General features: G+C 41.8%; 6 protein-coding genes and 1 pseudogene across 11 annotated transcripts; 6 read left to right on the top strand and 1 right to left on the bottom strand.

Annotated features, from left to right (window-relative positions):
* Positions 1–4,983: 4,983 nt before the first annotated feature.
* On the top strand, positions 4,984–7,003 carry LOC129814049 (protein transport protein Sec61 subunit gamma-like). Of its 4 annotated transcripts, none has more exons than XM_055866815.1 (4): positions 4,984–5,150; positions 6,106–6,217; positions 6,625–6,727; positions 6,866–7,003. In XM_055866815.1, the coding sequence occupies exons 2-4, from the start codon at positions 6,124–6,126 to the stop codon at positions 6,873–6,875; spliced, it is 207 nt and encodes a 68-aa protein (XP_055722790.1). In that variant the 5' UTR covers positions 4,984–5,150; positions 6,106–6,123; the 3' UTR covers positions 6,876–7,003. The 4 variants fall into 4 exon arrangements, with proteins under 4 accessions (XP_055722790.1, XP_055722788.1, XP_055722787.1 ...); XM_055866813.1 differs by having other exon boundaries at positions 6,103–6,217; XM_055866812.1 differs by lacking the exon at positions 4,984–5,150 and adding an exon at positions 5,605–5,715 and having other exon boundaries at positions 6,103–6,217.
* Positions 7,004–15,331: 8,328 nt separating this feature from the next.
* LOC129814048 (contactin-associated protein-like 2) lies at positions 15,332–115,863 on the top strand. The gene is made up of 25 exons (XM_055866811.1): positions 15,332–15,813; positions 45,328–45,438; positions 45,600–45,793; positions 47,321–47,468; positions 51,487–51,690; positions 52,160–52,344; positions 53,147–53,290; positions 71,715–71,973; positions 89,865–90,014; positions 91,767–91,929; positions 94,216–94,322; positions 94,564–94,683; positions 94,928–95,043; positions 95,383–95,467; positions 98,315–98,471; positions 98,676–98,803; positions 98,939–99,109; positions 101,323–101,541; positions 101,894–102,130; positions 102,320–102,550; positions 102,957–103,090; positions 103,824–103,917; positions 105,970–106,200; positions 111,614–111,688; positions 111,780–115,863. The coding sequence occupies exons 1-25, from the start codon at positions 15,732–15,734 to the stop codon at positions 111,977–111,979; spliced, it is 3,945 nt and encodes a 1,314-aa protein (XP_055722786.1). The 5' UTR covers positions 15,332–15,731; the 3' UTR covers positions 111,980–115,863.
* An 874-nt stretch (positions 115,864–116,737) lies between these two features.
* LOC129814047 (cullin-1-like) lies at positions 116,738–133,135 on the top strand. 3 transcript variants are annotated; one of them, XM_055866809.1, is made up of 23 exons: positions 116,738–116,959; positions 117,809–117,862; positions 118,990–119,343; positions 119,533–119,710; positions 121,498–121,665; positions 121,767–121,817; positions 121,924–122,014; positions 122,128–122,291; positions 122,443–122,605; positions 127,588–127,718; positions 127,860–127,967; positions 128,083–128,189; positions 128,439–128,487; positions 128,739–128,870; positions 129,086–129,203; positions 129,430–129,506; positions 129,608–129,739; positions 129,969–130,061; positions 130,704–130,751; positions 130,865–130,947; positions 131,090–131,195; positions 131,414–131,527; positions 131,778–133,135. In XM_055866809.1, exons 3-23 carry the CDS (start codon positions 119,204–119,206, stop codon positions 131,856–131,858), a joined length of 2,334 nt encoding a protein of 777 aa, XP_055722784.1. In that variant the 5' UTR covers positions 116,738–116,959; positions 117,809–117,862; positions 118,990–119,203; the 3' UTR covers positions 131,859–133,135. The 3 variants fall into 3 exon arrangements, with proteins under 3 accessions (XP_055722784.1, XP_055722785.1, XP_055722783.1); XM_055866810.1 differs by having other exon boundaries at positions 117,770–117,862; XM_055866808.1 differs by lacking the exon at positions 117,809–117,862.
* A 15,661-nt stretch (positions 133,136–148,796) lies between these two features.
* mcm6l (MCM6 minichromosome maintenance deficient 6, like) lies at positions 148,797–158,319 on the top strand. The gene is made up of 17 exons (XM_055866807.1): positions 148,797–148,943; positions 149,028–149,174; positions 149,526–149,636; positions 149,738–149,987; positions 150,104–150,269; positions 150,421–150,569; positions 150,699–150,849; positions 150,934–151,075; positions 151,345–151,486; positions 151,607–151,714; positions 151,851–152,006; positions 152,131–152,259; positions 152,387–152,548; positions 152,785–152,896; positions 152,986–153,162; positions 157,787–157,926; positions 158,053–158,319. The coding sequence occupies exons 1-17, from the start codon at positions 148,849–148,851 to the stop codon at positions 158,173–158,175; spliced, it is 2,460 nt and encodes an 819-aa protein (XP_055722782.1). The 5' UTR covers positions 148,797–148,848; the 3' UTR covers positions 158,176–158,319.
* A 1,585-nt stretch (positions 158,320–159,904) lies between these two features.
* Positions 159,905–187,980, top strand: ahrrb (aryl-hydrocarbon receptor repressor b). The gene is made up of 8 exons (XM_055865789.1): positions 159,905–159,966; positions 160,974–161,155; positions 180,934–181,067; positions 182,143–182,232; positions 184,670–184,814; positions 185,142–185,275; positions 185,553–185,755; positions 186,097–187,980. Exons 1-8 carry the CDS (start codon positions 159,905–159,907, stop codon positions 187,142–187,144), a joined length of 1,998 nt encoding a protein of 665 aa, XP_055721764.1. The 3' UTR covers positions 187,145–187,980.
* Positions 187,981–188,783: 803 nt separating this feature from the next.
* LOC129814045 (exocyst complex component 3-like) lies at positions 188,784–196,161 on the top strand. The gene is made up of 13 exons (XM_055866806.1): positions 188,784–188,907; positions 189,425–189,589; positions 189,742–189,961; positions 190,095–190,776; positions 192,477–192,594; positions 192,798–192,923; positions 193,163–193,263; positions 193,406–193,516; positions 193,603–193,744; positions 193,851–193,973; positions 194,119–194,280; positions 195,172–195,293; positions 195,472–196,161. The coding sequence occupies exons 2-13, from the start codon at positions 189,446–189,448 to the stop codon at positions 195,674–195,676; spliced, it is 2,256 nt and encodes a 751-aa protein (XP_055722781.1). The 5' UTR covers positions 188,784–188,907; positions 189,425–189,445; the 3' UTR covers positions 195,677–196,161.
* A 1,777-nt stretch (positions 196,162–197,938) lies between these two features.
* Positions 197,939–212,215, bottom strand: LOC129814044 (zinc finger CCHC domain-containing protein 2-like; annotated as a pseudogene).
* Between the last annotated feature and the right edge of the window lie 4,139 nt (positions 212,216–216,354).

Genomic DNA, 216,354 nt, shown 5'->3' with positions numbered 1-216,354 from the left:
TGCTTCTACACCTGCATTGCTTGCTGTTTGGGGTTTTAGGTTGGGTTTCTGTACAGCACTTCGAGATATTAGCTGATGTACGAAGGGCTATATAAAATAAACTTGATTGATTGATTGATTAAGCCCAACAGCTCCTCACAGAATTCCTTCTTTGTTACATTATAAAATCTGACAAACAGCAGAAGCAGGGCATTATCAGTGCTATCTGTTGATTCATTCACAGCTAATGAAATGCATGGTGGATTCTGAATGGCCGCATCAATTGTGAAGTTAAATCTTCAGCCAATATTTCAGTTCTCCTCATTGCTGTGGAATCTGACAGTGGGATCTGTTTGATCTTTCCCTTACCTCATCTCTTTGTTTACCTTCAAGGAATTGTCAGCAACTCCACACATGCGTCATTTTACCATCTCAGCATCTGAAAATGTTTTGGGGTGTTTTCCCAAAACCCAAGCTAACCTCAGTGAACACTCCATTGCACGTTGTTGGGCTGTCAGGGAATTGGCAAGGACTTTGGTGGACCTCTCATATTGGGATTTGAGTTGGTTAGTCTTGTTTGTTAACACCTCCGTGTTCAGGGGATACATCTGATCGAATTTAATATGCCTGGTGTCATAAAGGCGCTTAACATTGGCACTTTTCAAAAGAGCTACAATCTCGCGGCATATCAGGCACATTGGTTTTGTGCTAGTTGTGGAGAGAATGAATAAATACTGTTCCGTCCACTCGTCTTTGAATATACGGTTTTCAGAGCTAACTTTTTTATTTTTTAACAAAGATACTGGTAACTAAGCGCCTTCTATGTCTGATATTAACAGTTGAACCGCGGTCAAATCTTTCTGTTTCTTACTGCCTGCTTGTCCCAAGGTTCCGCAGAGGATATTTGTATTGATGTGATTGGGTAAGACGCGGCCTCTGATATTTGCATATAACCATGCGATTGGATTAGACGGGGCACTAGTAGGTGGCCGTTTCTTCGAGAGAGAGAAAGAGTGAGAAAGAGAGGTTGCTGAGTTAAATCGGATGGCTAAATTAGACCGCTGCGCCCGGTTGTTTTTTTTCAAGCTGTCTAAAAATAATGTACTTCTATATAACAAAATGCAATGTTGTCCGGTCCGGATTGACCCTTCTCTGGGTCCGGACCCGGACCACGCTCCGCCAGTTGAGTTTGTTTTATAGGTTACCTGATGCTGAAATGTCTCTTTCTCTCAATTCAATTCAATTTAAGGGCTTTATTAGCATGGGAAACATATGTTGACATTGCCAAAGCAAGTGAAGTAGATAATAAACAAAAGTGAAATAAACAATAACAATTTACAGTAAACATTACACTCACAGAAGTTCCAAATTAATAAAGACATTTCAAATGTCATATTAGGTCTATATACGGTGTTGTAATGATGTACAAATAGTTCAAGTACAAAAGGGAAAATAAATAAACATAAATATGGGTTATATTTTGTTCTTCACTGGTTGCCATTTTCTTGTGGCAACAGGTCACAAATCTTGCTGCTGTGATGGCACACTGGTATTTCACCCAGTAGATATGGGAGTTTATCAAAATTGTGTTTCTATTTGAATTCTTTGTGGGTCTGTGTAATCTGAGGGAAATATGTGTCTCTAATATGGTCATACATTTGGCAGGAGGTTAGGAAGGGCAGCTCAGTTTCCACCTAATTTTGTGGGCAGTGTGCACGTAGCTTTCTCAATAGCAAGGCTCGTTGAGTCTGTACATAGTCAAAGCTTTCCTTAAATTTGGGTCAGTCACAGTGGTCAGGCATTCTGCCACTCTGTACTCTCTGTTTAGGGCCAAATAGCATTCTAGTTTGCTCTGTTTTTTTGTTAATTCTTTCCAATGTGTCAAGTAATTCTCGTTTTGTTTTCTCATGATTTGGTTGGTCTCTCCCTCTTCTCGGGCAACACCCCACTCTCACTGGCATACACGCAGATGATACAAAGCACACAGAAACATGCTGAAGGGTAGGCCTAATTCTGATCATGGCTGCTATGTCGATATTTAAAGCTGCAATCAGCAGAAGAAACAATATCAACACGGCCTCCCTGCCCCTGGTTCCGTAAAAAGCTGAGGGAAGGGGCTGGAGAAATGTAATCACTCTCAAATTGGATGCAAGGATTGACCACCCATGATATCCAAATTATACTTTTAACTATGTTGAGGCTGCCTAGTGGTTGTTTACATTTTCTTTGTTTACAAACATTGGAGTTAAACAAGTATATATTTTGGGTTCTTATGGGGTACGACAGTTGAAATAAGCTCATGAGGAATTTATAAATTATATTTGTCAAAATCAATGGGTAGCCAGTCCAAAAACTAATGTATCAACTGCTGATTGCCCTTTTAAGACATTGATCATGTATTTAAAAAGCTATACACAATATTAAAATTCCATGACTTTCCCGGGACTTTCCTGACCATAAGAACCCTCATTTGATAACTTGGAACAGCGGATTGTGCGCATTCAGGCTGGCACATTCTCAGTCCGGGGCGGCAGGGTAGCCTAGTGGTTAGAGCGTTGGACTAGTAACTGCAAGGTTGCAAGTTCAAATCCCTGAGCTGATAAGGTACAAATCTGTCATTCTGAACAGGCAGTTAACCCACTGTTCCTAGGCTGTCATTGGAAATAAGAATTTGTTCTTAACTGACTTGCCTAGTTAAATAAAAAAATCTGTGTAATTTCATTCTGCTCCGTTTACATCGTGATATTTTTATTTCACAGAGTCTTGCCCAACTACTGAAAGGACAAGTGAAGTGTTTGTAACGCAAAATGGAGAAGAGCCTGTCTCTCATCAGAGATCCCATTTATTTGGGGAGATTGCAGAATATGACCTTTTCATTCAAGAAACATATTTTCATTTTCTTCTGTGGTTTGGTAACTTCCTGTTCTTCAACGGCCTCTGGTTGGACTGAGGACAACACAATTGCGAAGCCTCTGGAGGAATGCAGAGGCCAATTGAGCTCCGTAAAAAGCCAATTTATGCTTGATCTGAAATTGTGGTCAGAAAGGGGGGGTGACACAATTGAAGAGCCTCCGGAGGTCAAATTGAGCTCCATACCGCATCACTGGGGCTCCCAAATTTTGTAACATTGCAGAGGGCTCTATATAGCTCCTCATTGACATGATTGGTTGCCGGTAGGTGGGAGCGGGAGGTATAAATGCAAAGTTATTTCCATGACAACTTCCTTCACAACAGCTCTGCTCAGCGAAGGCAAGAAGTATAAATGCCCTGACTGCTGCTGAGGCCGTATCGCAGTAAATGCAAAGCCTTTTACAAAAATTGGGAGGCACACTGCAATGTATTATGGAGCTTGATTTGGCCTTTGCATGCCTCCGGAGGCTCAGCAATTGCGTCACACCCTCCATACGAAGCCTCCGACCACATTTTTGGATCAAGCATAAATTGGCTTTATTATGCCCCGTTCGTCTCGTTATGGAGCCTTCAACCACAGGGTGGCGTTGTATTTCCACGCTGTTGTGTACGTCTCCATTGAAATACATGACATCCAGTGCAACTTAACAGAGTGCTTATGTAATGTGAACTAGGCTGGCATGCTGGATTCACAGAATACTGGCAAATAAACTTGAACAAAGCGGAATCAGGATATGAATACCCACTCCATTACAGTGGAGGCTGGTGGGAGGAGCAATGGGAGGATGGGCTCATTGTAATGGCTGAAATGGAATTAATGGAACGCACATGTGGTTTTCATATGTTTGATACTATTCCATACAATTCATTCCAGCTATTACAATGAGCTGCTATCTCCTATAGCTCCTCCCACCAGCCTCCATTGCTCCATTGCTATTCAATGCAGATCCCACCTTCATTCCACTTTGATCAACCTTTTTTTGATGCTGTGTGTGAATCTGGGCCAGTGAAAGACCACTATGTTTTATAGGGGAGCTGGTACCCACTTCCCAAAAAATGTGGATGCAGGTTCAGCGGCCCGGACAGCTCCGGGCATTTAAGCTGATTTGGCAGCTCACTTTTAAGACACTTTATGTTGGTGTTTCCTATATTTTGGCATTTACCTGTATGCACTTGTGATAAAATGTAATCAACAGTTTAAAAAAAAAACTATTGATCCTCTGTGGCTAAATTATGCTCTCTGGTGTATTTTGAACATTGAGAGCTGGCTCCTGTGGTTAGATAAAAAAATACAAAAAAAATACATATCAGTCACATTTATTTATTATGCATTTATTTGAATCATATTTTGTATTAACCAATTACCCAATCAAGGCATTGCCCCCCAGTTACCCACATTGGCACCCTACCATATACTGTATATATTATTATATTTTTAAAAAACTTTTTTTTTGCTGTCTCCTGTGCCCCCCACCGGCCTGGATCCAGGGGCTTCAACCCCGGTAAGCCCTTGCATTATTCCGTCTCTGGCTCCGGCCCAAGTCAAGCACTGTGTATACAGAACCTTTTGTACTGGACATGTACAGAAACAATGACTCAAGGTCTTGAATAAGGGGTTTTCTGAAACTGCTGCCACTGTTGTAAAATAAGACAGCCATCTGCAGTACCTTGCTTCTATGTAGTGAGTGAGTGACTGCAATCAATCACGTACTGCTTCAATGCCTATGCTTGAATGATTGCGTCTAGAAATTGATTTCCATACATTATAGGGAAATAAATAAGTGGATCTATATGTGATTTAACTGTGTCTGCATGAGGGCGGACCTTTAAAAAATATGTTATGTTGATTAAAAAATATCCTATCTGGACAGGAGGGGATTTTAATTGTATTCACACAAACTGCTTAGCACAATAAAATTATTGTTTTTAAACGGTTAATAATGCCCTTTCTTCTTTTTGAGCATTATGTTCACAGATGTAGGCTACATCATTAAGACATTCGACATTATCACGGGCACCGGTGGGGCAATTTTAAACCACACCCTTCGCTTGCTATTATTGTGGCAGAGATTGCATCCGGGTTATCTGTGAGCGCATGCGTATTAGTGCGGAAAATCAATCTCCCTCACTCGGCTTGGTAAACACATATTGGTGGTCAAAAAGCAGGGATCCAATTTCTCCAAAAAAAATCGTTCTCCCACTGGTGCAGAATCATCTCGGTTGGTGAGGCTCGGGAGACTTCAACACACCTGTCGCAGCAGGTACAATAGGCTTAATCATCCTCACTCTCGTCAGGTTCGATTACTGAGCATTCACTAGCAACCGACTCCATTTTGAGATTATCAGGGGACCATGTAGCCTAACCATTCCTAGGCATTAACGTTAGTTTATTCATAATAAGTACTGTTTTGTAGCCCAGTCAAGAGACGAAGGTTTATACCAAAACAATTGGTTGTCGCAAGTTACCACAACCACAAGATCATAAACCCCGACTATTTAAACAATTTATTCTTAAAATCCGATTTAAACCTTATGCCTACTCCTAACCTTAAGACCAAAAGGCTACGTTTTGTTTTTAGAATATTTTTGTTACGATATAGCCGATGTAGACTTTGTGGCTGTGGCAACTAGTGACAACCAAAAACTGTTTACTTGGCGCCATATTTCCTGTCTACGTGCGTCAAGAAGACGCGTCATCCTTCCTAATCCCATCCGGGTTAACTCTTTGCGCATGCGCATTTACACGAAGTCGACGTCAGCTTTCGAGTTAGAACATACGTGTCTTTACACAGAGCAGTCACAAAAATAGGTATTCAGAAAACTCCGGTAAGTCAACTAGAATTGCCCTATCAGATTCATTTACGGATGTATTTTTGTTCTGTTAATAGTGTTATTTTAAAGTTGCATCAAGTCGCGCATTGTAATATCTTTACCTTGTATTAAGAACAGTCGTCACAATGTTATGTAACTTTAATTGGCAGAGTAACACTATCATCTACAATGTAACATGAGTATTACATTGTCTTCACGAAATGTTAAACATTGTTACAAAACAGTGTTTTGAAACATTTACCCAAGCCTGAAGTTTAGGGGTTACACTGGTGTAATAGGCTACCTAAAACACATTTTTTTTAAACGTATACTATATTATATATATATATATAGGCTGCTAAGTAAACATTAATTTATACACTCTATTTATTGTTCCCCCAGTAGGACAAAAACCTTTTCAACATGGACCAGGTAATGCAATTTGTGGAGCCCAGTCGGCAGTTTGTGAAGGACTCGATAAGGCTTGTGAAGAGGTGTACCAAGCCAGACAGAAAAGGTAATCTATCCTATATCATAGATATCCTTATAATGAATTGACCCCTCCATGATTGGCTGTTGTGAAGGGCTGGTATCTTACTCAAACACTGTACCCTTGTACAGGAAATGAAATGTAGTTACCTTTGAGGTATTCTCACAAGCATGATGTGTCAGTATAGATGCATTGAACTGCATATATTTCTCTGTATTATAGATCATTATCACTTTCTTTTCTGCTTTATTAATCAGTTGACTGTCCAAATTCATATATTGTTTACAATAACAATATTGTACATTTATTGTATTTATTTAATGATTTGTTAGCATCTGGTTGACCTAACTTTGTAATGTAGCAGCTATCTGAATTTGGCCATGCAAAATTGGATTCAACTTTGTTTGATTAAACTTTGTTCTTTCTAATTTCAGAATTCTCAAAGATTGCCATGGCCACAGCGATAGGTTTTGCTATCATGGGCTTCATTGGTTTCTTCGTCAAACTCATCCACATCCCAATCAACAACATCATTGTGTAAGTATTAATCGATAATAGCCTAGTATTACTGTTAATCAACCACTGCACAATGATGATAGATGGCAGTGTTCCTCAATGGAGATTGCTTTTTATATGAATTACTTTGCAATTAATTCATATAATTTTGTCTTGCAGTGGTGGTTGAATATCTCTCCTGGCTGACTGACTACCTGCAACTGGACATGGGATTAAAGTGTTAACATTTTTATATATATTATATTCAGTTCATATTTGTTTGCTTTGTAAATAAATTTGGATTAATAAGAGATTGAATCATCTCATGTGTTTATTTTCTTTAAATCACAGAAAATAATAACTCCAATCTAGGGCGTTGGCATTGGGCATATTGTTTTGATTAACACATTATTTGTTATATTTCCTGTAAGGAATGACTGATACTGTCTTCCATGACTGATCTGATTCTGAATGGACTGATTAAATAAAGTTAATTATCTTCTGTTTTCCATTTAATCTCCATGTTATTTAGGGAAGAGTTATTCAGGCTCAGTTTGTTTTGCACAACTTCATATCATAGTCAGATAAGATAAGCTTGCAGAGCTTCTGCTGCACTTAACCTTTCTCCATTTACTATGTTCACTTGTGTAGCCCTTGTTCCCTTATAAGGCTAGCAGAAAACATGACCTCCCTGTACACTGCAGAATCTTGAGAATCAGTGAGTATCTCTAGGGAATTCTAAAGGAGTATTATGTGAGCCTGTGTGTTCCACATTCTATGGCTTAGATTTTCCTCCCCTTTTACTGCTATAAATAATGCAACACACATGAGGAAAACAAGTAGAGCTTTATATTTATAGGCGGAAGGAAATTAATTTGTAACGTGGTGTGAGAAGGTTCAAAGCCCAGTGTGAGTGAAAATATATATATTTTTTACCAGAAGGGAAACCTGTATGGATTACATTTTGAAGGGGTGAGTAAAATCGTAAGCTTCATGTAATGAAAATCATATCCAAGTATGAATCATTGATGCTAAGGTTGCATTGTCTTTCACATCGCCATAGTGGTGTTTCAGAGCAATGGTGTGGAAAAGACCAATATATAATATCCCCATCAAATAAAATGCCATTAGATTTCTATTCAGATTAGGTCATACAAGTGGTTAACAGAGACACAGGGAAGAGACAATCACACTTCGAAGATTAACATTCATCCATTCACTACCACAGTAGGTGTACTTTACATATTAGGTTTGTTCCAGTGAAACAGACAAACTACATCCGGCACTTTTAATTTCCTAACATTTGAACACAAAGGACTTCTCTAGTCAAATAGTATATAATTCGGACAAGTTTAATGATCTGATGAGGTAAAAAAGTCAAGATTGAGTAGGCTAGTGTAGTTTTCTTTGAAGTGTGTGCATCCACTGTTTGACTAAATTACTCATGGATAATGGATGAACACCTGAGGCAAAAACAAATTAAACATTAAAATTTGAATTGTTCTGCACATTAGTGATTATTCTATGGCACTGGAAGAAGTACAAGACGAGACTATTATTCCTAACACCTTGTAGTATTCACCTCTTTGTATACAGACTAGGCCTATAGCTGTGGCCTGAAGACTGCAACGCAGTAGATGTTGTTAGTTATAATGTGCTTTCTATACATGTTTAGTTATGTCGTTTCAGTAATAGGCTATGTTCAAAATAATTCCTTGAAATAGCACATTAGTAATGAAAATAACTGAGTGCCGACGACTCAACAAAATCATTCCGAGTAGCCTATAATTCAGAGACACAGTTGAAGTCAGAAGTTTACATACACCTTAGCCAAATACATTTAAACTCAGTTTTTCATAATTCCTGACATTTAATCCTAGTAAAAATTCCATGTCTTAGGTCAGTTAGGATCACCACTTTATTTTAACAATGTGAAATGTCAGAATAATAGTAGAGAGGATGATTTATTTCAACTTTTATTTCTTTCATCACATTCCCAGTGGGTCAGAAGTTTACATACACTCAATTAGTATTTGGTAGCATCGCCTTTAAATTGTTTAACTTGTGTCAAATGTTTCAGGTAGCCTTCCACAAGCTTCCCACAATAATTTGGGTGAATTTTGGCCCATTCCTCCTGACAGAGCTGGTGTAACTGAGTCAGATTTGTAGGCCTCCTTGCTTGCACATGCTTTTTTAGTTCTGCCCACAAATTTTCTATAGGATTGAGGTCAGGGCTTTTTGATGGCCAGTCCAATACCTTGATTTTGTTGTCCTTAAGCCATTTTGCCACAACTTTGGAAGTATGCTTGGGGTCATTGTCCATTTGGAAGACCCATTTGCGGCCAAGCTTTAACTTCCTGACTGATGTCTTGAGATGTAGCTTCAATATATCCACATAATTTTCCATCCTCATGATGCCATCTATTTTGTAAAGTGCACCAGTCCCTCCTGCAGCAAAGCACCCCCACAACATGATGCTGCCACCCCTGTGCTTCACGGTTGGGATGGTGTTCTTCGGCTTGCAAGCCTCCCCCTTTTTCCTCCAAACATAACGATGGTCATTATGGCCTAACAGTTCTATTTTTGTTTCATCAGACCAGAGGACATTTCTCCAAAAAGTACGATCTTTGTCCCCATGTGCAGTTGCAAACCGTAGTCTGGCTTTTTTATGGCGGTTTTGGAGCAGTGGCTTCGTCCTTGCTGAGCGGCCTTTCAGGTTATATCGATATAGGACTTGTTTTACTGTGGATATAGATACTTTTGTACCTGTTTCCTCCAGCATCTCCACAAGGTCCTTTGCTGTTGTTCTGGGATTGATTTGCACTTTTCGCACCAAAGTACGTTCATCTCTAGGAGACAGAACGCGTCTCCTTTCTGAGCGGTATGACGGCTACGTGGTCCCATGGTGTTTATACTGGCGTACTATTGTTTGTACAGATGAACGTGGTACCCTCAGGCATTTGGAAATTGCTTCCAAGGATGAACAAGACTGAGGTCTTGGCTGATTTCTTTTGATTTTCCCATGAAATACATGAACAGGTACACCTCCAATTGACTCAAATGATGTCAATTAGCCTATCAGAAGCTTCTAAAGCCATGACAATTTTCTGGAATTGTCCAAGATGTTTAAAGACACAGTCAATAGATTGTATGTAAACTTCTGACCCATTGGAATTGTGATACAGTGAATTATAGGTGAAATAATATGTCTGTAAACAATTGTTGGAAAAATTACTTAGTAGATGTCCTAACCGACTTGCCAAAACTATAGTTTGTAAACAAGAAATTTGTGGAGTGGTTGAAAAACTAGTTTTAATGACTCTAACCTAAGTGTATGAAAACTTCCGACTTAAACTGTAGCTGTGTTGTTATGGAAAGGAAGAGCGTGATATATAGGAATAGGGGTATACACAGTAATTCAAGGAGTTTAATTCACTACTCTACTGGAGTTATCTTAACCCTCAACAGAGTGATACACTCCCTGGAGTTAGTGTTGATAACTGGAGTTGTTTGGGACTGACTACTTTTAAGGCCAGGCATCACAGGCTAAGATTACATTTTTGCATCTACTATCACATCTTTTTATTTGTTTGTGTTTTGATCCATTAATCTTAGTACAGGCGTGGCCAAAAGTTTTGAAAATGACACAAATATTAATTTCCAAAGTTTGCTGCTTCAGTGTCTTTAGATATTTTTATCAGATGTTACTATGGAATACTGAAGTATAATTACAAGCATTTAATAAGTGTCAAAGGCTTTTATTGACAATTATTTGAAGTTGATGCAAAGAGTCAATATTTGCAGTGTTGACCCTTATTTTTCAAGACCTCTGCAATCTGCCCTGGCATGCTGTCAATTAACTTCTGGGCCACATCCTGACTAATGGCAGCCCGTTCTTGCATAATCAATGCTTGGAGTTTGTCAGAATTTGTGGGGTTTTGTTTGTCCACCCGCCTCTTGAAGTTTGACCAATGGGATTAAGGTCTGGGGAGTTTCCTGGCCATGGACCAAAAATATCGATGTTTTGTTCCCCGAGCCACTTAGTTATTACTTTTGCCTTATGGCAAGGTGCTCCATCATGCTGGAAAAGGCATTGTTTGTCACCAAACTTCCTGGATGGTTGGGAGAAGTTGCTCTTGGAGGATGTGTTCGTACCATTCTTTATTCATGGCTGTGTTCTTAGGCAAAATTGTGAGTGAGCCCACTCCCTTGGCTGAGAAGCAACCCCACACATGAATGGTCTCAGGATACTTTACTGTTGGCATGACACCGGACTGATGGTAGCGCTCACCTTGTCTTCTCTGGACAAGCTTTTTTCCGGATGCCCCAAACAATCGTAAAGGGGATTTATCAGAGAAAATGACTTTATCCCAGTCCTCAGCAGTCCAATCCCTGTACCTTTTGCAGAATATCAGTCTGTCCCTGATGTTTTTCCTGGAGAGAAGTGGCTTCTTTGCTCCCCTTCTTGACCCCTGGCCATCCTCCAAAAGTCTTCACCTCACTGTGCGTGCAGATGCACTCACACCTGCCTGCTGCCATTCCTGAGCAAGCTCTGTACTGGTGGTGCCCCGATCCCACAGCTGAATCAACTTTAGGATACGGTCCTGGTGCTTGCTGGACTTTCTTGGGCGCCCTGAAGTTTTCTTCACAACAATTGAACTGCTCTCCTTGAAGTTCTTTATGATCAGATAAATGGTTGATTTAGGTGCAATCTTACTGGCAGCAATATCCTTGCCTGTGAAGCCCTTTTTGTGCAAAGCAATGATGACGACACGTGTTTCCTTGCAGGTAACCATGTTTGACAGAGGAAGAACAATAATTCCAAGCACCACCCTCCTTTTGAAGCTTCCAGTCTGTTATTCGAACTCAATCAGCATGACAGAGTGATCTCCAGCCTTGTTCTCGTCAACACTCACACCTGTGTTAACGAGAGATCACTGACATGATGTCAGCTGGTCCTTTTGTGGCAGGGCTGAAATGCAGTGGAAATGTTTTTTGGGGATTCAGTTAATTTGCATGGCAAAGAGGGACTTTGCAATTAATTGCAATTCATCTGATCACGCTTCATAACATTCTAGAGTATATGCAAATTGCCATCATACAAACTGAGGCAGCAGACTTTGTGAAAATTCATATTTGTGTCATTCTCAAAACTTTTGGCCACGACTGTATTTTCAACAAAAAAGTTGATACATTTATATGTTCGTTAATTTATCATATTACATATGTTATGAATTGTAAGCACTTTTAAATGGACATCCATCCATAATTTCTAAGCTAACTGCATTGAATCGCACACCATGTAAATGCCCATTTCATAGAGAATGTTACAAACGGGACTATATGTAGTAACGTAGTTTGAAGAGATGGTGATTGTGTCGAAATAGGTGTTTGATAGTCTAAATTCAGTCTACTTGTCTTTAACTGACATTCCCAGAAAGTCTGACTTTTTCTCATCGTCAGAAGCATCAGCGTACACCATGTTGTGGGGTTATCCTTAGACGTATTCTCCAGATTTATACATAGGGAATTGTTGATATGTTGTCCAATTTTTATTCTAGATTACATTTTCCAAGAAATCCCTCTAAAATGCATTTTACACACTTTTTTTGCGCTTTACAGATATAAATATGAAAAAGTATTTATCCACAATATGGAGTGTCTTAACAAAATGAAACAAAAATATTTAGGCTGACTTCAGTCAGTGTCCAGATAAATGTGCATTACATATGCAAATGTGGTGCATTCAGAAAGTATTCAGACCCAAAATACTTACTCCACATTTTGTTGTCTCACCCATCTACACACAATACCCCATAATGAAAGTGGAAACATTTTGTATTTTTTGGCACATTTATTGAAAATGAAAAAAATCTAATTTACATACAATAAGTATTTGCACCTCTGAGGCAATACTTTGTTGAATCACCTTTGGCAGCGATTACAGCATTGGGTCTGTCTGTCTATCACCTTTGCACATCTGGATTTGTGGATTTTCTTCAGCTCTTAAGTTAGATGGGGAGCAGCGGTGAACAGCAATCTTCATGTCTTTCCACAGATTTTCAATGTGATTCAAGTCTAGGCTTTGGCTGGGTCACTCAAGGACTTAAACATTATTTTAAACATTCTTTCTGAAGCCATTCAAGCATTGCTTTGGCTGTATGCTTGGGGTCAATGTCCTGTTGGAACGTAAATCTTCGCCCCAGTCTGTCGTTTGCACTCTGAAGCAGGTTCTCATCAATCTTTCCTCTATCCTTACCAGTCTCCCAGTCTCCCACTCCCTGCTGCTGAAAAGCATCCCCATAGCATGCTTCACGGTAACAATGGTGTAAAACAGTTTTTTCCCCCCAGACATAGCGCTTTGCATTCAGGCCAAAGAGTAAAATGTTTGTCTCATCAGACCGCAGAATCTTTTACCTTATGCTCTGTCTTTCAAGTGCCTTTTTGCGAACTCCAGGCGTGCTGTCATGTGCCTCTTTTTCTCAGGAGTGCCATCCATCTGGCCACTCTCAAATAAAGCACATATTTGTGAAGTGCTGTGGAGACTGTTGTCCTTCTGGCAGGTTCTTCCATCTCAGCCAAGGAACTGTAGCTATGCCAGAATGGTCAATGGGTTCTTGGTCACCTCCCTGAGGAGGTTGCTCAGTTTGGTCTGACAGCAAGCTTTAGGCAGAGTCTGGTTAGTTCCGTATTTCTTCCATTTTCCAATGACCACTATGCTCTTGGAAACTTTCAACACTACAAATTGTTTTATACCCTTCCCCAAATATATGCCTGATCACAATTCTATCTTGGAGTTATAAAAACAATTCCTTGGACTCATGGTATAGTTTCTGCTCTGACAACTGTGGGACCTTATAAAACAGGTGTGTTTCTTTCTAAATCATGTCCAAACAATTGAATTGGCCACAGGTGGACTCCAATCAAGTTGTAGTGACATTTCAAGGATGATCAAAGGAATTTGGCTGCACCTGAGCTCAATTTGGAGTGTCATAGCAAAGGGGTGTGAATACTTACACTATTGGTCAAAGTTTTAGAACACCTATTTTTAGTATTTTCTACATTGTAGAATAATAGTGAAGACATCAAAACTATGAAATAACACATATGGAATCATGTAGTAACCACAGAATTGTTAAAGATATCCAAATTTGCACACTTGCCAAGAGTGTGCAAAGCTGTCATCAAGGCAAAGGGTGGCTACTTTGAAGAATCTCAAATATAAAATCTATTTTGATTTGTTTAACACTTTCAATAAAATGCAAATGAATTACTTAAAAATCATACAATGTGATTTTCTGGAGTTTTGTTTTAGATTCCGTCTCTCACAGTTGAAGTGTACCTATGATAAAAATTACAGACCTCTACATGCTTTGTAAGTAGGAAAACCTGCAAAATCGGCAGTGTATCAAATACTTGTTCTCCCCACTGTATATATATTTGTTTAATGGATAGGACTACAGATTGGTTTCTACTAGTTACCACAGACACAACGTCAAAATTTACTATAGTAAATATTCATGAAAACAACAATTTTATTTTTGGTCTTAATTTAAGATGAGGATTAGGCATAAAGTTAGCATTGTGGTTAGGTTCATAATCACATTTTAAGAAGAAACATTTAGAAATAGGCAGGGTGATTCTTTTTTCAACTCTTCAATCTCTGTCAAGTTGGTTGTTGATCATTGCTTGAATACCATTTTCAAGTCTTGCCATAGATTTTCAAGACAATTTAAGCAAAACTGTAACTTGGCCAATCAGGAACATTCAATGTCGTCTTGGTAAGCATCTCAAGTGTATATTTGGCCTTGTCTTTTAGGTTATTGTCCTGCTGAAAAGTGAATTTGTCTCCCAGTGTCTGTTGGAAACAAGGGTTTCCTCTAGGGTTTTGCCTGCGTTTACCTCTATTCCGATCATTTTTATCCGCCCAAAAAACTTCCTAGTCCTTGCCGATGACGATAAAATCCATAACATGATGCAGCCACCACCATGCTTGAACACATGTAGTGTGGTACTCAGTGATGTGTTGGATTGGATTTGTCCCAAACATAACACTTTTTATTCAGGACATAAAGTAAATTTCTTTGCCACATTTTTTGCAGTATTTCTTTAGTGCCTTATTGCAAATAGGATGCATATTTTGGAATATGTTTTATTCTGTACAGGCTTCCTTCTTTTCACACTGTAATTTATGTTATTATTGTGGAGTAACAACAATGTTGTTGATCTATCCTCTGATTTTCTCATTACAGCCATTGAATTCTTAACTGTTTTAAAATCAGGCAATGGCAATGTAACCCCCAATATAGTGTTGTTTGACTCCAGAGGAGTTGAATTAACTCTTGCGATTATATTGTGAGTAAACATTACTCTAAATAATTAACTCTAGAATAGGCCTACTAAACAACACTGCAAAAAGTTAAAGTAACAATTATTTTTCATTTAATACTGTACAGAGTGAAACGTAATGATGCAACACTAAATGGAGCATATACAACTCTGAAAATATAACTATGTATGCTTTACTCTTTTAGACTTGGACCAAATGTTATATGTGGCAGAGTAAAATGTTCTCCGCCTTAATTTTATTTCACCGACGCGTGTCCCCTTGTGTACGTTTGGTGGACTGTACCATCACCGAAATAAAGGGGAACAGCAAGACAATTTCCAATTCAGTACCTGGACAGCGGCGACTCTGTTTGTCCGGTCATAATTAGAAAGCGAGTTTCCGTCAATGCAGTTAGAGCTAATGAGGCAGTGCAGTGAAAAAACATGGTTCGTGAGGATATTCTTTGAAAAAGAGGACCGTTTTTGTCAAGTGTTTAGTTTTGCTGGGTGACACTAGAGGTAGCGAATAATGTGCACCAGCGAGTAAGCGAGCCATTGCTTGGTAGCAGCCACTTACGATATAGCTAATAAAGCCCTATCTGGATAACTGTCATCAGCTTGCTTCCGCCTAGAGAGGCGGGTTACTATACGAAACATCCATAGGCGACGGAAAACAACAACTTGCCACAATTTTCTTTGTTTCAAGGTCTAATTGAAGATGCTTCCTGGACCGGAGCTAACATTACTGCTCTGGATCTTCAGTTGCATCAGCAGCCTCAGCTCAGCATCTTCAACATCCAGTAAGTAGGCTAACACACACTGTATGATATGTCCTGAGCTTCGTTGCTTTGTGTCCGTCTTGTGCAGGACAAGGACCAGGGCATTCATTGCAGGCTGAGTGTTATGCGTCAAAGTGTTTAACACTTCGGCATCAGACCTGCTTGGAACACATGGCAGTAGAAGAATACCGGTGTTTTCAGTGCTTATAACGGATAATCGTCTGTTATTGTATTTATTTATGTGGATGTGCTGCTTATTTATGGGGCTATTTATTTATGGGGCTATGCTGCTTATTAGACTACATTTGACCTGACTCCTTGTGTCGTTCGTAGATCCAATAGATGATTCTGAATGGCAGGCTACAGTATAGGCTACGTTTGGTCTGTGTCAAAATAATCTCCCTTGATAGATGTTTCTGCAGTTTTGTGAACTGCAATATAGTTTATTTTTACTGAAGGCACATTTAAGTCTCCAAAAAGTTTAAACGGTATAGATCAGAACACCTACTGTCGTTTTATTCTGTGATAAGTCATGAGTTAATTAAGCCTAATATTTAACGTGCATACACACATATGAAGGATAGCTATCGTAACAGCATGTGTTTTAGGAAGTTCTCCTTGCGTGCTTTACTCTTTATTGCTAAACTAGTCTAAGCCAACATAGCAGGCATAAAATAAACTGGATTGACACAGCTGTATTGATGGCTGGGTGAGAGTGCTGGTCCCATGTGACATTAACTTTAAATGGAACTGTTAAACATTAAGATCTGTACAAGCAAAGTCATTATTTAACCAATATATCTATACTGAATAAAAATATAAATGCAACATGTAAAGTGTTGGTCCCATGTTTCATGAGCTGAAATAACCTGTTTCTCTCAAAATTTGTGCACAAATTTGTATAAATTCCTGTTAGCGAGCATTTCTTCATTGCCAAGATAATCCATCCACTTGACAGGTGTGGCATATCAAGAAGCTGATTAAACAGGTGCACCTTGTGCTGGGGACAATAAAAGGCCACTCTAAAATGTGCAGTTTTGTAACACAACACAATGCCATAGATGTCTCAAGTTGAGGGAGCAGGAAATTGGCATGCTGACTGCAGAAATGTCCACCAGACCTGTTGCCAGAGAATTTAATGTTCATTTCTCTACCATAAGATGCCTCCAACATCGTTTTAGAGAATTTGGCAGTACGTCCAACTGGCCTCACAACCGTAGACCACGTGTAACTATGCTAGCCCAGGACCTCTACATCCGGCTTCTTCAACAACGGGATCGTCTGTGCCTAGCCACCCTGACAGCTGATGAAACTGAGGAGTATTTCTGTCTGTAATAAAGCCCTTTTGTCGGGTAAAATTAATTCTGATTGGCTGGGCCTGGCTCTCAAGTGGATGTGCCTGGCTCTCAAGTGGATGGGCCTGGCTCCCAAATGGGTGGGCATATGCCTTCCCAGGCCCACCATGGCTGCACCCCTGCCCAATCATTTGAAATCCATAGATAAGGGCCTAATGAATTTATTTCAATTGACTGATTTCCTTATATAAACTGAACATCGTTAAAATCGTTGAAATTGTTGCATGTGGCATTTATATTTTTGTTCAGTATATTTTGTGTGTGGATGTGTCTGTTTACACATGTACATGTACAAGAGAGACATTAAGATGTCCTGAAATGAGAGCATAGAAGTCGCAGGACAGCAGTAAAAACAGACAACCAGATCAACTGAAATAAAACAAAAAAATAGATCACATAACTCAGTGATATTTGGCACAACATTTGGCTATTTAACAGACAATACATAGTGGTGTATGTCTTCGCCACACACCCCTCCCCTTCTTCTTGTCTCAACATTTTTTATTATACACAAGATACTTTATCTGCATGCTTTTCACTGACAGCTGCAACTCAATAATAAGCTAGTCCTACATTTGCCGCATGCGCTGCCCAAGGGGTCTGAATACTTTCCGAATGCACTGTAGACAGGAGTAATTAGGAATTTTGGCAAATGTATTTCCCTATTGGAGGCGCCACCTATGCCTGTCTGTAATGCTTGGCCTTAGTGTAACGGTAACCCATGATCATATTTGAGGAACAGAGGAAGGGGTATTACATGTAATTTCTGTCATACTCTATAACTGCCAATAGTCTGCTAAGAGGGAAAGATGATTAGCTCCTCCAAATTAAGCCATAAAAATCTCTGTCACTGTCATTTCTGTCTATTCAAGAGGTTGTGTACATTGTGGTAAAGTGTTCACACGTTATGCCCTCGCCATTCATTCAGTGCGCGAAATAAGTTTGTTTCAGTGGCAAACTATCTTATCATCATGCCTGATAGAAAACTGAGAAACACACAGACAAATTAGAAAAACTATGCCCAAACTCAGTGAACACAGCCTGACCATTGACACGACTTCACAGGCAGGGCTGACTGCAGGCTGAGTTCACTGAGGTAGTGACCTCACTAACACTGTGTGATAACTCTTGCCACACCATAAGGATACATTTGTCTTAACTCCAAATATACACTTCTTGTTGTTGTTATCATTATCATCATAACTTGCGTTTACAATGTTCTTTCAGTTTTCATAAATTAAACGGAGGGAGAGAGAAACAGAGGGAGAGTTTGTGTGTTTGTGCCTATTAGGGCTAAACCTGTTGAGGATAGAGGGCGCTATTTACACTTTGGGGGAAAATCGTGCCCAATTTAAACGGCCTCGTACTCTATTCTTGCTCGTACAATATGCATATTATTATTACTATTGGATAGAAAACACTCTCTAGTTTCTAAAACCGTTTGAATCTTGTCTGTGAGTAAAACAGAACTCATTTGGCAGCACACTTTCTGACCAGGAAGTGGAAAGTCTGAAAATTATGCTCTGTTCAAGGGCCTGCCTATAAATGGGCATGATACGTATGAGTATACATGCACGTCATACACCTTCCCCTAGATGTCAAGAGGAAGTGAGAGAAGATATTAAGTGTTTATCTTGGTCTGAGGTGGAATATATACTCTTGGCACGACGAGTCATCCATTTCCTGTTTTCTGGAAAGCGCGAAGATGGACCTGGAATTGCCTTCTGAAAAGCCGTCGTTATAGGCGACTACTATCTCCGGCTTTGATTTTATTTGATACATGTGACAATATCATCGTAAAGTATGTTTTTTCAATATAGTTTTATTAGATTTTTGAAATTTATTCGGGACGTTAGGCGTGTTGCGTTGTGTGCCTTTGTTCAGAAAGGAGAGCTTCGCGCCACTTGGCCAGTGTGCTTGCTAATTCAAGAGGGAAAAACGATGTTCTAAATCCAAACAACGACTGTTCTGGACAAAGGACCCCTTGTCCAACATTCTGATGGAAGATCACCAAAAGTAGGACCCATTTTGTGATGCTATTTCATATATCTGTCCACTGTATACTAGTAGTTTTGCGCCCAGGTTTTGGCCACTCTCTCGCTATAACATAAGCCTTATGTCGTAATGAAGATATTTTTAGAATTCTAACACTGCGATTGCATTAAGAACTAGTGTATCTATCATTTCCTATACAACATGTATTTTTTTGTAATGTTTATGAATAGCTATTTGGTCAGAATAGGTGAGAGTCTAATAGAAATATCCGCACATTCTGGGAAAAAGAAGCTACGTTAGCATAATGGATAACCACGGATTTCAGCTCTAAATATGCAAATTTTCTAACAAAACATAAGTGTATGTATAACCTGATATTATAGGACTGTCATCTGAGGAAGGTTTATGAAGGTTAGTGAAAATTAATATCTTTTGCTGGTTTATTCGCTAACGCTAACGTGCCTATTGCTATCGCTAACGTGCCTTGATGAATGAATGCAGTAGTGTGGTAGGCTATTGTAGTAAGCTAATATAATGCTATATTGTGTTTTCGCTGTAAAACACTTAAAAAATCTGAAATGTTGGCTGGATTCACAAGATGCTTGTCTTTCATTTGCTGTACACGATGCATTTTTCAGAAATGTTTTATGATGAGTATTTAGGTATTCCACGTTGGTCTCTATAATTACTCTGGCTGCTTCGGTGCTATTTTTGACGGTCGCTGCAATGTAAAACTGATTTATACCTCAAATATGCACATTTTTCGAACAAAACATAGATTTATTGTATAACATGTTATAAGACTGTCATCTGATGAAGTTGTTTCTTGGTTAGTTTGGTTGGTTCTTGGTTAGTTAGGTTGGCTTTGTGCATGCTACCTGTGCTGTGAAAAATGTCTGTCCTTCTTTGTATTTGGTGGTGAGCTAACATAAATATATGTGCTGTTTTCGCTGTAAAACATTTAAAAAATCAGACATGTTGATTGGATTCACAAGATGTGTATCTTTCATTTGCTGTATTGGACTTGTTAATGTGTGAAAGTTAAATATATCTAAAAAATAATTTTTGAATTTCGCGCTCTGCCTTTTCAGTGGAATGTGGGAGGAGTTCCGCTAGCAGAACGCCTGGGCCAGACAGGCTAAACACATTATTTAATTGCTTTCCTCCAGCCTGCACTGACCTTTCACTATTTGTATGAGTGGAGAGGCAGAAAGTTTAGATTTAATGAAGGTTGTATTTCACCATTCTGAACGTCTCAGATCAGATTAAGCTGTAACTACCTGGTTACCTTATCTACATCTTTATACCGATTGTGTTCGACTAGATAAACATTGAAAGCCAAACTTCTATGGAAATATTATTGGATTTCAATTGTAGTGGTTTCCCTGACAGATTATCATGTTATTTAAGTGACTTACGTGGTTAAATAAGGGTTAGTAAATTAACATGGTAAAACCAGATTAGTTATTTTGCTAGTACCTTCTGTCAGTAGCTATATTTCCATTAATTTGTCCAGTTATTTTTTTCCGACATTTAGAAAGTTTGCATAGAACATAAGTGCGACAATTGCTTTCTAGGGTGTCTTTACATTTAACTATCTTGTGTCAGTAAAAACAGCTGGACGTAATGACGTCACACCTAAAAAGAACACTTTCGCAAAAACGTAGTGTCAAATAAAAATGTAGTGGTTGAAGTGTTTCCTTTACTCATTAAGGCAAATTGCGCATTAATAAATTGGCGACAGCCTGTATGCCCTCCCACCTATCTGTTTCATGTCTCAGGTAGCCCACAAAAGCCAGCATGGGTAGAATACAACAATTTACTAATATTGCCATATGTTCTAATAATTCTCCTGTGCGAACGTATCGCCACGGTCCGTGCCATGGTGAAAATTACACTCCTGTAGATCTGAAATAATTGGATGGTGAAACTTGCCAGCCAACCAGAAGAGCAAGGCGATGCAATTCAGGCATTCTTGAAAGTCAGGACAATCCTTGTCCTGCAAAGAAAACATAATTTTTGTAGTTTTATTTTGCAAGCAGTAGACATTTGGATTGAAATGTCGAGTGGAGATTTATAGTTGTGGTGACATCACGTGCCCTGCACACCTTCAAAATGATTTGGAAATCATAATTTATTCACATTTGTCGCAATAAAGAAAGTTACAAATCCATCCATGTCGAACAGATAAAAATGTACATCTTTAGAAAATGTATCCTGTATCTGCTGTTTCCAATACACAACGCAATTCTTTTTGCAACATTGCTTTTGTAAAATAAACCTGGGTCAATGGAAACCTGCCTAATGAGAAGGGAAGCCAGGAGCCAATCACCCTTGACTTCCATTGATGTCTCTGTGTTGACCTTTTGGTATTTGTAGTGACTGGGACATAAAGACCGACTCCTGGTGGCCACGTGTCACATTCGTGTGTCAATGATTTCCTACAGTAAGATTCCATTTAAAGGTCATGAACAGTCAAAATCATGTTTTTCATGAAATTGGTTATTTGAAGGAAACCAGATCAAAGTATGATAACTAAAGTATGAAACATTAATGTTACTGTGAAGTTACTGGTCCCCTCCCCCATGTCAAACGCTTGGATTCATTATTAAGAGGACAAGGTGACATCACCTTAACTCTCATTTTAATACACTAATGGTAACATGATATTCTCTTACCTAATTTAAATAAGTACTGCCTTGTAACCAACATTGGAGAAGGCGTGTTTGCAGAGGGGTGTGGTTTATATACTAGCTAGATAGCAACTCTACTGGTGCCAAAATTTGACTGTAGGGATGTCGGCAAATATAATTCAAAGTTTACCCTATTCATCTATGGCAAAGATACTTATAAAGTGTTGTTTCCATTTTTCATGAGCTAAAATAAATGATCCCAGAAAAAGGGTTAGTCCCATATTTACCTCCTTAGTTTAGAGGCAATGGGGCCACACTCAAATGGGTGCTGAGGAGTATTTCTGTCTGTAATAAAGCCCTTTTGTGGAGAAAAATTCTGATTGGCTGGGCCTGGTTCCCCAGTGGGAACCCACCCATGGCTGTGCTCCTGCCCACTGTGTGAAATCCATAGATTAGGGCCTAATTAATTAATTTTAATTGACTAATTTCCTTCTATGAACTGTAACTAAGTAAAATCTTTGAAATTATTGCATGTTGCATTTATATTTTTATTCAGTATATATGTTTCTCCTTTCATCTGTGTCGGGTGTTAGCTAGTTACTGGCTAGCTAGGTCTTCAGACAGCATGGAACAAAAGGGGGGGAAGGGTTGTTCAAAACTTTGATGCAGTTGTCAAGTCAATATCTGTCAATGCTGCTGTGAACCGCATCACAAGTGACATGTAAAAAAAAAAAAAAAAAGTAAAATAATGAGATCATAGGTGCAATTTCAGTGTTGTTTGAGTTGCTTTGTGTATCACCAAATTAGCCTGAGATGATTTTACTGCATTGCAACCAAGTTGCTTGACAGACGTTTGAAAGAGCTGGTCAGTCAAGGCAAGCTCATGAATATAAGTTCTCCACCCACTCGGCCTGTCTTTTCAAACTTCCTGGTAGTTAGCCATTAGTGAAAAAGTACTTTTCAGAATGACTGTTCAGGACCTTTAAAAAAGTGGATTGATCAATAAAAAATGCAATGTATAGCTTAAATTCTTTATTTTTCACCCAAAAAATTGAATCTTAGAACTAATCGCTTTATTCATCAGACTCAATGTACTTTCCCTGGCTAAAGAATTTAAATAAATCTAAATCTGAGTAGTACAATTTGGCAAATTAAATAAGTAAATCCAATTGAAAAATGAACCTAGTCAACCCTCACTAAGGTAGCTCAAAGACCTGCATAGAGAAGCCATAGGGAATAGACCAAAACAAATCAGGTCTCTCTTTAGTTCACCAAACAAACTATAAAAACAAATGAATCATGCATATTTGAGGCATAAATACCTGCAATGGACTGTACAATAAACATATGGCACAGAAGAGGATTATTACTGTCTGAAAGAGAGACTACTCCTTACAAATGCTGTATGGATTTTATACTTGTGTCCAGTGACCCTAAATAACTAAATGTTAACAATGATATTGAACTGAAGCTGCTGTGTGGGTCATGTAAGTAGGGGAATAATGATTGCGTCTCCAGATAATAATCTTGCTGCATATCCCCTTTTGAGAATGAACCTCTAGATTGGTGTTTTTTTGTTAGGCAAATGAGAAAGCTCATTAAGATTCTGGACACCTGCCACCATCATTTGTCAAACCATGTGACGACCCTTACCGTGATCCTCCCCCCATTCTCCAAGATCCTCCTTTTGTTCACTCTTGGTGAACACCTCCAGAACAAAGAACTGCCCAAAATCAGCTCCCAAAATAACAATACCACAATAAAAACACATTAAATCTCTAGTAAAATATGACCGTTATTCAACTGTCACTGCACATATGGAGACAGCTTGGCCTCTAAACATGCATATCTGAAATTATTTACACATTTATCACATTGTTGTTTGCATTTGGATTGAGATGGGGGGTTAAAACCGTAGGAAACACACTCCCAGTCACAATGTCTTGACATGGCTGATTGCTGGTCATAACTCTGTGTGTGATTGTGAAGTGAATCATTGGGGTTTCTGAGTCCCAGCAAGAGGAGATTAAAAAGGAAGCACTCATGCACCCGCTTTCAGGCAGCAGACCTCCCCGCGGATCACCAGCTTTTGACAGACCATGTTTTCGTAAAAAATCTGTATTCATTTGTGAGCAGTGCGGGCAGATGCTGTGTTCAGTATGATTGGGTCGAACAAAGAGAGGGAGCCGAGGAGGGAGCTATTCAAAGCCTAGCTCAGTCATTACCACTTGATGGGGCTGTGGGTTGGAGAGGCATAATTGACAGCGTTCACAACAAAAGTAATCACCCGTATTAACTCACAACATATGGAGTGTCAGTCAGTCAGACTCCCAAGATGACTCCCAAACACTGAAATCTGAGATTAAAATCAAAACTTTTTAACATCATCATTTTAGGGAGGTTGTAAAAAATATATGTTTATTGTAATTAGCTCCAGTTGAGTTAGCTACATAGTGGAAATTGAATAGCTTTGTTTACCACAAGCTTCAGGGGCTTAACTTAAAGCCAGCTCCTACTGTGAATAGAGTTATCCAAAAACATGGCCTTGTACGAAATCCATTATCAAATATAGCATGCACAATGATGTTGAACTGCAGCTGCTGTGTTCAGTATGATTGGGTCCGTATTAAACATGATCCTGTTTGGAACATTGTATCTATGCTACGGTGGGGAGAGTGGAGTGCGTTAGTGTGGCCCCATTGCCTCTAAACTAAGGAGGTACATATGGGACTAACCATGTCTCTGACACAGATCTTTAGGCACAGAACTCTTTAAAGCAACTGCTCTGGTTTACTGTTAAACAAAAACCTGTCATTAATTACAGCCCCCTTTTTATTGCACATTTTAAACCAAATGTTTTTCATACTGTAGCAGCAGCATAGTAGTTTAATGCGATGCAGAAGTGGGCTATTTTTTCTATTCTTGTGTGTTAATAGATAGTTAAATTATGCATACAGATAATTGTATGAGAAGGTGGTAATTATAGTTTGAATTTATTTTGGAGTTCACATCTAGTATGGGATGGGGGGCAAAATACATGATAACTGAAAGAAAACATTGAGCTTGCAAGACGGGGGATCCCAAACTTTTTAACTCAGGCCCCCCTTCCAGTATTGGGGAACATCCCACACCCGCCACGTTCATGACACAAACTGTTATCATGCCTCTTGTTGGTGGAGAGAAAAGTTTTACAGCTTTACCTGTAAGCTTATTTCCTGCAATTCTACACATTTTGTCATGGAGTGCAGAGAAATTGATGCAGTTTTAAAGCCAATTTTCTTGCAATTCTATACATTTTGCCATGTCTGTGTGTTCATGTGATATTTGAATGACTCAAATATTACAACAAAATCTATTGTCCCCCGTGCCGATCCCCCCCCCTGCGCCCCACAGTTCGGGAACCACTGATCTGAGATACTTAAATGAGATGATTGTCCTTGGTATAAACCTTGTCATATTTCTCTATTTAAATTAGCTTTTTGATTCCCCTCTCCTCATATCCATTCAGACTCATATTCACTGATATCTCCCCCTGCATTACTATCGAGGAAATCATATTAAGTTTAGACCCACCCAATTTATGTCTGCGATATTAACAGAATTATTTTCCTGGTTATTCCAGTTCTTAGAAGGCATCCATTATTGATCAATGTCACATCCATTTCTTTGACAGAATATCACCCGTAAATCAAATCAAATTGTATTGGATACAAACACAGATTTACCTGATGTTATTGCAGGTGTAGCGAAATGCTTGTGTTCCTAGCTCCAACAGTGCAGTAATATCTAACAATTCACAATACACACACATCTAAATTAAAAGAATGGAATTAAGAAATATATAAATATTAGACGAGCAATGTCGTAGTGGCATTGACTAAAATACAGTAGAATAGAATACAGCATATACATATTAAATGAGTATGGTAGTATGTAAACATTCAAGTGACCAGTGATTCCACGTCTATGTACACTGCTCAAAAAAATAAAGAGAACACTTAAACAACACAATGTAACTCCAAGTCAATCACACTTCTGTGAAATCAAACTGTCCACTTAGGAAGCAACACTGATTGACAATAAATTTCACATGCTGTTGTGCAAATGGAATAGACAGGTGGAAATTATAGGCAATTAGCAAGACACCCCCAATAAAGGAGTGGTTCTGCAGGTGGTGACCACAGACCACTTCTCAGTTCCTATGCTTCCTGACTGATGTTTTGGTCACTTTTGAATGCTGGCAGTGCTTTCACTCTAGTGGTAGCATGAGAAGGAGTCTACAACCCACACAAGTGGCTCAGGTAGTGCAGCTCATCCAGGATGGCACATCAATGCGAGCTGTGGCAAGAAGGTTTGCTGTGTCTGTCAGCGTAGTGTCCAGAGCATGGAGGTGCTACCAGGAGACAGGCCAGTACATCAGGAGACGTGGAGGAGGCCGATGGAGGGCATCAACCCAGCAGCAGGACCGCTACCTCCGCCTTTGTGCAAGGAGGTGCACTGCCAGAGCCCTGCAAAATGACCTCCAGCAGGCCACAAATGTGCATGTGTCTGCTCAAACGGTCAGAAACAGACTCCATGAGGGTGGTATGAGGGCCCGATGTCCACAGGTGGGGGTTGTGCTTACAGCCCAACACCGTGCAGGACGTTTGGCATTTGCCAGAGAACACCAAGATTGGCAAATTCGCCACTGGCGCCCTGTGCTCTTCACAGATGAAAGCAGGTTCACACTGAGCACGTGACAGACGTGACAGAGTCTGGAGACGCCGTGGAGAATGTTCTGCTGTCTGCAACATCCTCCAGCATGACCGGTTTGGCGGTGCGTCAGTCATGGTGTGGGGTGGCATTTCTTTGGGGGGCCGCACAGCCCTCCATGTGCTCGCCAGAGGTAGCCTGACTGTCATTAGGTACCGCGATGAGATCCTCAGACCCCTTGCAAGACCATATGCTGGTGCGGTTGGCCCTGGGTTCCTCCTAATGCAAGACAATGCTAGACCTAATGTGGCTGGAGTGTGTCAGCAGTTCCTGCAAGAGGAAGGCATTGATGCTATGGACTGGCCCGCCAGTTCCCCAGACCTGAATACAATTGAGCACATCTGGGACATGTCTCGCTCCATCCACCAACGCCACGTTGTACCACAGACTGTCCAGGAGTTGGCGGATGCTTTAGTCCAGGTCTGGGAGGAGATCCCTCAGGAGACCATCCGCCACCTCATCAGGAGCATGCCCAGGCATTGTAGGGAGGTCATACAGGCACGTGGAGGCCACACACACTACTGAGCCTCATTTTGACTTGTTTTAAGGACATTACATCAAAGTTGGATCAGCCTGTAGTGTGGTTTTCCACTTTAATTTTGAGTGTGACTCCAAATCCAGACCGCCATGGGTTGATAAATTTGATTTCCATTGATCATTTTTGTGTGATTTTGTTGTCAGCACATTCAACTATGTAAAGAAAAAAGTATTTATAAAGAATATTTCATTCATTCAGGATGTGTTATTTTAGTGTTCCCTTTTTTTTTGAGCAGTGTATATAGGGTGCAGCCTCTAAGGTGCAGGGTTGAGTAACTGGTAGCCGGCTAGTGATGGCTATTTAACAGTCTGATGGCCTTGAGATTGAAAAACAGCTTCTGTCTCTCAGTCCCAGCTTTGTACTGTACCTGTACTGAAATTGCCTTCTGGATGATATCGGGGTGAACAGGCCATTGCTCAGGTGGTTGATGTCCTTGATGATCTTTTTGGCCCTCCTGTGACATCGGGGGCTGTAGATGACCTGGAGGGCAGGCAGTGTGCCACGTTAGTGGTTTATGTCCTTATGGAAGTACTGTACATGAGATGTTACATATACCTCATGTCATATGTACAAATTTGAACTCCTTGGCAGAAGAATTGGCCTCATCAACTCAAAGTAGACATTCCAACAACTGTAGGTACAGTATCTATATAGCAGCAGTTACTGAATTCAGATGTTACAAACATATTACCACTCCTGCAAATAAAGTCCTGTGTCTAAATTGGCAATGATCGAGTGGTGTTTGTGCATCTAGCGTTTTGGTGTTAAGGAGCAGCATCTTGAGAGTTATTTAAACACTCAAAAATACCCATTTGCTTTGAAGGACAGCAGTAGGTGGAAGGAGCGTGTTTAATTTGATGCTTGGTTACTCTCTGCAAATCTCACAGGGATGGCTTCTGAAAGCTTTTTGCTTTTGTTCAAACTAATCTAAAAAGGCAAGGAAATGTAAATATGTCAATTTGACTGACATGTAACGGAGCAATATGTCATTTGAAGCAGAATTGCTCCACCGTGAATAAAAATGTGTCAAATTGTGATTTGCTGCCACATTTCAATTTGGTGTCCCTGTTCTCTGATGTTTTAATGTGTTCTACAATACAGTTCAGCATTCAAACATCACTCTATCAAACTTCCCAGCAGAATAAATGATTTGGCTTCTATAATTTTCCGCTCAGAGAGCTAAGACTTGGTGCTCAATGAGTAGTAGCTAATTCATTATCACAGCAGAATGAAAGTACAGTAATGGTCCCACTGAGAATAATTATTCTTAGAGCTTAATTTGCTGATATAGTGAATTAAATCTGCTCCAACACTTTCTTTTTCTACTTTTATATTAATCCTGTGAGCAAGTGTCCTTGCGACACTCATCGGCTTTGCAGGGGTGTATTGTCTGCACGTGTGGCATCATTGCGCCATTCACTCATTGTTGAAAAATAACAGGGAAGAGAAGGACAGAAGCCTATAGACAGCTAATTTCAACTCTCGCCCTCTCTGGAATACCATCAATACAATAGCTCCCTAGTTTGACTCAGGAAAATCTTTGAACAAGGTCAATATACATAGCCTATGTACCGCTGCATAGATCCATATCATTGAACACATACATTGGAGGCGACAAAACATGCCATTCCATTAGTTTAAGCGGAGGCCATGCTCCAATAACAGCTCAGCTGCAGCCACAGCTTTGGCTATGCTAATAAGGCCCAGAAAGTCAGAAGCTCCACAGTGACATATTGAATCTAACCCATGACTTATGCACTGGTATAAAAAGTACCCAATTGTCATACTTGAGTAAAGGTAAAGATACAGTACCTTAATAAAAAAAATACTTAAGTAAAAGTGTAAGTCACCCAGTAAAATACTACGTAAGTCAAAGTATTTCATTTTAAATATACTTAAGTATCAAAGTAAATGTAATTGCAAAAATATACTTAAGTATCAAATGTAAAAGTATAAATCATTTCAAATTCCTTGTATTAAGCAAACCAGACAGTACTATTTTCTAGTAAGAAAAAGATGAGCAATATGGATAGCCAGGGGCACACTCCAACAATTTACAAAGCATGCGTTTAGTGAGACAGTCAGATCAGCGGGAGTAGGGATGACCATGGATGTTCTCTTGATAAGTGCATGAACTGGACCCTTGTCCTGTCCTGCATTTAAAATGTAACAAGTACTTTACAACACAGTACTTGTGTTCCGGTGTTATACTATTGTCTAAATACTGTAGTATTACTATATTTATTTACTATTCACTGTAGTGTTTCTGCAGACTTTACTATAGTGTTTTTGCTGATATGACTAGTATACTGCAGTATTGTTTTTATGAAAATTGCTAGTATACTGCATTATTTACTGTAGTGTTTTTGCAGACTAAGGGGTGCTTTTATACATTCCCTGCATGTCCTCCCCTAATAAGGGTTCCGAGGGAAACACTGACAAAACCTCTGGTTCCTATCCGGTCACTCAATATTCTTCAGTTACAAGATTGTAACGATTGAGGTTTAGGGGAGAGTTCGGGTGATACCCATCTACTGTGGGACTCCAGTTAAAGAGCAGGCAGAGGCAGTAATGCAGTTCAGTTTGAGGCTTTATAGATTCAGGCACTGAGATGATACATGGAATGATTGACAGTTGAGACTTGTCTTGAGACTTGGTTGGCTTTGTATGGAGTATGGTTGATCTAAAAAGGAGAAACAGCAAGGTACAAATAACATGCCATAACAGCAATGAACATACATCATTAATTGTCCACTAATGTCAATAATCAATGACAATAAGCATATACATTTGGAAAACTATGCATAAATATAGCAGCAGTAAACAATTAACTTCAGAAGGGGGTGCAGTGGCATGCTGCATGTTAGGCCGAAGTTATACAGTAGCAGGATAATTTAATCAATGGCTACATGCATAGCATAACAAACAATATAAAGCTAACAAAAGTAGCAAGCATAGCCATAAATCACGCCAAATTAGCATAACTAAAGACAATGCACAAAATGTGCAAAAAACTTAAGCATGTGTCTATTAACACTACAAGTACCAAAGAGAACAGAACAGTCAATTGAAAATAACTGTTTGACTGAGCCGTTAGCATTTAGCTGCCATTAGTGGCCGATATCAACTATATAAAACAAACAATGGCGAGAGAGTCCTCTTTTATAAGATAAAAGGCTTGTACTCACATTTCGATGACACGTACTGGTTGTTCTTTGTGAGAGTTGTTTGTTGTGCTCAACTACTCAGCTCTGTCTGGGTGAAGGACCCGGATTGAAAAGAAGCACCTTCGAACATGCCCGTATAAATACCTTGCCATAGAGTTTTATAGAGTGCCCTCTGTCCTCCTGTGACTATAGAGATGGTTAAGGGCACACCTGCCACGAATGCCCTACCCCACATTAATGTCACAGAGAAAGGAATTCTGTACAAAGATTAAAAACCAACCGGCAGTTCATTTTGGCTTTACCAGTATAAATAATCAACAATCACCAGACAACCAATAATACATATCCAGATAGTGGCTAGCTCGACTTTTTTATTTTTTTAACTAGGCAATTATACAATCATAAATATGCAAAGTATTTTAAATTATCCTCTTTCATGAAATGATATGTGACTTGAAGTCCTAAGTGTTTATGATTGTCTGAGTAGAGCAAGGTGTTGTCTGGTCCGTTGCATTGCTTAGAACTGTTGACCCAACTCAATAGGTGGTCTGTCAAGAACCTGTGTCTTATGTTCTGGTCTGGTTGAGATGTTCCCCTCATTCAACAGTAACTCGTATAGTCTGGTAGTTGTGCCATTTTAGTTAAACCTAGTCGGCAGGTGTTACAACAATATACTAGTCATGTTGTCCACAAAGACACTTAAGTAAATACTACAGTATACTAGTCATGTCCGGAAAAGCACTATAGTAAATACTACTGTATACTACAGTCATGTCCTCAAAACACTACAGTGAATACTATAGTATACTAGTCATATCATAGTAAGCATTACACGATCGAGGGATACTACAGTGGGTAGTATAGAACTCTCCAGTATACTACAAAATTATATAGTTAGCGCTACACATTTGAGGGATACTACAGTGTGTTGCATAGAATTATATAGTATACTACAACATTCTAAAGTAAGCACTACATGACTACAGTGTGTTGTATAGTATTCTACAGTATACTACAACATTCTAAGGTAAGTACTACCAATGATCAAGGGATAGTACAGTGTGTAGTTTGGGATTCTACAGTATACTACAGTTTACTACAGAATTCTATAGTAAGTACTAAAGTATTCTATAGTAAACTGAAGTATTTTTTATGTGGGCGAGCGAGCGGTCTGATTAACATGCCACACTTCTCAGTGTATTACTGTAGCGACTCTACCATTGTGTCACTGACCTTGGCGCAGCAAAAAGACATGGGTCATCAACAAATTAAAGGAGCATTACATGGTGGACCCAATTCATTAGCCTATCCCCATCAACATTGTGTTGCATATTTAGGAGGCTTCCGGTTTTAAATTGCTTCATAAAATGAAGAAATGTTGTGTCTGACTATAAGCCTTAGGCCTAGCTTGATGACAGCTAGTGGGCGTGTAGCTAAAGTCACCAGTAACCACATTACCACCAATTTTTTGTGTAGATAGATATGGTAATATAGGCCTAGTTCCATGTGATGTAAATAGAATAAACTGCCTATTCTCCAATAAAAAAAAACTCAGCAGCTCATACACTGTTAGACAAGAAATTACCAATAAGGAAAACGTGCTGATGTACAGAATATCCAGTGGCCATTTTGAAACATTAGCTCCCTTGTAGTCATCTCGCTCAATTAATTTGTTTTCATGTAAGCCCAATGTTTGTTAATGTTGTGCTACAATAGCCACAAGGCTGCTGGAATTATTCTCCCTATGTTTAAGGAAAATGTCTACTGCCAGTGTACTGCCAGTCTCTCACACGAATTTGAGAGTGGGCCTTGCTGCTGCTGATATTGAAGGTCTTCGTTGTGCTCTTAGCAGAAATGAGGCTATCACAGGAGACTGCACTTAGGCTCTGTTGCCAAATCAATAACATTGGACTGTCTACATCAGAGACGGGGAGATCTGGGCTCAGCCCACAGCTACAGTAGATGAACAGCAGTCTGAGAAATGAGCTGTCAGCATCTAAGCCATGCCTTTATGCGCCAAGGAATTCATCTGGTTCACTTAATGTATGTTCAACCATCTGGGACAATCTCACTACAACAGACGGTCATGATACAAGACTTGTCTCGGGGTGTGTGTGTGTGTGGGTAGGTGGGTGTGCATACAGCACAATATTTGCTCACAGATGATGAGTAAAACTCAGTCTACACTCAGTGTATGACTAATCTGGTGTATAGAAAACGTTCGTAATGCCAAAGCTACAGTATTGTGATGAAGTTCTTCCACTTTCAAGTTCTGCTCTCAAAACGTTGTTGATAAAATCTGTCTTGGAAAGCAGTGGGGTATTTTCTAAAACATGGCAGTGTGTTTCAACATTTTCATCCACAAGTAATTGTGAGGTTGGGTCTTAGAAAGTGTTTGTTGTCTGGATACCTTTATTCTGTTGTGAGGGGCTACACATTCCCTCTCCACCTGTCAAAATACAAAGAGGAAATTACTTGTTTGTTTGTTCTTTTGCATTTCTATCAAACAAAAAGCATTCTTTCTTTGTCAGTCTGGGCAGACACTTTGATGGAGGCAATTTTCTGTTAAATGTTAATTGAGGCTAATGAAAGGAAAGTAACAAACAATCAATATAACTCCATAGGCACTCAGTGGTCCAGCAACATTCTTACTGTAGGTGATTCAGATGTCCACAATCACATTGGTCCTTGTCTAGTGTCATAACCTTTTCTCAATAGGGGGTGCTGTTGGCACTTTGTAATAATTTCGTTCCCAGATTAAACTGCCTGGTACTCAATTCTTGCTTGTACAATATGCATATTATTATTACTATTGGATAGAAAACACTCTCTAGTTTCTAAAACCGTTTGAATTATATCTGTGAGTAAAACAGAAATGGAGTTAAAGCAATTTTCCTATGAGGATGTGAGAATGCTGAAATCTGCCGGCTGTTCTGAGATCCGTTTATAAATCTGCCTGTCTTCTATTGGTTGAGATGCACTGCATACGCCTTCCCCTGGATGTCAGCGAATAGTGAGAATTGAAATGGTGTTGCTAGGCAGATCTGAGAGCTTATAAATGGGCTGGGAACGTGGGGTCCGTCCTTTGTTCTCTTCGCCAGGACGCAGAAAGGAGCTCTGGCTGTTGTTCTAGAAAGCTCCCATTATAGCCCTTCGATATATCCGTCTCTGTTTTTATTCAATATAGGTGTTAAAGACATCATAATGTTGTTATATTAAACCGAGTTATATTTGTTTATATCAGTATATTGCGATTTTCGGATATTTATTAGTGCTGCGTTTTAGTGAGTTGGGCAGTCTTTTCCACATGGCTAATGTTTACTGCTAATTCGAACGTTGAAGACGACAACCTACAACAGAGCAACGATTATTTTGGACAAAGGACACCTTGCCCAAGATTCTGATGGAAGCTCATCAAATAGTAAGAACTATATATGATGTTAATTCGTTGTTCTGTTGAAAAATGTTAAACTCATATTCCGCCATTAATCTCGGTGCGGTCTCGCTTTAACGCACGCTGTATGTCGTAGTAACGTTAATTTTAAAAATCTAACACAGCGATTGCATTAAGAACTAATGTATCTTTCATTTGCTGTCCAACCTGTATTTTTTTGTCAAGTTTAGGATTAGTTACTGATTAGACTAGGTGCCTCTCCCAAGATTTCTCCCAACATATTGTTGGCAGCTTGGCTACTTTTCTCATTGTATAACCACGATTTGTGCCGCTAAATATGCACATTTTCGAACAAACTCTATATGTATTGTGTAATATAATGTTATAGGACTGTCATCTGAAGAAGTTTGAGGTTAGTGAAAAAATTAATATCTTTTGCTGGTTTATTCGTTATCGCTATTGTTGGCCTAATCAATGCTGTTGTGTGGTTGGCTATTGTAGTAAGCTAATATAATGCTATATTGTGTTTTCGCTGTAAAACACTTAAAAAATCTGAAATATTGGCTGGATTCACAAGATCTTTGTCTTTCATGTGCTGTACGCTGTGTATTTTTCAGAAATGTTTTATGATGAGTATTTAGGTAATACACGATGGTCTCTGTAGTTATTCTAGTTGCTTTGGTGAGAGTTGTGATGGTGGCTGCAATGGTAAACTATGATTTATACCTGAAATATGCACATTTTTCTAACAAAATATATGCTATACAATAAATATGTTATCAGACTGTCATCTGATTAAGTTGTTTCTTGGTTAGTGGCTATTTATATCTTTATTTGGTCGAAATTGTGATAGCTACCTATGCAGGAAAAAAATGGTGGGAAAAAAAGTTGTGTCTTTTGCTATCGTGGTTAGCTAATAGATTTACATATTGTGTCTTCCCTGTAAAACATTTTAAAAATCAGAAATGATGGCTGGATTCACAAGATGTGTATCTTTCATCTGGTGTCTTGGACTTGTGATTTAATGATATTTAGATGCTACTATTTACTTGTGACGCTATGCTAGGCTATGCTAGTCAGCTTTCTTACTGATGGGGGTGCTCCCGGATCCGGGATTGTGATGAAGTAGAAGTCATAAACCACGTTTCCATCCAGTTTTTATGTGAGTAAACTCATATCGTATAAAATAAATATATTTTATAAATGCCAACACATTTGTTTGTTGGACATGGTGGGATCTTTTTGTGTCAGTCAAATTAAGTATACAAGAAATGGCGGTGGAAACGCCGCTACGCGCAAATATTGATATAATAACCATCATATTGAAGTAGACTTGGAGTCACGCGATGATGTTGTGTGTGGTCCTCCCACTATGACTCGGGAAACCATACAGTTTAGTAGGCCACAGATGAAATATCTTATGAACTTCACAGAGTGGTGAAAGTGCACGGCGATTTTGGTACTCCTTTCCAATAAATATCGAGGGTCTTATTCTGGTGACATGATGATCGATGCTTGACTGCCTTTTGACAAATAAAAATATTCTCATCATGTAGACTACCCTACTCGCACAGCCTACCCGTACTGTATCTGCTATACACGCACTGTATCTGCTATACACACACTGTATCTGCTATACACGCACTGTATCTGCTGGCTAGAGTGCACACGCCTAAACCAGACACATCTGCTGTAAACGCAACAGTTTTTGTGACTGAGAGGGACCGCATTTCAGCCGTGCGTAATTTCCATGCAATGGAAACACATTGAACTTAAGATTTTTATTTGGTATATGAAACATTAAGCGAAAAAGTAAATTTTGTATGCACTACATCATGCAAAGCCTTTTATCCAAGTCAATTTAATATTGACACTATTCTCGCATTATTTACCAAGCAGTTGGTTTGGTGTTTAGGGAAACCTCAGGAATGTAGACAGCGGAGTTATACAGATAGTTTTTCTATAACAAATTTGGTAGGAGGTAGCTACATCGCTAAAATCTGAATCTACATGTCATAGTTTGTTAGTGAATGAGCAGTGTAACCTTTCCTTAAGTCTATAACGTTGCTTTTGAAGTCTATAAAATGTATCTGGCTTATGGCTACAGATTCAAGAGTGATAATTAACTTTTGGAAATGATGTTGACCTCTGCAGCTCCAATTAAACATGAGTGCATGGTGCATGTTGATTTGGAGGCCTGTAGTTAATGAGATTGTAGAGAGTGTGCAGTGAGTTTTGAAATGCAGCCCCGAATTCTAACCGTTGACCTCTGTAGCCAAGCAAGATTGAGCCATTAGCAAAAGTTACGCTAGGAGTCTGTTAGTCTCTTAGACAATAAGATGGCGCCTGAGAAGAAGGCAGACGTTTTACGTGCCCCCAACAGATTGTGTTTTTTGTTTGTTTATTTGCATTGTTTTAAAAAATATATATTTTATTTTTTATTTTATGGAATATCCGAAACATACAATATACTTGCGGTGAAGCCGATCAACAACTACACCATACCAGTCATCCAACAGACTCCCATTCAGAGCGACACACAGAAGCATCCAGGGTCAATGCCCTGGTCAAGGGTACGTTGACAGATCTCCCACCAGGCCAAAACACGTGAACCCGAACCCTCCAAGATCCCCCCCACAGTTCCCCAATAGCTGTCCCTCAACCATTTGAGACCCCTCCCACAGTCCCCCCAAGAATAAAAATAAAAATAAAATGAATTCCATTCCCCACCCCCAAGAACACCCAATGCACCAACAACCAACAGAATGAACTAAAGAGAAAAAAAGAAAAAGTCAGAAGAAAGCAGCAAACAACAATGGACTTTTTTTTATATAAAAAAAAAAAAGGACATCAAGGTCAACTAAAATCATAACAGCAATGCCAATTGTATATGTTTGTGTGCATGTCCGGCAGAATTACATGTATGTGTGTGTTCCTGTATGCGTTCATTAGAATGATAGTGTGTATATATGCACATGTTCAAACACCTGCACGGCATCAGCCTCAGGCAAACCGGCATTAGCTGTAAAAACACTGCCCATCAGTGTCATTCAAACTTACTTTTAAATCTGTTTTACTGTGACTTTATTTTTTACTTTAATCTTTGACCATCATCTCCCGCACAGCAACTCCACTCCGACTTGTCTCCAATTCCACATCCCAACCCTCAGCTTCCCTCAGCCTGTCACGCCCTGACCATAGAGAGCTGTTTATTCTCTGTTGCCTGGTATGGTTTCCAATCAGAGACAGCTGTTTATCGTTGTCTCTGATTAGGGATCATATTTAGGCAGCCATTTCCCCTTTGTGTTTCGTGGGATCTTGTCTACAGATAGTTGCCTGGGTGCACACCAGTAGCTTCACGTTTCGTTCAGTATTTTGTTGTTTTTGTTCGGTGTTCATTTAAATAAAAGAAATGTACGCCTACCACGCTGCACCTTGGTCCAATCCTTACGACGATCGTGACACAGCCCATCCCACCTATCTCTGCTGGCTACCCTCTTCGGATTTCTACGTAACATATCTTTCAACTATGCTGTGATGTTTAACGTACAGTTTCAATCTATCTAGATAGATTGAAATTGTACGTTAAACATCACAGCATCCACAGATCACAGATTGTGAGTTGAAGATAAATACTTTTACTTAGAGTATTAGTATATTAGTAATTGACTGACCCGGTCTCTCCAGATTTTATAACAGTACTATTTCTAGGGTCAATTTTAGATCAATGCTATGCATTTTCAGCCATTCCTGAACCTGAGATCTTCATTCGGTGGGAGAGGATAAGATGGAAAAGAGAACATCTGCTTAAAATATTTAGCTTCCTCTTTTAAAATATAATTTGGAGAATCATTGATGAATCCGTCTACAGTGAAGAGTTTCTGGCAATGCTTTTGTAATCATTCCTGAATGGAGATTCAGGAAGAATTTTGTGCATTTTTCTCCATATTCCATCCAGTTTGATTTATTTTTGTAATAGATTACATTAGATCATTCTTGAATAAGTTCCTCAAGTTCTTTTTGTTTTTCCTCTAACTTATTTTGCATCTCTGTATCGTTTTTATTGCTATCTACCTGTACTATTAGTTCATGGATTTCCCTTGTTAGTCTTGTCTATTTAGCCAGAAACTGCTTTTTTATTATTGATGAATATTGAATTGAATGGCCTCTGAAGGTACATTTAAAGATATCCCAAACAATAAGGGGATTTCCTGAACCTATATTATACTGGAAAAATTCTGTTATAAATTCTTTTGTCTTAGTTAAAAATAAGTTGTCCTCCAGTAAACCTTTGATAAAATGTCCAATATCGCCGTCCACTTGGAAACTCTATAAGAGTTATGTGAATGCCAATTCGATGATGATCCGATCGCATTCTGTCTCCTATTAAAACTTTTTAAACATTTGATGCAAGAGAGAAGAGGCACGAAGGTAGTCAAGACGACTAGCTTGATTAAGTCTCCTCCATGTATATCTCACTAAGTTGTTTTTTTTTAGTCTCCAAATATCCACTATTTCTAATGTGTCCATAATATTTGTGAATTCCTTCAGGGAACTGTGATGATAGTTTGTAAAGTGATTACCTTTACTGTCCATTGAGGTACTTAACACTGTGTTATAGTCTCCTACCATAATGATATGATAATTTGTTGCCTGTAAGTTCAGTAAACTTGTATAAATGTTTTCGAAGAAGTATGGATCATCCTGATTTGGACCATATAGATTAATGAGCCAAATCTTTTTTTTTGTCCACTTTCATATTCAAAAAGATCACCTTCCTTACGAATCATTCCTGACTATTTGCACATTCAGATCGAAATTATTGTTAATTAATATCATCACACATTAATCACCCCATTCCTTTTTCCACGTAACTTCATCTAAGGATGTAGAGTGAGTTTCATGAAAACAGTATGTTATATTCCTTTTCTTTTAGCCACGTAAAGACTGATCTTTTTTAATAATCCGCTAAACCGTTACAATTATAACTGGCTATACTTATTTCACCCCTTACCATAACTAGATACTATTCTAAGTCTAAACTGACCATAATTAGTGCTTCTAAAGTTACTGCCATCAGAGGTATTATGACGGTCAAAATTAGAGCTTTCAAATGTCTGATTTAAAATTCAAGAAATAGGTTTGAGCAATATTTGTTTTATTCACTTGCCTGTTTGCCTGTGAGCCAATACCACAGATGTTAGAACATTGAGACAAGATATTATGTGTGTAGTAAATCTGAGTAGGTTGATGAGTATGATATTGGATGTGATTTAGTGAGAGTGTGTACGATGTCTGTATAAGAGTAAGACTATAATGTGTGCTGTCCAAATAAATAATTACTCTGCCAATTTGCATGGTTGAGTGTCTATGTGTGTAACATGTAGTGCGTATAGCCTTAATATTCATGATGATAATTGTAATCCATATCGTATCACCGTCATAGTTACATCATAATTACCTTTAACATCATTGAAAAACACATCCCAGCATTTCCATAGCAATTGCCGTTTCACATGATCATGAAAGAGACCTTGCATTACTCTAGAGACGGCTTCACTACAGTACAAATGTATTCCGTACAATATGTTATTATTCCCCAATGCCACTATTCTGATATCTTCCCCTTGCTTGTTTAAACATATATAAACTTGTAGACAAATACATAAAAAAGATAGACAAACAAGAAACATATTAAATGATAAAACAGTTCTCGACAATAGAGAGTGAGAGAAGAGAAGAGAAAAGAGAGAAATAGAGAGTGAGAGAAGATTGCGAGATTAGGTGTGTGTGTGTATGTATAAGTCCATATGTGTAAGCGAGCATGTAATTGTGTACGTGTGTGTTCATATCCACTTCATAGTGTTCAGATATTTCTATAGTTCCCATACTTTCTTTTTTTGTAACCTGAAGTCCCTGTAGAATTTAGTACAGCGATGGTGTTATGTAGCTGTCTCAGAATAGCTATCCATCTATAATGAGTTTGTCCACATTGAGAAAGGCACACTTAACCTTCTCCCTCTGTTGCCTTTGTACCGGACACAGTCTCCTATTATGTTCGTTTATCTCCCTTGGAAATTGGTAATTGAGACCGAATTTGGTCCCTTCCTTTAAGCTCCCTTCCCCTGCTTTTGATCAGCTCCTTTTGTTGGTAGTGTTCAAATTTTGCGATGATCGGTTGGGGACCCTTGGTCTTGTCGCTCCGAGCTCCAAGTGTGTGTACTCAGTAGAAAGCCACCTTGTTTACAGTCTCTATACGAAGTTTCAAGGCGGATTGCATGAATTCTCTGATCGCGCCCTCTGGATTATTGGATGCGTCCTCAGGAATCACAGAAGAAGAAAAAAATTCACGCATGCTACGACTTTGTATGTCTAGTAGCGACTTCTTAAAGTCCTGTTTTTCTTGAGTATACAATCCATGTTGGAATCGTTGATTTTTACCTTGGCTGTGAGTGCTTTGTTCTCTGCTTGGAGAATGAGAATTTCACTCTGGCTAAACTCTAAACTCCCCCTCAGCCCTGCTACCTCCTCACACAACTTTTCCAGTGTTTCCAGCCAGAGCACTAGCCTCTACTTCAATGGTAAGTAAATTGTCCGTGTCTGTAGATTAATCTGTTTATCTTTTTTGTGTGGGTTAAAGTTATTTTGTGAGGTAGTCGGATCTTTCCATGATGGGAGTATGTTGTTCCCCCATAGCGTAAAGCTGTTGGTACTCGTCGATTTCCCTCAGGATCTCCTTAGTATCCAGGTTGGCTCTTTACTGCAACCAGTTGTTTTACGAAAAGATAACAATGAGTCTTTCTCACGACGACGACATGTGTCTGTAGTACAGCCAGCTAGCACTCCCGGAATCCACGCAAAAAATGGAACACAAACTTGCAGTCCCAGACGTAAAGGATAACCGCGTCGTGGAATCCTTAGCAACAAAAATCAATTTAATGAAAGATATTTAATATTAACAACAAACCAAGTGTAGACAGTACAATGTTCTGTTGCATGCTCTGATTATGTATGCTGCGTGATGATGTCATCTTGTGTTTCTTGGCCCACGTTATTTGCGTTGTTTGTGACTTATTTTTTTACTTATTTTGTACATAATGTTGCCGCTACCGTCTCTTATGACCGAAAATAACTTCTGGACATCAGGACTGCGATTACTCACCACGGACTGTCAGAATCCTTTTTTTCCTTTAACAAGTCTGACGAGGCCGACACGAACGATATACTGCTTTCTTGGGAACAGCCCCAGATCCCCGTGATTTGCGTGAAGTTGGGATAGAGAAAAAGGCGGGCTGCCTTCTGAGAACTCGTAGGCGATTGAATAAACCCCCACTTCCTTCCATTCTGCTAGCAAACGTGCAATCTTTGGACAATAAAATAGATGACCTACGCGGAAGATTAAACTACCAACGGGACATTCAAAACTGTAATATATTATGCTTCAAGGAGACGTGGCTGAATGACGACACTATCAACATTAAGCTGGCTGGTTATACGCTGCACCGGCAGGATAGAACAGCGGCGTCTGGTAAGACAAGGGGCGGCGGGCTATGTATTTTTGTAAATAACAGCTGGTGCACGATATCTAAGGAAGTCTCGAGCTATTGCTCGCCTGAGGTAGAGTATCTCATGATAAACTATAGACCACACTGTCACGGCCGTTGAAAGAACTGGACCAAGGTGCAGTGTGGTGAGCGTACATTTTCTTTATTATTATGAAAAGACGCCGAACAAAACAATAAACACTACAAAACAAACCGTGAAGCTAAAGGCTAAGTGCCATAAACAAAGTCAACCTCCCACACAGACAGGTGGGAAAAAGGGCTAGCTAAGTATGGTTCTCAATCAGAGACAACGATAGGCAGCTGTCCCTGATTGAGAACCCTACCCGGCCAAAACATAGAAATACAAATAATAGAACATAGAATACCCACCCCAACTCACACCCTGACCAAACCAAAATAGAGACATAAAACGGTTCTCTAAGGTCAGGGAGTGACACACACTACCTACCTAGAGAGTTTTCATCTGTATTTTTCGTAGCTGTTTACATACCACCACAGTCAGAGGCTGGCACTAGGACAGTATTGAATGAGCTGTATTCTGCCATAAGCAAACAAGAAAACCCTCACCCAGAGGCGGCGCTCCTAGTAGCCGGGGACTTTAATGCAGGGAAACTTAAATCCGTTTTACCAAATTTCTATCAGCATGTTAAATGTGGAACCAGAGGGGAAAAACTGTACCACATTTACCTCACATACAGAGACGCATACAAAGCTTTCCCTCGCCCTCCATTTGGCAAATCTGACCACAATTATATCCTTCTGATTCCTGCTTTCAAGCTAAAATTGAAGTAGGAAGCACCAGAGACTAGGTCAATAAAAAAGTGGCTAGATAAGCAGATGCTAAGCTACAGGACTGTTTTGTTGGCACAGACTGGAATATGTTCCGGGATTCTTCCGATGGCATTGAGGAGTACACCACATCAGTCACTGGCTTCATCAATAAGTGCATTGATGACGTCGTCCCCACAGTGACTGTATGTACATACCCCAACCAGAAGCCATGGATTACAGGCAACATCCACACTGAGCTAAAGGCTAGAGCTGCCACTTTCAAGGAGCGGGACTCTAACCCGGAAGCTTATAAGAAATCCTGCTATGCCTTCTGACAAACCATCAAACAGGCAAAGCATCAATACAGGACTAAGATTGAATCGTACTACACCGGCTTTGATGCTCGTCGGATGTGGCAGGGCTTGCAAACCATTACAGACTACAAAGGGAAGCACAGCCGAGAGCTGCCCAGTGACACAAGCCTACCAGACAAGCTAAACTACTTCTATGCTTGCTTCGAGGCAAATAACACTGAAACATGCATGAGAGCACCAGCTGTTCTGGAAGACTGTGTGATCACGCTATCTGCAGCCGATGTGAGTAAGACCTTTAAACAGGTCAAAATTCACAAAGCTGCAGGGCCAGACGGATTACCAGGACGTGTACTGCGAGCATGCACTGACCAACTGACAAGTGTCTTCGTTGACATGTTCAACCTGTCCCTGACTGAGTCTGTAATACCTACATGTTTCAAGCAGACCACCATAGTCCCTGTGCCCATGAACACTAAAACGACCCTCCTAAATGACTACCGACCCATAGCACTCACGTCTGTAGCAATGAAGTGCCTCGAAAGGCTGGTCATGGTTCACATCAACATCATTATCCCAGAAACCCTAGACCCACTTCAATTTACATAGCGCCCCAACAGATCCACAGATGATGCAATCTCTATTGCACTCCACACTGCCGTTTCCCACCTGGACCAAAGAAACACCTATACGAGAATGCTATTCAATGACTACAGCTCAGCGAACAACACCATAGTGCCCTCAAAACTCATCAATAAGCTAAGGACCCTGAGACTAAACACCCCCCTCTGCAACTGGATCCTGGACTTCCTGACAGGCCGCCCCCAGGTGGTAAGGGTAGGTAACCACACATCCGCCACGCTGATCCTCAACACGGGGCCCCTCAGGGGTGCGTGTTCAGTCCCCTCCTGTACTCACTGTTCACTCATGACTCCACGGCCAGGCACGACTCCAACACCATCATTAAGTTTTCCGATGACACAATAGTGGTAGGTCTGATCACCGACAATGACGATACAGCCTTTAGGTACAGCCTATATTAGAGACCTGGCCGTGTGGTGTCAGGACAACAACCTCTCCCTCAACGTGATCAAGACAAAGGAGATGATTGTGGACTGCAGGAAAAAGAGGACCGAGCATGCCCTCATTCTTATCAATGGGGCTGCAGTGTAGCAGGTTGAGAGCTTTAAGTTGGTGTCCATATCTCCAACAAACTAACATGGTTCAAGCACACCAAGTCAGTCGTGAAGAGGGCGCAACAAAACCAATTCCCCCTCAGGAGACTTAAAAGATTTGGCATAGGTCCTCAGATCCTCAAAAGGTTCTACAGCTGCACCATCGAGAGCATCCTGACTGGTTGCATCACTGCCTGGTATGGCAACTGCTCGGCCTCCGACCGCAAGGCATTACAGAGGGTAGTGCGTACGTGTTAGGAATTTTATGAATAATGACTAAAACTATGTCTACATTTAGATAAAACTATAACTAATTGAACTCTGCACGGTATTATTATTATATCTGATTAATAATGTTAATTCATAAGGAAGGGATTAGGTAGTATTAACAATGAGGATAAAACACCATTCCAACTTAGTTAGAGAGATTTGTGCTGTAGGTTATAAAGTAAGCAAAAAGGGTCGTTAAACTATGGTTGAACTGACCCAACTTAGCCCTGAGATGTTTAGATAAGGCAGTGAGTAACTTTTTAGGTCTTCCATTATCTTGAGTTGTCTGCTAAAGTGGTAATAAATTATAGTGAGCCTTCAGGAGAATAAATGATATTGTGTGTCATGTGTGTGCGCTGGGGAGTTGGAATGAACTTTTGAACCTGTTTTATCTTGGTCAAGAGGAGGAGATTTATTCTGTAACCAATGACGTCATATCTTGTATATAAACTGTTGTTCATGGTTAAATGGGAGCGTGCTCCGAGAATAAATACTATTATCTAATTTTAATAAGACTGTATCCTGTCTATTTTATGTTAATAAGTATCTTACAAATTCTTATAAATAGACAGATTGATTTTAATTAATGAGTACATAAAGGAATTATGAAATTCCCCAGTACATCACTGGGGCCAAGCTTCCTGCCATCCAGGACCTCTATTCCAGGCGGTGTCAGAGGAAGGCCTTAAACATTTTCAAAGACTCCAGCCACCATAGTCACAGACTGTTCTCTCTGCTACGGCAGGGCAAGTGGTACCGGAGCGCCACATCCAGGTGCAAGAGGATTCTAAACAGCTTCTAACCCCAAGCCATAAGATTCCTGAACACCTAACCAATTTGCTACCCAGATTATTGCATTGCCCCCCCCCCCCCCCCCTTACACCGCTGCTACTCTCTGTTGTTATCATCTATGCATAGTCACTTTAATAACTCTACCTACATGTACATATTACCTCAACTAACCGGTGCCCCCCACACATTGACTCTGTACCGGTAACCCCTGTATATAGTCTCGCTATTGTTATTTTACTGCTGCTCTTTAATTACTTGTTACTGTTATTTCTTATTCTTATCCGTATTTTTTTAAACTGCATTGTTGGTTAGGGGCTCGTAAGTAAGCATTTCACTTTAATGTCTACAGCTTTTGTATTCGGCGCATGTGACTAATAATATTTGATTTGATTTTGATTTGATCTTTGGAAAGTTATTCATCAAGATTGAGTGTGTCTACCAGGAACATGACAGGCTGAACGTTTGATTTATTTTTCAAAGCTATTCATGTATTGCTATTGATGTGTTCAATAATAACCAAACCAGACAGAAATTGGCCTTGCCAGTATTCATATTGTACTTATATTGAATGGCCTTTGCTTCCAGTCATTACCACCACAGGCCTGCTATAGAAAAGGATGTGAATGGTAAGAGACGTCACATGTGCTATTCTCTCCAAAAACCTGTCTATGGTAAGGAGCAGTAACGTAAAATACAATTGTAAGGAAGAAAAGAAAACTTAATCAAATACATTGTTAAAACACACTGAAGTGTCATTTTATGGGACGATGACTCATTCCTCCATTGTCTGTATCTTGTGTTTTGTGTTGCCCTCCAGGGAAATGTGATGAAGTGTTGGCCACACCACTCTCTCACACAGCTTTCACCAGCTCCTCAGTGTACTCCGGTGGATATGGGGCTGGATACGCAAAGCTCAACAGGAGAGGAGGTATTAACTAAAAGAATTCAGAATGAAAGCTTAACATCTAAATATTTTTATTTTATAATTATTTTAAGCTGCAGTCTCATTCATTTCACTCACATATGTTTTGCCACATAGAAGCAGAGGATACTAACGATTGCTGGTTTGATTGTTTATCTCATCTCCAGGTGCTGGAGGCTGGTCTCCGGGGGACACTGACCGTTACCAGTGGCTGCAGGTGGACCTGGGCACTAGGAAGCAAGTCACCTTCATTGCCACACAGGGCCGGTACAGCAGCTCTGATTGGACAACCCAGTACAGACTCCTCTACAGTGATACAGGAAGGAACTGGAGACCGTATCGGCAAGATGGCAACATATGGGTGAGTGTGTTAGTTGTCATTCGTGTATCAGAAATGCCTACTTAATCAGCAATCATTTCTAAATGTCTGTACTTTGTTCATATAATTATAGCCCAAAGAGAGCAATAGTAATGGCATATTTTTGTAGACACATGGTTTGTTGAACAAATCCTATGGGAAAAATTTGTTGTAGGGTTATTGTATAAATGCCGAAAATAAGGTCTGTGGTGAACACAAGTTTAGGAGATCTTATACATTTTGTTCTATGAGATAATCTTCATCAGCTGACGTCACTTTTTGTAAATCTTTAAGCATTTACTGTATGTAATAAAAAAAGCACATAAAAGGCTTCATAATTAATGAAGGTCATGTTAACTGACTGATATTCACTCATAGAACAAAACATATAATATCTCCTAAGCCTGTGTTCATCTCAGATCTTAATTTCGACATTAATCCCAAAACCATATACTTTCCCCATTAATTTTCCCCATAGCAATTGCTGAACGAACCAGAAGTAACTCATTTCCGGTTTTTAGGACTACAAACTTTTTGGTCGTGCACCTGTTATACCCCTGAAAGGGGGAAATATAGAAATAAATCACACAGAGATGTAGCTTCAGCTTCAAGTCACTTGTAATTAGTATTTTTCATATAAAATCATTAACCATTTACATAGGTACAATATATAATTTTTTACAAATGCACAAAATATATTCTCTTTAAATTAGATAACTGTTACAATTGTTCAATAAACCAATATTGTCTCATTTATACATTGCAATGGCTTGATTAATCCTCTACTATCGCTCTTTAAATTGACACTGAAAAGCATCACGTATTCCACTATTTATTATCACCATTGATTATCCTTGTATATACTGTTCCTATATTTATTAGATACTGTATGGATTCATTCCTATCAGCATGCAAACTCCTCCTAATAACAAAAACATGTATAACCTTGAATTAATTCATATTTAGTGCTTTCGATTACAACAACATTCACATTTTCGGAAAGTTTTCCATTGTTCCCATTCACCAACCACACACACAGGAGCTGTGCTCGGTCTCTCTTGGGCACGCTCTGATCTCGTGTAAGTGAGCAGCCTTCTAGCAAGCTAGCTAGAAAAACGGCAAATTTTGACATTGTCTAAACATACAAATAACACATTTAATGTTTTAAACATCTTTGCTGCTGACTAATTAACACACAGTAACATTCTGACATTAACAAATATATTCAAAATCACATTCATACCTGAAAGGTGGAAATATAGAAATATATCACACAGCTTCGGCTTCAAGTCGCTTGTAACGAGTGCGCTGGGAAGCCCTGTGCGCCCCTATAGGAATTCCTAGGTATAGCCTATCAAACTCACATCAGACAAATGAACAGCATATTACTTACTGGTCCACATTATGATTCGGTTTTATTATTTCGTTATTATGGCACTTTTAATTCTATCACACACCATCTAAAATGCTCCCCATGAACAGTAATTGGCTTCAAAATGTGGAACCTAAAGGTTCTGTTTGCTTTCCAAGGCATTTTCAGGCAACTCCAACAGCGAGAGTGTGGTCCGCCATGATCTGCAGCATGCAATCATAACACGCTACATCCGCATCGTCCCACTTGAGTGGAACGAGGAGGGGAGGATCGGCTTGAGAGTGGAAGTCTATGGCTGTTCTTACTGTGAGTGTACGGCACTGTACATCCATGCACATCTCACACTACTGTAGAAGAGATAGTATATGCGAACATCCTTTAACATAAGAACATAAAAAGGAATCTCTTAATTCAAAACATCCTTTATTGCGTGCAGTTTGGATAATTTCTACATGAAGAAAATATGAGAATAATCATGTGTTGGCCAATATGGGCTTAATTAATATGTAATACTGAAGGTTTCAATTATCTTGGTATCATATATCATATCTGTCAGATGGGTGTATTAATATGCTCAGTAATGTAGATTCATTGAGTTTAAATAATTACATTACTGATCTATGTGCCAACAGCGACATTCACACAGCTACAGGTTTTTGATAGAGTAGGAGATAGAGAACAGCTGTTTACTTTCGCTGGTTTCTGTTGTTACCTTCTACTACAGAAAAACACGCTTTACTGATCAATTTCTTTATTCAAAGCTTTCACCTGCCAAACCACCCTTTGCTGTGTCTATTCTATGCTGTATTTCACACTGTAGAAACTGATAGACAGGAAAAACTGACCAGGAGAAACTTGTTTGCTCTAGTCATTGACCAGTCTAGTTCCCCCTGGCTACTTACTGCAAATACTCCATCCATGCCCTTAAGATTGAACAGCAAATAGATGTATCCGACTGTCAGACTGGGTAAAGAGATGAAAGCACCTTTGAAAGGAGAAAGTTGCCACAGGGTGATGTCACAATGCCATGCTGCTGTCTAAAGACACGTAGGCTGGCACATCTCAACAGACAGAAAAGTATTTGAAGTAGGCTTATATACCGTATACCGGGGTATTTCAATACCGCCAATACCGTTGAAACTGTTTCTTTTAAGTATATACAGTGGGGCAAAAAAGCATTTAATCAGCCACCAATTGTGCAAGTTCTCCCACTTAAAAAGATGGGAGAGGCCTGTAATTTTCATCTTAGGTACACTTCAACTATGACAGACAAAATGAGAAAAAAAAATCCAGAAAATCACATTGTAGGATTTTTAATGAATTTATTTGCAAATTATGGTGGAAAATAAGTATTTGGTCACCTACAAACAAGCAAGATTTCTGGCTCTCACAGACCTGTAACTTCTTCTTTAAGAGGCTCCTCTGTCCTCCACTCATTACCTGTATTAATGGCACCTGTTTGAACTTGTTATCAGTATAAAAGACACCTGTCCACAACCTCAAACAGTCACACTCCAAACTCCACTATGGCCAAGACCAAAGAGCTGTCAAAGGACACCAGAAACAAAATTGTAGACCTGCACCAGGCTGGGAAGACTGAATCTGCAATAGGTAAGCAGCTTGGTTTGAAGAAATCAACTGTGGGAGCAATTATTAGGAAATGGAAGACATACAAGACCACTGATAATCTCCCTCGATCTGGGGCTCCACGCAAGATCTCACCCCGTGGGGTCAAAATGATCACAAGAGCGGTAAGCAAAAATCCCAGAACCACACGGGGGGGACCTAGTGAATGATCTGCAGAGAGCTGGGACCAAAGTAACAAAGCCTGCAGTGCCAGACGTGTCCCCCTGCTTAAGCCAGTACATGTCCAGGCCCGTCTGAAGTTTGCTAGAGAGCATTTGAATGATCCAGAAGAAGATTGGAAAAATGAAATATGGTCAGATGAAACCAAAATAGAACTTTTTGGTAAAAACTCAACTCGTTGTGTTTGGAGGACAAAGAATGCTGAGTTGCATCCAAAGAACACCATACCTACTGTGAAGCATGGGGGTGGAAACATCATGTTTTGGGGCTGTTTTTCTGCAAAGGGACCAGGACGACTGATCCGTGTAAAGGAAAGAATGAATGGGGCCATGTATCGTGTAATGCCCTTCCATCAGCAAGGGCATTGAAGATGAAACGTGGCTGGGTCTTTCAGCATGACAATGATCCCAAACACACCGCCCGGGCAACGAAGGAGTGGCTTCGTAAGAAGCATTTCAAGGTCCTGGAGTGGCCTAGCCAGTCTCCAGATCTCAACCCCATAAAAAATATTTGGAGGGAGTTGAAAGTCCGTGTTGCCCAGCAACAGCCCCAAAACATCACTGCTCTAGAGGAGATCTGCATGGAGGAATGGGCCAAAATACCAGCAACAGTGTGTGAAAACCCTGTGAAGACTTACAGAAAACGTTTGACCTCTGTCATTGCCAACAAAGGGTATATAACAAAGTATTGAGATAAGTATTTGGTCAATAACAAAAGTTTATTTTCCACCATAATTTGCAAATAAATTCATTAAAAATCCTACAATGTGATTTTCTGGATTCTTTTTTCTCATTTTGTCTGTCATAGTTGAAGTGTACCTATGATGAAAATTACAGGCCTCTCTCATCTTTTTAAGTGGGAGAACTTGCACAATTGGTGGCTGACTAAATACTTTTTTGCCCCACTGTATTTTTAATACATTTTAATATTTGTAGCTATTTTTTAAGTAAAGAAGATTGCGTTCTTCATTTCACCTGTCACATAAATTTTCATAATGAAGCTTACCGGTAGTCCCCACTCACGTGGTGTTTGTTTACAAGTACAGAACGATGAGAGACAGGAGCCTTGTGAGTCACTCACTCTTGAGCAGCACGCACCAGGTAGTTACAGTATGGAGTTCACAACTAAATGTTTGCCAGCTAGATATCTTATGACTATTAAGTTAATTGTCTAAAATGTGCTGAATGCTCTACAGTTGCGCATTTGGTTTGCCAATTTAGTAGCTGGTTAGCTATTAAGCTAAGTGGTTAGCCCTTGATTATGACTCTCAGTTCCATTCCATTACACATAAGTCATTGGACGAAGGCGTCTTCTCTTCGGGAGAGTTTTGTTAAGAGCCCTGACGCTCAATCTGAAGATGAACACGCATCGCCTGCGGTACAGTTTAGGTAGAATAAGGACCTTATCTGTCATATCAGCAAGAAATAATAAAAAAAGAAACTAAAGGTTAAATTGATACACACCTTGATAGGGTTAGGGTTAGAGTTCTTACGCGGCCATAAGTCAATGTTACAACACATGTTTACGAAAATCAGACAGAAGACAAGAGGTCTTCTGTAATAATTGCTAACTGGCGTGCTCTGAACAACTGTGTGTAAGCATAACTAAGGAAGTGTAGCTGAAGTGTAGTTTCGTCGGATGGAGGCACCCATAGCTGTATGGATATGTGCAAAACTGCTACAGTAAATGTATATTTTATATTTGAAGGATTCTTTCTCACTGATGAACGATAAGGTCATATGTTTCAAAAGCCGTACAGCAGCGATGATTGTTGAAATTTCTAAACTTTAAAACAGGATCGGGATTGTAGTTAACATGAGCCAGTCGGAGACGAAGCTAATGGCTGAACATTTTAGGGAGAAGTGAGAATGCCGCCTAGAGCTTTCGAGAGCTAACTAAGTGGTTAGCTTCTTCCAAAATCAAGCTTCACTTAGTAACAGCAGGGAATCCCCTCCTAAATCAAGAGCCTCGCTGTCTAATATTTGTTTTGTGCTTGTGAGTAGCATTTTTTAGTTACTTGTATAATTTTATGAGCTGGGATGTCGTAATACTTTAGGTCAGATGCACTAAATGCACTCATTAGCATTTAGATAGCATTCTCTATGGGATTTTAGCATGTACTTTTTAGCATAGCTAATCTTCGGATTACAGAGTCAGTGGTGTTTGAAAATAGCGCCCCTTGCTTGTGTTCAGTGCCGGTATTACCGGATATCCCGATATGGCACAAGGTCAGTATGAAGGTATGACAATCTGGATACTTCCCAAGCTTACTTTGCAGCCATGGTTTCATTTCTCCCGCAGTTGTTCTTTTCCTCCAATTAGAAAAAGAGAAATCCGTATAAGCTGCCTCACCTTTTTGACATTGCTTGTGATTGCATTAGGTGATCTCTAAAGGACAATAGGTTCTTCTCATTAACACTCATATTACCTTTTATGTCAAAAGCCTTGACACAGGACAGTAGAGGTAATTGAGGGGATATTAAGCTCTGTAACCTTTATCACTGTTCGGTGACCTCAGGGGCGGATGTGATCAACTTCGAAGGTCAGGGTGTGATCTCCTACCGCTTCAAGATGAAGAAGATGAAGATCTTGAAGGACGTCATCTCCCTGAAGTTTAAGACCACGGCCAGTAACGGTGTGCTCCTGCACGGGGAGGGACAGCAAGGAGACTATATCAGCCTGGAGCTGAAGAGATCCAAACTACTTCTCATGATCAACCTGGGTAATGGACCATTATCTTATCCTGTCTATGGGATATCTGAGTGCATCCCAAATGGCACCCTATTCCTTATTTAGTGCTCTACTTTTGACCAGGTCCATAGTGCTCTGGTCAAAAATAGTGAACGATATAGGGAAAAGAGTGCCATATGGACGCACACCTACTGTAGTGTACTGTAGTCACTGATAATATAGCTTCTTATGGCAACTACTTACGGCAGTTGATGAAACATGATACAATTCCTGCATATTTGCTAATATGACTGGCCCTTATGCATTAATCATCTTCAGTCTTTATTTGATGGATTTCAGTAATGGTTGTTGTCAGAAAGATAATTATTCATCACAGTAGCCTACACAAATTAGCATTTGTAAAATGTTATCGCAATGTTATGTCAGACTGTTGTTTATAGGAAAAATGTCGCCTTAAGCATTTTCTTGAATTCAATCTGTTTATGTCTTGTAAACTTCAGGCAGCAATCAGTATGGCTCCATCCTCGGGCACACCTCCGTGACAAGCGGAAGTTTATTGGATGATGACCATTGGCACTCTGTAATTATCGAGCGTTACCGACGGAATGTCAACTTTACCCTGGATCGCCACACGCAGCACTTCCGCACCAACGGTGAATTTGATCATCTTGACCTGGACTATGAGGTAGGCCACAGTTTTATTGTGTATTGTCTTAGTGGTTACTCTTTTTGCTTCCCTCCCTATCAGGGTTGAGGTCAATTCCATTAAAATATCAGTCAATTCAGGAAGTACACTGAAATAAAAAAAATTCTTCAGTGCTTTTCAATTAGGAAAATCTGAAATTTGAATATGATTTACTTTCTAAATTAACAGGAATTTTAATGACCCCAATCCTATATAGTTTGTATATTGTCTTGGTTAATTTCTCCATCCATTCCTATAAAATTGTATTGTATATTGTCATTGGTGCGTTTCTACACCCCTCCCAATAAAGTTGTATTGTATATTGTTCTGGTTCATTTCCTCACATACCTCCTTATCTCTACGAGGAGAGGGGATATGAGAGATTATTTAATTAGATCCTTTGGCTCCTGTGAGTCAGGTTACTCAGAGGTCTGTGTGAAGATGTGTTAGTTCACAGATGCCAAATCGGAGCAAGCTCTCTCTGTACTGCAGCTCCCCTGTGTGTACAAAGCTCAGCTTTTAGGTTTGTCTGTGTAATTATCGGTGTGCGATACCGAAGGAAATTACTTTGGCTCCGCAGGGAAAGAGAAGGAAAAAAACACAACACCATACATACATTCATTATAAAGTGGAGATTAATGCAATCAGGCACAAGTGAAAACCAATATACTCTCTGAAGGGATGTATGCTGCTGTATTGATTTGATTCAAAGCGACAAATTGCTCTGAGGTGTGGCTCCTGCTGCAGAGCCTCTTCAAATAATACTTGACCCCTTTTCCTCTTCTCCTTCTGTGTCCTCTAGATCAGTTTTGGAGGCATGCCCTTCTCTGCCAAGCTCAGCTCGGGAGGCAGGGAGAACTTTGTTGGCTGCATGGAGGGCATCACCTACAACGGAGATAACATTACCAACCTGGTCAAGAGGAAGAAAATTGATACTTCAAGTTTTGTAAGAACCTTTCTCTGTCATGTTTTGTACATCTGAGTAGCATCTTTTCTAGGTGGTTTGTGATTCACTGGTATACCTTGAAAACATAAACGGTAGGAACAGCCATGTATTTGTGATTACTTACTTGGAAAGTCTAGTGTTGCAACACCTCACTTAAATATAATGATCCCTTTTCACTGAGGCACTACAATAAAACAATATAGTGCATCTTAGTACACTCACTGTAGCATAAATCAGAAGAGAAGAAACTCTTACCTTGTGGTGATTATGACAGAAAACAAATAAATTTCTTAGCAGTCATCCTATATGGAAACATTTTAAAAGTATTTTTAGCTAACTATTTAAGGATACATGTGAAATATTTTAAATTGGCCAAATAATGTATGAAAGCATTTTCATTCATACATTTTAAATAAATTACAACATATATTATGGAATGTATTTAAAGGCCTAGTGCAGTCAAAAATGTTTTGTATATATTTCAATACTATGAGGTCGGAATAATATTGTGAAAATGTGACTGACCGGCTCGATTCGGTCTTACATTTTAACATTTTAAATTTTAAATTGTGTTTTGTACATTGGATAAAAGTAGAGACTCCAAGCTAGAAAATTGTATATCATACACCACAGTTGAGGAACAATGGGAAAGTAATTCTGCTTTGAAAGTTGACAAACTTGTAACCTCACTTTTGAGAAAATGGCCATTTAATTTTTTGGTGAACCACTTCTTTCTCTACACTCATTCAGCATCGTTCACACCCTCTTAAGCCTTAGCCCCACCAATCTCTTTAAGGATTCACATGTGAACAACCAAAGATTTCAAGACTAAAGGCTGGTTTATTTATTTATTTTTTCACCTTTATTTAACCAGGTAGGCTAGTTGAGAACAAGTTCTCATTTACAACTGCGACCTGGCCAAGATAAAGCAAAGCAGTGCGACACAAACAACAGAGTTAAACATGGAATAAACAAACATACAGTCAATAATACAATAGAACAGGTCTATATACAATGTGTGCAAATGAGGTAGGACAAGTGAGGTAAGGCAATAAACAGGCCATAGTGGCGAAATAATTACAATATAGCAATTAAACACTGGAGTGATGGATGTGCAGAAGATGAGTGTGCAAGTAGAGATACTGGGGTGCAAAGGAGCAAAATAAATAACAGTATAGGGATCAGGTAGTTGGATGGGCTATTTACAGATGAGCTATGTACAGGTGCAGTGATTTGTGAGCTGCTCTGACAGCTGACGCTTAAAGCTAGTGAGGGAGACATGAATCTCCAGCTACAGTGATTGTTGCAATTCGTTCCAGTCATTGGCAGCAGAGAACTGGAAGGAAAGGCGGCCGAAGGAGGAATTGGCTTTGGGGGTGACCAGTGAAATATACCTGCTGGAGCGCGTGCTACGGGGTGGGTGCTGCTATGGTGACCAGTGGGCTGAGATAAGGCGCGACTTTACCGAGCAGAGACTTGTAGATGACCTGGAGCCAGTGGGTTTGGCGACGAATATGAAGCGAGGGCCAGCCAACGAGCGCATACAGGTCGCAGTGGTGGGTAGTATATGGGGCTTTGGTGACAAAACGGATGGCACTGTGATAGACTGCATCCAATTTGCTGAGTAGAGTGTTGGAGGCTATTTTGTAAATGACATCGCCAAAGTCAAGGATCGGTAGGATAGTCAGTTTTACGAGGGTATGTTTGGCAGCATTTGTTACGAAATAGGAAGCCAATTCTAGATTTAATTTGGGATTTTAGATGATTATTGTGAGTCTGGAAGGAGAGTTTACAGTCTAACCAGACACCTACGTATTTGTAGTTGTCCACATATTGTAAGTCAGAACCGTTCAGAGTAGTGATGCTGGACGGGCGGGCAGGTGTGTGCGCGATCGGTTGAAGAGCATGCATTTAGTTTTACTTGCATTTAAGAGCAGTTGCAGGCCACAGAAGGAGAGTTGTATGGAATTTAAGCTCATCTGGAGGTTAGTTAACACAGTGTCCAAAGAAGGCCCAGAAGTATACAGAATGATGTCGTCTGCGTAGAGGTGGATCAGAGAATCACCAGCAGCAAGAGCGACATCATGGATGTATACAGAGAAAAGAGTCGGCCCGAGGATTGAACCCTGTGGCACCAAAATAGAGACTGCCAGAGGTCCGGACAACAAACCCTCCGATTTGACACACTGAACTCTGAGAAGTAGTTGGGGGACCAGGCGAGGCAGTCATTTGACAAACCAAGGCTGTTGAGTCTGCCGATAAGAATGTGGTGATTGACAGAGTTGAAAGCCTTGGCCAGGTCGATGAATACAGCTGCACAGTATTGTCTCTTATCGGTGGCGGTTATGATATCGTTTAGGACCTTAGGCGTGGCTGAGGTGCACCCATGACCAGCTCGGAAACCAGATTGCATAGTGGAGAAGAAACGGTAGGATTCGAAATGGTCGGTGATCTTTTTGTTAACTTGGCTTTCGAAGACCTTAGAAAGGCAGGGTAGGATATATATAGGTCTGTAGCAGTTTGGGTCTAGAGTGTCTCCCCTTTGAAGAGGGGGATGACCGCAGCAGCTTTTCAATCTTTGGGGATCTGACAAAATAAAATACAATTTTATTTGTCACATACACATGGTTAGCAGATGTTAATGCGAGTGTAGTGAAATGCTTGTGCTTCTAGTTCCGACAATGCAGTAATATCCAACGAGTAATCTAACCTAAGAATTTCACAACAATTACCTTATACACACAAGTGTAAAGGAATAAATAAGAATATGTACACAAAAAAATTATATATGAATGAGTGATGGAATAGAACGGCATAGGCAAGATGCAGTGGATGGTATAGAGTATAGTATATACATATGATATGAGTAATGTTAGGTATGTAAACATTATATGAAGTGGCATTGTTTAAAGTGTTAAAGAGGCTAGTGCTACATTTATTACATCAATTTTTCCAGTGGCTGGAGTTGAGTCAGTTGGCAGCAGCCACTCAATGTTAGTGATGGCTGTTTAACAGTCTGATGGCCTTGAGATAGAAGCTGTTTTTCAGTCTCTCGGTCCCTGCTTTGATGTACCTGTACTGACCTTGCCTTCTGGATGATAGCGAGGTGAACCGGCAGTGGCTCGGGTGGTTGTTGTCCTTGATGATCTTTTTGGCCTTTCTGTGACATCGGGTGGTGTAGGTGTCCTGGAGGGCAGGTAGTTTGCCCCCGGTGATTCGTTGTGCAGACCTCACTACCCTCTGGAGAGCCTTACGGTTATGGGGAGAGCAGTTGCCCTACCAGGCGGTGATACAGCCCGACAGGATGCTCTCGATTGTGCATCTGTAAAGGTTTGTGTGTTTTTGGTGACGAGCCGAATTTCTTCAGTGTCCTGAGGTTGAAGAGGCGCTGCTGCGCCTTCACCACGCTATCTGTGTGGTTGGAGCATTTCAGGTTGTCCGTGATGTGTACGCTGAGGAACTTAAAACTTTCTACCTCTAGGGGAGTGCTCCCTCTGCTGTTTCCTGAAGTCCACAATCATCTCCTTTGTTTTGTTGACGTTGAGTGTGAGGTTATTTTCCTGACACCACACTCCGAGGGCCCTCACCTCCTCCCTGTCGGCCGTCTCGTCGTTGTTGGTAATCAAGCCTACCACTGTAGTGTCATCTGCAAACTTGATGATTGAGTTGGAGGCGTGCATGGCCACGCAGTCGTGGGTGAACAGGGATTACAGGAGAGGGCTGAGAACGCACCCTTGTGGGGCCCCAGTATTGAGGATCAGCGGGGTGGAGATGTTGTTACCTACCCTCACCACCTGGGGGGGCGGCCCGTCAGGAAGTTCAGGACCTAGTTGCACAGGGCGGGGTCGAGACCCAGGGTCTCGAGCTTAATGACGAGTTTGGAGGGTACTATGGTGTTAAATACTGAGCTGTAGTCGATGAACAGCATTCTTACATAGGTTTTCCTCTTGTTCAGATGGGTTAGGGCAGTGTGCAGTGTGTCATCTCTGGATCTATTGGGGCGGTTAGCAAATTGGAGTGGGTCTAGGGTGTCAGGTAGGGTGGAGGTGATATGGTCCTTGACTAGTCTCTCAAAGCACTTCATAATGACGGAAGTGAGTGCTACGGGGCAGTAGTCATTTAGCTCAGTTACCTTAGCTTTCTTGGTAACAGGAACAATGGTGGCCCTCTTGAAGCTAGTGGGGACAACAGACTGGGATAAGGATTGATTGAATATGTCCGTAAACACACCAGCCAGCTGGTCTGCGCATGCTCTGAGGACGTGGCTGGGGATGCCGTCTGGGCCTGCAGCCTTGCGAAGGTTGACACGTTTAAATGTTTTGCTCACGTCGGCTGCAGTGAAGGACAGCCCGCAGGTTCCGGTAGCGGTCCGTGTCAGTGGCACTGTGTTGTCCTCAAAGCGAGCAAAGAAGTTGTTTAGTCTGTCTGGGAGCAAGACATCCTGGTCCGCGACAGGGCTGGTTTTCCTTTTATAGTCCGTGATTGACTGTAGACCCTGCCACATACCTCTCGTGTCTGAGCCGTTGAATTGTGACTACTTTGTCTCTATACTGACGCTTAGCTTGTTTGATGGCCCTGCGGAGGGAATAGCTACACTGTTTGTATTCGGTCATGTTTCCGGTCACCTTGCCCTGATTTAAAAGCAATGGTTCACGCTTTCAGTTTTGCGCGAATGCTGCCATCAATCCACGGTTTCTGGTTTGGGAATTTTTTAATAGACGCTGTGGGTACGACATCGCCGATGCACTTGCTAATAAACCCGCTCACCGAATCAGCGTATTCATCAATGTTGTTGTTCGCCGCAATGCGGAACATATCCCAGTTCACTTGATCGAAGCAATCTTGAAGCGTGGAATCCGATTGGTCGGACCATCGTTGAACAGATCTGAGCGCGGGAGCTTCCTGTTTTAGTTTCTGTCTATAGGCTGGAAGCAACAAAATGGACTCGTGGTCAGCTTTTCCGAAAGGAGTGCGGGGGAGGGCCTTATATGCGTCACGATAGTTAGAATAACAATTTTGCCAGCCCTGGTTGCGATATGCTGATAGAATTTAGTGAGCCTTGTTTTCAGATTAGCCTTGTTAAAATCCCCAGCTACAATAAATGCAACCACAGATATGTGGTTTCCAGTTTACATAGAGTCAAATGAAGTTCGTTCAGGGCCATCGACGTGTCTGCTTGGGGAGGGGGGATATATGCGGCTGTGATTATAATCGAAGAGACAATTATAATCGAAGAGAATTCTCTAGGTAGATAATGCAGTCGGCATTTGATTGTGAGGAATTCTAAGTCAGGTGAACAGAAGGACTTGAGTTCCTGTATGTTGTTATGATCACACCACATCATCGTTAATCATAAGGCATACACCCCCGCACTTCTTCTTACCAGAAAGATGCTTGTTTCTGTCGGCGCGATGCGTGAAGACACCAGCTGGATGTACCGACTCCGATAGCGTGTCTCGAGTGAGCCATGTTTCCGTGAAACAAAGAACGTCACTTTGATATCTCTCTGGAAGGCTACCCTTGCATTGATTTCGTCTACCTTGTTGTCAAGAGACTGGACATTGGCAAGTATTATGCTTGGGAGCGGTGTGCGATGTGCCCGTCTACGGAGCCTGACCAGAAGACTGCTCCGGCTGCCCCTTCTACGGTGTTTTGTTTTGGGTCGCCGGCTGGGATCCGATCCATTGTCCTGGGTGGTGGGCAAATCAGAGGATCCGCTTCGGGAAAGTCGTATTCCTGGGCGTAATGTTGGTGAGTTGACGTTGCTCTTATATCCAATAGTTCCTCCCGACTGTATGTAATGAAACCTAAGATTACCTGGGGTAGCAATGTAAGAAATAACACATAAAAAAACAAAATACTGCTTAGTTTCCTAGGAACGCGAAGCGAGGCGGCCATCTCTGTCGGCGCCGGAAGTTCTTGGGGCGCCGGAAGTTCGGGTTGAACGAGGTTGAACAGGCTAGTAATAGGGGTTGCAACAATTTCGGATAATTTTAGAAAGAGGGTCCAGATTGTCTAGCTCGGCTGATTTGTAGGGGTCCAGATTTTGCAGTTCTTTCAGAACATCAGCTATCTGGATTTGGGTGAAGGAGAAATGGGGGAGGCTTGGGCAAGTTGCTGTGGGGGGAGCAGGGCTGTTGACCGGGGTAGGGGTAGCCAGGTGGAAAGCATGGCCAGCCGTAGAAAAATGCTTATTAAAATTCTTAGTTATCGTGGATTTATCGGTGGTGACAGTGTTTCCTATCCTCAGTGCAGTGGGCAGCCGGGAGGAGGTGCTCATATTCTCCATGGACTTTACAGTGTCCCAGAACTTTTTGGAGTTTGTGCTACAGGATGGACATTTCTGTTTGAAAAAGCTAGCCTTTGCGTTCCTAACTACCTGTGTATATTGGTTCCTAACTTCCCTGAAAAGTTGCATATTGCAGGGATATTCGATTCTAATGCAGTACGCCACAGGATGTTTTTTTGTGCTGGTCAAGGGCAGTTAGATCTGGAGTGACCCAAGGTCTATATCAATTCCTGATTTTACATTTTTTGAATTGGGGCGTGCTTATTTAAGATGTTGAGGAAAGCACTTTTAAAGAATAACCAGGCATCCTCTACTGACGGGATGAGGTCAATATCCTTTCAAGATACCCGGGCCAGGTCGATTAGAAAGGCCTGCTCGCTGAAGTGTTTTAGGGAGCGTTTGGCAGTGATGAGGGGTGGTCGTTTGACCGCAGACCCATTATGGACGCAGGCAGTGATCGCTGAGATCCTGGTTGAAGACAGCAGAGGTGTATTTGGAGGGCACGTTGGTTAGGATAATATCTTTGAGGGTGCCCGTGTTTACGGATTTGGGGTTGTACCTGGTAGGTTCATTGATAATTTGTGTGCGATTGAGGGCATCAAGCTTAGATTGTAGGATGGCCGGGGTGTTAAGCGTGTCCTAGTTTAGTTCACCTAACAGCACAAGCTCTGAAGATAGATGGGGGGCAATCAATTCACATATGAATTGAGTCCAGGGCACAGCAGGGGGCAAAAGGTGGTCTATAGCAAGCGGCAACGGTGAGAGATTTGTTTCTGGAAAGGTGGATTTTTAAATGTAGAAGCTCAAATTGTTTGGGCACAGACCTGGATAGTAAGACAGAACTCTGCAGGCTATCTCTGCAGGAGATTGCAACTCCGCCCCCTTTGGCAGTTCTATCTTGTAGGAAAATGTTGTAGTTAGGGATGGAAATTTCAGGGTTTTTGGTCTTCCTAAGCCATGAATCAGACATGGCTAGGACATCCGGGTTGGCAGAGTGTGCTAAGGCAATGAGTAAAACAAACTTAGGGAGGAGGCTTCTAATGTTAACATGCATGAAACCAAGGCTTTTAGGGTTACAGAAGTCAACAAATGAGAGTGCCTGGGGAGTGGGAGTGGAGCTAGGCACTGCAGGGCCTGGATTAACCTCTACGTCACCAGAGGAACAGATGAGGAGTAGGATAAGGGTACGGCTAAAGGCTTTAAGAACTGGTCGTCTAGTACGTTCGGAACAGAGAGTAAAAGGAGCAGGTTTCTGGGCACGGTAGAATAGATTCAAGGCATAATGTACAGACAAAGGTATGGTAGGATGTGAATACAGTTGAGGTAAACCTATGCATGGAGTGACAATGAGAGAGATATTGTCTCTAGAAACATCATTTAAAACAGGTGAGGTCACCGCATGTGTGGGAGTTGGAACTAAAGGGTTAGCGAGGGCGTATTGAGCAGGGCTAGAGGCGCTACAGTGAAATAAGGCAATAATTACTCACCAAAACTGCAATGGACAAGGCATATTGACATTAGGGAGAGGCATGCGTAGCCGAGTGAGTGGCTCAGGCGGCCGGTGACACGGCGATTCAGGCAGCTAGCGGGCCGGGGCTAGTAAGCTAGCAGAAGGGCCTTAGAGGGACATCGCGACGGAAGAAATACGGGTGTGTTCGTAAATTCAGTCTGGAGGGCCAGAGTGTGCTCTGGGCTTTTGTAAACTCAGAGCATTGTCGGATTGTCAGTTCGTAAATTCAGAGCATTTTGCTCTCGGAGCGTTCAGAGCGCACACTGGACGCTCTGGCCGAGGAGTAGGTTTTATCCGAGCGTTCTGACCAAACAGCAGTCAAGCACCCAAGCTAACTGGCTAACGTTGGCTACTTCCAGACACAAACATTTTACCTACCCTAGCAGCGCTGGTTAGGCTGTTTTTATGTTATCCAGAGCGTTGGTGACTGTAACTGTGCTGCTGGCAACAATTTAATTATGCTTTTTTTGCCAACGTTTACTGACACCGGCCATATTCAACGGGTGTTGAGCGTTCGTGACTTCATCAGTTATTCTGCGCTCTAGCACACTCAGACAAGAGTGCTCTGAAATCGGAGTAGATAGCCAGAGCAAATTTACCAGCTACGTCTATCGACAGTTTTTAAAAAATGTATGTTTATTTAACCTTTTATTTAACTAGGCAAGTCAGTTAAGAACACATTATTGTTAACAATGACGTCCTACCAAAAGGAGAAAGGCGTCCTGCGGGGACGGGGGCTGAGATTAAAAACATAAAATAAACAAAAAATATCAAACAAAACACAATTCACGACAAGAGAGACAACACTACATAAAGAGAGACATAATACCACAACATAGCATGGCAGCAACACAGCATGGTAGCAACACAACATGACAACAATATGGTAGCAACACAACATGGTAGCAGCACAAAACATGGTTCAAACATTATTGGGCACAGGCAACAGCACAAAGGACAAGGTAGAGACAACAATACATCACACGAAGCAACCACAATTGTCAGTAAGAGTGTCCATGATTGAGTCTTTGAATGAAGATATGGAGATAAAACTGTCCAGTTTGAGTGTTTTTTGCAGCTCGTTCCAATCTCTAGCTGCAGCAAACTGAAAAGAGGAGCGACCTAGGGATGTGTGTGCTTTGGGGACCTTTAACAGAATGTGACTGGCAGAACGTGTGGAGGATGAGGGCTGCAGTAGGTATCTCAGATATGGGGGAGTGAGGCCTAAGCATCAACCAGTGGGTCTTGCGACGGGTATACAGAGATGACCTGTTTACAGAGGAGTATGGAGTGTAGTGTTGTGTTCTATAAGGAGCATTGGTGGCAAATCTGATGACCGAATGGTAAAGAACATATAGCCACTCGAGAGCACCCTTACCTGCCGATCTATAAATTCTGTCTCTGTAATCTAGCATGGGTAGGATGGTCATCTGAATCAGGGTTAGTTTGGAGGCTGGAGTGAAAGAGGAGCTATTAAGATAGGGAAACCAATTCTAGATTTAACCTTAGCCTGCAGCTTTGATATGTGTTGAGAGAAGGACAGTGTACCAGCTAGCCATACTCCCAAGTACTTGTATGAGGTTACTACCTCCAGCTATAAACCCTTAGACGTATTAATCACACGGATGGGGAGAGCGGTATTCTTCTTACCAAACCACATGGCCTTTGTTTTGGAGGTGTTGAGAACAAGGTTAAGGGCAGAGAAAGCTTGTTGGAGATGAAGAAAGCTTTTTTGTAGAGCGTTTAGAATAAAATCTGGAGAGGGGCCAGCTGAGTATAAGACTGTATCATCTGTATATAAATGGATGAAAGAGCTTCCTACTGCCTGAGCTATGTTATTGATGTACATTGAGAAGAGCGTGGGGCCTAGTACCGCGCATTGGGGTACTCCCTTGGTGACCGGTAGTGGCTGAGACAGCAGATGTTCTGATTGTCTACACTGCACTCTTTGAGAGAGGTAGTTAGCAAACCAGGCCAAAGACCTCTCAGAGACACCAATACTCCTTAGCTGGGCCACAAGAATGGAATGGTCTACCGCAGTGGTTCCCAAACTTTTTATAGTCCCGTACCCCTTCAAACATTCAACCTCCAGCTGCGTACCCCCTCTACCACCAGGGTCAGCGCACTCTCAAATGCTGTTTTTTGCCATCATTGTAAACCTGCCACACACACACACACACACACTATACGATACATTTATTAAACATTCGAATGAGTGTGAGTTTTTGTCACAACCCGGCTTGTGGGAAGTGGCAAAGAGCTCTTATAGAACCAGGGCACAAATAATGATATAATAATAATTAATAATTTTGCTCTTTATTTAACCATCTTACATATGAAACCGAATATTGTGAATAACTCACCACAGGTTAATGAGAAGGGTGTGCTTGAAAGGATGCACATAACTCTGCAATGTTGGGTTGTATTGGAGAGTCTGTCTTAAATCATTTTCCACGCACAGTCTGTGCCTGTATTTAATTTTCCATGCTAGTGAGGCCGAGAATTCACTCTTACATAGGTACGTGGTTGCAAAGGGCATCAGTGTCTTAACAGCGTGATTTGCCAAGGCAGGATACTCTGAGCGCAGCCCAAACCAGAAATCTGTCACTGGCTTCTGATTAAATACAATTTTCACAGAACCGCTTGTTGCAATTTCGGTGGGGCTCTCTTGTTCAGATATTGGGAAGTGGACTGGAGGCAGGGCATGAAAGGGATAACGAATCCAGTTGTTTGTCTCATCTGTTTTGGGAAGGTACCTGCGTAATTGCGCAACCAACTAACTCAGGTGCTTGGTATTGTCCGCATGTAGCTCGTTTTTGGTCACAGGTCCAGGAGTGGTTGAAGAATTGCAACATTTGCGTAGAACTAACGCTACAGATAGCAATACTGGGGGATTTGAAAAGCCATAGTCAATCAATCAATAATATAATAATTATTTTAGCAAAAATGTTTATTTTTAATTTACAATCCGTGGAAGCTATGAGAATAGGAAGATTCAAATCTTTTGTGAAGCATCACAGCACAGTTGAAAAATATATGGCAAATAAAAATCCGAAATGGATGATGTTGGAAGATAGATGGGAAAGGTTGAGTGGAGCTGAAGGGTGGGACTAATAACAAGATAAACAATGTAGGGCATACGGGATCTGTGAAATGTGTATAGGTGCGGAGCTATTGTGAAATAGCACAGTTACAAGTGGAAATCAAACTGGATGGACAACAGAAATAGAGGAAGGACTAAGAACAAACAAGAGAGAACTATTATAAAGTAGACTGGGTCTGTAAAATGTGTATAAGATGTATAAATTGAAGGTAAAAACAGAAATGTTTATCAGTTTACTCCAATTGGGGGATCGGTGGTAGGGTTTGCGGGGAATAATAATAAAGGTATACTCTTTAAAAAAAGTATGTATGTCTATGTAGGTATGTGTATGTATATATGTGTATATGTATGCATATGTGAATGGATATATATATTTACCCCCAAAAATATGGGGGATTGGAAATGATGCAGACAATTACATTGGAAGCAACATTCTTTCCGCAATATTAAGCTGATCCACCCCCCCGAAAAAAAAAGAAAAAAAAAAGAAAAAAAAAACTCAGGTGCTTCGCTATATCACATTTGACATTCTGTAAACTTGAGTTCATTTGCACACAAAAAAAATCATACAATGATGGAAAGACCTGTGTGTTGTCCTTCTCCAACTTCTTAATCATAGCCTCAATTTTGTCCACCACATTGAATATAGTTGCGTAGAGTTCCTGTAATCCTAGATTCAGATCATTCAGGTGAGAGAAAACATCACCCAGATAGGCCAGTCATGTGAGAAACTTGTCATCATGCAAGCGGTCAGACAAGTGAAAATTATGGTCAGTAAAGAAAACTTTAAGCTCATCTCTCAATTCAAGGAACCGTGTCAATACTTTGCCCCTTGATAACCAGCGCATGTTGTGAAAGCGTTACATGGTTTTTGCCCATATCATTGCATAGTGCAGAAAATACACGAAAGTTCAGGGGCCTTGCTTTAACAAAGTTAACCATTTTCACTGTAGTGTCCAAAACATCTTTCAAGCTGTCATACATTCCCTTGTCAGCAAGAGCCTCTCGGTGGATGCTGCAGTGTACCCAAGTGGTGTCAGGAGCAACTGCTTGCACGCACGTTACCACTCCACTATGTCTCCTTGTCATGGCTTTTGCACCATCAGTACAGATACCAACATGAGCAACAGCTACGTTTGGCTACATACGGACCGTTAGTGGATTTCACGCAAGAGAGTAACGGTTAATGTGATTGGATGTTAATTATTTGACTAGGCTACTGTCACGAGAATTTTCACTCCCAATGATAATAACAATCAATCAATAGCTTTGACCAATCCCTGAGGTTTGTAAGACCATGAGTTTAATAATAATTAGTCAACGACTCAGCTTATGCAAAAGGCTAGTACAGTTTCTTCAGAGAACGTTCTAAAGTCCATTATACAAAGACATCCATTTTATAGCTGCGCACATACTTCCACACAAACAGTAGATATCCTACGCACATACATACACACGAACAGTAGGCGAGTTGTATCCACTGTTTATCACTACCAAGCCGGCAGTTCCATTCCCCCGAGATTAGAGAAACCTTGAGAAGTACTCCCTATGCTATCATAAATTCCTTAGAGGCCTAGCCAGGTCAGTCCAAACACAGTTTCAATTGTTCTTCGGTAATTTCCTAGGCACCCACATCCAAGTTCAAATCCTAAGCAATGCCTTGCTCAGACAGTCGGTGTTTTTCCACTATACAGATACATTGTTTAACTTCTTGCCGCACGGATCCCTTTAGCGGGATCATTTTCGTAAACAACCGCTGAATTGCAGAGCGCCAAATTAAATAAAAAAATATATATATGTTTATAATCATGAAATCACAAGTGAAATATACCAAAACACAGCTTAACTTGTTGTTAATCCACCTATCGTGTCAGATTTTGAAAATATGCTTTACAGCGAAAGCAATCCAAGCGTTTGTGAGTTTATCAATCACTAGACAAAACAGTAAGAACAACTAGCCTCAAATTAGCTTGGTCACGAAAGTCAGAAAAGCAATAAAATTAATCGCTTACCTTTGATAATCTTCAGATGTTTGCACTCACGAGACTCCCAGTTACACAATTACATTTTATTTTTGTTCGATAAAGAAAAGTTTTATAACCAAAAACCGCCATTTGGTTTGCGCGTTATGTTCAGAAAACCTAAGGCTCGTTCCGGTCCTGAAAGGCAGACGAAAATTCCAAAAAGTATCTGCAATGTTCGTAGAAACATGTCAAACGTTTTTTAATAATCAATCCTCAGGTTGTTTTTAACATCGATAATATTTCAGCCGGACGGTAACCTATTCAATACTACAGAGAAAGAAAATGTTGAGCTACATCTCTCGCGCGCAGGAACTAATCAAAGGACACCTGACGCGTTTTGAAAAATCTCGCTCATTTTTCAAAATAAAAGCTTGAAACTATGTCTAAAGCCTGGTCACAGCCTGAGGAAGCCATTGGAAAAGGAATCTGGTTGATACCCCTTTAAATGGAGGAGGGGCAGGCAAGGGAACAGGGATTTTCCCAAATAAAAGGCACTTCCGGGTTGGATTTCCTCAGGTTTTTGCCTGCAAAATCAGTTCTGTTATACTCAAAGACAATATTTTGACAGTTTTGGAAACTTTAGAGTGTTTTCTATCCTAATCTGTCAATTATATGCATATTCTAGCATCTGGACCTGAGAAATAGTCAGTTTACCTTGGGAACGTTATTTTTCCAAACATAAAAATTCTGCCCCATAGCTGAAAGTTAACCTAATTCCGACTAAAACTACACACATCATCAGATTATAATTTTATGATTCTAATCAATTTAATACAGTTATAATGTTTCAGAGTGGAATTATTTTATCATTATCTTTCAACATATACATTATTTTATCAGCTACCTGTATTTGACATTGTGTTGTTATTTTGCTGAACACTAGATGGTTTCATTTTATTTTTGGCAGTGAAACGAGGCTACTCAAGCGAGAGAAAAACTCTACCCAAAATATAATTGGACTGTTTGAAAATGTGAATTTTATTTTTATTTTATTATCAATAAAAAAACATGTGAATCACATTTTTATTTGGCGTACCCCCGATGGCATTGCGTCGTGGGAATACCTGGTCTACCGTATCAAAAGCTTTGGCCATGTCAATAAAAATAGCAGCACAACATTGCTCAGAATCAAGGGGAATGGTGACATCATTTAGGACCTTTAAGTTTGCAGTGACACATACATAACCTGAGCAGAAACAATATTGCATACCAGAGAGAATACTATAGACACCAAGAAAGCCAGTCAGTTGATTATTGACAAGTGTTTTCCAAAACTTTTGATAAACAGGGCAAAATAGATATTTGCCTATAACAGTTAGGATCCGCTTAATCCTCCCCCTTTAAATAAAGGACGCACCATGGCTGCCTTCCAAGCAATGGGAACCTCCCCAGAGAGGAGAGACAGGTTAAAAGGTCAGAGATAGGCTTGGCGGTGATTGGGGCATCATGAACATTCTATTGAAATGGTTACTTGCATATTGGAGTCTTTTGTTAAGACATGTAGCTAGCTAGCTAGCTAGCTAAACAGTGAACCATAATCCCAACTCATAACGTTACTACCATGCATGAATCTGCAGGTAATGTTAACTAGCAATGAAAATGGCTCTGAGATACAAATAATATTACTACACATCATACACGTAACATTAGCTATTGAGACAGCCAGCTAAAGTTAGCTAGCTACCTAACAGTACACTTTAACTTTAAATGAAAATGACTTTCTGACCATTAGAAACGTGTAATTTCTGAAAATGTAGCTAGCTAGACTATCTTACCCGTGTACATGGATAGACGCTTCTTCCTCTCTGTCACGGATGCCATGGTTGCCCTTAGTTTGAAGATGTAATCTGGAAACAGGTGTTTTATACAACAGCTTTCTGTGTTCTCTTTTCGACTCCCTCTGCATATTTGCAATCAAACGGCAGAAGTTTCTCCATCTCCCTAGCTATCATACTCTAATTCCTCAGGGCATTCCACTAATTTCAAAACTCTATCTTCCAGAAAGTGGAGAGCAACACTTTTGCAATTCTACTATGTGATATCTTTAAAAAAAAAACACCTTTACCGAATTACCTACACATACTGTCCAGCTCATGTTATAGACAGAAGCGTCATGGCAGACCAATCCGAACTCATCTCTCGGCATGTCCCATTATCTCAGACAATCATGGCTTAGCCTTTGTTATTTTGTTGCTTTGACAAAGTTATTTCGGGAAGATTATTATTAATTTAGTGTGATTAGTTTACTTTGATTAGATTCATTTACGTCTATCTCTCATTTTAAGTTCAACCCTGTTACTCAAACTAAACTCTTTAATATGGTGAAACTATTCCTTTTAAAATATTTATTTGAAAATAAATATTGAACATCTACAGTAATAGTCAAATGATAGTGTAAAAACAGGTGAGCTGGTTTTACTCTTTTTGGCCATTTTCTGGTGTTTTGTGGTAAGAATCTGAACGGGTCGAGCATAACACGTCAACCCATAGATAGACAGGCAAGACATTTTTTAACAACTATGTTTTTGTGGTAAATCTTGCATTAATTTGCCCCTCCTTGTTGCATACAACAAGCTTCCAAGGGGATTCATGGCTGATATAACTAGTAATTACCAGTTGGAGGGCCGTTCAAGTGGATTTTTCCCGTATGTGGTAAATTCCCACTTCCCACTTGGTTACGAATTCACCATAACACCGGTAAACCATCCACTGTAGAGCCGTATAATACCACTCATTGGAGGCGCAAGATCTAGACCTACACTTTGACATAGTGTCTTTGTTTAAATCCATAACTAACTAAAATAAAAACATATTAGAAAAACCTCTTGAGATGGGACATGTCTTATTAAGTTGGACATGTGCTCTTTATGACAATGTTAAAATTAGGTGAAATCAAAAGGTTAAAAAAAAATCACTGGTTAAATTTTGGCTTTGTGGCTCAAAAAGAATTCTCCATTGATCAATACATAATTTAAGAAACCGAATTAGGAACCACTTTGGCCACCCTATAGACTAGATGTCATAGCCATGCATTTCTGGAATATTGTCAGGCATGCATATGAGCAAAGATGCAAATGTATCTACAGTGGGGAGAACAAGTATTTGATACACTGCAGATTTTGCAGGTTTTCCTACTTACAAAGCACGTAGACGTCTGTAATTTTTATCATAGGTACACTTCAATTGTGAGAGACGGAATCTAAAACAAAAATCCAGAAAATCACATTGTATGATTTTTAAGTAATTCATTTGCATTTTATTGAATGACATAAGTATTTGATACATCAGAAAAGCAGAATTTAATAATTGGTACAGAAACCTTTGTTTGCAATTACAGATATCATACGTTTCCTGTAGTTCTTGACCAGGTTTGCACACACTGCAGCAGGGATTTTGGCCCACTCCTCCATACAGACCTTCTCCAGATCCTTCAGGTTTCGGGGCTGTCGCTGGGCAATACGGACTTTCAGCTCCCTCCAAAGATGTTCTATTGGGTTCAGGTCTGGAGACTGGCTAGGCCACTCCAGGACCTTGAGATGCTTCTTACGGAGCCACTCCTTAGTTGCCCTGGCTGTGTGTTTCGGATCGTTGTCATGCTGGAAGACCCAGCCACAACCCATCTTCAATGCTCTTACTGAGGGAAGGAGGTTGTTGGCCAAGATCTCGCGATACATGGCCCCATCCATCCTCCCCTCACTACGGTGCAGTTGTCCTGTCCCCTTTGCAGAAAAGCATCCCCAAAGAATGATGTTTCCACCTCCATGCTTCACGGTTGGGATGGTGTTCTTGGGGTTGTATTCATCCTTCTTCTTCCTCCAAACACGGTGAGTGGAGTTTAGACCCAAAAGCTCTATTTTTGTGTCATCAGACCAAAATGACCTTCTCCCATTCCTCCTCTGGATCATCCAGATGGTCATTGGCAAACTTCAGACGGGCCTGGACATACGCTGGCTTGAGCAGGGGGACCTTGCGTGCGTTGCAGGATTTTAATCCATGACGGCGTAGTGTGTTACTAATGGTTTTCTTTGAGACTGTGGTCCCAGCTCTCTTCAGGTCATTGACCAGGTCCTGCCGTGTAGTTCTGGGCTGATCCCTCACCTTCCTCATGATCATTGATGCCCCACAAGGTGAGATCTTGCATGGAGCCCCAGACCGAGGGTGATTGACCATCATCTTGAACTTCTTCCATTTTCTAATAATTGCGCCAACAGTTGTTGCCTTCTCACCAAGCTGCTTGCCTATTGTCCTGTAGCCCATCCCAGCCTTGTGCAGGTCTACAATTTTATCCCTGATGTCCTTACACAGCTCTCTGGTCTTGGCCATTGTGGAGAGGTTGGAGTCTGTTTGATTGAGTGTGTGGACAGGTGTCTTTTATACAGGTAACGAGTTCAAACAGGTGCAGTTAATACAGGTAATGAGTGGAGAACAGGAGGGCTTCTTAAAGAAAAACTAACAGGTCTGTGAGAGACGGAATTCTTACTGGTTGGTAGGTGATCAAATACTTATGTCATGCAATAAAATGCAAATGAATTACTTAAAAATCATACAATGTGATTTTCTGAATTTTTGTTTTAGATTCCGTCTCTCACAGTTGAAGTGTACCTATGATAAAAATTACAGACCTCTACATGCTTTGTAAGTAGGAAAACCTGCAAAATCGGCAGTGTATCAAATACTTGTTCTCCCCACTGTACATGCATCTCTGGAATACATTTAAAGCATTACATTCATTTTAGCAAAGATGCAATTTTTTTTATTATGTGTCGTTAAATATATTGCAATGTTTTTATCTTTTCATTTGGGAAATGTTGAATAAAAAAGTATTCCATGCAATGGGATCGAACCCACTAAATGTGTCAAGCTTCAGAAGTCCTCAACGCTTAGCACAGGACAATTACTGCTCAGTTGTCAATGGAATGTGATGGTGTGTGAGCCATTACTGTGCTGAAGTATGGATCCAACCATTATTATTGATTTCACTTCTTATGTGCCTCTTAGCTTGTTTTTTTCCCTGTGAGCATGTTCCTTGTTGTTGAATTGCCTGCTTTGTGTTCAGCACAAGTAGAGGGAGAAAGGTCAGCTTCGATAAGAAAAGCCAAAATAGTTTTTTGTCAAGTGCTGCTGTATGATGAGTGATTTTCTGTGTCGCTCTGAAATAATGCAGGCGCTTGCATTGTCTCATGCATTAAACCGCACAATGTACATTTAAAAAGCACCTTAGGTTTTCTGATGCGCCTCTTATGCAAATTATATGCTAACTATGTTTAAATGGTTGTGCCAATGTCTTGAGCTTAAATCAACAGGGAAAATCTGCCCTAATTTATAGACCTGTTTGCTATCTAAAAAGCACCTAAAAAATTGTATAAATGCAAAATATATGCTAGCTTTGTTTATACGTTGTGTGAATAACATTTTTGTTGTTGTTGCTAAAGTCAAGAAGGAAAAGCTGCCCTAACTTGTAGACCCATGTACTATTATACTTTCTATCCACCTTACAGAGGAACCTGACGTTCTCCTGCAGCGAGACACACTCCTTCCCCTTGTTCTTCAACGCCACCAGCTTCCTGCGTCTTCCGGGGCTGCCGGACAGTGACACCCTGTCGGTCAGCCTGTCCTTCCGAACGTGGAACCCCAGCGGTCTGCTCCTCTACACGGCCCTGGCCGACGGTGTGGTGGAGGTGGGCCTCACCGAGGGGAAGGTCACTGTCTACATCAACGTCACCCAGAAGAAGAACACGCGCATAGACATCTCCTCAGGTACGGTCTAGTTCAGGGCTCTCCAACCCTGTTCCTGTCGGTTTTCAATCCAATCCCAGGTGCGCTAGATTAGGGTATGAACGAAAACCTACAGGACGGTAGATCTCCAGGAACAGGGTTGGAAAGCCCTGGTCCCGTTAGTACTGCCATGCTGACTAATGCACTACAGTAGACCTGTTAATTTAGCCTGAAGACCTTCCCCTCCCTTGAAAGCATTAATTGCTTCTCTCTATTGATCTGGGGAGGCCCTCCCCAGGAGGGTCTTCTGTAGCTGAATCTCTGTCTGTTAGGCCCTGTCTGTTGGGCCCTGTCTCTTAGGCCCTGTATATGTTTGTATTTTTGTCTTTAATATTACAGATAGATTGAAAGTTCTGTACATTTTATTGTTTGCATAATTTATTTTCTCTATACATTTTTCCTCCAACTCTAATTGGAGTAAACTAACAGACAACAATATTTCTACTGCTACTTACAGCTATTTTGCTCACATCTACAATACGTGTAGTTCAATAATTATACATATATTCCTAATTTCCTTTTTCTTCAAGTGCTGGATATTCACGCACAGCGGGCAATCCACCGTTTATTTTGATTTTAACTCCAACCCTTTGATGTCCACAGATTAAACCATCTTTCCAGTATAATGCCATTTTGCTATTTACTTTTGCTATACAACTCTCCATTTTACTATGATGTCTTACAAGGCTCCTGAACCTTCCTATTTGTAACATTTCTACCGATATTGCCCTAAAAATATATACTTTACCCTAGAGTATAATGATATTTCCCATTGACTGATTGTGGTTTTTCGGATCCCCTAACAATTAGGTTTGCAGGTCCATCGGAACCCTGATATTATGACATAACAACCATTCCTGGACCTGACTCCAAAAGCGAGCCACCAATGGAGAGTACCAGAAAATAAGTTCTAATAATTCTGTTTCCTCGTGTCTGAACAAGGCTGACTGTTCAATGCCCCATATATTGTGCATTATTTTTGTATGTGCCTGCCAATTTTTGTTTTACAGTGCCTTCAGAAAGTATTAACACCCCTTGACTTTTTCCACATTTGGTTGTTTTACAGGCTGAATTAAAATGGATTTAATTGAGATGTGTTGTCACTGGCCTACACACAATACCCCATAATGTCAAAGTGGAATTATGTTTTTAGAATGTTTTATTTTTCTTCAGTCAATATGTGTTCAACCCCTTTGTTATGGCAAGCCTACATAAGTTCAGGAGTAAACAGTTGCTTACCAAGTCACATAATACGTTGCATGTGTTTAACTTTATTTTTGAATGACTACCTAATTTCTGTACCCCACACATACAATTAACTGTAAGGACCCTCAGTCAAACAGTGAATTTCAAACGCAGATTCAACCACAAAGACCAGGGACGTTTTCCAATACCTCGCAAAAAAGGGCACCTATTGGTAGATGGGTACAATAAAATATAAAAACAGACATTGAATATCCCTTTGAGCATGGTGAAGTTATTAATTACACGTTGGATGGTTTATCAATACACAAAGATACATGTGTCCTTTCTAACTCAGTTGCCAGAGAGGAAGGTAAGCGCTCACGGATGGTGACTTTAAAACAGTCCCAGAGTGTAATGGCTGTGAAAGGAGAAAATTGAGGATGGATCAACAACATTGTAGTTACTCCACAATACTAATCTAATTGACAGAGTTAAAAGGAACAAACCTGTACAGAATAAAAATGTTCAAGCATAGTGGTGGCTGCATCATGTTATGGGTATTCTTGTAATCGTTAAGGACTCGGGGGTTTTTCAGGATAAAAGAATAAGCAGACTAGAGCTAAGCACAGGTAAAATCCTAGAGCAAAACCTGGTTCAGTCTGCTTTCCACCAGACACTGGGAGATTAATTCAACTTTCAGCAGGACAATAACCTAAAACACTGGAGTTGCTTACCAAGAAGGCAGTGAATGTTCCTGAGTGGCTGAGTCACAGTTATGACTTAAATCTGCTTGTCTAGCAATGATCAACCAATGTGACAGAGCTTGAAGAATTTTGAAAAGAGCAATGGGAAAATGTTGGACAATCCAGGTGTGGAAAGCTCTTAGAGACTTACCCAGAAAGACTCAGCTCTAATCGCTGCTAAAGGTGATTGTAACATGTATTGACTCGGGAGTTGAATACTTATCTTAGTGGGGCGGGGGGTTATTATATGTATTTTTCTTCCACTTTGACACGAGTATTTTGTGTAGATCATTGACAAAAAAAAGACAATTAAACCAATTTTAATCCCAATTTGTAACACAACAAAATGTGGAAAAAGTCAAGGGGTGTGAATACTTCTGAAGGCACTGTATTCGGCATTCGACCTGATGCCAAGGATTTGAGACAACAAAAAACCAACTGACTTGAATTTTATACGGTATTGCTGTCAAACCTTTAGACTTTAAGTTAAACAAATATGTTGTATTTATTTATACTAAGCCATTTATGATTTTTATTGGGTGGCACACTAATTCTTAAATTTCTTCTTTCATCAATTCTCTTCCAATTTTGTGGCTGAGCTATGAGGAGTTGTTTATAATTTTGTATTGAGCATACACCTCCATACACTGTTAGTTGCTTGTGCCAATTTACTGTTCTCGTTTACAATGGCCTTAATAAATAATTTTATTATTGTACATTTAAAAATAAATATTTAAATGTTTTCTCTATCAGTATATTGGAGTTTAGCCATATAATTTGTTGTAATACTAGATCTGCCTTTTCTGGAAGATGACATTTTAATTGTAGACAACTCTGTATGTGTAATGAATACTCAGGGAGAAAAAGGTGTAGATTCACGCGCAGAGTGCGGCACATGTTTATTAAGCCTTCGCAGAAGGCAGGAATTGTGGTCACAGGCAGGCAATGGTCAAACACAGGTAGGCAGTCACAAACAGACAATACCCCACAACCATACAAACAGAAAGAACTGAACTAAATAGGGAGCTGATGAGACCAGGTGAGAAACGAACACAGGTGAAATCAATGAAAAAAAGAAGAAGAAAAGTTCCAGAACACAAATAAACAGGTGTACGTTCAAGAACACAAAGAAAAAGAACACAAGGTTGACAAAGAAAAGCAGAACCTTACAGTATGACTTCATTTAAAAAGGAGCATACTTTAAACAGGGATCCATTGTCGATCCACTGAAAATGTTAGGTTTTAATCTGAAAAAAGTCAAAGAGCCCACTCTTCAACATAGAATGGACCTCTCTTAGTGGCTTGCTAGAAAACCAATTTGGATTTAGATACAATGGAGGCTTTAAGAGAGAGGTTTAATGCCTTAATATTAAATAGTTCTAACCTTCCAAACTTATGTTTGTTATATAAGTATGCTCATTTAACTTTAACTGGTTTGCCATTCCAAATAAAGAGAAAAAATAAATCTTGCATGTTTTGAAAATGGATTCCCCTGGAGTCAGTAGAGCCATGAATAAATATGTAAACTGCGATATCAGCAGAGAATTAATCAGGGTAATCTTCCCGTAAATGGATAAGTGTTTCCCTCTCCAGGGGTTCAAGGTTCTATATTTTTTGTTAAGTTTTTGATCAAAATGAATTGTTGCAAGTTTGCTGAACTTTTCCTGGATATGTACACCAAGTACATCAACTTCACCATCCGCCCATTTAAATCGGGAGACCATATGGCAATCTAATGTTTGTATCTTTTAGAGACCCAATATGTAATATAGTACACGTATCATAGTTGGGTTTTAGTACAGCGAAAATAGAGAAATTATCCAGGTCTTCAATGAGGCCCTGCAAGGTTGAAGATTGAGGATTCAAGAGAGAACTTGATTCATCGGCGTACATTGATACTTGTGTCTCTAATCCCTTAATAGTTTGCCTCTTAATGTTATCATTAGATCTGATTTTTAAAGCTAACAATTTAGGGGGCTACCGAGTGGTGCAGCAGTCTAAGGCAGTGCACCTCAGTGCAAAAGGAGTCACTACAGTCCCTGGTTCAATTCCAGGCTGAATCACATATGGCTGTGATTGGAAGTCCCATAAGGCGGCGCACAATTCGTCCAGGTTTGATCAGGGTAGGCCATCGTTGTAAATAACAATTTGTTCTTAACTGACATGCGTGGTTAAATAAAATGTCCATAATATATAGGTAAGGTGACAGAGGGCAACCTTGTTTTACACCTGTTGACAATTCAAAGTTCTCCAAGAAGTAACTGTTATGTTTGTTCCTTATATAATTACAAACCGGGGCGTAGGTTTAACTACTTTTAATGAACATATACTTCAGCTAGAAAACTCCATGTTTAGCCATGCAAGGCATTCTTTAACCTGATGAGGACAGAGGGCGCTGTTGTCACTTTGGGGGAAAAACGTGCCCAATTTAAACGGCCTCGTACTCAATTCTTGCTCGTACAATATGCATATTATTATTACTATTGGATAGAAAACACTCTCTAGTTTCTAAAACCGTTTGAATTATATCTGTAAGTAAAACAGAACTCATTTGGCACAAACTTCCTGACCAGGAAGTGGAAAATCTGAAATCGATGCTCTCTTCTGGGTCCTGCCTATAAATGGGCATGATACCTATTAGTATACATGCACGTCATACACCTTCCCCTGGATGTCAAGATGCAGTGAGAGAAGAAATGGAGTGTTTATCTTGGTCTGAGATGGAATACGTCATCTTGGAATGACGTGTCACCCATTTTTTGTTTTCAGGAAGGCGCGAAGTTGGTCCTGGATTTGCCTTCTGAATAGCTGTCGTTATAGGCGACTACTATCTCCGGCTTTGATTTTATTTGATACATGTGACAATATCATCGTTAAGTATGTTTTTTCAATATAGTTTTATTAGATATTTGAAATTTATTCGGGACGTTAGGCGTGTTGCGTTGTGTGCCTTTGTTCAGAAAGGAGAGCTTCGCGCCACGTGGCTAGTGCGCTTGCTAATTCAAGAGGGAAAATGGACGTTCTAAATCCAAACAACGATTGTTCTTGACAAAGGACACCTTGTACAACATTCTGATGGAAGATCAGCAAAAGTAGGAAACATTTTATGATGCTATTTCATATATCTGTCGAACTGTGTACTAGTAGTTTTGCGCCCAGGTTTTGGCCACTCTCTCGCTATAACATAAGCCTTATGTCGTAATGAAGATATTTTTAGAATTCTAACACTGCGATTGCATTAAGAACTAGTGTATCTATCATTTCCTATACAACATGTATTTTTTTGTAATGTTTATGAATAGCTATTTGGTCAGAATAGGTGAGAGTCTAATAGAAATATCCGCACATTCTGGGAAAAAGAAGCTACGTTAGCATAATGGATAACCACTGATTTCAGCTCTAAATATGCACATTTTCGAACAAAACATAAGTGTATGTATAACCTGATGTTATAGGACTGTCATCTGAGGAAGGTTTATGAAGGTTAGTGAAAATTAATATATTTTGCTGGTTTATTCGCTAACGCTAACGTGCCTATTGCTATCGCTAACGTGCCTTGATGAATGAATGCGGTTGTGTGTTTGGCTATTGTAGTAAGCTAATATAATGCTATATTGTGTTTTCGCTGTAAAACACTTAAAAAATCTGAAATATTGGCTGGATTCACAAGATGCTTGTCTTTCATTTGCTGTACACGATGCATTTTTAAGAAATGTTTTATGATGAGTATTTAGGTATTCCACGTTGGTCTCTATAATTACTCAGGCTGCTTCGGTGCTATTTTGACGGTAGCTGTGATGGTAGCTGCAATGTAAAACTGATTTATACCTCAAATATGCACATTTTTCGAACAAAACATAGATTTATTGTATAACATGTTATAAGACTGTCATCTGATGAAGTTGTTTCTTGGTTAGTTTGGTTGGTTCTTGGTTAGTTAGGTTGGCTTTGTGCATGCTACCTGTGCTGTGAAAAATGTCTGTCCTTTGTATTCGGTGGTGAGCTAACATAAATATATGTGCTGTTTTCGCTGTAAAACATTTTAAAAATCGGACATGTTGGCTGGATTCACAAGATGTGTACCTTTCATTTGCTGTATTGGACTTGTTAATGTGTGAAAGTTAAATATTTCTAAAAAATATATTTTGAATTTCGCGCTCTGCCTTTTCAGTGGAATGTGGGAGGAGTTCCGCTGGCGGAACGCCAGAGTCAGACAGGTTAACCATCTCCCGCGCCCGCATAGCCTGCTGGGTAACGTAGTCTAAATGTTATTAACACATAACAACACTTTCCTTTAAAAGAAAACTACCTTTCTATGTAACTACACATGTCACGTCACATTTGTTTACTCAACCTGCATAACATGCAATTTTCAATAACACACATTTCTTTCCCAAAAATGTTTTTCCTTAAAAAAAATTATATATATTTTTTCAACTAAATATAGTCTGTCCAACAATACTCTATTGTGGCTCTATTTCTTTTCACATTAACAAAACATTCAGTCCAGGTAAGTGTCTTGCACTTTTGTCGTGTCGCTGTTTTTGTTTGTCTTTCTGTTTTTCCTTTCCGAGGTTTGACTTTGTGAGCACCTCTGGGTGTTAGCAAGTCCTTATGGATGGGTAGGTTGGTTCTGATGCGACGTCCCATCAACATTTGTGCAGGTGAAAGTCTGTTCTGCAGCGGTGCGCTGCGGTAGATCAGATTTTTTAGGAAATCCTCCTTTCCATCGTGTGCCTTTTTCATCAGACCTTTGACAATTTTGTAGTAGGGTCTGTTGGGTACTGGATGAGGCATTAGCGGCTCTGCTTGCTGCTTTGGCCTGTAGGTCAAACACAGTACACATGAAGCAGTGGTCTGGCTGATTTCCTGGTTCATTCTTGGCCAGTACATTACTTCTCGTGCTCGTCGTTTGCATTTGTCCTCACCCAAGTGGCCCTCGTGTATTTTCTGTAGCATTTCTTTGCATAGTGTTATGGGAATGACAATCTTGTTGTCTTTGAACACTATGTCATCCAAAACGGTGAGCTCTGCTCTGCACATCCAGTAATCCTGTATTCTCCTTGGACAGTTGTTTTTCTGTGCAGGCCATCCTATCAGTGTTGTTTCTTTCAACTCTGTCATTGTTTGGTCAGCTGCGGTCTCTCTTTTGATCTGCTCCATTCTCTCAGAAGACACAGGAAGTGATGCTACGATCATGTCGACGTAGGCCTGAATCTCAGTGTTCTTCTGTGTGTCGAAGCTCATCTTCTTTGTCGACTGCTCGAGAAAGAGTGTCTTTCCTGGGGTATAGATCATCTTCACATCATACTTTTGCAGTCTGATCAACATTCTCTGGATTCTCATTGGACAATCATTCAGTGGCTTAGACATGATTGACACCAATGGTTTGTGGTCGGTTTCTACTTCGAAGTCTCGTCCATAGACGTATTGGTGAAACCTTTCGCAAGCGTATGTGCTTGCCAGTAGTTCTTTCTCTATTTGTGCATACCGTGTCTCTGCGCCTGTCAAGGCTCTGGACGCATAAGCGAAGGGTTGCCATGTGTCGTAATGCTGTTGCAGAAGAACTGCTCCCAGGCCAAACTGTGACGCGTCTGCAGAAATTCTTGTGCTTTTCTCTGGATCACAGAACCTGAGCACGGGCTCTTCTGTGATTGTCTTCTTTAGGTTTTTTAAGCAGTTTTCCTGTTCATGGGACCATTCCCATTCATTTTTCTGTTCCAGAAGACATCTGAGTGGAGCAGACTGTGCTGACAGTTGAGGTATGAACTTTGCAAGGTAGGTGATCATGCCCATGAAGCGTCTCACATCGTCCTTGTTCTTCGGGCGCTCCATGTTGTTGATGGCTGATGTTTTCCTCGGGTCTGGTTTGACTCCGTCCTCTGAAAGTACATCTGCCACGAAGGTAAGTGTTTTCACACCAAACTCGCATTTGTCCTTGTTTAGTTTTAGGTTGACTTTCCGTGTCAGGTCCAGCACTTGTCTCACTCTCGCATCGTGTTCTTATTTTGTGGACCCCCAGACGATGATGTCATCTATCATAGTCCCCACTCCTGGAATGCGCTTGGAGATCATGTGGATTGTCTTGTGGTAGACCTCTGGCGCTGAGAGAATCCCATATGGTAGACGAAGAAATCTGTACCTGCCCTCAGGTGTGTTGAATGTGCATAGCCTTGAGCTTGCATCATCTAGCTTCATTTGCCAGAATCCTGATGAGGCATCAAGCTTACTGAACCACTTTGCTCCAGCAAACTGCGACATTATCTCTTCTCTGGTTGGCAACTTGAAATGCTCTCTCTTGATTGTTTGTTGAGATCTCTCAGGTCTAGACATATCCTGAGATCGCCGTTCTTTTTCACCACAATAACCAGTGAGCTTACCCAGTCTGTAGGTTCATCCATTTTTGTGATGACGTCCATCTTTTCCATGCGTTCGAGTTCCTCTTTGAGCCTTTTCCTCAGTGCAAATGGAACTTTTCTGCATGCATGCACAACTGGAGTAATTTTGTCATCAGTACATATTTTGTGTTCTCCTGGTAAACATCCAAGACCCTCAAACACATCCTCATACTCAGCCAGTAGTGATTCTTGGTCATTTTCAGTCTGTGATGTCACTACATACACTCTTTTCAACAAATTGAGCTTTTCACATGCATTGATTCCTAGAATAGGCTGTACACTCTTTTCCACAATCAGCAGCTGTGCTCTGAACTGTTTTCCTTTGTGCTGTAACGTTACTATGCAGCTACCTTTGACTGGTACGTTCTCCCCAGTATAACCAGTAACCTTAATTTTCACCGGGTGTATTTTGCTCTTCACCTTCAGTGTTTTGTAGTTATCCAGCGATAACAGGTTTACCTGTGCTCCAGTATCAAGCTTGAATGGTATTATAGTTTCATTCACAGTCAATGGCACAATCCATTCAGCATTTACTGCATTGCATATTTCCACAGAATCAACAAAGAATTCTTCCATCTCCTCGACTGTGTGAACCTTTTTCTTTGTAGCCTCAGCTTTGCAGCATTTTGAGAAATTATTATTTTCCCCACAGTTGTTACATGATTTGCCATATGCAGGGCTTTTTTTTTTGCTTGTGGATAAATCCACATTTTCCACATGTAGTGTTTTGATTTCTCTCTTTTGCTTGTTTTTGTTTTGTAAGGCGTTGTGTGTTGTTTATTAAATACACTGGCGTCTCATCCCTGCACAGATCTTTAGCTTGTGCTCTGGTGGTTTCAGCTGCTCGACACATATTCACTGCTTTATCCAAGGTTAAATCTTGCTCACGCAGCAATCTCTCCTTGAGTCCATTATCAAGTATGCCACAGACTACCCTGTCTTTCACTAGTGAGTCTTTCAGAGTTTCAAATTCACACGTTTTGCTCAGTGTGTTCAGCTCAGCCAAATACTGGTCAAAACTGACTACCTGTTTCTGATCATGAGAGAAAAACTTGTATCTCTCAAACGTGACGTTCTGGCTTGGTACAAAGTACTCCTCAAATTTAGCCATTAGCACAGTCAATGTCAAGTTTGCCTCGTCTTGCTGAAAGCTATTGTAAATGTCCAATGCATCCTCTCCAATAACATGCAGAAAAATGGAAGCTTTCCATTTGTCATCATCTCCCCCTGCACCACTGGCTGCTAGGTAGATATTGAATGTCTACTTGAAACGTTTCCAAGTGTCAGCTAAATTGCCTGTTAACTGCATAGGAGTAGGAGGACTAAGCCTATCCATGACGGAGAACAGGAACAGTGTCAATTTCTCTTACTTCACAGTATGTTGCTCATCAACTTGCTCGTCAACAGATTCCAATGCAGCCTCGCTCTCGCTGCTGTCACTCGCTGCTGCGGCTCGTTGTCCTCGCTCTTGCAAGCTACGACTACTCAAGTCATTTGACTTGTGGTAGAATGTTCACTTTTTGTCGCGGAAATTTGCAGAGTTACTCCTTTCTTTTCTCTGTCTCTTCATAGCGACTACCAATCTGACACAATGTTGTTTTAATGAACATATACTTCAGCTAGAAAACTCCATGTTTAGCCATGCAAGGCATTCTTTAACCATCTCCCGCGCCCGCATAGCCTACTGGGTAACGTAGTCTAAATGTTATTAACGCATAACAACACAGTAACCGTTATTTATTATTTTACATAAAGGATTGTTGTACATTACTTTTACACATTTTATGAAAGATTATCCAAAGTTGAAAAAATCCAGGCACCTATAAACCGATTCTAGACGTACTGTATTAAATGCTTTCTCAAAATGTGCTATAGGGATTATACCTGGTTTACTTCTATTCTCATAGTTTTCCATTATTTTAGTAGTTGTCTAATGTTGTCTCCAATATATCTTCCTTTTAAGAATCCCGACTGATCGTGATGAATAATGTCCGGTAGGACCTTTTTTATTCTATGAGCAATACATTCAGCCAAAAGCTTATTTCTCTCTAATTTTGTGCACACATTTGTTTATATCCCTGTTAGTGAGCATTTCTCCTTTGCCAAGATAATCCATCCACCTGACAGGTGTGGAATATCAAGAAGCTGATTAAACAGCATGATCATTACACAGGTTCACCTTGTGCTGAGGACAATGTAAGGCCACTTTTAAATGTGCAGTTTAGTCACACAACATTATTCCACATATGTCTCAAGTTTTGAGGGAGCAAGCAATTGGCATGCTGACTGCAGGAATGTCCACCAGAGCTGTTGCCAGATAATTTAATCTTAATTTCTCAACCACAAGCTGCCTCCCAATGTCGTTTTAGAGAATTTTGCAGTACGTCCAACTGGCCTCACAACCACAGACCACGTGTAACTAAACCAGCCCAGGACCTCCACATCAGGATTCTTCACCTGCGGGATCGTCTGAGCAGGGGTGGAGGTGCTGCGGAGTATTTTTGTCTGTAATAAAGCCATTTTGTGGGGGAAATCTTTTTTTTAAACTTTACTCCCTTTTTCTCCCCAATTTTGTGATATCCAATTGGCAGTTATGATCTTGTCTCATCACTGCAACTCCCCTACGGACTTGGGAAAGACGAAGGTCGAGAGCCGTGCATCCTCCGAAACAGGACCCTGCCAAGCTTCATTAAATAGTACCCGCAAAACACCAGTCTCAAAGTCAACAGTGAAGAGGCGACTCTGAAATGCTGGCCTTCTAGACAGGGTCCCTCTGTCCAGGGTCTGTGTTCTTTTGACCATCTTAATCTTTTCTTTTTATTGGCCAGTCTGAGATATGGCTTTTTCTTTGCAACTCTGCCTAGAAGGCCAGCATCCTGGAGTCGCCTCTTCACAGTTGATGTCGAGACTGGTGTTTTGTGGGTACTATTTAATGAAGCTGCCAGTTGAGGACTTGTGAGGCGTCTTTCTCAAACTAGACACTCTAATGTACTTGTCTTCTTGCTCAGTTGCGCACCAGGGCCTCCCACTCCTCTTTCTATTCTGGTTAGAGCCAGTTTGTGCTGTTCTGTGAAGGGAGTAGTACACAGTGTTGTACGAGATCTTCAGTTTCTTGGCAATTTCTCACATGGAATAGCCTTCATTTCTCAGAACAAGAATAGACTGACAAGTTTCAGAAGCAAGTGCTTTGTTTCTGGCCATTTTGAGCCTGTAATCGATAAATGCTGATGCTCCAGATATTCAACTAGTCTAATGAAGGCCAGTTTTATTGCTTCTTTGATCAGAACAACAGTTTTCAGCTGTGCTAACGTAATTGCAAAGGGTTTTCTAATGATCAACTAGCCTTTTAAAATGATAAACTTGGATTAGCTAACAAAGCGTGGCATTGGAACACAGCAGTGATGGTTGTTAATGGGCCTATGGAGATATTCCATAAAAAAATCTGCCGTTTCCAGCTACAATAGTCATTTACAACATTAACAATGTCTACACTGTATTTCTGATCAATTTTGTTATTTTAATGCACAAAAAATTGCTATTCTTTCAAAAACAAGGGCATTTCTAAGTGACCCCAAACTTTTGAACAGTAGTGTATATATACACTATATATATTGCACACTCTTGGCATTCTCTCAACCAGCTTCATAAGGTAGTCACCTGGAATGCATTTCAATTAACAGGTGTGCCTTAAGTTAATTTGTGTAATTTCTATCAGTTGTGTCGTGACAAGGTAGGGGTGGTATATCAAGCTAGTTGTCTTGATTACTTTCTTATGTCATTCTCTCTGGCACCAAAAGTTTAAAAAATGTTGATAGGGGACAGAATGCGGTCGGATCATCACATAACTGGGATATACAGTTGAAGTCGGAAGTTTACATACACCTTAGCCAAATACATTTAAACTCAGTTTTTCACAATTCCTGACATTTAATCCTAGTAAAAATTCCCTGTCTTAGGTCAGTTAGGATCACCACTTTATTTAAAAATGTGAAATAGAGTCAGAATAATAGTGGAGAGAATGATTTTTTTCAGCTTTTATTTCTTTCATCACATTCCCAGTGGGTCAGAAGTTTACATACACTCAATTAGTATTTGGTAGCATTGCCTTTAAATTGTTTAACTTGGGTCAAACTTTTCGGGTAGCCTTCCACAAGCTTCCCACAATAAGTGGGATAAATAAGGAAATTGAAGGACTAACAGTATAGTTAGATAGTAATAAAAACTGTACCATAGAGGCACAGAATAAGTTAGAGGAAAAACAAAAATAAATGGAGGAACTTATTCAAGAAAGATCCAGTGAAATAATATATTGTGGAAAATAAAGCGAACAGGATGAAATTTGAGGAAAATGCACAAAATTATTTTTCACTCTTTAACATAGAAATGCTACCAAATTATGTTTTATTGAAACTTGTTACAAATGATAGAGTCACGCATGAGTCACCAAACAATATTTTGAAAGAGGAAGTAAAGTACTTTTAGGATTTGTTTTCGTTTCAGTCTCCTCCATCTCCACTAACCGAAGCTAATTGTATGGATAATAATGTAAAATTAACATCTGTAAGGAAAGACTCATGTGAAGACCAAATTACAAAGGAGGAACTTCTTGATGTAATTAAAGCCTTTAAATCTGGGAAAACTCCAGGGCTGGATGGCATACCAAACTTTTTTGATATACTCAGAGGACCATTATTAGCATGCTTTAACCACTCCCATGTAAACGGTAGATTAACAGACACACAACAAGAATGTCTGATTTCATTATTACTGAAACAGGATCCAAGTGGTATATATAAAGTCCATTTAAACAATTGGAGGCTTCTTACACTTCAGTGTTGTGATGTAAAAAAAATTGCTAAATGCTTGGCGCATACAATTTTAAAATGTATTGTCAGATATTATTAGTCCTAATCAGACAGATTTTTTACATGGACGATACTTCGGAGATAATATAATACAAGTACTGGAAACAATAGAATACTATGAAATATTGGGGAAAGCAGGCCTGGTTTTCATAGCTGATTTGAAAAGTATTTTGATAAAATACAACTGGAGTTTATATATTAATGCCTGTAATATAAACATTTTGGAGAATCTCTTATAAAATGGGTTAAAGTTATGTTTAGTAACCCTAGGTGTAAAATAGTAAATAATGGCTACATCGCAGAAAGTTTTAAATGTTGAGGAGTAAAACAAGGTTGTCCACTATCGGCATATCTATTTATTATTGCCATTGAAATGTAAGCTGTTAAAATTAGATCCAACAGTAATATTAAGGGATTAGAAATCTGTGGCTTAAAAACAAAGGTGTCATTGTACACTGATGATTCATGTTTTCTTTAAAACCACAATTAGAATCCCTCCACAGCATCATAGAGGATCTAGATTATTTTTCTAGCCTCTGGATAAGTGTACTATATTACGTATTGGGTCTCTAAAAAATGCAACTTTAACATTACCGTGTAGTTTACCAATAAAATGGTCTGACAGGGATGTGGACATACTCAGTATACATATCCCGAAGGAAAGAAATTATACCACTCCAATACATTTTTATAGAAAGTTAGCAAAAATAGATAAGATCTTGCTACCATGGGGAGGAAAATACCTGTCTATTTGTTTTTCAGTTTCAGTTTCTTGGCAATTTCTCGCATGGAATAGCCTTAATTTCTCAGAACAAGTATAGACTGATGAGTTTCAGAAGAAAGTGCTTTGTTTCTGGCCATTTTGAGCCTTTAATCAAACCCACAAATGCTGATGCTCCAGATAGTCAACTAGTCTAATGAAGGCCAGTTTTATTGCTACTTTAATCTGAACAGTTTTCAGCTGTGCTAACATCATTTCAAAAGGGTTTTCTAGGAGTGATGGTTGCTGATAATGGGCCTCTGTACGCCTATGTAGAGATTCCGTAAAAAAATCTGCTATTTCCAGCTACAATAGTCATTTCCAACATTAACAATGTCTACACTGTATTTCTGATCAATTTTATGTTATTTTAATGGACACAATTATTATTATTCTTTTCAGAACCAAGGACATTTCTAAGTGACCCCAAACTTTTTAACGGTAGTGTGTATATAGATATATATTAACCCCCAAAATATATGGGGTATTGGAAATGATGCAGACAATTACATTGATGGAAGCAACAATCTATCCGGAATATTAAAGTTGATCCACCACCGGCTATACAGAAGATAGCCCTATTTAGTAAAAGACCAAGTACATAGTATGGCAAGAACAGCTCGAATAAGCAAAGAAAAACGACAGTGCATCATTACTTTAAGACATGAAGAACTTTGAAAAACTAACAAGCGCGATGATGAAACTGGCTCTCATGATGACTGCCACAGGAAAGGAAGACCCAGAGTTACCCCTGCTGCAGAGGATAAGTTCATTAGAGTTGGGCGGCAGGGTAGCCTAGTGGTTAGAGCGTTGGGCTAGTAACCGAAAGGTTGCAAGTTCAAATCCCCGAGCTGACAAGGTACAAATCTGTCGTTCTGCCCCTGAACAAGGCAGTTAACCCACTGTTCCTAGGCCGTCATTGAAAATAAGAGTTTATTCTTAACTGACTTGCCTAGTTAAATAAAAAATAAAAAGGTAAAATGTAAGTCGCTCTGGATAAGAGCGTCAGCGAAATGACTTAAATGTAAATGTAAATGTAGAGTTACCAGCCTCAGATTGCAGGCCAAATAAATGCATCACAGAGTTCAAGTTACAGACACATCTCAACATCATCAACTGGGCTCCCGAGTGGCGCAGTGATCTAAGGCACTGCTTCTCAGTTCAAGAGGCGTGACTGCAGTCCCTGGTTTGAATCCAGGCTGCATCACATCTGGCGGTGATTGGGAGTCCCATAGGGCGGCGCACAATTGGCACCAGCGTTGTCCTGGGAAGGCCGTCATTGTAAATAAGAATTTGTTCTTAACTGACTAGTTAAATGGAGAGAAAAATACATAAACAACTGTTCAGATGAGACTGCATGAATCAGGCCTTCATGGTTGAATTGTTGCAAAGAAACCACTACTAAAGAACATCAAGAAGAAGAGACTTTGCTTGGGCCAAGAAACACGAGCAATGGACATTAGACAGGTGGAAAATGTGTCCTTTGGTGTGATGAGTCCAATTGTGAATTTTTTTGGTTCCAACCACCGTGTCTTTGTTAGACGCAGAGTAGGTGAACGGATGATCCACAGCATTCTGCAACGATACGTCATCCCATCTGGTTTGCGCTTAGTGGGACTATCATTTGTTTTTCAACAGGACAATGACCCAAAACACACCTCCAGGCGGTGTAAGGGCTTTTTGATGGAGTGCTGCATCATATGACCTGGCCTCCACAATCACCCGACCTCAACCCAATTGAGATGGTTTGGCATGAGTTGGACCGCAGAGTGAAGGAAAAGCAGCCAACAAGTGCTCAGCATATGTGGGAACTCCATCAAGACTGTTGGAAAAGCATTCCAGGTGAAGCTGGTTGAGAGAATGCCTCAGATGTGCAAAACTGTCATCAAGGCAAAGGGTGGCTACATTGAAGAGTCTAAAATTAAACTTTTTTGGTTACTACATGATTCCATATGTGTTATTTAATAGTTATGATGTCTTCACTATTATTCTACAATGTAGAAAATAGTACAAATAAAGAAAAACCCTTGAATGAGTAGGTGTGTCCAAACTTTTGACTGGTGCTGTTTTTTTCAATTAATATATCAGTTTCTCCGTTATCATGCCTTAATTGGGCAAAATTAAATAAGAAAAAGGAAGGAAGGGAGAGAGAGAGAGAGCAACGGAAATGAAAGTACAGCGTGCTTTCAATTTCAGCATCTTAGGCTCTATAACATTTTATCTCTCCCAGTTTTTTTTCATATTTGGCCATTTAAATTCATCCCATCTACTCAGGCCTTTATAGCCTGTCTGCGAAGGGAACATTCCAAAAAAAATTCTTCAGATCATAGCAATCATCATGTTGTTCTGTTCCCTTGTCAGTTCGTTATTTAAAGAAATAGATCATGTCTATAGCCTACCAATGAATGGGTTGCCATTTAGGCTGCATAGCCAATAGTCATTAAAGTGTTATTCATTTAGACAGATCGCTTGAGTGGTACTGTGATTGTCTTTTCAGTAGGTGTGTGAGTGAAGGCATTAACAACACATACCTTTCACTTTTGTGTTTGATGTGGTAGGGTGTAATAGTCCATCTTCATTTCAGTTGCCTAAACAGTTCAATAGTCCAGTGACCCATCTGTGGTACATTGTCTTTAAGAGGCTGTCCTAGTCTATGCAGTTCATTCAAATCAAATCAAATTTTATTGGTCACATACACATATTTAGCATATGTTATTGCGGGTGTTCCTAGCTCCAACAGTGCAGTAGTATCTAACAGTGCAGTAGTACCTAAAAACAATTCACAACAATACACACAAATCTAAAAGAATGGAATTAAGAAATATATAAATATTAGATTAAGCAATGTCGGAGTGGCATTGACTAAAATACAGTAGAATAGAATACAGCATATACATATGAGATGAGCAAAGCAGTATGTAAACATTACTTAAACTTTATTGAAATTACTAGTGTTTCATTATTAAAGTGACCAGTGATTCCAATTCTATGTATATAGGGCAGCAGCCTCTAAGGTGCAGGGTTGAGTAGCCAGGTGGAAGCCTGCTAGTGATGGCTATTTAACAGTCTGATGGCCTTAAGATAGAAGCTGTTTTTCAGTCTCTCGGTCCCAGCTTTGATGCATCTGTACTGACCTCGTCTTGTGGATATTAGCGGGGTGAACAGTTCGTGGCTCGGGTGGTTGATGTCCTTTATGATCTTTTTGTACTTCCTGTGACATCAGGGGCTGTAGGTGTCCTGGAGGGCAGGTAGTTTGCCCCCGGGGATGCGTTGGGCAGATCGCACCACCTTCTGGAGAGCCCTGCGGTTACAGGCGGTGCAGTTGCTGTACCAGGTGGTGAGACAGCCCGACAGGATGCTCTCAATTGTGCATCTGTAAAAGTTTGTGAGGGTTTTAGGTGCCAAGACAAATTTCTTCAGCCTCCTGAAGTTGAAGAGGCGCTGTTGCACCTTCTTTACCATACTGTCTGTGTGGGTGGAACATTTCAGATTGTCAGTGATGTGTACAGTGTGATTTTAAGGGTTAAGCCAGCTTCAGCCTTCTCCACACGTTTGCCCAGTTCAGTCATGTCAGTTCATATTTTTTTGACATTGGATATTTTCTTCATATGCTTAGACAGTTTCTCATTGCCAGTGCAAATTTCTGTTAGTAGTGACTCTAAACTCACTTTAGTCGATTCGGTAGCTACTTGGTCCATGGTCGTGTTGTTTGTTTGTCTCCATTTCTCAATCTAGTGTTTGCCATAACATAAGAAGGATATTTTAGTAAAGAGAGGGAATGCCAAACAGATCTGTATATCATAGTCTTTCTCAGAATTTATTGTTGTTTTTCTGATGTTTCAGTAATTTCAGTTCCCTGCTTATCACCCACCGTAACTGTGATTCATGAAGCCATATTGTTCTGTCTGTGGTCACTGTTAAGGTTCGGGGCTCAACGACGGCCAGTGGCATAACGTCTATCTCCATGCTCTGGAGAACTGCGCCATGCTGACCATCGATGGTGACGAGGCGTCCACGGTCAGAACGGTCATTCCCATTCAGATTAGAACAGGGGGCCAATACTACTTTGGAGGTATTTACACAGATGGTCTATAACAGAACCATATAGCTCTATACCGGACAGGTATATGGCTCTGGGCCCGATTTCTCAGAAGCATATTAAGGCTTAATTCATCGTTAGAACCTTCATAAGAGCATCTTTACATTCTCAAGCCGTTTCCCAAACCTTGTAATCTAACGCCTGCCTCAGACCACTTGTTGAACAGCTGCATCGTTAAATCACCGTTTGTCCTCCCGCGTCACTTTACACACAGGAAATATCTGCTAAACATAGAATGAAGATGTTTATCTGTCTCTCTGTGACCGCCGAAAACTTCCTAATTGAATATAAATAGCCTAAAAAGTGTACATATAGGGGCAGAAGGCATTATACATTAGATATGCACACTTGCAACGCGTTTCAACTTCTAGTTGGAATCTTTCAGGCAGTGTGAGGAAGATTCTTGAAGTCGAAACGTGTTGCCGTTGTGTATCCTGATGTGCACTGCTGACTGCTCCTATATGTATTATTTTGTAAATATATTCTGTTAATAATTCACTAAAGTTTGTTGCAATGTAGTGGACGCCTACTCGTCTTTCTTGGATTACCTGCCATTTAGGGGCCTACCGTCCCACTGCCGTCTCTCACCCTGCGATGCATCGTTAAAACAATTGTAAGCGATGGAATTTAGGTTTACAAGTCTTTTAACAATGCATCGTTACTATAACTCAGATGCATTTCCCAAAACACCTCCTAGTGAGAACTTTCACTTTCGTACAAGCTTGTTTTTATATTGATAGGCTTGAAACAGTGCTGCTATCAGATCAGCATTCTTCATTCACATTTTACATTCACATTAGAATTATAGCCTATATGGCTGCAAATATTGAGACAGTTTATTCCAATGCTTAGCCTACCCTATAATAATAAACTATCGTAGATTTGGCATATCATTGCGCACATGTTGTTACATATTAAATATTAAGGAAAAAATTTGACAGCCTACAGTTAGCAAAATAGAACTCAATGGAATGAACATGAAATTGATTTTAATATGATTTAAATATTGTCCTATGTAGTCTATAGGCCTACTGTATTCAATACTGCATTCATCTCTGTTTTTATTTGAAGCATGGTATTATCTTTTGCTTCTTTGTAACAATTGCAAAGACATTGGCAACTTTGTATTTGTAGTCATCTTCGTTCTGAAGTTATCTGCGGTCACAGAGAGACAGATACACATCGTGATTCAATGTTTAGCGGAGATCTTATGTGCATAAAGTGACAACACACTTAGCTGTTCTACTAGTGGTCTGAGGCGTTAAATAACAAGAGTTTCAAGTGCAACTTTAGTTAAGATGGTTTTAGGAAAAAGCTCTGAGATTTAACGATGCGCCTACGAAGGTTCTTACAATGAGCATACCCTTTAAATGCTTTTAGGAAACCTTGTAAGCTTGTTACGTACTTATTCATGTGATTTATTGTGTGTACACTACATGTTTTTGTGTGTTTGATGGCTTTGTAAGAAAATCCTCTTTGTTACATTTGATTGGTTACCTTTTTGTTTTCTTTGTGTTTTGTTAGCCTTTAAAGTTGTTTCTTTTAAGACAGTGTCTTAAATATTGAATGAAACTCTTCCCTAATGATTCAAACCAAAACACAACACTCAGAATTAATGTTGCTTAATAGTTGTAATGTATCTCTAGAGTTTACTTTTCAAACAGAAAGCTCTGTCTTGATCATATGGTTAACTTTGGATTCTTTCTCCCTCTTGTTCTCATGCAGGCTACTTCCTGCGTACCAACACTCCCCCTGCCCAGCGCTCCTTCCAGGGCTGCATGCAACTGATCCACGTGGACGACCAGCTAGCTGACCTGGTGGCGGTAGAGCAAGGCAACATGGGAACCTTTGAGAATGTCAGCCTGGATATGTGTGCCATCATAGACAGGTAATATTCTATACCATTCCCCAAAGATCTTATTGAGCTTGATAATCTAAGCAGCGTATAAAAACCTACTGTAACATTACCTGAGGGGCTGGTTGCTCATGGGCATGCATTACACAGTCTTTTCATAAAGATGGTAGGTGGCCCATCAAGATCAAGAAAGCATCTCACACAGCGAGAGGCAGGGATCAGAGGATCACACAAGGCTTTGCTAGTGGATGTCTTAGTGTGCAATATCTGTGCTCCTGCTGGTAAATGCCTGTGTACACAAGCACACAGCCAAACAGGCACACATCCCCAATGCAAAACTCATCAAAACAATGAAGTGGAAAAGCTCTGTTGCTTCTCCCGAGATATGGAAATGCAATTTTAGCAAAAGGTTACTCAGTCCGCCTGGAGAATTTGGACATGCGCTTACATTCTTATCAAGATAAGCACATAAAAAGTATTCTCACAGTATGTTGGTTCACTCCAACACATGGTTCTGGTTCATAAATGGAATCTTATCTCTGCTTCTTATTCTCCGTTAGTGATTAGTAGTCAAACTGTAGATCCTGTTATTCCAACCTTTTGTGCTGGAACTGTTAACGACACCCTTTGGAATGTCAGAGGAAGACATTTTCAAGACCGCAAAAAAAGGTTCTGGATGGTCATGCAGATTTGTTTTCAGCTTAACGTCCTTAGTCAAATCAAATTATATTGTTGTTCTAGGGACATTTGTGTAATATGCACGTATGATAAAACCATTTATGGCTGAATAATCTTGATGTGTAGTTCATTTGACTGATCTATTATGGCAAAGGTTATCCGATACACCAGATTTTCTCTCCCATTAAATAGGAACGTTCCAACATCATTGCCCTGTGTAAATTTAAAGGATTGTGGTGATGAAATCCTCATTCTAAACTATGCTAGCAGGGGGAGTTCAACTAACTTCAAAGGGAACTACATGTTACCACAGCCCTTTGATCACACCAGCAGGTTTAAGGAGGTCCTGAACTGGAAATGGACTAAGAGAGTACAGTGATACACCCTAACGTTCACCATGAAGTGGTATCAGAAAATACATGAAACAAAGGTCACAAACCTCCTCACAGCACCGTGTGTTGACTGATTACTGTCATGACTCGGCGACAGCACGGTAACATCCTCTGTTGTCTCACAAAGGTCAACGTATTTCAATTAGATGTCTTCTTGTTGAATTTGATTTGAAGAAGTACCAAATGAATGTATTGTTGTGGTAATTTCCTGTATTACTAAATGAGGAGAGTTTACAAACCACACACAAGTCAGAGTTATATCTAAACTTCATCTTTAATTATATGAGCTTCACCATAGCCCTTTGACTCTCAGATCAATTCAGTGTCTATAAATGATTCCTGAGAGTGCCTATAAGAGAATACAAAGACCTTTTATAGCCAAGATACACCCCTCTCAACTTACATGACGAACCACAGATCTCAGGAACTTCACAAAGGGCCTTTTACTTGAGAGAGGAGTATCCCATAGCCAGATAGTTTGGTCTCTAAGACGAGGTTCTAATCTTGTTCTTGGTACTTCATAGTACCAAAACATTACCTCATCCAATGGCATATATCAATTGTCAACTTTAGATACTCCCATCTCAAATACACCCCCTCTTCTCCCCACTCCTGGACAAGCTCACTGAGAGGAGTGACTTCTAGGTCATATACTATCTCAAGATTAGTGCAACATCAGAGGGGTAATACAATGGTTCCAGACACCGCCATACTCCTCCCCCCAATGAGAAAAGGAGGGAGTGACTGGCGTACAGACATTGTGGAGCCCTTCACATGGTTTAACAGATACATTCACATATGAAGACAATGTTCAAACCTGACCTCTCCCTTTCTGATATTCCTGCATATTACCAGACATATAAAAGACAAGCCTGACCTCTCCCTTCTCTGGGCCCCAAGTGACTGAGCCCTAGCTGAGAAGGGATAACTGTAACTGCCAACCCTATAGTCCAAAAGGAGACATCCTAATGACAAGTATCTCACATAAGCATATTATATAAATAAAACATCTTGTTTTTCTATGTTACCTAACTAATTCTGATTCAGCTACGACAGTATCCATCCATTTCCAATTAATTTGTTTTTTAGCGTAAATTATATTTGAAATATGCACTCTATGAAAGTTCTTCCTATGTTGTCCTATCTATTCTCTTCTGACACATCTGTAGTTTCACAAAGGTCAAAGTAGTTATATTAGAGGTCACGTCTGCTTCTTCTTCATGTGAGAATGATCTCCCCCCCCACACAGATGTGTCCCTAACCACTGTGAACATAGAGGCCGCTGCTCTCAGACCTGGGATAGTTTCAGCTGCTCCTGTAACGGGACAGGATACACCGGGGCTACATGCCATACCTGTAGGTATCCTCCCCTTCCTCCTCCTCCTCCTTAGCCTATCAAGACATCTTCATCTATGGTCTGTCATTATTCATACCCTCAGGGACCCATCTGAAACGTCAGTCACATTTTTGCATCATTCACCTCCCTTACAAATGGGGAAACACCTGGATTTGTAATGATGAATAAGTCATTCTACTGCAATGTCAGCTTCATAATAGATGTGGTTTCCTCTCTCGCGTATGTATTCCTCCTCTCCAGCCGTGTATGAACAGTCCTGTGAGGAATACAAACACCTTGGTAAAACATCTGGGACGTACTGGATCGACCCTGATGGGAGTGGTCCTGTTGGCCCATTCAAAGTCAACTGCAACATGACTGGTAAGAGTACCTCTCAATAAGACTCAAGATGAAAATCAACCTAACCATCTCTGCGTCTGATGATGTTGTCCCATCCCAGCGGGCCAATCATATTAAACTGACATCATTATAACCAGATTACAACCAAATCTGGTATCATTGCAACCAGTTTTGACTGCAGGGATGGCTCTGACCCACATTTAATTATTCACCTGTAAATATTGTACTGGTTTGTTGATGGTGTTGTTGACTGTGTGTGTTGCAGAGGACAAGGTGTGGACGACAGTGAGAAACAACCTGTCTCCCCAGACTTCAGTGACTGGCTCAGACCTGGAGGGGAAGGCTGTGCTGCAGCTCAATTACAACATGTCCACAGAGCAGGTAACCTTATGACCTTATGACATCTTCACCCATTGAATCATTCATGAAGGAACCATCTCAATGGGAAAGAAATCTGTATTTTATCAGTGGGTTTAATGGACCAGGATGAAGCCTAGTTTCGTACAAAAAAACAATACTCAATGGAGAAACTCTATATTTTCAGTCTAGAGAAACCAGCCCTATGTGTATTTTCTATGTATTTTGATGTTACAGCCGAAGACACTAGCTAGCTACGTTGTTTATTAAAGATGTTCTCACTGTATTTTCACTCACATTATTACTAAATGTTATGCATTCTGCATTGCTTAAACCCTATTTTTTTTAATCTCCCTACGACAGGTGACAGCCATCACGGGAAGTGCGGAGTACTGTGAACAGCATGTTGTCTACGCCTGCCGAATGTCTCGACTGCTCAATACGCCAGGTAAAGAGAACATTGGTGTTTGTATGTTAGTTGTTGTGTACATCTGAGAATATTTTAAGGATCTGTTTCTATTGGACAATACTGTAGTATCCTTTCCAACAAAGACACAGCAATTTAGGCATCTGGAGAGAGAAAATGGCAATAATATGTTATCTTCTCTTTCCCCTTCCCAGTGTTTGTTATTGATGAATGTCCATTTAGCTGTTGCTAGATTGTTTAGTCGATTGTTATTAGCATTATGGCTACACGTGAAGAATACTCTTATCTATTTGATTTGGCAAGTGTTTCACGAGATGTGAAGGTGATGTGAAGCTGACGTACATTAGACAGCGACAAGCTGACGTACATTAGACAGCTTGTCTCTGTCGTACATTAGACAGCGACAAGCTGACGTACATTAGACAGCTTGTCTCTGTCGTACATTAGACAGCTTGTCTCTGCGTACATTAGACAGCGACAAGCTGACGTACATTAGACAGCGACAAGCTGACGTACATTAGACAGCTTGTCTCTGTCGTACATTAGACAGCTTGTCTCTGTCGTACATTAGACAGCGACAAGCTGACGTACATTAGACAGCTTGTCTCTGTCGTACATTAGACAGCGACAAGCTGACGTTCATTAGACAGCGACAAGCTGTCGTACATTAGACAGCTTGTCTCTGTCGTACATTAGACAGCGACAAGCTGGCGTACATTAGACAGCGACACAGCAGTTGTCATCCCTTGTCATTACTCATAGAATTGAGCCAAGCGTTTATTGCAGTGGCTCTGAGGAATACTACCTGTGATAAATGGAACTGGTTTATTCCCTTAAGCCAACCGTAGGGAATATTAAAACTGAAATTCCATGACAGCCACAGAACCTAAAAGCTTGCCAGTTTCTTCCAACAATGTAGTGTTTTATTTTTTACCTTGTTTGATTTTTATCTCATCTGGCGTTATCAAGCAACAGCCCGTTCCCCCTGACGGTCCATAGAGTTCTGAGCCTGAGGTTTTGTTAGCAGCAGGGTAGCCCCAGCTCCCAGCCTCTAGAGTAGACACTGATTTGTGCATCACTTGGTGTATATGTGCAGCATAACAAGCTTTCATCATGTCCTTTGGATGTGTTAGGATCTGAGACAGGGGCCTGACTGACTGGAGACGTTGACAGATAAAACCCACACATCATTAGTGTTCTGGTGAGCTCTGTACACCTTGCTGCTCGACAGCCGTTTAGCATGGTGAAAGGGAGCGTGTTGGTTGGCAGGATCAGTGAGCTGAAAGAGACGAGGAGTCAGAAATTCCTGGTCAGAGCTGCTGGTCGGTGGTAGTACCTCTCCCTCATTTGGTAGTCTTATTGTGTTGTCCCCAGTTGTGCCCATTCATCCAGTATTGAGGAAAAGAAGCTTACTTTACCTCCCAGTATCACCGCTGCTGGTTTGTCTCTCTCCCCTTACACAGACGGGAGACACTTGGCCTCCAGGCCCTCAGCTTAGCCTGTTTCCCTTCTCATCACCATAAAGAACCTGAATTATTGATTACTCTATAACCAGGGAATACCCACAACCCCACAATGGTCCATACCGTTCCCCTCAATCTCTCTATCCACCCTCCTCTCTCCATCCACCCCCCTCTCTCTGTCTCTCTCCATCTCCCTCTCTTCACCCCCCCCTGCCCTGCATGTGGACCAGTGTGGAACATGGGTACCTTGCAGGGGAACAGCCTGTGTAACAGCCTTTGTTCTCTCCCTAGAGCCTCACCGCTTCACTCTGTGTCCCCTTGGCTTTTACTGAAACATTTTAGCCGATTTCTGAGGCATGTGATGAACAGACCACCCCTGTGGCTAGAAACAGCAGTCCCATTGTCCTTCCACTATTATTTCCCCATTGATGCAAACGTTGCGTTAATATTTCACTGTCAGTGGCTTGATACCGGACCCCTTCAATAATGTACCACCAGCCAATTATTATTTTTCATAAAATTATTATTTGTCATTCACTGGAGGGCAAATTCAGCCAGGTGCTGCTGATAAGTAACAATGACAAGATGGAAAATGGCAAATGAAATTATATTTTCTTGTCTTTCCCAAATTACTGTCGTGTAAACATTGTTTTTCCCCACTGCTTATTGTTAAGCATGCCTTTTGTTTGACTACTTGAAATTCAAAAGCATAATTCACATTGTAAACAGCAATACACAAGAGTTGTTCAGAGATCCCACTGTAGTACGTATGACTACACAAGCATGGTGGAGTTGTTGAACAAGAACAAATGCCCTGGGGAGTGTTTGTCTTGATAAATGATCTTGTTTGTCCATCTGTACAAACAGACATTTCCACTTGATGTGATTCCTCACACCAGTTATTTTCCCGTTCCTTAGAGCAAGTCATTTTTGATTACCTAGAGTGCTGAATAACACTAGCGGTCTGTGCTGCTGTTGGTGTGGGGGTGGAACAGGATGAATAGCTGATTAATAGACCACATAGCTTGTCTCAATCAATAAAAAAGTTAATTGTCAAATAGAGTGAAGGAAAATGGATCAGCTGGTTACACTTGTCTAAGGATCTAAACATAGGACTGCACATAACATAAGCAGTATATGACCTCTGACGTATTCATCAATATGCATCAATAGCCTCTTCATCTCAGTTTCAAGGCTATTTGCCATGCGAGTTTGACATCAACAAAGGTAGCATGTTATTGTCTGTGGACCAGTAGAGAAGAGCACATTTAAAAAACTGCTTAGACTATCTATGGTCATTTGTTTACTGTAGATATACACAAATATTGTAGCATGATGCTTGTGTATTGAGTATGTTGTTGTTTTGGTATGTTCTGTGCTGATTCATGTTGTTGTTATTTTGCAGAGGGATCTCCATTTACATGGTGGGTTGGCAGGGCCAATGAGAAGCATTTTTACTGGGGTGGTTCAGGCCCAGGGATCCAGAAGTGTGCCTGTGGAATCGAGAGGAACTGCACCGACCCCAAGTACTACTGCAACTGTGACGCTGATCAAACACGGTGGTGAGTGACTGAACAAGACCATAGATTCGATGTTACCGTATTAAAACGTAGTTTTATAATCTAGTTATCCTGAAATGTCATCCATGAAATGAATCAAGACGTAATACATTGTAGCACAAAGCAAATGTTACAATCTTACTGTTGTGCCTTTTGTAGTGAAAATATTCCTCTGTACCTCACATATTTGATTTATTTTTAATTTAGGAGAGAGGACGCTGGTCTTCTGGTGTATAAAGACCATTTGCCTGTGAGTCAGGTGGTGGTTGGTGACACTAATCGTGCTGGCTCTGAGGCTAAATTGACTGTGGGTCCACTGCGTTGTCAAGGAGATGGTGAGTTTGTTATAATTTCCACACCTATGGTAGTATTTTGGGCCATTATTCTTTGCTTTGTATGACTAGAATGCACAATCAGTGATGTGGATAGGCAACACACTGAGTGATTCATGTTTCCTGTCTGTTTCCCAGGTAACTACTGGAACGCAGCATCCTTCAACACGCCTGCATCCTACCTGCACTTCCCTACCTTCCAAGGAGAGACCAGCGCTGACATCTCTTTCTATTTCAAGACTTCCTCCTCTTATGGCGTCTTTCTGGAGAACCTTGGCAACGCTGACTTCATCCGCCTGGAACTAAAAGGTGAGTATACCACTACTCAGTAACAGGTCGATATACACTACCTGCAGACTTATATTATGGATGTGTGTCTGTGCAGTTCCATATCAAAGCTCTGGGTCCACATCTGCAAAAAATTATCCCATTACAATATATAATGTATAGATGCAGTATAAATTCAGTGGTTTTGGACAGTGTTGGTAAGGCTTATTCACAGTAGATATCGACTTTGACTTTCCACTATGACTTTCCACTATATGAAAAGGATCTTGTCTGTCTTGTGGCCACAAAACAAGAATCTCGTGTTCCTCCTAAAAACAAACCCCCAGCCACTAAGCAATTGTCACCTGCCATGTTCCCTGTGAGTTACCATTCAGTTCTTAGTACAGCTCCTCAGTCAACTCTTGGGGACTGTAACAAGATGGTAAATTGAATTTTGGGGGACAAGTGTGTGTGTACTGTAGAGTCTCAGTCTGAGAACATTGTGAAGGTGAAACCTCCCAAGGTACCTCTAGGGCTCTCCATAAAGGCTGCCATCCATCTCATCGATCGCAGTCCATACTTCTCTCAGCTTATATTCAACTTCAGTGCTTTAGAAATCTCCACTTAGAAATGGCTGGAAGTCAGTATTAACTTAAAGTTCACCAGCACAGTGGGAACCCTGTTTGGAAATGGTATTGTTAGATGAAATTGGTTTCCAGTGACATTTAAGCATGATTTGTGAGCTAGTGGGAGAGCAGTTTCCTTCCGCTGGGAAAGATCAATGGTCAGAAATATCTTTGAGCTCCTTCCGTCGCCTCAGAACCCATTGTTATTGTTTCTGACCCTTTTTCTCTGGCAGGTTTGAAGCTTTACTGACGCCATCTTTTGGTGCAATGCGTTGACAATATTTGAGCAGTATTATTAGTGATTCAGTTGCTCTGAAGAAACACGGTCTCTTCTTTGGAGACAGAGACAGACAATATTCTGTAAAAAAAACATTTCATATTTAATATTTTCCCCCCATTTTAATATTCACAAGGTATAGTATTAGTCTGCCAAGGGAAATGGATTTACTAAGCCTCTGGTGAGCTTTTGTATTTTAAACAGTTTTAAACACTCTTGAGTACTGGTACACATTAGAATTTCTCTTTAGAGCTTGGCACTGGCAGTTGTTTTAATGAGACTTGGCTCCACTCCAAAATTCCTCTGAGCTTCAGAATGTTATCTGCCAGTCCTGCAGGCCAAGCATCTGCTCTGAACAGGTGGATCTATGATTGACAAGGCTCCCCCATGTCATCTCCACAGCTTCAGTACATGCTCTGAATGGAGAACAAATGCAGTCAGACAGCTCCCTTTATTATAGATCTATTGAGTCGGTTGGGAAATAAAATCAAATAATGATTCTCCCAATGTGGTCCAGGGTGAGACCCCTGGTAAGTGGAAAAGAGCTCAATCACAATCGCTCTGAAATCTCATTACTCGATGGCAGCCTGGAGTCTGTGATTTATGTGGATTAAGCAATCGGACAGGGTGTTGGGTGATTAGACTAGTTGTCAGTATGTAATGTACGTCTCTGTAGAATTGGACCCAACAGGGGGTATGATGATACCTGTCAACAGGGTTTCAATAAAGTAAATGATGATAGAGGGGGGAAATGAGAGAACTGTGTCGTTGTGAAAGGGAGAGGTATCTCTCACTGCTCCCTGAAGTATTTGTCTGCGTTACGCATTTTTAAGTGTTAGCTGATAGGTACTTGTCAAATACACATCTAGAAAGTGATCAGTTTTTCAGAGCTGTGAATTATACATAGTGTCATTTCATTTTTATTTTGAAGTCATCATGATTTCAACAAGAATATTTCTAATCATCATGATTTCAACAGCAAAGGAAATTATATAACAGTTTCATTCGCATTCATGGGAAAAGTCAACACTGTATGTAAGCAAACTTTCCATTTCGGTAAAAATGCTTGTTAGCTTTTCAACCACTCCGAAACAGACCAAGGTCTTTCAAATCTCCTGTATAGCACAAGCCTAATCCTTGTTTCAAAAACGACCTCCTTGACACATTTCCACCTCTTAATTCAGTTGTTTCTCACCGAAAATTACTTACTTAGACTCTTACTTACTTATCCTCTTTGTGCCCACCTGCTCATAAGGCAGAAACAAGACCTCTCCACTTCTGACGATCCAAAGCCTGTTTGGCAGCACCCAAAACCTTATCTAACTCCTTGCCCTTTCTCCCCTCCTGCCCAGCTGCCACGGTTGTGTCCTTCTCTTTTGATGTGGGCAACGGTCTGGTGGAGCTGAGTGTGAGGTCGTCCACTCCTCTTAATGATGACCAGTGGCACAGGGTGGTGGCTGAGCGCAATGTGAAGGAAGCTGTGCTGCAGCTGGATGGGCACTACAAGGAGGTTCGCCCTGCACCCCCACAGGGTCACACCCGCCTGGAGCTATACAGCCAGCTCTACGTGGGTAAGATATCCTGCCTACCTGCCTCCCACCACATAGCGTAATGATGATCCGGGTTTAGATGTCTATGTGGGTTAGACTACTGCTGCTCAGCTCATGGTGTTATGACCCGACTTATACAGGCTGCACTGTTGGATACAGGCCAACGCAGTATTCACATTGCACACAACAACAATGTCAAAAGGTATAAGGATGTCAATTCAACAACTTCAACAACTAAAAAAAAACTTGGGTTTAGGATGAGTTTACCTGTTTGTTTGTTTTTTGTTTTTTTACCAGAAGTGTACTTTGTAACATAAGTTGTTGTTAACCAAAATACCTAATACAACTTCTTGTCATAAATGTTATCATTCAGGTGCATCAGGTGGCCAGAGGGGGTTCCTAGGATGTATCCGTGCCCTGAAGATGAACGGTGTGACCCTTGACCTGGAAGAGAGGGCGAAGGTCACCCCAGGGGTTAAGCCTGGCTGCTCTGGCCACTGCACCAGCTATGGGCAGCACTGCAGAAACGGTGGCAAGTGCATGGAGAAATACAACGGTTACTCGTGCGACTGCACCTTGACTGCCTATGATGGGCCCTTCTGCACTGAAGGTAAAATACAGTCATGTGAGAGAATAGTAACTCTGAATATGTCCGGGTATTTTTTTTTTCAACTTTACACTGTGGTTCAACTATAACTTTACACGGTGCTTTAGGGAGGCTAATATCGATTCGCTTGTCAATCTCTCAAACTTATGCTGATGTTTTGTTTTGCTGCCAAATGTCTCCTGTGTGTATCAGATGTGGGCGGCTACTTTGAGAGTGGAACACTCGTTCGTTACGACTTCCTTCCCGAGAGGGGCCTTCCAGCCATCAGGGATGTGAAGAGCCTGTCTCCCTTGCTACCCACAGAGGGCAACCTGACCCAGGAGGAGCTGGTGTTCAGCTTCAGCACCTCCAACGCCCCCAGCATCCTGGTCTACATCAGCTCCAGGACCCAGGACTACCTGGCTGTGGTGCTCAGACACAATGGTGAGAGAGAAACTGCTCAAAGGGTTTGAAATGCTTGAAAGAACAAGAAAGCAACCCTGGCCGTCCGTTTATAGGGTTTGAAACGCTTGGAGGGTGAAGTTAATGGCTCGGTCAGCAAAGAACCACAGAATGTACTGTAAATTAGCTCAATAGCTAATTATATAGTGCAACACACAGGTTGGGCATGGTCCCAGGCACATACATATTTCACTGAAAAAGCAGAAAGAGAGAGTGATAGTCAATTTAGTATTTGGCAATGTAAAGCGTCATTTAAAATACAATTTCCACTTGAGTTTGATACTCTTACCATGTTACTAAGCCTATCAGAATATGGACTCACAACCATATGAATTACGATGGTGATGGAACATTAGGACTGACTGTCCATTCCATCTGCCTCTGTCAGGAACACTTCAGATCCGCTACAGCCTGGGAGGGCTGAGGGAGCCGTTCACCATCGACCTGGACCAGCGCAACATGGCCAACGGGCAGCCTCACCACATCAACATCTCCAGGCAGGAGAAGAACATACGGCTGCAGGTAATAATAATGAGAACAGTAATGTGGTTTTATGTCTCTATATAGCACTTTTCAGCTGCAGGTCCAGTATGACCCTAGTGTTCCCCTGTCATAAAGGTTGATCTAACACACAGTGGGATTTGCTGAAGTCATGAAATTCAAAAGAATATGTTTTATTTCCTTTCAGACTACGTTAGGCCGCAGGTAAAAATCATACCAATGATGTAGCTTTATTTAAAGAACAATTTTCATCAAGCAGTTGAAAGGTTGGACTTTAATGTTCTACTTGTCCCAGGGAGGGCACTACTCTGTGGGAGATTTGCTGACGTAATGAAATACAACAAAATACAACCTTTCCCTGTCCTCTGACTACATTAGGCTGATTGATAGCTACATAGATAAAGCACTTCATTAAGGAGTTGAAAGGTAGGACTCTAGTGCTCTCAGGAGGGGGGGACACCACTCTGTGAGAGTGTGCTGTCCTCTCAGACTGTATTAGGCTGTTGACACACCTGACCCACCTTGTCTGTGGAGATGGTTTTTAGTGCATTGGGCTATTAGCACAGTTTTTTTCTTTGTGTATCTTATTTGGCCAATGAATGATACTGTACACTGGCATCAGCTCGGATTTGCAGAAAGATACTCTCTAAAATCTACCACTAGGGGGCAGTAATAACAATACAGTACAGCTGAACTGGATTTATAACTGACTGTAATTCATCATGATTCATGACCATATGGTATTATTTTCCAGTTGGATCATTACCCCCCAGTCAGCTACACTCTGCCTGATGACTCTGACACTCAGTTCAACCTGGTCAAGACCATATTCCTGGGGAAAGTCTTTGGTAAGTGCAGATATAATCCATGTATTACTGGAGTGCAAATATAATAAATGCCATCAGAGGTATGTGTACAGATCTCTTAGAATTCGCCCCTAAGTAATTTTAGGACTTTGGTTCTGTGTGTTCTGATAAAAAACAGAACCATAATTTGTGTTGCCCATCCGTGGCTAAAAAGTGATGAGTTCTGGTTTAGTCCAGGTGTATTAATATATGGAATGAGGGTATCAATATAGATGGTAAAGGTGATGTTGCCTTGACAGAAAATCATGTGTTGATACGAAGACATGTACATGTATTTAGTGGCCATATTGTCTAGGTCTTAATCTGACTGATGTAGTACACCTCCCCACACCACTCAGAAAAACGCAGGATAAAACGCCTGTATCATAGGACCATCAGGAACCACACCACTGCAGCACACAACACAACAGTATTCTGTAACCAGACGAGGGATGGAATAGGAACTCGAATAATGTGATGTGGCGTGGTGGGAGGGAGCAGTACTGTGTCAGCAGGAGTCAGACACCAGTACACTGGTCCTGTTCTGAGAACAGTAGAGTGCCCCATTCTGCCTGGCTGGTAAAGCCTTACGACTCCCCAGAGTGCTTTGCTGCTGCACTCTGTGAATATATTAACAACAGACCCACCGATCTCTGACATCATCCTCAGGGAGGGAGGGAGCACAGAGGCCCGATCCTGATCCCCCATCTTGCACTCCTATACGCACATCCAGGTTTTCTCTGAGCCACGCGGTGAATGTATTAGCTCACTGATCCATGACATCATATTTTCTCCAATGTTTTCTCTGGTCTGGCTGTGGGGAAGGTAGGGAAAGGAGGTGGACTGAATCACTCGGGGTGCATTCATATTCAGAGCTCGTTGGCTAACCAAGGCTGCAGGCACGTAGACACCCTGACAGGTACATAGACAGGCTGACAGACAGGTATACACACAGGAAAACAGACAGAGAGATTGATAGATGTATTGGCAGGAAGACAAATAGACTACTAGCTGGCAGCGAGGCAGATGCAGAGGTAAATGGACCTGGTGACTGACTGACAGACAGACAGAGTGACGGACAGAGGGACGGACAGAGGGACAGACAGAGTGATGTACATGATCATAGACAGGTGTACATCTGCCAGTGGTAGCTCTGGATAGAGGGTCTGCAAGGTGGAGGCAGAGCAAGCATCACTACATTCAGGGAGGACAACAGGGCAAACAGGTACTACTCTTCTGTATTTGACTAACTTGAGGTGGCATAGTGTTTTGGATTACAACATAACTGTAACTACACTAAATACATAGGTATTGGGGAAACTTATTGTAAACCTTGACCTTGTGATTTGTTGTTGCAAGATTTGTTTTAGATTGGCATTTCCTATACAGAATATACTGTAGGGTAGGCCTATGTTGCTTTTAACAAACCTTGCCACTGTAGTTTTATCATTGGTTTAAGATGGTGAATTTTCTTCCTGTAGATATTGGGATGTGTTCTCAAAAGTAAAGATCATGAATGGCACAATGCATAGCTAATGTTCCAAACAGGGTGTGTTTTGTATTTTTTTTTACCCAGGGGCATATGAAACATCCTTCTTACATGTAACCTTAAAATTGTGAAATTACTCTTCTTCTTTGGAGAACATTGTATTGCAGTAGAATTGGATACTTTGTTTTCCCTGGTCTATTGGGAGTATATATCTGCAGTAGGAGCTTGTACAGTAGCTGCCTGTCTAATGTAGGGGGAGACTAGGGATTGGGAATACAGGATCACCAACCAGAGGCTAGATTCCAGTGAACATAAATCAAACTGGGGAGGCTTACAGTATTACAGTGTGCTGAGTAGTAGTGCATCGTGGTGGTAGACCAGTATTAAGTGGTCAGATAGCATCAGTCAGCAGCTCCACACAAGCAGAAGATGATAAAACTCTACTGTGCACTGATACACTCAAGGTCTATACATTTCACATAGGTTGACAGGGATACCATAAGGAAGAACTATCTAATCCAGAACTGCTGTTATGTTTTAAATGATTTTGTCTTGGTTTTGGTCAGAAACTGGCCAGATTGACCCAGTCATCATAGAGAAGTACAACACTCCAGGGTTTGTGGGCTGTCTATCCAGAGTTCATTTCAACAACATCGCCCCTCTGAAGGCAGCACTGAGGTCTGGCATCGTCGCCCCGGTGACCACCCAGGGCATTCTAGTGGAGTCAAACTGTGGAGCGTCTCCTCTCACGATCTCACCAATGGCTGCTGCCAACGATCCCTGGCACATGGACTCAGGTACAGTAAATCATTGTGTATCTATCTCCTTTGATTGTCCAGCCAATGGAACCATTTATTCATACAGTGTCATGGGATTTGATTATATTCTTGTGGTTTTACATCTTGTTCCATCATCTTGAATACTGCATTTTTACAGTAAGCACTGTAAGGCCTTTACATTATGTATAGTAGATGAATTGTCAGTGGTCAACTGGCAGCACCAGCGGTCCACTCAGTTCTCCAAAGAGATCTGATATTTCATTATAACTTCAAGCTATTATATTTAATGGTGGTATTTTTCTTCTTCTCCAGGTATTGTACCATTTAAACCCATGTGCTGTTTAGCTCCTGCGGATAGCTCTACAGGGTGGTTATTACTGGGTCAGTGTATTGATCCTGGGTGAGCTTTTCCAGATACATGAGATATATTGCTGGGAAACACAAGATCTATCTCCTGCCTGCTCTGAGAATGGTCTGCTCTGTACTAGGGTATGAAACTAAATCTCTCAGGGACTCTTAGTGACTATGCTGTATGTTTAACCTATGGAGGCATATGTGAGGTTTCAATAGGTCAGATAAATCATTTTAGTGATACTGCTTTGGTAAGGATTAATATTAACAAGTTCAGTTGTCCTACAGCTAGGCCTAATGGAAGTAGTGGGTTGATCTTTTCAGTTATTGATTTTTACACCACTGATAGTAAAAGACTAATAGAATTTTAGATGTAAAATATGAGAATAAGAGGGAGAATCCTTTTATCATTTGATCTTAGCCTTGCATAGTGCTCCAAAGGTGACAAATCAGCCTTTGTAAGCTCCCTGTGAGAGGCATCTGTGATCCCTGCCCCACTGTGTGTGTGTACATGTGTGTATGTGAAAATAACAAAAAACAAAGTCTTTCGTGAACCAGTACTTGCACTTGATTTTTCCCCTACTAGCTCTGATTTTGCTGATAGCTACTTTATTGAAGAAAAGTGTACTTACTATGACTGAGATATGTGGTTGTCCCACCTAGCTATCTTAAAACCTGAGGAGGATAGAGGGCGCTATTTACACTTTGGGGGAAAATATTGCCCAATTTAAACGGCCTCGTACTCTATTCTTGCTCGTACAATATGCATATTATTATTACTATTGGATAGAAAACACTCTCAAGTTTCTAAAACCGTTTGAATTATATATGTGAGTAAAACAGAACTAATTTTGCAGCAAACTTCCTGTCAGAAAGTGAAAAATCTCAAATCGAGGCTCTGTTCCAGGCCCTCCCTATCATTTTGCTTGAGATTTATGACTATAAATGCACTTCATACGCCTTCCACTAGATGTCAATAGGCTGTGAGAGGTGAAATGGGGTCTCAATCTCTTTCTATGGTCAAAAGAGACAGCTTGGAATGACATGACCCCAGAATTCGTTTGTTCAGGAAGCGCATAAAGGTCACCAGTATTGGCTTCTGAAAAGCAATCGTTATAGACGTCTTATATCTCTGGCTTTGATTTTATTTGATAAATGTGAAGATATCATCGTAAAGTATGTTTTTTCAATATAGTTTTATTAGATTATTGAATTTTTTTCAGGAGTTTAGACGTGTTGCGTTCTTTGCGTTTGGTGACGATGGACAGCTTAGCGCCACTTGGCTAGATTTGCTTGCTAATTCGCAAGGGAAAAAGGCCATTCTAAAACCAAACAACGATTGTTCCCGACAAAGGACCCCTTGTACAACATTCTGATGGAAGATCATCAAAAGTAGGACCCATTTTATGATGCTATTTCATATATCTGTCGAACATGTGTACTATTAGTTAGCGCCCAGATTTTGGGCACGCTCTCGCTATAACGTAAGCTGGATGTCGTAATGAAGTCATTTTTAGAATTCTAACACGGCGATTGCATTAAGAACTAGTGTATCTATCATTTCCTATACAACATGTATTTTTTAGTCATGTTTATGAATAGTTATTTGGTCAGAATAGGTGAGTTTTAGAAAAATATCCGCACATTCTGGGAAAAAGATGCTACGTTAGCACAATGTATAACCACTGATTTCAGCTCTAAATATTCACATTTGCGAACAAAACATAAGTGTATGTATAACCTGATGTTATAGGACTGTCATCTGATGAAGCTTATCAAGGTTAGTCAAAAATTATATATCTTTTGCTGGTTTGTTACGATCGCTAACTTTTGCTGCTGGTAAATGGCTTGTGTTTCTGGCTATTGTGGTAAGCTAATATAATGCTATATTGTGTTTTCGCTGTAAAACGCTTAAAAAATCTGAAATATTGTCTGGATTCACAAGATGCTTGTCTGTCATTTGCTGTACACCATGCATTTTTCATAAATGTTTTATGATGAGTATTTAGGTATTCCACGTTGGTCTCTATAATTACTCTGGCTGCTTCGGTGCTACTTGTGACGGTAGCTGTGATGGTAGCTGCAATGTAAAACTGATGTAATGACCTGACTAGATCATAAATTAACAATTGTCCAGACAGAGGCTTGAGTTTGCGAATTGACGGTTTATTAAACCAACTTTACACAGGCTACTGTTTGGGCCATAGCACACGCCAAATAAATGACAGATAACCCACAAGCCAATCGTGACCTTCTTTTGTGAAGCCCAGATGTAAGAGAGAGAACAAAGGCGAAACCTGGTCTTAACTTCCAATGCTTCATCCCCCTGCCCAACCCCCCTCCACGCCACTCCGCCAACCGCCAGAATGCCCGGCATCAGAACATTCCAGGCATTCCCGTGATTGGCAGATAGCAGGTTGATTAACATGGCGGACCCCGCAAACACTGGGTACTGGTCAGTACAACACAACCACCTACTAGCTTAACACATAACACACAGCTGTCTGTGTGGGTCGCTACACTGATTTATAGCTCAAATATGCACATTTTTCAAACAAAACATAGATTTATTGTGTAACATGTTATAAGACTGTCATCTGATGAAGTTGTTTCTTGGTTAGTTTGGTTGTTTCTTGGTTAGTTTGGTTGGTTTTCTGCAAGCTAACTGTGCTGTGAAAGAAATGTCTGTGCTTTTTTGTATTTGGTGGTGAGTTAACATAAATATACGTGGTGTTTTCGCTGTAAAACATTTTAAAAATCGGACATGTTGACTGGATTCACAAGATGTTTATCTTTCATTTGCTGTATTGGACTTGTTAATGTGTGAAAGTTAAATATTTCTCAAAAATATTTATTGAATTTCACGCTCTGCCTTTTCAGTGGAATGTGGGAGGAGTTCCGCTAGCGGAACCCCTGTCCTAGACAGGTTCTAAGATGAATGCACTAATTGTAAATCACTGGGAAGATATTTTTGATGTACCGATTCCATGGACAAGGTGTATGAGTTGATATATAAAACAACGCAAGATTCAAGACTTCATGCTTTTCAGCTAAAATTATTGCACAGAATTCTTGCCACCAACAAAATTTTGAATATTTGGGGCATACAATCATCGCAGCCCTGCAGATTTTGTTGTGAAGATATAGAATCAATAGACAATTTGTTTTGGTATTGCACTTAGGTAGCCTGTTTCTGGTCTCAGGTTCAGGAATGGCTGAAAATTCATAGCATTGATCTAAAATTTACCTTGAAATAGCATTGTTGAGAGATCTGGAGAGACCTGGTCAGTCAATTACTAATATACTAATACTCTTAGTAAAAGTATTTATCTTCAACTCGCACTCTGTGGATTCTATTCGATTAGATAGATTCAAATTGTATGTTAAACATCACAGCATAGTTGAAAGAAATATGGTGCGTAGAAATCCGAAGAGGGTGGCCAGCAGAGATAGGTGGGATGAGCTGAGGGTTGGGATGTGGAACTGGAGACAAGTGGAAGTGGAGTCGCTGGGTGGGGGATAGAATGGCGGTCAAGGATAAAAGTTAAAAGTCAAAACAAAACAAAAATTAAGTTTGAATGACACTGACAGGCATTGTTACAGCTAATGCCTGTTTGCCTGAGGTGTTTGTACACATGCATATACACACATACACTCATTCAAACGCACACACGTGCACATTCACAAACACACATGTAAATAGTGCCATTCATATTCAGTTGGCCTTGCTGTTATGATTTTTGTTGTCCTTGATGTCTTGTTTTTTGCATTGTTGTTTTCTGTTTTCTGTTTTCCTTTGTCTTTCTCTTCTCTTTTGTTCATTTTGTTGGTTGTTGATGCATTGGGTGATGGGGGGGCCGGTGTCTTGGGGGAAAGGAAATATTTTATGATTTGTTTTCTCGGGGGGGGGCACAACTGTGGCGGGGCGGAAGTCTCTCGGGAAACTGTGTGTGTGTGTGGGGGGGGGGGGGGGGGGGATCTTGGAGGGCTGGTGGCCTGGTAGTTGGGAGCTTAGTCCGGGGGCTGATAGTTCTCTGGTTCAGATCCCCATTTTTGACCTTGTGGGAGTTCTGACGTGCACTTGAGCAGGACGTTGACCCTGGTTGCTTCTGTGGGTCTCTCTGGATGGGAGTCTGTTAGATGAGTAATGTAATGTAAATGTTGAGCAGCTTCACTGCAAGTAGATTATATGTTTTAATATTCAATAATAATAAGAAATACAAATGTTAAACTAAGTCGCTCTTGATAAGAGCATCTGCTAAATTACTAAAATGTGTGTGTGTTTTGGGGGGGGGGGGTCTGCAGGATCCACTCAAATGGACTAGTGCCCACAGAAAAGAGTAGACTGCCCCTTTTGACTCTGAGCCCAAACCTACTTTCCCCATAGACTCACATACTGTGCATATACTGCATGCTATACACACAGAGTATACCAAACATTAGGAACACCTTCCTAGTATTTCGTTGCGCACCCCCCCTCAGCCTTAGAACAGCTTCAATTCATCGGGGCATGGACTCTACAAGGTGTCGAAAGCATTCCAAAGGGATGTTGACTCCAATGCTTCCCACAGTTGTATCAAGTTGGCTGGATGTCCTTTGGGTGGTGGACTATTCTTCATACACACGGGAAACTATCGAGTGTGATAAACCCAGCAGCGTTGCAGTTCTTGACACAAACCTACCATACCCTGTTCAAAGGCACTTATGTTTTTTGTCTTGCTCATTCACCTTCTGAATGGCACACAATTCATGTCTCAATTCTCTCAAGGCTTAAAATCCTTCTTTAACCTGTCTCCTCCACTTCATCTACACTGATTGAAGTGGATTTAACAAGTGACATCAATAAGGGATCCTAGCTTTCAACTGGATTCACCTGGTCAGTCTGTCATGGAAATGTTTTGTATACTCAGTGTACATCTCCTGTCCTGTTTTTTTAATAGATGTCAAAGTGTGCAAGTTTACAATTGACATTCTGTTTCTGTAAAACATATGACAGCATTGACATTTTTTTTGCATTGTTGGATTATTTTGGGGTGGAGATATTTTGTAGCTGAGATTTTGTTTTTGTTTACTTTTTCAGCTGGTGCTGTATTCCCATTCAATGAGGAAAGAGTTAGCCGGGATGGAGTTGATCAGAACTCTGCAGTTATCGGAGGTGAGTTGGAGCAGTAACCAACTCGCCTACTATACAGGGTTGTTGGTGTTTTTAAAGGTCATGTTCCTCATAATGTCCGTTGTACTTGCAGGCATCATTGCTGTGGTCATCTTCACCATCCTCTGCACCCTGGTGTTCCTGATTCGCCATATGTTCCGTCACAAGGGCTCCTACCACACCAACGAGGCCAAAGGGGCAGAGTCTGCGGACTGTGCCGATGCAGCCATCATTGTCAATGACCCCGCCTTCACAGAAACCATCGATGAGAGCAAGAAGGAGTGGTTCATCTAATCGGACATTTACATTTTGGTACTGGGCAGAGGTGTGCCCATTGCTCTTCGCTGTGTGAAGGCAAGGCTTTCTTTGATGAGGGATGAATGATGTGTCATTGTGGACTAGGGAGATGTTCCCATGGACAAGATGTGTGCTTTGGCAGGCTTGTCTATAATGTACTTACATTGAGTGAGGAGTTTTGTCAACATGATATCAATCATTCACATGGAGCCATTATTTCAATGACTGCATCCACTGAACTGAGAATGGGGGAGAATAAATTATATTACTTTTGCATTACAGTTGATATGTCTTAATGATTTGAGCTTTGATTGTAGAGATGTTTATGCCTGCATTTAGTGGGTCAAGCACAAACTGTATACTTATATTTCCTTCGCTGCCAAATGAGACCAAATGAGTTGCTTAGAGACAAGAATATCCCTACAGTTTAAAAAACACAAAACTAAATGTCACAGACATTGACATTTGATTGTATTGTAATGTGTTAATTTGATTGCACTGCAGTCCTTTTTGTGTGTATAATACAATGGCATGCTTCAAGATTATTTCATCCCTTCATTGCACCATTCCACACAGTAACACTTGTATTTTCTCACGAATGTGTATTTTGTCTCGCCAATTCTTTTTTTTGTACCAAATTATTCAGCGTGCTTTATCTGTTTTGCCCAGTCTTGCTACATGATGGTTCTTCCTGGAAAGATTGTAATCTGGTATGAGATGACAGGTTCACATTTGGGGACATTGTGACATTTGTGACTTTTGAAAGGGAATTGCTATGATATTGTTATGAAAAGGTTTATAGCACAAACAAGCATATCAGTTATAGAAATGACAATATCTGGCTTAACCCAACGTGCCTTCAGGGTTCAGCCACTTAGCCTTCTGTTTTGGACTATTTCATTATGGGCCCACTGACTGTCCCTTGAATATCTAACAATATAAATACTAAGGCCAATAGGGGCGTATTTATGATCGTTACTATTTGCTGAAAGGAAAATTAAAGAACATGGCTTAAGTTCAGCTGTCTCCATGGACAGTGATACACTACAGTCGTGGCCAAAAGTTTTGAGAATGACACATTAATTTTCAAAGTTTGCTGCTTCAGTGTCTTTAGATATTTTTGTCAGATGGAATACTGAAGAATAATTACAAGCATTTCATAAGTGTCAAAGGCTTTTATTGACAATTACATGAAGTTGATGCAAAGAGTTAATATTTGCAGTGTTGACCCTTCTTTTTCAAGCCCTCTGCAATCTGCCCTGGCATGCTGTCAATTAACTTATGGGCCACATCCTGACTGATGGCAGCCCATTCTTGCATAATCAATGCTTGGAGTTTGTCAGAATTTGTGGGTTGTTTGTTTGTCCACCCGCCTCTTGAGGATTGACCACAAGTTCTCAATGGGATTAAGGTCTGGGGAGTTTCCTGGCCATGGACCCAAAATATTGATGTTTTGTTCCCCGAGCCACTTAGTTATCACTTTTGCCTTATGGCAACGTGCTCCATCATGCTGGAAAAGGAATTGTTAATCACCAAACTGTTCCTGGATGGTTGGGAGAAGTTGCTCTCGGAGGATGTGTTGGTACCATTCTTTATTCATGGCTGTGTTCTTAGGCAAAATTGTGAGTGAGCCCACACCGTTGGCTGAGAAGCAACCCCACACATGGTCTTAGGATGCTTTACTGTTGGCATGACATAGGACTGATGGTAGCACTCACCTTGTCTTCTCAGGACAAGCTTTTTTCCAGATGCCCCAAACAATCGTTAAGGGGATTCATCAGAGAAAATGACTTTACCCCAGTCCTCAGCAGTCCAATCCCTATACCTTTTGCAGAATATCAGTCTGTCCCTGATGTTTTTCCTGGAGAGAAGTGGCTTCTTTGCTGCCCTTCTTGACACCAGGCCATCCTCCAAAAGTCTTCTCCTCACTGTGCGTGCAGATGCACTCACACCTGCCTGCGGTCATTGCTGAGCAAGCTCTGTGCTGCTGGTGCCCCGATCCCACAGCTGACTCAACTTTAGGAGACGGTCCTGGCGCTTGCTGGACTTTCTTGGGCGCCCTGAAGCCGCCATCACGACAATTGAACCGCTCTCCTTGAAGTTTTTGATGATCCGATAAATGGTTGATTTAGGTGCAATCTTACAGGCAGCAATATCTTTGCTTGTGAAGCCCTTTTTGTGCAAAGCAATGACGGCACGTTTTTCCTTGCAGGTAACCATGACTGGCAGAGGAAGAACAATGATTCCAAACACCACCCTCCTTTTGAAGCTTCCAGTCTGTTATTCAAACTCAATCAGCATCACAAAGTGATCTCCAGCCTTGTCCTCCTCAACACTCCCGTGTTAACGAGAGAATCACTGACATGTCAGCTGATCCTTTTTTGGCAGGGCTGAAATGCAGTGGAAATGTTTTTTGGGATTCAGTTAATTTGCATGGCAAAGAGGGACTTTGCAATTAATTGCAATTCATCTGATCACTCTTCATAACATTCTAGAGTATATGCAAATTGCCATCATACAAACTGAGGCAGCAGACTGAAAATTAATATTTGTGTCATTTTTACTTTTGGCCACGACTGTATACACGCTCTTAATTAATGCCTGAACCTGTATGGCTTTGTTGGCATCATGTGGTACTATGTAATATTTGACTGTATATGATTGTTAGAGTACAGTGAGGTTGTATGTTTAATGTCTACTAATTTTATTTGTTTATTTTCAGAATGCCCCACAATATTAAACGGTTCTCTCTTACAAGTGCCAACAAGACTCAAGTATGGTTTCTTGTCAGCCTTTCCCACATTAAGATGCTCTTTTTCACAGCATGTGGTTTGGGTATTTATGTGATTAATTCAGAGTGGCATAACACAGACAACACAGTGTGTGCGGAAGACAAGAACTGGGGGATTAGAGAAGCTAAGGGGAATGTTGACAGCATGAGAGAGAGTAATGAAAACCTTTGCAATGAACATGAAATTATTAGCGGTTACTGCTGAAGGCTGTAACAGCATTCTGCAAACTGAAGGCATCCCTCCTTACATATAATGCCAGCGTTCCACATGCCCACAGCAATTTGGTAATTGCTTCATTGTTTGTTGTTGATATTTTGTCATGTAGGCTATTATGAATCAACACAAAACCCTCTGCATCTCGCAAGGCTCCAGCTTGGTTTATTGTTGTAAAGGGGAGTAAAACTTTGATTGTGCTTCAGATAGTTTTGCTCATTTGAATTTGGGTATCACATACTGTATGTAGTAATAGTCAAGTTGCAACTATCACAATAAAGCTCACTATTTTATAAGCTAAAATAATCAGAGGACATAATTTTACTGTAGAGCAACACTATGACAAAGCATGAGCTCACGTCAGACTAATACTTCAATATTATAGCATAGAGGATATCATAGAACAATATAGCATACTGATATTATGGAGAATACACTTTTTAATTATGTTGCATTACCCGTAGCATATGTGTTGCTGATAACCACTTGTCAAATGAACGATTGGCATTAGATTTCAAATGTCATTGTTTGATACATTTTTTACTTTCATTAGCAGCATGATATGTAAACTAAAAACAGTACCACATTGCAGTACAATATATTTTACATTAATTATTTGAAAATATTTTGTATGTTTCTGAGAGATGATGTGCAAAAGCCTTTTTATAATATATTTTAATTTATTTCATTACAATTAAATGGCAGTTATTTTTATTACATTGTGTGAAAAACAAAAATTGTTAAAATTTGAGATCATGTCCCCCAAAATGCATTTAATTTGTTATTTATGTTCAGTATTGTATGTTAAGCCTGAGATTGCATACATAATGTGATTTTGTCTTAATATAAATCATTAAACAAGCCTTGCCATATAAAGAGTGTGGTTGCTTTATCATCAGATGTCTCCCCATCAGAACCTTACCCCCCCCCCTGACATTTATGGTAGACACTAGCCTGGTCCGTCAAACTATGCTGGACCTAGCCTTTTGGGGGCCCTTAGTGAAATTTGGTTGGGAGGGCCCCCACCTCGCAATAAAAGATTTTAGTGGCCCCTCTCTTGACAGTGGAGAAAAACATGCTTTAAAACTAACAAGTTTTCTGCAATTCTACACATTTTGCCATGGGGCAATGAGAAAATGTAATTTTATAAAAATTCCTACAATTCTACCCATTTTACTATCGAGGGGATAATATGTTTTTTTTCTTCCAGTTAAGGCAAATTTCCTGCAATTCTACACAGTTTGCCATGACTTACACCATGTTAATCAAATATCTGAGTGAGAGTGACCAACGTACCCGGTGGGTATTTGGCTATGATTACTATAGATTTAGATAGCTGACTAGACTAATTTACCAATCTAAAAATTGTTAGCTGACATGGCTAATTGAGTGACTGACAAAGAAAAAATGCTGATACACAACCAAATGTCAGAATTGCACCTTGTGTATTATACTATTCTTACTCTCACTAGTAAGTTATGACCTGACTGAATTCCTAAAATGAGGGGCCCTAAAGTCACTTTTGGCTGGGGCCAGCCCTGCATAAAATCAATACTAATATCATTAATTATAGGATGTTTCAGAATATAACGACAAATTGTATTCTGTTGTAGTGGCATACATGATTATCAATCAGTTTTCATTAGAACCTTGACCTTCTCACAAATCATGCTGTTCCATGCACAACATACAGTATGTCCATTATAATCAGCCGTGCGTGTCCGGAACCTTAAATTCCACTCAAATACCATGGGACATGTTTCTGCAAACACATTTGTAAAGTGTTATTTCTATGCACTGCCGCAGCTATTGTTGTGGCAGTGAAAAGTACATAATTTAGAGGGAAACGGGAATGTGTCTTTGAAAAGGAGTATTCCAATACTTTACTCAGATTAAAAACGTAATATTTGTTTCTAATTGGTACTGTTTTGTTTCATTTTGAGTCAAGAACGAGCACTACTACTACACGATGGTAAGCTAAAGTCAGCTGGCTAGCTAAGCATAACGACAAATCACCAGTGAACTTGGATATTATTCTAGCTAGCTAGTTATACAAAAACGGAACACACACACACACACGACTATTGTGTGTTGTATTTATACAGAGAACACTGCATGGCTGTTTATCCGTAACGTTAATTGGCTTCTGTGGTCAGGTAGCTTAAGTTAGCTCTAGCGTTGCGCCTGAACAGGCCTCATTTCTCACGGTAACGTTAGTTAGCCTGATAGTTCACTGGCTAATACCATGTTAGCTAAGTTGGTTATAACTTTTGTCAATCCAAATTTGCAGTTTATATTATGGACTATTTTGTTTAAGTTACTAGCTAGCTAACAGTACACCAAGAAAATGCAATGCTAACGTCAGCTAGTCAAAAACATTGCTAACTGCTATGTTTGCTTACACTGCACCACTAACCAGGTTAATATTTCACGTTTAGCCATGGCAAGCTAGATAGCTAATGTTAAGTTCAGAAGCTTCCTTGGCAAGCTTGTGCATGGAGACTACAGGTGTAGTAGCTAGCATTATTGCCAGATAAAGTTCATATTTACTGTACAAGATATTGCCTTGGACTAGTTAACTATCAATATCAAGTTTTGCAAATAACAAAAAGCTAGCTAACAACATACAGAGAATAGGTATATTTTGGATTGCAAGCCAGGCATTAGCCCCTCAAAGATTGTTTGCCACCAGCTCAGTGGCAATCATTTTGGCAAAATATACTGTCCCTATCGTTGTAGCTTCCTCTTTGCTGCCCACTTATGTTAGGCTACCTCTTTTCAGTGTGTTTGCTGCTTAATCTGCATCTTTTGCCTTGGTTAGAGACAACACTGTCCCTGTGATAAATTGATGAATACTTGGGCCTGGACTGAAATGGTAATTATCTTGAACAGTTGGTTATTTAACAATTAGCCCCAAAACTTATCTTACCATCTCATGTTTGTCATTCATGCACAATACTTGCAGTATTCTCATAAGATATGTTTAACTTTAGTATCCAAGGATATCATTATATACACTTTGATTAGCCTATATCATGGTTAGGCAACCCTGTTCCTGGAGTGTCACAGGTACTGTTGGATTTTTTTCCCCTACTAGGCACTAGACTTAACTACTTAATAACTAAATGATCAGTTGAGTGATTGCCTAAATTCAAAACACCTGGTCTTCCAGATCAATTAAATCAATAACATGAAGTGCCTGCTCCAGGACCAGGGTTGTGCACCCCTTGTGTATTTTATGTCTATGGTTGTATTCTAAGACTTAGTAGAATCTAAGTTAACATATTTACATATACACATGTAATGAAACAAGGTCAGGTTAGGCCTCATCTTGAAATCATAGTTCTGCACTCTTGTCTACTCTTAAATTATTAGTTTTTTTCTTAGTGATTTCTCTACCTTCAATGTATTATTCAATATCACTTGAATGATCTCCTGCTCCATGCCGGAAATCAGCCCTGCCTACCCTGCACAGGTTTAACAACAGGAGCCGAGAGCAGTAGGGTTTAGGTTTCAAGCTGAAGGAAAGCCAAATCCAGTCAGCCGTATTCCCCCAGCCAAGCTGCACTGGGGTGGGCAGACACACTCACTGACACTGTAATGTAGTTACAGTATTCAGGACCAGTGAAGGTCAGATCTCAGATCTTGGGTCTTGATCAAGGGGAGGCTGGAGTCAATATAACACTCACTAGACTAATCTCTAACAATATGTCATACATTAGCACCTGGATAGCAGATACTAGCTTTATATGGCAGGGGAACTATTCCAATCATTTTGCTGTCTACTGTAGTCTACAATGGAAGCAGTTTCAAGTGCAAATACTCATGAGCTAGATCCTAATACATGTTTTTGTCCAAGTCATGATTTTTTTCAATTGAATGTCAACATCAGTTATTGCAATCCCAACATTCTACAATGCAAGATTTTTGCTTACACTTCAGGGCCTGCACTATGTGACTTATACAATGTGTTCTCCTTTCTTACAATGTGTTTGTTTGCAGGTTTCTTGGCAGGATGCTCTCCTGATTGCTACTTGAAGGGGGTCTTCCACAATCGTCTGCCACCGAAGAGAAGACCCCACCTTGTCTCTGTGTTACATTGTGGCCTCTCTTCATCACCTTATGGAGGAGTAGCTCTTGACGGTTTCATTACAAGCAATAAAAGAAGACGTGGCACGGAGCAACTGAGAGGAGAGCAACAACAAGCAAAGAGACAATGTCATCCAACAGAAGCCAGAACCCTCATGGGCTCAAGCAGATTGGCCTGGACCAGATCTGGGATGACCTGCGAGCAGGAATACAGCAGGTGTACACCAGACAGAGCATGGCCAAATCACGATATATGGAACTGTACACGTATCCTTCCACATAAATACACTCCCAGGCTTCTCTGACTGTGTGCTTCCAAGTGTGTCTCTTTATTAAGGGCAGTTTTTATGGCTGACACCAGCACAGGTTTGCCTCAGTTTAAAGCATATTTGGGATAATCCATTGTCAGTATTTTAAGTTTCTACATTTATGTTTTTGCCTTTACCCACCACCCAGACATGTTTATAACTACTGTACCAGTGTGCATCAGTCCAATCAGGCCCGTGGGGCAGGGCCCCCTCCATCCAAGCCCTCCAAAAAGGCCCCAACCCCAGGAGGGGCCCAGTTTGTGGGCCTGGAGCTCTACAAGAGACTCAAGGAGTTCCTCAAGAACTACCTGACCAACCTGCTCAAGGTAATGCTCTGTTCTGTGCCTTTTTTAAATGGACTGAGGTCAATGAATCAATTAAATGAATTGGCCTGCTAGTTAATTCTCCATTGGCCCTTCCAGTAAAGGTTAAAAGGAAGTATATCAAATGTCCTACCACGTTTGCATGCTTATCTCTAACTACAGTGGTATATGAACCCTTTTGAATTACCTGGATTTCTGCATAAATTGGTCATAAAATGTTATCTGATCTTCATCTAAGTCACAACAATAGACAAACACAGTCTGCTTAAACTAATAACACACAAACAATTATAATTGTTCATGTCTTTATTGAACACACTGTGTAAACATTCGCAGTGCAGGTTGGAAAAAGTATATGAACCCTTGGATTTAATAATAGGTTGACCCTTCTTTGGCAGCAATAACCTCAACCAAACGTTTTCTGTAGTTACAGATCAGACCTGCACAACGCTCAGGAGGAATTTTGGACCATTCCTCTTTACAAAACTGTTTCAGTTCCACTATTCTTGGGATGTCTGGTGTGAACCACTCTCTTGAGGTCATGCCACAGCATCTCAATCGGGTTGAGGTCAGAACTGACTGGGCCACTCCAGAAGGTGTATTTTCTTCTGTTCGAACCATTCTGTTGTTGATTTACTTCTTTCTTTTGGGTTGTTGTCCAGTTGCATCACCTATCTTCTGTTGACCTTCAATTGGTGGACAGATAGCCTAACATTCTACTGCAAAATGTCTTGATAAACTTGGGAATACATTTTTATGTTGATGATAGCAAGCTGTCCAGGCCCTGAGGCAGCAAAGCAGCCCCAAACCATGATGCTCCCTCCACCATACTTTACAGTTGGGATGAGGTTTTGATGTTGGTGTGCTGTGCCTTTCTTTCTCCACACATAGTGTTGTGTGTTCCTTCCAAACAACACAACTTTAGTTTCATCTGTCTACAGAATATTTTGCCAGTAGCGCTGTGGAACATCCAGGTGCTCTTTTGCAAACTTCAGACGTACAGCAATGTTTCTTTTGGACAGCAGTGGCTTCTTCCATGGTGTCTAATGAACACCATTCTTGTTTAGTGTTTTACGCATTGTAGACTTGTCAACAGAGCTGTTAGCATCCTCCTGAGATTTCTGTAAGTCTTTAGCTGACACTCTAGGATTCTTCTTAACTTCATTGAGCGTTCTGCGCTGTGCTCTTGCGGTCATCTTTGCAGGGCAGCCACTCCTAGGGAGAGTAGCAACAGTGCTGAAATTTCTCTATTTCTAGACAATTTGTCTTACCTTGGACTGACTTTTAGAGATACTTTTGTAACCCTTTCCAGCTTTATGCCAGGCAACAATTCTTCATCTTAGGTCTTCTGATATCTCTTTTGTTTGAAGCATGGGTCACATCAGGCAATGCTTCTTGTGAATAGCAAACTCAAATTTTCTGAGTGTTTTTATGAGGCAGGGCAGCTCTAACCAAAATCTCCAATTTTGTCTCATTGATTCGACTCCAGTTTAGTGGACTCCTCACTCCAATTAGCTTTTGGAGATGTCATTAGCTTAGGGGTTCACATACTTTTTCTAAAGTACACTGTGAATGTTTATCTTATGTATTCAATAAAGACAAGACAAATACAATCATTTGTGTGTTATTACTTTAAGCACACTGTGCTTGTCTATTGTTGGGACTTAGATGAAGATCAGGTGAATTTTTATGTAAAATGTATGCAGAAATCAGGTAATTCCAAAGGGTTCACATACTTTTTCTTGCCACTGTAAATATCACTATTCTCCTCCCTCTGTCCCCATCTGCAGGATGGAGAAGACCTGATGGATGAGAGTGTATTGAAGTTCTACACACAGCAGTGGGAAGACTACAGATTCTCCAGCAAAGTGCTGAATGGTATCTGTGCCTACCTCAACCGGCACTGGGTCCGGCGCGAGTGTGACGAGGGGCGCAAAGGGATATATGAAATCTACTCCGTAAGACGACCCGTTTTTAGTTTTTTTGTTGACCATTTAAGAATATGAGATTTAGGTTTTCTCAATTGTATGCATTACTTCATCCTTTCCTCTCCTTTCAGCTCGCGTTGGTGACATGGAGAGAATGCCTTTTCAGACCTTTGAATAAACAAGTGAGTATCTGCTCAAATTAGCTGTGGAAAAGTTATTCCCAGCCTTAGTTGATTATGATACATTTTGTTGAAGGCATGATCCTAAATGTGTCCCCCCCCAACTAAGGTCACAAATGCTGTATTGAAGCTCATTGAGAAGGAACGTAACGGAGAGACTATCAACACTAGGCTTATCAGTGGAGTCGTCCAGTCCTATGGTAGGTCCTGGCATATTGTAATGGTGTGTTCAACCAATATGGAACTGTTGTGAGATGTGATGTCATGGCTCTGAAATTATGTTGGTTGATAGTGGAGGTTGTGTGTCTTTCAGTTGAGTTGGGTCTCAATGAGGATGATGCCTTTGCCAAAGGCCCCACGTTGTCAGTCTACAAAGAGTACTTCGAGACTCAGTTCTTGGCGGACACCGAGCGCTTTTACACACGAGAGAGCACAGAGTTCCTGCAACAAAATCCAGTTACTGAATACATGAAAAAAGTGGGTTATGAAACCAGTGTATTGAGCTAAATAGATGTATCAGTAGCCTTTTGTTTAGTGTAAAAAATTACAGAATCCCCCTCTCTTTCCTCTTTCTCCATCTCTTTCGGTCTCTCCCTCGGCTCTCTTTCTCCTTCTGTCTCTCTCTCAGGCTGAGGCGCGTCTGTTGGAGGAGCAGCGGAGGGTGCAGGTGTACCTCCATGAGAGCACGCAGGACGAGCTGGCCCGCAAGTGTGAGCAGGTGCTCATTGAGAAGCACCTGGAGATCTTCCACACAGAGTTCCAGAACCTTCTGGACGCTGACAAAAATGAAGGTATGGAGGAGATTCCAAATCGCAATTGCCAGCCAGACATGCCTTTTTGCTATTGCCAGATTTGTGCTTTATGTACTTTTTGTACATTTATACATTGCCTAGAGAAATTATTCATACCCACTTATTTATTCCACATTTTCTTCTTACATCATGAATTCAAAATTGATCAAATCTATTTGTTTTACCCATCTACACACAATACCCCGTAATAACAAAGTGAAAACATGTTTTTAGAATTTATTGAAAATGAAATACAGATCTCATTTACATACGTATTTACACCACTGAGTCAATACTTTGTAGAAGCACCTTTGGTAGTGATTACAGCTTTGAGTAGTCTTTGGTATGTCTGTATTAGCTTTGCACATCTGCATTTGGGGATTTTCTCCCATTCTTCCTTGCAGATTTTCTCAAGCTCTTTTAAGTTAGATGGGAAGCGGCAGTGAACAGCAAGTCTTTCTGACGATTTTCAATGGGAATTAAGTCTGGGCTTTGGCTCAAGGACTTTCACATTCTTGTTCTGAAGCCATTCAAGCATTGCTTTGGCTATATGCTTTGGGTCATTGTCCTGTTGGAACGTACATTTTCAAGGTCGGTTTCAAGTTTTAATGTCACATGCACAAGTACAGTGAAATGCCTCTGAAGCAGGTTCTCATCAAGGATTTGCCTGTATTTGGCTCCATTTATTGTTCCCTCTATCCTTATCAGTCTCTGTCCCTGCTGCTGAAAAACACTTCTGCCTTCAGCTCCTCAGCAATGTAGAGACCAGTGTGTCTGTTGTCCCTTGTGTCTGTGCTCTTGTAGAATACTGGTTGAGGTAGTAGAGATGATGTAGTTAATTATTCCTTGCCAACGAACATTCGTCCACAGAGATGATTGCAATAGTCTGCTTTTATGATTTGCTTGAACTTCACTTGAACTCTGAATCGAGCAAATGAGTATATAAAGCATGTCTGGTTGGAGGGTTATGCTGGGCGAGGAACATTCAGAATTCTCTTCCAATATACATTGCCTGTGAGAATCAGAGGTGAACCAGTTGCATACACAGCTCGAGCAAGACATTCATCACCATTTCTCTGACTACGTTCCTCCATTGAGTAAAAAAACCTTCTGATTCCAGGAGGACCATGAGCTGTTGCTATCGATAACGTGTCTGATTCATAATTTTCACCTGGAATAGAAGTACAGGGACTTTTGTCAGAGGTTTCTTGTTGTGAGCGCTGAGGGAACTTTATGCACTTGGCCAGATGATTCTGCATCTTTGTTGCATTCTTCACATATGATTTGGCACACTCTTTGCAAATGTACACAGCTTTTCCTTCTACATTAGCTGCAGTGAAATGACTCCACACATCAGATAGTGTCCAATGCATTTTCCTGTAAAGATTAGAAAAAAATGTGTAAAAAAAACCCAAATACAATTCCATGTTAGATAAATAGTTAGTTAGATTAAACAACTCCTTTGTAAGATAAATGTTTTAAAATGAAACGCGTATGGAAACAAGTGAATTAACACTCCTCAGTTGGCAGGCTCAAGCAAGCTAAAAACCACATGGTAGCAAGAACTAACTAGCAGAAATTGTTAACAAGTTAGAAATGATTTAAACACACTTTGCTGTAGGCTACTATTTACTAGTTAACAAAAAATCATGTATGTCATATAAAATACATTCACCCCACCCAGTATTGTGTTTCAAAACTTACCAGAAAGCATGTGGTCTTTGGCTCAAACAGTGTAGTAGTGTGGGCTCCATAGCATCTCATAAGTGTGCAAGATCTTGAGAATCAGCTGTACATGTGAATGGAAAAGTGCACTGCACATGTGATGGAAGAATGCACTGTGCATGCAGAGGGTTGCAATTCCATCGAATTGGGGATAGTTTAACCAAAATATGCCACAAGAATTAGAATTGCCTTGTGTATTCCACAAAAAAAAGGTTCACTGTTATTTAAGAAAAATTTCCCAAATTCCTTGGCTTAACATCCCATGGAAAATTTCCGAAAAAGTTCCAGAAATTTCCAGAAAAGTTTCCAACCCTTTGCAACCCTAACCACAACTACCCTCGGTATTATTGGCCAATGTGCAATCATTGGAAAACAAACTGGATGATCTACGATTAAGACTATCCTACCAATGTGACATTAAAAACTGTAATATCTTGTGTTTCACCGAGACTTGACGACACGGATAATATAGAGTTGAATGACGACACGGATAATATAGAGCTGGCTGGCTTCTCCGTGTTTCGGCAGAACAGCAACGTCTGGTATGACGAGGGTCGGGGGTGTGTGTATTTGTCAATAACTACTGGTGCGTGATGTCTAATATTTAAAAAAGTATTGAGGTAATGCTCGCCTGAGGTAGAATACCTCATGATAAGCTGTAGACCAAGAGAGTTCACATAAGTATAATTTGTAGCTGTCTATTTACACCACAAACCGATGCTGGCACTAAGACCGCACTCAACGGCTGTATAAAGCCATAAGCAAACAAGAAAATGCTCATCCAGAAGCAGCGCTAGTGGCCGGGGACTTTAATGCAGGCAAACTTAAATCCGTTTTACCTCCTTTCTACCAGCATGTCACATTAGAAACCAGAGGAAAAACAAACCTAGACCACCTTTACTCCACACACAGAGACACATACAAAGCTTTCCCTCGCCAACCATTTGGCAAATCTGAACATAGTTCCATCCTGATTCCTGCTTACAAGCAAAAACTAAAGCAGGAAGTACCAGTGACTCGCTCAATACAGAAGTGGTCAGATGGCGCGGATGCTACGCTACAGGACTGTTTTGCTAGCACAGACAGGAATGTGTTCCGGGATTCATCATTGAGTAGTATACCACCTCAGTCACTGGCTTCATCAATAACTGCATCGACGACATCCCCCCCACAGTGACCGTACGTACATTTCCCAACCAGAAGCCATAGATTACATGCAACATCTGCACCGAGCAAAAGGCTAGAGCTGCCGCTTTCAAGGAGCGGGACACTAAGCCGGATGCTTATAAGAAATCCCTCTATGCCTTCAGATGAACCATCAAACTGGCAAAGTGTCAATACGGGACTAAGATTGAATCCTACTACACCGGCTTTGATACTCGTCGGATGTGGCAAGGCTCGAAAACTATTACTTACTACAAAGGGAAACCCAGCCACGAGCTGCCCAGTGACGCAAGCCTACCAGATGAGCTAAATGCCCTTTATACTCACTTTGAGGCAAGCAATACTGAAGCATGCATGAGAGCACCAGCTGTTCCGGAGAGCTGTGTGATCACGCTCTCCGTAGCTGATATGAGCAAGACCTTTAAACAGGTTAAGATTCACAAAACTGTGGGGCCAGACGGATTACCAGGATGTGTACTCAAAGCATGCGCGGACCAACTGGCAAGTGTCTTCACTGACATTTTCAACCTCTCCCTGGCCGAGTCTGTAATACCTACATGTTTCAAACAGACCACCATAGTCCCTGCCCAAGAAAGCCAAGGTAACCTGCCTACAATTATTACCGCCCCGTAGCACTCTCGTCGGTAAACATGAAGTGCTTTGAAAGGCTGGTCATAGCTCACATCAACACCATCATGCCAGAAACCCTAATCCCACTTCAATTCGCATACTGCCCTAACAGATCCACAGATGACGCAATCTCAATCGCACTCCACACTGCCCTTTCCAACCTGGACAAAAGGAACACCAATGTGAGAATTCTGTTCATTGACTACAGCTCAGCATTTAACACCATAGTGCCCACAAAGCTCATCACTAAGTTAAAGACCCTGGAACTAAACACTTCCCTCTCCAACTGGATCCTGGACTTCCTGATTGGCCGCAACCAGGTGGTAAGGGTAGGCAACAACACATCTGCCACGCTGATCGTCAACACTGAGGCCCCTCAGGGGTGCATGCTTAGTCCCCTCCTGTACTCCGTTCACCTACGACTGCGTGGCCAAGCATGACTCCAACACCATTAAGTTTGCTGACGACACAAGTGGTAGGCCTGATCACCGACAACGATGAGACACCCTATAGGGAGGAGGTCAGAGACCTGGCAGTGTGGTGCCAGGACAACAACCTCTCCCTCAATGTGAGCACGGCAAAGGAGCTGATCATGGACTACAGGAAAAGGAGGGCCGAACAGGCCCCCATTCTCATTGATGGGACTGAAGTGAAGCGGGTCGAGAGTTTCAAGATCCTTGGTGCCCACATCACCAACAAACTATCATGGTCCAAACACACCAACACAGCTGTGAAGAGGGCACAACCTTGCCTATTCCCCCTCAGGAGACTGAAAAGATTTGGCATGGGTTCCCAGATCCTCAAGTTCTACAGCTGCACCATCGAGAGCATCCTGATCTGTTGCATCGCTGCCTGGTATGGCAACTGTTCGTCATCTGACCGTAAGGTGCTACAGAGGGTAGTCCGTACGGCCCAGTACATCACTGTGGCCAAGCTTCCTGACATCCAGGACCTATATATTAGGCGATGTCAGATGAAGGCCCAAAAAATAGTCTAAGACTTCAGTCACCCAAGTTATAGACTGTTATCTCTGCTAACGCACGGCAAGCAGTACCGGAGCGCCATGTCTAGGACCAAAAGGCTCCTTAACATCTTCTACCCCCAAGTCATAAGAGTGCTGAACAACTAAACTAATCAAATGGCCACCTGAACTATTTACATTGATTCCCCCCCCCTCTTTGTTTTTACACTGCTGCTACTCACTGTTTTATTATCTATGCATAGTCACTTTACAAATTACCCCTGCACATTGACTCAGTACCGGTACCCCCTATATATAGCCTTGTTATTGTTATGTAAATGTATGTTACTTTTTGATTGATACATACATATATTTTATATAAAAAATTATCAATATTTCATTAACTCTTTCTTGAACTGCGTTGTTGGTTAAGGGCTTGTGTGTAAGAATGTCAGTGTTGTATTTGGAGCATGTGACATGCATTGTCATTCTCTGTCTGTAGACCTTGGGCGGATGTACAATTTGGTGTCCCGGATCACTGATGGATTGGGAGAGCTGAAGAAACTCCTGGAGACGCACATATATAACCAGGGCCTTGCTGCTATAGAGAAGTGTGGAGAAGCAGCTCTCAATGTAAGAACTACAATGGATTTAATGGTTAAATGTACGCATTGTGTTTTACCGGTTCACATCTTTATTAGAATAATCTGAGACGGTCCTCTCTCCAGTTCACTTGGGTGTTCCTTGACTTTGTTTTCATTTATTTCACCACAGGATCCCAAAATGTATGTCCAGACCATCTTAGACGTCCACAAGAAGTATAATGCTTTAGTAATGTCAGCGTTCAACAACGATGCTGGTTTTGTTGCTGCTCTGGACAAGGTATGTTCATATTTTACTATATTTTGTGGTGTTAGTCATTTTCAGACGGTGTCACACACACTTACACTGTTGTTGTTCTTGTTAACTTTGAACACCCATTGTTTTGTCTTCACAGGCCTGTGGACGCTTCATAAACAACAATGCTGTAACCAAGATGGTGCAGTCATCCAGCAAATCCCCAGAGCTGCTGGCTAGATACTGTGACTCTCTGCTGAAGAAGAGGTGTGCCTCCGCTCTGGCACATTCACTCAATGCATAACTCAGAACCACAGTTTGATATTCAAGTCTACGTACGCCTGAGACCAGTAGCCAGCACTCCAGTATTGCTATGGACATTTGTTCTGAAATGGTTCACATTGACTAGAGTCAATACGACGTCTACTCTTCTTGTGGTTTTAATAGACACTGCTAACATACAAGAGCAGGATGTCTGATTTTAAATGAAATTATTTTCTTTCTTTTTTTGCACAGCTCAAAGAACCCAGAGGAGGCAGAGCTAGAAGACACACTAAACCAAGTGGTGAGTTGGACTGCTTTAAAAAAAAAATATATATATATATATTTTTCTCAGCTGCCACACTGGTACTGCATTTTATACATTATCTGGTTGTCTGGAGTCGACAGGATGAAAAGTGGAGCTTCTGCACTGGCTGCCTTCCATTGTAGACCCAATATCCTCCCCCTCATACAGCCCGGCGTTGCATTTTAGTTGGTTTACAAGATGTGGTCTCTATTCACAACTATCTAACTGTTATGTGTTCTCTTCCCTAGATGGTGGTCTTTAAGTACATAGAGGACAAAGATGTGTTCCAGAAGTTCTACGCCAAGATGCTGGCTAAGCGGTTAGTCCATCAGAACAGCGCCAGTGATGATGCTGAAGCCAGTATGATCTCCAAACTAAAGGTACTATACCACAAAAAATGTGTTTACCTCATGACTATGTTTCTAATTTGGCATTTTCAATGTGATATTGACATTACATTGTGATTGGTAACTAGAGTTGTGCAGTTTGTTTATTGTACAAATCTGTTAGATATTCTCTGGTTGCTCAGTCTTTGGACTGTGTTTTACCTGGGATCAGCTGTCCTAATGGAATGTCCTGCCCTCTTTCCCAACAGCAAGCGTGCGGCTTCGAGTACACCTCCAAACTCCAACGCATGTTCCAGGACATCGGAGTCAGCAAAGACCTAAATGAACAATTTAAAAAGCACCTCACCAACTCTGAGCCTTTGGACTGTGAGTATATCTGTCTGTGACTCTGATATGCGGTGGGACATTGTCCCTGATTCTGTGATTCATTATGTGATGACAGGAAGGATTTTCTTAATCTCGGAAACCCGGTTACCTGGATTGATTTAATAGGTCCCTGGTTTTTCCCAACCAAACTTTAAAACAATCACATTGAAACAAATAACTATTATAAGAAGATTGCTGATCTGTTTTCTGTGTGTGTGCGTCTCAGTGGACTTCAGCATCCAGGTCCTCAGTTCTGGTTCCTGGCCCTTCCAGCAGTCCTGTACATTTGCCTTGCCCTCTGAGGTGAGAGACTAACTGATCCCATCCACAGTGACCCAATTTACTGACATTGATCACTGTTTTACTCACTGTTCTCTCTTTTCTTCTCTCCTACCCTCATTCAGCTGGAGAGGAGTTACCAAAGGTTCACGGCCTTCTACGCCAGCAGACACAGCGGGCGCAAGCTGACCTGGCTCTACCACCTGTCCAAAGGAGAGCTGGTCACCAACTGCTTTAAGAACAGATACACGCTGCAGGTGATTACAGGTGTTGTCTGATCAGATAAAATATGAATATTTCCTCTCAGACTCTAATAAGTTAGGGATTTTCATCAACCATCACTGTTGAACAAACATACTGGTGTGTGCTGACTATTAACAAGAAAAAATGTATGAATCAACAATATGCATGGAGCGGAGTTGTCATGGTATCCTCTATTATTGAATGGTTTTGACTTATTCCCTGTTGCTCCTCTTGTCCTCTCAGGCTTCTACCTTCCAGATGGCCATCCTATTGCAGTACAATGCTGAGGACGTCTACACAGTGCAGCAGCTCGCTGACAGCACACAGATCAAGATAGTGAGTACTGACAACTCAACGGTATCTAGTTGGCTATAGACAGAGAGACTATTCTCTTTGATGGATGGTCTTTCAAAGGAAGACATTATGCTCTTATGGGAATACAAAACATTAAGAACACCTTCTCTTTCCATGACAGACTGACCAGGTGAATCCAAGTGAAAGCTATGATCCCTTATTGATATGATCCACTGATTGTAAATGAAGGGGAGGAGACGTGTTAAAGAAGGATTTTTACAATTGAGACCTTGATTGTGTATGCGTGTCATTTAGAGCGTGAATGGGCAAGACAATATTTAAGTGCCTTTGAACGGGGTTTGGTAGTAGATGCCAGGTACACCGGTTTGAGTCAAGAACTGCAACGCTGCTGGGGTTTTCACGCTCAACAGTTTCCCCTGTGTATCAACAATGGTCCACCAGCCACTCAACATGGCCCAGCATCCCTGTGGAATGCTTTCGATACCTTGTACAGCCCATGCTCCAACCAATTTAAGGCTGTTCTGTGGGTAAAGAGGGGGAGGTGAGGGTGCAACACAATATTAGCAAGGTGTTCCTAATGTTTGGTATACTATGTGTATAAGCTGAAAGCAACAGCCCACTATCTGCCTTATACGTTGCCTGTTTTGTTTTTGTTCTCACCAGGACATTTTGGTGCAGGTGTTGCAAATCTTGTTGAAGTCCAAATTGCTGGTAGGTTTTATGCCTCTTATTTTCAGATAATCTACCAAACAACTCCAGTTGCTAGGGAGCCATCAATTAACTATTCTCTGAAACTTTGACCCAAGCAATGTTCTGTTGTGTAGGTCCTGGAGGATGAGAATGCAAATGTGGATGAAGTGGAGTTCAAACCAGACACCTTAATAAAACTCTTCCTGGGATACAAAAAGTGAGTGATTACACACACCATGTGATCAATATAGATCACAAACCTGCAAATTGTGGAACAAGATATTCCAAATTGCTATGTTACTGTACTGTAACAGATTCTATGAACTGTTGCTAATAGATTTTGATTTGAATCTATACAGCAAAAAACTTCGGGTGAACATTAACGTGCCAATGAAGACAGAGCAGAAGCAGGAGCAGGAAACCACTCACAAGAACATAGAGGAGGACAGGAAACTGTTAATACAGGTGCACTGTACATCACGCTATTCTATTTTTTCCCCTGATCTAACTCACACTACATGCTGCCACTGTCAACATTACTCACCTTGTCAAGCATTCAGTCACACTCACAAAAATCTGTCTATTGTCTAGCGTGCACAAACAACCTCTCTGGTCTAGAATATTCACCCAGGATCATTTTGGTCTAAACCTGCTGTGTTCTCTCTTTCTCTACCCTGCTGTAGGCTGCCATTGTGAGAATCATGAAGATGCGCAAAGTGCTGAAACATCAGCAACTCCTGGCAGAGGTGCTGAATCAGCTGTCATCCAGGTTCAAACCAAGAGTCCCCGTCATCAAGGTAAATTATGCCGTAAATTAGGCCACGTTAGATGGAAATTTACCTTACCCCAGAGGATTTCTTGGAACCACATACTGTAAATGCAACATCTGCCATGGTAGGAACGTGCTTGTTTGTGTCTTTCAGAAATGTAACAAATCTATACTCTGTTTTTACAATAAGGGTTATTTCCTGTAGGTTTATGGAAACCACTTTCTGTATGCAACATGTGCCATGTTAGTAATGGTCATGTATGGTTTTTGTCTTTCAGAAATGTATCGACATCCTGATAGAGAAGGAGTACCTGGAGCGTGTCGACGGAGAGAAAGACACTTACAGCTACTTGGCTTAAAACCTTTTCATTGTTCTCCACCCACCCACCCTCCCTCCTTTCTTTTTTAAAAAGTTGTCTCTTGAGTAATAAACATCATTCCTTTTGACATTTGGCCAATGTTGTCAGGAATGCGAGCACAGAAGGAGAAAAAGAAGAAAAAAGTTGTCAATCATCATCAAGGTGGTTGCGAAAGCTGGACTTCCCTTTAAACTCTGACATTATGGGATAGCTGCTCGCCCAGTGTTTGTTTGAAGATCCCATCTGAACTGCTCAGGATCGACAGATACATTTTGATATGTAAATATGGACAGAGACCTTTACCTCTTTACTTTTATCTTGCAAAGTTAATAACATACAAAAAAAACTATCAAAACCCTTCACACCGAGGGTTGCATGCTACTGCCTGTCTGCATTTAAGAAGCAAAAAGACGTAATAGATGAGAAGCTATTAAGACACTGCTGCTTTATGTGGCAGTAGCAAATTAAGAACGTATGTTTAAAAAAATAAAAGATGAGTGCAATTTTAGCTGCACTTCCAGAAAGCGATCTGTGTTTGAAAAAGGCCCTTAGAAGTGTAATCTGCATTGTTACCAGCTACCAGAAAAACATTTGTATAGTGTGGTTCACTTTTTTTTTTTATGTATGGTAAATAAAAATTAAAGGTTTCTGTATTCCCTCTGATGGTTTTTATTCCTTCAAAGCTGATGTGAACTTTGGCCTGAGATGTTTACACACGCATCCCAATTCTAATCTATGTTCACTAATTGGTTGTGAAAAAGAGCTAATGTGATTGGTCAAAAGACCAATTAGAGGGGGAAAATATCAGATCTGTGCAGCCTGTGTAAATACAGCCCTGGATATTATAGATCATTGCTGGTTTCTTGATGCTACAATCCATGAATGACCTACTTGGCTGTTCATTGCCAGTCATTTGTAAACTGTAAAGCTTGTCAACAAGATGTATTGTGTGGGTATTAGAACCGAAGGTTGCTACTTTCCCATGATCAGTTTTAATCAGAATGTACATTAATGGCTGTGTTTAGACAGGCAGCCCAATTCAGATTTTTTTTTTTACCACTAATTGGTATTTTGACCAATCACATCAGGTCTTTTTTTCTGATTCGTCAAAAGACACATTTTTGAGAGAGAGAAAAAATATCAGAATTGAGCTGCCTGTCTAAACACAGCCTAAATCACTGAAAACGTTCACATCGTAGGCAGGATGCAGGCAGAAAATGTATGAGATTGGATCTTGGGGTTCTCTTGCCTATTTCAATAATAAACATTGTAAATTAGGCTATCATAATGCTGTTATTTTTTACATTTTTAATTATTTTATGAATGCAGACCCATTTCAGCATACATTTGGATGACTGTTTGGCGGCGTTAAAGCCTTGTTCACACAGGTCTTAATGCTCAAATCAGTTTTGTTTTTCAAACCTGTTTTGGAATACTAACTATCCAAACAGCAAGTGACCAAATCAGATTTCTGTTTGTTCAGACAGCAGTCATTTACTGGCATGGCTATGCTATTGTCATAGTAAATACGGGTGTGTGTACAGTGGTGGTGCTTACATATCCATCACCAAAGATGATGGATATACTTACAAGATACTCTGGCCTAACAATGGGAGTCGTTAGGCACGGCGGGTTGTCTAGCCCCCACCTATCCTTTCTTTGGATTGGTGGATACATGTCATTATTGTAAGCCTTTTTGAATATTTGATGAGGGTTGTTGACATCAACTGCCTGTAATGGAGAGAGATGCTATGCTATTAGCCACATGCCAAGAATATGCATAGCCATTTCGAGACAACTTCTATATAAAGTGTTTTTTCTCAAATTTGCCGGGATGTCACGTGTCCTACTTATATCAGTGCACTCGTAACAACTTAGGCATTACGAACTTCTATTTGTTCAAATAAACCTTGTGTAGAAAATAAGCCATACATTTTTTTGTTGACCAAATTCGACACTTGCATTGACCTCCATACAAAAACGCCTTGCTTGGCAGGTGAAGCAACAACAAAAAATGCCACAAGCTGGAGGAAGACAGATTTTCTGCAGAGTTGGGCCTCTCTGAAATCACTCAGAAGTGTAGCAAGCTAAGGTGACAGCAATGCGTTGCTTTGAATGTTCAAAATCATAGTGTAAGAATACTTTTAAAGCCGTAAAGGATAAGATGATCCAACTTTCAATCAGATTCATTTCTGGCTAGCCACAGTAGTCAACTATCTAGCTAAGTAGGTGTATAGCTTTCTAGCACATTCACTAACTTGTTTGTAAACAATCAACAAGCTAGTTAGCTACCACATGTTCTTGTCCAAATTTCAACAGAGTAGGTAGCATGCAACAAGATGTGTCAAATAACAGTCTAAAAAACACTGGAGGGCAAATAAATCACATTTGACCGTTCAGACACGGGTCGCATGGCCAGGAATTACATTTGAAATGTGGCTTGAAATCTGATTCCATGTGCTTTTTTGCTTTTTAGACTGCAGGAAAAATAACAGAATCTAATCGGATATGCAAATCCATACAGGAAAATTATATATGGGAAATATTAAAAAATATATATAAACATTTTAAAATATCAGGAAAATGTATTAATTAAATATATGTACTTTTTTATATGTATATACAGTATGTGTAAAATACACACACACACCTCACAACCTTCTCTACCCCGATTATAATTTGGAGTCTATTTACCTCTGGTACCTTATGCCTAGATCACACCGACAATGTCATTGAGCAAATAGTACGCAGCATCATCTGGATATGTGTGCAACAAAAGTTTAACATTCACCTTCTGCTACCATTTCTGTCAAGCACTCTATCCATACAGTTAGATGCATACATTCGATAAATCCAACATGTGCGCCACACAGAACGCACTGGAACTGCCTCTGCAACTCAACGCTGCAATGCTGCCAGGCAAACAGAGCGTTCCATTGGAAAGGAATGTACTTCAGGAGTACCAAAACGCAATGACTCTGTGGGTGTGATCGAGGCGTAACCCAATGCTGCAAACGCAGCGTTCCATTTGAAATCAATGTACTTCTGGTGTACCAAAACGCAATGACCCTGTCGGTGTGATCGAGGTGTTAGCATTACAGCCAATTTATGCTTGATCCGAAATGTGTCCAGAGGCGCCTTATGGATGGTGTTATGCCATTGCGACTCTCCAATATTTTTTACCTTTTTATTTATTTATTTTATCAGGGAGTCATACAGAGACCAAGGTCTCTATTACAGATGAGTCCTGAATGACATACATAACAGAAAATACACACATCAATATAAATACAAAATGAAAGCAGAATAAACAAACACATTAATCAGTAATAAGGTCCTCAATCAGCCTTTTGAATTGCGCTAGAAGCACCAAAACATAAAATTCAAGAACATTTTGAAGATTGTTCCTGAAATAAGGTGCAAGAAAACTAAAAGCTGATTTACCTAACTCAGTAGAGACCAAAGGAATTTCCAGAATGAACCATCCCTGAGACCGGGTGTGGTAATTCCTATGTGTAAAGTTTGATAAATATGTTAGGTACAGTGGCAGTTTTTGTAAAAGGGCTATATAAATGAAAACATAGCAATGTATCAAACTACGTGACGTCAAAGAGGGGCAACCAACTTCCTGCTAGAGAATGCAGTGATGAGTACTGAAACTGTCGCCCATAATAATGCACAGTGCGCTGTGATAAACTGCATCTTACGCTTTTAATGAAGTGGCAGCTGCATTCCTATAGATGAAGTCGCCATAGTCTAGGACCAATAGGAACGTAGACTGAATAATCTGCTTTCTACTATTTAGTGAGAGGCAGGACCTATTTCTATAGAAGAAGCCCATTTTTATTCTCAGCTTCTTAACTAACTCATCAATATGCTTTTTAAAAAACAGCTTTTCATCTATCCAAATGCTCAGATATTTGTAAGCAGGGACACAATCAATGGACACCATGGATACCATCTAAAGTACATATGCTTAAATCATCCAAGTAATTTTTATGCGCTGTAGAGAACAACATATACTTAATTTTACCTGCATTCAATATTAACTTCAGGTCAATAAAGTTTTTCTGTAATACAATGAAGGCAGACTGAAGTTCAGATAGAGCCTGGTCAACCATGGGGGCAATAGCATACACAACAGTATCATCGGCATACAAGTTTCTATTACAGTTTTTTTGTCGATATTGTTAATGTAAACAGTAAAAAGTACAGGACCCAGAATCGACCCCTGCGGTTAGCTGAGAATTGATCAAGGATTCTAATATTTTAGCTAGGCAAGAAAGTTTAGAAATAGGGTTATAATTATTTAGGTCACAAGGGTCACCACCTTCGTGAAGATGTAGTACATGTGCCGCCTTCTAAATCTTGGGGATAGTGCCAAATATAATCGTCAGGTTAACAATATGGGTTAAGGATTCAGCAATCGGGGGCAGAAAGCTGCAGAAAAAATGGATCAGCGTATCAGCCCTAGTGTATTTTTTTTAACATTAATATTAAGCAAGGCATCTAGCACATCACAGATAGTAAATTGTTGAAATGAAAACAAAGATTCACTAGAAGTTGACAGGTTAACCGTTGAGTCAGCTAGAGGCTGGCAGAGGGAAGAGCCCTCGATTGACTGACCAGGATCAATTTAAAGCACCATTTCTCTCAAATAAAAAGCCTGCCAAGATAAAATTATGATTAAAAGCAGCACTTATTCCATTCTTCTCAGTTATGATGCCAGAGTCAGACAGAACTTTCTTAGGCAGGGAAGAAGGGGAATTTGTACGCTTCCGTACATATACTGTTTTCCAAAATGTTGTTTATGGACACATCTACAACCAGGAGCTCAAATTTCTTGCGAACAGAAATATTTAAAGATTGGAACGCCATCAAATTAGATTTTACATGTATGGCCACTCCTCCCATTTCTGTAATCTGTCACATCTAAATTCATTAGAATCATTTACTTCAATGTTTCATCAAATACAGAATCATTTAACAATGTTTCAGAGAGAACGAGAATGAGTCCTGTAACCAAATGTCAATTGTATCCATTTTTAAATCAGATTTCGCACATTTATGTGCATTAGCCCAAGCCCCCTACAATATCTAAAGTCAGAGGGGGTATTCAGCTCATTCCCATAAGAGCATAGGGTCATCTGTAGCTATTTGTTGAGTGAGCTGAGACTTTGCCAAGGTCCATGCCAACCACGTGAGAGCAGAGAAGACTGAGCATTTGACATACTTCCTTCAAGTCGCTGGATGCAGTGGCTGGGGCGGGAACTGGGAGAGCAGTGTTGGCAGAGTTCTGTCCACCCAGCTGAAGCTCCTGCCAAAGGAGTGGAGCTGCTGCAGGGGATCGGAATGGCTGCCAATGCTCTATTCTGAGTGTGCACAGGAGGCCTTGGTGTGGCTCCTGTTGCAGGGTGGGGCTGCCATAGGGGGAAGGAGTGTCCCAGGCCTGTTCTGGAGATGGGAGTAGAGAGAGTAACTAAAACTAGCCTGGGAGGGAGGTTGTGGGTGGACTTGAGGAGAGTGGTGTGGAGGGCAGTGTGGCTGGTGAAGCGCCAAACTCTCAGAATGTGAGGGCCGATGTGAATGATACATGGTGTGGACTGCATCATGTGGTGCACTACCCTCAACAGTGTTTTGCCAGACCCTAATGTCGTGGTCGGTGCTGTGAAGAGCTGGGCTGAGTTGAGGTGGGCCTTGTCTGAGAGAGCTGTGCTGTGATGGGCCGGGTCTGGTAGAGATGTGTTGTGTTGTGATGGGCCGGATCTAGTTGAGCTGTGCTAAGGCGGGCCTGGTCTGGTAGATCTTTGCTGAGGCGGACCTGGTTAGACCACCACCAGATGCAGGTCTAAATGAGCGTTTGATATGTCTCAGGGAGTTGGTGGCTGTTCTGTTGCTCCTGTGGGGTGAGGTGGACTGGCAATCCTTTAACGTCCTGGCAAGGTGGGGTCTGCCTCTTTGTAAAGGTGTGCATTGTCGGGAAGACAGTCCAGGCTGAGGGTGGGATGGTGGCTCCGTAAGGCTCTCCATTGACAAGGTTGGTTGATGGTAGGTGAGGGCGGGAGGTCCTGTATAAACACAAACTCAATTACTTGACAACTTCCTTCACACCAGCTCTGCGCTGCTCAGCGAAGCACAAGAAGTATGAATGCCCTGACTTCTGCAGAGGCCATATCACCATAAATGCTGCACGGCCAATGCAGACATTGGATTGAACATGCAGCGCCTTTCACACCTCGATCACACCTACAGCATTACGTTATTGCGCAAAAGGGTACGCCACATTATCTGGATGCATGTGCAGCTAAAGTTCAAAATTCACCTTCTGCTACCATTTCTGTCAAGTCGTCTACGTATACAATTTGATGCATACGTACGATAAATCAAATGTATACACCACAGAGAACGCACAGCAACTGCTTCTGCAAAGCAATGCTGCAAGGCAAACGCAGCGTTCCATTAGAAATCAATGCACTTCTGGTGTACCAAAACCCAATGACACTGCCGGTGTGATCGAGGTGTTAGGTTCCCTAAGTGGCGTTTTGCATGTAAAAGTTTAATCATTGAGTTGATATGAAAATAACCAAACGTATGTGGACACCTGCTTGCCTGGGACAACCATCTCTGCAGCACTCCAACAATCAGGCCTTTATGGTAGAGTGGCCAGACAGAAGCCACTCCTCGGTATAAGGGACATGACATCTGTCATGAAGTTGCCCTGTTGGTGAGGTTTATGACCCCCATAAATAACTTTCTCCCTTTTCTCTCTCTGCTCTACAGAATGGACTCTTGGAAAACGCTTTGTTAACATAGAGAGAGTATGGTAACATCAAAAGGTTGGGAACGGAACAATATTTCGGTAATCCAACCAGTTGAAAGTATCAGTTGGTACTTAAAAAATATAATGTCAGATCAGTTGTCGTCGGAGACATTATTACTGATGATAGGACGACATAAATTGTATCTTGGAAAGTCTACACATTCTAGTTATCAGATTCACATGGAATTGTGGTGCAATTTAAATGTTTAAATATGAAACTATTTGTGAAAAAATGAAATGTAATTTTATCCTTCAAAATTAGAGAATTGTTTTCATAAGTAAAATATGCGCACTCAGTGGCCATGCCCACGTGAATAGGCATTAGTTGGAAATGATGAACCAACCCCTATTCTACATTTCTATAAGAGCCACCGTGACCCAATTCACAGTGGACTAAGCCAGCCTCAGCGTGAGCTCTGGTTGCGAATGGTTGAACGACTACAACCTTACGAAGTTAAACATTGTGTTCCCGATGACGTGAGGACTGATGTCCATACATTTAAAAAGCTAATATCAACTACAACCTTACGAAATTAACATTGTGTTTCCGACGACGTGAGGACTGGTGTCCATACGTTTAAAAGGGCTAATTTCAACATGGAGGTGACGATCGCCACGCTGGAAGGATGAATTTTGACTATACCAGACAGAATATAGCATGAGCTTAGTATGTCAACTTGGTATGAATGTTGAACTCTTATTCACTAAAGAAGTGATACATCCTAGATGTTGAGTTATCAGCAGCAGCTGTAAACGTGTGTGGCCTAGGAAAGGACGGACAATCTCTTCAGAACGACAGGATACTACAACATATCCGTTCTACCACACGACGACAGGGTACTACAACGTAACCGTTCTACGACACAACGACAGACTACAACGTATTCGCCCAGAAATATTCTTCAAAGGACAAGGGAGAGCTTTGCTGGGCAACCCAGCCTTCAATCTTCGACTAATCTATCGAAGCGCAGCTCAGAGTAAATATATTTCTTGCATTTTCCTTTTCCGAATGGGCAGTTATTTATAATACATAAGATTGTGTATTTATGATAGCATAGCTTTATAAGGTCAGATAGAGACCCAATCCTTTTGTTCCTCAGTCTTCCCGCTCTTTCTTTCAAACCCAACCCCCTTTCTTTGTGTAACCAGCCGTCATATCGGTTTTGTCCGCTAGGGACGTTTTCTTTTATGACATAATTAGTAATCAATGTTATATCCTGTGTATATGTAATTCTAAATAAATAATTAAACCAAATTTTGTATTGCTGATTCAACTTGTTAGCCAGGGTTTCGTGAAGGTAACCAATAATTTTACGACGTTCAGATGAGAATAAGGTGACGATTATGAGGTGACGATTAAGGTGACGATTAATTTGACTGCTATTGATATAAAAGATTACCAGGTCTTTAAGAGTTTATTCAGAAGACAACGGCTCTATAAACATTCTTCCGTGGTGCCCTGACTTCTTAGTTAATTACATTTACATGATTAGTTGAATCAGGTAATATTATTTACAGAGAATTGATTTTATAAAATGGCATGTCATAACATTTAATCCATCGTAAAGACACGACACAGCCTAATTGGAGTTTTCCAAAAGGCTCCTAAAGGACTCTTAGACCATGAGAAACAAGATTCTCTGGTCTAACAAAACCATAATTGAATTCTTTGACCTGAATGCCAAGCTTCACATCTGGAGGAAACCACATCATGCTGTGGGGATGTTTTTCAGCGGCAGGGACTGGGAGACTAGTCAGGATCGAAGGAAAGATGAATGGAGCAAAGTACAGAGATATCCTTGATTAAAACCTGCTCCAGAGCGCTCAGGACCTCAGACTGGGGTGAAGGTTCACCTTCCAACAGGACAAAGACCCAAAGCACACAGCCAAGACAATGCATGAGTGGCTTTGGGGCAAGTCTCTGAATGTCCTTGAGTGGCCCAGCCAGAGCCCGGACTTGAATATAATCAAGAATCTCTGGAGAGACCTGAAAATAGCTGTGCAGCGATGCTCTCCATCCAACCTGACAGAGCTTGCGAGGATCTGCAGAGAAGAATGGGAGAAACTTCCCAGATACAGGTGTGCCAAATTTGTAGCGTCATAACCAGGAAGACTTGAGGCTGTAATCGCTGCCAAAGGTTCTTCAACAAAGTACTGAGTAAAGGGTCTGAATATGTATACGTAAATGTGATATTTCAGTTTATTTGTAATACATTTGCTAACATTTATAAAAACCTGCTTTTGCTTTGTCATAATGGGGTATTGTGTGTAGATTGATGAGGGAAAAAAACTACTTCATCTATTTTAGAATAAGGCTGTGTCATGACTGTCCTGTGAGGATCAAATGGCTCAGATCAGCTTGGCAATGGTTGCCAATAACCAAACCCTCTCCCACCCTAAAAGGGGGAAGGAGGGAACTGCTGGGTTGACAGCTCACACTCGATCGTAAATGTAACTAGACTTTAACATCCAAAAACTGAATACCGGAACAATATTTCTAACATAACAATGTGGAGACTGGTCAGTGGGGAACTATGGAAAACGAATGTAATATTGATTTTCATATTGTGATGTCATTAAAATCTGTATAACAGAAATACTGTAACTTGAAAAGTAGATCCCCTTTATCGGTCAAGTTTTCATCCAAAATGTTGTGCGTATAATATGACAAATGATTAGTATATTTTTGTTGCGATAGTAATGTGTGTGGTATCCCAGGAGGTCTACCCCGGGGGATGGTACGTGAGGTACGTGAGGCGACATTGGCACCCTCTGCTGGGAATACAGGAGCTGGGCACCCCGACATGGACAGCTCCAAGTGGAGGTAATCAGGGGAAAGTGCCAATCAGCTGTGGAGGCCAAATAAAAGGAGCACGGTGGCACACCTTCAGGGAGAACGGGGAGAGATCGTCACCGAGCAAAAGTAGAGAAGAAGAATCGAGCCAAACTTAAGTGATTTTCTTTGTTATGTTTATTTTCTGTCATAGTAAAGTTGTTTTTGTGGACTTAAACCTCCCTGTCTCTGTGTCAATCTCTGCACGCTCAACCCAACACCCCACGGTTTACCACATATAGTGGAGAATGCGGTCAACTCAGTAGCTTTGGATGACGTGGGGTCGAGTGTACGGAGATTACCATGGAGGAGTTGGTGGCTCAGTTCATCAGCCAGCAGAAGCAACAGGCTCTCCAGGAGCAAGCACTGGAAGAGCAGCAACAACAAGACCGCAGACTGGTAGCGGAGGTAGCCCAGTTGAAGGTTGGGAGGGCTCAGGAGTCTGGCCCGAATCAGTTCCTGGTTCAGTTAAGGGAGGAAGATGACATGGAGTCGCATTTGTACACCTTTGAGAGGAAGGAAGGATGGCCCAAGCCCAAGTAGGCCTGTTGGCACCCTACCTCTCTGGGAAGGCCCAGAAGGCCTACTTTGATTTGAACGCTGACCAGGTCGCGAATTATGAGGCACTCAAATGGGAGATCCTGAGCCGTTATGGGTTCAATCTCGCACGCCGTGCACAACTGGTCCATGACTGGGCCTTTGACCCCACCCTTTCCCCCCGTGCTCAGATGAGCGACCTGGTACGCCTGACCAAGGGCTGGCTACTGACGGAAGTACCGTCCCTCCCGATGCTCGACAAGTTTGTCCTGGATAAATACCTTCAGGCCCTGCCATACGAGATGAAGAAGACAGTGAGCATGCAGAACCCCCAGTGCCTGGAGGAATTGCTGACCGCGGTGGAAATTCATCAGATTACCCAGGACCTGCTGAGAGGGGCCCGAGCGGAGAGAGGAGACGCGGCGAGGGGGACAAACAACACAAAGAGAGGCGAGGGGCTGACGGGGGCCCGGACGGAACCAGCCGAGGCTGTGAAGCGGGAGGGTGACCCAAACCGATGATGTCGGCGGCTGCTGGAGCCAGATCAGAGACGCTGCTATGAGTGCGGTGAGCCGGGGCACCTCGTGTGAAGCTGTCCCAGCCGGGAGGAGGCCATGCCCTCCACATCCCCCAGCTCTGGGGTAACCCGGATGACGAGTTACTTCACCTCCTGTTGGGCGCACACCGAGATGGCCCCTCCGATGGTTCCTGTGCGAATCGATGGCATCGACACCAGCGCTCTGCTGGACTCTGGCAGCATGGTGATCCTGGACATCCTGGCCCACCCGCAGTGGCTCACACGAGAGGGGAAGGAGGAACTGGGGGACGACGAGGTGACAGTGTCCTGTGTACACGGGGACACAAAGAGGTACCCAACGGTGCCAGTGAGGATAACCACCCCAAGTGGGGAGTGCCAGATGCGCGTGGGAGCTGTTCCTAACCTACTCGTGTCCATTCTCCTCGGTCGAGACTGCCCTCTCTTCCAGGCACTGTGGAGGAGGGACCTGGGGAGGCGTGCATGGGAGGTAGGAAGAAAAGAAAAAAGGATGGTGGCCTGTGCAACCCAACCCCCGCCACGAGAGTTGTCCACTGGGCCCGAGTCGGACCCGGAGGAGTGAGACGACCCCGCTCCGGCAAGCGAGCCACCGTGCGAGGAAGACTTCAGGCTCCCCTTTATGGAGGTGGAGGCCCTAGACGGACCTCCCGACACGGGAATCCTCACGGGTCAGCTCGGGACGGCCCAGTTAGAAGACCCCAATCTCCAGAACGCTAAGGTGAACGCTAAGGTGATTGCGGTGGATGTGATTGGCGCTACCCCCACTTCGCAATCAAGCATAATTTATTGTATCAGGTAGTAAAGCAAAATGGGGTGAAAAAGGACTTATACCCAGCCAATATGTTAGGATTGTGTTGCAGCTTGCCCACACCCACCTGCTAGGGGAACACTTGGGGATGGAGAAAACCAGGGAGCGGATCGGGAACCAGTTCCACTGGCCCGGAGTCAAGCGCGCCGTGGAGGACTACTGCCGTAGTTGCCCTGAGTGCCAGATCACAGCTCCAAGGGTGCATAATAGATACCCTTTGGTTCCCTTGCCCATTATAGGAGTGCTATTCGAGCGGGTAGCAATGGATCTGGTGGGTCCATTGGTGAAGACCGCGAGGGGACACCAATATATCCTGGTAATCGTGGATTACGCCACCCGGTATCCTGAGGCAATCCCGCTATGCATGGCGGCAGCAAAAGGTATAGCACGGGGGCTCCTCCATTTATTTAGCCGGGTGGGTATTCCACGGGAAATCCTGCCGGACCAGGGCACCACGTTCATGTCATCGTGTGATGAAATATGTCTGCAGTCTGTTACGAATAAAACAGGTGAGGACCAGTGTGTACCATCCACAAACGGACGGGCTGGTGGAAAGCTTCAATAAGACCCTAAAACAGATGCTGAGAAAGGTCATCGAGAGAGATGGGAGGAAATGGGACCAGCTACTGCCCCACCTGATGTTTTCAGTGCACAAGGTACCCCAAGCATCCACGGGGTTCTCCCCCTTTGAGCTTCTGTATGGCCGTCGGCCCTGCGGGCTGCTGTACCTAGCCAAGGGGGTCTGGGAAGAGCAGCCAACCCCCCTTCGCAGCAGGGCCTGCCCTCGGTCGAAGTTGCAATGGGGGAAGACCTCAGCCCAACCCAATGACAAGAGCTCAGAGACTTGGTCCAGCGGAATACGGACATGTTCTCCGAGTTGCCGGGGCGCACGGATCTCGTGGAACATCATATCCAACCCGTTCGGGAGAAAAAGTGCGGAGGGTGGCGGTCCAGCGGGAAGTGACGACAATGCTAGAAATGGTGGTACTAGAGGAGTCACATAGTGAGTGGTCTAGCCCCATAGTGCTGGTTCCGAAACAGGATGGAACTGTCCGCTTCTGTAATGACTTCCGGGGCCTGAACGAGGTCAGTAAGTTTGATATCTACCCCATGGCCCAGGTGGACAAACTGATCAACCGCTTGGGGATGGCGAGATACGTCAGCACCTTGGACCTGACGAAGGGGTACAGGCAGGTGCCACTGGCAGCGGCCTCCTGGGAGAAGACTGCCTTCACCCCGGGGGGGGGGGGGGGGGGCTATACCACTACCGGGTTCAGCCTTTCGGGCTCAACGGGGCACCAGCAACCTTTCAGCGACTCATGGACCGCGTCCTGCGGCCGCATAGTGAATACGCAGCCGCTTATCTGGATGACATAATTGTGCACAGTGACAGTTGGGAGTCACATCTTTATAGGTTACAGGCCGTGGTTGATGCGCTACGGTATGCAGGTCTGACCATGAACCCCAAACAAGTGCAAGCTGGGCTACGCCGAGGTAGAGTACCTGGGCTATCAGATTGGGAGGGGAAATGTGAAACCCCGATAAAAGAAATCGCTGCAATTAGGGGATGGCCGGTCCCCCGAACCAAGAGGCGGCTGAAGTCATTCCTGGGGTTAGCAGGGCACTACGGTAGATTTGTACCTAACTTTGCCGCAATAGCTTCTCCCCTCACAGACTTAACGAAGGCACGACCACCCCAGATGGTGCAATGGATGGAGGACACAGAGGCGGCGTTCCAGGCCCTGAAGGATGCGCTATATTCGCACCCGGTACTCGTCACCCCGGACTTCTCAAAAACCTCCTGGTCCAGACAGATGCATCTGACACAGGGGTAGGGGCCGTTTTGTCCCAAAAGCAGGAAGGCAAGGAGCACCCAATCATGTATGTCAGCAGGAAGCTCCTCCCGAGAGAGAAGAAATACTTGATTGTCGAAAAGGAGTGCCTCGCTGTGAAGTGGGCACTGGACACCCTCAAGTATTACCTCCTCGGTAGGAAGTTCACCCTGATCACTGACCATGCCCCCCTTGTGTGGATAGCAAGAGGTAAGTACACGAATGACCGTGTCACCCGCTGGTTCCTGTCCTTACAGCGATTCTATTTCTCTGTCATCCACAGGTCAGGGGCCCAGCACGGCAATGCGGATTCCCTCTCCAGGAGGGCTGCTAACCTAGCCCTGAGCATGCCTCCCTCCCAGTCAGGGCTAGGGGGGGTGGTATCCCAGGAGGTCTACCCCGGGGGATGGTAATAGAGGAGAGGTATGTGAGGCGACGTTGGCTCCCTCTGCTGGGAATACAGGAGCTGGGCACTCCGACACGGACAGCTCCAAGTGGAGGTAATTAGGGGAAAGTTCCAACCAGCTGTGGAGGGAGAACGGGGAGAGACCGACACCGAGCAAAAGTAGAAAAGAAGGACCGAACCAAACTTAAGTGTTATGTTTATTTTCTGTCATGGTAAAGTTGTTTTTGCGGACTAAAACCTCCCTGTCTCTGTGTCAATCTCTGCATGCTCAACCCAACACCCCACGGTTTACCACATGTGATTTAGTTTTATAATGAGATCATTGTTTTTGATAATACTTTGAACAGTAACTAGCCACGCCCCGAGTGAGGTCAGAGAGCTTGTCAGCATGACGGAACGCCCTTTTGACCAAGAGTGCATAAAGGCTTGGAAGAGAAATCAACCTTTGGACCAGAAAAGCGTGGAGCGGTAAATACATGTTTGAAATGGTTGGAACTTTGAACCTCAACACGAAGTGAAGAAATACACTTACCTTTCTTTAGAGCAAGAAGACTCGAGCTGCAGTTCATGTCTTTAGTGGTTAGAACCCTGAGAATCAACACGAGGTGGAGACGATAACGTTGCCTCGCTAACAATCACTGTTACGACTGATTAGCTGTCCTAAGTACGGTATCTAGGAAAGTGAATTTAAGTAAGACCATCCTATTACTCTCTTCAACCCATCATCTACTACACTGCTCTCATCACCCCACTGGGGATCATCGACACGGCTTATTAGCCTGTCTTCAGAGGACCAATCTTCCAGAACGAGTGGGCGTTCTGCTCCAGATGACATGACAAGTCATTGAAGCCATGGACAACTAAAAAGAAGGACATTGTGACCTCTTGTGGACAATCTGAGCCTTACAGCTCATGTCCAAAGTGGTCTGAATCCTGAACCCTGAATTATCAACATGAGGAGGAAGAGGCGACAAACTCCCCTCTCAGACAATCACTGGTACAGCTGATTAGCTGTCCGGAGTCAAATATCTTGAACTCTTCAAACCATCCCATCCTACTAGGAGTCTCAAATAACCATACACTACTCTCATCACCCCACTGGAACCATCGGCACGGCTGGCTTATCTCCAAATAAGCAGTTTCAGGAGCAAATTGAAGAGTGAACTCTGTAGCTCTGTTCAGGACAACACAACGGACAAAGCCAACCATACATAAATATATTCATGATTTCTTTTTCCAAATGGTTTGTGTGCAAAGTATATGATTAATGTGAGAATAGTTATAGAATGTCGATAATAAGTGCCTTCTTCTCTATCTCTATGTCGTTGGGTAAAATGCTTTATTGAGTCAATCCGCTAGGGAATTTTGTCTCATGTAGTAAGTGTGTGTGTGCATTCTGTGTTATTATTTCATTAGCTAGTAAATAAATAATTAAACCAATTTGTGTAATACTGAGTTATGAGTGAGACTGGGGATTTTGCAGATCCAAGATGGTTACGACTGTTCGGAATGATAAAAGAAGAGGTAATGATTAATTCTTTGACTGTTATGGATGTGATAGGTAAAGACATTAGAGTTTAATTCTTTAAACAACCTCTTCCGTGGTGCCCCAAATTCCTAATGACTTTATTGTTACATTATTCATTTAATCAGGTAACAATTAAACATAGTTAGTGGATTAAATAAATAACGGTCATCAGATTAATGAAAGTAAAGTCACGACAGTTGTAACGTAACAAAAATGTGAAAAAGTGAAGGGGTCTGAATACTTTACGAATCTGTGACCAACAGATGCGTATCTGTATTCCCAGTAATGTGAAATCCATAGATTAGGGCCTAAGGAATTTATTTCAATTGACTGATTTTCTTATATGAACCGTAACTCAGTAAAATCTTTGAAATTGTTGCATGTTGCATTTATATTTTTGTTCATTATACAATGTTGTTGATCCATCCTCAGTTTTCTCCTCTCACAGCCATTAAACTTGTAACTGTTTTAAAGTCACCATTTGCCTCATGGTGAACTCCCTGAGCTGTTTCTTTCACCTCTGGCAACTGAGTTAGGAAGGACACCTGTATCTTTGTAGTGACTGGGTGTATTGATACACCATCCAAAGTGTAAATAATAACTTCACCCTTCTCAAAGGGATAGTCAATGTCTGCTTTTTTTGTTTGTTTTACCCATCTACCAGTAGGTGCCCTTTGCAAGGCATTGCAAAAACTCCCTGGTCTTTGTGGTTGAATCTGTGTTTGATATTCACTGCTCGAGTGAGGGACCTTACATATAATCTTATGCGTGGGGTACAGAGATGACGTTGTCATTCAAAAATCATGTTAAAACACTATTGCACACAGAGTGAGTCCACTTATGTGACTTGTTAAACAAAGGGGTTGAATACTTATTAACTGAAGACATTTCAGCTTTTCATTTTTTATTAATTTGTAAAGATTTCTGAACATAATTCCACTTTGACATCATGGGGTATTGTGTGTAGGCCATTGACACAAAATCTAAATGTAATCCAATACAGGCTGTAAGACAACAAAATGTGGAAAAAGCCAAGGGTTGTGAATAGTTTCTGAAGGTATCGTACACAAGGTCAAACATATATTTAAATATCTGTAATTTACATACAGGTAAATAGATGTACATGTTAAAATAATGTATTTGTCAGTATTGACTGTCTGTTGGAGGCTTGAAATACTCAAAACGTTTAACTCTGTCTGAAAATCATGGTCTAGACTCCAGATCATATATCTGTATTGTTTGATTCTTGTTTGCTTTTTCAAGCACTGTAATGAACAGCTCGATAGAAGTTGAGTAAATTATTATTATTATATAATTTTTCATATGGGAAAATAGTATTTGAGTCACTTCAATCTGCCAGTGTGAACAAGGCTTTAGACAGGCAGCCCAATTCTCATATTTTTTTCAATAATTAGTCTTTTGACCAATCAGATCAGCTCTGAAAAACATCTGATATGAAAAGATCAATTAGTGAAATAAATATCAGAATTGGGCTGCCTGTGTGAACGCAGCTTTAGTTTTTTCTCCTCAAGAGGTGCAGTTGTGGGCGGAGCTAAATGCCAATTTTACTCAATGGCACAGCTGTGTGCATTGTTTCTCCATCAGCGTGCAGGGGAGGTTGGCAAGCGAAGTTCCCTCTTCCATCAATAGAACTGTCATATTCTTTCAGGATGGAGCCTGGAGCCGAGACTAGCACTGCAGGAGTTTCAGTAAAAGATGACCTTTCAGAAAAATGTCAGAAGTTATTTCTTGAGTTCTTGGAGGAGTAAGTTGTTTGGATGAGCCCAATAATAGTGCTTAATACTAGTGATAATCAATGTGTAAACTCACCCCTCACTTTTACACACAGGTTTCAGGACACAAACGGGGAGCTTTTGTATCATCCTGATGCTGAGGAGCTCATTCGACCAGAGAGAAACACACTGACTGTAAACTTCACCAACATTGAGCACTTCAATCAGCAACTAGCTACCACCATTCAGGAGGAGTATTACAGGTAATTTAAATTCTAATTTGGTAGGCCTGGCCAAAAAAACACATTCTAATTCTCCACTGAACCAGCAAGTTACTGAACATTTCAATTTTGTCCAATCAATCCACGAAGGGAATACATTTGATGTTTCATTTTCACACACCAGATAGATGCATCAAAATTTGGTGTTTTACAGTGTCTGCCATAGTAGTGTGCCCCTGGAGCAAATTAAGGTTAAGTGCCTTGGTCAAGGGCGCACAGACAGAATTTTCACCTTGTTGGCTTGATTATTCGAAACAGCGACCCTTTCAGTTACAGGCCCAACACTCTACACCCTAGGCTACCTGCTACTTGTCCATGTTTTGTCATCCCCAGGGTATACCCATTCCTATGCAGAGCAGTGCGTTACTTTGCAAGAGATCATGGGAACATGCCAGTAGCCAAAGAGTTCTATGTGGCCTTCTCTGACTTTCCATCAAGACAAAAGTAATGATCAAGCTACTGAACCAGATCTCTCTGAATACATTACAATTAATGAGATTATTACTTACCTTAAGTGTTAAGTTGATTGTATTGTCCCTTGACAGGATCCGAGAGCTCTCCACGGCCCGGATCGGGTCCCTACTGCGTATCAGTGGCCAGGTGGTGAGGACACACCCAGTGCACCCTGAGCTGGTCAGTGGTACCTTCCTGTGTCTGGAATGCCAGTCGGTTATGAAAGATGTTGAGCAGCAGTTTAAATACACCCAGCCCAACATTTGTAAGAACCCAGTCTGTGCCAATCGACGTCACTTCATGCTGGACCCCAACAAGTCCCGTTTTGTGGACTTTCAGAAGGTACAAAGAGGTTGGACTGCATGAGTCCACCAGGCCAGATTGACCCTCCAGCAGACAAGGAAACCATAGCATGATATATCAGGTCTCTAATTGTGTATGCATGTGTGTTCATATAGGTGCGTATCCAGGAGACCCAGGCGGAGCTGCCTCGTGGCTCCATCCCCCGCAGTGTGGAGGTGATCCTGAGGGCAGAGGCTGTGGAGATGGCTCAGGCAGGGGACCGCTGTGACTTTACCGGCACACTGATCGTCGTACCAGACGTCGCTGCCCTGGCTGTGTCAGGTGAGGAACTTCCCTCCACACACCATGCCTTTTCATACACACAAGATGGCCTTCTGAGGGTCAAAGTCATACCTGACCCTGAATAAAAACCACTGCGATGGTGCATAATAGTAACATTCTCCCCTGTACTTTCTCCATGTATGCACTGCAGGCACCAGGGCAGAGACCAGCAGCAGAGTGACTGGGGGGAGGCAGGGCTTTGATGCAGATGGGATCCAGGGACTGAAGGCTCTGGGTGTCAGGGATCTGTCCTACAGACTGGCCTTCCTAGCCTGCTACGTGGCCCCCACTAACCCTCAGGTTTGTCCATTAGTTAAACATTTATTTAGATTTATTTAAAATGTATTTAACATGGGAAGATACCTCTAGCGAGGGAGATGGATCTAGAGACTATGTATAGTAAACCACAAACTGTGTTCCTGTGTGTAGTTTGGTGGTAAAGATCTCCGCCAGGAAGACCAGACTGCAGAGAGTGTGAAGAACCAGATGACTGTTCAGGAGTGGGAGAAAGTGTTTGAGATGAGTCAGGACAAGAACCTCTACCACAATCTCTGCACCAGCCTCTTCCCCACTATCCATGGTGTGGAAATTGAATAGATTTGCCATGTAAACTGTTAAAACATCTGTTTTGAAATGCACTGCCTAACCTGAGAGAATATTTCAGGGAATAATGAGATCAAGCGTGGAATCCTATTGATGCTCTTTGGCGGTGTTGGCAAGACGACCATGGAGGGCACATCTCTGAGGGGGGATATTAATGTTTGCATTGTTGGGGACCCCAGTACCTCCAAGAGCCAGTTCCTAAAGTAAATCACCAAGCACTATCCTATTTGTATAACCTACATATGTTGCATTTGAAATTGAACTCAAACCAGTTTGAAAAAAAAAGATTTAACAGAAGCATTTCGAGTTGTTTACTAGTGTTGCACAGCCTGTGTTGCTAGTCTCTGGAGGTCTCATTATTCCTCATAGCAATGTAGCCTACTACATGATGGAAGAAGGAGTGGTGTGGATGTTTTGAGGATAAAGGTTGGTGTTTAACTCTGATGGATGTGTGTGGTATGCCCTACCTCAGACACGTGGAGGACTTTGCGCCCAGGGCAGTCTACACCAGTGGGAAAGCCAGCAGCGCGGCCGGGTTGACGGCAGCTGTAGTGAAAGATGAGGAGTCCCATGAGTTTGTCATCGAGGCTGGGGCCCTCATGTTGGCAGATAACGTAAGCATTGTGTTCGAGTATGGGACAGTCATCTTATGTGTTTCAGTTCGTTCATATGTCCTCTGGGGGGCACTGTGCACTTTGATGTAACTTTGTCCTGTTCTTTATCACCATCCACAGGGAGTATGTTGCATTGATGAGTTTGACAAGATGGACCTGAAAGACCAGGTAGCTATTCATGAGGCCATGGAACAGCAGACCATCTCCATCACTAAGGCTGGAGTGAAGGTATGCTATGTGGGAATAGTGCTGTAGCTGTACACAATTTATTTCCCTTTTATAATTCAGCAAGACTTATTACTACTCAGTGCAGAGGGAGTATCAGTGGTTTGAGTTGTGATCTGTTTGACTGTATTGTGTTCAGGCCACTCTGAATGCTCGCACCTCCATCCTGGCAGCTGCTAACCCCATAGACGGGAGATACAACCGCTCTAAGTCTCTGAAACAGAACGTCAACATGTCAGCACCCATCATGTCCAGATTTGACCTCTTCTTCATTCTGATTGATGAGTGCAATGAGGTAAGAGGGAAAATGGAGGGTTTCACTAACTTTTTCAACTCCTACAGTAAGCCCATATTGAATGAAAATGTGTGTTTTGGAAACTTGACACATTTTGCATTTTCACCTTTGTCTTGTGGTCTAGGTGACAGATTATGCCGTAGCCAGGCGTATCGTAGACCTGCACTTTAGAAACATGGAGTCTGTGGAGCGAGTCTACGCCACTGATGAGATTCAGAGATACATACTGTTTGCTCGTCAGTTTAAACCAAAGGTTATCATTTCCCTTGTTGCATTGGTGTTCCTCGTGTTGGGCTGCTTAGATGCAGTGTTCAGTAAGACCTACCTACTGTAACATGCTTTCTGTTCCCTGTCGTTGGTGTGGTGCACTTTGACCCCAGATCACAGCAGAGGCAAAAGAGTTTGTGGTGGACCAGTACAAGCGTCTGCGTCAGCGGGACACCAGCGGCAGCACCAAGTCAGCCTGGCGCATCACCGTCAGGCAGCTAGAGAGCATGCTCCGACTATCTGAGGGCATGGCCAGGCTCTACTGCTCAGATGAGGTTGGTCAGACATCTACTACTGAAGTATACATCACCATATGTATAGGGCCCTATACATTGTAGAAAAAAACTGTATTTTTGTCTTCATTATTTGTTAAAGCTAATAATTATGGTTGTTTGTATAACAGAGGTGGTTCAGCAATTTTGCTCATGTAATGAATAAGCTTGCCTGATATGTGAAGTTAAATTGACTGTACAACACATATCTTAACCCTTTTGTTTTTACTTATTTAAAGGTGCATCCCAAACACGTTAAGGAGGCCTTCCGGCTATTGAATAAGTCTGTCATCCGCGTCGACTCCCCAGATATCAACTTCGACCAGGAACAAGACAATGGTGAAATGAATGGTAAGAAACGGTCACTTTCACCTTTGTGCAATAATATATTTATTGAAAGTGATACACGTATACATTAAATTGCCACCCTCACTCTCCAGATCAGAATGACAGGATGGGCACTAATGGCAATCATGCAGAGGAAGCTATGGACACAGAGCATGGGGCAGGCAGCCCGGAGAAGACCAGCACTGCCAAGCCTGCCCTCAAGATGACCTTTGCCGAGTACAGAAGGGTCTCCAACCTCATTGTTTTGCACATGCAGAAGATGGAAGATAGTAAGAGCTTAAAGGGGCCATCCACAGTTGAAACAATAACAAAGCTCCATCCTGCCACTGTTTTGGTAAAAAGCTAAGGGATGTGCCTGGAGAAATGTAACAACTCTCGGAATTCATAGAAATAGCTATGGATGCAAGGACTGACTGACCAAGATTAAGAAGAAATTATATATAGATAGAAAAAATATAGATTAAAAATCTTTTGAGGATATACAGTGTTTGTCTACTCCAATATATTACAAATATTGGAGTAAAACAAGTTTATATTTTGGGTTCTTATGGGGTGACATGGAATTAAGCTTGAGGCATTTCTAAGTTATATACTTCAAGAACCAATGTGTGTATATATCATTAAGTCAAAAAATAGATGTAGCAACTGCAGATTCACCATTTTAACAAACTGAAATGTTACTTTACAAAGGTTTTTTTTATATCATGAATTCAAAAGATACTAATTTTGCCAAGGTTTAACATTTACATTTACATTTAAGTCATTTAGCAGACGCTCTTATCCAGAGCGACTTACAAATTGGTGCATTCACCTAATGACATCCAGTGGAACAGCCACTTTACAATAGTGCATCTAAATCTTTTAAGGGGGGGGGGGGGGCAGAAGGATTGCTTTATCCTATCCTAGGTATTCCTTGAAGAGGTGGGGTTTCAGGTGTCTCCGGAAGGTGGTGATTGACTCCGCTGTCCTGGCGTCGTGAGGGAGTTTGTTCCACCATTGGGGTGCCAGAGCAGCGAACAGTTTTGACTGGGCTGAGCGGGAACTGTACTTCCTCAGTGGTAGGGAGGCGAGCAGGCCAGAGGTGGATGAACGCAGTGCCCTTGTTTGGGTGTAGGGCCTGATCAGAGCCTGAAGGTACTGAGGTGCCGTTCCCCTCACAGCTCCGTAGGCAAGCACCATGGTCTTGTAGCGGATGCGAGCTTCAACTGGAAGCCAGTGGAGAGAGCGGAGGAGCGGGGTGACGTGAGAGAACTTGGGAAGGTTGAACACCAGACGGGCTGCGGCGTTCTGGATGAGTTGTAGGGGTTTGATGGCACAGGCAGGGAGCCCAGCCAACAGCGAGTTGCAGTAATCCAGACGGGAGATGACAAGTGCCTGGATTAGGACCTGCGCCGCTTCCTGTGTGAGGCAGGGTCGTACTCTGCGGATGTTGTAGAGCATGAACCTACAGGAACGGGCCACCGCCTTGATGTTAGTTGAGAACGACAGGGTGTTGTCCAGGATCACGCCAAGGTTCTTAGCGCTCTGGGAGGAGGACACAATGGAGTTGTCAACCGTGATGGCGAGATCATGGAACGGGCAGTCCTTCCCCGGGAGGAAGAGCAGCTCCGTCTTGCCGAGGTTCAGCTTGAGGTGGTGATCCGTCATCCACACTGATATGTCTGCCAGACATGCAGAGATGCGATTCGCCACCTGGTCATCAGAAGGGGGAAAGGAGAAGATTAGTTGTGTGTCGTCTGCATAGCAATGATAGGAGAGACCGTGTGAGGTTATGACAGAGCCAAGTGACTTGGTGTATAGCGAGAATAGGAGAGGGCCTAGAACAGAGCCCTGGGGGACACCAGTGGTGAGAGCGCGTGGTGAGGAGACAGATTCTCGCCACGCCACCTGGTAGGAGCGACCTGTCAGGTAGGACGCAATCCAAGCGTGGGACGCGCCGGAGATGCCCAACTCGGAGAGGGTGGAGAGGAGGATCTGATGGTTCACAGTATCGAAGGCAGCCGATAGGTCTAGAAGGATGAGAGCAGAGGAAAGAGAGTTAGCTTTAGCAGTGCGGAGCGCCTCCGTGATACAGAGAAGAGCAGTCTCAGTTGAGTGACTAGTCTTGAAACCTGACTGATTTGGATCAAGAAGGTCATTCTGAGAGAGATAGCAGGAGAGCTGGCCAAGGACGGCACGTTCAAGAGTTTTGGAGAGAAAAGAAAGAAGGGATACTGGTCTGTAGTTGTTGACATCGGAGGGATCGAGTGTAGGTTTTTTCAGAAGGGGTGCAACTCTCGCTCTCTTGAAGACGGAAGGGACGTAGCCAGCGGTCAGGGATGAGTTGATGAGCGAGGTGAGGTAAGGGAGAAGGTCTCCGGAAATGGTCTGGAGAAGAGAGGATGGGATAGGGTCAAGCGGGCAGGTTGTTGGGCGGCCGGCCGTCACAAGACGCGAGATTTCATCTGGAGAGAGAGGAGAGAAAGAGGTCAAAGCACAGGGTAGGGCAGTGTGAGCAGAACCAGCGGTGTCGTTTGACTTAGCAAACGAGGATCGGATGTCGTCGACCTTCTTTTCAAAATGGTTGACGAAGTCGTCTGCAGAGAGGGAGGAGGGGGGGGGGGGGGGGGAGGAGGATTCAGGAGGGAGGAGAAGGTGGCAAAGAGCTTCCTAGGGTTAGAGGCAGATGCTTGGAATTTAGAGTGGTAGAAAGTGGCTTTAGCAGCAGAGACAGAAGAGGAAAACGTAGAGAGGAGGGAGTGAAAGGATGCCAGGTCCGCAGGGAGGCGAGTTTTCCTCCATTTCCGCTCGGCTGCCCGGAGCCCTGTTCTGTGAGCTCGCAATGAGTCGTCGAGCCACGGAGCGGGAGGGGAGGACCGAGCCGGCCTGGAGGATAGGGGACATAGAGAGTCAAAGGATGCAGAAAGGGAGGAGAGGAGGGTTGAGGAGGCAGAATCAGGAGATAGGTTGGAGAAGGTTTGGGCAGAGGGAAGAGATGATAGGATGGAAGAGGAGAGAGTAGCGGGGGAGAGAGAGCGAAGGTTGGGACGGCGCGATACCATCCGAGTAGGGGCAGTGTGGGAAGTGTTGGATGAGAGCGAGAGGGAAAAGGATACAAGGTAGTGGTCGGAGACTTGGAGGGGAGTTGCAATGAGGTTAGTGGAAGAACAGCATCTAGTAAAGATGAGGTCAAGCGTATTGCCTGCCTTGTGAGTAGGGGGGGAAGGTGAGAGGGTGAGGTCAAAAGAGGAGAGGAGTGGAAAGAAGGAGGCGGAGAGGAATGAGTCAAAGGTAGACATGGGGAGGTTAAAGTCACCCAGAACTGTGAGAGGTGAGCCGTCCTCAGGAAAGGAGCTTATCAAGGCATCAAGCTCATTGATGAACTCTCCAAGGGAACCTGGAGGGCGATAAATGATAAGGATGTTAAGCTTGAAAGGGCTGGTAACTGTGACAGCATGGAATTCAAAGGAGGCGATAGACAGATGGGTAAGGGGAGAAAGAGAGAATGACCACTTGGGAGAGATGAGGATCCCGGTGCCACCACCCCGCTGACCAGAAGCTCTCGGGGTGTGCGAGAACACGTGGGCAGACGAAGAGAGAGCAGTAGGAGTAGCAGTGTTATCTGTGGTGAGCCATGTTTCCGTCAGTGCCAAGAAGTCGAGGGACTGGAGGGACGCATAGGCTGAGATGAGCTCTGCCTTGTTGGCCGCAGATCGGCAGTTCCAGAGGCTACCGGAGACCTGGAACTCCACGTGGGTCGTGCGGGCTGGGACCACCAGGTTAGGGTGGGCGCGGCCACGCGGTGTGAGGCGTTTGTATGGTCTGTGCAGAGAGGAGAGAACAGGGATAGACAGACACATATTTGACAGGCTACAGAAGAGGCTACGCTAAAGCAAAGGAGATTAGAATGACAAGTGGGCTACACGTCTCGAATGTTCAGAAAGTTAAGCTTACGTAGCAAAAAATCAATAAAATTAAAAATCTTATTGACTAAAATGATATAGTACTGCTGGCTGGTGAAGTAGCCTGGCTAGCAGTAGCTGCGTTGTTGAAAGTGAAGCTGGCTAGGTGACCTCGACAGTTTCTCTAAGTTTCTCTAAACTACACAATTATCATGGATTCAAGGACAGCAAAGACAACTAGCTAACACTACGCTAATCAAGTCGTTCCGTTGTAATGTAAGCTTCTACAGTGCTGCTATTCGGTAGAAGTTGGCTAGCTAGCAGTGTTAGCTAGCAGTGTTGGCTAGGTAGGAGGACGGCAGCGCGGCAGGCGAAACTAGCTGGCTAGCTAACCGATAATTACTCAAAGTTACACAATTATCTTAGATACAAAGCTAGCAAAGAAAACTATGTAGCTAGCTAACACTACACAAAACAAGTCGTTCCGTTGTATTGTAATCGTTTCTACAATGCTCTTCGGTGGCAAGCTGGCTAGCTAGCAGTGTTGGCTACGTTGCGTTAATTTCGAACGAAAATAGCTCGCTAGCGAACCTCAATAACGACGCAATTATGTTTGATAAAAGACGGCTATGTAGCTAGCTAAGATCAAACAAATCGAACCGTTGTACTGAATGAAAATGAAAATCAGACCGTTGTACTATAATGAAATGTAATGAAAAGTTATACTACTATTCGGTAGACGGTGGACGTTTGCTAGCTGCTGGGCAGATAGCAGTGGACAACGAGACGACGAAATACGATAATTACGCAGTTATCTTTGATACACAGACGGCTATGTAGCTAGTTAAGAAGAAATTGCTAAGGTTGGACAAATTAAATCGTTGTACTATAATGAAATGTAATGAAAAGTTATAAAAGTTATACTACCTGCAGAGCGAATGCAGAGCGAATGCAAACGCGACCACTCGCCCCAAACCGGATCTCCTGTTTAACAAATGTTTCATTCTTACAGTTGATGAAGAGTCCTCACTGAAGATGAGCGAGCTGATTAACTGGTACCTGAAAGAAATGGAGAGTGAGATGGAGTCAGAAGCTGAGCTGGTTGCCAAGAAGAATCTTATAGAGAAAGTGCTTCACAGACTAATCCATTATGTAAGTAAAGCATTGGAAACAAGACACACCAAGACCGTTTGAAGAACATTTATGATTTTGATCTGACAACAAAACAGTGTTTTGTAAAATTGGTGAGTGACATGCTCTGTATTGTGTTCATTTCAGGACCACATTATCATAGAGTTAACGAAGACTGGGCTGAAGAAAGTTGGTGATGAGGGAGAGGAACCTGTGATCGAAGAGGACCCATTCTTAGTGGTCAACCCCAATTACATCCTGGACGATTAGATAGGGTCCACCTCAGCCATAGATATTGTGGAAGTAATTGAACGCAGGCTTATCTGTAAGGAATTTGTGATTGCAGCTACAGTAGCCTACTGTCAACTTGTTTTGCTGGCATGTTGCTATTGACTATCAATGTACTGTCTCTTAAAAAACATTGAACACTTGTCATACTGCTCATGTCTATGCATTTCAATAAATATATTTTTTGCAATGCGTTGTGCTCACTAAATGGTGCACTTTCCCCTATCATTGTACGGGTGGCCCAGAGTTCAGGCCAATGGTTCATGCTCATGTCAGTGGGACATTGAGGGGAGCGGTTTTATTATATGCAAGAATATTAGCATTTTTCTGATATGAATTGCCATTGGTTCTAAAGAAGTATCACTACAAAATTCTCTTTTCTTATTGATGACAGAATATTATACACTGAATAACATTATTATTATATATATATTTTTTTTAAGGATTTGTCTTAAGAACCCATTGACCCTAATTCTGGGGACATTCATGCAGTGTTTAGGCATACTTCTACTGAATAGAATTGAATAGACTTTAGCATAGCCTAGATGCACACACACTATTTTAATAAGTTATGTTTAACAGATGTTCGTTTACATTGGCTACAATTGCACTAGCTCATACATAGACTCTATATTCTCCGTTAGTACATTCTTGGGCTACAGTAGCACATCCAATGACAATTTTTACATATTTAATCCAGAACAATTGACTACTCACTCTGTATTTAATTTGGTGTCTTGTACCTTTCTCTACGTAGGAAAGTGAAGTAAACATTTTTTTATGTGAGAACATGAAAATGTTGGCTATTGTCCTCCCGGAAAATTGCTGTGGCTCTTTCCATTCCTCTCCCTTTCCAAACGTCAAAATGAATGCTAATGGTGGATATAACCTACATTAATACTATTTCGTTTGTAAATGAACGTATTCCATTATATGTAAATATTAAATAATATCCACAAGAAGAGACCGTCGCTCACTGGCTCTGAGAAGTGCGGAACTGCTTGTGGGTCGGTCCTGAAGAGCATCCCGGAGAGTTGCGTGCGAAGGGCATGCCAGGTCATTGGGATGAATCCGCCACCTGAAATAGCCTACGTGGAATTTAACGCCACCCAATCCCGTATATAACATCAACCACATCCCTGACAAGACAAGAAGACCGCCGACTGATAAAGCACATTTACTGAGAGCTGTATCTTATGCAATAGTTTAGTTTTGTTTAAACTTTATTCACAAATTTTACATTTACGGGGCTCTAGACGGTTGATGACTGCCTGTTAACTTTGATTTGCAAATTGATTGGAACAGCCTTGAGGTGAGTTGTTACATTTGAATACAATCTGTAAACTAGTAGATGTGTTAATTTCAAAATGTATCAGGAAAGGTAATTTCCCTTGAATCGATGGTTTACTATGCATGCGCTTAAGCTACTACGCATTACACTTTTCCACGCTATTATGCCATTGGTCCCGGAATGTAAACAAAGGTACGCAGGTTGATGCGGGTATTGTGAAATAACGGGATGCTACATTTGTTTTTTCATTGTGGCAGCTCTTGCCGTTGTTTATTGTGATAGATGAATGAATAAAATAAGTAAACACTAATCAGTATTTTTGCCTGAAGGGGACTTGCGACCTCTTTATCATAATATGCCCTTTGTGCAAGTTTTGTCTTCTTGAGACCGGTAATGCATTCATGTTAATTGACTCAGATGATGATTCCACCTGGGGACTGCTTATATGCTGGGAGGAAGAGAAGGAAGCCCATCCAAAAACAGTTGAGTACCACTACCAGATATTGTCACTTATGTATTGAATGTTTTATTTTATTTGATCAATTAAATCATCATTGACCTATCTTATCAAGCTATATGATTGAAATAATGCAACCATCTATTTCTCATCTGTTGTACACTACTGATCATGAGTGAATGATTCTAATTGACATGTGCAAAAGGGGTACACAACACTACACAGAGACCTAAGATGGCAGCAACACATGGCAACACAATAGTAGTCATGAGTTCTTAGAATAAGCCTATTTGATTTTAGTAGTTCATCTCACATGAAATGCATACCTGTTGGTTACATGTGCAAACTAAAACATATTCTATAATGACAATAACCTTGTTTAAAGTCTGGCATTGATAGATATTCCACACATTTGTAAATTAATGGACAAAAAGGATTTATGTTCAAACAGGCTACAATTTAAACAGAGCATCAAACCCAAAATCATTCATTGTTATATTGGGTTTATTTCCAAGGGTATTTGGTTACACTTTGAATTGTGGTGCTAATACCATGTATTTACATTGTTATTACATTGGAGAGTAAGATTTGGTACAGTACACCTGTTATACCAGTTTATTTGATATAGTTCATGTTCAACTGTGAGCATTTGTCTCTTCAGCATTATTCTGTTGAAGGACCTGCTAGCTACAGCTACAGAGGCTTTCCCTCTTCATTATTTAGTCATTATTGTTTTTACTTTTTACTCAAGGAATTTACTGTTTCTCAGACCCCACAGACCACCCCTGACCTTTCTCAAAATATCCCCTTAGACATGATACAGGTTCCAATAACTATTGATTAATATACCAGAGGAGACAAAATGGGATTGAAATGTCATTAATGCATGCTTGCTTATTGAATAAACCAGACATCATTGGGGCAATAGCACTGTATTTTTGGCCTCAGGAGATTGATCTAATACTTCCTAGATTGTTACTTTTTCATAACATCAATTAACCTTGCTAAATGATTTGGCTCTATATCCGACAGAAAACAGACAGCGGCCAGCCAGAAGACCAACCCGTCAAAGAGGCACCGTGACCGTCTGAATGCAGAGCTGGACCGGCTGGCCAGTCTCCTACCCTTCACCCCAGACATCATCTCCAAACTGGACAAGCTCTCAGTGCTGCGCCTCAGCGTCAGCTACCTCCGGGTCAAAAGCTTCTTTCAAGGTACGGACAGCACAGTGTCCCCATGTGGTGCAGTTACACCCTATACAGTCTCTCGTGACAGCAGTTACACCTTTTCCTGACAGCAAGCATGTGGGATTTGGCCCTGAATGCTAAGATTACAACCTATACTGTAGTAGGAAAATGATTTATTTTTACTGCAGGATCTGTTGTAGTGTACATTCTATATCATATGCATACAGTACTGTGCAATTCATTATCACAACTTTACAATGTTTATTTGTTTTTATAATGAAAATATTGGTTTGTACACTTGAGTTGCATCACATCCACTGTGCTGCCACACTTATTTTACCCTAGTGCTGCTTCCCTGCAATGAAGCTATAATTCTGTTAACATTATTAATGAGAACATTTAGACAACATTTTAGACAACATTTAGACAGCTGAAAGAATGTTATTTATCATACATGGATCAAAGTAGAAGGGTGTGTAACGGTTTTCCTCCTCCTCTTCATCAGAAGAGGAGGAGCAGGGATTGAACCAAAATGCAGCGGAGTTTGAAGACATAATTTTATTAAAGAAAACACGAAAACACGAACTTGACTAATAAACTAACAAAACAACAAACGGTGTAGACAGACCTGGACGACGGACTCACATAACACGAATAACGCACGAACAGGGAAAATAGCCTACACATAAATTAACGATGAACAAACAAACCGAAACAGTCCCGTATGGTGCGACAAACACTGACACAGGAGACAACCACCCACAACGAACACTGTGAGACAACCTACCTAAATATGACTCTTAATTAGAGGAACGCCAAACACCTGCCTCTAATTAAGAGCCATACCAGGCAACCCATAAACCAACATAGAAACAGAAAACATAGAATGCCCACCCAAACTCACGTCCTGACCAACTAACACATACAACAAACTAACAGAAATAGGTCAGGAACGTGACATAACCCCCCCCCCATAAGGTGCGAACTCCGGGCGCACCAGCACAAAGTCTAGGGGAGGGTCTGGGTGGGCATCTGACCACGGTGGTGGCTCAGGCTCCGGGCGAGGTCCCCACCCCACCATAGTCAATCCCAGCTTCCATTTCCCCCTATGAATGCCCACCCTCATCTTACCCCCACTAAATCCTTTTGGTAACATCGACACCAGGGGCAGCACCGGGACAGAGGGATAGCTCAGGACAGAGGGATAGCTCAGGACAGAGGGATAGATCAGGATAGTAAGGTAACTCAGGATAGAGAGGTAGCTCAGGATAGAGGGGCAACTCCGGACTGAAAGGCAGCTCCGGACAGAGAGACAGCTCTGGACTGAGGGGCAGTTCTGAATAAATAGCCGCTCTGGGCTAAGGGACAGCTCATGACTGGCTGACGGCTCTGGACGCTCATGGCTGGCTGACGGCTCTGGACGCTCATGGCTGGCTGACGGCTCTGGACGCTCATGGCTCACTGACGGCTCTGGCAGATCCTGTCTGGTTGGCGGCTCTGGCAGATCCTGTCTGGTTGGCGGCTCTGGCAGATCCTGTCTGGTTGGCGGCTCTGGCAGATCCTGTCTGGTTGGCGGCTCTGGCAGATCCTGTCTGGTTGGCGGCTCTGGCAGATCCTGACTGACGACTGGCTCTAGCGGCTCCTGACTGACTATCGGCTCTGACGGCTCGGGACAGACGGGCGGCTCTAATGGCTCGGGACAGACGGATGGCTCAGACGGCGCTGGGGAGACGGATGGCTCAGACGGCGCTGGGGAGACGGATGGCTCAGACGGCGCTGGGGAGATGGATGGCTCAGATGGCGCTGGGGAGACGGATGGCTCAGATGGCGCTGCGGAGACGGATGGCTCAGACTGCTCCTGTCTGGCGGAAGGCTCTGGCTGCTCCTGTCTGGCGGAAGGCTCTGTAGGCTCATGGCAGACGGGCAGCTTTGCAGGCTCATGGCAGACAGGCAGTTCATGCGCCGTTGGGCAGACGGCAGACTCTGGCCGGCTGAGACGCACTGTAGGCTTGGTGCGTGGTGCCGGAACTGGAGGCACCTGACTGGGGACACGCACTTCAAGCCTAGTGCGGGGAGCAGGGACAGGGCACACTGACCTCTCGAAGCGCACTATATGCCTGGTGCGTGGTACCGGACTGAGGGCACGCACCTCAGGACGAGTGCTGGGAGAAACAACAGTGTGCACAGGACTTAGGAGACGCACAGGTGGCTTAGTGCGCGGTGCCGAAACTGGAGGCACTGGGCTGGAGACACGCACCATAGGGAGAGTGCGTGGAGGAGGAACAGGGCTCTGAAAACGCACTGGAAGCCTGGTGCGTAGTGTAGGCGCTGGTGGTACTGGGCTGGGGCGGGGAGGTAGTGCCGGAAATACCGGACCGTGCAGGCGTACTGACTCCCTTGAGCACCGAGCCTGCCCAACCTTACCTGGTTGAATGCTCCCCGTCGCCCGACCAGTGCGGGGAGGTGGAATAACCCGCACCGGGCTATGTAGGCGAACCGGGGACACCATGCGTAAGGCTGGTGCCATGTAAGCCGGCCCGAGGAGACGCACTGGAGACCAGACGCATTGAGCCGGCCTCATGACACCTGGCTCAATGCCCAATCTAGCCCTACCAGTGCGGGGAGGTGGAATAACCCGCACTGGGCTATGCACTCGTACAGGAGACACCGTGCGCTCTACTGCGTAACACGGCGCCTGCCCGTACTCCCGCTCTCCACGGTAAGCCTGGGAAGTGGGCGCAGGTCTCCTACCTGCCCTCGGCCCACTACCTCTTAGCCCCCCCCAAGAAATGTTTGGGGTCTCCTCTCGGACTTCCAGCCACGTCTTCTTGCTGCCTCCTCATACCACCGCTCTTGGGCTCTCGCTGCCTCCATCTCCTCACGAGCGCGGCGATATTCCCCAATGTGAGCCCAGTGTCCTTTACCCTCCAATACTTCCTCCCAAGTCCATGATTCCTGTGTAGCAGGCCACTGCTCGACTTCACGCCGCTTGGTTCTGGATCGGTGGGTGGTTCTGTAACGGTTTTCCTCCTCCTCTTCATCAGAAGAGGAGGAGCAGGGATTGAACCAAAATGCAGCGGAGTTTGAAGACATAATTTTATTAAAGAAAACACGAAAACACGGACTTGACTAATAAACTAACAAAACAACAAACGGTGTAGACAGACCTGGACGACGGACTCACATAACACGAATAACGCACGAACAGGGAAAATAGCCTACACATAAATTAACGATGAACAAACAAACCGAAACAGTCCCATATGGTGCGACAAACACTGACACAGGAGACAACCACCCACAACGAACACTGTGAGACAACCTACCTAAATATGACTCTTAATTAGAGGAACGCCAAACACCTGCCTCTAATTAAGAGCCATACCAGGCAACCCATAAACCAACATAGAAACAGAAAACATAGAATGCCCACCCAAACTCACGTCCTGACCAACTAACACATACAACAAACTAACAGAAATAGGTCAGGAACGTGACAGGGTGGTATGAATCATCAGGCTGGGTGTAACACATTCAGACAGCTAGATGGTCAATAGATAAGAGCTGAAGTTTCTGAAGTAGTGCTGAACTAGGTTCTACATGTGCTCTGCTGTTTATCTCATGGACCGCTACAGCAGGCATACAAGACATCACGAGCCTATTGATATTTTCACCATGCACACTCCTACCTCTCTCCTACTTTTCTACGTATTTGACAAGGTTTATTACATTTCGAAAATGAAAATGGAAAACATGACCAAACATATATTTTACCCATGCATGCATGATGCCACTGTGGCACCCTTGATCATTCAGCCAGTTTGTATTGGATTAACATGCCTGGTAGCTAATATGAACTATTGCAATATACTTATTTATATTTTGGTTAAATGTACCTTCTTATTTTTTTCTGTGTAATTTCCAGTCCCTTCTGTAATTAAATATGTTAGGTCAAGGTGGTGTTGCTACATGTGTTAACTTAATTTGATTATCTGATTCAGAACAGGTTTTGACTCAAAGGGCCACATATCGAATGAGGTGTCAGCCATCAGCTATTTATGTCTTCTTTGCAATATACTGTACATCTTTAAAGCTTTGAATTGCATCAAAGGCAAAGCTCATACTGGAGGTAGCTTACCTGTTTTGAATAACAAAAAGGATAGATATGCTATCTAATGAAGGAAATTAGTAGCTCTGCTCTTTTCACTAATATCAATAGCTACAAACTTAAAGTAATTGTATTGTCCAATTGAAATCTCCCATCTATAGTTACAGCACAACAGAAAACAAATATTAAAGCATTTTCCCTCATTAGGGATGTATTGAGCTTGTCTCTTTCTGTGGCCATGCTGGAGCTGGTGGGTATCTTTGCATGAATAGTCTCACGTCAATAATTGTGTAGATTGGCACTGCACAACAAAAGGCGTGAGTGGCAGACCCCAAACCACCAAATATTTTGGTCCAAGGGCAAGCTGAGAGCACAGCATGCAGCAGAGCGAAATCCCTTGTTGTCCCAACACTATTGTTGGACTGTTGTCGGGCACAATTACGCTCAAATTTGATCACCCAGAACTCAACTCCCTGAGTTGATCACCAAGTTTGATTTTCTGACCCCTGGATAAGACTAAATGAAGCACTACAAATATTGGTTAAGATTTGACCCTCAAACACAATAATATATTCCAGTTTCAACAGGTGGTTGTTTTTTATAGGTTTTCAGCACCCTACAAACCTTCAAGTTTAGAGCAGATGTTATTTACAGCTACAGCCTGAGACAATACTGTAGCTGTTACACCACTAACACAGGATGTGTGCCAGGACTGTGGTTTTCTTGTTTTTCAGTCATCTCTCATTTTTTTGCTATTATTTGCTAAGTACATTTGTAAATAATCTTGATGACGTATCTCATTCAGCTGACACAGTGTGTGAGTAAGGAGGATCGATGCTGTTCTTTTAAAGGATACTGTATATAGATATATCATATATTATTAACTGGGTGGTTCGAGCCCTGACTGCTGATTGGCTGACAGCCGTGGTATATCAGACCGTATTCCACGGGAATGACGAAACATTTATTTTTATTGCTCAAATTACGTTAGTAACCAGTTTATAATAGCAATAGGGCACCTCGGGGGTTTGTGTTATATGGCCAATATACCACGGCTAAGGGCTGTATCCAGGCAATCCGCATTGCGTCGTGCCTAAGAACAGCCCTTAGCCGTGGTATATTGGCCATATACCACACCCCCTCGGGCCTTATTGCTTAAATATATGCAATTTAGCAGACGCTTTTATCCAAAGTGACTTACTCATGTGTGCATACATTTTTATGTATGGGTGGGGCCAGCGGGAATTGTTGTAAGCACCATGCTCTACCGACTTAGCTACACAGGAGCATAATAACGCTGTAAACCCCTATGGCCTTATGAATGGGTGTGCAGTACAAGTTGTGCCATGTACTGTTCCTCCTTTTTGTCAGCAGCTGTGGTTCCCCTTGCCAGGTTCCGTTCGTCAGGCCCATTTAGATATCACGCACTCTTGTGTGGTCTTCACTGCTAATCGCAATAAGCTCACAGAGTGGTTAATAGGATTGAGGCATGCACTTCACTTCATTGCAGTGAGCTCAATTATAAAAGGGCAGGTAAAGTGATGGGGTGGCAGGTAGCCTAGCGGTTAAGAGCACTGGGCCTGTAACCGAAAGGTCACTGGTTTGAATCCCTGAGCATGGGATGTGCCCTTGCGCATGGCACCTAAACCTAAATGCTCCTGTAAGTCGCTCCGGATAAGAGCGCCTGCTAAATGACTATAACTTCAATATAAAACGATAGAACTAGTACAAACTACACGGCTCACTATGGTTTCAGGTATGTGTCCTTGCAGGTAGGATCACAGTGTCAATGGTAAATAATACCATGGTTCTGATACTGCCTGTTGCACATTCATCATGAAAAGGATTCTCTTTGAAGTGATCAGACAAGAAAAGGATGTGATGTATTCATAAGAATCCCCAAAAGTCCATAGAAATCATGTCATTTTCCATGCTGCCTGTTCCTAAAGTGTTACCTGAAGCTTAATGTATGCTGAGCGTCTTGTCAGCGCCAGCTAACTTGACTGTTTGAATTCTATGAGCCGACATGACAGTGTATTTCTGTGGAATACAGAGTAACGGGGGAAAAGATCATGAAAGATATTAGGAAGCTGTGATGTGCTCCAGCACACGAGGGAGTAATTGTGCACTAGTGAAAGTGTCAGGGAAAGCATAGTCAGATCAGAGAGTTAATGAATGCTCCACTTTCTCCCGAGTACATCGCGTGACTGCTCCCTGGCAAGGCCCAGGGCCGCCCTCAGGGCTCATTGTAATGCACAAGAAAGAACGGTATGTATAAAGTGCACTATGCCACAATGTTGGATTTTATAGATCAGATTTGCTTGGTCGGAATCTGATGACTTCACATGACACGAGGAGGATGCTGTGTGTGAATATGAATGATGGATTTCAAATGTGATTTTTGTTTATGATCACGTTTATGATCACAATTTGAATTGGTTATAATCAAATCATTTTGAATTGGTTATAATCAAATCAAATAATAATTATATACTGTACCTAAAATGTTGAATCAGATCCGACTTTCAGGGAATTATATCCCAGATGTGGCCAAATTAAGAAATTAAAATAAAGCTAATCCGAGCTAATGTATTTGAGGCGCTGCCAGGTGAGTGGATTTGACCACGTGAAAGCAAGAGAGGTAGACTGGGTAATCGTCCATAACCTTTAAATGCTCTTCTGGAAACACACTGTATGTACAGAGTGATAGTCTTCATAGGGAAATGCAGAAAAGGTTCTAGGTTTGATTTAATGACATTGAGAGTGATGAGTGACAAGGGTTTTGAAATGCTATACAGTTGGTACAAAGAGAGGCACATTTTGAAGTACCACTGAGAAAGCATTACTTTAATGTAAAACCTTTTGGTGTAAGTACTGTGAATGCTTTGAATTGTGATGTTTCACACTGCAGTCTGGTTACAGCTCCTTATTTCCCGTTCCAGTTACATGTAGTGTTTATCATCAAGGGGCTAAAATGGAACCAGTAAACAGAAGAGGTCTTGAGTTCTCCCATCTCCCTGTTTACTGGGTGCTTTGAGTATAATTTTGAAATTGGCCCTCGGAGGGCAGAGTGTTACACTGCTGTTTGGCAGCTGCTAAACCTTCTTTGGCAGATTCCCTTCAGCTTGCGTGCAGAATGGGGAAATTCCAGTTCCCCCTTGTTTCTAGTCATCATGTTTGAATAGACTGTTTTTCAATAAGGATCAGAAACATTCCTTCCAATGGATCCAAGCAATTAACTCCTGATTCTAATACGGGCCAGGATAATTTACAATCATATCGCTTTTCTCAAATCCCATTTGTTATTACACTTAATCCAGAAAGCTATTGTTCACTTCATTTGTTTTTAGAAAAAGGGTACAATTAATTTAGCTTGTTCTGTTTGTACCACATAATTATTATCATTAAAAACGATTGATATCGTTCTTTACAGATGTCATATTATATCATATAGTATGTACAGTATGTTTGATCCAGTGAATGTATTTTTTGTATGCTTACTGCTTTTCACTGATTTAGTCACCAGATTATCGGTTAAAGTGTTCAATGAGCTCAAAGGCGACATTCACAAAGCGAAAATATATACTGATTTGTCTGCATGCAATAGCATGAGGTAGTGACCCCAATATGTCATAAGGCAGGGGCACTACTCTTGGTCTTATTGCACAGAGACTGCAGTGCTAACTGATTTGGCACAAGCCCTTTTGTCTAAACTGTGATTTTTAACGTGACATCAGATCATAAAAAACATTCCATCAGCTTAATCTCTAATCACACACTCTTAACAAGCATTTTCACCACTGATATTGTGATGCATTTTGGCATGATAACAATGACAGCTGCAAGACAACAAATGGATGTTAATGGAAACAGACAAATAGACAAATGTTCAAAAGTGAAGATGACAGGGGTTGATCATCTGTAGTAGCATACCATCTTCAGGGCTTCTAGTGCCACAACGGACATGCTTTTCTACAACAAATCCAACTGCTCTTCGGACTAGTCACTCTACCACTTGTCACTTCATATAAAACTCTATCGACTCAAGAATGTAATCTCTGATCCCCCCCCCCCCCCCCCCCCCCCCCGCCCACAAAGGCTATTGTCACCAAATTATTTTCATGTGAACTCGCACTCCAAGCTTTGTCTATAGCAGTAACGTCATTGATCATCAATGCACTAGACCCGATCTCATGGCACAACATAGCTAGCACACATTTTACATTTACATTTAAGTCATTTAGCAGACGCTCTTATCCAGAGCGACTTACAAATTGGTGCATTCACCTTATGACATCCAGTGGAACAGTCACTTTACAATAGTGCATCTAAATCTTCTAGGGGGGGGGGGGGGGGGGGCAGAAGGATTACTTTATCCTATCCTAGGTATTCCTTAAAGAGGTGGGGTTTCAGGTGTCTCCGGAAGGTGGTGATTGACTCCGCTGTCCTGGCGTCGTGAGGGAGTTTGTTCCACCATTGGGGTGCCAGAGCAGCGAACAGTTTTGACTGGGGTGAGCGGGAACTGTACTTCCTCAGTGGTAGGGAGGCGAGCAGGCCAGAGGTGGATGAACGCAGTGCCCACACACAGCCCTGGTCACGCAGGGCTGTTTATTAATGATCCCCCCTCTCTTTTAATCTAGGGGTTAGAACTAAGATGATAGCTAAACTTCTCACCAGCTCTGGCGCCCACGTGAGACAGACGCACAATTGCTTCCATCAGCTTGGGTGTCACTTTGGCCTGTAACCTAATTGGTGTTGGAAGAGCTACCATTACTAGGGATACGTTGTCCATCTGCAGACTGCAGGACAGCACCATGTGTCTAGACGTGAACAAACCCCTGAAAACTGAAAGATAAAATCTCAGACTGGGGATTAGTGGTCTAAAGAGGGTTTAGGCAGTAACAATTGAGTTGAATTAATTTGTTATTAAGCTTTTAAATTAGGGAGGTATATTATGGTACTTACGGTAATGTGTAAATAACAATGATATAATTTCATATGATGTAGTTTCAACATGGATGTGAAAGTAATTAGTCTTATTTAGATTTCAGATTTCGCTCCTCAAGTAACTTTACTGATGTTTATATAGGCTACTCTTTATTTTGGAGATTTTTTTTATTGATTTAACCTTTTATTTAACTAGCCAAGTCAGTTAAGAACAAATTCTTATTTACACTGACGGCCAAACCCTAACCCGGATGGCGCTGGGCCAATTGTGCACCGCCCTATGGGACTCCAAATCAATGTTGTGGTACAGCCTGGAATCGAACCAGGGTCTGTAGTGACGCCTCTAGCACTGAGATGCAGTGCCTTAGACCGCTGCGCCACTCTTCTTGAGATTCCCAGTGATTTATCCTCTCCTCTGCACCTTACACTGACCCTCTGAAGACTCGCATTACAGTAGTAGCTACTCAGTAATGTCAATCAGCAAGGGTGAAATGTCGCAGGTTGACGTTTATTGGGATGAGTCCTGTAGGCAGAACTGAGTGATTTCCGCTATATGGGCCAGCTGCAAAGTCAAAATTGTATATATTGTACAAATGAATGGGAAAAAATGTAAGGTTATGTTGAGGTTTAAAATCAGATTTTACGACTTTCTGTCTGTGCCAGCTAGTGACCACTGCAGAGCTGCCCCCAGAACAAGATTCATGACGAAAGACACTAACCTGCAAATCAGTCCTAGAAATGAAAACCTCCTCCCTGCCTCTCATCCAGTTCACCTCACAAAACCCAGTGATTGATACAAAGGTATCACTCAAAAATACGAGGACGAGATGTGAAAATGTTTGCTCTTAGAGCAATTGAGGAGGGAAACCACACAGTGTTAGTAACAGTAGAGCCCTCCTGATACAGGTAAGTACTGTAACTACTTGTGACTGGGTAATGACTTTTAGCCTCTTAGGAAATCGGCACACTGTCTCTTTAAGAGGCTCTTCGTGTAGTAGTGGTGTAGTTAAGCTCACCAGCCGAGCAGTTGCGTGACTGCAGCAGACTGGGTTCTGACCTCAGAAACGGTTATGAAAACGATCTGTAGATCAGTGCAATGAGTAGAAGACCAGCCCTGCAGAAATGAGTGACCCTTAATGCCTTTACAGCACTACACAGAGACCAGGACATATGCTTTTACAGATGTTAAGATTGATTCACATACCCAGTCTAGTGGTGGTATGGAGCAGAAAGCTCCATTGACTTCAATGTGAGTTATTATACTGTACCTTTCCTAAAAGCTTTCTATTACATTTATAGCGTAGTTAAGTCAGCGTTTAAAAGGTTGATATATTATTTGGTGTCCTTGATGTCATTATTTCGTATACGTATAGCCACCCAGACCTTTGTGCTTTGTGTAGTACTGCTGTATACATGCTCCTAGCCAATGAAATTAAAGAATTAAAGGCTCTGGTCTGAATGCATTAGTCATGGCATTGTTTATGCTTGGCAGCTGCATATTCCTCTTGTCTCATTCACTTCTCTACCTCATTACTCTACTGGCAGATGTGTTTTAGAGAGAAATGCTCATGGGTAATTGTTATTAGCCTACATTTGCTGGTTTGTATGACAATCTTTTGAGATAAATCTTGCTGTTTTATACTTACAACTGGGTCTGACAAGACAGCGTGACAAGGTCAATTGAATGGTATTAGTCAATTTGGGGAGGGAGAAACCCTGTGTATTCTGCACCAGGATGAGGGAACTCATGTTGTATATGGGACACCACTCTGACATGTTTGCAAAGGTAGCCCCATTACCACCAGACAAAATGGCGGTAGGCACAGTATCTGTAGTGGCTGGCAATGACAATGAAAGGTACACATTGCTACAGTGTATTAGTAGAACACTGCTTCAATGGTATTATGTAAAGGGTTGTTGATTCTACATGGATCTGTTCCTACATTTGAAAGTTAGCAAAACACTTAGTTTAGAATATCTATATAAATTCAGCAATTGCATTTTGCTCATATTAATCTGTAGGCTATTGACATATTCAAAGGTCATTTGCTGTCATTTGATTGCTGTTTGGTTTCATATTGCGTTCGATCGTTGCATTGCTGTAATCAGGGCACACTTGTGAATAAGACCCAGGTATCAATGAGAGTGTCAAATTTGGTTAACAAAAAATGTAATGGCATATTTGCTGCGTGTGGCCTATTTGATCAAATAGATGTTTCGTAATGCTTAAGTTGTTACAAGTGTACTCATTGTCTAGAATGGCCCCACCTGATCTGGCCTCCTCCCGACTGCCTTCCATTTTTGAAAAAATGTATTTTCATTGTTAGAGTGGTCAGTTGAGTATCTGGTCAATATAATGGATAGTCTGTGGTATAGCTAGGACTTTTCAGTCTCAAACGCCCGTGACCTTTGAATGCGTTGGGGGCGATGAAACAACAGAGCCCTACTTAATGAAGGGACGCAAAGTGGGCAGAGGTGCGAATTGCACGTGGAGTTTGGCAAAAGGGAGCATGATTTGTTGATATTATTGTCATCCAAACCCATCCTTAATTTGCTCGTTGTGACGCACTATAAAGTCTGACTTTATACCAAAATTATTTGATTTATACTTTTTAGTCAATTTTGATACTAGAATAAAGGTTTCGGACTCATATCGATGAGGCCATTTTCAAGAGATTAGTTGGTTTCAGGGGCAGTCGCTCTTTATAGGTCAGTGGCTTTATGTTGGATTAAATGCCCAGTGCAGTCAACAATGTGATTTTCCTGTGATTTATATACACTGAGTGTATAAAACATTAGGAACACCTGCTATTTCTATGACATAAATTGATTAGGTGAAAGCTATGATCCCTTATTGATATCACCTGTTAAATCCACTTCAATCAGTGTAGATGAAGGGGAGGAGACAGGTTAAAGAAGGATTTTAAGCCTTGAGACAATTTAGACATGGATTGTGTATTTGTGCCATTCAGAGGGTGAGCGGGCAAGACAAAAAATGTAAGTGCCTTTGAACAGGATTTGGTAGTAGGTGCCAAGTGTACCGGTTTGAGTGTGTCAAGAACTGCAACGCTGCTGTTTTTTTTTCACTCAACAGAGGTTGGAATAATATTGTGAAAATTATGATAACTCCCTTTTAGCATAAGAGCTGTTTGAAAAGACTGCCTGAAATTATAACCTGTTTGGGTGGGATGGAGATTTGGCCTGCCTGGTGACATCACCAGTTAGTTCAGTTTCCCCCTCCCCACTCAGACCACTCCCAGACAGTCCAAACAAAATTGCTTGAGAAACTGTTTTAGTTTCTTTTTGACAATTTTAATTGAAAACAATCACAGTAAGGTACTTACCCAGGAATAATTTCATGTTGAGATAAAAACTTCTGCATTGGACCTTTAATGCAAGGTGGGACAAATACTTATTGAAAACACATTCTACTCAACCCCGGCTTGCTTTTTTTGTGTGCTCAGTTTTATTTTGCATGCAGGCAACCATACAGAACATCACATAAACCAAGATTGGTACTAAGATTATTTTCGTCTCTTTATGACTCCCATGATGTCACTTGGCTTTTATGCAATCTGCTCTATGGCTAAATTGCTGTCTCTCAAACATAAAACCTATAACAATGGCATTATAAATAGTTAATGGAACAACTACGAGGGCCTGCTGGCCTGGAATTCTGAAGACTGATTCGGAAAGTGGAATGGAATTGAGGGTATATAATTTGGGTAATTCTACTCATAGTTGGTTGGCTATAGCTCAAAATCTGATTACATAAGCAAATTAGATCACTAATAGTTCCAAAACCTACAAAGGCATTATTTTGTGGGTAGGTGTCCGTTGCTCTCCTTGATTCATTGTCAGCGGATTAAAATGATTGCCTTGAATCCAGAATTGAGAGTTTTTTCCCCCTTCAAAGTTTGGAGGTAAAGAGTCATTATGATGGTCAATGTTAATCCAATCACCATGGTTCCTGACATCTGAGATTGGTGTTTGTAATTCTCATGTTTTTAATATTACAAAAATATGTTGTTTTATAAAAAGATCATGAACCAGAGCATTTGGGCAGTGTTGTCATTCCATTCCCACCGACACTATTTCCCCTGCATAAACACACATCTGGTTGTAAATGTAACGTTGACTGTCTGTCAGGGGAGTGTCTGGGTTTGATTAGCATATATTCTCCCATCAACAACAGCCCAGCAGTGTATCCCAGGGAGAAAGAGGGTTGGTCCTTTTCAATATTTTCTTTACTAAAACAAAAGATAAAGATAGTTTTGTAGCTTTCATGCTGTAGGTATATCTATCATGTCAGAGTCGGACAGCTGTTGCATCAGGCCAGATACTGTATATGAGAAAGGAATGTGTATTTGGAACCAACCATTTTCTGTTGGAAAAAATACTATTTTCAACCACAAATTGAGATATTGTTGAAATTAACAATGAACTATGCAACTCTTCAGTTCAGCGACATTACTTAGTGGTCCTCTTTGAGTATTTGTACAACAACATGTAGTCCTCACTATTACAACAACGGCTCTATAACTGAAAACATTCTTGTTGTATTTGACTCTTTATTTAAAAAGATGCGGCATTTGGATATGCAGCATGCCCCTATAGTAATGAAGCTTGGTTTATGGACCTTTTGTTTTCATTTGTTCCGTGGCAATGCGTGAAATAGCAGACATCTGCTTTCCTTTTAGATCACAGATTTAAAGATTCTCCCCACCATGTTTTTCCAGTCAAGCACTGAAAGCTGCACTGGCTCCAGTCAGTGGATTGCGTGTAAATTACAGTATGTATATGTGTGTGTATATGAGCCATTGTCTGCTGTGAAATTCTCCTCATTTGGGCTCGGATACACAGCACAGGCGTTGAGTGCAATGAGGGTGACAGATTAAAACGTCTGAACACTGTTGGGTCTGTCACACCGCAGGCTTTTAACCTGAAGTGTTCAGGCCTCATTGACCCTGTCGGGGCCTGTTGTGGAGTGATGCTGCACACCACAGAAAAGTGTTGGGATGTTACTGAAAGAGAGCACGCTCACAGCCAGGCGGGAGGAGAGCAAGAGCGGGAGCCGCCAGAACCCCCATCACGCAACGCCTGGGATTCCGTGCAGGTGAAGGATTTACACGGCACGCTTTGGGAATCCCACAGCTTCACACTCTCTTCCCCTCCTTTTACCCCCTAATTCCCTGCTCTGTTATTTTTTGTTCCCCTCCCCATTCTCGATAGGAAGTATTTACTCAGCTGACACAAAACAGGTGAAATCACACCCACACATTCTTCTGTTTCTCTCACACTGGTACAGCAGAGGCAATAGTCATGCAATGATGTGGCTTGCTATCTCTTTTTTTTCTTTACTCTCTATTTCTTTCCTCTTTGACTTATTCCCATAGAACAAAACACCTTTGAGTTTCCAAATCCACTATTCTTATATCACCAGGTAGCTTTGAAGTATTCTGGGGTGTTGGCTCAGGTCAGCAATGACATAGTTGAAGCTAGTGGGGAGGGGTCCGTTGTCTGATGGTAGGCAATAGGATTCCTCTACTACTCAGCAAACCGCTCAGACAATCTTACAACCGCTTCAATGTTCATATATAAAGGATGGTATTGTTTATCAGACACAGTCAACGTGCCACTAAGTCCTGGCACAGAAACTGTGGGATCCAAGTTTGCTGTTAACATCTTTAAATGGGTGGTTTGTATTCTCACATTTTCTAGTTTGACCTCAACAGTCTCACCATGTTAACATTCAGCTGAATTAAGTCTGGTCCACTAATAACAATTCCTTCATTTTTATGGTCTGTGGACAATTGACTTTGTCCTCTTTTGTTTCTGGTGAGAGTCTGCCAGTATAGCAGCAGTGACCACCCCATGTCAATAGTCACCAAAGGGACATTTTGGCAACTAAGAGTACAACATCCAGGAATAGATACTGTACCTCTTAAGATTGTGTTAATATTGGAGCTTCCTAACACAAGTGCATCATTAGTTTTCCTGCTATTTCCTCCAAGGCAGCATCACATCAACATTAACATGGATGCTATTGCTAGCTACAGTCATTTGACTTACAGTACACGTCAAAGGTTTAGAGACACCTACAAATTTTTCTTTATTTTCATTATTTTCTAGATTGTAGAATACTAGTGAAGACATCAAAACTATGAAATAACACATATGTAATCATGTAGTAACCAAAAAAGTGTTAAACAAATCAAAATATATTTTATATTTGAGATTCATCAAAGTAGCCACCCTTTGCCTTGATGACAACTTTGCACACTCTTGGCATGCTCTTAACCAGCTTCATGAGGTAGTCACCTGGAATGTATTTCAATTAACAGGTGTGCTTTGTTAAAAGTTCATTTGTGGAATTTATTTCCTTCTTAATGTGTTTGAGCCAATCAGTTGTGTTGTGACAAGGTAGAGGTGGTATACAGAAGATTGCCCTATTTGGTAAAATACCAAGTCCATATTATTGCAAGAACTGATCAAAAAAGCAAAGAGAAGTGACAGTCCATCATTACTTTAAGACATGAAGGTCAGTCAACCCGGAACATTTCGAAAACTTTGACCATTTCTAAAAGTGCAGTCGCAAAAACCATCAAGCGTTATGATGAAACTGGCTCTCATGAGGACCACCACAGGAAAGGAAGACCCAGAGTTACCTCTGCTGCAGAGGGTAAGTTCATTAGTGTTACCAGCCTCAGAAATTGCAGCTCAAATAAATGCTTCACAGAGTTCAAGTAACAGACACATCTCAACATCAGCTGTTCAGAGGAGACTGTGTGAATCAGGCCTTCATGGTCGAATTGCTGCAAAGAAACCACTGCTAAAGGACACCAATAATAAGAAGAGATTTGCTTGGGCCAAGAAACATGAGCAATAGACATTAGACCAGTGGAAATCTGTCCTTTGGTCTGATGAGTCCAAATTTGGTTCCAACTGCTGTGTCTTTGTGAGACACAGAGTAGGTGAACGGATGATCTCTGCATGTGTGGTTCCCACCGTGAAGCTTGGAGGAGGAGGTGTGATGGTGTGGGGGTGCTTTGCTGTTGACACTGTGATTTCTTTAGAATTCAAGGCCCACTTCACCAGCATAGCTACTACAGCATTCTGAAATGATACACCATTCCATCTGGTTTGCGTTTGGTTTGCGTTTAATGGGACTATCATTTGTTTTTCAACAGAACAATGACCGAACACACATCCAGGCTGTGTAAAGGCTATTTAACAAAGAAGGAGAGTGATGGAGTGCTGCATCAGATGACCTGGCCTCCACAATCCCCTGACCTCAACCCAATTGAGATGGTTTGGGATGAGTTGGACCCCGGAATGAAGGAAAAGCAGTCACCAAGTGCTCAGCATATGTGGGAACTCCTTCAATACTGTTGGAAAAGCATTCCAGGTGAAGCTGGTTGAGAGAATGCCAAGAGTGTGCAAAGCTGTCATCAAGGTGGCTACTTTGAAGAATCTCAAATATAAAATATATTTAGATTTGTTTAAGTAGGTGTCTCCAAACCTTTGATTGGTACTGTATATGTCACGCTATTCTGAAGTCCTAAGCAGTGGTTGCCTGCCCGTGCCCACTCCCCACCACCTGGGACTGATGGACATAACAGAAGGAATGACTGGTGATGTGAGTGGTGGTAGGTAACTGTTGGCTTGCCACTCGCCACTGCTTGACTCTATCTTCAGTTGGTCGTTCCTTCCCCTCCACAGCTCCACATCCCTTTTTCCCTCTATCTCTCCCTCCTCCGCTAGCCGGTGTATCCCTCTGCCTAATTGCTGGGTGGGTGGGATGTTCTGTGGCCTTAAAGGTGATGTGCAGTGGTGGTGGATGCTGGGATCCATCCAGCAGCAACCCCGCCCCTCCTACCCCAACCCCCACGCACCACTCCCAGATCCCCCCTTCAGGCTTGCATGATGAAAGCTGCCGTTTGTATTGATGATGGAGAGCCAAACCTCCAACTAGAGCACGTGATAATGAAATCATGGCCTGGATTAGCGTGCCAATTTGCCCTGCAACCGATCCCATGAGGAATCCTTGCGATGAGTCGGATTTCCATGGACTGTGGAGGGAACATTCATTAGAAATACCGTGTCACAGGCAGACCGATGAAGTCAACTCTATCTGCTTGAATCACGCCATGAGACGAGCTATAGAGAGAATAAACTACGTGGAGTAGAGGGAATAGCATCCAGGCGATTCAATGTCACAGTCAATTTGGGTGTACTTTCAAAAGCTTCAGTCTCCTGATGAAGAGTGATTGGTGCTGTGATGTGGTTATGAACCAGAGCCACTTAAGTGGATTCCATTGTAAATACATCAGTGTATTAAGAACTAGCGAGCACACCATGCACTCTTCAGTTGATGGTAATGGGTCCATTTTGGGCATACCTAGTTAACTAGTATGGCTCCTCTCCATCTCGTGTAACAATGCGTGTGTGTACCTTTGACAAAGATCACTCCCTCCATATGATCCATTTGATCATACTTATTGTATACAGTCACAAGCAGTGCTTAGTGTTCATCTCATACAACCTACTGAATAAAACAACATCTAGAACAGATACAGTAGATACTCATCACAAGCCTCTGAAGGAAGATTACAGTAAACGTGATTAAAGAAGGAAACGTCATCTGAATGATTTATGCCTTTCCCTGGCTGTGACTGTGAGGACAACATAAGCAAATATGAATGACTCATTGTGTATTTGAGGGCAAGTGTATTAAAGGAAGCTTGTGTTTACATTTCACTGGATCAGCTGTGATTGAGGCGTAATGATCATTGACTGTAATAATGGCACTTCTCCCATTGAGTTCCTGTGGTTAGTTCAAGCAGTTTGTCTGAATGTGGAGATGTCAAACCAGTGGTAATCTAACTGGACATATTGTGCAAACAATTTTCTCTTGTTTTCACTGGTTCTTCCAGATGAGGCTCAGATACTTTGTACTGTATGCGGTATCATTATCTTAGGAAGGGCAAAGATGTGCGTACTCTTCATCATTGCCCTTATATAAGTTGTGACCTCTTTGTTGTAAGGGAGCATTAACATCCATTGTGAGTGGAAATGATATTGAATGTGCTTTCTATGAAACATACCAAGTTGTCTGTAGTAATTCCCAGCAAAGCATATGCTGGCTGTTTCCGACCAATAGGGAATGGCTGGAAGAGGAGTTGTTGGCACGATTGCTATTACTACTATTCGTTTTTTTTCATATCATCCCTGGAGGTGTGTGTGTGTGTGTGTGTGTGTGTGTGTGTGTGTGTGTGTGTGTGTGTGTGTGTGTGTGTGTGTGTGTGTGTGTGTGTGTGTGTGTGTGTGTGTGTGTGTGTGTGTGTGTGTGTGTGTGTGTGTGTGTGTGTGTGTGTGTGTGTGTGTGCCTGCCACCAAGCGTGTGTGTGTTAGCTCATGTTCGTGCATGTGTTTGCCTGCTTGCCTGTGTGTTTGTGGGTGTTTCCATTAGCTCACTCCTAAAAGTAGAAATAATACAATTGATAGAGTGCATTTCCATGTTATCCATGCTTTCACCAATGCAGTTGTCATGGCATGCAGTATAGACTGTTAATGCTTAAAGGTATATCAACTTAAGGACATGATGTTTGTACAATTCCATAAGGAATAATGCCATGCATTTCCCACAGTCTTAGTTATTACCTTGACAGCGTATATTGGTATGTAATACTAAACATATAAATGTAACTGCATGCATTATTTATCCCATCTACTAGGTATGTTGTTTCAGTTGCATTGTGGGCCTAATGTTTAGGCAGAGAATTCTGTGTAAGTTAGCGGTCATCATTATTTAACAGCTGTAGGTATTATGAAATTCTTTGTAGGCTAATGTAGCTTGTCATCTTACATGCAATGGCTTGAACAGGCGCCAGACCACTGTTAGGGATATGGAGGAGATTGACAGACATTTTAGTTGCGTGACAGTGTCACCTCAGCCAGCCAGCTCCTACTCTCTCGCTTTTTCTCTCTCCCCCTCTCTCTCTATCCATTTCTCCCTTCCTCCCTCTGGTGATCCTGACTTGGATTTCCTGGTCATGGAGGGGGCAGCCAGGGAGCCAGGAGGGTGGAAATACGCTAATGAGGTGGCTTGGGGCCAACTTCCCGCCCATTTTCCTCCCTGACCCCCTCGTGCCGCTGGTGAATATACTGTATATACTTTGTGCTGTGAACACGCAAAGGCTGTCAGACAGCAGGGACTCTCACACGCACTCTGGGCACAGTCACTTCTGCTCTGTGCTCTTCCTCTCTGGCCGACCGGAAGATGACACAGCACAGGGAAGCAGCAGAGCGGACCAGGAGCAGGGGCAGCCTGGTACTGTACTGCCTCTCTCTCCTCTGTGGTTCCCAGGGAGACAGGTGTAAACACTGCCTCTCTCTGGACACAGAATGTAGGATCCACACACCATTAAATCATAGCTTGAAGAAAAAGGGAGATGGGAAATGATGCTGTAAAAAAAGTTAGAAACTGAAAATATGAACCCTTTAGGAACATGTCACCACAGTGTGTGTGTACTGTACTGCCTCTCTCTCACTCTCTATGTGTGCATCTTGCAGTAATGAGTTCATATCCGTATGAATTGAAATCTGAATTGTGAGAATTGTTCTTTTGGAATAGAGAATGTTACCTTTTTAATGTACCCTAATCGTCTGATTACTTATCATTACACTCCACATCTACAGTAATAAACCTGTTAGTCCCTTGAAAGTTGTCTTTTTTTCTCTCATTCAGCCATCCAGGAGAAGCCTTGCAGAAAGCACATCATGGAGCCGCCTGTGAACCACCAGGATACCAGGAAAGAGAGCCTGTCCATGGGGACCCCGGGGACCAGCATCAGCGTGGTGGAGAGTGACCTCTTACTGGAGGTGAGACAGAGTGGAGCAGAAGGGTCAGGTTGTGGTTTGTCCTCCCAAGAGATCACTGATGAGAGTACTGATATGAATGGACAACAGAAAGGAATGGGTCATCATAGTCTTGTGCCCAGTTGGTGAAAGACTAGCTGAGGACTAACAAACCATAAATACAACATGTTCATGAAACAGAATTAAAAGCAGTCTGCCCTGACTGTGTTTTTCTTAAAAGACACAATAAATACAATTGTTGAATGAAAAGGACACAAAGTTGAATTTAGCCACATTGATTATTAAGGTTTAGAACATGTCTTGATGATATCGTGGCACAAAAGTGGAGCTGCTTGGATGATGAGTAAGACCAACCCTCCGTTCCGGAACAACCCTCAGTTCCCCCTGTCTCTGAATACCCGTCCTCCCCGAACTCTCGCCCTCCCCGAAGTTCCGCCCTCCCCTCCCACAATAGCGTGACACCAAAGCAGCCGACCATAATGCTGCTGAATGAAGATGGTGACACGGTTAGGTCAGTATCACACCAGAGAGTGGGAAAAGAGGGCCCAGATGACCTGGGCTGACTTGAATTAGACCGGAGGTGACAGGGCCTGCCAAGGAGCAGGCCAGAGTCACGACAATGTCAAACACAACAGCTCCAGCACCAGCCAACACAGGGAAGTCAATGAGGAACTGTGTGTTGTTTCCTCCCGTTCTCCCCGTTTTTCTCTTCAAATCAGGAGGCATGAAGAGAATATTTTGTATGTTTCATTCCGATATCTATTTATTATCAGAAATAGTGATGTTTATCAACAAACTACTCATCAATCAAGTGCAACTGAAGTTTGTCCCCTGTGTGTTCTTAGTACACACATACAGTATGAATGACATTTATTATTTAAGTTTTAAGGCAAACAAAATGTTGACTTTGGTAATACTGAAAGTTTTGGAAAAGTATAAGAAATACAGAGGACAAATATACAGAACATTTTCTGATTAAATTAAAAGAGATGATATCCTGAATTCATGTTCAGACATTTAACATGACTGTTAATGCCGTTGTGTATTAACATGTGGGCCTGTCTCTTGTCTCTTCTAGTCCCTGACTGGGTTTGCCTTGGTGGTGAGCACAGACGGGTTGATCTTCTACACCTCCACCTCCATTGTTGACTACTTGGGCTTTCATCAGGTATGTTTCAATCACACCTTGTATTCTCAAAGTCATGATAAATTAGAATTCACTTTGCTACTGAGGGTCAATGATCAATCAAGCCGTAATAAATGTAGTTGAAATACAGTACCATTGTACAAGCCTTTCATAGAAAATTACATTATGAGGAAACATTATACAGCATTGTAAAACTGTTTTATAGTAAACCACCAACAATAGAAGACAAAACAAAATGTACATAGAATTGTTTTTTAATACAAGGCCATGCCCTTTTAGTAATTAAATGAAACATAACAGAAATCAGACTGTGGTTGTATGAAAAAGATTCATATGACCAACCATGTCAAAAGTTGAAAATAGCCAATTGTGTAGTTTACTGGATTTTAACGACAATTTTTTTGTTCTAGAAGCAAACAGCTGGATCTTTTCCATTTAATATACACTGCTCAAAAAAATAAAGGGAACACTTTAACAACACAATGTAACTCCAAGTCAATCACACTTCTGTGAAATCAAACTGTCCACTTAGGAAGCAACACTGATTGACAATAAATTTCACATGCTGTTGTGCAAATGGAATAGACAAAAGGTGGAAATTATAGGCAATTAGCAAGACACCCACAAAAAAGGAGTGATTCTGCAGGTGGTGATCACAGACCACTTTTCAGTTCCTTGCTTCCTGGCTGATGTTTTGGTCACTTTTGAATGCTGGCGGTGCTCTCACTCTAGTGGTAGCATGAGACGGAGTCTACAACCCACACAAGTGGCTCAGGTAGTGCAGTTCATCCAGGATGGCACATCAATGCGAGCTGTGGCAAAAATGTTTGCTGTGTCTGTCAGCGTAGTGTCCAGAGCATGGAGGCGCTACCAGGAGACAGGCCAGTACATCAGGAGACGTGGAGGAGGCCGTAGGAGGGCAACAACCCAGCAGCAAGACCGCTACCTCCGCCTTTGTGCAAGGAGGTGCACTGCCAGCGCCCTGCAAAATGACCTCCAGCAGGCCACAAATGTGCATGTGTCTGCTCAAACGGTCAGAAACAGACTCCATGAGGGTGGTATGAGTGCCCGACGTCCACAGGTGGGGGTTGTGCTTACAGCCCAACACCGTGCAGGACGTTTGGCATTTGCCAGAGAACACCAAGATTGGCAAATTCGCCACTGGCGCCCTGTGCTCTTCACAGATGAAAGCAGGTTCACACTGAGCACATGAGCACATGTGACAGATGTCACAGAGTCTGGAGACGCCGTGGAGAACGTTCTGCTGCCTGCAACATCCTCCAGCATGACCGGTTTGGCGATGGGTCAGTCATGGTGTGGGGTGGCATTTCTTTGTGGGGCCGCACAGCCCTCCATGTGCTCGCCAGAGGTAGCCTGACTGCCAATAGGTACCGAGATGAGATCCTCAGACCCCTTGTGAGACCATATGCTGACACATGCACATTTGTGGCCTGCTGGAGGTCATTTTGCAGGGCTCTGGCAGTGCACCTCCTTGCACAAAGGCGGAGGTAGCGGTCCTGCTGCTGGGTTGTTGCCCTCCTACGGCCTCCTCCACATCTCCTGATGTACTGGCCTGTCTCCTGGTAGCGCCTCCATGCTCTGGACACTACGCTGACAGACACAGCAAACCTTTTTGCCACAGCTCGCATTGATGTGCCATCCTGGATGAACTGCACTACCTGAGCCACTTGTGTGGGTTGTAGACTCCGTCTCATGCTACCACTAGAGTGAGAGCACCGCCAGCACATTGTAGGATTTTTAATGAATTTATTTGCAAATTATGGTGGAAAATAAGTATTAACTCATTACTCACCGATTCAACTGTTGTCACCAATTGCCCTGCTGTGATACACATTGTATACAAGTCATTACTTAATGCTTTCACTATTTACTCCTTAGTTTTATTGATTTAAGTCATAATTTATAGATCTTTGACTGGCAAACAGTTAAACAAAGCAGTTTGAAATGACTGAACGCACTCAGTAATGATGATAGCACAGTTACAAACTTTTTATACATTCTGACTTTCCGTTTCACATCTAAGCTTTTCTTCTACAAAAACAATAATTTGAAAAAACAGTTTATGCCATGTTTAGAATCAAGATCTCCCACATAGAGGGAGGGATGCTGATTGAACCGAGTCAGTCACAGAAGGTCCTCCCTCCCACACCCTTCTGGTCAGCGGTGGGAAACCGAAAAACAGAAGGGTTAAGTTCTCAGTGGGCTCGCTGCAGGCTGAAACTTGCGGTGTCTGTCTAGAAACCTCCATGGCGTCTGACCATAGATGTGTTTCACCCGACCATGACACTGGATAAGTGGGGAGGTCAATGCGTTGACCAAACACAATGGACGGGTAACTGTGGGGGTTAATTGGTTGGAGGGCGGAATGTTTGATGACTCGTTCCTCCTTTACCACTGCTCCTCCCCTCTCCTCCCCTCTCCCTCTTCTCCTCCGTAGACGGATGTGATGCACCAGAATGTTTTTGATTATATCCATGTGGAGGAGCGGCAGGAGTTCAAAAGACAACTCCACTGGGCCATGAACCCTGGGACCTCCCTGGTCCAGGGGGCCTCCCTGGACCAGCACTCAGCCACAGGAACTGGTGTGTAGATCATTACCATCAACAGAACCTTTGTCACTCTGTGGAACTGCTAAAGGATGCAGGAAAGCCCCTCATCATCACATGCAACTTGTCATTTACATTAGTTTCCATTCATGACCATTTTGTAGAGGGACAAAGGGATTAGTACATTAGTTGCTGTATACAAGACACAGAAAGAAAGAAAGGATACTGTATTTTATTTGTAATTTGCAATACTATCCTAAAACCCCTCACTGTAATATTGGTGGTTAGAAGACCAAAACAAATTTAAAGTAGGGCATTTATTACATAGGTTGTACTAACAGAAATGCTGTGGCTGTCCTGTAGGTGATGACTTTGTGATGAGCAGTCTCTTCCACGCCCAGGAGCCTGACGGTGTTCCTCTAGAGCGCACCTCCTTCCTCACTCGCTGTTTTATTTCCCGTGTCCGTTGCTTGCTGGATAGCACCTCAGGCTTCCTGGTGAGTGAGTACCTTGGCTCGCATAAGTACCTGACAATATCCACTCTTTTACAAACGACATTAACCGTTATGCTCCACACAGTATGAAGTCAGTTCTGATTTGTGAGCGTTCTATTCAGTAATGTATGTGCACTTTCTCCTTGGGGGTCTAGGTTAGGTTACTGTTACTGTAAAGCACAAATACTGTGAAGATATCTGTTGACATAAAAAGGGCTTTATAGTTCACTTTGATTGGTTGATTAATTGATTGATTAGTTGATTGATTAATGTTTGGCAGAGCATGCAGTTCCAGGGCAGCCTGAAGTTCCTGCAGGGCCAGAAGAAGAAGACAGACTCCGGGGCGCAGCTGCCCCCCCAGCTGGCCCTGTTCTGTGTGGCCGTGCCCCTCATGATGCCCTCCATCACAGAGCTGAAGATGAAGAGCATGACAATCAGGAACAAGAACAAGGGCCCCGTCAACCCCACACCAGATAAGCACAGGTAAGCAGTACTGTGGGAGTGGTGAGCATGGGGAGAGCTGAGCAGTGAGCATTCTTTTTTAAATACTGTGTGTCTGTCTATATCATGGTTTTACTAAACACTTTTTGAAGGAGCCAGGCATGTACACCATTTAGTTTACAATCAATTTACAATTTAAGACACATGTTTATTACAGCATCAGTTTCAGAATCTGCTGAATTCAGTCAAATTACTACTTCATACTGTAAATGTACACAACTAGAAGATTATATAATGCATACATGAACATGGATATATTTTCCTTCGCCATTTTCCTAAATAAGGGAATGCTGTCTGTAATCTCTTTGTTTGTGTTCCCACAGTGACAAGAGGCATCACTCCACCAGAGGTTCATGTGACAGCAGTGACTTGCTGCTTCTGAATTGTTCCAGCAGCTCTACCAGAGACCCCTGCCACTACACCCCATGGACACCCCTCTCCAAAGACTGCATCAGGTATAGGAACAATGGTTACTACACCCAGGAGGAGCCCATCAACTTCTGCCTGTCTTCCATGGGTGGTGGGCCCAAAGCTCAGAGCGTGAATCATCCATGGGACATCCGCATCGGGTCCACCATAAGAAAGGGCCCCAGCAGTAGCTACATACCATGGAGACAAGGCAAGTACAACAACCTGGGGAAGTCTGGAGCTTACAGGATGTCTCCAGGATATCACGCTAAAAGACAGGTTGCCTCTCAGAACAAACTGTACGGAGGCCTCCACAGCCCAGAGGTGGAGAGCTTCTGTGAGGACGGCATGAAGGCAGACAACAACTACATGGGCGGCCATCTTGACTGTTACAATGGCATGGTGTTGCCTGAGACAGCCATAAAGACAGAGCAGGACTCTGACTCTGAGAACGGTTGCAACATCTACAGCATGCCCCACAGCGGAGCCTGGGTGGGGAACGAGAAGCGCTACAGCATGGGCTACTCAGAAGAACCACAGGTGAAGTCAGAGGCCGACTACTACGACCAATACACCACCTGCCAAAGGAACAAGTCCAACATCAGCCCAATGCTCAACGGATACCACAAATACTTATACCCAGTGGGGAGCAGGGCTCAGAAGGATCATAGGATACCTCACTCAGACCCTCTTTGTAGCAGTCATGGAGCAAACTGTATGGACAGCAATGTATATGGGAATGGTACTGTGGAGCATAAAGGGTACATGCAGCAAGACAACAAACTGAACTACGAGTTCAGGAATCATCTGGTCCACTCTATAAAGAGGGAACCCATGGACTCACCTCCTTGGTCTGACAATGGACATGGCATTAGCCAAATACCCCTGCAGAGAAATATGATTCACAATTGTGCATTGAATGATATTGTACACAAACCAAACCCATATATCTACATGCAATGAGGTCAATGGAAAATCTCATAAACCATCTGGGCACCACCTTGCTTCTTTATTGTATTGATGCATAATATGGCAGGGTGGGTAGTTATTTATACTCAACTCAGGTAATCAACAGTGTTATAAAGCAAAATAATATGGAAGCAAGGAGAGGTGTTTTTATAAGGACTTTGTACATAAGACACACAAGATAAATATAACTTTTTTCAGATTTACAGTACCAGTGAAAAGTTTGGACACCTACTAATTCCAGGGTTTTCTTTATTTTTTACATTGTAGAATAATAGTGAGGACATCAAAACTATGAAAGAACACATATGGAATCATGTAGTAACCCAAAAAATGTTAAACAAATCAAAATAGATTTTAGATTTTATATTCTTCAAAATAGCCACCCTTTGCCTTGATGACAGCTTTGCACACTCTTGGCATTCTCTCAACCAGCTTCATGAGGTAGTCACTTGGATTGCATTTCAATTAACAGGTGTTGCTTGTTAAAAGTGAATTTAATTAATTATTCTTTGATAGGTTGAAATAATGTATTATTTTAACAGTGAGTTGTCATTTTTGTTTTAAAGACAGTGTTATAAATTGAGATTTAACAAAGCTTCACTTAACAGCTATTTACACACATTAATGTCTAAGGTGGTATCTGAACATAATAATGTCAAAATGTATTGCACAGCAATACTGTTAACTTATGTTCGTGGTCCATTGTTATATTTGTACATTTTTGTAAAATTGTAGTACATTCAAAAGAAATGTTAGGAACTGTAGTTCTGTTTTATGAAGCCAAGGTTTTATTATATTTTGAAAAGATTGAAAAAAATACAGTATGTGAAATTATGACATGTTCCCTTACATATTCCATAGCTGCATAGCTGCAAAATTTCTACAGCATTCTATTATGCCGTTTTTAAAATAAAATAAAAATCTGTAAATTAATTTATTTCTTTCAAAGATATTCTACAAATTGTAATAATATAATAACAACTTTTGGTAACACTTTTTATTGTGTATTTTTTATTACTGGTCTGAAAATTGACCAGCCCTTCTGGCATTTGCCCAGATGGCCAGTCCAACCCGACATGAGTGAAACAATAAAAGATTTGTAGTAATACAGTGTAACAATGAATAAATACAACAGCCTGCTTGTTGCACTGTAGGCTACATTTTTCAGGAAGGATTACAGTCATACAAGTTTCAGATATCAATTAAATTCAATAGGCATCTAACATAGAATATTACGCTATTTAGCACATTAATATCATAAAACGGATAATAGTCTTATTTGAACACTGAAAACAATATTGTTTTCAGTGTTCAAATAAGACTATTATCCGTTTTTTTTAAATAAACAAAATAGTATCATCTGTTTTATAATTTCATTGTACCCCCAAAAATTACATTGTATGTTAGATGCTTATTGAATTTAATTGATGCTGGATGCCGTTCTAGAAAGCGATGCTATTTATTATGAGAATGTGTCTGCAAATAAACTCTTTGCATTTAGTGCTTAGTACAGTCGGGGGAAAAAAAACATTTTATGCGCCTACACATAGTAGCTACTGATCAAAGGGATCATAAAATGAAGTTTTTCGAAATACATATTCTGCCAAAAATTGCACACAGATGATCCTCTCGAGCGCGCTGCAGTCAGCTGGGCGGCGCTCGGGAACTGTCAACCAGGAAAAGCAGTTGGTGGTGTTGGAATTAATATCATATTAATCGAACGACTTCTTACTTATTCAAACCGATTATTTGAGTTGGTAAGATATTGGATTTGTTCATTTTACATCTCAAATGTGTTTTGTACACGGGATAGCGTTATGTTTACTGATTGGCCGTGTGTGCCCTTCCTCTCGTCGACCTCGGTAACGTTAGTTAGCAAGCTAGTTGTCTTGCTAACGTTAGCTAGTTTGGCTGCTAGATGGCAAGCCTACCATGATTGCAAATGGGCCGAGGCTTGCTAGGTAGTCAATAGTTACTGTACTCCAGTAAAATACATTTTATGAGAGACAGTTGTCTTTGCTTCCAGCTTGTAGTAGCTAGCTTACGTTTTGCTGACATTTTATACCAGCAATATTAAGTAGCATTGGCCAAGGCTGCTAGCGTTAGCGAGCAGGCTAGCTAACTGTTGGTCTAGCTAACGTTACCCTGCTATGCAATGAGCACCCGCCCCACACACTCAGTACCAACGGATTAATATCAACAGGGCGTTTCAACATTTTGGTCGTAATCACAACTTGTAAAATTCAGTTTCGTGAACATCTTGATCTTTGATAGACACAACTTGCCGTCGTTGTCATGGAGGAGACGAACAGGGAGGCTGTTGCTACGGCCGTGCAGAGAGTGGCAGGGTTGCTGCAGCGCTCGGACCAGTTGGACAAAGTGGAGCAGTACCGCCGGCGAGAGGCCCGCAAGAAAGCTTCAGTAGAAGCCCGACTGAAGGTAGAAAATGATGACTGAGAAGACATAATACATTCTGTACTGCCCTATTATTCATAAAGCCCTAACTATTGTCTGAATGAGAGCTGTATATTTATTGTAAATACGTGGCTCTGGCCTGAAGCACCTTACATGGTCTGTATCACTCTCCCCAGGCTGCCATCCAGTCCCAGTTGGACGGGGTCCGCACAGGTCTCAGTCAGCTCCACAATGCCCTTGGGGATGTAAAGGACATCCAGAACTCCCTGGCAGACGTTAGTAAGGACTGGAGGCAGAGTATCAACACTATTGAAAACCTCAAAGATGTAAAAGACGCCGTGGTCCAACACAGTCAGCTTGCCTCAGCCGTCGAGAACTTAAAGAATATCTTCTCAGGTACGCTACACAACTACATACCTCAGAGATACCACTTAATTAGAAACTGTTATTGTCTCGCTGTGCATTTGTGTAATTACTGACTGTATTGCTACAATATATTATTCATGTATATCAACCCCTTCCTGTGCAGTGCCTGAGATAGTGGCAGACACCCAAGTGCTGATTGAGCAGGCCGAGCTGCTAGAGGCCCACCGTAAACTCATGGATCTGGAGTGTTCGCGGGACGACCTCATGTACGAGCAGTACCGAATGGACAGCAAAAACACTCATGACATGAACCTGATCCGCAACTACTTTGGCGAGGTGCAGGGCCTATCTGACGATCTGGCCAAGCAGCTGTGGATGGTGCTGCAGCGCGCCATGGGAACGGTGCGCCGCGACCCCACCATGCTGGTCTCAGTGGTGCGCATCATTGAGCGTGAGGAGAAGATCGACCGGCGCATGCTGGACCGCAAGAAGCAGACAGGCTTTATCCCCCCGGGCCGGCCCAAGAGCTGGAAAGAGAAGATGTTTGAGGTGCTGGAGGGCACAGTCACCACTCGCATCGAGGGCAGCCAGTCGGTGACGCGCGAGGCAGACAAGATGTGGATGGTGAGGCTGCTGGAGATCACCAGGAAGTACGTACTGGACGACCTGATTGTGGTGAAGAACCTGATGGTGCAGTGCTTCCCACCACACTACAACACCTTCGACAGGTTCTTTAAGCTCTACCACAACGCCGTGTCCATGCGGGTGCAGGAGCTGGCTGCAGAAGACCTGGAGGCCAATGAAATTGTGTCCCTCCTCACCTGGGTCCTCAACACATACAAAAGGTATCCTGTCTTGGCCCGTGTTCACTGAGTTTCAAAGTAGTAGTGCTGATACAGGATCAGTTTTGCCTTTTAGATAATAGTGAATAAGATTATATGGACAGGGGGAGCCTGATCCTAGATCAGCATGCTTTTTGAATATAGGTGAGGCTCTGATCTTCCGTCTCTGTGACTGCTGTCACATCAGTGATAACTGGGCATCAGTCCAATCATAGCTGAGTGCAATATGCAGGAGTTGTAGTACATTAGCTCTGTGCTGCTGCAACCAGTTTAGGCTGCTGAATATCTTTATGGACCTTGTTGTCATAGTTATACCGTTCATTTCATTGTAGGAATATCTTGTTTGAATTTACAATGTGAAGAGTTGAACACTAAGGAGAGAGAAGAGGAGATATTCCCATTGTAAAAATGTTGGCCGGCACCATTTTAACCTCTCTCCTCATGTGTCTGTGGAGAGGTAACTTGTGTCTGTGTGGAGAGGTAACTTGTGTCTGTGTGGAGAGGTAACTTGTGTCTGTGTGGAGAGGTAACTTGTGTCTGTGTGGAGAGGTAACTTGTGTCTGTGTGGAGAGGTAACTTGTGTCTGTGTGGAGAGGTAACTTGTGTCTGTGTGGAGAGGTAACTTGTGTCTGTGTGGAGAGGTAACTTGTGTCTGTGTGGAGAGGTAACTTATCTCGTGTGTGTGGAGAGGAAACTTATTTCACTCTCTGTCAAAATCATTAAAATGATATAGCGGAACATAGTCACGAAAATACTGTTGTACTCTCCTTATATGGGAGGGACTTGTAAGTGCTGCAAAAATCCATTAACTCAATATTTAAAGCTAAAGTCCCCAGGCATGTGAGGTAGGGCATGGCATGTGATTTAAGCAAAACTGGTGTGGATAATCCAATGAATGCACATCGCATGCAACAACAGAATTGAACAGAGAAAGATTAATGAACAGCTAGCTCCCTTATGCACATTCAAAACACAAAGAACTAGCCTTATATCCAATTATGACTTGAGCATCAGCCTGCTGTGCATTAGGCTACCATGGAAACCACAACCACCGATTGGCTGATGCTGTTTAATTATAGATATTCACTCAAATTTTCTGTGAATTTGTGTGTGTTTATGTGTGACTGCTTGTGAGTAGCCTATATTTATGGGTATCTGTATATCATTTATATTCAGGAATTGCCATATGTCAGGGATCATCAACTAGATTCAGCCACGGGACAATTTTTTTATTTTTCTGGAGGGGATGTTCGGGGGGCCGGAACATAATTACAAATCATTTGTAGACTGCAATTTGTCCGCAAGAAGCCCAAACGGATATAATGTTTGATTAAAACATAGTCATTTCAAACCTAGCTTACATTTGTATATGATCACGTCTCTAGTATGCGTGCGAATACTTGGGAACAGATGTCTTAAATTAAAATCACTTGGATCTGATTTATTGGTGTTTTTACAGTCTTAAAATGTCCGACAATAAAAATTGCACATTGTTTTGCTCAAAAAACTTGGGGGGGGAATAAAACCGCCAGCCGCCAGTTAGGGAACTCTGCCGTATGTGCACGAGCATGCCATGGTGTGTAGGTCTGTCTGTAGCTGTCTGTTACGTTAAAAGACATGCAACATATGAATTTCCACGAACAGTATAGTACAGTCAGGGTTCTCTTACAATATTCCCACACCCCACTGTGTTTGTGTTCCAGTGAGGAGATGATGGGTCACCCAGAGCTGCTGACAGAGTATGACATCAACCTGATGGATCCTCTGCTGCCTCAGGAGGTGGTGGATGAGCTGCTCAGCAAATACCTCCAGACCTTTACTGTAAGTCCAGACAACACACTATGATAACAGTGACATACTCTACGACAGCTCTTGTCAGATATACAACCCAGTCTCTGCGTCTGTAAACCTGGATTTGTCATTTGAAGTCTTTACAAGGGAATCCGCCTTTAATGAAATGTTTCATGAATTGTTAAAGACAAAGGTAACAGGGCTCTGGCTGACCCTCTCTCACCCTTCAACAGTCCAACATCACTGGCTGGCTGCGCAAGGCTCTGGAGACAGACAAGAAGGACTGGTTTAAAGAGACAGAACCAGAGGCAGATCAAGACGGGTACTACCAGACCACCCTCCCTGCCATCGTCTTCCAGGTATAACCAGTATCCACCTATCTGGGGCATCACCCTGAGACCAGTTGTGGGTTAGAGATTAAGTGGACTAGTTGCTACTACAGTAAGGTTACTATACCAGACAATGTGTATATAACAAAATGGGGATCTTAGAACTGGCTGAATAAATACTACAGTGAGTCACTAGTGTGTACTTTTAAGTCTATTGGAAGGGGGGGGGGGGTCATCATCTGACGTGTTTGTTCTGCTGTCCTCATCAGATGTTTGAGCAGAATCTCCAAGTGGCAGCCCAGATCAATGAGACATTCAAAGAGCAGGTCCTGAAGCTCTGTTTAAAACAGATGAATTCATTTCTCGTCAGGTAACAAGGGTTTCATAATGTTGTGTTAGTAATTGTGTAGTGTTTAGTCGTTTACATTGATGGCAGTAAAGGTGCATTACAAAGCATTCCATCCCTGATATACTGTACTTGACATCTACAATTGTCTTGTATTTCTGTTCAGGTACAGGGAAGAGGCGATTGCCTACAAGGAGAACCACTTGAGAGACCGGCAGCTCCCTCAGTGCTACGTCCAATACATGATTGCCATTATAAACAACTGTCATACATTCAAGTGAGTCCCTTTGAGATTTCTCTGTAAATATTTCAGTCTCTAACCTAATGTGGCTAATGTGTACCTAACCATACCTCTGCCCCTAGGGAGTCTATTAACAGTCTAAAGAAGAAATACTTTAAATCTACGGAGTCCACCCAGAATGATGCTGCCATAGAAAAGACCCTGAACGACGTGGCCAAAGATGGCTGCCAGTTTCTATTGGATGAAGTCTTCCTAGATTTGGAGGTCAGAACTTAGTCTAATATTTAAAGACTGTCAGAATGTTTGCCATGAATCCAGTTATGTTGTATGTAGATTCTGTGCTAACATTCCATGGTTTTGATTTCTACAGCATCATCTCAATGAGTTGCTGACCAGGAAATGGTTGACTGGGACCCATGCAGTGGACACTATCTGTGTGACAGTCGAGGATTACTTCAACGATTTCGCCAAGATCAAGAAGCCTTTCAATACGGTACATGGCGAAATCAATCAATTGATATCATTATATCAAATGAAAGGCTTGACCAATTGATTGATATGGAGAAATCCATACTGAGAGCAGTTTGTCATGTACATCCTGTGTATGTGACTGAGTATGTTGTATGTGATGTGTTTAGGAGATGACCAGCGAGGCCCATCGCAGGGTGGTGGTGGAGTATATCAAGGCTGTGATGCAGAAACGGATCACCTTCAAGAATGCAGATGAGAGGAGGGAGGGAGCAGACAGGATGATTAAGGAGGCTGAGCAGTTCAAGTTCCTCTTCAGGAAACTCACTGCTGTGAGTGGTTTTACGTCAAATCTTCCAGTAGCAGGTTTTTCCCCCTAAAGAAATCTGGATTAGAAACCACTAGCATCTTGATACCTTTTTTAGTCAATTATAACCCTGGTCCTCCAGTACCCCAACAGTAACGTGTTTTGTAACCCTGGACAAGCACACCTGATTCAACTAGTCAACTAATCATCAAGCCCTCATTGAGCTGAATGAGGTGTGTTTATCAAGGGCTACAAAGAAACTGTGTACTGTTGGGGGGACTCCAGGACCAGGTTTGGGAAACACTGAATTAGAGTCCTAAATTCCCTGACTCTTGATGTTTTACTGTACTTTTTTATTTTTTATTTTACCGTTATTTTACCAGGTAAGTTGACTGAGAACACATTCTCATTTGCAGCAACGACCTGGGGAATAGTTACAGGGGAGAGGAGGGGGATGAATGAGCCAATTGTAAACTGGGTGTTATTAGGTGACCATGATGGTAAGAGGGCCAGATTGGGAATTTAGCCAGGACACCGGGGTTAACACCCCTACTCTTACGATAAGTGCCGTGGGATCTTTAATGACCTCAGAGAGTCAGGACACCCGTTTAACGTCCCATCCGAAAGACGGCACCCTACACCCTACCCAATCACTGCCCTGGGGCATTGGGATATTTTTTTTAGACCAGAGGAAAGAGTGCCTCCTACTGGCCCTCCAACACCACTTCCAGCAGCATCTGGTCTCCCATCCAGGGACTGACCAGGACCAACCCTGCTTAGTACGTTTCATTCCTTCAGTCATTTGATGTAATGAAGACTACTTTTCTCTGATAATTTCATCCACTGTTACAGTAATTAGTGTATATATAGTGTGTGTTTTGTAATGCTTTAAGTTATTGTCTCTGTCCTCTTTCAGGGTGAGGAGACTGACCGGCTGTGTGATGCCATCGCTGCTATAGCCGAGGTGTTCAAACTCACAGACCCCACCCTGCTCTACCTGGAGGTCTCCACGCTGGTGTCCAAATACCCTGACATCAGGTCAGATCATACCCCACTGAACACACAGGCTAGATGGGTATCATGGTTTTCGATAGAACAATTTTGTCTGTAGAAATTACTCCAGTCGTATACAATGTTTCGTTACTACTATAGATTTTCTATGATAGCCATTGCTATCAAAGGTGTCTGATTGTGTCTGTCCTCTGTTGGCCCATAGGGAGGAGCACATCGTGGCCTTACTGGCGATGAGAGGGGATGCCAGCCGAGATATGAAGCAGATGATCATGGAGACGCTGAACCAGAATAAGCCTACCTACGCTGGGATCACCCAGCCCATCTTCAAGGACATCACCATCCCCACCGTGACCATGACCTCCATGTCCTCCTCTATGGCCGCCACTGCCAACAAACTGCTGAAATAAATAACCAGTCTGGAGAAAGATGGAGAGATACATCTGGGTCGTATTCATTAATGCACAACGTAGCAAAATGTTTTGCAACAGAAAACGAAAACAAGCATTCCTTGTTGGACAAGTTCGGATAGTCCCTCCCTGTTTCAGTTGTTTTTTGTTTGGTGCCTAGAGATTAAGACCCTGGCTCACAAGGCACAAAGAAAAAAGACTGCAGAAAATCACCGAATCCAGATTTGTCACTTTTTGCACTTGTGAATCCGATTCCACTGACATCCGATGAAAGGCTTGGACTGTAGTCCTTGAGGATCTGTAAGCGTATGATACTTGATGAAACAACCGTCGAACACTAACAAGCGGTTTTGTTACTGAAATGGGAACTCACCACCCACCCCTCCATGTACAATGAACAGAAATTGTTCCAGTAAGAAACTTTGTCAGTGCGTGATGCTGAATGTCTGTTAGAACATCTATTAAATAAATCCTTTCCCCTGTCAGTCTGTTTTCCTAATTTACTCTTCTGTCAGGGAGAGGTGTTAACACGCTGAAACATGCCAAACTACTGCACAGTGCACTCACACATGGAAACCCTGAATTGGTTGGCTGAGCTCATTTGAGGCTTGCTGTGAAAAAGCTTCAGTTAAGACATTACTTTGCAGAAGCACCTGTCTTCCTGCCCTACTACATCCTTCCTCACAACAATACGATCGAGGTCTCCTTCATTAATCTTGCTCTCTCTCCGTGTGTGACTCTGTTGCAGCATGTTGCCTCTTGATTTAAGAGGTATGGGTACTCTCCTTTTTCCCTGCCTGTGTAATATCTCTAAATGTTTAATCAGGCTGCACGCTATCTGTTGTGACTAACCGAGCAGCGGAAGGGGAAAGGCACAAACAGCCAGAGGGGACACTTATCACCCTGGGTCGGGTAGCACAGCCTAGTGGAAGGAGAGGGGGGACCACAGTGACAGCTGCAGGGGAGGGGTGGGGCCAGTTTTTCAGTGGTAGTCCCATCAGAATGTTGCGTGACCATTCATAATTATTATGGGCTCTATCCCATTGGCTCTATGTGAGCTTAGAAACACCCACTCCAAGCTGTGATTGGGGGTAGCTTTGTGATATTGAGATTTAAATGTCATTTGTATACTTCCATTAGAATTAAAATGAGATTGTCCCAAACTTAACATTAAGTTTACAGTTGATACGGGATCAGGTATGATGGGGATACTAAACATGTCTTTCCGTTTCCTCCATATGCTTCAGTGTGTTCCAATGAGAGGGCTGCGTTTGCCATGCTGTGACTGGAAACAAGACCATGCAGGGCTGCAGCTGACTGGAGCACGCAAGCCTGTGCTCTTACACGCATCAGCAACCCGAAACCCTGGATGACATACACCGGGTTCAAACGAGACTACTGGGCCGAACGTTGCCGATAAAAAGGCTATGAATAGAGCTGATGTGATTCTTTACTCTACATAGCTTACTTCTATCTGAACGTTACATCCTGCTGAACGTGCCCCTGGCAGCTCTATCACGGAGTCATCAGTCACTCAACTGATCCACCACTCTTCCTTACACACAGCGCCAATGGCTGGCTACTAAAACCTTGCTTTGACTTGAGTATTCTAAGAAAAACTCCTAGTGCTAACAGTATACTGTGTCTGGTCAACAGGGTTTCACTGGCTTCAGTCATGATCTAAATAGGCTACAACAGATGAATTTAAGTGACAGAGGAAGCATGCGCAATGCATTTGGTATACAGAATACATTTTCAATGGTTGGCAGGACGATTCTGTTTTCTGCTTGTTACATTGAATTGTTGCCCAATGTAGTGAAATAAGTAATAGCCTTTGTTATATCTAGATGTCTCTGGCTTACACATTTTATTATGCTCCATAAATCTGCACAGAATACTGAATATATAGGATTATTCTGAGATGAAATAAGATTTCTTCCTCTAGACATTGACAATTTGATATAGTTCTATGCAATGCTGAAATACAGAAACCCCTCTTTCTGATCAGTATTATTTTAAACCTGGACTCAATATAAAAATGTAAAAAACTACTACTACTATAAATACTGTTCTCATCAAGTACAGGTTCTTTAAGTACAACATTGATATTTACACCTGACATACACTGCCACCTTCTGGCTGGTGACTGTACAGTACAGAATTGATTTGACCCGGGACAAGTGAAAAACATTAATGCAATAGTAAATAGTCAAAAGCATTGTTCAATGGAGATAACACTGAAAAGACCTTAGATATTCAAAATCAAAAGATAAAAACGCTGAAGACTTTATTTTGCATACGGATATACACTGAACAAAAATATTAATACAACATGTAAAGTGTTGGTCCCATGTTTCATGAGCTGAAATAGAAGATCCCTGAAATGCTCCATACACACAAAAAGTTTATTTCTCAAGATTTTGTGCACCAATTTATTTACATTCCTGTTAGTAAGTATTTCACCATTACCAAGATAATCCATCCACTTGGATTATGTCAGGTGTGACATATCAAAAAGCTGATTAAACAGCATGATCATTACACAGGTACACCTTGTGCTGGGGACAAAAGACCACTCTAAAATGTGCAGTTTTGTCACAATGCCACAGAGGTCTCAAGTTGAGGGCACATGCAATTGGCATGCTGACTGCAGGAATGTCCACTAGAACAGTTGTCAGAAAATGTAATGTTCATTTCTTTACCTTAAGCTGCCTCTTACGCCGTTTTAGAGAATTTGGCAGTGTCCAACCGGCCTCAACCGCAGACCACGTGTATGGCATCGTGTGGGGGAGCGGTTTGATGATGTCAAAGTTGTGAACAGAGTGCCCCATGGTGACGGTGGGGTTATGGTTTGGGCAGGCATAAGCTACAGACAACCAATACAACTGCATTTTATCGATGTCAATTTGAATGCACAGAAATACTGACGATATGCTGAGGCCCATTTCTTTTAAGGTATCTGCCTAATGGCTGCATATCGGTATTGCCAGTCATGTACAATCTATACATTAGGGACAAATGTATTTATTTAAATTGACTGATTTCCTCATATGAACTGTAACTCATTAAAATGGTGTTTATTTTTGTTCATTATAGTATGGGTGTCTCACCATATAAAAAATAAATAAAAACTTAGCTGTTTGATTGCTACCAACTTAACAGAAAAAAATTCTGGCAGCTTAATTTAGCACAGGAAGGAACTATTGCATTCTTCCCTTTCAGCAACTACATGTTAACAATTAGTAATACAGTAATCGACATCAGAGGTAACACTACCTTAATCTACAGCACATCATCTTTAACTATAGAAAAGTTAAACAAATACAACCCAAAATTGATAGTCTATTTTTCCTTTCAACTTTAATGTTCTTTATCAAAATAAAGATATTAATTAAAATAAAGTCAACAACTAGGCCTCTGAAATCCAATACAAAATGCTTAAAAAAACAACTGAAAAGCAGCGTACAGAAAAACAGAGGATAAGTTCCACTTTATAAAACAGTGATTTTACCTGAATGTAATTTCAAATAGTTCACATTTTTTGCCTGTGTGGAAAACAAAACAATCCACCTCAACGAACAGTGAAAGACAAGTGGCTTTCAAACCCACAAACAACCGTGTTACCTTTTTTCTAATACAGAAGTTATTCTGTATAGTAGTCAATCATACAGGTAAAGTATGTGTGTGAAGTTAGCCCCTTACTGCTGTGCACAAATATACACTTACATAATACAACCTCCTTGCTGCATGAGAAAGGAGGAATATGGCACATACGTTCTGGCAACAAAGAGCTTGACAAGCCTACACAAACAGGCAAGAGCCACACATTCAACAGGTACAGTACATGCATGGCGGTAGGACAAGGGACCATTGATTCTGTAGCCCAATCCAAAAATCAAACCTTAGATCAGGAAGTATTGTATAGGTGAAGGCAATATGGCAAGAGTTCCACTTGGCTTATCAGAAGGCAAGCTCAGGTAAAGCTTTCACCATTGATTTAACCTATCCAATCCATTCAGATTTCCGAAGTGGCTAGGGTGATTTTGGATCGACCCAAGTGCCTAGGGGTGGGGGGGGTGGGGTTGATTTGGACCTCAATAAATCTCTTCCTAGGAGGAGATACGCTCAAGGGAATACATCCACAAGAGTCCTCTCATTGCCCGAGAGCATTGGTGACATGACCCACCCACATACACACAAATTAGTGCATTTTTGCCCCCAGGAAACAAACCAAACTGCAGTAGTATTAACATCATGAATGAGACATGATTGACTTAATTCACATTATATCAAGTGGTAACAAACAGCAATAAAACTTACTTTTTTCATGCAAAATTTCCCTCAAATGGAATACCATTAGCTTGTAAAACAAATCAAATACAGGGTATTTATGGCACATTCTGTCAAAAAACTAATTATTTCATACATACTTTATCTTGTAAACCATGCATCTTTTCCCCGCTTTATCACAATCCCCCAAAAATAAGAGCGTGAGGTTCTTCACATATTTTGTTCTCAAATAAATGAAAATTAGCTGGTTAACTACTAGCTGCTTTGAAACTGTATCTTGCATTTTGAACACCTATGAGATAATACAAAAAAGTAAGAAACTAATTGAAATGTACTAAAAAGACCTGCTTTGAAATGTGGATATGAGAACCTTCAGTCAATCCATTAATCCTTATTAAATACAAGTTTACAACCACACCATTTAAAGACGTGCTTCTCTTTCTTTAAAGTAATAGACTAGTCTGGAAACGTGAGCCTGTCTTGTACTTGTCTCCAGTGCAAAATATCACCGTCCTCTGAAAAGTCTGAGAATGATACAGGATTCAATTCTCTGCGGAGAAACAAGTCAGGATATTTGCAAAGTAATACAATTGGTGAAAAACTCAACCCATGAAAACATTTTCTGGAATCTTTACTGTAGTGCGAAGCAAAGCATTGCCTTGGTCCCCTCTCATGTCAGTCAGTTTGGTCTGCTTCAAAGGAGTGGGGTGGGGGGGGGGGCGTGTACCTCAGCCGAAAGTCACCTGAAACACACACACAGGAGTGTGTCAGTGTCGCGTGCCTAACAAGTAACCTAAAGAAATGTGATGTCCATAGTCTATGCTAGTCTTTCAGATTCAGAGTCAGTCTTATCAAAATATGTTTTAACACTTGGCCTGGGTATTTAATAGAGCTCATTCAGACAATCCAGCTTCAGACATAAAAATGTTGGACAGTGCAAAACACAGTGAACCAAAAAAACAACAGGTTACCAAATAAAGCTTTGCCTTCTTATGCTGAAACTAAGGATGAGGAATCTCTGTGAGAGACTTCACCTCCTATCTCTGCCACTAGCCTGGCCAATATTACCTTGCTGCCCGGCGTCCATGGAGGGCTGTTTGCAGTCCTGGGCATAATGCCCGCTTAGCCCACAGTTATAGCAAGAGTCGTTGGCACTGCTCTTCATCGTGCCCGTGCCCAGTCCTAGTCCAAACGAAGCGAACATGGGCGTGTAGAAGCTGTTAAAGAGAGCAGCTGCCATCTGCTACAGGTTGTATCCAGCCTGGGTGGCCAGCATGTGGTGGGGGTGGCGTGGAGGTGGGGGTGGCTGTGTGAGGTGGAGGGGGGGTAGAAAGGTAGCTGGGTGGTGGCGTTGCTCTGGTGTTGGACCTGGCTGCGGTGGCTGGGATATCCAGTGCTGCACATGGATGGGAGGTGGAAGAGAGGGAGGTGGGCATTGCTGAAGACCTGGCGCCCCAGCTGGGGAGGGAAGGAGAAGTTGGGGTTGGGGGCGGCAGAGTGGCTATTTCCACAGCTGCCACGGCAACCACAGGAGTTGCAGCTCACCTGCTGTTGCTGTGGAGGATGGGCCTTCTGCTGGGGCTGTGGCTTTTGCTGGGTCTGGGCCTGCCCTGCTGCCACCCCAGAGCTGCTGCAGGAGGTACCATCTCCCTGGGCCGTGCTGTGGATGAGGGTCAGGGCTGGGCTGGCCACGGGGCCGGGGGTGTGAGTGGGGACGGCTGGGTCAGAGTGGCCTGAACCTGGCTGATTGCAGCTTGGGTGACAGTGGCCCCTGAGGAGGGTGTCACGGAGGTAGGGGTGGGTAGGCTGGTGGGCGCAGCCAGGGCTTGGGTCCTGGTGCTAGGGTCAGGGAGAGAGGCTGCTAGGGCTAGGGTGGCGGTGGAGGCTGGGTCAGTGCTGGTGTATGCTGGCCTCAGGGGGGACATGTGGAAGGTCAGGAGGATGACACTGATGACACTCATGGGGGGCTGGTGATGGGGGTTAGTGCTTCTACTCTCTGGGCTGGTAGGGGTCATATAACACTGGATGCATTAGGTGAATGCTGGAGCCTGCATTGGCTAGCTGAGATGAGCTCAGGGGGGCAGACACGTGCCTCTGCCTCTCAGAGTCTTGGCTTGGGATGGACTCCTGAGGAACCATGGGGGTGGTCCCAGTCAGTGCCCCATCTGCTGGTGAACCGTCCCCCGGCTGTGGAGTGACCATGACCGTCCTGTCTGTCATGGTTTGCCCATTCTGGACCGTCATTGATAGAGGGTGTACACTCAGGAGGGGACTGCCAGTGTAGGATGGCTCTTCCCTGTGGGGGACAGGGACTATAGCGTGTACAGTAGCTACAACTTCCCCTCTGCTGTGATCACTCGCCCTCTTCTCCTGGACGGAGTGGTCTGAGTAACTATCAGCAGTGTCTGGGGGAGAGAGAAGCTATCATTAAAAAGACATCTTGAGTATCGACAGCACTAAAGACTCAGACGTCATGGGCCGGTTTCCCAGAACCAGTTAAAGCCTTGTCCTTGACTAAAATGGAGAATCTCCATTGAAAGAGCTATTTAGTTCAGGACTAGGATTAAACCCCATGAGTTCCCGACAGAAAAGAGAGGGGGACAGACAGGGTTTAGAGGGGCCACTCACCTCTCTCGTCCTCCAGGTCCTCATTATCCAGGCTCTCATGTGCCTCGTGCTGGGGACTGGAGGGAGTACTGGAGCTATCGGACCACGTGTCTCCATACTTATTCTGGACCGGCTCTACAGTGGTAAAGGAACGCACAACATACATGTTATTATAATGTTAATTGTTAAGCTGGAAAACAAATAGGGTAGGCTATTGCCACAGCCATTGGTTACTTCCTCTTACTGGCACCCTGTCTGGTCATGTGTGTTGACTGTGGTCTGATGATGCTGCTGGGGACGTAGCCTTTAGCCCCATCACTTCTCCTTCCACCAGGTCTTCTTCTACTCTTTTTTTTCTGGAGTGAAAGCCCATTTCTCATCTGCGTTCTGAAGAGAGAGGAGGTCATTTAACACCCTAAACAGATTCAAATGAGTATTATCGAAACAAAAAATAACAAATGCCAGTCAGCAGTATACAGCACATAGACAGTCCTCCACCGCCAACCTATCAGCATCTCTAATGGCCAGGCCAGAGAGCGAAAGGAGAGGCCAGTGTGACTGACCTGATGTGGGTCTGGCCTACAGGTCATGATGCCTGGTTTCCTCCTCCTCTCCATCACTCCATTGTGCTCTGAGTGAACAGCATGCCTCTGGCTCTCCCTCTGGCTGCTCTTTGTCATCAGTGTGCTGTAAAGTGAAAGCAGGGATCCTCTTAGTATAACCCATCAGTGCATCAGCCACAAGGTCACATGTCTTGGACTGAACAGGTAGAGAGCTCTTACCTCTGGCCTAGGCTCTTGCTGCTGCACGCCGTCTGATGCCCTAGGTGGTGAGAACCTATGTCTGGGTGAGGAAGAGGAGAATGACGAGAGAGAAGTATTAGTAAACTTCAACTACAGGCAACGAATATCTGTCTCTATGAAATAGCCATTTTCACACACACTGTCATTTCAACCCCACAAAGAATGACAGACATGCTAAATAAATAATTACTGCCTAAATACAATATAACTAATACCATACACACCATGGTCCTGACTGGATGGCTCAGTGCAGTCTTCTTTAAGGTGCTCAGGTGCCTTACAGGTCTTTCCAGGAGGTACTATTATCTGGGTAGGAGAGACCGGATGGTGAGATATTAGGGAATGTGCGATGAGACGTGGAAGGGTGGAAAAAGTGATCCCACCCATATCTGTAAAGGATGGTCAGCGAATCTCTCTGGTAATGACATCATCACCATTGACCTAGATATCATTGCCTGGGTTCTATGGTTCTGACATATGTGAAGCCTGAGTTTCTTCACCATAACTGACAACACTGGAGCTTATGGCAGCGTTGGTGACAATAACTAGAGGGTAGACTACTCTACTTTCTACACAATATTGAGGCTTGAGAGTAAAGCAACATGTAAAAAAGGTAACAGGAAAGTGCTTGAGCTATCAAGTATCATACTTGGTATTCACATCTCAAAAAATATAAATGAACTTACCACAATTAATTTCAATAGAAAGTTAGCAAAAATAGATACGATTTTGCAACCATGGAGAGGTGAATACTTGCCTATTTATGGAAAAATCACATTGATAAACTCTTTGGTCCTATCACAGTTTACTTACTAATGGTACTGCCTACTCCAGAGGATTTGTTTTTCAAATCATATGAGCAAAACATATTTCATTATTTTTGGAATGCTAAGCCAGACAAAATTAAACATGCCTTTTTGTATAATGAATATGAGTTTGGGGGGCTAAAATGATTAAATACTAAAGCTTTATAAACCTCTCTGTTAAAGCTTCACTCATACATAAGTTATACTTAAACCCAAAATGGTTCTCCAGTAGATTATTAAGAAAAGCTCATCCTTTGTTCAAAAGGGCTTTTTTGCTTTCATACAGATTACAACTTCTCATTTCCAACTAATTGAAAATGAAATTTTGTTTAAGGTATCACCCTTTCTTAAACAAGCCATACAAAGCTGGTTACAATTTCAGTTTAATCCTCCAGAAAAGATAGAACAAATATTACAACAAATGTTATGGTTAAACTCAAATATATTGATTAATAAAAAAGATTATTCAATGGTATTATATTTATTAATGACATTATGAATAGAAATGGAGGAGTTGTCACATATGCAGTTATCGAATATATATGGGAATATCTGCTCAATCCAAATTTACAACCAACTGATTGCAGCACTACCACAAAAATGGAGGAGGCAAGTGGAAAAGGGGGAAGGTAAGGAACGTGTTTGCCTGCCATATATTAAAGATACAAATTGGCTGAAAGAAATTGGCATAAATAGAAAAATATACCAGTTTCATCTGAGGACAAAACTGTTGACAGCTGCTCCATACAGGTTGCAAAATAAATGGGAGGAGATGTTTGATGTATCAATTCCATGGCACATGGTTTATGAACTGGTACAAAAAAAAATACATTTGATTCAACACTTAAGAGTTTTTCAATTAAAATGATTATATTAAATTCCTGCCACCAACAGAATATTAAATTCCTGCCACCAACAGAATGATATATATATATATGCGGCATACAGCAATCTCAGTTCTGTAGATTTTGTTGCAAAGAGACAAAATCAATAGATAATTTATTCTGGTATTGCCCCAATGTAGCTTGTTTCTGGTCACAGGTTCAGGAATGGTTAAATAAATAAATAAATAAATCACAACATACACTTAAAATGAACCTTACAAATAACAGTGTTGGGCGATCTGGAAAGCCATAGCCAGTCAATAAATATAATAATACTCGCAGGAAAGGTTTTCATCTTTAGCTCACAATCTGTGGATAATAAACGATTAGAAAGATTCAAAAATGTTGTAAAACATCACAAAACAATTGAAAAATAAATGGCACATGGAAACCAAACAAGGGCGGTCTATGCTGATAGTTGGAATGGGCTGAGAGTGTCTGAGGGTTGGGATTAAAGAGTTTGTTTGGTAATGTATTGTTGTTATATATAAAAGTACCATGTATGTATATGTAGCAAAAAAACTGTAAAAAAAACAAGGATATTTGTCCTCCAAAGAGGTGGTGGAGGGGTAAATAAATAAATAAATATATTTTATTTATTTATGACATTAACCAGTAACCTCACCAGGCCCTTCTCAAATGGCTCAGTGGACCTCTGTATGGGGTTCAGGGAATCATGAGCGGTTATCATAGACATACATACAGTGGCAAGAAAAAGCATGTGAACCCTTTGGAATTACCTGGATTTTTGCATAAATTGGTCATCAAATTTGATCTGATCTTCATCTAAGTCACAACAATAGACAAACATAGTGTGCTTAAACTAATAACACAAATTGTATTTTTCTTGTCTATATTGAATACAGGGCGGCAGGTAGCCTAGTGGTTAGAGTTGGGCCAGTAACCGAAAGGTTGCTAGATCGAATCCCTGAGCTGACAAGGTAGAAATCTGTCGTTCAGCCGCTGAACAAGGCACTTAACCCACTGTTCCTAGGCCGTCATTGTAAATAAGAATTTGTTCTTAACTGACTTGCCTAGTTAAATACTTTTTTATTTATTTTTTATTAAAAATTCAGTGTAGGTTGGAAAAAGTATGTGAACCCCTAGGCTAATGACTTCTCCAAAGGATAATTGGAGTCAGGAGTCAGTTAACCTGGAGTCCAATCAATGAGACAAGATTGGAGAAGTTGGTTAGAGCTGCCCTACAAAAAAAACTCAACATTTGAGTTTGCTATTCACAAGAAGCATTGCCTGATGTGAACCATGCCTCAAACAAAAGAGATCTCAGAAGAATTAAGATTAAGAATTGTTGACTTGCATAAAGCTGGAAAGGGTTACAAAGGTATCTCTAAAAGCCTTGATGTTCATCAGTTCACGGTAAGGCAAATTGTCTATAAAATTGAGAAAGTTCAGCACTGTTGCTACTCTCCCTAGGAGTGGCCGTCCTGCGAAGATGGCTGCAAGAGCACAGCGCAGAATGCTCAATGAGGTTAAGAAGAATCCTAGAGTATCAGCTAAAGACTTACAGAAATCTCTGGAGGATGCTAAGAGCTCTGTTGACAAGTCTACAATGCGTAAAACACTAAACAAGAATGGTGTTCATTAGACACCATGGAAGAAGCCACTACTGTCCAAACGAAACATTGCTGTACGTCTGAAGTTCGCAAGTGCACCTGGATGTTCCACAGCGCTACTGGCAAAATATTCTGTGGACAGATGAAACTAACGTTGTGTTGTTTGGAAGGAACGCACAACACTATGTGTGGAGAAAAAAGGCACAGCACACCAACATCAAAACCTCATCCCAACTGTAAAGTATTGTGAAGGGAGCATCATGGTTTGGGGATGCTTTGCTGCCTCAAGGCCAGGACAGCTTGCTATAGTCGACGGAAAAATTAATTCCCAAGTTTATCAAGACATTTTGCAGGAGAATGTTAGGCCATCTGTCCGCCAATTGAAGCGCAACAGAAGTTGGGTGTTGCAACAGGACAACGACCGAAAACACAGAAGTTAATCAACAACAGAATGGCAGAATGGCTTCAACAGAAAATACATCTTCTGGAGTCCTGACTTCAACCCGATTGAGATGCTGTGGCATGCCCTCAAGAGAGCGGTTCACACCAGACATACCAAGAATATTGTGGAACTGAAACAGTTTTGTAAAGAGGGATGGTCCAAAATTCGTCCTGACCGTTGTGCAGGTCTGATCCGTAACTATAGAAAACGTTTGGTTAAGGTTATTGCTACCAAAATGCGGGTCAACCAGTTATTAAATCCAAGGGTTCACATACTTTTTCCACCCTGCACTGTGAGTGTTTACACGGTGTGTTCAATAAAGACATGAAAACATATGATTATTTGTGTGTTATTAGTTTAAACAGACTGAGTTTGTCTATTGTTGTGACCTAGATGAAGACCAGATCAAATTTTAGACCAATTTATGCAGAAATTCAGGTATTTCCAAAGGGTTCACAAACTTTTTTTTGCCACTGTATATTCATGATGTTTATATACAACATTTAGGGGTATACATAAAGCTAGATGAAGAAATACATTTGAATACAGAAAGTCACAGTATTAGCATTAGTCTTTATTAGCATGAACACGGAGCATTCAGTGACTAGAAAACACATGAACACATTTGGAAAGTAAAAACAGCATCTGGGTTGACCTTTATAAGACAGCACCCTATTCCATCTTCATCATGATCCCTGATCTGACAAAGGTGAATGCAAAAGCACTCACAACTTGAAGTGGGATATGAAACATCTGTTGCTCTTTGTCAAATAAAAATTTAACAAGCCAGAACAGTAAGGCCGGACAAAGTTGAATTTGTCGGATGCCCCGCCTCACTTTTCTCTACATACCGAAAAAATAAATACAAATAAATATATCAGATGTTTTGTTTATAAATGCACTGTCTGCTCTCCCTTGAGGCTTTCCCAAGTTGATGCCCAAGAGACCAAACAGCCTCAGATCACACGCTCAGGTCATGTTCAAACCTGGGATTGGACTGTGAAACAAACACTCGCACCTGCAGGCAACGTGCAGAAGTTTCATTTCTCTCTCATGCAGTCATGGCTGAAGCCAGCGCAAATCCTTCCTGCTGTCCTATTTAACCTGGCTCTCTGTCTTGCTCTCATCCTCAGCACAGTCCTGCCCGTCATAATGATGCCTGGCCATACAGTCCTGACTGTTGATTTTTATTTGACCTTTATTTAACTAAGCAAGTCAGTTAAGAACAATTTCTTATTTACAATGACGGCCTATCCCGGCCAAACCCTAATCCGGACGACGCTGTGCCAATTGATTAAGGGACAGGCAAAGTCTTAGATCTCTGCCTGTCCCAGATGTTGTAAGAGAACGTTGCATGATTTACAGAGACAAAATATATAAAAAAATATACAATATTGCATGAACAATCTGAAGCTCAGGACAAACGTTTTGTAAGTGCCATCATTTGAATGGGAGGAAGCACGAAGTAATCTGGTGGCCCACCATATATGCGCCTAATAAAAAATTAAATATACCTCGATCCTTCAGCGGGTTTGCCTCAAAATGTTAAAGAATAAAATACACAGGAAAATAACATACCAAGGCACAGAGTCCAAACATGAACCTACAGTACATACCTCAATACTGTATTCCCTGTTTACTCGGTTCCAAGATATCGTCTTTAGCACAATCTTGTCAATGTGAACTTCTGCAAGAAGAGAGAAGACCAGGGTTATTTTTTTGAGCAATTAATTGCTGTTCATCCATACCCCTGCACCCCCCCCCCTCCCCAATGTCAAAAAAAAATGTGAATTACAAGAAATTATCTTTAAAATTACCTGCAAAATATTCTCTCAGCCTCATGGCAAAATGTGTAAAATAGCATGAGATTAGCTATAAAACTGACATTTTTGGGTCCTGAGCTTCAGATTGCCAATGGGACATAAAATATTTAATGAACAAAAAAAAAAAATCTCTTTCAAATTTTTCTCTTTGCCCCATGACAAAATGTGTATAATTGCAGGAAGTTAGCAATTTTCCACAAAACTGCAGTATGCTACTGTGTTCATCTAAATGTAATTTTGATTACTGTTCAAAATACAGATCATTTCAAATATATCCTGTCTATTGTGTCATATCTGATAGTTTGGGTCTCGTTTCACCTCAAATGCACTAGGCTAAAATACATCTTGCTTTGAACACTCCTCTCAACATGGGAATGAGAGACCTCAGAGGACACAATGACAAACAGGATTGAGACTACCTTCTCTCTGGGATGATGCCCTGTTGGGGAGCTGATTGAGAATACAGCAGGCCGACTGGCTCCTGGGGCTGAGATCCTCCCTTCGAAGGGCATGCTGCTTCTGCTGCAACCAGGAGTGAAGAGATTGATGGTTTAGTATGCATTTGTGCTTTCTCCCACAATCAAGTTTCAATGTCGCATGCACAAGTACAGTGAAATACCTTGCAATCATAGTCCCACCAAACAACTGCCCCCTTACAGCACTGAACAACTGGAACCAATACTAATTTCCTTCTCTCCGCATGCTTTGAGAATAACTCTCCCCTTTCAGTTTCATTTCTATTCATAAATCATCTCCATTTGGATTAGAAATACTGCCAATCCACAGGAAAGTGTAGGCTAACAAGTCATTATGCTGAAGAACATCCAAACACGGAATTACAGAATGCCCCTGTAAGAGAGCAGTCAGCCAGCCAGACATGAGCAAGAGGGTCTGTCTCATTAAAACGCTTGGCTTTTTCACTGGATGACAGAGAGAGAGAGGTTTCTCCAACACAATGCAAAGTTAGATCACAATGCAATCATAAACAAGAATGCTGGGTGTTCCCATTCATATAGGCTACAGTAGCTAGCTGCTGTGGACAAGATGACAGAAGACACAGTAGCCATGGCCAGAATGTCTGCTAAAGCCAGATAAACTCTCTCTCTATTCTCCTGGTGCACAAGGGGCAATTCCATGGTAATGGAATTACAAAGTCAGATGTTTCACTTTAAAATGTATACCAAACCAACACCATTAATTTCAAAGTTGAACCAACCATACAACTCTATGCACAAGGACTACTTTTAACAATTTCCACTGAACATTTTACAAAAACACATTTACAGAAAGAACTGTGATACAAAGTTTGGTAACAGAATAACAGAGGGATATTTTACTGGAATTCTGTTAACAAACTTTGCATCTGCACAGTTTTTCCAGTAAATGTTTTTGTTTGTTTTACTGTCTAAATTGTTCAAATTAGTCATTGCGCATAGAGTTGTATGGTTTGTGAAACTTTGAAATCAATGTTTTTTGTTTGGCATACATTTTAAATTGAAAAATCGGAGTCTCAGCATAATTCCATTAACATGGAATTGCCCTAAGGCAAATTGAGAAAGTGATCTTCATTCAAAGTCTATGGTGTCTGTCCTTTTGTGACAGCGCAATGAATTCAGTCTGTCGTCATATGGCCGTGGCATTCTAGACTGTTCTTGGAAATGAAACAGTGTTTTGCACTACTACTTGGCATGAAAGGGTTGAACCTCTACTGACCCCACAAGCCTATTCACAGTACATGTTATTACAGCATATTCCTACATCAATTATTTGGCCCCACTTTACCAGAAATAAATTGCTACATTGTGCCATCTAAACTAAGATGGCTGAAATGGAGAATATTTAATTCTATATAGACTTTGATTAAAAAGTAATCTGTTCATTCCTATGGCTAAGGTGGCCAGTAACATTTTTGAAAAATGAGTGGTCCTTGTTTAATAATACATATAGTTCATTCTTGTCAAAGTAACTGTCGATCAAGTCTTATTGAGGCCCCCAGGGGATGTTTCTCAATAGTCACAGTACCAGTGCCTTCACTGGCTTTCTTGTCATTTCCTCAACTGTAATGACCTAATGACATTGGATAGTAAATGTGGTGGAAGCCAATCAGAGGAGTTAGCTACTTTCACCTGCCCTGTGACCATAAGGGGTGAGGTAGGAGAAAAGAAGCTAATCTAAGGAGAGGTGGTAAAATGAGGAAGCCACCTTAAATTCCACTCTTGAGCTGCACTTCAGTCAGATCACCGGAATACGCCGTAACCCGGAGACTATAAACTCTAATTACAAGACAGCCCCTCCTCCCGCGGTCCCAAATACTACGAGTTGGTTTACAATGGCGGTCACTATAAACATGCCACTGTCAAGTGTGTTTACCTGGAAACTCATGCGTTTGTGGCAATCCATTCTCTCCTCTATGACCAGTTCCACATTATCCAACTGGTGTCTGACAGTATCCCTCTGGTAAAAAGGGAACGCAGGGTGTAGTGAGGTCATGGTGAAAAGCAGCGCCAAGTGCTCCAGGGAACCCGACTCTACCTCCAGTGGAGTCCCGCTGGGATGCACCATTCTCCCAGACTCCATTCCACCCTCGCGAGGGCAATGTTGATCAGGTACATTCTGAGTTTTCCCACCACGTGGAGATAAAGGAATGCCATGATAAGTATTTAAGTACAGCTGGATCTATATGGCTCAAAGCACGATACAGTGTGTCCGCACATTCTCTGTTTCCAGATCGCAAAAGTGACAGGTAGACAAGTAGTTTGGAACGCACAACAGGCTCTGTCGCAGCCGGCCGCGACCGGGAGATCCGTGGGGCGACGCACAATTGGGCCAGCGTCGTCCGGGTTAGGGAGGGTTTGGCCGGTAGGGATTTCCTTGTCTCATCGCGCTCCAGCGACTCCTGTGGCGGGCTGGGCGCAGTGCGCGCTAACCAAGGGGGCCAGGTGCACGGTGTTTCCTCCGACACATTGGTGCGGCTGGCTTCCGGGTTGGAGGCGCGCTGTGTTAAAGAAGCAGTGCGGCTTGGTTGGGTTGTGCTTCGGAGGACGCATGGCTTTCGACCTTCGTCTCTCCCGAGCCCTTACGGGAGTTGTAGCGATGAGACAAGATAGTAATTACTAGCGATTGGATACCACGGAAATTGGGGAGAAAAGGGGATAAAAAAAAAAAAAAAAGTGTCAGGACTTTACATAATCGTTCAGTTCGCATCCGTACACCGCAGCCGAGTGGTTATGTGATATTCGACGGAAATTACTGGCTCAGTAACTCATTTTCAGGACTAGTATTCTGCCAGCAGCACAAACGATGACGTCACTTTGAACTTTATTAAAATCCTTCAGATTAAAGGCCCGCATTTCTAAACATTACATTGTGGCTCATTATACTGATTAAAAATATGAACAATATGAAGCAATTTCAAAGATATTGCTGAGTTACAGTTCATATAAGGAAATTAGTCAATTGAAATAAATTCATTAGGGCCTAATCTATGGATTTCACATGACTGGGCAGGCTGACCCACTGGGGAGCCAGCTGCAGCCAATCAGAATTCGTTTTTCCCTACAAAAGGGCTTTATTACAGACAGAAATACTCCTGAGCACCCACCTGCCTCCGCGTCTGACAATCCCACAGGTGCAGAAGCCGGATGTGGAGGTCCTGGTCTGGCATGGTTATACGTGGTCTGCGGTTGTGAGGCCGGTTGGACATACTGCCAAATTATCTAAAATGACCTCTGAGGCGGCCTATGGTAAAGAAATGAAAGTTCAATTCTCTGGCAACAGCTCTGGTGGACATTCCTCCAGTCATGCCAATTGCACGCTCCTGTTTTTCTTAACTTCTTAAATAATTGTTGGTTAAGGGCTTGTAAGTAATAATTTCACTGTAAGGTCTACAACTGTTGTATTCGGCGCATGTGACAAATACAATTTGAATTGATTTGTGGCATTGTGTTGTCACAACTGCACATTTTAGAGTGGCCTTTTATTGTCCCAAGCACAAGGTGCACCTGTGTAATGATCATGCTGTTTAATCAGCTTCTTTATATGCCACACCTGTCAGCTGGATGGATTATCTTAACAAAGGATAAAATGCTCACTAACAGGGATGTAAACAAATTTGTCCACACAATTTGAGGGAAGTCACATTTTTTGTGCGTATAGAACATTTCTGTGATATTTTATTTCAGCTCATGAAACATGGAGCCAGCACATTATATATTGCATTTATATTTTTGTTCCGTGTAATTCAAAAGATATTACATTTTTATCAATGTCTGTTTTTATTGTGCTTATAAGCAAATGCAATAATGACTTTACGGAAGCAATTACAAATATGCTTCTAAAAACATTTAAGATCACTATCGAAAATACAATGTTCATATTGTTATGTTCACAACATTGGGCTGTAGAGAGAACTATTCAATGTGCTGTGGTAAAAGTGAGGTTATTACCTGGGGGACTGAGTCTAAATGCCCAATAACACTTTCTACTCCACCAGTTCCACTCACTGCAATACAATACATTATAGGCCTATAAATGACATATTGGCTTATAGAGAAAAACAATTCTATGTGCCGAGGTAAAAGTGGGGTTGGGATCACTCAGTTCGGTCTATGGAATCTATAGATGGTGTCATTTCTTGGGGGACTGAGGTCTAAATACCCAGCAGCACTTTCTACTCCAGCCACACCATTGGTCCCAATGCAATACACTATGGGACCTGCTGCTAGCTACTTAGACCTCAGTCGCCCAAGAAATAACACCATATATGGACTTTACAGACCCTACTACTGATTATTCCCAACCCCACTTTTACCTCTGCACAGAATTTTTTCCCTTCTCTATAAACAAATATGTAATTCCTTATACATTGTATTGCAGTGAATGGAGTGGGTGGAGTAATGAGTCACCAGCACATTGTATTAAACCCGATGCTCAGCACAAGAGACTAATTTAAGTTTTGCGGACTCTATTGAGTTATTTCAATTACATATATTTGTATTTTATTAAAAGTATATTTATTTAAATATAGCTTTCAACATACCAGTGTAAAAATTGGTGTAAACTTTCTAAAGAAATTCTGGTATAAATTAATACAATGTCAAATTATCAATGACGTTTTTCAAAGGTGGTTGCAATCACCTTTGAAAAAATAAATGGGTAATTTGACATACAATATAAAAAGTATTATTTATATCAGCATTTCTTTAGAAAGTGAAAAAAAATATATGATATTCCCAGTCGAGCATGTCTTTGCAGGGGGACTCAATAAAAAATGTTAAACAAAAATCTGCGATCGTGCTGCCAACATAATATCCTGCTGCTAGGAGAACGGTAATATTTACGAGCGCTCATGACTGTACCACTCGAAATTGCATCGTTGACTCCTCCCAACTGTTTTTCATTAGCTGCTGCTGGGTCCTAACTTCATCTAGCTGGGACTTCGGGTGATGATAATGGTGCACCCTACCTCATTGCACCCGAGTTATATTCTCTCATGAACGCTAACAACATATTAAAAAAAAAAAATGTTTTAATACATTATTATTCCGTTCTATAACATTTTATTTCATTATATTTGCTATATGTGGCATGAAACTGTTAGACGTGCAGTTCACTGAAATATATTCACACAAAATTGCTCACAATGTAGTTTTAAGATTCAATAACTAGATATAGTTCATGTAAATAAATTGGGTTGTATTATTCTGCATGAGTTTTCTTATCTTTGTCGACAGATGGCAGTATTTCATTATAATCCACTAGGCCCTGTAGTTTGCTTCAGTGGATTACACCAAACACTGTAGACCTACTCTTGTCTAGAATAAATGCGTTATGAAACACTACCAGGTAACTTACAAATTTTGGCCAAAATGTGATGAATTTTGGCCACTTTAAGGAATGGAACACTACTCACTTTAATAATGTTTACATATCTGGCATGTTTTCTATACTATTCTACTGTTTCTTAGTCCGTATCGCTCTGACATCGCTCGTCCATATGTACAGTCGTGGCCAAAAGTTTTGAGAATGACACATATTCATTTTCACCAAGTCTGCTGCCTCAGTTTGTATGATGGCAATTTGCATTTACTCCAGAATAGTATGAAGAGTGATCAGATGAATTGCAATTAATTCCAAAGTCCCTCTTTACCATGGAAATTAACTGAATCCCCAAAAAACATTTCCACTGCATTTCAGCCCTAACATAAAAGGACCAGCTGACATCATGTCAGTGATTCTCTCGTTAACACAGGTGTGAGTATTGACGAGGACAAGGTTGGAGATCACTCTGTCATGCTGATTGTTCGAATAACAGACTGGAAGCTTCGAAAGGAGTTTGGTGCTTGGAATCATTGTTCTTCCCCTGTCAACCATAGCTACCTGCAAGGAAACACGAGCCATCATCTTTGCTTTGCAAAAAAAGGGCTTCACAGGCAAAGATATTGCTGCCAGTAAGATTCCACCTAAATCAACCATTTATCAGATCATCAAGAATTTCAAGCAGAGCGGTTCAATTGTTGTGAAGAAGGCTTCAGGGCGCCCAAGAAAGTCCAGCAAGTGCCAGAACCGTCTCCTAAAGTTGATTCAGCTGCGGGATCGGGGCACCATCACACAAAGCTTGCTCAGGAATGGCAGCAGGCAGGTGTGAGTGCATCTGCACGCACAGTGAGGAGAAGACTTTTGGAGGATGGCCTGGTGTCAAGAAGGGTAGCAAAGAAGCCACTTCTCTCCAGGAAAAACATCAGGGACAGACTGATATTCTGCAAAAGGTACAGGGATTGGACTGCTGACTACTGGGGTAAAGTCATTTTCTCTGATGAATCCCCTATCCAATTGTTTGGGGCATCCAGAAAAAAGCTTGTCTGGAGAAGACAAGGTGAGCGCTACCATCAGTCCTGTGTCATGCCAACAGTAAAGCATCCTGAGACCATTCATGTGTGGGTTTGCTTCTCAGCCAAGGGAGTCGGCTCACTCACAATTTTGCCTAAGAACACAGTCATGAATAAAGAATGGTACCAACACATCTACCGAGAGCAACTTTTCCCAACCATCCAGGAACAGTTTGGTGACGAACAATGCCTTTTCTAGCATGATGGAGCACCTTGCCATTAAGGTAAAAGTGATAACTAAGTGGCTCGGGGAACAAAACATATATTTTGGGTCCATGGCCAGGAAACTCCCCAGACCTTAATCCCATTGAGAACTTGTGGTCAATCCTCAAGAGGCGGGTGGACAAACAAAAACCCACAAATTCTGGCAAACTCCAAGCATTGATTATGCAAGAATGGGCTGCCATCAGTCAGGATGTGAGCCAGAAGTTAATTGACAGCATGCCATGGCAGATTGCAGAGGTCTTGAAAAAGAAGTGTCAACACTGCAAATATTGACTCTTTGCATCAACTTCATGTAATTGTCAACAAAAGCCTTTGACACTTATGAAATGCTTGTAAT

The sequence above is a fragment of the Salvelinus fontinalis genome, chromosome 17, assembly GCF_029448725.1.
Source record: "Salvelinus fontinalis isolate EN_2023a chromosome 17, ASM2944872v1, whole genome shotgun sequence".
Taxonomy (NCBI): Eukaryota; Metazoa; Chordata; class Actinopteri; order Salmoniformes; family Salmonidae; genus Salvelinus; species Salvelinus fontinalis.
This window is presented reverse-complemented; position numbering and strand designations above follow the sequence as displayed.

What these genes read in the sequence shown, in the direction of transcription:
- LOC129814049 (XM_055866815.1), top strand. Translation starts at nt 6,124, where the DNA reads ATGGACCAGGTAATGCAATTTGTGGAGCCCAGTCGGCAGTTTGTGAAG. An exon ending in TACCAAGCCAGACAGAAAAG is followed by an intron (nt 6,218 to 6,624) that starts GTAATCTATCCT and finishes TTCTAATTTCAG; the next exon opens with AATTCTCAAAGATTGCCATG.
- mcm6l (XM_055866807.1), top strand. Translation starts at nt 148,849, where the DNA reads ATGGAGCCTGGAGCCGAGACTAGCACTGCAGGAGTTTCAGTAAAAGAT. An exon ending in TTTCTTGAGTTCTTGGAGGA is followed by an intron (nt 148,944 to 149,027) that starts GTAAGTTGTTTG and finishes TTTTACACACAG; the next exon opens with GTTTCAGGACACAAACGGGG. An exon ending in TGGCCCCCACTAACCCTCAG is followed by an intron (nt 150,570 to 150,698) that starts GTTTGTCCATTA and finishes TCCTGTGTGTAG; the next exon opens with TTTGGTGGTAAAGATCTCCG.
- ahrrb (XM_055865789.1), top strand. Translation starts at nt 159,905, where the DNA reads ATGATTCCACCTGGGGACTGCTTATATGCTGGGAGGAAGAGAAGGAAG. An exon ending in AGGAAGCCCATCCAAAAACA is followed by an intron (nt 159,967 to 160,973) that starts GTTGAGTACCAC and finishes TATATCCGACAG; the next exon opens with AAAACAGACAGCGGCCAGCC. An exon ending in CCCACACCAGATAAGCACAG is followed by an intron (nt 185,756 to 186,096) that starts GTAAGCAGTACT and finishes GTGTTCCCACAG; the next exon opens with TGACAAGAGGCATCACTCCA.
- LOC129814047 (XM_055866808.1), top strand. Translation starts at nt 119,204, where the DNA reads ATGTCATCCAACAGAAGCCAGAACCCTCATGGGCTCAAGCAGATTGGC. An exon ending in CGATATATGGAACTGTACAC is followed by an intron (nt 119,344 to 119,532) that starts GTATCCTTCCAC and finishes CCCACCACCCAG; the next exon opens with ACATGTTTATAACTACTGTA. An exon ending in TGGAGTCGTCCAGTCCTATG is followed by an intron (nt 122,015 to 122,127) that starts GTAGGTCCTGGC and finishes TGTGTCTTTCAG; the next exon opens with TTGAGTTGGGTCTCAATGAG.
- LOC129814045 (XM_055866806.1), top strand. Translation starts at nt 189,446, where the DNA reads ATGGAGGAGACGAACAGGGAGGCTGTTGCTACGGCCGTGCAGAGAGTG. An exon ending in CAGTAGAAGCCCGACTGAAG is followed by an intron (nt 189,590 to 189,741) that starts GTAGAAAATGAT and finishes CACTCTCCCCAG; the next exon opens with GCTGCCATCCAGTCCCAGTT. An exon ending in GTCCTCAACACATACAAAAG is followed by an intron (nt 190,777 to 192,476) that starts GTATCCTGTCTT and finishes TTTGTGTTCCAG; the next exon opens with TGAGGAGATGATGGGTCACC.
- LOC129814048 (XM_055866811.1), top strand. Translation starts at nt 15,732, where the DNA reads ATGCTTCCTGGACCGGAGCTAACATTACTGCTCTGGATCTTCAGTTGC. An exon ending in GGGCCAATACTACTTTGGAG is followed by an intron (nt 90,015 to 91,766) that starts GTATTTACACAG and finishes GTTCTCATGCAG; the next exon opens with GCTACTTCCTGCGTACCAAC. An exon ending in AGAAGAACATACGGCTGCAG is followed by an intron (nt 103,091 to 103,823) that starts GTAATAATAATG and finishes ATTATTTTCCAG; the next exon opens with TTGGATCATTACCCCCCAGT.